General features: G+C 35.9%; 3 protein-coding genes and 1 non-coding gene across 8 annotated transcripts; 2 read left to right on the top strand and 2 right to left on the bottom strand.

Moving 5' to 3' along the window:
• Positions 1-80,585: 80,585 nt before the first annotated feature.
• okr (DNA repair and recombination protein RAD54-like okr) lies at positions 80,586-137,792 on the bottom strand. The gene is made up of 13 exons (XM_069837630.1): positions 137,618-137,792; positions 130,903-131,073; positions 125,987-126,183; positions 124,474-124,543; positions 116,067-116,261; positions 110,955-111,173; positions 107,206-107,367; positions 101,583-101,844; positions 100,004-100,160; positions 97,243-97,444; positions 91,281-91,487; positions 85,860-86,023; positions 80,586-81,050 (listed from the first exon to the last, which is right to left on the bottom strand). Exons 1-13 carry the CDS (start codon positions 137,618-137,620, stop codon positions 80,852-80,854), a joined length of 2,208 nt encoding a protein of 735 aa, XP_069693731.1. The 5' UTR covers positions 137,621-137,792; the 3' UTR covers positions 80,586-80,851.
• On the bottom strand, positions 99,028-99,099 carry TRNAY-AUA (transfer RNA tyrosine (anticodon AUA)). The gene has a single exon. It is a non-coding gene; the product is annotated as a tRNA-Tyr (tRNA).
• A 425-nt stretch (positions 137,793-138,217) lies between the features above and the next one.
• On the top strand, positions 138,218-167,949 carry LOC138707763 (translation initiation factor eIF2 assembly protein-like). The gene is made up of 8 exons (XM_069837631.1): positions 138,218-138,357; positions 139,994-140,230; positions 145,477-145,572; positions 152,239-152,349; positions 152,431-152,536; positions 158,218-158,340; positions 159,926-160,200; positions 167,778-167,949. The coding sequence occupies exons 1-8, from the start codon at positions 138,355-138,357 to the stop codon at positions 167,823-167,825; spliced, it is 999 nt and encodes a 332-aa protein (XP_069693732.1). The 5' UTR covers positions 138,218-138,354; the 3' UTR covers positions 167,826-167,949.
• Positions 167,950-177,463: 9,514 nt separating this feature from the next.
• On the top strand, positions 177,464-260,996 carry LOC138707758 (UBX domain-containing protein 7-like). 5 transcript variants are annotated; one of them, XM_069837625.1, is made up of 11 exons: positions 177,464-177,628; positions 185,667-185,999; positions 215,986-216,095; positions 216,579-216,725; positions 226,956-227,192; positions 229,681-229,806; positions 247,218-247,412; positions 249,157-249,270; positions 256,220-256,397; positions 257,118-257,197; positions 260,394-260,996. In XM_069837625.1, exons 1-11 carry the CDS (start codon positions 177,562-177,564, stop codon positions 260,550-260,552), a joined length of 1,746 nt encoding a protein of 581 aa, XP_069693726.1. In that variant the 5' UTR covers positions 177,464-177,561; the 3' UTR covers positions 260,553-260,996. The 5 variants fall into 5 exon arrangements, with proteins under 5 accessions (XP_069693726.1, XP_069693725.1, XP_069693728.1 ...); XM_069837624.1 differs by having other exon boundaries at positions 256,220-256,436; XM_069837626.1 differs by lacking the exon at positions 177,464-177,628 and adding an exon at positions 177,660-177,783 and having other exon boundaries at positions 256,220-256,436.
• The last annotated feature ends 23,414 nt before the right edge of the window (positions 260,997-284,410 follow it).

Below are 284,410 nucleotides of genomic sequence, written 5' to 3'. Positions count from 1 at the left end.
TGTTTAAAAATTATATTTTTATCCTACAGCTTTGCTATTTTCACAGAATGTAGATACATCTTTAGGAACAAAATGTCACTTTTCCACATAATCTCCGTCCTTTTCAACTGCCTTATGCAACCTAGGAACGAGGGCCTTTAGAACAGCGCGGTAAAAGTCTGGACCAACACGTCTGAGTCATTCTTTAGCAGCGTGCACAAGGGAGTCATCTTCTAACCTCGTTCCGCGAAGGGATCCTTCAGTTTACCAAAGAGATGGTAATCGCACGGTGACAGTTCAGGACTGTAAGGCGACTGTTTCAGTGTTGTCTATCCGAATTTTCTGATCTGGTCTGTGGTCTTGTGACTGACATATGGCTGTGCGTTATCGTGCAATAGCAGAACATCCTGCTTCTCCCGATGTCGTTGAACACGACTCAGTCGAGCTTGAAGTTTCTTGAGAGTTGCCACATATGCGTCAGAATTAATGATGGTTCCGTGTGGCATGATGTCCACAAGCAAGAGTCCTTCTGAATCGAAAAACACAGTAGCCATAACTTTTCCTCCGAAGGTGCACTTTTGAATTTCTATTTCTTTGGTGAATTTTCATGATGCCACTCCATTGTCTGCCTCTGTCTCCGGTCCAAAATGGTGGAGCCATGTTTCATCTTCTGTCATAATTCTTGCAAGTACGTCATCTAGCACTTATCATTGGCACTTAGCATGATAACAAAGCAAATAGAACCTACACTGAACTCATTGCGTTCCCCGTTTCTTTTTTATCACAACTTATCTTCAGATTTCTAAAATTCGTATTGTAATACAATTTTTAAAATAGTATAAAATGTAACGCTTAATGCTCAACAAAATTTCGCCTCAAACAGCTAAGATTTCTATCAGTACAGCTAAGCCTATATGGCGACTACAGCTGTATCTAAAATTCCAAAAACATGTCCTAAAATTTCATCAAGATATAATAAACCGTTGTACCAAATATCATATGCTTACCTTTAGTAATAAGCCTGTAATGTAATTACAAACATCCACAAAATTTGTACGCCTGGGAAGTCGACGCTAACTTGCTCTCTCCAAACATAAAAGCTCACTGAAGCAGCTACAATAGTCACACAAAGCGTAGCTGTATGTTTCTGGAAACCGGACAACATATGCAATCCCTTGGTGGAAATTTGAATCTCGTAACACCATTGGTTAGTTCACGAAAGAGCAAAGAAAAAGTATCACAAAATAACCACTGCCACGAAATTACCAATCTTTACCCTAACACTGAACAACAAAAATTTTGCTCCGACTTAAAACAATGTGTCCCTTATGGTTTTGTGTGCGCTGAATCCGAAAATGCATCTCTTTCCTTCGTATCACATAAGGTTTTTAAGATATAATTACTATGATCTCACTTTTCGATAAGCCTTGTCCTAGGAAACATCTGGTGCGGGTTGTAGGTTGTAAACCAAAACTAAAGCTAACGCATTTTATGAATTTATGGCTTATTTCCGCCTTCTTATGGTTGTTGGCATTCTATTTTGTACTCCTAATAAATAAACAGATATTGGTCCCTTCTATTCAGTAAATTTCAGAACAGTTCAACGTGAGGTATACGCAATGAATAAACAAGGGCGTGATTTTCAGTATTTAAAAGAAAACTTTACCAGTTTGAGTGAAAGCAAATTAAAAGAGGGCATTTTCATCGTCCACAAATTCACAAAGTTATGGCTGACTCTTTGTTTGAGGGAAAACTTTCCATTACAGGAAAATGGCATGACACGCTTTCAAAGACGTATGCTGAAATTTCCTTGGAAATACTATGGCAGACAACTACATGGAACTTGTTGTGGAAACCATGTCACGTGCATATGAGAAAATGGGGTGTAACATGTCTCTCAAAATACACTTTTTCTCATTTGAATTTATTTTCTCCTAACCTTGGAGAGGTAAGCGACGAGCATGGGAAAAGAGTTAATCAAGAAATATTTGAAATGGAAAGACGATATAAAGGAAGATCATCATCCAGGATGCTTGGAAACTATTGTTGGTTCGTTGTAAAAGACAGTATCGGGTCTAGTTATAAACAGAAGTGATCCAGAAAATTCGTTTAATGTAAGTTCAAATTCCAAAATTTTTCTCACTATATGCATTAAATATTTTTATTGTTGTTCTGTTTTAAACTATATAACATCATGTTTGTATCCAGTACACATTTTTTCAAGTATTATGAGGCGTTTGGAATCCCAAGTGTGTTGTCATTTTACCAGAAGCAGTGAAAAATTAAAAACAAGAAGTTTTTCATTAAAAAAATTCAATTAATTTTGCGCGGAAAATAGTACGTGATGGGGCAATTTGGATTTTAAATTCAGATTTAGGGTACACATATTGGTAATATTCACCTATTTTTGTTTCGGAGCAAGACAAGATTACACTGCCCCGGGAACCACGACGTGGACGTGAATGGAGGTTTTCTCTACTCAACATAGCCTATCTAAATTATAATAATTTTATTTTCCTATATACTTCATTATTTTCTTCATGTATCTGTTTATGTGAACTCTCATATTGATCTTCAAATTCTCACTTCCTTTTTTCACCTATGACGAAGATAAAACCATTCTCCAAAACGTTGTGAATTCATTTACAATTAAGCAATGTAAAAATAATCCAATCTACAACTCTTCTATACAACCACCATTGTTTCTTCCCTCTAGATGCAAAGATATTTTCTGAAGCCTCGCATTGCGCGCCTAGCACAAATTCGGCCTGACGAATGTGTCCGAGGCGACGCACAGTGGTTCCAAACTCAAATCTGACTGGACAAAAGGTATAAAAGTTTGAGCTTCAAAACAATATAAATACTGCAGTTCTATAATCCTAAATAGTCATGTATCTACGGTTCGCATTCAGTTTTCCATAAAAATTATTGTGGTCTGCGCAGAAGCAGGTCGAAGTCAAGTGTTCAGCACACACATTCTATTCTCGTTAGCATCGCCCGGCAAGTTACCTTCGGAACATCGATGTGTGAAGATATAATATATTGCCAATCCTCTTCGAGTTTCGAAGAATAAAACTATAGATATTTCCCTACATTTTTAGTGCATTTTCGAACTTTAACATTGTGTTATTTAGTTATAATACTCATTAATACACAGAGAAGTGTTCCATGAAAATTTTTAAAATTTTATTTACTGTAGCAGGCCCGCAAAAGCAATGGCCACAAAAGGCCATTGTCAAAGCAGGTTCAACATTTACATTAGTCATTTAGGTATGTAATTATAAAGGGTTTATAACCAACTTCAACCACCTTCTCCTTTTATTTACATTTTAGTGATGGTGGACGGAATTCCAAGAAGAGAACTAGTTGACATTTCGTGAAAAGAAAATAATATTTTAAGAAGATTAGCCTGTGTGTGTGTGAGTATGTATTAATTAAAATGGTTTAGGATATTCTGAGGGACATGATGTAAATTAGTGCAGAAAAAAGTGCTGAATTCTGAATGAAACTTAAAGAGCAATGGACTAATTGCCTCTACGTATTAAAAAATTTTCTTAAGGAAATACAAGGATTGGTTAAGTGTTAAAATGACTTTTTTTAAATACACTGTGTCTAGCAACGAAAAAACAAAAATCGTCCACAAAAGCCGTTTCATGAATGTGCTGAGAAAAATCAGACGAGGAAGCTGAAGCCTTTGCTGGAAACACACTCGGTTGATGAGATTGCTCTTGTCGCAGAAATGGATTTGTGATCAACATACAGGCCTGATGCAGCAGAAATGGTAAAGCAAGTGTTAAGTTTTTAATCAGAAAGGGTCACGAAAATGAATGGAAGAAAAGAAAACAAGATCGCTTACGTAAAGAAATGGGACTTCTTGTCGACATTCCCAAACGAATTTGGTACGACTAATGACGGGATTAGCGCGCGGAGGTTCTTTGAAGATACAGGTTTGGCGTCAGAAACTACTGACGTAGATGAAGGCTTGATTCGGTGATTTGGAACTATATTTAAAACCAGTGGCCGTCATTTCATAACTCGCTAATTAGTCCCTTAACCCTTAACCACCCAGGTCTATATTAAGTCACACACTCACCCAGACATGGTCACAGAGACCGCTGAAAAAAAATTATATATAAAAATAACAAAACAGCACAGACTACTGAAAATTATTCCAGATATATTTCAATATGTCTGAAACAAGATTATCACATTGAAATTATTTAAATGAATAATATCAAGGTACTATTTTGATAATAGTGGAGGTTGTCATAAATGTTGTTAAAATGAAAAGGATTTTCAAAATGATCAATTCTATGAAGTTTTTCTTGCACTTTTACACATTTTTCGATGTTAATCTTCAGATTAGACCCTGCATAGTACATAATTGATCTTTACTTTAACAAGAACGTCCTTTTGTTATAAAACTACAAATTCTAAAAATGTAATATATTTTTTTAGGACACACTGAAACATTGCAAGTTACATATAATTATTTAGGTTATTATTTTCACTTTCTTCAATTTTTTCTTGCTGTGTGTCATTGCAGTTACGGCATGCCTCTTTTTTTAGTGCGTTTTTTACGATGCTGTATCAACATCTCAGGTTATTTAGCGTCTGAACGAAGTGAAGGTGATAATGCCGGTGAAATGAGTCCAGGATCCAGCACCGATAGTTACCCAGCATGTGCTCATATTGGGTTGAGGGAAATCCTCGGGAAAAAACCTCAACCAGGTAACTTGTCCCGACCGGAATTCGAATCCGGGCCACCTAGTTTCACGGCCAGATGCGCTAGCCGTTACTCCACAGGTGTAGACTGTACACTCCAAACAGAGAGGTTTCCTGGAACAATGGCAAATGTATGCTGTTTTCTGTTGCTTCTTTGGCGGACAGGTGAAGCAATTTTTCTGTTTCTCAAGTTCCTCTTCAAATGATGGCACAGCCTCTTCAGATCCAAAGAGTTTTCTGATTGAGACTCAGGTTTCAAAAGTAATGAACTTGTTGTTTCTAATAATGCATATCGGGAGTTACGAGTACATTTGAAAGCTTCTTCATGAAAAACATTCTGGAAATTGGTTCGTTGTCATTGTAGGAACCGTACATGATAAATGCACTAATTGCACTAATGTCAAGAATTCCAAAAATAATATGGTCATAGCCCAGCGCCTGGTTCGACGACCACAGCTATTTTGTGCACACTTCTCATGTAGGGAATCGACGCCACCATTAGTCAAATTATAATATGCACTAATTCCTGATTTATCACTTACACCATCAAAAAGATTTGAGTGATGCATAGAGGATACCAGAACGACAGTCCTATTCTTTCTTGGAACGTGAGACACCGTGGTCACATTATTCGCAAACCCGAAGATAATCAGTCATATTTTGCTCATCATTCTTGCCAACATCACTCAGCTCTAACTCAGATTCTGACTCATGTTCGCTTACTATCGCGACATCTTCGGTGCAATCGAGATCAGAAGTACTTCCTTCATCGTCCTCATACCATCATGATATAGTACTGTTGAAGTTAGGAGCATTCACATTCACTGCGTTCGAAGGGCCAGGTTTGTTATTCATGATCTTAGGATTTTCACATTCACATTATACGAAGGAGCAGGCTTGCTAGTCACAATGAGTACCCAGGCATGGTCTGCCAGACCGCCCGAAATAATATAAATGTGATAAAATACTGCCAGAGGCAGTTACTTTTTTTTTAGTAGGTTATTTTACAACGCTTTATCAACATCTCAGGTTATTTAGCGTCTGAATGAGATGAAGGTGATAATGCCGGTGAAATGATTCCGGGGTCCAGCACCTCAAGTTACCCAGCATTTGCTCATATTGGGTTGAGGGAAAACCCCGGAAAAAACCTCAACCAGGTAACTTGCCCCGACCGGGAATCGAACCCAGCCCACCTGGTTTCACGGCCAGACGCGCTAGCCGTTACTCCACAGGTGTGGACCAGAGGCAGTTACAAACAAATCCTTATGACAGAGGTCTTCGTCAACAACAATAAACAATTACACAGAGTCGCAGCTGCGCAATTAAATTTTAAATGGAGATATAAGCAGTGTGAGCAACCGCAAAGGTCTGTGTGACCATGCCTGGGTGGTTGAGGGTTTTAATATACAAGCAGGACGGAGGGGTAAGCCATGATTTCCATCCCCTTAGCCAACACTTGTTTATTCAACGTTAAGCAATCTGGATATCCTTCTCTCCTACAGTCCCCTTCGCTGTGTATTGCGGGCTGCATTTTATATGACGCAATCTTTGCCGACCACTGCTTAAAACGATCGCCAGTGGGTACAAATACTGGAGAGTTTGAAAAAATACTGTTTGGGCACTGTAGAATTATAGGCCTACATCCAGAATTATAAGTGGTATTACATGCCGCAAAGTGCGCATAAAATACTTACCCATGGTGCGCAGTTGATAAAGGGAGCCGTACTTCTGTTGGGATGATGTCGGAGGAACCCCAAGAAGTTCGAAATAAAGATTACAAGAATTTCAGGGAATAAGCTTACCACGCGCGAAAATTTTGTAGAGCCGATACGACAATCGATTTGATGGAATTTCCTCTGGCCCGATGGTAAGCAGTCTTCGTATCTAACGCCAAAAGAGTAGAAAAAGTGTATCTTCAGATGTAGGTCCACTGAGACTGCTCCAGGATCACGATGGTGATGTTGTTGATGATGATGATGATGATGATGATGACGATGATGATGATATGATGTTTGAAAATTAATAGAGTTACAACTCTCTCAAATATCTGTAAATATTTCAAATGTAGGTTTATTTAACCAGAGTTAGCGGTTTTGTTAAAATTGTATTAATATGTAAGCTATTTTATTAAAAAAAATTAAACGACATTTGGCTCAATATGTACGACTGTTGTGTATTTTTAACATCTTTCACACATTAAAATCAAATAGAAAGTATATAATGCGTTTGTGATTTCGTTCCAATCCCTACGAAAATCAGTTTTGTAAAATGATTATAATTTTTTAAAATTCAACCCCTGTAGAAGGGTGGTTTATTTTATCCAATCGTAATCAGAGTTTACACGCAAATGCAAAATGCCATTTGTAACCTGTATACAAAATGTTATGAAAATCCGTTAGAAACGAGGAGAGTTATTAATTTTGTCCTGCTAGATTTGTATTTGGAACCACTGTGCGACACAGCGAGACCTCTATGCGACGCTACGCAGACCGCGCATCTCGCAGCTGTAGAAACCACTCACTATCTCTAGTGTAGTCCGGATTTGTGCGTCTTCATTAGACTATTTGTCAACGCTATATCTATCTAATTCTAATACCTATTTTTCTTGTGACGAAATTGGATATAGATAAACTGAAGGACGAAGAGAAAGAAGAAAATTTGAAGCAAGTTTTCAAGAGAAAGCCACTAAATTAGAATCCACACCTGAAAATAATAATGAGTACTGGACTCATTTAAAAAGCTGTAAACCAGGGATGTCAAAGCGCCTGCACTGCGTGTTCTCAAGAACCTGCAAAATATTTTCCTTAAGAGCGATGATTGTACTTTATCTTGCTGAAAAGTGAATCTTGTTGGATTTGTATTGCTTGTAGTATGAGCACGTAATACAGGCGATTTAACATCCCTGCTGTAAACAGATAACAGATTGGTTGGGTCAGGCTGAGAAGAAGCTACCTATTGAAAGATGCACTGGAAGGAATTGTGAACGGGAAAAGAAGTTCGGAACAGAAGTAATTACCAGATGATACACAACATAAGATATTTGAAACCTATGTGGAGACTAAGAGGAAGGCAGAAAATATGGAAGATTGACTAATGCTAGATTTGTAGTGAAAGATCTGCCGTTGGAAAGAACACTGTCAGTGAATGAATACGGTTTTACTGCTACATGCACAGTATTTGCGATCAGTAGACTGTCTTTTTCCACTCTACCCAAGGCCTACTTGATGAAAGGCCACCGCACTGAATGTGGCAACGCCGCTACAATGCATTTGCGGGGGCCGACATCTGTCACATTATAGTCTGCTTGAATGTAAAATGTTTCCAAATTCTATCATGAAATAAAAGTAGATTCTCAAACTTTGTTAGATATGTATTGATAAAACATTAACCATGTTGCATCAGTTAGCAAATTAAAGACGATTCCAGCATATAGCCTACTTAATATCTCACAATTAAGGAAATAATTCAGTTTTTAACGCCATGTAGGCACGATAATACGTTTCATTATTATTGTCCGAAATAATTTTGTTATGAGCTTTACAAACAATGATGATAATAATAATAATAATAATAATAATAATAATAATAATAATAATAATACAAAATTGAGGTAACACAAGTCATTTTCTTGCGGGTCTGAAGACTGAACTTAAAACATAACATTAATTAATTAAAAAAGGCATTATCCGTAATTGTTACATTTTTATTTAATAGAGTTCGGAAACTCATTCCATCAAGAACTGATGGAAAAACTATTTTGGGCAACTACTAAAATGTACATAGGCCAAATAGAAATTAATGGGACGAAATTCAAATAGAATCTGCTAAGTCATTTATATTCGAACTCACACTTTCTAAAGTCGAAACTGCAATAAAAAACCTGAAAAAGTACTAGTCTTCAGCTATAGATCAAATTCCGGCAGAATTAATACAAGAGGGCGGTAGCGCATTATCTAGCGAAATTTATATGCTTGTATTAACTATTTTGGAAAAAGACATTGTACCAGAATAATGAAAGGAGTCCATAATTGTACCTATCTTTATAAAAGGGGAAAAGACATTCTGCAGTAACTTTCGAGGAATTTCACTTTTGTTTACTTCGTACAAAATTTTGTCCAATATTCTTTAGAGAAGATTAACTCCTTACTTAGATTAAATTAATGGGGATCATCAGTGCGGTTTTATGCGTAATATGTCGACTATAATTGACCAGATTTTTTGTATTCGACAGATACTGGAGAAAAAATGGGAGTATAAGGGTAAAGTACATCAATTATTCATAGATTTCAAAAAGGCATATGACTCGGTTAAGAGAGAAGTGTTATATAATATTCTTATTGAATTTGGTATTCCAAAGAAACTAGTTTGATTAATTAAAATGTATCTCAGTGAAACGTACAGCAGAGTCCGTATATGACAGTTTCTGTCGGATGCTTTTCGAATTCACTGTGGGCTAAAGCAAGGAGATGCACTATCACCTTTACGTTTTAACTTTGCTCCAGATTATGCCATTAAAAAAGTCCAGGATAACAGAGAGGGTTTAGAATTGAACTGGTTACATAAACTGCTTCCTTATGCGGATGACGTGAATATGTTAGGAGAAAATTTACAAACTATTAGAGAAAACACGGACATTTTACTTGAAGCAAGTTTTTTTTAGGTTATTTTACGACGCTGTATCAACATCTCAGGTTATGTAGCGTCTGAATGCGATGAAGGTGATAATGACGGTGAAATGAGTCCGGGGTCCAGCACCGAAAGTTACCCAGCATTTGCTCGTATTGGGTTGAGGGAAAACCCCGGAAAAAACCTCAATCAGGTAACTTGCCCCGACCGGGATTCGAACCTTGAAGCAAGTAAAGAGATAGATTTGGAAGTAAATCCCGAAAAGACCAAGTATATGATTATGTCTCGTGACCAGATATTATACGAAATGAAAATATAAAAATTGGAAATTTATCCCTCGAAGAGGTGGAAAAATTCAAATATCATGGAGCAGCAGTAACAATTATAAATGACATTCGGGAGGAAATTAAATGCAGAATAAATATGGGAAATGCCTAATATTATTCGGTTGATTGAGAGGCTTTTGTAATCAGTATGTTCTCAAAAATCTGAAAGTTAGAATTTATACCGGTTTTTACCAGTTGTTCTGTATGGTTGTGAAACTTGGACTCTCATTTTGAGAGAGGAACAGAGGTTAAGGGTATTTGAGAATAAGGTGCTTAGAAAATTATTTGAGGATAATAGAGATGAAGTTACAAGAGAATGGAGAAAGTTACACAATATAGAACTGTACGCATTGTATTCTTCATATTCGTATTAGGAATATTAAATTCATACGTTTGAGATGGGCAGGGCATGTAGTACGTATGGACGAATCCAGAAATGCATATAGAGTATTAATTGGGATGCCGGAGGGAGAAAGACTTTGGGGAGGCCGAGACATAGAGGGGAGGATAATATAAAATGTATTTGGGGGAGGTGGGATATGATGGTAGAGACTGGATTAATCTTGCACAAGATAGGGACCGATGGCGGGCTTATGTGAGGGCGGCAATGAACCTCCAGGTTCCTTAAGAGCCATTTGTAAGTAAGTAAGAAAGTAAGGGTTCTGCAATATATCATGGAATTCTACACAATATTTCTAATTTTCCCTCTTTGCTAGAGCAGTTAGTACTTGCAAGATCATTTTAAATTTTGCAGTACGCCTAATTGTTGAGTAGTAGGCTACGACAGATATTATTTGTTTACAAATATCGAACACTGGTTTGCCACAAGGGCAGACATCTGAAACTAATGTACTAAGATTTTCATCCTCATGTGATCCTTGTTCCACCAATTTAAACTACACCTACCTTTCGTTAAAATATCAACATGTCTGAAATGACAAAGAATTATGTATGTGAAATTATCTCTACATACATAGCTACTTCAGGTAAAGATTAATATTACTGATGACAGTGATATCTTTAAGCAGTCTTCCAATCTGCCACAAATCTGAGCCCCCATGTAACGTTGCCGCAATTACAACGCGGTGGCCTTCCAATCAAGTAGGCCGTGACTCTACCTAGGCTATCTAATTTCATTTTTTTTTATATAGATACGTTAGTATTTTCTTCTCTTGTGAACCCTCAGGTTCGTTTTTCATCTCTTACGTATTTTATATCCCGTTCTTTGCAATCTATTGTTGGTTAGTCAAGTAGAACAGGTATTTGTAACGACTCCGACGAGTAGGCTACCCTTCTCACCTCCTCCTTTTCTCACCTGAATAGGGAGATAGAACCAATCATCGAAAAGTTGTGAATTCTATTAAATTTAAGGAGTGAAAAAATGTGAATTTACAACTTTTCTTTACTACCCACCATTGTTTCTTCCCCCTAGATCCAAAGCCATTTGCTGAAGCCTCGCAGTGCGCGCGTCGCACAAATCCGGCCGCGTGATTCGGTCCGAGGCGACGCTGCGAGGCCTCTCTGCGAATCTCCGCAGATCGCGCACCTCGCAGCCATAGAAACCACTCACTATCTCTCATGTAATCCAGATTTGTGCGAGCTCGCACCTAGCACGTCGCATGCGTCGGTTCAGAAAAACCATGGCTTAAGGGTGCCATGCATAGACATTTCGCTAGCCCCCGCTACGAGCTTGCTCAACTAGCCCCGGCTATCGACTGATTTACTTGTACAGGATTCATATCATATCATATCGCTAACACTGGTTTATGAACACGAAAAACGTTAGTTAGCTGATCATCCATCGGAAGCCCGCGCTAAGAATGTCTATGAATATGGCCCTTAATGTTTATGTTGCTACTGGAACTGACATAGTTAATTAATAATCTGTTCCGGAATTTTCTTAATACTTCCTTATCGTTCTGTAGATTTCTAAAGGAGTATTCTTTAAAAAACCCCTCTGCAAAGTTCGCTTTGTCCAAAGACGTTATAATAGTATACTAGACTCACACAGAGCGCTGGTGTGCTGTCCAAAATTTAAAACCAGTCTGCGCATGTTTACGCCGCCATGCTACTGGTAGAAATAGAGCGGTAAACACGATGGTCATACTTGTCCTTTGTTTTGTCTCGGGTGTTTTTAGTGAATAGTGTGAAAGTAATGGCAATATAATTTTGAAAGATGATATATTATCGCCGCGGACTCATGCTTAACATGTCGGCATCATACAATAACGTGCGGTGTGGTTTAAAAAAATAATTTTGCCGACCGATTGTTGCTCTGTAGGTTTCACTCTAAGCGTCACGTTGTCACGTCTACTTTCTCGATAAGAATAAGCACTAGTTTGTTATATTGTTAAATGGCTATTATTATTATTATTATTATTATTATTATTATTATTATTTCATATACGAGTACGTTGGCTTTCTTAACTCTTAATAATAACTCTTTAATAATAATTTTTAATCACATACCTTAATGTTCATCCTCAGCACAAGACATTGCAACCTCGGGTTTAGTCTACGTGGATTAGACAAGTAAGTGTCATTTAATAATAATTGAAGCAGCTTATTGGTTGCATTATTGAAATTGAGGCGAGTGACTGGAGCGGCGACACAAGAAATTGAAAACAATAATACAATTAAATTTCAAAGACCTGCCGAACGCATGAGGCCGCTCAAAGACCTGCCGAATGTTAACCATGAGAGCGCGGCGATAATACCATCCCTGTTTAATTTTCCAAGCTATTTGCAAAAGGTACGATATACCGTATTGGCCCGAGTGTAAGCCGCACCCGAGTATAAGCCGCACCCTTAATTTTAGGGGGAAAGGAGAAAAAAAAAGAAAAATTGAGTGCAGAATGAGAAAAAAAGGAAAATTGAGTGCAGTGAAATTTACCTGTCACATTATACAGTTACAAAACTGTTTACACTATTTAAACACTTTTTCTTCAATTACGGTATTACGTGGGTAAATCACCAAAAATACCGGTACAACTAATCACCGTCTTCTCCAATGTCACTGCTGACTTCACTACTACCGGTACCGGTATTTGTTTCATCACTGTCACTTTGTTCATCACTCTCCGCCCAAAGTGCGTCGTCCTCACTGCCATCCAGAGCATTAGACACGCAGCATTTCTTGAAGCCTTTGATGATTGAATCTGGTGATATCGTGTGCCATGAAGAGAGAATCCACTCACACCTAAGGCTGACAGATGGCTTCTTGATCTTCCCAGATGGAGTGAATGCATGACACCCTTCTAGAAGCCAATCCGAATACTGTTTTCGGAGATGGTCTTTGAAAGGCTTGTTCACGACGACATCAAGCACCTGCAATTTTGATGTCATACCTCCAGGTATGACGACTAGGTCTGTCTTCAATGCAGTAATTTTCTTCTTTACTTCGGGTGTGAGGTGACCTTTAAAGGCATCCAATACTAACATAGCCCTCTTACAGAGCAGCGCACCTGGTCTGCGATTCCAAACCGTAGCTAGCCAGTCCACCATTAGTTCGGTTGTCATCCATCCTTTCTCTTGGCAACGAATCACTAATCCCTTAGGTAAATTCTCCTTGGGCATAGTTTTACGCTTCAGAATAACGTACGGAGGCAGTTTTCCTCCATCTGCCGTAACCGCCAGCATCACAGTGATTCTTTGTTTTTCATTTCCAGTTGTTCTCAATGATATGCGTTTCGCCCCTTTATTGTCAACTGTCATATTGCTCGGCATGTCCCAAAATACAGGCGTCTCGTCGGCATTGCCGATCTGGTGTAATGGGTAAGAGTGGCGCTGACGCAATTCAATGACGTGCCTCTGGAAGTTGATGAGTTTTTCAGTAAAATCCTCTGGCAGTCTCTGTGCTAATGAAGTGCTTCGTCGGAGAACAAGGCCACTTCTACGCATAAACCTGCGGCACCAACCTGTACTCCCATGGAATTCTGTCAGTGGAATGTTTAGGGTCTTCGCTATTTCCAACGATTTTACCTGGATTACTTGTCGAGAGATATGCATCCCTTCTTTCCTTTTGTCTTGTACAAAGGAAAGGACCCTACGTTCTAGTTCAGGGTATTTCCCAGCCTTGGGTCCTCTGAAAGATTTTCTGGTTGTATTGGCATTTTTTAGTTTATCCTCCGAGGCGATCCAGCGCCGCACATTAGACTCATCCACACTACACTTTTTGCCGGCTTCTCTATTAGACGTACTCCTAGCATGACGAATAACTGCAAGTTTGAAACTAGCGTCATAACTGCGCCGAATTCCCAAGCTTGTTGAAGCTTTTCTTTCTACGTTTCCGCTCATGGCTGAACCCGTAGCTACGTACAAACTGTTTTAATCTGTCCTATCATACACAAGAGTACGATCACTGTAATATGAAGATTGGTACATTGTTGCGTCATATACCATACGACTGCTGACAATTTCAAACACGAGCGCGTGGCATTGTTGCTCCATTTCAAAATGATAAAATTACCGGTAGCAACATGCGCCACATTTCAAGTTTAAATTTATCAGCCGCGCAAATAAGCCGCACCCCAACTTTTCGAGTTTGAAATTTGAATAAAAAGTGCGGCTTATATTCGGACCAATACGGTAATATTATCTCTGTTGTTACAATATCAATATCATTAAAAATCAATCAGTAGTTTACGACAATAAAGAATACTTAATTGTTAGTACAGGTATATCAGACTGTAGAGAAATCCCACTGAGTGAATTATTTAGACTTACACATCAGATGTTAAAACATTAGTGGAAAGATAACTTTTTGTTTTTATTATGTAAATGAATTTATCTGCAAGATAATAAACTTTCATTCAAGATCCATATATGGATAAATAAATATACAGATAATAAATAAATAAATAACTATAATAGCTAAGCCTCCTTTGTGAATTTATGATTCAGAGTTCACCTATAAATAACTCTTTTACATTTTGCCGGATATATTTTATTAACAAAAGCAAGGAATGGCATCTTATTGATATTGCATATGTGCATGAAAATTATGTACCATCACTCCGCAAGCAATGATAATATATCTATTTTATTTATTTAAAATAAAAATACAATATGTAAAAAATCCACACATAAAAAGTATGTGGTTTTTTTTTATCTTGCATAAAGTGATTGTTTAGTTTTTAGGTCTTCACGTTACCTATTGTTTGCAATGTATTAGGTACCGATACTTTTTATAATTGATAGCATTCCCTTTATTAATTGAAGAATGAATTCAATGTAATTTGGCTACCTTCGCATATTATATTTTGCCAGATTACCTATGTCCTGTGGTCTAAAAGTACCGTTAATATAATTTATTTTTGATTCTCTAAAACTTAACAACAAGTCTATACTGATTATCGCATATTTATTTCACTTAGGAATTTGATTATAACAAGAACTTGTGTAATCAAGGTGCATATATTTATGTCTTGTGATCTAAGAGTTAATATGTTAATATAATTTTAGATTCTCTGAAACCTAACAATTTGCTGATTATCGTAAAATTATACAATCTATAATGTGTATTGTGTAGGCCTATTTATGGAAGTATCAGTATGTTTTCTATAAATTGCTGCATACGTATTTTCTTTTCTTTAATGTTCTAACACATATCAATGAAACTTTGAATATGTTTATTTCGTCCTAATTTTACGTTAAACGTCGAAAATGGCCATAATATGTCAATTTTAGATCATCACAGCGTTAAATTGCGTGATTTACGCACTGCTATTATTTGTCTGCTCTCCAACAATATGGCGGCAAGCGCAGCGTTCAATTTGCCCCGGTTTCCTCGTTTCGCGCAGCCGAGACTGTAGGGGCTTGGCTTTGTCCACGACAAAGAACCTGAGCTGCCTGGATGGATGTCCATGGCGCCAGTGCTTGAGCCAACGTCGCAGCTGATGCGCTGTTGAAGAGACTACAAATATGCAGGGCCGCCATTATTCGAACACATCTTACAAACATATCTCAACTCACATGGACCACAACTTTCCGATTATTTTGCAGTTTTTGTGTGGTTGTGCAGAGTTGTGCTGTCGGCGGAACCGATCACACACGGACTTCTTTTCTTTGGCCGGCCTAACTCACACAGACTATATCTACCACAGACAACCACATCACACCGTAAGCTTAGTATCAAAATGGATTTCGAAGAGGAAGCACTGTTGTGGCTTTTATTACGTCGTAGAAGGCGGAGACGTTGTCGGAACAGATTGTTTTGGGTTCAACCTATTATAGAAAACAAAAATGAGAGCCAGTTTCACTTGCTGTATCATTCGTTGAGAATGTACGACAACAAATTTTTTAATGACTTCGGAGTGAGCAAAACTACATTTGATTATTTATTGAGTGAGTTAACGGAGAGTATTATAATACGAAACGACACAACAATGAGAAAAAATACAGGCTATCACCTGAGGAACGTCTATAGGCCTAAGGTAATTAAAATAACTGAGGTAGTCTATGGGAAAAGATCATATAGTCCAAAATATTGTTTATAGAAAACAATTTAGAGTTTCATTCTGTATGTATATTTTTTCATTTGGTCATTAAGGTTGTAGATTTTTATATTATGTTTTTTTTTTTTAATTTTACTGGAAATGAAATTCTCAACTTCGTCTCACATTTAAATACGATATCTACAAGAAGAGTATGTGTCCTTTTTCCACAGATTAATTCATAAAAATATCTTGGCAGGAATAAAATCAAACATTTATTCTACTATTCTAGTATTGAAAATGAATACAAACACAAAGGTAACAAAGCCATCGGTGTAGCTCGGTCGGTTAATGCGCTTGCCTGCCGATCCGGAGTTGTGCTCGGGCGCGGATTCGATTCCCGCTTGGGCTGATTACCTGGTTGGGTTTTTCCGAGGTTTTCCCTAACCGTAAGGCAAATGCCAGGTAATCTATGGCGAATCCTCGGCCTCATCTCGCCAAATATCATCTCGCTAACACCAATTCCAACGACGCTAAATATCCTCAATCTTCACTGCCAGACACATCCATTTCACCCACTTCTATCATAAACCCGTCTTCTTTTTTATTCTCTTCACTTCTCCCCATTTCAGCCCTTGCACTCACAGAAACATTTTCACCTCCTCTGTCAGCACTGAACTTCCTTCCTACTAAGCTAATTAATTCACTTCCCGAATGACTTGAATGTTTCCTCGTTTCACTAAACTTCATTGCACTTGTGGTGCTTAAGCCGCCCTTACCTGATTTCTTCACGTACTATGACACTATATAACGTCTTTGACTAGGACATATATTTCTTGCCGTCATGTATTTCTAGTTGTATTTATGAAACTTGAGCATATGTGTTTTTCTCTACAATACGATACTTTCTCTATTACGGACTAGAAAAAAAAATATTCCGTAAGTGAGGTTTCATTGCATATCTCACGAGATAGAAAATATAGTATAACATTTTGGTAAATGGCCAATATGTACAATTTTGACAATAGGGCATAAAATAATTCATTGTTGTTTTAGAGAAAAATGTCATATTTCACGTACAAACTTAATGACTGACTCGTAGACATGAAACTTTTCGTCTAGCAGTTGTAAACAAGGGTTTTCCTATTACATTTCAAGTAATAAATAAGGGACCATGTGTGGAAAGGATTAAAATTTAAATGCACATTTATGACCATAATTCACACTTGTAGGTACTTAGAGAACTAGAAAATTTTAATTGTTGTATAAAATGTCCTGATACTTACATAGCACCACATAAAATGTTGATTAACAATGGATGACACCATATACTGAGACCAAATATCATTACGTTCCTGAGGGGCATGAATATCCATCAAGACGAGTTTATCATGCAAATACCCGGAATAATCCACCTAGAAAATAATGTAATTTAAATTCAGTAATCATACAACATTTGAAGGGTTCAGAGCCATAGTGGGCCAAGCGCCGTTTATAAAAAACGGAGAAAGCAAGGGTTAAATTTAAGTAAGTAACATAATTTAATGAATATTGACATATGATTAATTTTAATGTGCATACTTCATCTTACTTACTATATGTTTCGTTAAATTATGGTAATCAATTAATTTTAACTCCTGTTTTCTCCGTTTTCAATAAATGGCGCTTGACCCACTATGGCTCTGAACCCTTCATTTAACATAGGGGAGAGTTGCATAAATTGGACCGCAGTTGTATTTCCATATATAGAAGTATTTCAAACATTTCAGTTGGCACCACTGCTTGCTAACGCTGCCTAAGTTACTCATTTTGAAGTTCAGTGAGCTGCAGCCATCTTAGCGAATAGGATTGCCGTTAACGTGTTTTGGTGTTTTCTCTTGCAATTTTTACGCTACGGATCTTAAGTTTCTGTATACAGTGGGAGTAAGTAGCAACAATTTCTATACTATACATTCCAAATATTTTTCATTAGCTACTATCTGCGTGTATTAAAACTAATTTTTAATTTAATGTGTTTGTTTAGTGTCGTCTGTCTGCATACGTGAACAAGTTGCCTAGGTTGGACCTCTGCGCGTTGCCTGGATTGGACTGGTCCAATTTAGGAAACTGTTAGTTTTTTTTTCAACATGAATATAAAGCATTATATTAGGGTCAACGTTAAGAAAAAGTAATGTATTGGGGGATTCTGTGTCTTTATGTTGCCAAGATGTCAAAAAGGGGAACCTACTGGAAATGAAATGATACTTTGAAGATGGCGGTAGCAGCATAAAGGAACGAGTCTGCTCGCATGTACGGAGTGCCATAGGCTAAGCAAAGAGACATGCTGATTGTATAAACGCTTTCCAATGAAGTCCTTCGGAAGGGAAGCAACTTTCAATTGAGATATGGAAAAATTATTGCCTACCACATTCTCTTGTTTGAAGAAAGGTTTCATGGGTTGACTATCAAAGATGTGCATAAGCTTGCTTTTGATGTCGCAGAAAAATATGATGCTCCCTACACCTTTAACAAGGAGAAAAAAACGCCGGAAAGAAGTGCTTCTGTGCTTCTATGAAGCGAAACTCAAAAATTTCCTTCCGTCACCTAGAAGGGACATCAATGGCCCGAGCTAAGGAGTTCAATAGGGAGAGTGTTAATCAGTTTTCCAACCTGCTGGAAAAAACTGTCACAGCAAACACTGTTCAACGTTGACGAATCTGGGTTTACAACGGTGCAAAAGAGGCAACAGAAAGTTATAGCCCAGAAAGAGAAGCACCAAGTCGAAGCCATAAGTGGTGAAAGAGGTGTAAACACCACAGTAGTCTGTGTTGTCAATGCGGCTGGGTTCTTTACTGCCACTGGTAATTTTCAAACCCAAGAGGAAATCATGTCAGCTTTTATTTTTTTATGTCTACGTTTTCTTACTCACAGGAGTTTCGTAGCCACACAGGGGACTTTCCAGTTCTATGTAACATTTTTCCTTTTTTTTTTTTTTTGTATGAGTTTTCCTGTAATTTTGAAATAGACTATGTAACCAAGACAAGCAACTAATATAAAACTAATTCAGTGCAAAGAGAAATATTCTGAGTGTAACAATCAGCTTGAATCCAATAGTGTTTCTATAATTAATTTATCTTGTTTTTCTTTAATTTTTCATCAAAGTTCAGAGAATTGTGTAACCTCTTTCACCAAATGTTAATATCTGATACATTTTAACGTAAAATTTGATGAATTAAAGATATTTATAATATATGCCCTTCTTCTACTTATTTGTTTACTATTACTAATGTATTTTTGAGAGGTCCAAATTGGGACACTATGAGTCCAAATTAGGCAACCGGTTTCCCAATTTGGACCATTTCCATGATTTTGGCTTTACATTTTGATATTTATTAGGGATTGTGTAATTTAAAATATAACATTATAGGATAAAAGTACATAGAATGTACTAGAACATATTTTGATTTAATTTAATCATTATTAAAGATATGGGATTAAAAAACAAAAAGCTGGTCCAATATAGGCAACCTTCCCCTACAAGGATTTAAATTTATATTTTGGAATAAATTGTAGGCCTAACCCCAAACTGCAAATCAAATTCTCAGCTTTCCATATGTCTTGAATATATTATACTTATAATATTCTTTTAGAGCCTCCGAAACAATGCTGAGATCTGATTTGATTATTTCTATTTAAATTATTTGAATTTGAGAGATCGTCACAGTCCCACAGGCATTCAGAAATATTTATTGGTCACGCTGGAAACTTAGGCAGAATGTAGGCCTAGACGTCAGTACTTTCATCAGGAGCAGTGCATTAAGAAATAGGTGTTTCCTTTGTGCCATGTAACTACTATACGGGTATTTGACTTCACTTTCCTTGTGAAATAACACGCGCTAAGAAATTTTACCACCATCAGCCATTAGCTCATTCAGGACGACTAAGCCTAATTTGCTCATATATGCTTGTCGGATACAAATCATCCCATATACATGCATAAGTTTGGGATCGAAGTTCATTGCTACTGATCTAGACTAGATGATATTCCTGGAAGAGTGTGAGTCGAAAATCCGAAGTCAAATCACTTGTTTGTTCAGTTACTGCAGGCGTGTAGCCTAATTAACGTGAAGAAAAAAAGTACATGCATTTGGCCATTCAAAAACTAAAGACACAACTTACTGTAATAAAACAATATGGTTGGTAATGTACTGTATTATATTTTGTGGACATACTATACATTCACAAACTTTGTCATCGTTATACAATATTAATTATCAAGATAAGTTAATAAATAATAAGGTACCTGAAGGTAATATGGCTACATTAATTTGAAATATATTTTTCATGGCTGTGGTATTCCCTAAATAAAAAGGTTCGTGTGTTTGTATGAACTTTGATTCCTTCTGGATACATAGAAAAATAATTCAATACTTTTCTTTAAACCAGAGTGCTTTGTTTTTTACATTTTCAAAAACCTTATATTGTGCAAATAATATGTCCATATGAAGGTAATATGGCCTGAAGAAAGAAAATTAATTATTTCGAAAATAAAAACACTTATTGGTGATTAATTACGTTTGGATTAAAAATAATGGTTCTTGGCTTCAAAAAATATTCCCACATATAATTTGTGATTGCAATTAAAAAAAATGACACAGTTAACAAATACAAAATGAAAATATATATTAATGGACATAAGTGTGACAAATAAATATTTTGTGAGTCCAAGACATTCCTCATGCATATACACGCCACAAATTGCACACAGTAGCATATCCATGCGGCCATATTACCTGCATCCAGCAGCTCTCGAAAAATCAGCTATTTTTCTGTTCAATATGAATGCATTTTAAATAAGCATTGGATATCTGTAACGAGCATTGAACAAGTTATAAAATGTTATATAGAAACTATAATTACCAGTTGCTTGAAAGGAAGAACAAGACAAACTTACCAACAGCAATATTATAACATCGTCTTAATCCGTTGCCACAAATCAAATAAAGAAAGCCTGTGAAAGTAGTTTTGCTATTATCCACTAATGTCGCTCATTATGTACACTTCCTAACATGTGTTCGATATATTGGCACTAAATTTTGGTTATCATATCAATTTTCATTTATCTCAAAACTCATTTTTATTACTTATCTCCCTTTACCCAAACACCATCAAATTTAATTATTAGTTGAATTTGTGTTTTGCTCGTTCTTGACTATCTTGTGAGCCTGGGTCATTGTTAGTGATTTAGTTGGAAAAAATATTTATAGGAACTCAAAAACTTAGCAATTGCCAAATTTAACGAACTTGTACTGGGTGTCAAGTTTGACACATCATGTTTCCGACATGCATACGTTTTTATTTGCCGGAACGGCGTTTGGGTTCAACTAAACTAATGGTCATAATAATGGCATGGATGAATATTCATCTATTGTATGATTGAAATATACTTCAGTGACATCATCTAGCACGTCTTGACTCTGATAAAGAATAGTTTACCATTACACTATTGCAAATGGCTCGTTAAAATATGCGGTCAGTATATTTTATTTGTTATATGAGCGCTCAGAAAACAAGTGGCGCAAGTTCACTGAAGCTGTTAGTGAGATAATCAGTGTTTTAGAAAAAATCAAATACAAAATCAATAGCATAATTTTTCATCAAATGTACATTTATTTATAAACGCAAAATACCTTTTCACCTATACCATAGGAATATAAATGTCTGAAATAAAATTTATGGCTGAAATTAAACAATGACAAATAAATCATAGCCTTGTTTCACTTGTCTGCTGAAAATGTTTGGATATTTCACAATAACAGTGTACATTAAAATAATCAATTGCTAATAACTTTCACTTGTTACACAATTTTAACAATTTTCTATCTGTATTAATTGTAAATAATTGCAATAATGTCCTGAAAAAAGATATAATAAGATTATATTCTATTCTGTTTTCATGTAAGTTATTTTTGTATGATGTTTTATTAATACCGGTAATCATATTTTAATCTTCACACATAAGAACAACAGTTTGTCACTTGAGGAGTTTTAACATAACCATAACGTAACTGATACATAACTAAAGTTGTCAGTGAATGGACTTACGCATTTGAATAAATCCGATTGCATTTTTAAGTATGGGATGTTGATTGCTGTTCCTGAATAAATCCTCGTCATGCTCTGGAAATTTGTAACAAAATGAATATATTACATAAGTTGCTATATGTTTCCAAAATTAAAAGAAAATAGAATAAAATTAATCATCACATAGATAATTTCCTTCACGCATTTTTCTTATGTATACTGTGATAATTCCAGTAATCATCTATGGAGCGAACAGGCCATGGAATACCAAGGTCGAATAGCCGACTGTTGACCTCACGCTCGCGTGCCTTAGTAGAGGTGATGATCCAACTAGAATGGAAGTATCGTGTGGTGAGCACGATGATCTCCCAGCCGTTATAGGGCTAGCTGGTTTTCGAAACCAGATTTCGCTAGCTATTGTAGCATCCCAAAATTCATCACGATGCTATGTGGGCATTGGTCCCATACATTGGCCGCAATTCTATGATAATATTCCTTTCCCATGAGGACTCTTACCAGCGCGCATGCCATGAGCCTTAGACATGATGTCTAAAGCCTTGGTTTTTCTGAACCGGCGCATGCGAGATAAGGAGTGCGAGGCCCGCCTCGCACAAATCCGGACTGCACGAGAGATAGTGAGTGGTTTCTATAGTTGCGAGGTGCGCAAACATCGCATTTCGCAGTTATAGAAACCACTCACTATCTTTCGTGTAGTCCGGATTTGTGCAAGGCGGGTCTCGCACCTCGCACGTCGCATGCGTCGGTTCAGAAAAACCAAGGTTTTAGAGGACATTATGGAGCGGAACGTGATAATTAGAGTCCAAATCTGTATGTAATTACATATTTTTTCCTTAGTATGTATCTCTCTGAAAACTCAAAATGTTGGCGGATCAGGCTACTAAGACCATCATATTTAATTTTAATAGTACATGTTTTTACATGATGCGCATGATACTACATATTTCAAGATATTTATGCTTACATATCTTTACATAAAATTATTATCCACGCCAAATAAACTCATTGTGAAGAAAATTATCAATATTTCAGAATAAATTAAATTAATGAAAATTTAAAAATATTCATACAATTTTAAACTCAAAGTTGTCAGCATATAATTGGACACATATTTCAGTTTGCAGGAAAGGGCAACCATTCAATTAGCCTGGCATTTATTTCCCTGCTAACCCCACCGTCTTGCAATTCGTTCTCAACTCTGGTAAAACCTAGGTAGGCCTAATTGATATAACGACTTCATGTCACTCCATCGACTGAAGGTTGCCCAACTTATATCTTTGTCTTTTGTTAGCTGGTGCTTTCAGAGAAGTGCAAAAGGGCGAGTGCCTAGGGTATTTCCTGCAAATGGAGGAGGTACGTTTTCTTATACTGGACAGTGGTTTTACCTTTTAGTCCTATACTCGCTTGATTGCTTCGCAATGTGTCTTACAGAATTCTAAAATTTCGTGTGAAATAGCATATCGATGGCCCACAACCAGACTGTTCCAAGTCCATTTTACTATTTTTTTTTTCGGGAGAGCTATTTTAAGCTCCTGGCATTCAAAGCTTCATGAAACAATTTGGAATAGCTTCATAGTAACCTCATGGAGAGGAATATTTACGATTTTGTTCGATTCATATATGCAGACAAGAACTGGAACACAATGAAACACAGATTTCTTTCTTATAAAAAATTGGACTTAGAACAGTCTGGTTCTCAGCCATCGATATATCGACTGCAACTTTAGCTGAATTTCCGAAAGCATCGAAAAGTTGGAAACTATCGGACTTTCACTCATGGTGTCGATGGAAAACATCCGTGACGCAAACAAAATGAACTCATTGCAGTCCACGGAACTGAACGTAAAAAAAATTGTGAAAAAAATTCGAAAATTAGAGTTACGCCAGTTTAGTTACTGTTAGCCAGATCCTAAGCGGAGAAATGCGAAACCCTTCGGAAGACAATGTCGTACCTATTTGCATTTGGATAGCATTTGTGCCGCTCCCTCTCTACCTTCGCGAGCGAGGAAAGCTAAAATGTATGAACTGTATTTATTCAAAGTGAGAGTCAAAATCACTGTGGAGAAAAATAAAGAGTAACATGAGCTGCTACGAGGAGGTCAAAAGGAGAATAATAATGGCAAAGAAAACTTTTAATATAGAAAGTAACATCATCTGCGGACCTCTGGAAAATAAACTCAAGAGAAGACTAGTGAATTATTTTGAGTGTGGCACTGTATGGTGCAGAAACATGGACATTACGACGAATTGAAGAACGACTAGAAGCATTTGAAAAGCGGATATGGAAAAGAGTGAATTGTCTGAAATGGAGAGACAGAATAAGAAGTGGAGCTGTGCTAGAAAGAGTGAGAGAAGAAGGAATAATGCTTAAACTAATCAGGAAAAGGAAAAGGAATTGGCTGGATCACTGTGTGATAATTATTGCACTAAACTTGCAATACTGGCATTACAAGAATTTGTTTGGAGTTAATAGAGTGTGTTTCTTATTTCGTTCAGTGTAACATATTAGATATACTAAATAAATATTTTTGTCTAAGTTACGTACATTTCAGACTTCATGTATACACCAATACCGCTTCAATTTGTGTCTTCTACAGTCTCTCGGAGCGTGTAAAACACATTCATTTGTATTCTATATGCGACAGAGATATGAACTAGTGTCGTGCAATGTTCGAACATGTGAGAGGATGTCAAGATAGTACAAACTTCGCCGTACTCCATAAGCATCCCAACAGTACGTGGAAGTAAAGCATGTAAGCTGAAATAACGGAGTCCATTGAAAACCGGTCAGAGGCCTATGTTCGATTCATGTTTGCAGAGTCTTTGTACAGGGTGGGACATAGGAACCAAGTGTTTTTAAAATAATCATAAAACAGTTAGTTTTTGTTTTCAACACATTTTATTCGTAGAACAACGTTTGTGATAACTTACCATTTCAATTATGAGCGGAAAATTACATCTGGCATGTGATGTCCGTCTGTGTTGACGCATTGTTTAAGGCGCTGACGAAAATTCATCTCTATTCTTTCCAGGGGATCTCTGTTGATTTGGGTGATGTGTTGACGTACTGTGTTCTTTAATTCATCTAATATTCGGGGCTTATCCTCGTAAACACGTGCATTTAGGTACTCACATAGAAAAAAAATCACGTGGACAGGTCAGGGGACCGAGGGAGCCATGGAACATCACCAAATCTCGAAATGAGACGATTGGAAAACAGGAGGCAAAGAACTGCCATTGACGCTCTGGAGATATGCGCCGTGGCCCCATCTTGCTGAAACCACCTATCTTGTATGGGTGTAAATGTAAATCGCCAGGCAAAATCTCTCTTACCGTACGATTGCTGATTCCAAGGGCAGCTGAATGTCTTCGAGCAGAGCGGCCTGGGCTGCGCAGTATCGCTTATCTGACTGAAAATTTTCTGGAGTACGGACTCTGTGTTGAGGGCCGGGCGATTTATTCTTCAGTATTGCGCCTTTTTTTTTTTTTTAGATTTTTTAACCCAACATAAGATTGTGTCACGCACGGGAACAGAATCATTGCGATTAATATTGAATCTGTAGCAAAACTCACGCCGTATCAAGGTTACCGACTCGCCATTTCTAACAAAACAATCATACGCAAACATACGTCCACTGCTCCATGATGCCTACTGCAGGTGAAATGCTATGAGCCACGGAATGGACTGTCACATGCCGCACGTCTCTCCCTTTCATAATGACCGAGTACAAGCCATTTAAAAAACACTTGGTTCCCATGCCCCACCCTGTAGAAGCGAAGCCCCCTTTTCGTTTGTTCAATCTTCCCCTTTCCTTACTATGTTCAATGACTTTCTCCTTAATTCATCTTCTCCCTTTGTCTTTATGCTTCAACTGCATAAGGATATCAGGCACATATTATCTTGCGAACTTACGCATAGTAATGAGTATAGGTAACTTTTCTTGTTATTAATATGAATAAATATTAACAAAATATACGTATAAATAAATTAAACAAAATACATTAAAAAACACATATATTCATAGTACGGGCTAGTATTGTGCAATGTTCAGACATGAGAAAGGAAACCAATACATTACAAACTTCGTCCTATTGAATATGAAAAACTAATCGCAAGACATGTGCTCAAATTCTTAAGCGGTTTAAAATAGTGTCCTGCAATGGTCGAACATGACAAGGACAACCAAGACATTACACACTTCGTGTTACGTCGTATTTTATATGAAAAACTAATAGCAAGATCTATGCTAAAACATAAGGGGTGGGAATGGAGGATAATGAATATTTTTATAACAAGATGGAACAAACACGACAGGCCTTCTTTTGCAGAGCGAACATCGAAGAATGTCGAATTTCCTCATAGTCGACTAACTTGAATCTGACATAGTGTTTATAATGCACGTCGCTAAGACTTTCCTCATCCGTACAGTCACACAAATATTGTGTCCGAGCACCTGTGATTAATTTGAATATTATGTTAAGAATGTAATTATATAACAATTTTCTGTCGGAGTAACAACTTTCTGTATTTTTTAAATGTGATGTAGGCCTACCTATATATACGTATATTTCTGTCGATGTTTAATCATATTTTTATGATAAATATTACCTGTCATTCAGTGGCGGCTCCTGCATATTTCTTAAGGGAGGAAAGAAGTTAACAGCGCAAAATGACACCTTCTTGAGAGAAACATGCTAAAAATTAGCCTACATGCATACATGTAAGACCAGGTAGTGTTAGGGTTGGCCTATAGCAATAATCTGTTCTTGGAAACTGAATTTCCTAAATTGTCCAAAATATAATGTGTTTTCACTTCCATCCATTGTTAAATAATTGCACACATTAACAATTACAAGGAAATTCACAACCTCACAGCATTTTTCGCGCACACTACAGCATCACACGTGTTGGAAGAGACCAGCTACTATCACGTAACCGGAACCGTTTTACGGAAATGGGAATGAGAAATAATGTTAGGAAAACGAGAAGACTGCACCCAACCACGTGGCCTGTGTTGTCACATATACATTTTACAAGTTCCGTATCACATGCTATTGAAGAATCCAAGTTCTTGTAAAGTCATACTACCATTATTGTTCAAAGCTGCCGGTGGCCGAATAATTTTTCTTACGTTAAAGATAATGTAGTTTGGAGTACTTTCAATTTCAAATATATTTGTACAAAACTGACAACTTGGCTGTTGTTCTGTCTAGTAGACAATGAATGGAAGTGAATTCCAGGGGCCAAAAAGCTCTGCGATAGTAACGTAGAACTACTTCCTCTTTGTATTATATAAATCCAACTTCAACTTTCAGATACCCTCGAAAGTTTCAAACCATGAATAGTAGCTTATATAAAGTGGAATGAATAATAGGGGAGAGTTGCCGAATTTGGACCGTTGCCTAAATTGGACCGCAGTTGTATTTCCATATATAGAAGTATTTCAAACATTTCAGTTGGCACCACTGCTTGCTGACGCTGCCTAAGGTACTCATCTTGAAGTTCAGTGAGCTGCAGCCATCTTAGCGAATAGGATTGTCGTTAATGCATTTTGGTGTTTTCTCTTACAATTTTTACGCTACGGATCTTAAGCTTCTGTATACAGAGGGTGTAAGTAATAACAATTTCTATATATACGTTACAAGTATTTTTCATTAGCTACTATCTACGTGTTTTAAAACTAGGTTTTTATTTCATGTGTTTGTTTAGTGTCGTCTGTTTGCATACGTGAACAAGTTGCCTAGGTTGGACCTCTGCGCTTTGCCTGGATTGGACTGGTCCAATTTAGGAAACTGTTAGTAATTTTTTCAACATGAATATAAAGCATTATATTATGGTCAACATTAAGAAAAAGTAATGTATTGGGGGATTCTGTGTCTTTATGTTTCCAAGATGTCAAAAAGAGGCACTTACCAGAAATGAAATGATACTTTGAAGATGGCGGTAGCAGCATAAAGGAATGGTGACTATGGACTCAACGAGTGTGCTCGCGTATATGGAGTGCCATAGACTATAGCAAAGATATATGCTGAATGCAAAAACGCTTTCCAATGAAGTCCTTCGGAAGGCAAGCAACCTTCACTTGAGATATGGAAAAAATTATTGCCGACCACATTCTCTTGTTTGAAGAAAGGTTTTATGGGTTGACAATCAAAGACATGCTTAAGCTTGCTTTTGATTTCGCAGGAAAATATGATGCTCCCTACACTTTTAACAAGGAGAAAAAATGGCCGGAAAGAAGTGGTTCTGTGCTTCTATGAAGCGGAACTCAAAACTTTTTTTCCGTCACCCAGAAGAGGCATAAATGGCCCGAGCTAAGGGGTTCAATAGGGACAGTGTTATCCAGTTTTCCGACCTTCTAAAAAAACTGTCGATGAGAATGGTATCACAGCAAATACTGTGCTCAACGTTGACGAATCTGGGTTTACAACTGTGCAAAAGAGGCAACAGAAAGTTATACCTCAGAAAGAGAAACACCAAGTCAGAGCCATAAGTGGTAAAAGAGGTGTAAACATCACAGTAGTCTGTGTTGTCAATGCGGCGGTGTTCTTTATACTGCCACTGGTAACTTTCAAACGCAAGAGGAAGTCATGTCACCTTTTTATTTTTTATGTCTACATTTCCTTATTCACAGGAGTTTCTTAGCCAAACAGGAACTATCCAATTCTATGTAATATTTTTGCATTTTTTTTTTTTTTACTTTTCTATGGGTTTTCCTGTAATTTTGAAATAGGCTATGTAACCGAGACAAAACTAATTCAGTGCAAAGAGAAATATTCTGAGTGCAACAATGAGCTTGAATGCAATAGTGTTTCTGTAATTAATTTATCTTGTTTTTCTTTATTTTTTTATCAAAGGTCAGAGAATTGCGTAACTTCTTTCACCAAATGTTAATATCTGATACATTTTCAACGTAAAATTTGGTGAATTAAAGATATTTATAATAAATACCCTCCTACTTATCTGTTTACTATTACTAATGTATTTTTGCGAGGTCCAAATTGGGACACTATGAGTCCAAATTAGGCAACCGGTTTCCCAATTTGGACCATTTCCATGATTTTGGTTTTACCTTTTTATATATTGTGACAGCGACGTGAGATTCGAACTCACGACCAGCGTCCCGCAAGAAAGCAGATCGCGCGGGGACGGCGCGCGGCGGAGAGAAGTAAGGGGGAAGGGCCTACGCGGCGAGAGAGTGGAGAAGGAGTTTGCGCGCGCATCTTCTGCTTGCCTAGAGAGGCCGAGAAATCCGTCGAAGTGGAAGACTCGCGAATTCGAACTTTCGAGGCTACGTCGCTGTGGTTATAAATTACGGTCGCGAAGGAACGAGACAGAGTTTTCAGTTATTCAGTCAGTGAGTAAGCCAGAGCAAGCAAGCCAGACTTGTGTGCCGGAGTTCGACTCGAGTGTGCGTCCGCATCTGCGTCAGCATCCGAAGGCCTGAGTTCGAGTGCAGTGGACCGCAGTTGGAGGGACCTGAGTTCGAGTGCAGTGGACCGCAGTTGGAGGGACCTGAGTTCGAGTACAGTGAATTGTCTCTGAAGGTCTGTGGTTCGAGATACTGTGAACTCGAGTGACTGAGATAGAAGAACTGTGAACTGAGAACTGATAGTTCTGATTTGTAAATAGTGCTTTGTAAATATTAGTTAAGATTAACAGTTCATTGTTGTTCGTACTAGTCCAAGTAAATTGTCATTGTCATCAGTGGAGCGCTATAACGAATACTGTGTTGAGTGAAAATCCAATTGTTGACGAGAGCGTTTAAGGCGAATTGTAGAAAGGAATTATTGTTGTGACGAATAAATTACATTGTTGTTACTAATAAAATTCACATTGGTGTCAGAATCGGGACATTATCGACAATGGAGAACCTACAGCAGATCCTGCAAGCCATCGCGGAAATGAAAGCAGAAATGAAAGACGACATGAACGACATGAACAAGCACATCAGTGAGGTTAAGAACGACATAAGTGAAGTGAAAGGCGACATAAGCGGAGTGAAAGGCGACATAAGCGGAGTGAAAGATGACGTCACTACGCAAATTGAAAGAGTTTCGGCCCACGTAGATGGAATTGTCGCCATCGTAAAAGACGAACTTAAGGCCGATTTGGATAAACTAAACCAGAATTTTACAACTATAAACGAGACAGTAGCCGAGTTGAGACAGGAGGTAGACCATTTCGACGGCAAAATCCGCGATCTCGAGCGTCGTCAAGAGCAGACAAGCGAGTTGCTGGACAAGACGAGTGAGGTGATGGACAAACACGCCGAGGAAAACAAGCACATACTCACGTTGATGGACCGACATGCTGAAGAAAACAAGCACATCCTCGCGTTGGTGGATCGCCAGGCTAGAGAACAGAAACAGATAATTGCCGAGGAAGTTCAACGGGCCGTGGAAAGATCGACCACAGAGTTGAGGACTCCATATAGTGGCCCTGGGGAACCATCGCCTTCAGCCAGACATTACAACGTCAAGACGCCGAAGTTCGATGGAACGACGTCTTGGGCGATATTCCGTCGCCAGTTCGAGGCCACCGCGGCACATAATGGGTGGACGCCAGCGGAGAAGACTACCCAGCTGTTGACCGCGCTTCAGGGACAGGCTTCAGAGATTCTTCACAGCGTTCCAGAAGATGGGACAGCCGCTGAGATAATGGCGGCCTTGGAGGGAAGTTATGGTGACCATCAACTTGCGGCAGCATTCAGGACCCAACTGAAAACGAGGGTCCAACAGTCAGGAGAGTCCCTGCAAGAATTCGCGATGGCGGTGGAACAACTTGCCCATAAGGCCCTCAGGGGCCTACCTAATGACTTCATCGCTGGAGAGGCGGCCTACACCTTCGGCAGCGGAGTTCGAGACCCCGAAATCAGACAACAGCTACTCCTGGCAGAGCATCGCACCATCAACGCAGCTCTGGCGGCGGCCCTCAGGATGGAGGCGGCCAAGTTGGCGGCGGGAGTCTCAACACCGCACTGGATCAGGAGCGTCACGGCGACGGATGCTGGGGGGCGCCAACCGAAGCCACCCGAGCGGCAGTCAACGGAGCGGCGGAGACGACGGGCGCCCACCTGCTGGTCCTGCGGCAGACCGGGACATCTGAGAAGGGACTGTGACCGATCCGGTCACAGGCAGGAGAGAGAGGTGGCCGACGTCGAGGAGCGCCAACAGTCAACGGAGCGGCGGAGACGATGGACGCCCAACTGCTGGTCCTGCGGGAGACCGGGACACCTAAGGAGGGACTGCGACCGCTCCGGCCACCGGCAGGAGAGAGAGGTGGCTGACACCGAGAGAAACCAACAGTCGCCTGAGCAACGGAGACGACGGGTGCCCACCTGCTGGTCCTGCGGTGAACCTGGGCACCTGCAGAGGAGTTGCGACCGACCTGGCAACAGTCGGGAGAGAGAGGGGGCCGATGCTAAGAGGAGCACGTCGGCGCCATCATCACCGTCCCCTCGGCTCGTCCTGAAACCGGTCGACAGACGATGGGCTGATTGCTGAAGGACGGATAAGAGGCCGTCCATGCAGAGTACTGGTGGACACCGGAGCGATGCTCACTATCGCCAGACCAGACGTCGTGCGTGGCCTACCTGGGAGGACGCCGCTGCGCCAATACGAGCTACGGACTGCTTCAGGCGAGAGCTTGCCCATCCAGAGAGAGGTCTTCCTGGACCTGACCTTGGGGAAGGGGAAACTGGAGATGTGGGTGTTCGTCGCCAACATCACCGAGGTCGTCCTCCTGGGACTTGACGCCATGCGGTTACTCGATGCGACGGTGGACGTCCGGCGCCGTATACTCCGTCTTGGTCGTGATGAAGTGTTCCTGATGGACGCCGAAGACCAACCCGTGGCCGGCGAGCTCTCCTTGGAGGGCCAAGTGGAAAAGCAAGACGGCGCCCACGCAGTACGGGTATCGCTGCCCAGCCAAGCCAAGGATGGGGTGGCGCCACCATAAGGAGGGAGCAGCCGGAGGACCCCAAACGTTGGAGCGACTAGCAGCCTACCAAGGGACTGCCCGTGACGAGCAGTCCTAAGGAGGGAGCAATGTGACAGCGACGTGAGTTTCGAACTCACGACCAGCGTTCCGCAAGAAAGCAGATCGCGCGGGGACGGCGCGCGGCGGAGAGAAGTAAGGGGGAAGGGCCTACGCGGCGAGAGAGTGGAGAGGGAGTTTGCGCGCGCATCTTCTGCTTGCCTAGAGAGGCCGAGAAATCCGTCGAAGTGGAAGACTCGCGAATTCGAACTTTCGAGGCTACGTCGCTGTGGTTATAAATTACGGTCGCGAAGGAACGAGACAGAGTTTTCAGTTATTCAGTCAGTGAGTAAGCCAGAGCAAGCAAGCCAGACTTGTTGCCGGCGTTCGACTCGAGTGTGCGTCCGCATCTGCGTCAGCATCCGAAGGCCTGAGTTCGAGTGCAGTGGACCGCAGTTGGAGGGACCTGAGTTCGAGTGCAGTGGACCGCAGTTGGAGGGACCTGAGTTCGAGTACAGTGAACTGTCTCTGAATGTCTGTGGTTCGAGATACTGTGAACTCGAGTGACTGAGATAGAAGAACTGTGAACTGAGAACTGATAGTTCTGATTTGTAAATAGTGCTTTGTAAATATTAGTTAAGATTAACAGTTCATTGTTGTTCGTACTAGTCCAAGTAAATTGTCATTGTCATCAGTGGAGTGCTATAACGAATACTGTGTTGAGTGAAAATCCAATTGTTGACGAGAGCGTTTAAGGCGAATTGTAGAAAGGAATTATTGTTGTGACGAATAAATTACATTGTTGTTACTAATAAAATTCACAATATATTAGGGATTGTGTAGTTTAAAATATAACACTATGGGATGAAAGTACATAGAATGTAGAATATACTAGAACATATTTTGATTTAATTCAGTCATTATTAAAGACATGAGATTAAAAAACAAAAAACTGGTCCAATATAGGCAACCTTCCCCTATATTTTGATTTATAATTTTAAAAAAGTTTATATGGTGTCTTTCATAGCTTTGCGTTAAAACTGTTTTTATTGTGCCTCCTCCTAGATGTGTTATAGTCTGGTTGAATACAGCATCGTTAGATGGCAGCGGTAGCGAGCTTTGCTGCACGACCAGGCGGTTTCTATTTCCCGCCCATGCGCTGATTCAGAGGAGGATCTCCTCCCTATCCGTTCATTTATTTGCTTTAAAACTCTGCTTCTTTCTCTGGCCGCTATTGCGCTGTTGTCTATGTGTGTTAACTGCAGTAAAGGAGGAATGGATTGACTTTCCTCCACACAAACAATCTCGCACCTTTCTCACAGTTTTCTAGCAGCACATGAGTGCGCGTCGTTTAAAACTCTATCAACCGAGGTTTTCTTATAGTTGTGAACTTAAAAATTGTTGAATCTTCCTCGAATTTCAAGGCATATATTTCATTTGGTACTTACTTTCAAAAGAAGAAAAACGTGAGGAGGACATTCCTCCTTTCCCTCCCCCGAGGAACCGCCACTGCTGTCATTACATCTAAATAAAATTTTACGAGAATTGTTCCAAAATCCTTACTCAGCTAAAAGCATGATGAGATCGGAAGGGAGGGTAGGAGAAGCCAGCGAGCTTCAAGGGCACAGAGCATACAAGGCGCAAGTCCGAGCGATCTGTGACAGATCCGCTTCTTCAAACCAGACTTCGGTTCTTGTCACGCTCGACAAACGTGAACCGAACTTATAGCTTGAAATGCACGACACTAATATGAACTCTAGCAGATGTATTCCCGTTCTTAATGATATATAATATCTACACATAAATAAACATATCCGCCTTTCAATACATATCAAAACTTTCTTTAAAATGCCGTACATACACTACGAACATGCATATGATTTTTCTCGTTTCCTCTGGCGCCATGTCTCACAAGCAAACATTCTGATGGGGGCAAATAAGAAAATTATTTTTTTTCTTTCACCATGTTAATAATGTCAAAAGAAGTGTTTATGCAAATTTTGTCCACTCGATCGCAATTACGAGGGCCGTAAAAAATTAAGTTCGCCTGGAGCAGTTAACAGAAAGAAAATACAATTTCATTGGAAAAATTTATGGGAACAGACACAGCAAATTTTTTAGCTGCTTTTCAACATATTCCCCATCGGAATTGAGGTATTTGTCATATCATGGGATCGACAGAAAGGTGCAAACGGATCCCAAAGGCTGGTTCCGATCCCAGGCGGCTGACTTCTACGACACAAGGATACAAAAATTTGATCCCATGGTATGATAAATGTCTCAATTCCAGTAAGAGATAAGTTGACAAATAGCGCAACAATTGCTGTATCTGTTTCAATAAATCTTTCCATGCAATTGTGCTTTTTATTTATAAACGGCCCCAGGAAAAATCCTTTTTGGACGGCCTCGTAATTGCGGTCGAGTGGCCAAAATTTCTATAAGCACTTCTTTTGACATTATTAACATGATGGAAGAGAAAAAAATAACTTTTTTATCTGCCCCCATCAGAATGTTTGCTTGTCAGATAGAAAAACTAAGAAGACAGATATGATCTGCTAAGAAATACGCGATTTGATCAGTGTTAATAATTATTAACAATTGATTATTAATTAATTATTATAATGGAAAATAAAGATAAAAAAAATAACGTTATATTTCATTATGAATCTCTATTTATTACCGTATCATGTAAGCATGCAATACCTCTAGGATCTTGAATGCAAGAAGCAACACTTAAGAATCAATCTTTCAGCACGTCCACTTCCTCAAGCTTGTAAGAAAGTACTAGAAATCTAAGTAAGAAACTCGCTTAACAATAGCTTGCAGTCGGAAACAACATATGTCGTTCAAGTAACATAAATAGCGATTGTAACATGCAGTATCATTCTCACGTATTAATCAATGAGTAATAAAAGCTTATCAACTGAATGGAACCATAAAATTCCAGTACACGGTAGCAAAACGTACCTGAGAGAAAAATCCAACATCAGTTGCAGTGCAGGCCTACAATCTTAAATTATTTGTTCTTTAGTCAACTAACCGAAGACAGATCTGAATCCCACAAGTGATATCAACATGATATCGCCTATGAGGCAACTAGGCCAGGAGATAATGGGGCAGGATGACCAGTTCATTTTTCCTTTAAATTACTTAATGATATTTCTGTCGTCGTCGTCGATCTGGTTGGCGAGTTGATATAGCGCTGGCCTTCTATGCCCAAGGTTGCGGGTTCGATCCCGGGCCAGGTCGATGGCATTTAAGTGTGCTTAAATGCGACAGACTCATGTCAGTAGATGTCAGTAGATTTACTGGCATGTAAAAGAACTCCTGCGGGACAAAATTCCGGCACATCCGGCGACGCTGATATAACCTCTGCAGTTGCGAGCGTCGTTAAATAAAACATAACATTTAACATTTTTCTGTCGTCGATTTGCAAAACGGGACACGTCCAAAATAAAAAAAAAAGTGTTGTGAAATCGCGAACAAATACCAGACTAAAATATTTAAATGTTCATGGATCCTGAATGTATGTATCCATAGTGATTGAATTATAAAAAAAAATATATATGAACATTTTAATTTGTTAACTTACAAGCAAACATTCTGATGGGGGCAGAAAAAAAAAGTTAATTTGTATTCTTCCACCATGTTAATAATGTCAAAAGAAGTACTTATACAAATTTTGGCCACTCGACCGCAATTACGAGGGCCGTAAAAATAAGTTCGCCAAGAGCCGTTAAGGGGAGGCAGAGGTGAAATTTTCGAACAAAACTGAAGAAAAAATGAAAATGTTGGTTTTTTCCATTTTTATTATCTTTATTTTTATATTCCGATGTTAGTTTTTGGTTTTGTGCCCTTTAAAAATATGAAATTAAAACCAAGATGACTGTATTACTATATTATTCCCATAATATACTAATACTTATCATTATTTATATACCTTCTCTGAACATATAAATAAAAAGAAATATTGAAAATTTCTTACAATATGGTGCATGGAGCATTTTATATCAAACCATATAAAGTTTTATAAAATTATTCATATTTACAGAACTATTGTACTTAGAAAGTTGAAACTTGCTATGTCCATTACTAATAATATACACTATCCATGATCAATTTCAAACAAATCGGAAAAATTTTGTGGATTTTGAAATATTCACCTCTGCCCCCCCTTAACAGAAAGAACACACAATTTAATTGGAAAAATTTATTGAAGCAGACACAGCAATTGCTAAGCTATTTTTCAACATATTTCGCACCAGAAATGAGACATTTGTCATATCATGGAATCGACAGAGAGGTGCAGACGGCTGTCAAACGCTGGTTCTGATCCCAGGCGGCAGACTTCTACGACACAAGGATACAAAAATTGAGCCCATGGTATGACAAATATCTCAATTCCAATGGAGGATATGTTGACAAACAGCGCAACAATTGCTGTATATGTTCCAATAAATATTTCCATGCAATTGTGCTTTTTCTGTGAACGACCCCAGGGAAAATTACTTTCTGGAAGGTCTCGTAATTGCGGTCGAGTGGCCAACATTTGTATTAGCACTTGTTTTGACATTATTAATATGGTGGAAGGAAAAAATTTAACTTTTTTTATCTGTCTTCATCAGAATGTTTGCTTGTTAGTTATAGTTTTTGCGATTTTCCAACACTTTGTTGTTTTGGACATGTCCCCATTTGCAAATCGACGATAGATTTAATTTATTATCCCTACTTAAAACTGTTTTATACAGTACTAAATTGAGTATTGTAATGTAATATATGTAAACTTTATACAAGCAGTTAAAACGATAAAAACATGCATGTTTGTGATATTCCGCTCAGAGGCGGCTGATTGACTGAGGCAAGTGAGGCCGGGCCTCAGTCACTTGGCTTAACTGAAATCAAATTTTGTTTTTATGTAATGTAGGCCTATTAGTTATTTGAATGAAGCATATATCGCTGTAGAAGCATTTGAAAACTTTGTGATGTAGATAGACCTGTTTTGCAGTAAAATTTGTTCCTGAGGCCAGGATCGCTCGTGCCAGGTCTAGCTTGTGATGTATATAGACCTGTTTTGCAGTAACATTTGTTCATGAGGCCAGGATCGCTCGTGCCGGGTCTGCTTCTGGATTTTCGTTTGTCTTCGCGGGCTTTTGACGTTGCGCTTAAAACGTTGTAACTGAGGCACAATTCGTCTGGTCTGGTCAGGTTTCACTCCTCTCAACCATGGGCCGGTCTCAAGGGTAGAGTGCGGTGGGAATAGGGTGACTTGCCTTCCTAAATAGGCCATAAATAACAAACATTCCAACTCTTTGGCAGGCAGAGACCCACACTATTCTCTCATCTTATGTCTTAGTTTATGACTTAAGCGAGGGTGTTGTATTATTGTACTGGGTGTTCAGTTCAAAATGTGTCATGGCTCGCTGTATGCCGTCATGTGGCTAGCCGATGAGCCTAGAGAATTCAATCTTCCTACACTTCCGCAGAGGTGTATAACCTAAGAGGCAGAGAAGTTGCCTAGCAAGTACGGCGTTCATTCTGAAGAGTACGTACCGATACGTACGGTAACGCCGGTAGTGGCAGGAATGTGAACTGTTTGGAAATACGTACTGTCGGGATATGGGGAGAGGGTTAAGACGATTACTTACGTATTTGTTGACATTAACTTCGACGGTCAACATGGACACGGAGCATTTGATTTGTGTTGTGGAATGTTACCGTACGCAACCGATGATAACAAATACCCTGCGTACGACTTGCCGGCGCAAAACACAGTTCGAAAGAGGTTATGGTAGCACACAGACCGTACAGACCGCCATCTGTTGCTACGACGTTCAAGTTATACCGTACACGTTCTCAAGTTCAGATTGAAGAACGCCTTAAATAATAGGCAACTTCTCTAACATATAAGCTGAAACTCGCTTCAAATCGGTGACCCAACAACAGTGACGTCATGACACACTTTGAAATGAACACCCAGTACTTCGTGTAGTGAATCTGGGCCAATGTTGTTATGTATTTCGGGAAAATATAAACAGAAACAAATGCCAGAAATAATGCTGGTGTAGTTAATTCATTGTTAGAGTGTCCTTTTTCGAGTATAAATAATATTGAAAGAAAGGAAATTTTTAAATAAAGAGAGAGCCGACCGAGATACCTACGACATCGCTGACAATTTTTCTGACAGATAATCTTAAAATGCGAATGTCTATTGCATCCTGGTATGGGCAACATAAATGGTTAAGTGGTAATGTGGTGCAAAATAAACTTCTCTGTTGGCCTTGTTTGTTGCTGTCAAAGGAAAAGAAATAAAAAGAAAAGAAAGAAAGGGAAATTTCAGCACATAATATGGGTTGCTTCATCGCACTGAAACAATCACTGAAACTCGCAGCATAACAGCTTATTTGGTGAGTGAAATTATTATTTTTCATTACTAGTAATAATAATATACTAATAATAATAATAATAATACAGTAATAATGATATTAATAATATAACAACAACAATAATAAATATCATAAATAAACATTTTCTATCGGAGGCACTTAAACTAGTTGCATCTGGCCTCACCGAGGATTTGGATCACCGGCCGCTACTGATTCCGCTCTTCCTTCGCTTCTCCTCCAAACCCTTCTTAATATTTCATTCTCTACTTATGCAACTCCTTCACTCGTATTCCTTTTTCTCATCTTTCTCTTTTTCTTATTCCCATAATCCTAAAATTCTCTTATTATCTATTGCTTCTACTTCATTCCTTGAACATAATTTTACTCCTCTCATTCTAGTACGTCACTTTCCTTGTTCTTTTGTTGCTTTATTTTACGACGATTTATCAACTGCGATGGTTGTCTACGGTCAGAGTGAAATGAGTCCAGGTTTCAGGCTCCCGCGCTGAAAGTTATCCAGCATTTGCTCTCAATGAATTAAGGCAGCGTTGTCAGACAGAGACTAAACGGAGCGGAGCGCTCCACTATGATTCGTTGCGTGCTCCGGTGTTTCCACAGACATAAGCAAGTTCACGCTCCGACTGCACTCTCTAGCTCCACAACCGGTTTTTGGAGCTTACAACACTGACACTACTGAATTAAGTGAAGATCTCGGAGAAACTTGATCGAAACGGGATTTTAACCCGGGCTCGCTCGTTTCACGGTAAGACATGCTAACCGTTACTGCACAGCGGTGGACATTTCCCTTGTTATTTAATCTCAATTCCTTTCTCCATTTCTCTCTCCTCCTCTTAATCTTTTTTCGAGTATTTTCGTATCTTCCTCTACTTGTTTTTCTGCATATTCATATTCCGCGTCTCATTTTTCCTTATCCCGTATCCTCTTTCATTTTCCAATTTATTCAGCACCTGGTACGTTATTTTCCTTGTTCTTTTGTTGCTTTATTTTATGACGCTCATCAACTGCGTTGGTTGTCTACAGTCAGAGTGAAATGAAGATGGAGTATCAGCGAAATGAGTCCAGGCTTCAGGGTCCAGCGCCGAAAGTTACCCAGCATTTGCTCTTAATGAGTTAAGGGAGGAGGCAGTTGAAAATTGAATTTTAGGAAATATGGGAGCTAAAAATGTGAAAATAAATTTCCCAACAACTAGGAAATATTTGATCCCCTTTGTTCGGATATTTCAGGAATTATTTTTGAAGTTTGAAAGAAAGTATAATTCCAAAAAAAAACCAAAACATTTCCAAATTTTCACATTCAGGTCTGTTTCTTATCTCAATCTGGTATTTTATATTAAGTAAAACTGGGTATTTGCGGTTCAGTGCTGTTATTACTTTTCATTTTTTTAAATATTACCTCATGCGGTTTATAAAATGCTAAGTATTTTAGTACACACCTCAATTTAATAATTTCTGAGCAATATAACTTACGGAGTAGAGCAAAATGAATGCACAGAATTAATTATCATGTTTTCATGAGCATGAACAAGAAATCATCCTTCTACCACAATTTCTGTGGAAGTTTTAGCATTTTTTGTAATATATAATCTAAAAAAAATGAATTGTGGAAAATTACATTTTAAAGTTTTCATGCATGAGACATTTAAAGCGCGGCTATTTAAAAATGGCTGATTTATGGTCGGTTCCAGATGGTGTAACTACATGAAACTTTGGGAATACATTCTTTAAAGCATAAGTTATTCTTTTATAAGAAAAATGAAAAATGTGATTTTTGGTCATAAATGATGAATTTTCACCTGCTCCCCCTTAAAGGAAAACCCCGGACAAAACCTCTACCATGTAATTATGGTAACTTGTCCGAAACAGGATTTTAACCCGGGCTCGCTCGTTTCACGGTAAGACATGCTAACCGTTACTGCACAGCGGTGGACACATTTTCCTTGTTATTTAATTTCATTCTCTTTCTCCATTTCTCCCTCTCCTCCTCCTCCTCCTCCTCCTCCTCCTCATCTTCTTCTTTCGAATGTATTCGCATCTTCCTCTACTTGTTTTTCTGCATAGGGTAAACTAGGGTCTGTTGAACAGTCGGGCATGTTGGACACTCCGTACTTTAACGTGTTACCACGCCACTTGCGGGCACCACATTCAGCTAGAAGTCAATGACGGAAGTAGCCACGAGTGGGGCTACTTCCGTCATTGACTTCTAGCTGAATGTGGTGCCCGCAAGTGGCGTGGTAACACGTTAAAGTACGGAGTGTCCAACATTCCCGACTGTCCAACAGACCCTAATTTACCCTATTCATATTCCGCGTTTCATTTTTTCTTACCCCGTCTCCTCTTTCATTTTCCGATTGGTACGTTACCTTCCTTGTTTTTTTGTTGCTTTATTTTACGACGTTTCATCAACTGCGATGATTGTCTACGGTCAGAGTGAAATGAAGATGGCAATGCCAGAGAAATGAGTGCAGGCTTCTCTAGATTATTTGTTAGGAAGCCGAGCTTTTGACACTATGGACATTGACATATTAATTTCAAAGTTAAGACAGATGCATCTCTCTGTGAGTGCAGTCATATGGAAACCTCGGCGTCTATTTTGACTCTAATATGAACTGGAATACACAAATCAGATATATCTGTAGAAATGTTTTCTCTATCATGCACGCTTTGAAAGGCCTGAAAAATTTCCTTCTTACTAAACCTAAAGAAATTATAGTACAGATCCTTGTAATGCCTCACTTTGACTACTGTGACGTTTTATATAGCGACCTAAGTGCTGAATGTTCTCAAAAACTTCAACGTGTACATAATGTCTGCGTCCGATTTATGTTCAATATGCGCCGACATGATCATATATCGGAATATTTTCTATGACGTTTAGTACATTCTCTTTGCCTGCTATATAGAATAATACATGATTCCACCCAACTACCTTGCCTCTCAGTTTACTCTCCTAGCTTCACATCATAATCGTAATACACGTTCACAGCACAATGTGTTGTTATCAATACCATGTCATCAGACATCTCTGTACCCAAGTTCTTTCTCAATAGCCATGGACCGCTCCTGGAATTCGCTGCCGCTGGAAATCAGGGGTAGTCTTAGTCCTCAGTCGTTTAAAATTAGATTATTTAGAAATATTTTAAATGCATAGGATTAGTTTTTTGGAGGTATAATATATTATTATTATTATTATTATTATTATTATTATTATTATTATTATTACTATTATTTTAATACAATTATTAATTTGTTTTTTTCTATTAACACAAATATCTACATACTTGTCATTGTTTCAATGTAGCCCATACTGATTATACTAATTGTACTATTCCTTTAGTTGTGTGATTACATTTATATGTATTAATTCTTTTAGTTTTTAGATAATACTTAAAAATCGGAATGTATTTTCCTTATTGTGATTATATTCATATGTACTCAATCTTTTTTTTATTTTAGTTTATTTTATTATTTTTACTTTTCTAAGTTAATACTTGTATACCGGTATGTACTCGTATTTTCCTGTATGTGCTTTGATCCTAGTTGAGTGGAAGAGAAGACCTGATGGCCTTAACTCTACCAGGGAAAATAAAAACTATTATTATTATTATTATTATTATTATTATTATTATTATTATTATTATTAAAAGGGACCTCTTGTCGCCAATGTAAGATTTAGAGTTTATGTTATTTTCAAATTCAGGATTAAGTTCTGAAAAAATTTGATACCAAATTTAGATTTCTAACTAATAAATTGAGTGAGGTATGGCAGTTTGAATATTTCTTACGGAAATGAGGTATTTTGAGAAAACAAGCTTTCAAGTTTTACATTGTTACCATCATTATAATTTTATGTATTTAAGAAACTTCTAAATCGATATGAGCTTGAAGAGGACAAACTAAGTTATAATAATCGACAAAATACCGAATTCGATATTTTCGACCCTAACAATCCATTTTGCTTCTACTGAAAATTGTACTTCTCCGACAAGGGGTCCCTTTTCGCTTTCTGCCTCACATATAGAGATTACATATGAATCCTATAGATTCAAAATCCCCTATATCCACTTTCACAAATTGAAGAATTTTAACAGTAACTGGTGGCAAATAAAGGGAATTTTCAACCTAACAGTGACTTTTAACAAACCATTTTCTTTAAATTTAATGACTTTTTGAATTCAAATTACATAAATCATTAGAATTAATTTTTAGCAAGCAATATGTGGGCATAAATCAATTGTGAACAAAATGGTCTTTAGAGGGTTTTGAATCTAGAGGATTCATATAATTTTAATAAAGTCACAAACTTCTCGAATGTAGTTTTTCAACCTTTACGTTAGGGATTGCTAATGAAATCATGCACATAATATTACTGTAATTATTGCATTTATCGAGTTTTGCAATAAAATGACAGAAGTGTGATAACAATCTCCAATTTGGCCTTTATTACTGAACACATATTTGTTTAACCCCAGGAGAGGGGTAGTTAGTCATCTTCAAATGTCTTTAAAATTTGCACACGTTAGATAGGCTACATGTTATTAGTAAAGGTAGAAATTTACTCACAGAGACTAAAAGGTTAGGTATGCATAGAGTGTTCGTTGTACGCACGACAACCTTAATCCCATTCAATTGCTGTGATAGAAAGCATATTTCAGTTGTAACTTGACCATACCTCAGGCTTCACGTCATTCATGATCATGACGTAACGAAAGTCTAAGCATAACTAACCTAATATCCTCATGTTGTGGTATAAATTCCTACCTTTAGTTATGAGCAGGCTTCGGCCTAGGGACACAGAGTAACCAGTATGAGGTTTAGAGTACACGGAGTATAAATGACGTCATGACCCGTGTAGAAGGGTGACTACAGCAGCACAGGTTGGTCCGTAATGTGCATTACCGTTGTGTGCATTGCTGCTTGGCTACGGTACGTGTAAGAGGCTTCGGCGTAGGGACACCTGATCGAAGGTTACAACTCACGTTAATACTTTAATGGTAGACATTTATTGTCTACACTGGAAATGTACTGTATATACTGCATCTGTACAGAGTGAAATATATTTTTTGCCGTACTGTGACGGACTGTTTACATGTTGAGACACGAAGTAACGGCGCGCTCCATCTCCCACTCCACTCGACCAACACAACACTATCGACCGTGCGTTCTGAACTTCATGCGTTTCTGTGCCCAAGACCGAAGTCTGGTTATAAGTAACAAGTGTACTAAATTTTAAGTTAATATGACCACTAGAAAAGTAGCTATTACTTTTGACCGGGTTTTAAGCGATTCGGACAACTGTGCGGCGTCTTTATCACTGCATACGCTCCGAGGAAAGGTCAGTTGAATTCGAGGGATAAAGAACGACAGCACTGAGGTCTGTGCTATACGTAGTGGTAAGCCACTGTTTAGTAACCTGAATGTAAAGTGAAATCAAAACGAGAGATGGAAGGTCCAACGAAAAATGCTTATTAATTTACTAACATCATCTATCAGCAGTAGTATAGTATTAAGGCAATAAAATGGAATTTTTGTTTCGTAAAAATATTAAGGGGTTAGGTATAGCTTACAGCAGTAAAATTTTGGAAATAGTCAATATTTTTTTTTTCAATTACTATATCTTGTACAATAATGAAAACTAGTATGTGTAAAACACTGTCCTTCTGCTATATTAAAAAAAATATATTTTTACGATTAAAACAAATTATTTACATTTTTTTTTATTCATTTCACTGTGCAGTCACAGTCTATTATATACAGTCACGAAGCTCAATACTTACTAAATATGCAAACATAGACAGTTGAAATACGCATCCATAGATAGTTGCTAACCACCAGGATCGCTACTATCGCCTCATCACAAACCCTTTTCCCAGCAGACGATAAAATGTATTGTACTTTCGATATCGTATTCTTTTGAAAAAAATAACACCTTCCTTCCACTATTGAAATATGAAATACATAAGGTTTATATATTATTTTTATAAAGTATATATTAATTTTATAAACTCACCTTCCTGGATCTTTCGGAAGAAGGATAAATCTGACCTCTTTTTCTTATAATATTTATACAAACAACAAACGTCTCCTTGTCCCATATTATTATTCAAATTATTTTATTTTAGCCATTTGCAGTTATTACAACCGATAACGAACATTTCACAGTTTACACAACTTTTCACAACAAAGCGATCTAGACCAGGCCGTAATCGGGTTTTCTATTTCAGTGTATGGAGCTCAGTGGAATATTATATTATAACTTTATAGCGTATCATTGCTAAGCTTTATTTAGTGTAATGTGTCCATAAGTTCCGTTTACTTCTTGTTGCATAACATGTTGCAGAAATAATTACAAAACTGTGTCATTTTAATGTGAAGAGAATTTTACGTGTTAACATAATCTGTTCGCATCAACATTTTAAGTTTAGAATGGAAGCTATTTTGAGGTTCAATAAAAACGAATTTATATTGTAATTTTAATTTAGCACATCTATCTTCCTTAATTAATTTATCATACCACTCCTATGAAATTAGTGTACGTACGATTGTGTTATTTCGTCTCTTAGGTAGTAGATAAGTACAATAATTCAGTACTCAATTGTAGTATTAAAATACAGACAAATAGAATGTGACGGGTGTCATACATGACATCATGTTTAATTATAATGTATAATTGCGAATATAGGAATATAAGTTAAACATAACCTATAATTTCCATATGACATAACATACATACGTAGTGGCAGGGCATTGGAGACCACTAAAATTAGACAGAAAGGAGCAACTGGTACAGTAAACATAACCTATAATTTCAACATATCTATATATTCGTGCGGTGCAACTGAAAATTATTGAATCGTGCATAAATGAATGTAGAAGAATTTCGCAATATTTAATTGAAATAAAGGCAGGTATTACATATACGAACAACGTAATTTTCACATCAAAAATAATATTTCACCTTAACTCGCAAGGAATTATGTCTGAAGTATCTCCTAATCATTTTTTTTTAATTTTATTATGATAATGCAATTACACTACATTTTAGAGAAATATATGTTACCCTTTATGCATTCCAATTAATTTATATGGTTGAAACGCCGCCCTTCGTGATCGGGTTAAGCGAGTCGCGACGGCAGTGACACAGTCTATTGTTCCTAGTACTCACAGCGCTCCAAGCGGCTAGCAACTATCGCGATAAATGCAACTCGTTGGCAAACAATCATCCCAAGCTTCGTGACTGTATATAGTAGACTGTGGTGCAGTGATGAAGCGTTTCCCACATAACTCAAAAACTATCCAACATTCTGTGATGAAATATTTTGTGTATATTTATGCATGTCATATCTACAATATGATGCAAGATCACTTCTCTACCTTTGATAGATTGTCTGACAAAAATAAATTCATTAAAAAAGGTCAAATATCAGTATTTTCTTCTAACACAAAAAATATATATTATTTATGAAGTAATGTAGTTGAAAGAGCGTGATATTGTAAATATGAGTTTCAGCAATAAAATAAAAGAAAGAGTACATGAAAAAGTTAACAAGTTTATGAGTTGTGAGGGAAACGTTTCATCACTGCACAGTGAACTACCACTATTATGAATTTTGGAAAATAAAAAAATTATATATATATAATTTTTTAAAATCGTAAAAATATTTTTTATATAGCAGAAGGACAGTGTTTCACACATATCAATTTTCATTATTGTACATGATACAGTAATGGAGGAAAAAAATGTTGAATATTTCCAAAAAATTTACCGCTGTAAGCTGTACCTTACCCCTTAAGGCATTTTCAGTTTACTGTAAAACGCATCTTTAATATTTTTACCGCGTATAAGGGCATTGCATGGTATTGTCACGTCCCTAACATTTTGCATTTTATTAATATGTTACTAGTCAGCGATATATGTAATGGAGGGGGAAAGGAACTGGCCATCCTACCGCACTATATCCTGGCTTAGTTGCCTCATGAGTGATGCCATATTGCTCTCACTTACGAGGTTCAAACATGTCATCAGACAGTTGACTAAACAACAAACAATTAAGACGGCAATCAGGAAAATTCATTCTAAACACGGTAAAAAAAGTAGAACACACATGATACATACCCTGTTAACTAGAACTCCAAATTACACCACCACAGATACCTCCACAATCAGACCCGATACGTGATGTGAGCGTAATGATGTGTGAGTGTGCAAGACGTCGGTCTTATGACGTCAGATCCTAAGGGCCCCGTGGCCCTATAGTAAGTGTACTTTCTTGAACTCGTGTGTGTTTTTTATCCTTTATTTCGGGTTTAATGTGGATTACTCCTTAAAATAACTTCTCTTCCACTTCCTTTCTTTCTCTCCTTATCCCTATTTTCATTTTTATGATCGCTCTCAGAACTTTAAACTATTACGGTCACACACAATTGTGAAGTGCAAAGGAAATTTAAAGGCTTGCCATAAACGAAACTATTTCCTGTGTCGATTTTACAACCAGCAAATTTTTCTTCACCAATAATCGACAGCATGTGGATGAAGAGTTTGCACAAAGGCTGTAAACATCTCTATTTTGTCTATTATTACAAAGGTCTATTTCAGAGGTCTGCCCTGTAAAAGAATAATTCTACGGTTTTTTTTTACCAAACTAAATCGCCGTCAAAGGTGTGATAGAGCGGTTTTCTAGCCTACATGTTTTTGAACCTGGATTGTTTTTATTGTTGATTGGAGCTGAGGAGAATAAAGCTGCAAATATTATCTATCGAGCATTTATTGCAGTAGTTGGTTCGACTGACAATAATAATCCAGGTTGCGAGGCGACGCACAGTGTGCAATTTTCCCGATCTAGGTGGACAAAAATCAAATTTCGACTTGTTTAGTTATTCATAGGTGAATATGAATTCGTGTCCTTTAATATTTGAAGAATGTTGTGAGTAAAAATTTTTACTGATTTATCAGCGGAAAACTATACTGCGTGTTCAGTTCAAAGTGTGTCATGGCTCGCTGTATGCCGCCATGTGGCTAGCCGATGAGCCTAGACAATTCATTCTTCCTACACTTCCGCAGAGGCGTATTACCTATGTGCCAGAGAAGTTGCCTGGCAAGTACGGCGTTCATTCTGAAGAGTACGTACCGATACGTATGCTAACTCCAGTAGTGGCAGGAATGTGAACTGTTTGGAAACACGTACTGAGGTGATTTTTTTTTCTTACTGTCGGGATATGGGGAGAGGGTTAAGACGATTACTTACGTACAGTATTTGTTGACATTAACTTCGACTGTCGACACGGAGCATTTGATTTGTGTTGTGGAATGCTGCCGTACGCAACCGATGATAACAAATACCCTGCGTACGACTTGCCCGCGCAAAACACAGTTCGAAAGAGGTTATGGTAGCACACAGACCGTACAGACCGCCATCTGTTGCTACGACGTTCAAGTTATACCGTACACGTTCTCAAGTTCAGATTGAACGCCTTGATTAATAGGCAACTTCTCTGACATAAAAGCTGAAACTCGCTTCAAATCGCTGACTCACAACAGTGACGTCATGACACATTTTGAAATGAACACCCAGTATTTAAAAGGATATGAACTTCGAGTTCTTCCTAACACTTCTCGCTCCAGTTCAGTCGTAGAGAAAGAGGCTTATTATGCGGGTGAATAAGAGCGAATTGTTAGTGATTTATTGTGTTCTGAAATATGGAATTTGTTCATATAGGTACGTTCTTACGAATGTAACTTCAGTTACAAGTTTATGAAGTATTTTCCTTCTTACAGTAGGGTTTAAATATTACAATTGAAAAATTTATGTTTTTAAAGTTCTCCAAATATAATGTGAGTTTTAGTATAGCCGGTCACGTCCGGTTGCAACAATTATTTTACTATTTAATACAGCATCATTTAGTGTTGAATCCTTATTTTAAAGTTTGCGCGTTCTTGCGCATTTTTCGGTAATTAATTTTTTTCAGTGTTGGGGCGTACGGTAACTGTTCCAGGTTTGGCTTTACAGCAGAAAAGAATCATTGACTAAGGAAGTTTTTAAACACTGTGAGAGTGTTTTAGGCCTACAATATTATTCATTGATATGGAATATCAGTTTAAAAATACCTTGGACACATTTTTATCCAACCTTAACAAACGCACAGTGAATTATAACGCAAATCATTAACTGGACAAAATTAACAACTTCTCTGCATTCTAACGCATTGTTATGAAACCGTACGACTTAAAGGTGGCATATATGATGTGTGTACAAACTCTGATTATGTTTGCACAAGAAAAACTACCCCTTTATAGCGGATGCATTTAGACAAAATTAATAACTTCTCTCCTATCTAAAAAATGTTTATGATACATTGTACGGAAATTACAGCTAGCATATATTTTTTGTGCACTAACTATATTTACGGTCCCACAAGTGGAACTACTCCTTTTAGGGATGCATTTAAACAAAATTAATAAATTCTCTCCTATCTAACAGATTTTTATGAAACTTTATACAGAAGTTTCAGGTTGAATATATTTTTTTTTGTCTACAAAGTCCGATTGGTGAATTTTTATTTTTAGTGCCTTTTAGGTGCCTGGAATACAATTTTTAGTGCCTTTTTAGGACCCTAAAACACCATTTTAGTGCCTTAACTTCCTACCCCTAGTTATTACAAATATTCTTTTTTAGTGTCCTTCCTTCCTGTTATACTGTACTTCTGATTCCTAAATACCATTGGGCTATTTAACATGAATTCGTTACCTGGTTGAGGTTTTTTCCCGGGGTTTTCCCTCAACCCAATACGAGCAAATGCTGGGTAACTTTCGGTGCTGGACCCCGGACTCATTTCACCGGCATTATCACCTTCATTTCATTCAGACGCTAAATAACCTAGATGTTGATACAGCGTCGTAAAATAACCCAATAAAATAAAATAATAAACATGAATTCGAATACGTAGTGGCAATGTTGTAAGTAGTCTCCACTTCTTCCGCTCTTCCTTTGCCCGTGCAGATGAGGTTGAGTGCAAAAATAACAAGAACGGCACCTTTGTCGGCAAGGCTTGTTTTTATTCCAGGAAAGCCTTTGTCAGCCATGACCTCATCACCTTCTAAATAATAAGCGTTAGCAGTCCGCAGTCGTCAACCGATCTGCCACTGTAGCAATTAGATTTGAATGCCACATTTCCACTTTTAGGAGTAATGCCTATTAAGAATTTGATTGTGTAAATATCATCATAACTAGAATAAAGACACACTTCTTGATCTATGTTAAGTGACTCTTCTACTTTAATGTTAGTGCACTCTGCATTTTGGATAGGCAAACTTTCTTTCGACATCTGCAGGACTTCATAACATTTCTTATCTGACTTCAGTTCCGTATGTAATGAAATAAATGCTTAAGTAGACAATTCATACCCACTAACTGTGCAAGAAAAACAGTATTACTAAGAATGGTGCAATTTATTTCTGTCTGAATGGCGACTGTGTTTTTCTAAATAATAGTAGGGTAAATTAGGGTTATGTTGGACAGTCGGGCATGTTGGACACTTTATATTTTAACGTGTTACCTCGCCAGTTGTGGGCGCCACATTCTCCTAGAAGTCAATGACTGAAGCAGCCGCACTCGTGACTACTTCCGTCATTGACTTCTAGCAGAATGTGGTGCCCACAACTGGCGAGGTAACACGTTAAAATATAAAGTGTCCAACATACCCGATTGTCCAACAGACCCTAATTTACCCTATTTGTAGAACATTGAACTTTTATACTTAAATTTTGATATATATATATATATATATATATATATATATATATATATATATATATATATATATATTTCTTTATTCTCTTTCATACCTCTCCGATGGTAGCTGAGATGGAGTAACTTTTTTTTTAATCTTTTGGAAAAACATTGGAAACAATGCTGGATTTTGTAGATGTCCTAAACTTTTTCCCAATAAGTTGAATACTGCAAATTCTTGTTACGGATGTTGGTTCCCAAGGAGAACCGTCATGAAAATAAACCAAGGATTAAATACGGATTTAAATAAATTTCAGAAATGAAATGATTATTTACAGTTTTTTTATTTTGTTATTTAACGACGCTGTATGAACTATGAGGTTATTTAACGTCGATGGGATTGGTGATAGTGAGATATTTGACGAGATGAGGCCGAGGATTCGTCATAGATTGCCTGACTTTTGCCTTATGATTGGGAAAATCCTCGAAAAAAAACAACCAGGTAATCAGCTCAAGCGGGAATCAAACCTGCGCGTGAACGCATCTCCAGATCGGCAGGCAAGCACCTTAAGGCCGGTTCACAATAAACCGAGAACTGAAACGACAACGAGAATGAGAACGGAAATAATGTTAAAATAAGTGTATTTACATGCGAGCGTTCACAATAGTTTATTATAAATGCTCACATTTAAATACATTTATTTTAACAATATTTCCGTTCTCGTTCTCGCTGTCGTTTCCGTTACCGTTTTATTGTGAATCAGCCTTTAGCCGACTGGGCTACGCCGAACGTACATTCGCTGTTATTAATATTATAGGTAATAATTTATATGAGAAGAACTCAGTAATACGTAATAATAGCCTCCATTGATATTTAATTAATGAATTTGTATTTCTGATTTCATGATTATTCATTTATACATGGAAATAATATGTACGATATATATTTAAGTTGGTTATTTAACGACTCTGTATCAACTACGAGGTCATTTAGCGTCGATGAGATTGGTGATAGCGAGATGGTATTTGGCGAGATGAGGCCGAGGATTCGCCATAGATTACCTGGCATTCACCTTGCGGTTGGGGAATACCTCGGAGAAAACCCATCTAGATAATCAGCCCAAGCGGGGATCGAACCCGCGCCCGAGCGCAACTTCAGACTGCTAGGCAAGCGCCTTAACCGTCTGAGCCACGCCGGTAGCTTGTACGATATATCTTTTTACATTGGTGTATAATATTATTACAAACAGCGTGCTCATTTTTATCTGTGTAAGGTTTGGATCCACAACTTACGTCGTTCAGCTTCAGTTTTCCGTTTCAGGAATGAATAAAATACAATTTTGGATGTTGTTCCTGTAAGAATAACAGTGTCCAACAACACAGAAATTCGCGTTGACTTTCCGTTTTACTTACAGCCTTTCATATTTGTTTCTGATCGTTGTCACTTGAAACTGTATTAGCGTCGTATAGTCTTATAAAAGAGTTTAGTCGCACATATACTTTATATAAGTCTCAGAAAGGGGGCAGTGCGCATGATCAGACATACAACGAAACAAAACTAATTTTATTACCTCAACTAGTTTTCTTGTGAACCAGGTCGCTCGTCCGTCCTATCTTCCCGCCCTCCTCATGCTTTAGCTGCGCAAGTACTATGTAGAAAACCTTGTGAAATTTTATATACTGTAGTTAGGTAAGTACAAATAAATTTTATTACAACGTTATAATTGAACATCCACAGAAATATATAGTACATATAAGTATACTTTTAAATAAATAACAGTGTTTACGGTACCAACTACCGACATAAAGTATAATTATATTCTTGACATATTCAAATAAATAATCACAATTGCTCGACAACAATATTTGTGTGATTATACGTATGATGAAAGTGTTATAACACGAACACATAACATAAAATAAATTGTGTAATTTTATAAAAGTAATAGTTTCAGTTTCAAATTACAATTCCTTATAACTTATAATATCCAACCTGTTTATGAATAAAGTATTCAATTTCATACTACACATCATTTTTGCTTCTAATATCCAAATCTGTTAATAAATAATAATAGTAATAATAATAATAATAATAATTATTATTATTATTATTATTATTATTATTATTATCATCATCATTATTATTATTTCTTTTTCATAATACACATTAACGTCGAACATGGCAGACGCGATAATCGGTTCATTTGGTTGAGTATGGCGAAGTTCGATATAGGTCGATGTCAGCTCTGTCATGTTTGTTCGACCATGTTACGAAAATACTTGCTGTTCTCCTTTCTCATCCCTTCATATTTTAAACCACTTAAGGATCTGAGAACATATTTTGCGATTTGTTTTTCATATGGAATAAAACGAAGTTTCTAATACCTTTGTTTTGTATCTTATGTTTGAACATTGCACGATACCTAGTAGTCGGTAATATCAACATATGCATTTTTTAAATATATTTTGTTTATTTATTTGTATGTATATTTTTTTCAAAGATTAATTATATTAATGACAACAATAATTACCTGTGCTCATTATTATGCCTAACTTTGCAAGATATGCGCCTGTCATCCTTATGCAGCTAACGCATAAGGGGCAGTAGGGGAAAAAGTAAGGAGAAAGACACAACATAAGGAAGGGGAAAGTTTCTACACTCTACAGATTATGGAAATATGAACCGAACATAAGATCTCTTACCGGTTTTTAACTAACTCGGTTATTTTAGTTAACATGCTTTACTTCTACGTATTGTAGGATGCCTACAAAGTAAGGCGAAGTTTATAATATGTTGATACTCCCACTCATGTTCGAACATTGCATGACTCTATTTACTAATACGACTTTTTCTTTAGAAATTTCATCTCCTCAAATCACTCTTCCTGGCTACACGCTTTCTATTTGGGAATTTTTATGGTCAACTAAAAAAATTCACTAAAATAACAAAAAAACAGGAAAAACGAGAAAACGTAAACGGTAAACAACAGCTGACAGCAACGCTAATGCAGTTTAGCAGTGCTGTCAACTATAAAGAAGAAATATAACTAAGAGCAAGACTCCGCTAAAATTATGGATATTTGGAGCGTAATTCCGGCACAGTAGGCGACACTGCAGACAAGAGGAATTTAACAGAGTACCCAACTTGCGTGAAAGAAAAATCCTAAACTATTACGGTGTTCACCGCGTAGAAGCAGACAGGCCTAATAAATTATGAAACCACACTTTGAAGCAATCGATTTTCACATCATGTCATTTCTTCTAAAAAAGAGTTTCGTGTTATGAATATAAAATTATAAAGCAATTAATTTCATATCAGTGTGAAATTTCTTTGAAATCTGTACAAAATGGCGTCTGGACGGAGTCCAGTCCGGACGCCCGAACAAAGCTATTAAAAAGTAACTTGTCTAGGTTGAATCCGGACGTCTGGTCATCCTATTGATAATATTAATTTATATCAATTTCTGCTTTAAAAATTCTGTCTTGCAATAACAACATGAATCCACAAAATTAAATAAATTAAGAAAAATAACAATAAAACGTATCATCCTGAACGTCATGCTTAAAGTAGCCCAATATGGAAGGTTAATATTGCACTCACTTTCAATATTCAGGTTTTTCATGCACATGAATAGGCCTACGTTCAGCTAAAAATTTTAATTTTATTAAGAAAATGTTATCAAATAATACCTACTATTACATCCATTTTCATAATTAGCCTACATTGATAACATAAAATGGTTGTTTTCATAAATAGGGGAAACAAATTGTCGCACACAGATTTCAAAGAAATTGCACTTTCGTTTAATTTTATTTTGTCGTGCCATAAAATACCATAATTTAGAAAAGTTTGCACCATAATGAGTGGCTGACTGGTTGGCATCCCTGATGTTACGCCATTACTTTTGTTCTTCATCAATGTATTCCTCGAAATGATTCTCTACATTTTAAAGTAGGCCTAATTTTTTCCTTGTTAAGAGCGTGAACTTACAGTTTTGATATTCCTGCGTATTTTCATCATTATATATAAATATTTTTCCATTCTGAAATGCCATGAATAGCGGTCGTATTCTTACAGTACCCGCCAAACAACATTTACATGACGCACAAGGAACGGCACAAATGCTATATGAATATACTAAATTATAATTTCACACAGCTGAGTCACCTCTTAAAAGTTTGGGATGAAAACTCTTTTCTTAAAAAAACTCGTTTCACCAGCTATAAGTCTTTGTGAATTAGAAAAATCACTTTCATATTTTGTTTAATTAGTCCTATACGACGTAGAAGAATATCAAATATGGCTTCATTAACACACCCTCCGCAGGATCATCAGTAACAATGTTGTTACTAATTGAGCCGTTCAGAACTGAAGTGGTTAAGTCAAAATTGCGTAATGAGGCTTAAGATAAAAATTCTGTAAAATACAGCGCAAAGTAGCAATAAATATGTCCTTCGTGCCATCCACTGACTACTAATATTTTAAATAAATTCAATATTAATTGCTACTTTGCGCTGTGTTTTACAGAATGTTTACTTTAACCTTCATTACCCATTTTTGACTTACACCACTTCTGCTCTCAACGGCTCAATTATTTCATCACCTGTTTGGACACATAAGCCTATATGTAATTCGAATTAAAACACTTTATCGTATTAACTATATGAGTATATTTACTTAAATTAGCCACATTTATTAATATGCCCAATCCACGAAACGTTTTTAAGAAGTGTAACTTCCCTTTCTCACTTTTCATTTGCTAGCTTACGAAATGTTACCCCACTAAATTTTACTGGTATACATTTACTTTTGTCACTCATATTACAGCAGGTCTACTTACGTAATTACCGCCGAAAGAAAATAAAATAATATCTAGTATCAGACACAATTGTAATAACTATTACTATTTCAAACAAATAAAATATGCTGCTCTCCAACTTTCCCGTCACTAGTGTATGCTCATACCCAGCATTCCCCGTCACTAGCATGCGCACTTCGACGTTACTGCCCTTAGAGCAGTAACTTCAAACTCGACTGTAACCACAGTCCAGTATATACAGCCACGAAGCTTGAGTTTATGAGGGTACTAGGAACACTAGACTGAGCAGGTATATTTTGCATTGTCTGTAATGAGGCGATAGTAGCGATCCTAGTGGTTAGCAACTATCAATGGATGCATATTTACTACGTATTGAGCTTCGTGACTATATATAATAGATTGTGCCACAGTCGTGTGAAGTTAACCAGCTATGCTGCAACGTTGGCAACTATGTGACGAGGCCCACTCTCAGCTGGAGTTTGAAGTCAAGTGCTGGAGAATGATCGAAGATCGTAGTGAGACTTTAATTTAAATTAACATTTAGCTTTTTAAGGGTGAATATTGCTTCTAACAGGAGTTTCTGCTTTTACTATACCACGGAAAAATATAACGGTAAGCATGACTATAACAGTTCTTTATATTTATTTTACTTACCTATTTTAGAAATGTTGTTAGACGTATCGTTAAAGTTTAATTATTTCGATTTTAGATGCCTAGACGGTGTTATGTTCCCTAATGAAAGTCTCACTACGATACTTCATTAAAATCAGGCAAGCATATAACTAAGTTTCCATTCCCCAAAGATGAAAATAGAAGAAAAGCGTGGATTCGCGCAGTGTGTCGAAAAGATTAGGCTCCTACTTCTACATCAGCTGTATGGGTGATTCTACGATTAGGGGACATTTTCAACTATGTAAAAATTAATTTTGAAGTTGGAAAAAGAAATACGAAAACAAATTTCCTCAGTCCTGAGTCTTATTTTGATGACATATATAGCCAGCAGAACAGAATTTTCATTAACAGCTGTTTTTTTTTTTTAATTATTGAAAAGTTGATGCTCCATGTTAATGACATTGTGGTCATGCTAACGACTGAATTCGTAATTACAATACTGAAATCTTGCAGGAAACCTAAACCCTGCTACAACCAACCATGAAGAAAATCACTATATATTTTTTTTAATATTCATATGTTTCGTAACTAGGCTCTGTAAAGGCTTACATAGCAATTGTTACTATGAATGCACTAGTAAACGTCATTTAATTTTAATTTAGTTTAATTTGGGCTAATAACTTGTCAAGAAATAAATCACACAAACTTCAGTAAAAACTGAATAGAAGTATCATTAGCATGGCAAGGCATCATTGGAATTGACAAAATACATAAATGTTAATGACAATGATGATGTCCAAGTCAATGATAAAGTAGGCATCTTTGTTTTGTCTCTTCTAGAAATTAGATTGTGCTTCCCCCAAGTTTGGACTCTTGACGTTGAACATTTCAATAAGTAAATGTATTGTATTATCATTATTTTACTACTATTGTACTGAATTATACATAGTCCATACTAATGACAATCAATTTGCATACTAACTTCAGTTTCTGAAGAAAAAAATATTTCGCCCCTCTTTTGTAGAAAGGGGACAACAAACAAATCATTGATTTTACAGTACAAACAAAAACTTGTCTTAGCCGAACTTCTCTCTTTATTGCAAATGGACCATTTGTGCTATCAAACTTATATAATACAAAATGACGACTGTTAGTTGCAACAATAGCATCTTTCAGATTTTAAAGTTTACTTCTTCTTCTTCTTCTCTTCTTCTTCTTCTTCTTCTTCTTCCCTTCAAGTATCAGGCCATATGGCCTGTTACGATCTCACAGTTGAATTTTCAATCCAGCGCTTCTTTGGACGACCGAGAGATCTCTTCCCATTTGGACGATAGTGGAGCATGACTTCTGGGATTCTATCTCTACACATGCGATGTAGATGATTTATCCAGTTGTTCCGATAATGCTTTACGTGATTAATTACAGATTCTAGTTGTAATTCTTCCATTACATCTGCATTGCGTTTGTGATCCCATTTCGTATATCCCGCTGTATATCATAAATTTTATTTCATTGGCCGTTATTCTGCTTTCGTCTTTCTTCCTCAATGTGCATGCTTCACTGCTGTAACAAAGTACAGATCTTGCCAAGGTCTTGTATAGGCGAATTCTAGTTTGCCTTTGTACTAGGGAAGGTTTCATAAAGTTGTTAATTATTCCCATTGTTTTGGTGTATTTAGAAATTTTCTGTGAAATATCTACTTCATCGAAAAAAGATAATGTGTATTCGAGATGTGTAAAATAATTTACTCGTTCTAATATTTTTTAATCTAAACATATTTTGCTAGGCACAGGATATTTTCCGCAGAAGGCCACAATTTCAGTTTTTTTTTATTGATTTTCATATCATATTTAATTCCGATTTTGTTAAAATTAAATTTGAACGTTGTAATTCGTCCTCTAAGAATGCCTTTAAAGTTTACTAATACTTTTTAGTATATCTATTTTAGGAACCTCACTTGAACCCTTTTTACATAACAGGGGCGATTTATAGAATTGTCAGTGTCAGTCTCACAATTTTCATCTACGACACACTGCCACTCACTGTAGGTCGTGTCAGTGTTACCACACATATTATTATTAAACCAAATAAAAAAAGTTCCCTTCCTTCCTATGATCAAATTAAATTCATTCATGCTAATGACGTAGAACTTGGAGGGAAAAAGTTTAATAGCCTCTCATTACTCTTTTATTGATGGAAAAATCACTCTTCATAACAAATATTAATTGTTATACCTCATGACATTTGGGAAGATATTTCATTTGGTCTTCAACAGGTTATATGAAGGACGTCCATTCTAATGACAAATTGCATACATCATATTTCTTTCCTTCCTATTTTGCAGTAATCTTGCAAGACAGCTTAAGGGAAACTGAAAGGGTGTAGGCCTTCCTTATGGAAAATTGTTTGACATTTCTCTTCCAGCACAATAAAGTTTTAAGGAGCTGAGACATGAAACTGTTCCCTAATTGTAGAATCACCCGTACGCATCAATCACTTTGACGAAAAAGAAGATTCTTTATAACTACAGACAACCTGATGGCACACTTAAGAAATAATTTCTCAGGTATCCTAAACTTTCGAACGAAAGTTAAAAATAATTTATATCTAAAATAATAGGGTATCTAATCCTAGTTTAAAACAAAAGATTTCATAGCCTCAAATGAAATAAAGTAATAATAAATATTAAGATTTCACCCAAAAATAATAAAATGACTGCAGTGCCTCATAAATTCCAAATCAGCACAGCGAAGCTCAATGAAAGATGTAATTCAAATTCTAGAAAAGGGGCCAGAGAACACTAAATAAGGGAAAAGACGAACAGGTGTTGAAAATAGATACAATAAGTGATTTTATGAGCTTTGTGCTAGAGTTCCCTGCAAATTTAAGTCTTTGACAGTGGATCCTTAAACGAAATGATGATTTGTGTGGCTGTACAAATTAAAATGTGATGTCAGTGAAACAATAAGTTGAGAGTCGCCTGTAACATGAAGTATTGTGATTAATTACAATAATTATCTGAATGGTGTGCTTCTTATTCAATTGGCAGAATTATGTCTGAAATGTAAGTGTGTATATGAGCAGCAATGTAATGTAATCATTTACAAAATGTTTCTGTGTTTGGCAACCAATTTTGAACTACACTAAATGCGTAAATGACACAGTAGGTGAGTAGGACAAACGAAAACATTACATCAGGGATGTCAAAGCGCCTGTATCGCGTGCTCATACTGCAAGCAATACAAATCCAACACCGTTAACATTTTAGCGAGATAAAGTACAATCATCGCTCTTAAGAAAATAGAAAATGTTGTGCTGGTTCTTGAGAGCACGCAGTGTAGACGCTTTGACATCCCTGCCTTACATTAAGTTATTACTTAGTTATTTTTTAAATGTATCAGTAAATTAAATCCCTGATTTAAGCTTGACTGGTGTAAACTGCAAATTATTGTCTAATACAATTTTCTTTGAAAGCCCATTATTATTACTATTATTATTTATAGTAATATAGTCCACGATAATGGTTGACTTCAGATACATTCTTACCAATTTTTAAAACGTCATATATTTTAATCCAAACCAAATAATGGAATTTACGTAAAGATTAATTTTTGGTCTTACAGAATAATCTGTTATGATAACAATTGATATTAGAGGAGAAAAATTCGCTCCGGCGCCGGAGATCGAACCCGGGTCCTTGGTTCTACGTACCAAGCGCTCTAACCATTGAGCTACGCCGAAGTTCAATCTAGAGTACCGAATCGAATCCCTCTCCTCCAATGTTTTTCCCTTTGTGGCCTGACTCCAAGTTCGACATGTAGCCTATGTTGACATTTAGGCCTATATTAAGTCAACTGTCTTAGTGGGATTGATAAGAATATTTTATCACTTCATTTCAATATATCTCTTCAAATTAGAGAGTTATGTTTATGATATATGAGGAGCATTGATTCAAAAAGCATTTTATCCACTCTCAGAGAAATTTCTATTTCAAGCATATCTTTATACTTGATAGCCTAAAGCGGAATATCGAATACATAAACATATTGTTTTTAAATCGTAATTTCTCCCAGCGAAATATGATATGGAAAGCAGCAGACTCGTTTAGAAAGAGTTTTCTCCGCCAATATTTTCGGATCAAAGCGCAAATTCTCTATAGGTACGTACAAGACGGAGCCTGGCTGGTTACCGAGATCGTCGCTCGTAACATAGCAGGTCGCTGGGCAGAAAGTCGTGGTGATCAAAACGAAGCTTGTTTGCACCTACCAGTCAGTGTAGCTGAACTTACTCTGCTTTTTTCAAAATTATCTTTAAAAAACAGTAACAACTTTAAAAGTGCCAGGATGGATTGCATTGGTCTTCAGGACCTCCCAAACGTACCTTAGATAATTGGGCACTTGCACTTTCAGTGCGGAAATAACCACGTAAATAATTCCACTTTTTTGGAAAGCGTCTTCTGTCATAATAAAACCCTTTCATTAAATCCCATATAGTTCATTCTATTACAAATAGAACATTGATAACACTGGCCAACAAAAAAATTTTTTTTGAATGTTTCTTGCACTTCATGAGTCAATTCTTATTAACTTTGGGTTGAGAAAAACGAATATGACAATGAAAAATTTTTCTTGGCTCTAGTTTCTGTGATATACAATAGGTGGAAGTATTTCAGTTTAACGGATTAAGAGAAAACGATACATTTTAATTACATATGCCAACAACATTGAAAGTGCATTTATTTTTTTTTAAATGACAGTTACATTCTAAGAGTTCTAAATTTATGGAAGAATACCTGGCAGATGGTTGGGTCTGAAGAGAATCATATATGGCTTCATGAGATCGTCGTCTTTTAGCTTGCCTCTTGTAAGTGAGTTCCGGAGCATCCCTACGCAAAGACAGCAGTAATCCGCAAGCATTGTTTCATTCCAGCGGCCCTGATATCTTTGTTCCAGAACAGAAATATCGTGATGGAACCTTCCTCCGTGTTCATCACTGAAAGTTCCACATCTAGGAGGGAAAAAGTATAGGTGGAAGTGGAGAAAATGGATTTTAAGGGACATTTTGCATCCGAGTTGATGGTATTTTTGCAGGAGCATTGTCACCAACTGAGTGTAGTTATCATCTCTTTTGTTGCCTAAAAATCCATGAATAACTCCCTTGAAGGGTTCCCAAACTTCCTTTCCTTTCCCCGCCAAAACTTGGTCAAATGCAGGATCCTTTACAAATTCTCGAATTTGTTGCCCGACAAAAATACCTTCCTTGACTTTGGCATCACTTAATTTCGGAAATTTCTCTCTTACGTACTTAAAGGCCTGTCCTTCTTGGTTCATACCTATGACAAAATATTTTATCAAACCCAGCTTAATATGCAGGGGTGGAAGAAGAACATCTTTTGGGTCCACGAGAGGCTCGGCAACAACATTTTTCTCGCTAGGGTTATGATTTCTTGCAGGCCAGTCTGCCTGAATATAATGTGATTTCCTATCCCTGCTGTCCCACATACATAAAAAGCAGCAATACTTCTTGTACCCCAGTTGTATTCCTAAGAGTACAGCAATGAGTTTTAGATCACCACAGATTTTCCACTTGCGTTGATGATATTCGATTGAGTCGAAGAGGGCTGTCATATTTGCATAAATCTCCTTCATGTGAACTCCATGACCAACAGGAATAGAAGGAAGACGGATGCCATTGTGAAGTAATACAGCTTTCAAACTAAGCTTGGAGGAGTCTATGAATAGCCTCCATTCAATTGGATCATGGTTCAAATTCAAACATTTCATCAAGCCATTAATGTCGCAGCAAACAAGATTGTTTTTCTTCTAAAAAAAGAGAAGCAGATCCCTGTGACGTTGTCTGTACTATGAGACCCTGACATCACGTTCGAGAAGATTCCATTGCTGTAGTCTAGACCCTAGAATTTCTGCCTTCTCCTTTGAGATCATTTAATTCCGCTTGACTTAGTCTGTGCTGTTTATCATCTTTTTCCCTCAAAATCAGGGTCTTGGGATGTGGAAGGCTTGTTGGGTTCTTCTTCTTTTCCCACACTGTCTTCATTTTCTACTTCAAATATACAATTTTCGTGGCATTTTTACAAATTTTACGCTTTAAAAACACTTCCAAACCAGAAGTTCTGCATTAATTACAGAAGAAACAATATGAAATTCACAGTGACAGCAACAATATCTATGTTTGTAACTTACAAACAGCTGAAGAACATTTGTGTTTTGTTATTTGACAGGTGTGCCAACTCCCAAAACAAAATGTCCCTCAAATTTCCCCCAAACTGAAAATGTTGACTCTAAAAAATGAAATGTCACTTTATCTACAAAGCAAGAGCTAATATGTCATTTTTATGGTGATTTTTGAATTCAGCAGGTGGAAATACATAAGAATTAGCTATTTTTGAGCAAGAAACATTTTCATTGTTGACCAGTGTAATTGCCAAAACGTCAGTACCGATAATTATAATAAATTTCTAAAATCGTCACTTTCTATAAAACATCAATTTTTCATTTAGAAAGTTACTTATTATTAGTGTACATTTCACACCACCTCATTCTAGTGCAGAAGCTCTACCTCCATATCCCCAAGTGCCTTTATGGCATGTGAAGGAGCTATCTTTATCATTATTAGTATCCATTCCAACTCCTACTTCATCTCGCAATTTCATAATAAGATATCGGCTTTGGTGATGGGGTTGAGCCTGATTCTAAACATTGTAAACATGTATTATGTTACCGAAAAATAGTTTTTAGAATTTAAAGTCTTGAAAATACATCAAATTTATATCAATGCATTATTCAATTTTATACATAAAAATCACATATATTTCAGATCATATACTCACAAACACAAAACAAAAGACAGGGATACAATACGCTTGTTTCAACCCAAGTGTTTAACGAGCACTGCTTTCAACCATAGTACTAATATCGGCCCTAGAATTTATAACAAATAAATAAAATAAATACGCACAACTATCCACCTCCAACCGTTTGAAATTTAAAAATGTATGTAAGCAATTTGTTATGAGTAGTTATTAATTTTTATGTTACTTTATTGTTACTTATGCATGTAAATTTATTATGTATCGAATCCTCCCCTGAGCACGAGAACACTCTTTTTAGTGGAGTGCTAGAATTTTGTAAATTTACAATTTCTTTCTATTGAATTTTTCTGGCAAGAAACATTATTATTATTATTATTATTATTATTATTATTATTATTATTATTATTACATACATACATACATACATACATACATACATACATACATACATACATACGTACATAAATATTCTGTTCATGGGCAGGTCTTTCATTGCAAACCCAGCATTATCCAATCTTTCCTACTTTCTGCCTTCCTCTTAGTCTCCGCATATGATCCACATAACTTGATGTCATCTACCACCTGATATATTCTTCTGCCCCTAACTCTTCTCCCATTCATCATTCCTTTCAGTGCATCCTTCAGTAGGCAGTTTCTTCTCAGCGATTGACTCAACCAATTCCTTTTTCTCTTTCTGATCAGTTTCAGCATAGTTCTTTCTTCACCCACTCTTTCCAACACAACTTCATTTCTTATTCTGTCTGTCCACTTCACACATGCATTCTTCTCCACATCCATATTTCAAATGCTTTTGGAGATTGATGGTACAATGCGTACAGCTTCTCAAAAAAGGTGGTATTATGTGTCACACCAGGAACTTCTTCAATTGCATTAGCAACTCCTAATTCAATTCTATCGCACAAGCAATGTCATTAAAAAAAACATATGAAGAGTTCGCGGGAAAAACAATGAATGTCACAGTTTTCTTGAGGTTGATGTCATTATCTAATTCAATGGATCACTGCGAAATTTAATGTTGTTCTTATGAAAAATGGTAAAAAGGAGAATTATCATCACGAATACAGTAATCCTTTCCTTTATTTTCTATACAAACAGCATTACATCTTGCAGTTATAGACTCAATTAGATCATTATCTAATCCTTAACAGAAATGTGATATTCATCGTTTTCCCGCGAACTCTTCATATTGTACTTTTTCTTGAGTCTCTCCAGAACACCTGAATTCCTACCTAGCATTACACTGCACCGTAACTGCATATTCCAACAAATTTCCACTCAAATAACTCGAAGAAAATCATGCAACGAGAGACATTTCTAAAGTTCAGCTTCTATTGTTTCTGCATCTGTTTTTAAAGTTCGAAAAAGGTGTATATATATATATATATATATATATATATATATATATATATCCATCATTAGACTCATCGATGAATACAGAGATTTAGAATTTCTTCAATATTATAAGTTTAGAATTCAGTGGTTGTCAAACACCACGAAATTGTGACGTAATAGAAAAATGCAACCCGCACACCACTATCGCAGGGCGAGGGGTATAGTCAGGTAATGCAGTGAATAACAGTACAGAGACGGACTGTGACCAAAAAACAATATAATATACTTGTACTTATTAACTACGCACACTTTTTTCCTGTTAACTTTTTATCCTCCTATTCATTATTTTTGTATTATTAATAAAATAAAATATATTTTCTTCATTATCATACAAAGAACGTGTAGTTTACATCAGCAGATATTTGAAATTAGAAAAACGTACCAGGTTGGTCACGAAGTTGTAAATTACACTACATACTTAAAAACAACGTCGAAGTATTTTACCCCGAGTAAGACATAGAAGCCGATACTTTTTATTGTTTGTTTATTAATGAAATATTCGATTTACAGGTAAGGGCGTGGTAGTCTTCAAAACAAGAAGAATAATGACAACGTACATTGTTCTTTTATACGTGATTTAAAATTTAAAAAAAATTAAGTATCTCATATTTTTTCCATCTGCACAAAAGAAATACCTTTCCTCCCATGCTCCTTAAAATTACGTTTTTACATATTATCTGTTTTCTGTTTGGGAAAAGACACCGAAACACATTATCCTACACACTTGTAAAATTACATGTGTACGTCCGCTACTGAGAAATGTCTTTACTTAGATCGAAGTGAAGGCTGTAAGCAGAGGGTGGGGGTATGATGCCATGGTTACGCTTGAGTGGAGACAAGGGTATGTGTCGCGACACAGCTTTTCGCGATCACTGGTTTAGATGAACAGATATATACTGTATATATATATTTTTTCCTAATACTGCGTGTTCAGGTTAAAGTGTGTCATGGCTTGCTGTATGCCGTCATGTGGCTAGCCGATGAGCCTAGAGAATTCAATCTTCCTACACTTCCGCAAAGGCGTATTACCCATGTGCCAGAGAAGTTGCCTGGCAAGTACGGCGTTCATTCTGAAGAGTACTTATCGATACGTACGGTATTGCCGGTAGTGGCAGGAATGTGAACTGTTTGGAAACACGTACTGTGGTGAGTTTTTTCTTTATGGGGAGAGGGTTAAGATGATTACTTACGTATTTGTTGACATTAACTTCGACGGTCAACATGGACACGGAGCATTTGATTTGTGTTGTGGAATGTTGCCCTTACCGATGATAAAAAATACCCTGCGTACGATTTGCCCGCGCAAAGTACAGTTCGAAAGAGGTTATGGTAGCACACAGACCGTACAGACCGCCATCTATTGCTACGACGTTCAAGTTATACCGTACACGTTCTCAAGTTCAGATTGAACGCCTTAAATAATAGGCAACTTCTCTGACATAAAAGCTGAAACTCGCTTCAAATCGCTGACTCACAACGTGACGTCATAACACACTTTGAAATGAACATCCAGTAGTATCTGCAATGCAGTCTATGATATTGGTACAACTGAATTTGCTGTGTAGAGTTTTGCCTATGTCCTACCCTTTTCAATCTTCAAACTCACATCCCTTGCTCGGATCTTCTCCTGAAGTGCGAACATTACCTGTCATTGCTAGACCGGGGGGCAAAGGCTAATTGGGATTTCCCGGTCTTTGATTGGGTCAAAAACCCTGATAGAACTGGTATTTAAACTTTGCGGTGAATTTCGGTGAAGTTCGATGGACCTAATTAGTCAAATCCACTCTCCTCACCTCCACCCTGGGATCTTTTAAGATGCGAAAGAGTGAGTGGTGTGCGGAAAGTAAAGGGAAGCTACCGCATTTACCTTTCCCAAGAAAAACTGCAAACACAAAGAGGAAGGCAGAAAATAGGAAAGACGAGAATGCTGGGTTTGCAGTGAAAGACCTGCCCTTGGGCAGAACTGTAAATTAAATTAATACTGTACCATACTGCAACACAATAAAAGTAGTGACGAGGATTTGAACCGGAGACGTTGATATCTAAATTCAAACGTTCTTCCGACTAACCTACGGGGATACAAGTAAAGACGCATACGCGAAAAAAATTGTTCCAAGACGTCCTGATGATTTGTGGAAGCTCGTCCAGTATGCCTGGGATGCTATGGCTGAGAACAGTCGCTATTTGAAAAGACTACTCGATTCCACGCCCACTCGACTGCAAGATGTGATCGAGAATATTGAATCGTGGCTTTTTGTTTTGTTTTTTAAACTTTTAACTGTTTGAATTTTCTAAGGCAGATGCCACGAAAAATATTTTAGTTCAGAATAAAATCTTTCCTTTCTTTCTATATGCAGCCACAATGTCATAATAAATAATGCTAAAGTCATGGCATTCATGAACCTGATGTTAATTACTAAAACAGTCATAAAAGACAGGAGCAATTATATTTTCTCTTTTTCTTAAAAACAAAGGAAAAAAAGATACAAAGCACTAGGTTGTGTGCCAACGCATGACCTCACGAATATCAGACCGAAACACTACCACTACTCTACAATAGTAACGTGCAGAACACTTCAATTATAACTGTAGATATCAGGCCACGTGGTCCTACAAAATGTAACATCGCCTGTCTCCGAATTGTAGCGAAGATACCCGAAGGGAACTTAGCTTCTAGAGAGCAGTCACTCTTTCTTTTGACAGCTGTACAAGTTTTTATTTTACAAAGAACATATATCAGTATCAAATAGATGTTTAAAAATGAAAAGCAAAGCCACTGGTGTGACTCAGACGGAAACGCGTTTTCCTGCTGATCTTGAGTTGCGCTCGGGCGTGAGTTCGATTCCCGCTAGGGCTGATTATCTGGTTAGGTTTTCTTCCGAGATTTTTCGCAACCTTAAGGTGAATGTTAGGTAATATGTGGCGAATCCTTGGCCTCATCTCACCAAATACTATCTTGCTATCGCCAATTCCATTGACATAAGTAACCTAGTAGTTGATACAGCGTCGTTAAATAACCCGTTAAAAAAGCAAACAAGAACATCTTAAAGAAACACAAGTTGGAAAAAAGAAAAGCGATGAGGAATGTAAAGCTGCAAAAAAAAAATAAGAAAAATTGTCACTTGAATGTTCATTGTTTTAGGGTTTTCTTCAGAATGACATTACTGTAAAAACAGTTGGTTTGTGAGTTACATTCAAATGAATATGTTGCATTACGTTTCATAATATTGTAAATTGTTTTTGGTGTTATGTGGAGCTGTAACATTGTATTATTAACTGTGGTTCGCAGTCACTAATTGCGCGTAAAATTGTAAATGGAAGTCTATTTCCATATTCTTTAACTGTAAATTATTTGTTTACTAAAAATTCATTTTTCATTATGGTTACGACAGTACTATTAATTATAGTTGGACCTAAATGAATTCTCCTGAAATGTAAATATATTGTATTTAATAATATTGTAAATTATTTTGTTTTGTAAAGTAATTGTAATGTAGTGTATTATGTAATATGTATAATTCATTACACTTCTGAAATGTAAATTGTTTTGCGTTGTGTAGAGTGGCATAATTAATTATGGTTAGGCTTAAATACTTTGTCTAAAAGTAAGTAAATATATTTCTTCCACTGTAGGCAGTGAAGTAATCCAAAGCATGTCAAATATATTATTTTCCTTAGCCTATTATTCAATAATGATGATGATGATGATGATTATGGTAATAACAACAACAATAATAATAATAATAATAATAATAATAATAATAATAATAATAATACTGCATTCCCTCCATTGCAGGTTATAATCTATAATGAATGAATCCTAACGCACATAAAATATATTTTCCTTACTATTTAATAATAATAATAATAATAATAATAATAATAATAATAATAATAACAATAATAATAATAGTAATAATAATAACACACGATGATGTTAAACATATGTTTCATTTAAATTTGTAATTAAATTACATATGTATACATATACTGTATATTGAGGATTTATGATGCCAAACAATAGTACGTCGCCTCCTGTATATTACTAACAGTAACCATACCATTTTAGTTTCAATAAATTAGTGTTTTAGAACATGTTCATTATTTCTATGATTGTTGTATTAAACATGCGAAAAATGCATGAGTATAATGACAGAGAATGACATCTCAGGCTCTGAGTATGATCAGCGACTAGTCTAGGAATTACGTCACGAGCTCCTCTGTGAGTGTTTGGCCCGGATTGAGAGAACGTCTCCTCTCAAAAGGCCTTGACCAGAGCTATATTTTTAACGCGAAAAAATTATTTGTATTTGTGGTTTGAGATATGTACAGCTTTAGTGTTAACTATAGTTTTCATCTATGACAATATTAATTTTCTCAAGTAATTTCACGAATTTTACGTTTTCTTACTGAAGTCTTAATTTGCGTGATAAGCACGAAAAATATTGTACTTATTCTTTTTTTTTTTTTTCGGTTTTCTTTATTTTGACAGTAAATGATATCTAGTTTTGCGTGGATATATTTGAAACATATTTAAACCTTTCCACTTTCTCTTATTCATACAGGGTGTATCTATATACTCGTATGTGTCCATAAATATGGGGACGTATTCCTGACACCAAAACATAACAAAAAGTTTATATGAATATGGGTCCGCAAACCCTTCATTAGGGAGTTATGAAAGGAATTCCCTGTAGTGAACCCTGATTATGTAATTCACCTCAAACTTGCATCTTTCCTACTTTCTTCATTACAATTTGGTCATGACATTAATTGTTTTGTTTTGTCTGATTGCCTTTTGTTCTGTTTTGTGTTAGTCACAGTAACATTCATCATATTTCACATCACAAGATGTACCGGTATTCAGTGGGAGAAATGACGGATATGCACTAAATTTATGGCCTAGCAGATGGGAATACCGTAGTAAATTTGATCAAATCCGTAACATCCCAGGACATTTGCATGGAACGCAGGCTCAGGGCATGCACAGAAGCGGGAGGAGGTCACTTTGAGCAATTTTTGTAAGTGTGTGTTGTTAAATGTATCACATGTGCCATTACCGATAAACCCATAACTCCCTAACGAAGGGTTTGCGGACCCATGTTCATATGAACTTTTTGTTATGGTTTGGTGTCAGGAATACGCCCCCACATTTATGGACACATATATAGATACACTCTGTATATGACGAGACTGGTGAAAAGTACTTTTGCCTGCCAGTTAATAGCTTAACCACCCCATGGGAATATTTCTTTCGGCCTGTATGAACATAAGAAGGACTTAATGGTACTCCACATGAGTGTTTGTCAAACAACTCCTCATATTTCAGCAGTACTGTACTCCAAACAATGAATCTAGGTTTAACAGTTAGTTCCCAAAGTAAAGTGATAGTGTGAAAAATCGAAATAAGTACGTTTTCTCGAGTGGTGGAATATGGTAGCCTTGGGTTTTATTTAAGCGATAATAATGATGTGGTTACAAGAGGTCTTCAACGAAATCGGGAAAAAGTAGAGCTTGTTGCATGTTGCAGTTTGTCATGTCATCTATTTGGAGTTAACAGTAAGTTAAAGTAAAAATATTGTTTCCATTTAATTCGAGAAAAATTCGTTCCGGCACCGGGAATCGAACCCGGGACCTCTCAGCTCTACGCTCTGAGTGCTCTTTCCAACTGAGCTATGCCGGGACATTACGAGAGGCGTTCGGCCGTCACCGTGGATCGTGTCTCGGCATAGCTCAGTTGGAAAGAGCACTCAGAGCGTAGAGCTGAGAGGTCCCGGGTTCGATTCCCGGTGCCGGAACGAATTTTTCTTGAATTAAATGGTGATAATACACATTGGCTACTTCATAGTAGTCGTGTAATAATCAATGAGGTAGGCGAGACCTCATATATAATGAATATGTGATGTAAAAATATTGTGTTAGGCAATATTTCACTACATTTTACCATCCATAAGTCTTCAACTAAATAATAGGCTAAACTAGAGCTGAGGTACCGTCGTTCCCTTCGTACTTCGCTTACGCACCTTGCATATACGAATCTGACAGGTTAGGTTCACTTCACTTCCCATTTAACGACACTGTTGCCAACCTAGTTGAGCGAGGTTAAGTTTGGTTAGTTTAGGCTTTTGTTATTCTTTGCATATACGATCAACTGCATCTCCACAAAAAAAAATCCCTTACAAATTCAACGATTTTTCACTTCCAAAATCACCAGAACTACCTCAGCGCTATTTGCACCAAGTGTTTTTATTCTCCTTCTCAAGATACAGTAGTTGGCTTAAACAGTTTATACAAACCTCTACATTATTTTGGAGGAAAATAAAAAAATAAAATAAAACTGTCAACAAATATATTTACGACAAACTACATTTTAGTTGTCTTGCTTAATCGGCCGTTTACACGATATCCTGCAATATTAACAGTACACGTCAGTAAATAACTATCTACACTACGTGGTTTGTTGTAATAAATACCTGTCATCACTATTCTTCATTCTGGGTATTTTCGTCATCACCATTATCATCTCACTCTCACTTCTCCATACACAATCGTGGACTGTTCCATCCAGCTGACTGGAAATGCTACACTTTTGGAAACGCTTTTCAGGAGGGAGCGATATGTGTGCCCATGCAAAACGTATCTATCGACAATATAAGACGCACACAACTATACACTTATCACGTGAACTTGATTCCGACACATGAACTGCTAATGCAAACGCCATTTAACAATGTCACGAATTGAAATACCCGCGCGGGAAGACAATGACATGCGCAACAAGGAATTGCGCGGGAGGAAAGTAGGGCAATGTTGCCAACTTCATTTAGAATAAGACGCGCACCCGTACCACAGTCGACTATATAGTCACGAAGCTTGAGTTTTGAGGGTGCTAGAAACAATAGACTGTGACGGTACTATTTTGCATTGCCTGTAATGAGGCGATATTAGCTATCCTAGTGGTGAGCAACTATGTAATGTTTGCCTATTTACTACATATTGAGCTTCGCGACTGTATATACTAGATTGTGCCCGTACTGTTTACGTGTATGTTTAGGGAAAAAAAATTGCGCGGAGTATTTGAGAAATACAGTAAATACTGTAGCAATCAGTGCAGAAATACTTTTAGTGATATTGAAGAATAAAACGATTTATAAAGAATCAATGAGAATAAAGTATTCATACCTAATATTAGTCTTCGTTGGAAAAAAAATTGCACTGAACGAACACGTACATTTTTAGGTTGTTAAAGTCAATCGCTGTTGTCAGAAAATATATTGTTATACCTGGAGAAACTCTACCAAATGAAGGACTGTGACGTGTTACCAAACTGTGTGGATTTTGTGTGGAATTCTCACACCTATAAGCCCATTAAATTTTGGAGTTAATTAAAATTTTTTTTTTGTTTTAGTTGGTTATTTAACGACGCTGTATCAACTACTAGGTTATTTAGTATCGATGAGATTGGTGATAGCGAGATGGTATTTGGTGAGATGAGGCCGAGAATTCGCCCTAGATTACCTGGCATTCACCTTATGGTTGGGGACAACCTCGGAAAAAACCCAACCAGGTAATCAGCCCACGCGGGGATCGAACCCAGACCCAAGCGCAACTACAGACCAGCAGGCAAGCGCCTTAACCGACTGAGCCACGCTGGTGGCTTAAAAATAAATGTGCATATGGGAATACCAGTACAGTTGTCTCTAGAGTAGCTGTGGGTGGATTATCTAAACCACATTTAATCTGTAGCTTGGATTTTGTCACTCTGTTTGAAGGTTTTTGACCCTTTCTTTATCGATTTTCTGCCAGGCTTTCAAAGTTCTGAGTAACAAGGAAATACTGGATACTGCTCATAGACTTGGACAGCCGCCTGACAACGAACTTGAGGGGGGGTGGTGTCTGCTTGGAGAACAAATTTTTTACTGCTATGGGTCATGTTGAGAGGGTGGGTAAGAAAGTAACAATAAGCTCAGTCACTTGTCTGGTTTTCTCTGTCCCTCTAATCTGCTCCGTGTACGACCAGTAACAAATGTATTTACTATTATATAAGCAGTTTAATATGCACCGTATTTAAACAAATAATAATGAATATAAATAAATAGATAAATAATTTATACGCATAATACAGACATAAGTTTGAACACTGTATTAACATTTTCACATAATGGAAGTTAGGGCTATTTCTAAAAGTACTGTAGTGATAATATAAAAGTGTGAATACTGGAAGGACATTAAACCAGCATTGGATGCAGAAAGCTATGTAATTACACTCCATTAATTGAAGGGCTCAGAGCCATAGGCGACTAACACACAATTACAAAATGAGTAAATAAGAGTTAATATTAAGAGGATCCTGCCAAAATTGATTGGTTTAACAATTTATTTTAATTGGTCTATATTGAATAAATACAAAAAAATATCATGAATCTATAACAACAATGTATAGTTTTGAAAAAAGGCTTAATAATGAACAATACAAAATTCTGGGTTGATCACCTTTGGCTCTGAGCCCTTCAATTAACATACATGTTTATTCTACATGATTATAGTGCACAAAAATGTATTGTAAAGTCATGATTGTGTGGAATTTGGTTATTACACGGGTGGATTTTAGTGTTGCTAGTTTGGCAACACTGATTATATTACTTAAGGGCTGAGAGTATTTAAATTATTTACGGAAAGAATGGTATGACTGCTAGGAGAAATCACAGTGGGAGCAAATACAAGAGAACTATATATTTATTTAAGTCCTCTTGAGCAAATACAATGCAAGGGTTTGGGTTATTTGGAAGTGAAGAATACAAAGGATTAGACTTATTTGTTTTGCAAGCTGTAGCGTACCGATATTAAATTCTAGTTTTTGGTCTTTGGTTATAGCCTTCAAATCCGGCGTAAAATTCATAAAACACTTCTTGTTATCATTGTATTGTTTTTCTTATCCTTGAGTAGGTCTAGTATTTGAGTGGGTATCGCCTGCTTTTCCTCCTCCTTCTTTGGTGAAGTTAGTACTTGCTTTTCTGTGTTGTGTGTGTGCTCTGTGTCATTCCAATTTCTTCTCTTTAACTAAGTTATTAAGAAAAAGATTCTTTAGAGGTCCATGAAGAGGTGTATTGTGTTGCATCTAAAGGTGGCAGAATTAGAAGAGCGAACATCGTGGCTTTAGACAAGACTAATAGTAAAAACTTTATACTGGACCCAACTGTTAGATTTGAGATGAGCCAGACCCAACCATCTGAAGTCAACAAAGGGAAACAACAAATGTATGAGCCTACTATTCCGTATTTTCGAGAAAAATACCAGATGGAAGGCACCTGGGAAGTGCATGGTTTAATGATCAGAGCAAGGGACACCATCCCATAATTAACTGTTAACTCTTAAAAAATTTGGAACCTATGACATCATTCCTAAAATAATCACTTAAACCATTAAAGGGTCTGTGGCAATCCTGAAAAATTACTTATACTGAATATTATAATTTTCCTCCCTTTTTTTTTCCGTTAGTGTGTGATTGTAATAAATATATGTACGTATAATTTGTATTATTTCTGAAATTCATGTTCTATGTTCACGTAAAGTTGACTCATCTACTTATTGTAATCAGTTATTCTTGTATGCATATTATTCTATGTTTTTGGTACTCAGGATGCTTGGGCTGATGCCTTCATGATTGAAGCAAAAATGTTTCATATAAATGTATTAAAATATAAATACTAAATCACAGCTTGATTGCTGCGTGATATGATACAGCTTTAATCCATATTTTAAGTAATCATGCTTATCTCCTTTAATAGTCGTGATAATATTCAATGAGGGTGGCGAGACCTCATATAATGAATATGTGATGATCATGCTTATTTTAAGTGATCGTGCTTCATTTAATTTAGGATGCTTCCTGCTGTTGTTGTTATTATTATTATTATTATTATTATTAATTGTGTTTATTATTTATTGTCATTATTGAGTGTAATTAGTTACCACTGCCACCGGGTATATGCCCATTTGCAGTGTGAATAAATACACATACATACATACATACATACATACATACATACTCCCGGTAACACCAGAATTCACTGCCATTGTGACAGGTCACGGGAAAACCAATTCATATTTACACTGCTTCCATCTCAAAGATGATCCAGCCTGCACATGCCACAGAGGACAACAAACGGTGAACCATCTAATTTACGAATGTCCCAATATGACAAATCAAAGAACCATCCTCATAAAAGAGATATCACAAAATGGAGGAACCTGGCCAGTCACTGATCAGCAATTAACATCCAGGCACCTACGAGCATTTCGGAAATATATTCAATCCATGAACATCTAGAACAAACCATCACACCATAACTAAATAACTCAGCACATAATAACTCTCCAAAAAACAGAACAATAAAATAATAAGTATTCCAAAAACAATTGTATTCTATAAATAGCGTCACAAACGTATGTATTTATTATATGATCCCAATTGTAAATATCAAATTGTACATTTTGTAATGGTTGCATGTAATGTTGCTACTGTAATGGGGCATGCAGATGTATTCTCAATAAAATAAAAAAAATAAATAAATAAAAAAATACATACATGCATACATGCATACATGCATACATACATACATACATACATACATACATACATACATACATACAATGCTCGGTAACTTTCAGTGCTGGACCCTGGACTCATTTCACCGGCATTATCACCTTCATATCATTCAGACGCTAAATAACCTAGATTTTGATACAGCGTCGTAAAATAACCCAATAAAATAGAAAAAAAATACATACATACATACATACATACATAGTCAATTTCTCTTATCTTCTACTTTTAGTTAACACAAAACTACCAGGAATTTGGCAGACACAAAAGAAATGGTCACATGTTGGAAAGTTAAACCATATTTCAAAACACGAAGCCAGTGCCATGTAAAACAGCGACAGTGGATGAGCAAATACAATATTGAGAGAAAAAGATCCGAGTTATTGTTTTTAATTAATATCTGAAAGCTACCATGTAACTATTAATGCATTTTTCAGGCACGAATAAAAGAATAGAAAAATTCACTCTGCTTCCTGTGCAAATACTATTCAACAGACTGTAACTAGATACAGTGAAGGAAAGTTGTTCAAATTTGATTGCGGGCTTAAATGTAATTAAATACACTGACCGGCAAAAAAAAAACCGATCGCTTGAAAAAAATACTAAAAGTCAAGTTTAAATGTAAATTATGAAGTAACCCAAGAAATAACATAACTGTAATCATACTCAATTTAAAGATTACACTTTTATGAACTTGTGACACGTAAATTCACACCTTTCACTCCAATTTTGAGTCAATGACCGTCATATATTCATAAATCTACACTTTTGTTGAAATTTTGCAGAATTTTTCACTTAACTTTCAGCTGAACATTTGTTCATTAAACTTCACTGAAAATGATGTTGATGCACAAAACTTAAATTCACACTATCAATAACTGAAACAAACACTCAGTATCCGGTGTGTCCCCTTCTGGCCCTAATTACAGCTGCCATTCTCTCAGGTATGGTTTCGATTAAGGTTATGATGTCTCTCTGGTCGATATTGTCCCATTCCTCTTGGAGTGCAGCCCGCAGATCACCTAAGGACTCTGGAACAGGATTACGATCTCGGATACGTCTACCCAACCTATCCCAGAGATATTCTATAGAGTTTAGGTCGGGACTCCGAGCTGGCCAGTTGAGACGAACAATCTCCAATGCATCAAGATACTGTGATACGCAGCGCGCTGCATGTGGACGAGCATTGTCATGCATGAATATGAAATCATCGCCAATAAATGCAGCAAAGGGCATGACGTGATCGACGAGAATCTCGTTGATGTAGCGGTGAGCGTTGAGACTACCATTCTCGATGATCACCATTCCGTTCGGGCCTCCATGGAGATGCCGACCCACACCATCACAGAACCTCCAGCGAATGGCATCCTTGCATACAATATGCATACCTCTCTCCGTACCATCTGGGGATTTCAGGGAGAACCTGAACTCATCAGAGAACAGCACACTGCTCTACTGCTGCACAGTCCATTGGGCATGCTGATAAGCGAACTGAAGACTGTCGGCTCGGTGCTCTCTGGTCAGATCTGCTCCAGTAGCAGGTCGTCGTGATTGAAGATTTTGTTCTCCAAGGCATCATCGAACAGTCCTCTCGCTCACATTAACACCCCGCACATATTGTAGTCGATTCTGAGCTTCAACTGCTGTAGTGTGGCGGTTTCTTAGAACTGGCTGACGAGAAATCGATCATCTCGGGCTGAAGTCTTCCTTTTTCTGCCAGATCCAGGTCTTCTGGAGTAACTCTGTGTTTCCCGGAACCGTTTCACAGCCTCTTGCACCGTGGTGTATGGTGCGCCTATGGTAGCAGCGGCGTAATGGAGGCTGCATCCGTCATCAATGACAGCGACAGCTCTGGCAATGTCTTGGGGTGACAGAGGCATTGTCTGAACTATACTGGGTGTTCAGTTCAAAGTGTGTCTTGGCTCGCTGCATGCCGTCATGTGGCTAGCTGATGAGCCTAGAGAATTCAATCTTCCTACACTTCCGCAGCTCAGGTGTATAATCTAAGAGGCAGAGAAGTTGGCTAGCAAGTACGGCGTTCATTCTGAAGAGTACGTGCCGATACATACGGTAACGCCGGTAGTGGCAGGAATGTGAACTGTTTGGAAATACGTACTGTCGGGATATGGGGAGAGGGTTAAGACGATTACTTACGTCTTTGTTGACATTAACTTCGACGGTCAACATGGACACGGAGCATTTGATTTGTGTTGTGGAATGTTACCATACGCAACCGATGATAACAAATACCCTGCGTACGACTTGCCGGCGCAAAACACAGTTCGAAAGAGGTTATGGTAGCACACAGACCGTACAGACCGCCATCTGTTGCTACGACGTTCAAGTTATACCGTACACGTTCTCAAGTTCAGATTGAAGAACACCTTAAATAATAGGCAACTTCTCTAACATATAAACTGAAACTCGCTTCAAATCGGTGACCCAACAACAGTGACGTCATGACACACTTTGAAATGAACACCCAGTACTTACTGACGAAATGGCAAACAAACCATTTTCGACAGTTGTTATTCATTTCCAAAAAGGAAAGGAAGCAATAAAGCAATAAAACCTCTTCAATTGTTTATGATGACCTACCCCACATGTTCAGCACAGAAACACACTCCTTCGCTGTTAGGCGATAAACCGAATATTTATTGGTGTGAAAGGCGTGAATTTACATGCCAGAAGTCCATAAAAGTGTAATTTTTAAATTTAGTACGATAACAGTTATGTTATTTCTGAGATTACTTCATAATTTACATTTAAACTTGACTTTTAGTATATTTTTCAAGTGATCGGTTTTTTTTGCCGGTCAGTGTATATTTTGGATATCATATTCTTGTGTTTCATTTTTGTTTCCTTACAAAACTGTTGCATTCTTGAAAGTATATAGTAATGGATTATACTAACAATAATTTCTTTTCTATGTCTAACACACCAGAATGGAAGGTGAGCATTTTCTAAAATCTGAAACACAATGTCTTCATATTTATTTACATTATTACATATTAATCGTAAGCAAATAGGAGTAAGAGAGATAAATGAGGCATAATGGAAAATGTAAAATTCCGTAGTAAATTACTAATAGCATAGATGAATATAATAGGATACGAAACTGCAGGCACCACCATCCAACTTCACCTGGCCAAAATAACGAGAGCAGTGCTCGGTGTCATAGGTGGCAAATATTACAACTATGTGATGGGTAGATCCTCCAGTGTTCCCTTATCTATTAGGATTAGACAGTTAGATGAGAAGACAGATGGAAGCCAGAAACTTGCAAAAAAATCCAGGAAAATATTGTGCCTCTGGATGTAAATGTGTATAGTATATGCAACGTACATTATCCAGTATATGCAGTGATGATTATGGACACTGTTAAAATAGTTTTGTTGAATGTATTGTGAAATAGTAGATAGTAATATAATAATTTCGATTATCCAACTAATTTTTGCAGACTTCTCCAATGCACTGTAAACTAAATATCCAAAGAATAAAATTCTAATTATCTAATCTTTTGTTTTCTTTTATATTCCTTTTTGGTTGTATTTTATTAAGTCGTATCAGAAAGTAGTGCAAAATGAACAATATATTTCATCTTCCTGTTGGCCCCAATACGAATTTTCAGTGAAAGACTGGAGGAATAAAAATTTAAATGATTTATTTTAAATTGCGTGGTTTCAGAAGAGGAGATGTTTTATTACACGTCTTTATATTTTTCGCCATTTGGTGCACTGATAGATGCATGAAGTAATTAGTTACTCCTTTTGCCACTTGGTGTCCTGCTACATACATGGACAAAAGTTACCCGACAACCAAAACAGATGGCAGCAAGATCAATTTCTACATTAATACTTCTAGCATTTGAAACAAGAAAGTCAATAAGTTTTGCATCCTATTGTTATTCCATGCTAATACATTACTTTCTTATACTATTGGAACTTGAATTTTCTTCACACCTGATATCAGTGTTCCTTATAAACAACAGACTGGACATCTTCAGAGTATGCCAGAAAACAGATTACCCAAACAAGCACTATACGGACACCCAGGAGGAGTAAGAAGAAGAGGACACCCAAGGTTGAGATGCCTTCAGGACGTGAAGGATGATCCACAGAGAGTTGAATGTAGGAGATGGAGACAATGGACACAAGACAGAGACGAATGGCTTCAATTGATTGAGGAAGCCCAGGCTCTTTATGGATTGTAGTGCTACGTATGGATGAATAAACAACAGAATAAATTACATGATCGTAGCTACTTGAAAATTGTTACTCACAGCAGATTTTGAACAAGTTATCAAGATTTCAAATTGTCTTCACTTCTAATATATTACAGATAAAAATAAGATAGTGGTCTACAACAAAATATCACAGTTTAGTATATACAGTTGCGAAGCTCAATACTTACTAAATACGCAAACATAGACAGTTGAAATATGCATCCATAGATAGTTGCTCACCACCAGGATCGCTACTATCGCCTCATCACAGACTCTTTCCCTAGCAGACGATAAAATGTATTGTACTTTTGATATCGTGTTCTTTTGAAAAATTGACACCTTCCTTCCACTATTGAAATACGAAATACATAAGGTTTATATATTATTTTCATAAAGTATATATTATATTTTATAAACTCACCTTCCTGGATCTTTCGGAAGGATAACTCTGACCTCTTTTTCTTAGAATTTATAGTGCAACAAACGTCTCCTTGTCCCATATTATTACTCAAATTATTGTATTTCAGCCATTTACAGTTATTACAACCAATAACGAACATTTCACAGTTTACACAACTTTTCACAACAATGCGAAATACGGCACAGTCAATGCCTTTTCGATCTAGACCAAGCCGTAATATATGTTCGGGTTTTCTATTTCAGTGTATGGAACTCAGTGAATTATTATATTATAACTTTATTGCGTATCATAGCTAAGTTTTATTTAGTGTAATGTGTCATAAGTTCCCTTTACTTCTTGTTGCATAACAGCCTAAATGGAAGAAATAATTACAAAACTGTGTTATTTTAATGTGAAGAGAATTTTACATATTAACATAATCTTTTCGCATCAACATTTTAAGTTTAGAATGGAAGCTATTTTGAGGTTTAATAAAAAATAATTTATATTGTGATTTTAATATAGCACATCTACCTTCCTTGATAAAGACAGAAAATTTATCATACCACTCTTATGAAATTAGTGTACGTACGATTGTTACTTCGTCTCTTAGGTAGTAGATAGATACAATAATTCAATACTCAATTGTTGTATTAAAATACAGACAAATTGAATGTGCGAAGTATCATACATGACATTATGCTTAATTATAATGTATAATTGAGAATTTAGGAATATAAGAAATAGTAAACATAACCTATAATATTTCCATATGAATGGCAGGGCATTGGAGACCACTAAAATTAGAGAGAAAGGGGCAACTGGGACAGTAAACATAACCTATAATTTCAACATATCTAAATATTCGTGCAGTGCAACTGAAAATTATTGAATCGTGCATAAATGAATGTACAATAATTTCGCAATATTTAATCGAAACAAAGGCAGGTAGGTCTATTACACATACGAACAACGTAATTTTCACACCAAAAATAATATTACACCTTAACTTGCAAGGAATTATGTCTGAAGTGTCTCCTAATCATTGTTTTAAATTTTATTAATGCAATTACACTACATTTTAGAGAAATATATGTTACTTTTTATGCATTCCAATTAATTTATATGGCTGAAACGCCGCCCTTCGTGATCGGGTTAAGCAAGTCACATGGTATGCTTTACGGCCTGTATTAGATCACGATGCCAGTGACACAGTCTATTGTTCCTAGTACACACAGCGCTCCAAGCGGCTAGCAACTATCGCGAGAAATGCAAAAAATCATCCCAAGCTTCGCGACTGTATATACTAGACTGTGAAAATATGTAAACAGGATTCCGTATGTAGTGGCCCAGTTACCTTCATGTTTAGGACTTCATAACACAAAATATTTCCCAATTAATAAAATGAATAACAAAAATTTATTCTTATAAATAGATTCATGTACAATTTTTTTTTCAAATATGTACGAAGGATAAGATATTGCAACATATTTTCACATATATTTACAAAACAGTTTTCCAAATGTCTGTGAAGAAGACTGTATTGAAACTCACGATCGGTCTCTAGCAGTGTTACCAAAATAATCCTTTTCAGGTTGATCACCATTACAGTGTTCTCACGTAATCAAATAAAAGATGTTTTTACTGATGTCCACTTATGTCATTCCTATGGAATGACTTTCTGTTCATGGGATCTATGATGAAACACAAAGGAGATGCCTGCGTCCCAACACTGTTTCAGTACAAGATCCACCAATCCTCGCTTGTCAGCACAGTGGTTCCAACATGACAGATCAGATGTACAGTCAGTTCCTTCTGGAGGAGGTTTCACCTGTATTCTGTTGACACACCTTGTACAGCGAAATCTGGAATGAAATGAAATTATTCAAGAATACCAACATTCCTAAGATTTCTAACATTATATTGCTTGCAAAATATGCACACGATAACAGCACTGTAACAGAAATGTAAAAATAAAATGAATACATAAAAATAAATTAATGTAATTTAATTACACATACTTGCACATTATATATATGTTACAAAGGGATAAAATAATTTCTGTGTGAAGAAAAAATTTGTCCAATAAATTATTCGTGTTCACATTTCTTCAGGCCTGTTTCTTTCTTGAATCACAGCATTTCCATTACCACAGTTCACTACCAAATTAAATTATTAATCTCTCTCTATCTTAAGAATCTACAACACACAACACATAATATAAACGGAGAATTCCCCTTTAAAAATGATAGTTCTCCCATCTGCTTTCTGTTTAAGTAACCAGGAGACATTTAGCTTCTGAATAATTTTTGTGCGTAATTACCACTCTGCAGTGGACGAATTAAATACAGTTTCAATTTCATTTTCTACATATTAAAAATGAATAATTTAATCATTTTAACAAATTTTAAATAATCTTAGAATGTAGGCTTTCACGGCTGGTGTCAATAGGTTTGGTATTTTCCGGCTAAAGGGCCGTGGTCTGTTGGTAATACAACCAAACGTTGGGAAAAACGTAATACGGCGAACGCAAAGCTCTGCCCACGTCCCCTTTCCACTTTTCCCCTACAAGCTCACCACACACCGTAGTGGGAAAGAGTGGAAATAGGGGTTTAGGGTGGGGTGACATCTAGTGTAGGAAAGTGGAACAAAAAGAGTAACGACATCTACGAAGCAAAAGAGGAACTTCGTCCTGTCACTCTCTCTCTCCTCTCTCTCTTTCTCTCTCTCTCTCTCCAGCCTCTGTTCCTTGCTTAATGTCTCTCTCTTTTTTTTTTTTTTTTTTTTTACGACTTCGCAGGAGGGGAGATTCGATCCGAGAAAGTTCGTAACTAAACCTAAACGCATGCTTTTTGTTCACGCTTTAGACCTCTCGGCTACCGAGGCGAGTTGGGGGTAGAAGGGAAAATGAATCTATTTATGTTTAAGGGAACTGCCATAACGTATTGTAGAAGGGGACAATGACTGAATAGCGTGGGTAGAAACTGGTGGGCTTGTGAATGTCGCTTGGTAGGGGTTGACTACGGGGGTGGCTTCATTGTGTCCGTGTCCAACTTCGTGTACATACGTAAACACGTGTAGTGATGATCCGTACCGAAGACGTGTACTCATTACGAGTGTCCAACCTGTGGGAAAAAAAGCCTATTGTGTTACTTCGAGGACGTGCAAAGTTAACAGGTGAGTGTTGTTTAATGAAAACCACATTACATTGTGTTGTGTTGTGTCAGTACATGTTGTGGACAGTTGTCTAATGCGTATTGCATTGTGGTTGTGTACAGTTGTCTAATGCGTATTACATAGTGGTAGGCAGTGATCCATCAAAGCGGGACAGATAGTAGAGAGAGACTGTAGTGAGAGAGAGCATGCGAGCGAGATGCCAAGCGGAGCGGGTGGGGATAACTTCCCCTACTGGCGTTCGCCGTAATATGTTTTTGCCCAAACGTTTCGTCCACTACTCTGGTGGTACACGTGAGCGGAGAGATATGCTGTGTGTGTCAAGGACGACTAGTACTGAGACTGGTAGCATGTCAATATTTAAGGTGTGGGAGGGTTGTGGCTTATCATTGTCGCCACGGTCCACACCAGTGGCTTCAGTGTTCTGATTGGCTGTCACAGTGTCCAATAGGGATATCTTATGCAAAGTTTTACCGTTAGATGGCAGGAGCGTTCCATGCAGCACAACATGTTGTAGGGTTATATTATGTCATATGCTACAGTTGATTACGTTCTCCATCTTGTTGGTTTTCTGTGCGTGTCAAATTATATTTATAATTATTTTGTATAACCTAGTATATTTTAATATAATTCAGCATTTTCTTATATCATAATTTAATTTAAATTACAATATATAATAGCGTAAACTTGCATCATACTGAGCGATTCCCCTTAACAGATGGATGGAGAAATCTGCAGTATGCAGAATATAGATACGAGTAAACTGAATGTTCATGAACATAAATCAGAACTTTGAGAACGAGGTGCAGGAATGAAAAAATAGGAACTTTGTCGAAGATGAATATTACCTCTTTAATCATTAGTATTGTAAAAACAGGATATGCAGCCCCCAATGTGTCATTTTTTATAGGGAAGGGACTATCGAGTTTTAATTCCTCATATTTTTTTCTCTAATTGCAGAAAGATCAAATGCAATGTTTGATAAGATGATATAATATGATCGCAGTAGTATCACGATTATTCCTGTGTTTTGTAGGTTAAGAACATGCAGTTTTCAATACTATGTAGGATGATTTTGAAAATTTGAAGTAAAAACATGGTTTTAATTAGTTTACAGCACATTAAAAACATTATTCACGAAATGGATTTCACTATGGATCGTCCTGGATAATAGACATGCCAGTTAATCGAGAGTTTACTGCAGGCATAAAATGCTGGCTTAAACTACGGAGACTTCTAGAAATACTGAATATAATCTAAGCTAACATAGCTTGCTGTTGAAGTTGCATATGTTTTTATTAATTTTTCTTTTCCCTCCTCCAAAATGAAACTGGAGTCAGCAATTCCTTACTTGAAGTAGTTATGTTTAACTTTCGAGGCGCAATTTAATTGGTTAAATTTTTAAAGGTTTAAAGCATATATTCAGAATATTTCGGGACCTGAATGAAGACAAAAGGCTTTCCCTGGTTTTTAAATATAGGAACACAACAAAAATTTGGCATTTTGAGTTGTTTTTAAGAGTATTTATTGTACTAATACACTACGTAAATCCTCACTGTTTATATACCGGAAAACAAATGCACACACAAAGCGCATCCCTCAAAGTACACGCGCGCTATCTGCTGGTGCTAGTTCAGGATATCCCTATTGTCAGAGAAAGGGTTTGGTGTGTGTGCTTCTCAGTGCCGGGTACCAAGCTTTGTTGACCTTGAGTCCTTCTTCCTTACTCCTCATATGTCGGAGGAACTTAAAAAAAAAACATTGAAATAGAAATTCGTTCTATTAGTGCACAGTAATTGAGATGTGTGAAGGAGAGTCTCTTAATGATGATGTTAATTATGTATTACACAAAATGGGCAACACTTCCAGCAGCTACTGTGAAGAGGGTGGGTACTGAATATTATTAATGTAACATAAGACCTAAGTTTCAATCCAGCAAAGCACCAGGAATTTGTAGATGCAAGCAGTGGCAGTAGCAGCAAAATCTTGCAACTGGTCTGCCAACACAAACACCAGGAATTTTCACTGGGACTCAAGTATTATAACCGACCTGAAATATTCATAACTTAACAATATCGAAGAATAAACATTTTACTGGCAATGCTGCTAAATGCAGAAATTATCGATGATAACAATGACATCAACAACAATTTTAATAAAAACTTCATCAGTCAGTGTTATACTATAAAGAAGTGTCATCCTCAATAGGCTAGTGATTGCTGGCTTGATTATAGATTCAAGTATTATGCATTCATATCTGGACAAGAGTGATGGATTTTTCTAACAGAAAATTCAAAGTAAAATCTACACGAAAATTTTGAGCCCTGTATCAGAAAGTCTATGGCATATAAAAACCTTACAACAGTCGGCGGATTAAGGTACGGTCACACATCACTACTTTTGCTGCGCAACTTTTGTACTGCAGCTGCAAAAGTTGCGTGTCGTGTTCACACGTAAGCCAAAAGTAGCGCGCTGCACGCTACTTTTCGTGCTGCGCAACCAGAGTGCAGCAAAAGTTGCAACTGGAGGTTGTGAGTCTGTTCACACACAAAGCGCTACTTTTGCAGCCACAGTCATGCTGCAGATTTCCATCTCCGTGTTGACTTCTCAATATACATTTTGTGGTTATGTTCGCATTATTAAGAAACTCATGTGAAAGCTTCCTTATCTATTATTTGCTTTTCTGCCCTAACTAGTATTCAGAAATTGGCATTATTTTTACTATAAAGCTTTTAAAAACGCCTATATAATTAAATGATAACCAACACCATATTCACGTAATCAATGTTGGCAACCCTCCTGTTTGAAACTACGCTACAGAAAATTAAAAAAATGAATTATATCGTCAGCAAATATGCTCAGACTGTGTTGTGCATTTAATAACTGTTACAAATAATTAATTTCCATCACCTCTAACATTAAAATACATCCAAACAATAAAAGTATCATTGGCACATATGTGTGGCAACACTGGTCGCAACTGCAGCAAAAGTTTCAACAAAACTGATATCAAAAATGCTGCGGCTGCAACCCTGAGAACCCTGCTCACACGTCGCTACTTTGAAGCTGCGCGCAGCATGGAAAAGTAGTGAGCAGCAGGTTCGGCAGCCGCTACTTTTCAGGTTGCACCATTGTTCACACGTCGCAGTACGAGAGTTGCGCAGTTTTTTCTACTGCAGCGCTGCAAAAGTAGCGACATGTGATCGTACCTTTAATGTCACAAAGGAAGTTCTCAAAACAACCATTCTATCATAATTCACATTTCTTACTTTTAGGTACAGAAGGCTCTGCTAGTTGAATTCCGATGATGCCTTGTGATATTAGAAAGTAGGTATGATATGAAAATCTTTCCACCAATACTTTGGTACTGCAGTTTTCGTAGATAATCAGTTTCACAGATCTCTTCAATATTCTGTAGCTAACAATAACTGAATACTGTATATGCATGTATGCATAAGATGCAAAAGGGAAGAGGAGGAAAGATATTTAAAGCAGCTTACTTGCTATGGGTGTCACTAAGTGTGTCTGTTTCTAACTTGAAGAGATCCCGAAGATCAGCCAGTGAAAAATGTCTTGCAACATCCTCTTCATTGTCTACAACACTAGAACTCAGGGCCTTCTTATGTGCTTGTCGCTGGAAAATCTTCTCTTCTATCGTCCCAGTCTGCAAAAGAACAATTTTTCACGTCAACAATTTAAATATGACAATGCATTTCGCCCAAAATTACACCTCGAAATTTCAAATTACAGTCCCAAAAAGCCAGCCAGGTCCATGTTAAGATGTAAGTTTGAGAACTGCAGAATACCGCTTACAACTGGTTTATATTTGACTGGTCAGAGAACATCTGACAAGTTAGAGCTTCATATCGAATGTTCAACCTTCAACTGGTTTACCTTAATGTTTTGCAGGCTAGACAGGACACTGACATTTTCTGAGTACACAAACGGAGTAACAATTGAAGGAAATTTACTATGTGCAATTTAAAAAATTTATTTGCTTGATACAGGCATACAATTGATTGGAGCGTCAATATACTTCTCTTTCTAACTAATATATAAATGAACAGACAGACACTGGTAACAACAAAGGAAATAAGTGTAATGCATAATATGAAGTCTGGTGTGTAAAGAAATACAAGAATAGAATAAATTAAAATTACTTATTAAATAGAAGAGCAAATAAGTACATGCATTCTATTGTTATGTTTACACTTTAAACTCAAAATGTATACCTCTAAAACAGTAGTTGTTAATATATAATTCCTTTTAATTATTCCAAGCAGATGCATTATTATTTCATTAATAAATCATTTTTTAAGAAGATATAGTGTTATTAACAAAAAGAAAAATATTCTCAAACTCTAATGCTTGTACATTCATGATACATGTTGTTACTCTTGATGATACCCAACTGCAATATCTGATGAATGAATTAATCAATCAATGAATAAATTAATAAATCAATTAATTAATTAATGAACAGATCAGTGAATCAAAGAATCAATCAATGAATCCATGGATGAATGAATCAATGAGTCGATGGTTGGTAATTGATTGAATGTAGTGAGAGAGGAAGAATTATCAATTAAATGGTAGGCCTACACGATGATAAATGCGTCCTTACAAGGGCATGACTCAATGTGGTTTGCCTTTGCCGTCCACCCACAAAGAGTGAGAAACAACTCGAATACTCGTTGAACCGAACACTGAGACATTCCAGGAGACGGAAGAAAAAAATTATGGTTTATTTAACGACGCTCGCAACTGCAGAGGTCATATCAGCATCGCCGCTGTGTCGAAATTTTGTCCTGCAGGAGTTCTTTTACATGCAAGTAAATCTACTGCCATGAGCCTGTAGCATTTAAACACACTTAAATGCCATCGACCTGGGCCGGGATCGAACCCGCAACCTCGAGCATAGAAGGCCAGCGCTATACCAACTACGCGACGAGACGGAAGAGCTTTGCATACTGACTACAGCACCAGGTGTTCAATAGCAATATATAATTTCTATTTTCGTAACAGGTTTTGCACAACTTTAATCTGAGTGACAATCTGAGACATGTATACCTTTGCCAAGTTAATAAAAAATCTACTCTTATACATATAAGGCTCTAAAGTCTCTACAACCCAAAGAGTTTTAACAGCAGACATCACTTAATCATCATCATCATCATCCAAACATGTATTAGACCAGGTGGTCTGTTACGGTCTCACATCAGTTCAAGTGATAGTGATGCGAAAACAGCCTCTCCTATCCAAGTCATCTTCACTTTCCAGTGGTCACCCTGTTCTTACAAATGAGACTTTGACGAACTGAGAATCAGTGGTGTAACTATACAGTGAAACCTCTCTTTACGGACACTCCTCATATACGGACAGATTTTTATGTCCCAACTGACATACTGTAATAGCCTAAAGAAATAATGATAAATTAAATTCTCGTCTACGGACACTCTTAGGCACGGACACAGACAGGTGTTTCACAGTCCTAAAGCTTGCTTTACCTCTTGACTGCGGACAGAACTTGGATTTCAAGACCTAATGTGTTACAATAACGGAAAATTTAGTTTTGAGAACTGTACAGAAATTCCTTAACATGAAAGAAGACAATAAGGGTCTTGTAGGCTACCACTAGCCTAGCTGGCTACACCTTGTTGTTAGGTGGAAGCAGGTGGATAATCAAAATCATAAAATTTAACCTGTCTGATGGGGCCAAGGTTTTCGCGATCGTGAAATTGTATTCGAGAGATGATGGGGTTAGCAGGATTATTCTCTTCACTTCAATCGGTTGTTGTGTTTCGAGAGTCATGACACCTGAATGTAAAGATTAAGTTGAAAACTGTAAATTACAGTACTGCATAACTGTAGACCTAGAATAAAATTGCAGGGCACAGTACCGTATTTTTCTTTTTCAGTTTTATCTACTGTAGTTCAGAGTTGCAAAGAATTTACTGTAGTACTGTATACTGTATTTAGAATTAAACTACAGTAATATATTTCATTTAAAGCGTGAAGGGATACATAATGCATATTATAAATTTACTGTTAGATTGGGGAGCCTCCCTCCCAATAAAGGACACCTTCCAGATGCGGACAGATTGTTACGTCCCTTCGATGTCCGTAAATGAGAGGTTTCACTGTAATATCCAAAACAAAGGAACTGCTGTTCTCCAAGCCTGTCTAGAGGCTTAAAGGTAGCAACCCTACTGCTAGAGTTGCTCCTTATGTTGGCCAGCACCCCACTGGGAGGACTTTTACTTGCTTTCAAGCCTCACAACTGACATCACTTAATAAGCATTATAATTAAAGCTAAGTAGAAAATGAACTGAAGAAGTCAACCCGTAAACACGTTTTGGTGTTTCGATACATGACAAGAGCCCAATTTTCCGACTGTAAGCATTTCAAGTGTTAAGACTTTCAGTTCTGAATGAAGTTGTATTCATTAGGTCTTCTGTTATTTTTTTTTTTTTTTGTAAATTTCGCTCTACTTCACAGTTTGCAGGACAATAATGCAAATTCAAATTATATTTAAGCCCAACTTCTACTAGATTCATCAATATCTAACATATTAAACTCTGGATATGTTATTTTCTGTAAGAAAAAATAACAAGTTACTGAAAACAAGTGCCCTAATTTGACAGAGAACTGCTATATGAATGTGACAGAAATGTTTGTGGTGCACATTTTAAAATTAAATGACAAAAGCGCATCTGTAATATATAGCCAGTCAGATACAATGGGACTTGACCAGTATCAAAGTCTCAAACTATGCAGAAAATACAGCCAGAATATTTTTTGTGCCAGTGAAATGAGTACTTGCTACTGGCATACTTCAGGGGTAACGAGCTTGTCTTCGGTCCAAGGATGCACTCAGATGTGTGTTTGAATCTTGCTTGGTTATATAAGATTTTGGGATTTTCCCCCGAGGTTTTCCCCATTGTGAGAGAATGTCAAGAAATCCATACCAAATTCTTGGTCTCATCTCACTATCACAAATTGCACCAGTAGTAGAGACCTCATAGTTGATACAGCATCATTAACCCTAGCATTACCAAGGTTGGGAAAAAATTGCCCACCCTTTTTATTACCGATCTAAAATTTTTTGCAATTTATAAATGAAATCTGACAGTTTTTACTCTCCCTCTATTTGTTTCTAACATGATAAAGTATAAATGTACACATCTGTTCTGTTTTAGATTTGAAATATAACAGACTAATAACTTAAGTATTTGTTCGTGGGCAGATTTTACCCACCCTTGGTATTTCATGTGACCTACATTTTTAAACATTTCCAAGTTTGAATTCTGTGATTTTTGTCCATTGTTGTAACTGTTTTCAGTGCAGTTAAAGTCGTTGATTTTTACAATTCTTCACTTTGCCAGGTTTTTGCAGTGTGAAAGTTTGAGTTAGTAAATTGGTAATTTATTGGTGTTTATTCAAATCTAGTTGTATTCAGGGATACAAAACATGACTTGTTTTAGGGATAATAGTAGGCCTAATGTTTTGGGTGAAAGTGAGATTATAGTGTTATTGGAAACTGTTTTACCGGCGGAGTTGGAGAAAGAAAGTGGCAGTGAGAAATATAATACAGAACTGGTTGGTGAAGGTGAATCAAGTTCTATTTGAAGTTCTAGCTGTCAACAAGAAAACTGTTCACAATGCCACCAAAACGAATACCACATGTGGAAATTGTGAACTTAACTTATGTAAAAAAAACATTCCAATACTAAAACTGAGTGTGCTGGAGCATTTTGCTAAATAAAAATGACGTAGAATCACTGGAATGAGAAACTAATGTGTATTTTTTAAAGTCATGTACAAATTTTTGGTGATAAAATTTAATTGAATGGATTGCAAATCTTTGAAAAAGAAGGTAGTTGTTCAGTTATAATAAAATAACACAATTTTTTGTTACATTATAAGTAATATATTTTAATTTAAATTGGTGGCAATTCTTGGCCAACCTTGGTAATCCACATCACAAGAAATATCTTGATAATGCTAGGGTTAATGAACAGATAAAAAGTGGCTACTCTTAACAATTTACTCATTATGTCACAAGTAATCATTTGAATTTGCATTGCTCTATTTTCAGATTTGTAACTCTTCTTGTCAGTTTATACATAACACTACATGACATGACATAATGTATTATATATATTATTTTATATGTGTGGACTTCGGTCCTACGTTCATAGACTCTATGACGTAGTGCAGAGGGCGGCCACTAGAGGGAACCCAAGAGTTGGAACTTAAACTGAGACGATTCTGTCCGACACCGGGATGGGTATCTGGTGTGGCTTAGTGGATAAAGCATCAGCACATAGAGCTGAAAACCCGGATTCAAGTCCAGGTGCCAGAGAGAATTTTTCTCCGTTCCATTACTCTTTCATCGTATAATGTATTATGCCACTGATGTTAGAATGCTAGGTAAGAATCTTAATTAGCAAAATGAAATGTTATGTAGACAAGGAACGGCCAGTAAATTTTTCCTGGAGTCCTCTTATTCATGCACAGGGGATCTTTCATATGCCATAAATTTACAGGAGACCCTTAGCTTTACTTCCATTTTGAAGCAAGCTATGTGCTGACTGTTAAGTATGGAACAACTCCATTTCTTTCCAGCTTCATGTTTCTACGTTTTTGTAGCATCTAGTGCAATGTTATCTATTTTTTGGTAATTTTTCCGAAAATAAGGTTTTATGACATAACTGTCTTTCAGTATACAGTAGAACATTGTAAAGAATTGAAATCAAAGATGTACAAAGACAGTAAAGGTGATTACTTTCATGTGATGCATCCCTGGGTAGTGAAAAATGATCTGTAGATCTGATAGATATGATATATTTATTCTGGCTACAAGTTTCTAAATGGAATACCACTGAAAGAAGAAAATTTTATAGAACATTACAGCTTACACATAGAAGTCTATATATGTAGCACTGTTTGCGCTGTCCATCTCTCCAGACTCTCGCCATGGCTTGGTCATCATTTGCAGGATTCCAGTCGGGATCAAACATGACTAGTCTATTGGCACCGATTAGATTGAGACCACAGCCACCTGCTTTAGAACTCAACATGAAAATGAAGTCCGAACTGAGAGGGTCATTGAATTTCTCAACCACCTGTAACAAATGCAGAGATGTATGAAACTACTGCCTCTACTACAGCCAAAATAAAAGAGAAATTCAAATTAAATACAGTAAAACTACTATACATTCTTATTTAAAATGTAAAAAATTATCTTACAAACACTGATCTGACAAGTTTGCTCCATATTAGTCTTAAATGGGGATGGAAATTCGGTTGCAATATCCTGTATGTGAAAAATGTTATTTCAATAGTGGAAGTCTTTATGAAGGCGCCTTCACATGTATTGCTATTCAAGGACATTCTACCAAATGTCTCTCTCCTACCAGAGCCAGTGCTGACCGAATAGAACACCTGGGTCAAAGCAGCAATCTACTATGAAACATAAAGTTTGCTCAATAACTTCTTGTGGCATCGAAGCAGCTGCAGCTGCTCAGGGACGACTGGATGAAATTCGCCATGGAGAATACAGAAAAACATGTGGTGTATTGCCACAAACAACAGTAAAATTTTGTATTCCACAAATTGTATTTTTAGTCAAATACAGTATAGGAGAAGATTGCACAAAAAATAATTACTTCTTTGTACATAAATTGCACCTAAAATGGGATATTTGCTAAAATTAAAATTATTAATTTTATATAAATTCCTAAAAGTCCTAAATTGGATTTTATAAAGTCCTAAATCTCTCTCTCTCTTTTTTTTTTAAACCTAAAAATTCGTTCCCTACTAATAACATCTGAAATAGCATTTGAAGACTATATGGGGAGAACAAGTCAAGTCAATCTAGTAAAATTTTCACATGAGGAATTTATAACTTCATAGTTAAGCCAACTTTGAGCCTATAATACAGTACATAAATTTATAAATTATAACACGTATCCTTTAAAGAATGTACATTTATTTTAAGAAAATCTTAGCTGCTTAGAGCTAAGGCTGATTGATATACTGTACTATAGTCCCGACGCTGTTATTTCCAGCATGACTCCGCCCCTTTGCTTACGTCTTAGAAAGTAAAGGCTCTATAAAGTCTACTAGTAGTAGGTAGGTAGTATCGTTTGCCATTTTTGTTCTCACATTGCCGAGCTACCATACGAGGAATCTATTTGCCACACCGTTAAACATTATCATGTCGTAGCTCCTATGATAATAAATCAAACGCAATGTAATTCAGCAAATAATTGAGCGGCAAATAACGTCTTCGTGTGCTTTCTGCGAACGCCAAAAAAAGAGCTAAAATGGCTGGCGATTATATTAAGTATTTATCGAGCCTTAAGAAATGAATCACAAGACGCACACGTTTAAATGTAGCCGACCTCCAACGCGATTGGCTGCCGGAAATTAGAGCGATGGGACTATACATTTCAAACTTCAATCCAGAAGATTTTGCAACATTGAATTACTTTGTTCTTCCAGTGTGATCTTCATTTAATAACATGTGATTATTTTACGAAAAGAAAGTTATTTTGGACTGCTTGTTCCTAAAAAATAAACTATGTCCTCGAATTGTGATAACTGTTTCATAATTTGTTCAGTTCCGTAACAGTGTGTTACCAAAATATTTCACTGTTTCTAAAATAGTAACATCATCATTAAGGGACATAAAATTGGTGGGGAAACCATCAGCAGCTTCGAATTTCCATTAAATTCAAAGTTGGCCGCAACTTAACAATGAACACAAGCTGCATTTTTGCATTCTTACATGTTCACAGCAAACCTAATTTCGAGAAAAATTGATTCAGAACATATATATGAAGTTTAGTATCTCCTGAGGTTTAAAATACGATTGTATAAGTGCAAAAAATGTATAACCAATTAAATTAACATGTAAGTATAGGAAATTTGCTGCAACATAAAAAATAACGTGCAATTGTAAAAAATGTAAAAGTGTGACACATATAAAAGAAGTTTTTACAAAGATACTGAGGAACAGATATACAGCAAGTCAGCTTATCGGCTCAGTTAGCGAATTTTTTTCAAGTTTAACAAGGCCTCTCAGAAGTGCTGATAATGGAGATATCATTAACTAATGCTTAATAATGTCTGCAAAATAATTTTGGCCTAACCTAATGAAAATGTATCAGTCAGTTGTCATGTCATACAGCACTGAGATGCAGAAATAAGCATGTTTTGCTTATGGAGCGTATAAGTTGATTTATGAGCAGATAAAAATAAAAAGTAAATCCATGGTGCTACAGCCCATGAAGGGCCAAGACCAACTAGCCGGCTGCTGACCTCACGTCCACATGCCAAAGCAAAGGTGGACGATCATCCATCTAGAATGGAGGTATTGTGTGGTTAGCACGATGATCCCCCTAGCCATTATAGCTGGTTTGTGAAACCGGATTTTCGCTATCTATCGTAGCTCCCAAAGTGCATCACAATGCTGGGTGGGCACCAGTCCCATACACTGGCCGAAATTTCATGAGAAAATTTCTTCCCTCATGAGGATTCGAACCAGGGCACATTCAGTAATGCGAGTACTAGGCAGGATGCCTCAGACCACAACACCACGGCGTGGGACTTATGAGCAGATATGTGCTTGAAATGTATTGTAATATTATTTTTATTAAGAATTTAGCATTAAAAATCCGTCACTCATTTGATCACATTTGTATGTTAGTGATAATATTGCAGTTCATGTATTACATTACTTCCTTGAGCTTTAAAACACTCCATGTCATAAAATTATATAATGCAGCGAGCTTGCAACTGAAAGCAGAACTGTGGACTCACCTTGCCAGCGAGGCAAGAGCACACTCGTAAGGGCAAAGCATGCACAGGTCTGCTCTAGAGTATGCCTTATAATAACTAACAATAAAATTAGGCTACTCTAATAACAATAATGACAAAAGTCTGTAATTACATTGTTTGCATCATAAGACTCATTACGCCTATATTTTATTGACATCACTGATTTAAATATTAAATTTCAAACAGAGTTACACTGTTATATCACAAACAGTTTAATAGAATCAGTAAAGTAATGTTACTATTATATTGTAAAATTACACAGTCATATATGTAAAAAATTGCGAGCATTGAAGGGTTAAAGAAAGGATAAGCAAAATTTACCCCTCACTGAACATTATCTTCACCATCATCTCATCTCAGGTATAAACTAAATCACTCATACAGGTGCGCTTAACTCAATGGAATTCATCATACTGCCAAGCCACCAGAAGCCACGCAAGAATACTAGTAAGTCAAATATTAATAAACAATGAATGAAGACCCTGCCTTGGTAGCTCAGTTGGCAGAGAACTGGCTTATGATAACTGCAGAGCTGGTTAGATTTCTGGTGATGGTAGAGTTGTATTTGTGCTGAAAAAAGTCGAGGTTTCTGAGGGTATTTCTAGGGTTTTCTCATATCCATCTGTCACTCTTCATTTCAAAAGTATTCATCCGAAACAGTGCAACATGATGTGTTATTGTGAATGGCATAAGGATGGGATCATTCTGAAGAGGCATAGGGGAGGGAGTGAAAGTCCACTCTAGTGGAATTACACATCATACAACTCAAATAATACACAAATTCCAGGTTCGAATATTCACTGAAAATTAAAGTTCGTGCAATTTTCGTAATGTGGCAACACTGACGATCAGAACATAATTAAATAAAGTGTGTGGATTTTTTATTAAAACACATCACACAACACAAATAATACACTTTATTTTAGATTTGAATATTCTCGAAAATGAAAGTTTGTGTGGACTTCCTAATGTGGCAACACTGGTGGTCTGAACATAACTAAATAAACATGAAAACTGTCTGGATTTTCTTTACTAAAACACATCACACAACACAAATAATACACTAATTTTAGGTTTGAATATTCACTGAAAATGAAAGTTCTTGGGAACTTCCTAATGTGGCAAAACTGCCGGTTCAGATTGCGGCAATGTGGCAGATTCAAAATTTTGTTTTGGTCCAGCCAAAAGTGCAGTTGTTTTGGTACTGCCGCTTATTTGGGTGCTGATTGCGAGGGATTTTACTGTACTTTGGAAAGACAAACATGATTTACAACAGTAACCTGCTTCTTACCTTACCGGTATACATAATGTATTTCTAACGAGAAGCAGTTTTACATATGTACTCGTGACAGCATTTTCACATCTGTTCTCATGGCGCAAGTGACCGATGCGGTACTCAACATAAAACAAACGCATGAATTGTTCGAGTCTCAGTGTCTCATTTTATCATTTCTTTATTAAAGAACGGTAAATATAACCCTGGTTTAATTAGTTTTTAATATATATTATAAATGTATGGTGTCTGCTCTCTTCACGAAATCAACAGATCAAAGTATTAAATCGCCTGCTTTATGAGACAAATACGAAAATTAGGACAAAATGTCGTGTTTTTGTAAGTTACATTATGTTGATGGTATAATTATCATTATTATTATGATTATTATACTTCAGAAATAAATGACAAAATAAATAATTAACCTATTACAAAAGAGAAGTGACTTAAATATGAAATGAATGAATGAATGAATGAATGAATGAGTAAATAAATAATAAATAAACAAATAAACAGTAAGTGGGGTAGTCATTAAGATTCAAACCATTACCAGTACTAGCTTGAAAGCTTTTAATTTCCAAGTCAAACATCTTGGTTATGAGCTACCACAATGTTTGTGGCAGTTGCCTCATTTAGTGATACAATATATTAAAAAAATAAGAGTAACACATTGCTCTAAGAGGTTCGACCCATTTTCACACAAACATTCACATGTAAACCCCACTGTAAATGAAGTGAGCCAAGTTGGAGAAAGACAACTTTTTCAAATACAAGACTTCAGCAAGTTTTACTGTCCTAAGCTGTACAGTACATAGGTGACAAATATTTATTAGTGTTATTATTATTATTATTATTATTATTATTATTATTATTATTATTATTATTATTATTACACTGTAACTCATTACTACTAATATTTACAAACTTTAAATGTTCCGGCGGGGAAATACTGCACAACTTGGGCTAATAACGACTTTTTTTCACATGAATTGGAGACTTTTACTCCCCCACCCCCCATTCTCTCTTTCTCTCTCTCTCTCTGTCACTTTAACTGGTAAGTATTAAAAAAGAAATTCATTCAACATTACCAATTTATTAAAAAGGAAATTCATTCAACATCACCAATTACGCATAGTAATACAGCAATTTATTGCTTACCTACCTGTTTCATAATCCACTTTAATATTTCATGAGAAAACCCATTAGAGTCATGGCCAGCATTATCATAAGGAATTTCTTTTACAGTTTTCCTAACTGAGCTTCTTTCAATACAAGAGAAAGGTAAATACAGTAACTTGTTCTTAATATGAAGTACTTCTCAGAACAATGACTCGACATTAAATCTCAGACTAAACAGTAAAATATAGTGTGTACAAAAGTATAGTACTGATATAACAGTTCTTATTATTACTTTTCCGCAATACATATACTGTAAGTTTTTGAAAGAAGATATTGCTTCCCATTTCCACTTTGGGCAGATTCCGCAATATTACAAAATAAATAACACCGTATGTCTATTGAAAGGGAAAAGGAACTGGGCACCCTACCCCTTATCTCCTGGCTTAATTGCCTCATGAGTGATGCCTTATTGGTGTCACTTATGAGATTCAGATCTGTCTTCGGACAGTTGACTAAACAACAACGTCTATTCTACCTGCAGGGACCAGAGCATTTGTTTGGAGTGGACAAGCTTTCCCCTTATTCTCGTTCTGCCCTAAACAAATTTCACTGTATCATAACTTTTACTCAAAATGGTTACACACCTTTGCTCTTTTCTTGATGGTCATTGTTCCATCCAGTCGAACATACTGGTAACCACGATGTTTGCTTAATCTCTCAAACAAATCTAATGTCTGTGTGTAATTAGACACCAACACTATTTTGTCCTGTGTTGTTGCCTTAATTACTGCCAGTAAACAGTCCAGAACAGCCAACTTTCCTGATAATTCTGGCAATATCACTTTCCTGCAACAAAATCATTCAATAATATAATTATGTGATTACAGTTTTCACATCGAAATTAAATAAAAAATGTTAAGTTTTAGTTCAGTAATGCTATGTAACAGTTGGATATTTATGAAGACCATATAGTTATAAAAGCATTTCACCTATTCAAATATTCATTATTCTGACCGGATTTTTGTGTCTTGCAAAATTCACCGACCCCCAATAGGGGAGCCAACATGGCAAACAATAATATCAATCTTGTCACTTTCAGCTGTCATAATAACAGTAATGCACCCATTTTTAATGGACCTAATGAATCAGAGAAGGAAAAGAGATTCTAGTTAGCTACTGGGGACAACATTTCGAAGTTTCCTATTTGCCTCTTTTCTCAGCTCTCAACATGTCAAGCAAAATATCTATTCCACGGTTTGTTTCTAAAGTATCAAGCAGTTCACAACTAATTCATGGGCTCTTCTTAACTGGTATCAGCTTGATGCATATTCTCAGTTTATTCACCATATACAAGTACATCAGCGATCATAAATTGCTCTGGATCAACATGATCATGAATCGTCATTTTCTTTATCAAACCAGTTTCGAAGGCAATGCTGCATAAACTGTACAATCATGTAGCATGGGTGGAATTGATGATAGCGAAATGGTATTTTGGCGAGATGCACCCGAGGAATCACCATGGTATTAACTGACATTCGCCTTATGGTTGAAGAAAACCTCAACAATAAAAAAAAAAAAAACAAGAAATCAGCCAAATTGTGATTCAAATCCACACCTGGGCGCAGCTTCAGAGCATAAGTCAGGTTTGTTATACCTGTAATATGGTGGTGGGATCAATATGTTCTCATTCTTCTCCAACAGAGGTCTCATTTATTATTGGTGTGACATATATTACCAAAATTTGACAGCAGAATACATGTGTGTCTAAAGAGAGGTTTGCTGTCATTCATATTTATGAACAAAGAGGTCTATTACGTGGAATAAATAAATTAAATGAGTCTAAAGGTTTTACTTGCTAATCCCATGGAAGCCATTATGGATGCTATAATGACTCATTTCTTCCAACCCTTTTCTTCTGAAGATCACAGACTGAATCTTCGAAACAAGTATATTATTTTAATGTACCGAAGTACATATGATATTTCCACGCAGATATTCTGCATCATCATATGATGAAAGAGTAATGGAACGGAGAAAAATTCCCTCCGGCACCGGGATTTGAACCCGGGTTTTCAGCTCTACGTGCTGATGCTTTATCCACTACGCCACACCGGATACCCATCCCGGTGTCGGACAGAATCGTCTCAGTTTAAGTTCCAACTCTTGGGTTCCCTCTAGTGGCCGCCCTCTGCACTACGTCATAGATGTTTATGAATGTAGGACTAAAGTCCACACATGTGCTGAGGTGCACTCGTTATGAGTGACTAGTTGGGCGGGATCCAATGGAATAAGCGCCGTCTTAAATCACGAAGTGATTTACGCATATCATACATATTATTTTAATGTACCGAAGTACATATGATATTTCCTTGCAGATATTCTGCGTCATCATACGATGAAACAGTAATGGAACGGAGAAAAATTCCCTCCGGCACCGGGATTTGAACCCGGGTTTTCAGCTCTATGTGCTGATGCTTTACCCACTAAGCCACACCGGATACCCATCCTGGTGTCGGACAGAATCGTCTCAGTTTAAGTTCCAACTCTTGGGTTCCCTCTAGTGACCGCCCTCTGCACTACGTCATAGATGTCTATGAACGTAGGACCGAAGTCCACACATGTGCTGAGGTGCACTCGTTATGAGTGACTAGTTGGCCGGGATCCGACGGAATAAGTGCCGTCTTAAATCACAAAGTGATTTACGCATATCATACATATTATTTTAATGTACCAAAGCACATATGATATTTCCATGCAGATATTCTGCGTCATCATACGATGAAAGAGTAATGGAACGGAGAAAAATTCCCTCCGGCACCGGGATTTGAACCCGGGTTTTCAGCTCTACGTGCTGATGCTTTATCCACTAAGCCACACCGTTCCATTACTCTTTCATCGCATGATGATGCAGAACATCTGCATGGAAATATCATATGTACTTCGGTACATTAAAATAATATATATGATATTATGCTAAATCACGAAGTGATTTAAAATGGCGCTTATTCCGTCAGATCCCGGCCAACTAGTCACTCATAACGAGTGCACCTCAGCACATGTGTGGGCTTCAGTCCTATGTTCATAGACATCTATGACGTAGTGCAGAGGGCGGCCACTAGAGGGAACCCAAGAGTTGGAACTTAAACTGAGATGATTCTGTCCGACACCGGGATGGGTATCCGGTAAACCCAGGTTCAAATCCCGATGCCGGAGGGAATTTTTCTCTGTTCCATTACTCTTTCATCTTCGAAACAAGGTTTGGATGTTTCATAAGAAACACAGATTTCCAACTAAACTTTCTCATGGATAACTGTCATTGCTTCCTCCTACCTTTACACCAATCGAAATAATTAAATATTTAGTACTTTTATATTCTCAAATGCAGTTAGTGAAAAATCTTACCCTGGATTATATTTCTCTGGCAGAAGAGACAATGCACCTTCGAAACCATCTTCACCAGCTTGCACTTTCTCAAAGACAAGATCTGGGTGATTGCACAGCTTCTTCAATGTTGTAATAGAGGATAAGGCAGATAAGCTAACTTTACCACCGCCTTCTCCTGAAACAAGATATTTTCAAATTAGAAAACTGTATTTAAATTTAAAACAATGTTCTCAGTCTTAAAGACATAAACAACTTCCAATATGCGTACTTCTATCTGTTATTGCAATTAAACACAAAAACAGTTAAAACTTCATTATAGTGGGATTTAGTAAAAATCATGAAAAGACTCTTTGTGTCAAATACTTGCAAAATACTCATCACTACCAATCCTTCTTTCCATTTTGGTACATGTATCTGGTAGTAATTCATTACACAATGTCCACAGATAAATCTGTGATACCATGAATTTCACATAACCTGCTGGGAACCATTAACAGAAATGTTTACATGATTTCTACTTTTATATAAAAGAGGACACTGCTAGGGGATATAGACAGCACTATGTGATTTGAAAGGAGTTGTAGGTGAACGACACATTGCAATGATCAATTTCAACAGCATTAATTACTAGATTGTCAAGCTTTTTTTTTCTTTGTAAAATATAAGCTTGTTAGGAATGACGGGTTTATTTCAGTTCCCATCTTGAGGAAGTCATATTTAAAACTTTTTCATCTTCCATAAGAATCAACTGCCTTCAAATGGATTTGAATCCTTGATACTTGCAAAACTCTGAGTACTGGAACAAACATTAACTGATATGTATCGCCCATACGTGCTACATGCTCTGTCCATCTCAAACATCTAGATTTAATGTTCCTAATTGTGTCAGGTGAGAAATGCGTGTTATTATTCGGTTGAGAAGCTCTTATCATCCAGTCTGCTGTCCAAAAATCTGAAAGTTAGAATTTATAAAACAGTTATATTACCGGTTCTTCTATATGGCTGTGAAACTTGGACTCTCACTCTGAGAGAGGAACATAGGTTAAGGGTGTTTGAGAATAAGGTGCTTAGGAAAATATTTGGGGCTAAGCGGGATGAAGTTACAGGAGAATGGAGAAAGTTACACAACACAGAACTGCACGCATTGTATTCTTCACCTGACATAATTAGGAACTTGAAATCCAGACGTTTGAGATGGGCAGGGCACGTAGCACGTATGGGCGAATCCAGAAATGCATATAGAGTGTTAGTTGGGAGACCGGAGGGAAAAAGACCTTTAGGGAGGCCGAGACGTAGATGGGAGGATAATATTAAAATGGATTTGAGGGAGGTGGGGTATGATGATAGAGACTGGCTTAATCTTGCACAGGATAGGGACCGATGGCGGGCTTATGTGAGGGCGGCAATGAACCTTCGGGTTCCTTAAAAGCCATTTGTAAGTAAGTAAGTAATTGTGTCAGGTGAAGAATACAATGAGTCGAGACAGTAGACTTATCCCCCTCTTCAAAATAAATTCATGGTGAGCACACAGGACATTTGCATTTATATTTCAAAGTAAAGGACAGAATTTCACTTCAATCAGACAGAAACATCTCACCTCGTACAGTCTTTTTAATGGAATCACTTGCTATGAATTTCGAGTACATTTTCTTCTGTACATCTGTAAGATTGACACAGACCACCTGCTCTATCTTGACTGGTAGGTACTTGGACAATAACGCAGATGTACGACGAATAAGACAACGGTTCACTATGGCTGCCAATTCCTCGAGACATGTCTGACCTCTTTTCCTTTCCTCATCTGTTGCCATGGAATCCTGCGCCCGCAGTATTGGCGTCTCAAACTTACGTCGGAATTCCTAAATAAGAAGTAAATAATAATTAGTGCAGACGTTTTACATTAAAACAGAGTAAACACATCAATTTATTTATATTAGAATACTTACAGTTGCATAATTCTGTTTATGACTGTAATATATAGAGTGAAAAATTCCAGACTTTCACTGTGGACAATATTAACAGAAATAAGTAAAATAGAAACTCTTACTAAACACAGCTCCAAGAAATAATACCTACGAATATAAAAGGCCTTAATGCTTATTGCTATAGGAAGTGCAATATACACGTATTTCCTACTAATTCGTACAGAGTGCTTAGCCTTTATCACAGAAAACATGAATTTTTTTCGAGACTTTCCGGTTGCTCATGAATGTGGTAACAGCTGCAAACATGTGATACTCTGAAGAGTGTACACAATAAATTGAAAGACAGCTCTAAAGAAATTACATGTGTCAGAGAGTCAAAATGAAGTTTCTGACCTTAGCATAATATGTGAACTATATGTGAAACATTTTATCCATCACATTTGACGGACTGTAGCATTACTCTTAATCTATCTCAAAGGAAAAACTGCTTGCAGTTACGAGGACATTGTTTTGGGACTTATGTTTATCACTTATTTTTCTGAATTCTACCTAGTTTCAAAGTCTGTAATCTGTTTTCTGGAAATCCTGCATAACATATACACATGTAATCTCAAAAAGGAAAGAGAGATATCGTCGGCTTAGAGTGTAAACCTGCTAACCGCCAAAAGAAAATTTTACAAGGGAAGCAAAAAGCTAAGTTTAAATTAACTCTGACACTTTAGTGGCGAAGTGTATCAACATCGGTTAAAAACGCAGTAATCATAGATTACGAAACGACGGTTAAACAGTAACAGTGGTTAAAATGTAATTTCTGTGCACCATTCACAATTACCGATTACTTAAACATGGCTAGCTGACACCTCATTTAACCAGAGTAATGTCTATGATGGTACACTGTTTCTACAAAATTACTAAAGGAAAGCATCCATACCGCTACAAAGATAATAGTCAACGTCTAAAAACGGCTGCGCTCACGCCGTTCTACATCGAAATGAACGTGTCCTACATTTTCGTTTTGCATTTGTTTGCCTTTGGGCGCTGTTATATTTGCGAGTTGCATTTCTTTGCTTTTCATTGTTGTTAGGTTAAAATCGTACAAAATAGAAAACTGAATGCAAAAATGATTATATCCCAATGTGAGGTTGAAGTATCGATAGACTCAATTACTAGATTTAAATATAATATATATATAAGAAGATGGAATATCTATAAAGGAAAAGGATGCAGAAGATTAGTAGGAATGTGTATACGATCCAGGACCCCATTTATTTACACGAGCGAACTGTTCATTATCCCAAGATCCATACATAACCTCTCTTTGTTCAGCCAGTGACATGGAGAAAGAGATATTCGAGTATTACCCCTTTTAGTAGAGAAATAACAGTTACATAGAATCGTAATATAAGCAACCGATCCATAGGAGAAATATGACTTTTTGTGTTATTTCAAGTGATCCATTTGTACATTTTGATAAACGAAATACCTCCTGAAATTTTCTGTCACCTATTTCCTCGTAAGAATTCTCTCTTTCCACTAAAGAAACTTCATGCTCACGCTCTATCCAAGTAATTCAAGTAGGCTACTGTGTGATAATAATCGTCTTCGAAATAAACATCTGTGGCTCTGGCCGCCATTTTGCTTTACTTGCTCTACTAATCACTGGTTATCTCTTTTAACCGCTCGAATATGGCCGGTTAGAAATTACTGTGGTTAACCTCCTATTTAAGTCGTAACCGAGGTCGATCCACTGTAAAAATGCTTAACCAGCGGTTAGGTGACAATTTTAACCCGTGATTACACTAACCGACGTTGATGCACGTGGGCATAGGACCAAATCCAAAGTACAGGTGGCATTTGTACCTGTACTTGGATTTGGTCCTAAAGTTTCAGAGTTAATTTAAACTCATTTTTTTGCTTCCCTTGTAAAATTTTCTTTTTTGGCGGTTAGCAGGTTTACACTCTAAGCCGATGATATCTATCTATAATATAATAATAATCTGTGGCGCTACAGCCCGTGAAAGGCCTAGACCGACCAGCCGGCTGCTGGCCTCACGCCCACATGCCGAAGTAGAGGTGGACGATCATCCAACCAGAATGGAGGCATCATGTGGTTAGCACGATGATCCACCCAGCCATTATAGCTGGTATTCACAACCGGATTTCGCTACCTATCGTAGCTCCCCAAGTGCATCATGATGCTGGGTTGGCACCGGTCCCATACACTGGCCGAAATTTCATGAGAAAATTTCTTCCCCCATGAGGACTCGAACCAGCGCACATTCTGTAACGAGAGTCCTAGGTGGGATGCCTTAGACCGCAACGCCACGGCGCGGGACGATATATATCTATATATATATTTTTTTTTTCCCATGCTAACATCAATCAATAATTACACCTTTATCAAAATGACTATGGTATCAGCTTTCCATGCTGGAGACTCAGGTTAAAATCCTGGCAATTCAAGTTTTAATGTGCAAAGCACAATTAACATGGTGCTAGTTTTGATAGTACTCGCTAGCTTCTTCTGTTGCCACCTAGACACTTTCCTAGAGTGAAAATCTGGCTGCAAAATTCACTAATGTTTACACGGTGCTGGCAAAAGTCAGTCTTAAGTGTCATGGCATCAGAGGAGAATGTAATTCGAGCCACTACAACTGTTAAGGTTTGTGTGGAAAGTCTGTGCTTCAAGTGCTAGTGTGCTGATATTCCATCCAGGCAGCTCAGGTTCCATCCCCAACCATGGCATGATGGAATTTGTGATGGATAAAGTGGACGTTGCAGAGGGTTTTCCTCAGGGTATTCCCTTTTCCCTCTATCATTCCAACACCACACTCCACTTTATCTACTCTTAACAATTTTCATTATCATCTTCATTTCTTTCCCCCATTTCTGGTTTGCAATTGATGCAGTGTCGTATACAGACAGTCACCGAACTTGGACCCCATGGTAAGTGTCATTAGTTGCTGGTGGTAGTGCTATGTACCACAGACTCTCCCATGGGCTCATGGTACCTCGTGGAACTGGAGTTTAGGGACAGCAACAGCAGTACAGTTAACTACTTTTGTAATAGAAAATAATACAATTTTTCTTTCTCTTTTTCGTGTTCAAAATATCCTCGAATATTAAATACTAATTCTCGACATCATGATTTGCGGGTCCTTTTGCTCTGTACGACATTTTAACAACAAAATTCAACTACATAACTCAAGTAAGAGGTAAAACCACATGCTTAACTCATCATAAAAAAGGCATCATGAGCATGGAAATAAATAAGTAACATTTGGAAAGTACTGGTTGGCCCAAATGGTTTCATAACTGCTCCCACAATAAATCTTCATGAAGTTCTGAGGCACATTCTCTCTCACGTGAAGATAAATAAGCAAGTTATATATTCGTGAGTGTAATAATTAACAATACTTTCCACTGCAGATTAGTAAGAGAGGTGGTACATTGCTCAGCCAACTACAATTGTTGGAGAAATCATTGTGCTAACCACACATTACCTCCATAGAGGTTAGACGATCATTCACCACTGCTACGGAATGTGGAGGTGATGCCAGAAGTCTGCTGGTAGGTCTTGACCCTCCATGGGTTTCTCACAATGGATTTGCTAATTACTGAATAGCAACTGAGTTAACTGTGATACTATACTACTTCAGTGTAATAATCCTTCTGTAGAATCTATTAACCACAATAGCTGACCTCGGCATTCAAATCTCAAGCCTCAAGAATTATGACTCAATAAATCTTTATTTATATGGATCATATGCAAAAACTAAATAAGAGGAAAGCAAAAAATATTAAAAATTGCAAAATGCTGGGTTGGCAGAGAAAGACCTGCCCTTGGGCAGATAACTATGAATTAATGATGTATCTCGTGTATGAATAATGTATCTTATGTACGAGGCGCATCCAGAAAGTAAGTTTCCCTATTTAAAAAAAAAAAGAACACACACTTTCAGGAAAACATTTATTGGCAACAGGTACAGCAATGTTTCAGCTATTTTTCAACATAGCCACCAACAGAATTGAGACACATGTCGTATCGTGGGATCAACATTTGTATCCCTCTGTCGTAGAACTCTGCCGCCTGTGAATGGAACCAGAGTGTGACAGGCTTCTTCAGCTCTTCATCGTTGCCAAAACCCTCACTGGAGGACAGGAATTTCTTGAGGTGCAAGAAAACGTGAAAATCGCTGGGAGCAAGATCAGGAATGTAGGGTGGATGATCAAACAACTTCCAGCCAAATTCCGTCAAAACAGCTGCTGTGTGCCGAGCCGTATGTGGACAAGCATTGTCATGGAGGAGCACAACACCTGCAGTAAGCATTCCACGCCTCTTGTTTTGAATGGCACGTCGCAATTTTCGCAGTGTTTCACAGTAACGGTCAGCGTTCACTGTTTCACCTCTTGGAAGGAAGTCAATGAGCAGAATGCCCTTCCTGTCCCAGAACACCGTGCACATCACTTTCCGTACCGACAGCATCTGTTTGAATTTCGTCCTGACTGGAGATCCACTATGCCGTCAATGCATTGACTGCTGCTTGGTTTCCGGGGTGAAGTGCGAAATCCAAATCTCATTGCCTGTGACGATCCTGTCGAGGAACTCGTTGCCGTCATTGTGATACCATTGCAGAAATGTCAGTGCTGATCCTAAACGTTGCATTTTGTGTTCGGGTGTCAGGTTTTTCGGCACCCACCTGGCACACACTTTTTTGAACAGCAAGTGCTTAGTGACAATCTCATGCAACAAGGATCGCGATATCTGCGGAAAATGGCTGCTCAGCTCCGTAATCATGAAGCGACGGTTCTCCATGATGCACTGCCGCACCAGCTCAACACGATCATCATTGATGAGGGACAGTCGCCCACTGCGCTCTTCATCATGGACACTTTGACGACCTTCGGAAAACTGCCTACACCAGCGACGCACCATCTGCTTATTCATGATGTTTGGCCCATAGACCTGACAGAGCTGCCGATGAATTTCAATTGGCGCAATGCTTTGTGCATTAAAGAACTTTATCACTGACCGAACCTCGCAGGCGGCGGGAGAAGGAATAAGAGCTTCCATTTCGGACCACTGTTGCGACGCTACTGGCACCAGGCAGGACCTGTCCGGCTGGTATATGATTGATACGTCATAGATCAGTTATGCATGCGCAATTGACACGGCTAATTACGTTTACTTTCAAGGGGAAAACATCGGGAAACTTACTTTCTGGATGCGCCTCGTATCTTGTGTCTTCTCTCTTATGACAGAATTAAAATATACTTTTTTTTCCTAACACAAACCTGAGCAGTCCCAAGAATTCCTTGATTTACAAACTGCACCAAGCTGTAATACTCCAATAGGTCGTTCTGTATGGGTGTGCCTGACAGCAAGACACGTCGTTTGGCATTCAGTCCCATCAGAGCCTGGTAAGTCTGGTTCTCACTATTCTTCAGTCGATGACCCTGCAAGAAATAATGACAGGCACTCAACTCAGCAAACCACTCTCTTTACTTTCTTATCAACTGCAATATTCATACAATTCTTCTAGTATAACTGACAGAAAAAGTGATACAACTGGGGTAGTATTTTATTTTCACTAAATAATTTACTGTCAGAATACTAAAAAGCTGGATTCAAAGGAACATTTAAATTTCTCCTCACCATGGCCAAGTAGTTACCATTCATGAGATTAAAGCCAACTAAGAGCAATAGATTTTTAAGGGAAATAAAATACCGTTAATTATGATTTTTTCAGAAAAGCATATGAAGCTAGAGAGAATGTGTCATAAAAAGTTCATAATTAAACATCTTAGAACAATACGAAATATATAAAAATACAATAACATAGCCACAACATATACTTAATACACAATTACAGTTCAATACCCACACATTATTCGATGTAATGATATGTCATAACACACAAACAACCAGCCCCCACCATAAGAGCAACATACCCCCACCCCTACAATCGACAAATGCACATTGCAGAATTCAAGATCACCAGTAGTTCAGGAGACACTGATGAAGACATAACATCACGTCGAAACGAGCTGTCTGTCGAAAATTTTAACACTTTTTAACGTGTGACTAAGTAATTTTATGTTTTTAACAAACAAAGTGTTAACGTGAACTTTAATCAATGAATGTGTCATAGTTTTAGGGCATATAAAATAAATATGTCCCTGAATGAGTGTGCACAAGAAAAATTTACAACCCATTTCATTCACATGTTTTCTAGCAAAATTCATGGACAGAATGACCATTACAAGAGTGAAATGGTATCTCAAAAGCAAAACCTTCTCATCTTCACACAAACCGCATTCAGACGAATCGCACAGATCGGTAAAAGACTATCTTTACTGTAATTGTTATGTAACTGCATTCATTACATCATATCGGACGCATCGCCTCTCAGCAAATCCATCCACGTTTCTTGGATAGGCAAATTTCCTACGCATGCGATCATGGCCTCCTTTAATCAATCAATTTTAATTGGTCAACTGTTACTATTATGTTGTGCCATGTTCAGTGTCGCGCCAAAATGGCAGACGGAAAACTTATTTCGCGTGTAGAAAATTGCGAAGAATTATATAATTTGAGGTGTTCCCGTTACAGTAATCAAGTCATTTCTTGCAAATATATTATGTAACCAATATTTCTTTCGTTTCTTCCTCTTCAATTAAGAGGCATGAAGCAATTACAAATTCTTATTCGCTAACAGACGTAATTAATAGACCTAACCTCAACTCCTCTGCTTTCAGTAATGTCAATATCATACGACGTCATGTTTTAAACAGCTGATAGGGGAATCCGATGAGGCGATGAGGTGAAGCCGTTACAGTGAATGCACTGCACTTAAAATATCCATTGTGTGCGATTCGTACGAGGAGTGCAATACGATGTAGTGAACGCTTACCTCTACTATACATTCGCGATGATGTGATAAGACAAGACATGAGATGAGATTGGAGATTTGTTGGGATGCCACATAGGAACCGGAGCTCCTGGAGAAAACCCCTGTATTACCTGGACCATGGGCTTGCCCAACAAAGGTCATAAATTGGGGGTATGCCAGGGATCAAACACGGGTCCACAGGATTATAAGTCCAGCACTCTAGCCACTACATCACCATGGCGGCTTAAAATTTTCAATATTACGATAATGATTTATCAAGTAAAATACAAAAAGTTCCAGGCACAAAAACAGCATTCTATGCAGATGACTTGGTTATCTGAATCATCTCAGCCTCCCACAAGCATTACCAGAATCTAAATGAGAGAATGAACTCAGCACTAAAAGAACTTACAGAAAGTTGCCTCAGTAACAACATACAAGTAAATGCAAGAAAACCTACTACCATCTGATAAGACTATGACATAAACCACCACAGAGTAACATATTGGCCAAAAGACAATTACAGAAAGTCAGTGCACCAAATATCTTGGTACAGACTTTAACAGACAACTCACATACAAAGGTCATATTCAAACAATTGCGCAAAAATTAGTAAATGACTCTCTTTATTTAAAAACACTTGCCAGTTTTAAATGGGGAATTATACTATAAAAACATTACAATATAACATTGAAGCACTTGTCATAGCATCCAAATCTGTTCTTAACAGTTCCCTCTCCCACACCACTCTGCCCACTAGACTATCAGGATTTAAATGCTGAAACAAACGTCATTACAATCATCAAGGAAAAAAAAAACAGATATATAGTGCATGAGATTTATTATGATCACTTTGGAATGGGCTAATCCGGTAGCATTAACCAAATGATAACAATGACCGAAAAAAAGTTGTTTTCAGTTTTCAAATTTACTTATTCATATAAACAAGCTTATTCACTAATTAAAGTAACTGTAATACAATATACAAAACTGCAAGACAATACTATACTATCAACTTACATATGGCTTTTAGAGAACCTGGAGGTTCATTGCCACCTTCACATAAGCCCGCCATCAGTCCCTATCCTGAGAAAGATAAATCCTGTCCTTACCATCATATCCCACCTCCCACAAATCCATTTTAATATTATTCTCCCATCTACGCCTCGGCCTCCCCAAAGGTCTTTTGTCTCTGGCCTCCCAACTAACAATCTATATGCATTTCTGGATTCGCCCATATGTGCTACATGCCCTGTCCATCTCAAAAGTCTTGATTTAATGTTTTTTTTTTCTTTTTTAGTGGGTTATTTTATGATGCTGTATCAACATTTCAGGTTACTTAGCATATGAATGAAATGAAGGTGATAATGCCAGTGAAATGAGTCTGGGGTCCAGCATTTACTCATATTGGGTTGAGGGAAAACCCAGAAAAAATCTCAACTAGGTAACTTGCCCCAACTAGGATTCGAACCCGGGTTACCTGGTTTCGCGGCTAGACATGCTAACCATTACTCCACAGGTGTGGACTATTTAATGTTCCTAACTATATCAGGTGAAGAATACAATGTGTGCAGTTCTACATTGTGTAACTTTCTCCATTCTCCTGTACATGTTTTAGTATCTCTCCATATAGGATTTCATAAAAGTGATAACATTACCTGTGATTACAATAGGCAGCATGCACTGTATATATACAGGGTGAACCGTAAATAATGTCATTAATTTCAGCAAGTTATTCCTTGAGATATTTCAAACAAAAAAGTTTAATACAATTTTGCAGGTTTTTGCTTCCTTTTCGAGATAAAAAATTTTATATGAAACATTTCACAGCATGTTTTGGGAAAGCCAATGATTTAATTCCCAATATGTTCAGTCAATTTAAGAGAGCAATATATTATGATAATAAATGACTGAAATAATTTTAGTTTTGTCCTTTAAATGTGCAGAAATTTGATCTGAACAAATGTAACATTGAAAAATACCTTTGCAGAAAATGGAAGTGCATTAAGCCCCAAATTTTGTAAGAGTATCTATGACAAAACTGGGTGTTAATCATAATCAATCTATATAGGTCTATCATTGGATAAACAGAAGAATTAATTTTCTAAAATAAAAATTCCAATAAACAGGAATAAATGAATAAGTACTTACCTCATCACACAACACCAGTCCAACTTCACCACTATGAAGGATGGATGCATGAAGTCTGAAAGTCTCGTAGGAAATTATAAGAATTGGGTTCACAGGCCTGCGAGTATATGTTTGCATGAATCCTGCAAGATTCCTGTCAATCTGATCCTTGGATCCAGAGTCAATTGCTAAGGCATTCACACGTCCCAACAGCCATTTGCTGATCTCATTATACCAATTCTGCAAAAGTACAAACATAATTTATTTACATAGAAATTAATATAATGTACCAAAAGTTGAAAAAACTAAGTCCACTTCTTTAAGATATTAAGATAGTGACAGTTATTGTGATAATGATGGAGATAGTATGGGTGCTGATAGTGGCAGCACTACTACTGTGATGATGGTGATTATGTTATGATAAAGAAGAAGAAGAAATGTAATAACATTTTAGACCAACCAGCCATCGTTAAGATGCTGATGCCTTTTCAAGAAATCTTCATTGAACTCTGTGGACTGTTACTAGTCAAGAAGGCTTTGTTGATTGTTTCATTTTTATTACAACAATTGCATTCCACTTCAATTATCCGGATCTCAGTAATCAACGTCACTTGACAGATGATTTTCTATAAATCTTAGTATTAAACAATTGAGGGTTGTGCTGGAAGAAAGGCGGATAGACCTATACGCCCTTCTTCGGGAAAACGATTTAAAATGTAGTGAATAATTATAGTAGCGAAATTTTGTTTTGATCGTACTGTACATACCTGCAGGACAGGGCTACATGCATGTATAACATTTTATTCAGGTGCGTTTTAAAATCTTGGATTGCATATATCTGAATTCACCATATTGATGTATACGCCCTTCTTCCGGCAAACCCTTCAATTTCTGATATGTGACTATCCATAATATCATATAGCAGAAGCTATAACATAACCTAAATAATATAAACAAGTGTTAGAAAAGTTTTAATTAGGAGTAATGAAATCAGTGGCGTATACTGGTTAAAGGGTTTGGGCTACCGCTGACCCTATTATTACACAAAATATATCTAACAATTACATTAATTTTAATTACTATGGTAAAACTAATAATACAAAATTATTACATTATGTTATATTATAAACTTTTTCTTTTGCAATTTCCTTGGGCTACCGCCGGTAGCCCCGGTAGCCCGCAAAATACGCCCCTGAATGAAATAAACAAGAAAACTCTTAATTAAGGATGATGAAATAAAAAATAAACATGAATAATTTTAAAAGAAACAATTATTGAAAGTACAATTTTTTAATTTGAATATTTTAGTGGTTTGTGGTACAGTTGATGTTACATTGGATGTGTGTGTAAAACAAGTGGAACTCGTTGATGTACATGGTGTATTCCTCAACTTATTCAGGATTTCCAGATGGTGCTCTTCATTTATTTATAAATAGGGTTTCAGGGAAGATGCATAGCTATGACCAGTGATCTTTATTAATTCTTGTTCTTGAATGCCAATGCGAGTCATATTTGAAACTGCTGTGCATTGACTGGAGTGGTTTGTAATTTTCTGTTTTTTTTTTTTTTTTGGACGTCCAGACCAGTGCAGTTTGAAATGTTGGCAAACAAAGAAACAAATACTAGGGTAGTGATAAAAACAAACAAATGCTAGGGAAGCGATAAAATAAATTAAACAAATGCTAGAGATGCGATAAAACTGTGCGATAAGCAGCCATGATTGGTTGAAAGACGTCCTTTCGTACCGTTTTATTGGTCAAAAGTTGTATGACGTAGTAAAAGTGTAATAGTCACCATAAATCATACTTCAACTCTGAACAACATTATATTTATATTGTTAATAAACTGCCTATATAATTTGAGACAGTAATATGTATAAAATAGGCCACCTCCATATGGTGCAGCCTGGATAGGGAAAAATGAGTCTTGACCTGGATACTCTGGAATTAAAGTGCCACAATCGATCTCCAGTTTGGGACAATAACAAGAATTGTTTCTTGGCTTTCCAATACATTTAAAATACTACTGTGGAATGCAGGTGGCCTCTCAGAAAAAAAAAAAAAATTAGCAACATGGCTTAGGTAATAAAATAAATGTTTTAATCATTCAAGAATCCACTCTGTCAACAGATCATTGTAGAATACCTCTTCTCAGGTTCTCAGCCATATGTGTTGTGTAGTTGCTTCCAAGCTTTTGATGACTAGCTCTGCCATCTCCTTCAAGGATTGAAGTGCCACGAGATCATGTCTAGCTGGTATATAAGCTGTCAATAGGGCTTCCCGCTGCAGGCCAATCAGGAGCTAGTTCCTAGTCCTGACCACCTGCCATGTTCTGGTTGGTCGAAGCGTGCTGATAGCAGGTTTCCATGCTGTACTGAGCTGTAAGCCCCGTCTCTGTTAAAATTATTGCCATCTAGTTGGATTTTGATGGTTTTATTGATTACCAGGTCCCAGTAACTGATGCCTTGTCTATCTTGTGGCCTATTTCCAGGCTGTGTTGCGCTACTGCCGACTTACCAGGATACTGTAGTCTTATGCTGCACTGGTGTTTCTTGCAGTGTTCCATAATGGTGAGTCCTGTCTGGTCAATGTAGCATTTTCCACACTCACAAGGTATTTTATAGACACCAGGTATCCTAAGACCAAGGTCGTCCTCAACTAGTCTCAGTAAATTCTGGATCTTTGTGACCAGCTTATGGATCGTCTTAATCCTGTGTTTCCTTAGTAGCTTGCTAATCTTGCCTGAAGTGGGGCCATAAAAGCAGGACATATGCCATGCCCTTCGTCTCCTCTTTTTTCTCGGCAGGTGGTTTGCCAGAGAAGGTCCTTTTGAGGGCCAAACTAATTTCTCTGTTACCTAAGTTGTTCTGCTGAAATATCTTACATAGGTGTTGGTGTCGAACCTATGAAGAGAGACTCTCTTGGTCCGAAATTCCCTTTGCCCTGTGTAGAAAAGTCGACAGGACCATTCGTTTCTGTGCTGGGTGGTGATGGCTGCGTCCATTCAGGTATAGGTCTGTGTATGTCGGTTTCCTGTATATGCTGTGGCCCAGTGTGCCATCCGACTTCCTGGAGATGAGAATGTACAAAAGAAGGAGAGACAAACATCTTTTTCCAATTCTTTCATAAACTGGATGTTCGGGTGGATAGTGTTGTGTTCTTGGAATTCCTGAAGTTTTGCTTCTCCATGCGTCCAGATGACCAATGTGTCGTCTGCATAGTGGTAGAAGTGTGCTGGAGAACGTGCCATTAAAACTAGGACACTTCTACCTCTATATCTTGAAAATTCTTTAAGTACAAAGAATTTCATTACATCCATCAGATATGTAATTAATTTATATTTGTTGTATTGTTTACAGTAACAATTGAAATGTTATTGAAGGTGATAAAGTTAAATGAGCCATCCTGTATACACATGCGCACAGATGGCTCTTCAATAGGTTTAGAGAAAGGAGAAGAAGCGCAAGCAGGTGGGACATTTCAGTTTTTCATTGTATTGCAAGATTGGCCAACAAACAACTAATTTTAATAGTGAAATTTGTGCAATAAACCGCCCTTCAAAACATCCAGATACGAATCCATGTTCAGCAAAATTTTATTCCCTGTGATTCTAAGGCAGTAATGCAAGCCATTTCTTGGCCAAGAAGTATGGAAACCCTGACACCTGCTATCACATTACTTGTGAGCTTTATAACAATGAGAAAAATGTTGGCCTCCAGCAGATCACTTCCCATGTTGATATTGTGGGTAATCACACATTCTAATGCAAACAACAATGAAGTCATTTTTCTATGCAAACAACAATAAAGTAATTCACCATCAAAGCATCAAATGTCAAATGTAGACAAAAACAAAAAAATATCAACACCAAGAAAATCACTGCAGCATGCAAAAAATAAAAAATGTGAACTTCTTATTCAAAAATTCAGTAATCATTCCTGAGGTCTACACTGAAGAGCTGCTGTCCATGTTTTGTAACACGTCATGACTGCCTGGTGAAACATAGAGCCCTCTACTGGGTGTTCAGTTCAAAATGTGTCATGGCTCGCTGTATGCCATCATGTGGCTAGCCGAAGAGCCTAGAAAATTCAATCTTCCTACACTTCTGCAGAGGTGTATTACCTATATGCCAAAGAAGTTGCCTAGCAAGTACGGAGTTCATTCTGAAGAGTACTTACCGATACGTACGGTAACGCCAGTAGTGGCAGGAATGTGAACTGTTTGGAAACATATACTGAGGTGAGTTTTTTTCTTACTGTCGGGATGTGGGGAGAGGGTTAAGACAATTACTTACGTATTTGTTGACATTAACTTCGACGGTCAACATGGACACGGAGCATTTGATTTGTATTGTGGTATGTTGCCGTACGCAATCGATGATAAATACCCTGCGACGACTTGCACGCGCAAAACACAGTTCGAAAGAGGTTATGGCAGCACACAGACAGCCATCTGTTGCTACGACGTTCAAGTTACACCATAGACATTCTCAAGTTCAGATTGAACGCCTTGATTAATAGGCAACTTCTCTCACATAAAAGCTGAAACTCGCTTCAAATCGCTGACTCACAACAATGACGTCCTGACACACTTTGAAATGAACACCCAGTATTATTACCAAGTTGCCTTTTATGCCAGGTGGTGAAAGTCTAGATGTGTACATAACAGCTCTGGCACAGAAAATATTGGACAGCAAGACTGCTGATGACATCATAATTCAACACAGCACACTGAACAACAGTCCACCACTTTGAAGTAGCGGTCAGTGAATCTGACTGCAAAACTAATGGGCCCAGGATCGAATCCTATTTTGGACAAGTTGTCTAGCTGAGGTTTTTTTCGGGGTATTCCCTCAACTAATTAAGAGCAAATGCTGCGTAACTTTCGGTGTCAGATCATGGGGTTCACTTTGCCATCATTATCACTTTCACCTTCATCCAACCTGTCTACTTTCACACTCATATATCCTCGCATACAGGGCGAACTGAATCCAACCTAATGCATGCCTCAACCTCAAAACAGGATTCTTCACCACAATCGTCAAAAAGTAGGCAAGGTCGCAAATGGCTAGACGTCAATATGCGTGGCATTACAAAAAAGAAGAATAAAATAATTTGAGAAAAATACTACTAACCTTTACTAGTGAGCTGGGGGCAACTACAATTGCTTTATCAATTGTGGGCTTGCAGTCAGGTCCCTGCCTCAATAAGGTCCACATCAATGTGATACACTGAAGTGTCTTCCCCAATCCCATTTCGTCTGCCATGATGCACCCATAGCTGCCTGGTATTCGCTGACCCGTCACACACTCATACATGAATTTCACACCCTATGACAACACAAAATCTTCATATAATATCCCTAATATGATTTGTATCTGACTCAGTTTGCGAAAAGAAAAAAGGTATTGATATATGAAAGATACACACTGTGACGAAAAAAATGAGAATCAATTGTATGTATGTATGTATGTATGTATGTATGTATGTGTATGTATTTATTCACACTGCAAATGGGTATATACCTGGTGGCAGTGGTAACTAATTACACTCAATAATGACAATTAATAATAAACACAACTAATAAAAAACAATAATTAATAATAATACAAATAATAATAATAATAATAATAATAATAATAATAATAATAATAATAATAGTAATAATAATAATAATAATAATAATAATAATAATAATAACAAGGAGCATCCTAAATTAAATAAAGCATGGTCACTTAAAATAACATTTAAAGTAAATCTAATTTGTATCTTAACCCTAAGTTCGAACTAAGACCCACGAGTGTGACAGGTTCATACCTACACAAGTACCTTTCGGCACTACACTTATTTCGCTGTCAACTCACTCACTGCACTGATTCTACCTGATTTCACTAACACTTCTAACCAATTCACTGTTCAAATACTTTGCACAGCCACTTCACTGACACCAACACACTTCACTTACACAATAGACTTCACTGACACAACACACTTCCTTACTGATAGAACACTTCAAATAACAAGATATCAATTACACCCTTTAAATAGTTACTACCATCTATTAGTAAAGTCCTTAAGCCTATTTTTAAATACATTTTTGGTTATTGGTAAAGCCTTTAGTAAGTCTGCAGGTAAAGCATTCCAGTCCCTGATAGTACGATTGAGAAAAAAAAACTTTCCAGTGTCCGTCCTCTGTCTTCTTTCCCTCAATTTATATGAGTGATCGTTCCTTGAAGAGTAATTTGACGGCTGCAACCTATTTTTTTTTTCTCTCCAGGCAGGCTCACCTCTGTATGTTTTGAACATTGCGCATAATCGAATTCGCGTTCTCCAGTCCATGAGTGTGTCCCATTTTAATGGTGAATTATTACGACAACACTTGAGAGCCCGTTTTTTAATCTTTTCCAGTGTCTTTATATGTTCTACTCTGTAAGGATCCCAACATGCAGCACCATATTCCAATTAAATAAGAAAACATCGGAACATGCCTTATTCGAAGTATAGCTGAGGAGGCGAGAACTGGCATGTGAGCAGTGCAAGAGGGGAAAGAACGAGCTAACAGAACGAGAGTTTGTTTCATAATGGTTAATATTATACGAATTTACCGATACGGAAGTTCATCTCAGACTAAAATTTATCTTCCCCCTACATACCCATTGATGATATAGCCATGGCACATGATCACGGGACAGGTCTTGCCTCCTCTACTATACATCCTATAGTTTTAATACAAGTGACACGATCAACTAAGGACTGGAAAGATTTGTGGTAGTCCTGTTTTGGAACAGCTAACATCTTGGATGTATCTGATTCATTGAAATTTCTTTCTTTCAGCGAACAGTTCACTTTTAGGAACATATACAGTAAAACTTCATGTATACGTTTCTCACTTATATGTTTTTTAAGTCCCGACAAAATTCCTATACTTTCCATGTTAATTTACTTCGGTTATGTGTTTTTCGTTTATTTGTTTTTCACACTTATACGATCGTATTTTAAACCTTGTGAGGTACAAAACTTCATTTATACGTTCTAATTAAATTTTTCTCGAAGTTAGGTTTGCTGTGAAAATGTAAGAACGTGAAAATACCTTATTTACGTCATCGAATATAATACACACACCAATTTTTTATCCTAAAATCCAGAAAAAACTGGCGAATATAATACACATCTTTGCTAAAAACCATACAAGATTACAATTATATTAACAAGGCAGGTTACAAAAGCACTCCCTTATCTCTAGCTACACATCACATCCATCCTCATTTGCAATATTAGAACTGGAACTTCCAGCCAACAGGTCTGGGGGTGTCAGAACATTGACCAACAATGGCTAACGTCATGCTACTCTTTTGCCAGTAATTATTGGTAAATTATTTTGGTTTAATTAAAGACGAGAAGTTGTTGAGAGATGTATTCATAAAATCTCACAGTAAAAGAAAAAGTGTTAAGTCATACCAGTAGTTAAAAATATAATTCTTATTAGTGATTTAGTGATTCTTGTCAAAAATGAACAAGAAATTACGAACGAAAAGTGCACAAAAGACGAGAAAACACGAACTTGCAGTGGCCGTTTATGTCAGTTGTTTCCCATCCCATCTCATAACATAAACAGAGCGTTAATGTTAATTTGTTCGAGTCTGAGTACGAATAGAATGCGCACTCCAGTTTTAAGACACCATTTTATAAAAGAAAATGTTGCAATATAAGTAAATACCATCCATTCTTATCTCTGCATGTGCTAGCCTCAATAAATCTGTTATGCGCCAGTTGGAGAATCAATTCAGAGAGGGGAGAGAAGTAGTGTGGAGGGAAGAAATGGAACATTTAAAAAAAATGAGAATCCAGGCTCAAAGCTGCAACCACACTGAATACAGATATTCTAACACCCTTACAAACTAAAAATATTTTGACAGTAGACTCAACTTGATATGATGAGAAGATTGTTTATTGGTTTTTTAATTCCAATTAGTGGAAGAAAAAGGAAGTGTGTTGGTAACTGCTTTTCTTTTTTTAATAATTAGTTATTAATTATTAATTCTATTTCAGATGTAATTAAATGCCTTTTCAGTTATAAGTTTTTCTCACTTATACGTTTTTTTTCTTCAAACTCCCATAAAAACGACTAAATAAAGTTTTACTGTACAACTTGCTGGGCACCAAGTCTGTGCTGATATATTTCTAGAGGCTGAGGTTGACACCTACCAGGCAGGCAGGCAGATGGCACATAGCCTGGACACAGTGCTAGCTTGTCTGGTGCTGGGCTGTCCCTGAATATCTGAATATGGGATCCTAGGCTAACAATCCCAAGTCAAGGTGTTATGCATACCATGCTGAAGACTGAATGACAGATGGGTAAATTGGTTACCAGACATGAAGTCCAGGATTATAATGTCAATACGTCAAAATGTCCATGGAATAATGTCCACGTTGAAAATGTCCATCTTAAATCGTCCAGAGTCAAAATGTCCATAGTTCTATAATGTCCACTTCACTCTGGATGTCCAGAGTCAAAATGTCCATAGTAGTATAATGTCCACTTCACTCTGATGTCCAGAGTCATAATGTCCATAGCTCTATGATGTACACTATATCCATTGTTCATGGTAGTTATAGTAACCTATGTAAAAATTTTCAAATACAGAACTCATCAGAACTGAATTTTTTAAAGACGGAACGAAATCCTCAGTTAGTGCCATCACAGAAGGGTAAGCCACATCTTTCTTTTCGTGGATACCTGTACCAACATCATGACTTTCACAGAGATAGGGCAAAAATATATTGACGATAAAGGAACATGAACCTCCCAAGCCTGAAAGGCATGCAGCACACAAACAACGCGGTAGAAGACTGGCACAATCCTCTTCAACGCGTGACGGCTGTACATCCATCCACTTGGCGATTTATACAGTGCCTAAAGCGCAAAGAAAATGGAATTTGGACACAAATATTGAAAGCAAGAGTGAGGCATACACAAATTAAAGAGCCGGGAATGAAACGTATTTGACGAATCAAAGACAAATTCTCCAGATTGTGAGAAACTACAACAGGTACAAAGAAAAAGGAGAAATTCTCTTAAATCTTAAAAGTACTGGTTACCATCTTAAAAGTGGGGCTCCGGTTCCCAATGATTAATAACTTATTTGTACGAGTTATGGAATAAAATTTATTGTGTTCTATTCAAGCAGAATTTTCCTTTGAACTTGGACATTATGGACATTTGACACTATGGACATTTTGACCTAACGGACGTTTTGTCATATGGCCTTTCTGTCATATGGACATTTAGTACATGGACATTTTCATCGTATGGACATTTTGACAATATGGACATTTTGACCTTATTGACGTTTTATCATATGGACGTTCTGCAGTATGGACTATATACGGTGGAAGCGGGTAAATTCCATCTCTAGTGGACCTCTTATATATCTGAGGACCTTTGAGAATACCTAGTCTTGCACTTACATTGGGGGAATAATGGGTGTGGTCATAATTTCCTCTACATTCATGAATAATGAAAATAAACCTATGAGTGGTCAGAGCAAGGTCCACCTTTCTCTTTTAATGCACAGTGTGGGTTACAGGAGGCTGTTCATTCAGTGCACATTGAAATATTCTATCTTCCTGCAAAGTGCTGCACAAGTCCCTACCATCTCTCCACCAAATACTACCACGAGGTTCATGGAAACCTTGTCGAAACCAAATGACAAGGGCAAGAAAGACAGGCCCCTAGTTTCCAGAGCCAAAAATGGAGGAAGAAGCTTCAAAGAGAAGCTGCGTGGAAGGGGAAGTGAAGAAATCTGTAACCCCTATCTCCACAACTACTGATCTTCTGTCTCAAACTTAAGCAACTATAATACTGTACTTGAAAAATAGAAAACTTTCTAGCAGCAGGGCGAGAGCCAAAGGGAAGACTCCACAACTTAGTGGTACTCTATATATAAATACAAATTTATTCATAATTTACATTTGAAATGGTACGAGGCGTGTTCTTAAAGTAAGTTCCAAAAGGGTGTAGTAAGTAAACAGGAAGATATTTACAAACCATTTTTGTTGCATTGTATTTCCCACACTTCAATTACTTCTCAACATAATCTCCACCATTATTGAGGCATTTATCGAGTCGTGGCACAAGTCTTTCTATCCCCTCATTGCAGAATTCGCCCTCCTGCGATGCGAACCACTCCCGCACTGCTGTTTTCACTTCATCGCCATCAAAACGTTGACCACCGAGGAACTTCTTGAGGTGCAGGAAGAGATGAAAGTCACTCGGAACCAAATCTGGGCTGTAGGGAGGATGGTCAATTTGTTCCCAGCCAAATTTCGAGATGAGATTTTGGGTGTCACGAGCTGTGTGTGGCCGAGCGTTGTCATGAAGCAACACAACTCCGTCGGTCAGCATCCCACGTCTCTTGTTCTGAATTGCGCGACAGAGCTTCTTCAAGGTCTGACAATAGGTTTCTCTATTAATGGTTTCACCTCGAGGCAAGAATTCGATGAGTAGGACTCCTTTTCTGTCCCAAAAAACAGTGCACGTGATCTTGCGTGTTGACATGGTTTGTTTGAATTTCTTTTTCCTTGGCGATGCAGTGTGCCTCCATTCCATGAACTGCTGCTTCGATTCAGGTGTCATGTGAGAAACCCAAGTCTCGTCACATGTCAAGAAACTCATCGCCTTGCTCACTGTAACGTGTGAGAAAGCTCAATGCACTGGAAGCTAGTTTGGTTTTGTGTTCCTCGGTGAGCATCTTGGGTACCCATCGTGAGCACAATTTTCGATATCGTAATCGGTCTGTCACAATTTTGTAGAGAACACTCCGTGACATTTGTGGAAAATTCAAGGAACCTCCTGTCCTCATGAATTTTTTCATCAACAGCACGCACCAAATCGTCATTGATCAAAGATGGCCGACCGGTACGCTGCTCGTCATGCACAGAGACGCGGCCCTCGTTGAACTTCCTAACCCATCTCCTGACCATTCCATCACTAATGGCATCATCACCATACATCTCACAAAGTTGACTATGAATGTCAGCTGGTTTGATATTTCTCGCATTCAAGAAATGGATAACAGACCGCATCTCACAATCGGCAGGGTGCTCAATCACTTTAAACATTTCAACTGATCACATCTAACCACACACACAGACTGAAGCTCTGAAACTGCATGCACAGCTTGCCTGAGGACTAGAGAAGAAAACACGCATGCACAAAATAACGATTGCAGCGATGTGATGGCTAAAATTGAAAACGGAACTTACTTTAAGAACACACCTCGTACATTTGAATAGATACCCGAAATGAGCATATGTTCGTGCTCGGTTACATAAATAATAATGATGATGATAGAAATAATAGTAACAATAATAATAATAATAATAATAATACAATAAAAATATTAACAGTAATAAAATGATAACTGTAAGAGTGATAAAATAAATATAAAAACCATTTAGAGAGGGTTAACACAACTTATAAGCATATAATAACCATAAGAAAAAAAAAATAACGAACTAAAAGTCAACTAATAAGTTCCTTCTATCGCAGACGACAGCAACCACCGTATTGATATTGTGTTATGCATTATAGGGGGGAGGGGGAGAGCCAAAGGTATACGTCCTAACGTTCTCTTTGAATATTCTGACATACAACCATAGGGAGTTAATAATGAAAAACAAAATATCTTCAAGTCAAACGGTTCATCATTACCAGGATAAATACAATAATAATACTGAAATATATTAATCAAATTTCAGTTATAGGTCTCCCCTTTGGTGCTAGAGGTATCATATCAAAATATTTTTTGAATGGAGAGTAAAATATAAATTTTAAAAATCTCTAGAGACAGGAGATAGTGAGGCACAATATTCCACTAAATGGTCATAAGGAGGCAGAGGGAATTTACGGATATTTATGTGCAATCTGTGACCAATATTACTCCTCTCCAATATTCCATCTTTCAAGAGGGCAGGCAGGATGAGGGGTCTGCTGAGAAGCAGCTCCTGAATTCTCAGGTGCTGTGAGAGATGTAGTAATCAGGATGCCTGAGGCTCCATCCTATCCAGATATGGGTCTACCAAGCTGTAGAAGGGATGCCTACTAGTCACTTGCATGGACGAAGAGTCAAGGGAGTGGATTTGTGAGCATAACAGCAATATAAAACCTTGGTCAAGTCAGTTTGGTATCAGTGGAGGCCTCCAAGCTTACAAAGCTGAAAACGCTATGCTCTGGGTCCTGGAGAAAACACATCCTTAAACCTAGGATGTGCTCGGGTTCATGGAAGAACTTAATCACAGTCTGGAGGTCTCCAAAAAGTGCATATACAAATGCAAAAAGGAGGCGAAAGGACTTCCATCATAGGTGCGGTTAAATCTCCATTCAATATCTTATTTTGAGAATAATGATTTCTTACCTACTATAAGGCAACTAGGGTCACAGTAACTTTTCTGGAACCTAAGAAGACAGGAAGAGCTGGTAGGACTCGTGGGGAGGCAAAGAAATTTTAGTTAGTATAGGGTGGAAATATTTCATATTTGTCTGTGGCAATCAATTTGCGCTGTTTAAGGGGAAGCTTCAAAATAAACTCATTAACAGTGTCCTCATGACCCTATATTAAGTCGAGGGAAATTCTGACTGAAAAGAAGAATATTATTTCTACTGGAGATAAGGAAAATTTTACTGAAAGTACTTACCATCACTGACAAAGAAATGAAGAAAAATGTTACAGCTAGTTTTGTGCAATTTTGGTCAAAATGCTTTAAATACAGACGTGGACAAATTATTAACAAAATTGACGATTTTTATGATAATTCTGTTTGCAAAATTTGACTTTTTAATTTAGACTACAGTTGACAATTTTGCATACTTCTATCATTACAGTAGATAGAAATAGGCCTATGCAAATATGTCAACTGCAATCTAAATTGAAGAGTCAAATTTTGTAAAAATATATAATAAAATCTTCAATTTTGCTAATAACTTGTAAATATGCAAAAATGAAGTGCAGTCTAAATTGAAGAGTCAGATTTAGTAAAAATATATTATAAAAATCTTCAGTTTTACTAATAATATGGAAATATCAACTGTAGTCCAAATTGAAGACTCAAATTTTGAAAATATACAATACAAATCTTCATTTTTTTAATAACGTGTAAATGCGCAAAAATGTCAACTGTATTCTGAATTGAAGAATCATATTTTGTAAAAGTATATAATAAAAATCTTCAATTTTCCTAACAATTTGCCCACGTCTGTAATGTAATAAATTCCTCAGTAAACAAAACTATATACTATTTTCATATTTATCAGATATGTGTGCATGCACGCATGTTCCTAAAAAACACACACATGCATAACAGGCGCGAACACACACCCATACACATACAAATTCTCACGTAGTTTGGTGGGAGAAACAATAAAATCCCACATGGAAGGGCAGATAAATAGGCAGAAAGAACTTGTCATAATGTTGTTCTGATTGTATTTATCCTATAATTGTTGAAATATATATATATTAATATGGATTTGATAATACTCACTTCTCTCTGATGTGGTCGGAGTATATTTGAGAGTGCTGGATCTACCACGACATGCACTGGCTGTTTGTCACTGAAAATTTAATGTAACATAGGGTTTAACATATAGCAAGAATAATGCAGTAAATATTCTGTAGTACAGAGGAGTGTATGTTGAGAATTCATGGGAGCTGTGTGTGATATCCATACACATTACCCACAATTGGTAAAGGCTGGTCCACAATAAACCGGGAATGGAAACAACAACAAGAACGAGAATGGAAACAATGTTAAAATAAATATATTTAAATGTGAGCATTCACAATTAACGAGAAGCTTGTCGGAGGCTGGGAATGGGAACGTGAAAGTTAATTGTCAATGCTCACATTTAAATACATTTATTTTAACAATATTTCCATTCTCGTTCTCATTTCCATTCTCAGTTTATTGTGGACCAGCCTTAACAGTGGAAAAAATTTCTAAAATGATATGTATGATCTTAAAAAGAAAGAGAGAGAGAGAGAGAGACCAGCTGCCATATGCTAAGCCCCCTTTGAAAGACTTCAGTTGATTTCATGAACGCTTAAGGTACGGTCACGCGTCGCTACTTTTGCTGCGCAACTTTTGTACTGCAGCTGCAAAAGTTGTGTGTCATGTTCACACGTAAGCCAAAAGTAGCACGCTGCACGTTACTTTTCGTGCTGCCCAACTCGAGTGCTGCAAATTTGCAACTGGAGGTTGCGAGTCTGTTCACACATAAGGCGCTACTTTTGCAGCCACTGTCATGCTGCAGGTTTCCATCTCCGTGTTGACTTCTCAATATACATTTTGTGGTTATGTTCGCATTATTAATAAACTCATGCGAAAGCTTACTTATCTATTATTTGCTTTTCTGTCCTAACTAGTATTCAGAAATTGGCATTATTTTTACTATAAAGCTTTTAAAAACGCCTATATAATTAAATGATAACCAACAACATATTCACGTAATCAATGTTGGCAACCCTCCTGTTTGAAACTACGCTACAGAAAATTAAAAAAATGAATTATATCGTCACCAAATATGCTCAGACTGTGTTGTGCATTTAATAACTGTTACAAATAATTTATTTCCATCACATCTAACATTAAAGTACATCCAAATAATAAAAGTATCATTAGCACATATGGGTGGCAACACTGGTCGCAACCGCAGCAAAAGTTTCAACAAAACCGATATAAAAAATTCTGTGGCTGCAACCCTGAGAACCCTGTTCACACGTCGCTACTTTCAAGCTGCACGCAGCATGAAAAAGTAGCGAGCAGCAGGTTCAGCAGCCGCTACTTTTCTGGTTGCACCGTTATTCACATGTCGCAGTACGAGAGTTGCGCAGTTTTTTGTACTGCATCGCTGCAAAAGTAGCGACGTGTGACCGTACCTTAACACATATGCCCAGCTGGATAAGATTAGTTGACAAAGGAGGAAGTCTGAAGTGACAATAAAATAATGTCATTAAGGAAAATGTTAAACAATACAATATTATAACATCTGACTTACAGATCTAATTTGAGCTTGTCATGTGCACTGAGTTCTGGTGGTTCATAGAGTACCAGAGCCCCCGGCTCATTAGGATCATGAAGAGCATGTCGGCATCTTGTTCTGCTCACTCCTAGAAATCGACCACCAAGTCCTCCTTGGTAGTTTGGAATTGGTACCTTGAACGGTTTGGATAACAGCTTCCTGATAAGAGCTTCCTGTAATATAAGACAACCAGTATTTCAATCAATTGAATATTATTTACTAATCTCTACTTTCTCTAAAATAATTTTGTGTATCAATGTCTTCTTGACTTGTAAGAGTTCTACGTTCAATGTATTAAAGTGTCTACTTTCAGGGTCGATTTCTAAAACGAGGTCTAGACCACGACCATGGCTTTAAACTGCGTTTGGATTTATAAAACGAGGTCTTTTTCATTTTTCTGGGCCACGGCTTGAAACCATGGTCTGACGCAGAGACCACGACTGGGGCAGGTTTCAAACCACGTCTTCATGTATAAAAGATGGCGGTAGTAGATCAGCTGGATGATTATCAAAGGAAAATTTGTGTCTATGGGTATTAAATCTCCGGATTAGTTTGATCAGAGAGAGGAATAATCCTTTCTAACTATATAACGACGATAATTTCAGGCGAATATTTCGATTTTCGAAGGAATCAACGCAAAATTTAGCAAGAATGCTAAATAATAATCTGCAACGAAATGCAAGAGGCAGCGGGTTGACAATTATTTTACACCTTCTTGTTACTTTGAGGGAAGTAAGATATAATATTTTAAATTAATTATACCTTTATACCTATAAGACGATACAACTTAATTCTTAGTCTTTACAGTAGTTTTGGACATTTTATTCAATACTCGAAAATGATGCGGGCCTACAAGAATATGAAGCAAACGTGATTTTGTTTTCTTATTTTAAGTTTTATGCTATTAAGACTTTCCACGTAGTATTATATGTGAAAATAGAACCATATTATATTTTAGTTTCAATTGAAATTTTAATAAAGTTAATATTTAGGTTATTCATTCCTTAGAACCGGGTTTTCAGGTAGTTAATGTTGGTACTAGTTATGAACAAATTATAAACTATAACACAAATGCTCGATTTTTATTTGGGCAATATCATTCTGGTACCTAAAAATCCGTTCCCTATTAAATACTAAGTAATGCTGGTATTTTAAACGCACATATATTCTGTAAATTAATAAATGCAACAATACCTTAGCTGAGAAAAAAAGAATGTGACTTACTGCAATTCAATAAAAATATTAATCTCGATGTTCATTTCTTTCTAATATCGACTTTTTACAAGAATAAAAATCGATTCTAAACTGCGTTGCCATATATAAAACTCACGAACCTCGGTTTCTTATCAAGCCGTGTCTCAACTTCGTTTTAGAAATCGCATAAGGATTCAGACCTCGATCGCAGTTTAAAAGCCAAGGTTTGGAACCACGATTTCGTCCGTGTTTTAGAAATCGACCCTCAGTGTTTAATGTGCTTAGGAAAATACATCAAAACCTAAACAACGAAACAAGACTAATATAGAACCAATCTACATTCTAAATACACAGTGTGTATACTAACTGGCTCTGCAGGAGAAGTGGCAAGCAGAATGCGAGAACTCGAGGAGTTGTGTTGGTATCATGCATGGGCTGCACTGAATGGTAGAGAGTGGGCAGGAGCAAGAGAGGAGATGTAATATTCCTACATTCAAACCAGGCGCTTCACAGTACCAACTTTACGTCACTGATGGGTTGAATACTGCTGCTTGCTTCACTGCGGAACCAGTTAGTATACACACTGTAGAATGCCATACAGTATAACCTCTGTTAACCAAAATAAAGGAGGCTGGGCTGACTCCATTTAGGATAAGTAAATTCTGCATTCAATGTATTATAACGCCTACTTTAATTGTTTAATATGTTTAGGAAAATACATCAAAACATAAACAATGAAACAAGACTGCAATACAGAAACAATTCACATTCTAAATATAAAATTCCATATAATATAACCTCTGGTAACCAAAATAAAGGAAGCTGACACAATTTGGGATAAGTAAATTCTGCATTCAATGTATTATAGCGCCTAACAAGACTGCAATACAGAAACAATTCACATTCTAAATATAGAATTCCATATAATATAACCTCTGTTAACCAAAATAAAGGAGGCTGACTCCATCTGGGATAAGCAAATTCTGCATTCAATGTATTATAGTGCCTACTTTCAGTGTTTAATGTGCTTAGGAAAATACATCAAAACATAAACAATGAAACAAGACTGTAATACAGAACCAATCCATATTCTAAATATAGAATACCATATAGTGTGATCTCTGTTAACCAAATTAAAGGAGGCTGACTCCATTTGGGATATGTAAAATGTCGAATAATGAATGTATACAAATTTTTAGAATTACGAAGTTAATTATACATCTTGATTACACAACTTTTAATACTATATCATATTGGAAAACGTATTTTCTGATGATGGCCAATAGTAGGCCGAAACATGTTAACAAGGTAACATAAAATTTAACACTTGAAAGCCACATAATATGTTTTACAAAGTTAAGTTGTGTACAGATACAGAAATAAAATTTGGAGCTCCCTTATTATATAAGTTTTGCTTACAATAAACACTACATGTGCAGTAAACAAGAGCCCCTGTGTAAATTGCTAAATTACTTGTGGACAGTCATGTGAAACTGTTGCCTACATGTAGGTGGACTCCCATCAAGACTCGCTCCAAATTTTAATTCCGTATATGAAAGCATAATGTACATAAAAAAAAGTCAACAAAATGCATACAGTAGGTACAGTATTACCAAATATAAACACTGATTCTTCACTACTATATTTTTTTAAGAAAAAGTCCGAAATTATCTTTTGGTTTTTTCGCCCGCATCTTTTTTCTGGCAGCAATGTCACACCTGCTCAGTGCTACGTGTGAGTTTAGCTGGCTCGTGTAAACAATAGGACGTGTTGATGTCTTCACAAGCATTAGAATCTGAAAATATCAATGTTACTTAAAGTAAACGTGTTAACTATATGCAAATTGCAATAAAACTTGTACTTAAAAACAAAGGCTACAGTTTCAGCGATACCAGTATTTTATTCCAAAAAGTTTTGATGCTTTGAACATATGTGACCCGTTACGCGAAAAGGGACCTAAAGTCATGAAAGGAAATTTTACAGGAGAACAAAATAACGAATTTGTGGTGTAAAAACTGCATTTCTATGTTTTGACATCTTGCGCTACCTGTAGGCATTTTTTTACATACTAAACTAAGACGTAGTTTTACACAGTGCTTCTTAAATACCTAAATCTTTCTTATGGTTGCTAAGAAAACAAATGAAAACTTTAATTTGCATTTTTCTCGAAAGGTACATAATGTAATATCAATATTCAATAAGTAATATATTAAAAACTATAGTACCTAGAACCATGAATTTTTTTTTTAAATGCTCAGAATTTCATCCTCTTTTTGAAAACACAAAAAACAAAAAAAATGAAAAATCCGACTTTAGGGCCCAGTTTCTTCAACCTTTGTTAAATTATAAGTGTATTATTCCATTTTAACTGTAAACTTAACAGTTGAAGCATTTCTTCAACAACTGTTAGTACTAACAGGCTGTTAAAACCTATGTTAATTTAACTGCCCAATTTCATGCAGTTAAATCATTTAACTCTCTGTTAGCATAGAAGTATTCAATATGGCTGGTGTGTTAGATGCTGAACTTACATATCTGGATTATTTAGAAAATGATATCCATGAATACATAAACAGAGCAGATGATTTCTGTGATTTGACAGACCAGAAGTTTATACAAAGATATAGGCTATTTTCTGCCAAGCCTCACTTTTCACTTTCAACTTAGATCCGTTTGTTTGTTTATTCTCATTAATTGGTTTATACTGCGAAATAATTTCTAGCAGAAGGTTTCTTTCTAATGAAGAGAAATTAGTCCCAAGATTTCTTTTTGTTCCAGTATTTTCCATTTCATAACAGCAATACCAATATGCCGCTCCACGGTATTGTGATACAGACGAGGGAAGAAGCAGAAATCAAACCTGAGAGAATAGAAAGACTTCTATTCTCTCTGAATCAAACAACGGAAACAAGCGAGAATCGCAATTGTCAGAGTTCAGAAAACAGAAGTGAGCCTATACTTGGTTATAGGTTATGGTTAAACTCTAGAATCTCTGGTCCTAACAGAGAGTTAACAAAATGAATGTTAAAATGTGAAATGTAACGTTGAAGAAACGCAATATTTTTAACAGCAATTCATACTTTTAACTTACAGTTAATTAACGCTATGTTAGGTGCATTTTAACAAAGGTTGAAGAAACCGGGCCTAGGTCCCTTAGAGCATTTCAAAAATAATTTCAATACATCAGTTAATTTACTCATTCATCAGATTCTCACAATTAGCCACAGAATAAATTATTAGAATTTTTATTTATTTATTTTTTACTTTTTTAATTTTCTATTTAAATTGTGTATTTTATCTGACAATCATTTTGAAAGGAGAAGAAGATCTTTCGACAAATTAAAATTTTTTCACAGTTTTCATATCCATTTGTACAATGGTGTCTCCTCCCTTTCCACCTGCAAAACTCATTGCTGAAAATTCTAGATTTTTTGTGCATAATTAAATTCTATCATTGCAAAAACAGCTAAATCCACAATGGTGGGTTCAAAGCCAGCTACGCCAAAAATCAGAACGCTAGCAAGTTCAAATTTCCAGTAATATGTTTGTCTATGTCGTAACTTTATGGTGCTAAACTAATTGAACTGTTTATAGAAAAACCGTTGTTAAAATTAGTTTTTTGTTTCTTGTGTAAAATTTTATAAAATGGATGTAGCTGACTTTGATACTAGACGACTCAATTCAAGGCTCAAACTTACATGATTTGAAATAACTTCTGGTGTCCGTGGCTGCTGCTGGATATCAGGCAACTGAGCTAACGGTTTCCGAGATGGTGTGTCTTTGCAACTTCTCTTACTCAGCCCCTTGGCTGTAGATGGGGTGTCTTCATTAACACGTTTTGCAACTTGACTTGGAGCCAGACTACGCCTCTAAAAAGATAAACAGCAAATACATCACTTCCCTAGCTACATTGCAAAAAAAAATTCAGTGAAATAAATTTTCAGAATAGAATTAATTATAGTAACTAAATGAATTAGCCTATTACTGTCATTGTATTGCTATGGATTTGGTGATGTTCAAAACTTCAAGTAGGGCCTACCAGTATTACAATTCTGTAACATACTTTCATTTGGAAGCATTCTAGGTAAAGTAACCAACTTACACAATGGTGGAAATGAAGCACACACAACAATATTTTAATATCAATAAAAGTCATGGTGATTTTGTAATAACTATCGGCCAGGCTGCCATCTTCAGGTCCAGGAAACATGCTTTTTCCCTTTTCAGAGTCTAAAGAGGCTGACAATATGTCAATCTTAAGAAAATGTTGAATATTTAATTAAAATACATTTATTGGTCTATATTTGATAAAGTATGTAGCCTACTCTGGACCTCTATTAAGGAAAGATGGCTTAACTGATGCTTACTACATACTGGTAGGCTTAATTATCAAAGTCATAATTAGACTCCCTTCATCAATATAATCCAGTAAATCTCAGAAAATATACAAATTGCTTGGTAATATAAATCAGAGGCAGAAAGTACCAAGAAAAGATATTGTGAGAAATTTCTCAAACTCACATACATTTCAGACATATGGGTATTAAATTTACCTCTCCCATTTTTATTTAAAAAAAAAAAAAAAACAGAAACAACAGGTCCATTGCAGGTGAAGTGCTCAGGGCTAAATTAACTCCCCTCTTGTTATAGGCAACTATATCTGGCTTCCATAAGAGAAAAATAAAAAAAAACAGAGTTTATTTAACAACGCTCGCAATTGCAGAGGTTATATCACAGTCGCCGGAATTTTGTCCCGCAGGAGTTCTTTTACATGCCAGTAAATCTAGTGACATAAGCCTGTCGCATTTAAACACACTTAAATGCCATCGACCTGGGCCAGGATCGAACCCACAACCTCGAGCACAGAAAGCCAGCGCTATACCAACTATGCTACCCAGGCCAACTCTCATAAGAAAAAACTTAATTTAAGTTGAGTTTTTTTAGTTATTTAACGACACTGTATCAACTACTTGGTTATTTAGCATCGATGATTTGGTGATAGTGTATGTACGTATTTATTCACACTGCAATGGGTATATACCTGGTGGCAGTGGTAACTAATTACACTCAATAATGACAATAATAAACTTATTAATTAAAAATACAGTTAATAATAATACCAATAATTAATACAAATAATTAATACTAACAATAATTTATAATAATAATAATAATAATAATAATAATAATAATAATAATAATAATAATAGGGAATATCCTAAATTAAATGAAGCACTATCACTTAAAATAATATTTGAAATAAATCTAATTTGTATCTTAAATCTAAGTTCGAACTAAAACCCACGAGTATGATATGTTCATATCTGCACAAGTACCTTTCCACATTACACTCATTTCGCTTTCAACTCACTCACTGCACTGGAACTACGACACATTTCACATCATATGGGATGCAACACACACAAACGGAGGCTTCATATACGCCATCTACGTGGACTATGCCAAAGCATTCAATGGAGTCAACAGAACATTACTAATGACGAAACTAACTGATACCCTGGGACAAAGAAACCCCGTATCTTCAACTAATAGAAAACATATTGAGCTTCAACCGGCTAACGGTTAGTGACAAAGTTGGCCACTCTGGGCTTATAACCCAGACGAATGGGGTTCTTCAAGGAGACCCCCCTCAGCCCAATGCTATTTAACCTGTTGACGCACGACGTGATCGAAGAGGTGGCCTCAGAAGATATATCAATGCTACTTTATGCCGATGACATGATAATGCTGTCAAGAAACAGGCCAGCTCTTCAGCAGGGACTCAACGCGCTCAGCGAATGGTCAAAAAGAAATGAACTAGAAATAAACACTAGCAAAACTAAGGTTATGAAATTCAGACGAGGAGGAAACATAGCCAGAACAGACGTCTTCACATGTGGCAATGACAACCTTGAGATGGTAAACACTTACAGGTACTTAGGCCTAACCATGCAAGTAACGGGGAAAACATTTACCAAACATATAGAGGAAAGATGCACGGCAGCAATCAAGTCCATATATGAAATCAAGAACCTCGAGAAACTGTCCCTAAAAACAGCCCTAATACTCTTCAATATCAAGATAGCACCGATAGCATGCTATGCAGTGACCAAAATATGGGCTCACCTCACCAAGGCTAACCTGAAAAGGCTGGAAGCTGTAAAGACTACGTACATTAAAAGAGCACTATGAATACCAAAAACCGCGCGGACAAGGCTTGTGTACGTACTAGCAGACACCAACTTCTTCATCAGGGAATTGAGGGCAAAGAACAACCTAGGCAGCACAACAGCGTACGAAGCCCACATCGAAGACAGGGAGCAAAAGGCATCTGCAATTGACCCAGACTTCTTCCGGACGCCCGCAATGCACGCAGAGGACTGGAAAGGGCCAAACTTCGAACTCAGGCATGTCTTCACGAGGACCGCGGCACATGGCTTTCATCATAGAGTTTGCGACCAAAGAGGATATCACCAGGCATCGTCCCAGTGTTCCTGCAGGCTGTGCGGTCAGCACTGCCCACAATATCACCTAATTGCATGCCCCGCAAGGACTCACTCAATGAACTTTTACGCAAATGATGAGAACTTCCAGTGAACATTCACATTTTAAATTGTACACAGTGTGTTTAATAAATATATATATTTCACTGATTCTATCCTGATTTCACTAACACTTCAAAAACATTTCACTGCTCAAATACTTTGCACTGCCACTATAAACTATAAAGCTTCCCTACAGGAACACGTTTCACTGACACAACACACTTCACTGACACAACATAATTTTTCACTGATACAACACTTCAATAACAAAATATCATTTACATCCTTTACATACTGTGTATAATTACCGTCTATTAGTAAAGTCGTTAAGCCTATTTTTAAATACGTTTTTGGTTGTTGGTAAAGCCTTTAGTAAGTCTGCAGGTAAAGCATTCCAGTCCCTGATAGTACGATTGAGAAAAGAAAACTTTCCAGTGTCCGTCCTCTGTCTTCTTTCCCTCAATTTATATGAGTGGTCGTTCCTTCAAGAGTAATTTGGCGGTTGTAAGAGGGTGAGATGTATTTGGCGAGATGAGGCCCAGGATTCGCCATAGATTACCTGGCATTCACCTTACGTTGGGGAAAACCTCGGAAAAAACCCAACCAGGTAATAAGCCCAAGCAGGGATCGAACCCTCGCCCAATAACTTTCATATTATGCACATATCAAATGCAGTCAACCATATGACTCAATCTGATGCACATTCAAGGCATACAAGAAATTGTTCAAATGTTTTAGATCCCAAACAATTATATATATGGTATATTTTTTAATTTACGTCCGTCCAACTATTGAAGTCATATAGCCTATTACCATACGGCTAAACTAACACTGAGTTAGTTCCTCATACTCCGCTTATGCACATTCAAGTTTCTTCTACATTTTCTGTGTCGATGTTTTTCCATTTTCTCCTTTCCTCTGTCTTCTCCAACATTTTCCCTGCGACCCAAGATTTCTTAATTTTCACATCTTCTCTGTATCCTATTGTTTCTGCTGCTGTTGTCTGTATACAGCTTTTTAGATGAGTCCAGTGGTCATTACTATTCTAAGTTGTGGATTCTAATGTAGTGGTTTTCTCTTGAAAAATTTGCTTCAGTTTATCTTTGTTCTTCAGTTTTTCCATATTCAATCTCTTCATCATCTGTCTTCCTCTTATCTTCTTCAGACAAATAATTATTTCCCCTATCAACAGGACATGAGCTGAGTTAATATACGCTCCTGATAGAGTCTTCGCAGTCTTTAAGCAATTTCTGAATCTTTCCTGTACCAATATAATGTCAGTCTAATATCTGTTTTCGTTCCTTGGACATATCCATGTGTATCTTCTTCGTTTATGTTGTTGGAATAATGTATTTCCAACAATCATTCACCAAAGATTCTCTTCTGTAATTTCCTTTTCTCAATCCATATTTTCCAACTGTTCTTCTCTCTTGTCCTTCTCCTACAACTACTACTGCATTCCAGTCGCCCATTAGGATTACGCATGCTCCCTTCTTCTCCTTCTCAACTATAGAGAGACCAGTTGAAGACCTATACTATTAAGATTCTAAATGCTACCAGGGGACTGGCCGCTCGATGACTGCCACATTATTTTCGCAGATGGCGCGACAATGATCCTCTCGGCGACCGCCAGATTATTTACACATGGGCACAATTTTCGGTTACGTGAGGCACTCGATTTGAAATAGTTTGTTTACTAGGAGAGGAGACTGCAGAGTTGGATGGGAAATATAAACTGCAGTGACATGCGTCACCTTATCGTAATCGCTAAGGCGGTCAGTGGCGAATTATTAAGAAAGCGCTTGGTTAATGTGAGAGACTCGAAAACCTTTATTCAATTTGGCAAATTAATTCGGCAGCTTTAATCATAAACCTCTTTACTGTTTCTCCGTAGTTGAATTGATTTAAATTACAGGCGAGAAATTGCGTAACTAGCCAATAATATTCCATCACGTTGTCTACGTTTATTTTCTTGAATATTCTGGCGTTTCTCAAGATTACTTAACAGATTTGCACGTTCTCGACCTAAAATAATTTCAGGAAACCATATTTCGTTTTCTATAAACATTTGATGTTTTTTTTTTTATAAATTTCTTTTGGAAATAATACATACAAACAACATTTAATTCCTCGTACCTTTTAATGCAGCGTGTTTAAGGTATAATGTCGTATTTAATATACTATGCAAATGTTAAGATCATAAATTTTCTTCGGTATAGTATGAAAAATAACATTTAATTTGTCTTACCTTCTAATTCAGCATGTTCTTTATGACATAAGGAGTAATGTCGTTGTATATTAAATGTATTAATGTCTAATAGGATTTTCGAGCATAACATACATCATATGTTCTCCCCTTCTAAACAGCAAAAAAAGTCTTCCTCTCATTTCTCATGAAATAATAGTTTTCTAACGCGTACACACTGCTTTGATAATGCCATTATGCCACCACTGATATTGCTTATGAAACTGATATAGAACCTGCCCACGCCTAGGAGCTACGTGAGGGAGGAACGGGGACTGTGAAGATGATGTCACTCAGAGCGATAAACTCTGTGAAGGTCTGTGAGGCACAAATTCTCAAGTGAGGCAAGATGCCCATCTCTGATTTACACAGATAGCGCGACAGCAGTCAGCAGTCTGAGCCATGATAATGAGTGTCTAGTGTGAGTTCGCGCAATCACAGTCTTGCCACAGTCTAATATATACAGTCACGAAGCTTGAGTTTATGAGGGTACTAGCAGTCTAGTATATACAGTCGCGCAGCTCAATACGTAGTAAATATGCAAACATTAGGTAGTTGCTCACCACTAGGATCACTAATATCGCCTCATTACAGGCAATGCAAAATAGTACCATCACAGTCTATTGTTTCTAGCACCCTCAAAACTGTGGTACTAGGAACAATAGACTGTGCAGGTACTATTTCGCATTGTCTGTAATGAGGCGATAGTAGCAATCCTGGTGGTTAGCAACTATCTATGGATGCATATTTACTACGTATTGAGCTTCGTGACTGTATATACTAGGCTATGGTCTTGCTGTGTGTACTGTGTATAGTTTGGAGTTCGCTGTGTGTAGTGAGTTACTGTTTCAGTGTTAGTGTTAATGACATTTACAATCGAACAGCGTGTTTATCCGCAGAAGTGGGAAGCACGTTACCGAGAAGAGAGCCATACCTATTGCATTGGAGTGCCGCGCTAGCTCCAATGAGCTGTAGAGCCTCCTCCTGGAGACTCTGTAGCTCTTCTATCTTGTCATAGCTTTCTTCCACTTCCTCGTCTGCTAATTCACTATGTGGCACATAAACTTGCATTAGCACTAAGTCCATTTTCTTCCCTATTAGTCTCACCATTATCATCCGGTCATCTACATAACACACTGATATCACTTTATCTTTCACACATGGTCCCAGTAATATACCAACACCATGACTTCCTTTGATTAGTGTGCATTAAAGCAGAAAGTGACAGAAAAGCCTAAATGTTACTTCATACAGGTATATTCCAATTTTAATGACACTCTAAAAACATGAACATTAATCTGTACTTATTTAGGCCTACACAATCACAATCTTAACGCGATAAATAGTGTAATTCAGAGAAGTTTACTTTAAATAAAACCTGGACAATGTTTTCAAGGAACCTAAGATATTATACCACGAAATCAATGTTGACTGAATGAAACCTTGATTTCGTATGTCGTAACTGTTCCAATATCCGTAGCGAAATAAAATTTAAGAATGTAATTTTAACTAGCACATTATGTTTAACATAATACCATGTGTAGGTTATTTTATGACAATGAATTATTCTATTACAAATCCTGTACAAATACATTTTCAACTTATAACCTATAAGACACTTACCATGGTATTAGTTTTTTCAGGACATCTTTATTAACTTTATTTAGGTACATTCCCGTAAATGTCATCTCCTTGCTTTTAAGATGAAACACACAAACCTTTAACTTTAAAAATGTTACTTCACATAATTGTTATTTAAACATGCACAGTTCATAAACAATAACTGCCGCCAAAAGCTGAATATCGACCAGTACCAACAAAATGGAAGCATTTTCTCTGCAGTGGGAAATTATTTTCTCTTACATTAGCGATAAGGAAAATCGAAATCATTTGAGGTATTCGATTATACACACATCTCGATTATCAGCAGAAATGCGCACAAAGTGTTCAAAATCGAATTATACAGTTCTTATTCTTTGACACAATATTCCGATGAGAGTTTCGTTCCTCTTTTACAGCCTATTAAAAATAATATATAACAGGATATAACTAAAAAATGAAGTGTTGAGAACATAGTCGAAGATCGACTCTTCCTGCCGAAATACAAGTCGACTCTTCGGAAGCATGCAGAGTCATCTTGTGAGCGAATGAGGAACTTAAAACATATGAGAACCAATGGAAAAATTCTAAGTTGTTGATGAGAAATAATGAAATGTAAGAAGTTATAGAGCGAAAACGAAGGAATGTAATCTTGTTCTGAAATTTATCCGGGCGGTGAAAATAACGAGGAAGACAACGTCAATATGTTAATGTAATTTTGTGAATAATTGAGGACAATTTGAAATATAAACGCTTTGAAAATGGTAAGCTTGTTTATTTTGTAAGTTTATGCAAAATTAAATAATATTTGTGCTCAATTAAGCTCACATTGCTGTCGAGTATACGGCACTAAAAAGTATTGTGCTACAACAGTAACAATTACACTCAGTATACTCCAAGGATGGTGAATTATGTAATTAAAAGGTTAATTTTTGCACCATTGTGCCCAGAAGCGTACATTGTCACTACTGTCTGCGGTGAATCTCATAGCCAGCTATACACTACAAACGGGAGGAAAAAATCTATTTAAATAATGGAAAATAACTTCAAAATTTTAGCACATCACTCAGAATACACGATGTGATCACTGCGAAAGCTATAAACCCACGCTACTGGCACCCAAATACCTTCGTTTCTTATATACTCGACCAATGATTCTTGCAGACATTTTCACATCAAATCATCATGAGCTGTAAATGCAGTGGCATCACCGTTATATTGGACTACACGGGAAAACGCTCCTCTTTTCTTTTCAGGGTAATAAGCATCGGCCATCTTCCCGCATTAGAGGTCCAGGGCTGTTAGAGTGTAAAGGAATAATAATAAGTCAGTCACAAGAAAATGTTGAAATATATTTAGTAATATGTGTGTCCTGAACCTCCTTGCGGAAGGTAGCCAGGCCAATACTTACTATATAATTACCACGTACTTATGTAGTACCAAAAACTTAATGTGTAGTAACCATCAATGGAAGTTTGTTTCTTTATTGTCCAGGAGTTGAACTGTTGATACAGACTATACTGGAAATTAATAATATTAAAGGGAAGAATTGTTCTGGGACCAGCTTTTCAAACCAGCTTATAAGAAGCTAAACTTGGAATCCATTTTCAGCACTACACTGGAAATGTTTCATTATACTGTAATAAAATTTATTGGTACAGTTACATGCAAGCAGTGGTTGATGACGCTGTATTAATTGTGTTATCTAGCATCAGTGGAATTTGTGATAAGATAGTATTTTTAGCGAGACGAGTCCAAGGATTCACCATGATTTTAAGTATTTTTGGTGAGATGAGTCTAAGGATTCGCCATGATTTTACTTGAAATTCATCCTACAGTTGGGGGAAAAAAAACCTCTTTAAAAAATCATGTGAGATTTGAACTTTGGCATAAGCATAAGCGTATTGGGCTTCTATCCAGATGGGCCAAATTTGATTCCCAGCCAGCTGTGATAGAATTTGTGGTCGACAAAGCAGACATTGCAGAGGGTTTTTGTCAGTGTGCTCTCATTTTCCCCTATCATTCCATCAACACTCTCCAACTTCCCCTCCTTTCATCTGTCAAATGCGCTGGGTTGAAGCCTTGCATATTTTCAGAATAAAAGAGAAACCCGATAAGACCTAATCTTTGTTGGTGACAGACACTGTACATTTAAACAAAATAGTGTTATTACTGATATTAGTAAAAATAAATAATGCCTAACTTTCTCACACCATATTTATGAATTCTCCATAATCAGTCATCATAACTTCCTTGAAATTGTCTTGCTCTGCTAACAAGGATGGCAATGGAATGTGTGATCTAAAAAGATTCTAAACATCCAAGTATCTGTCAGTTAAAATGGAATGAAAAAAATAATTTTTATGAAATTTTCTGATTCAGTTTTTTATGTTGTTACAGATCATAACCTCAGACACAGAAGCATGTTCCTTCCAAAACTGGTATCACCTCTTCAAAGATCACAGTATAGAGTCAGTTACGATACCTATTGATGAGAATGTTGTTAATTATTTGTTAGAGGATTCCACGCTTGTACTCCCTGAAGAGGTTTGTAACACCTCTTCAGAAAGATGGAGCGAACATGAAGGTGATAGTCTGGATTTGGACCATGCTGATGAACCTTCTTCTGAAATAAAGGTATAATTCAGATAGGTTTCTCCATTTCTCTTAGTGTTCAAGGAAATCATATAGAAAAAAAATAAGTTACCAATGCACTGTACCATAGCGGACACATACAACACTGATGGAGTGGTATAATTGTCTTCTTAAATTCTTTGGCACATAAAGAAAATTCTCTGTCTGTGTCTACCTATCTCACACACATGTATGCCTTGAAAGTACCACACTGCTGTGTTTTGTTAACAATATATTGTTTTGTAGGTAATAACTTTTGTTTTCTGAAATAAAAATATACCTTGCATATATCATGTTAGAGACCCACAGAACATAAGTATCTTTGAGACAGGAAATGATGACAGACTTTGCTCAGATATTGTACACTATCTACCAAAAAGTAATTAGGCATTGTTTTTGCCCCTTTAGAACCTCGTGGTACCACCTCTTGTTGCTATAACAGCAGCCACCCTGTCAGGCATGCTCTCCACTAGTTTGTGTAGGATATCCACTGGAATGCGTCACCATTCCTCTTGCAACATGGTACTCAGTTGGACAATGGAAGTTGGCTGCATCTCCCGAGACCTCAATCACTGGTCCAACTTGTGCCAGGTGCTTAATGGGATTGAGATCGGGACTCTGTGCAGGGCAGTCCAACCGGTGAACATTATTGTCTGCATACTACTGCAAAGTAGCCTCCGAAACATGGGGCCAACTTTCATTGTCCAACTGAGTGTCATGTTGCAAGACGAATGGCGACGCATTCCAGTGAATATCCTACACAAACTAGTGGAGAGCATGCCTGACAGGGTGGCTGCTGTTACAGCTACAAGAGGTGGTACCACGAGGTTCTAAAGGGACCCAAAAACAGTGCCCAGTTACTTTTTGGTAGATAGTGTATTATAGGATGTAGTTCATTCAGTTTGGTTACAATAATCTGAATGCATTTCAAACATGAACTAGGAATTGATTCAGTTTGTTCAATGGACACCCATATTTTAATAGTATCTGGACATGTATGTGGAGAATAAGTATATTATAAAAGATTAAAATTTATTCAAAATATTGGTCTCGCTCTCTCCCCTCTCCCCGCTCTCTCTCTCTCTCTCTCTCTCTCTCTCTCTCTCTCTCTATATATATATATATATATATATATATATATATATATATAAATGAAATAAGGCAACAGTCCCAATGGTCCATCAGGTTCCTGATGCCTTTGACAATGAAGCATGCTGGTTGTGTAAATCAGTTACATTGCATCACACATTTCTTTATGTGAGATATACTGACATTACTGACATCCCTTCAAACATTCCTTCATCAGTCCAAAGATGTGAAAATTACACTGTAACAGATGATGATTCTTTGGTGATAATCAGGGGTCTTCTATTGAAAATGTTACAGTGTTGTGAATGTGGCCAGTTCATGAGAGGTCAGTCAGTGACTCACAGTAATGAGCGTATTTCGAATCTCAGCGCTGAGCAATCCGATGCATCACGGTGTTCCAAATTTCAATGATGACGTCACTGATGCTCCACCGGTGCCATCAGTTTGCAGCAGTGGTGGCAGTCTCCATCAGTGAATCTGATTAGTTCTTGTATAGGGCGGGAATTAGCAGACGAAAGACATCGTGCACTGTTGTCATGGTGGTGTATTCTGCTTTGGTTCTGCAGTATTGTTTGTAATGAGCACAATGTAAAAACAATATGTTAATGGCTTATAAGCGAACATGTCAATGGACTAGTTATTACTACTGGTTCAAGAAATAAATTGTTTGTACTCGCTTTTCTTTGAACAAGATGACAGTATGGAAATTTCGCAAAATCTTGCTAGCATAGCACAGACAACAACTTGTACAGCTGCCATGATAGCCATCGAACCTTCCAGCAGTTTTGTTCCTATTTCGCTGCAGCGTGGCGTCATTGTTGTCCACTGGTCCGGTGAGATTCGGAATACGCTGATAGTGTAGCATTATGACGCCACTGGTCATAGCCAATCTACACTTCATTGCTGATTCAAAGCACATGCACCACGTCTCGTTACTAGCAACTATTTTGGACTGAAATATATGTCCCTCCATGTGGAAATATGTCAGATGTTGCAATGCCAAACTCATACATATAGTTTTCTGTTCGTTAGCCAGATGCCATGGCACACATTGTGAACAGACCTTGCAATAACTCAGATGCGTGTGAATTGTCATGTACATGGAATTGACACTACCAGTAATGCTGAGATCATTGGTACTGTCACTGACTCTCAGGCAAAGGTTTTTCCAGACCATAGTGTCCACCAATTTAATGTTTTGTTCTGTGATTACAGCATTTCCTTGACCAGGTCTGAGGAGATCACATCAGAGTTTCTAGCACCCTTTGTACACTGTACTCCTCTTGAAACTTGTTTCATCATACACATTCTGCTATACCAACAGATGTCCACTGGAACATTACCTTCCTTCATAAAAACTGAATCGCCGCTTTTTGTACTTGCATGGGCATATTCATGGTCCATGTGATTTGACTGTATATAGGGGAAAAGTGGGTACAGTAAGACAGGGAGAATAGTGAGACAATTTTTATTAGATAGTAAATTTTGATATTGAGATGTTGGTAACAGTGGAGTTGTATGTTGCGTGAGTAAAGTAACAGTATTTACATACTCGATTTGATTCTAGTTATAAAGGCGAATGATGAAAAAATAATTCGTAATTTTTCACTCTAGAAGTAAAATTTTGGCTTATGTTTAATGAAGGTTATATTGGATATACAAATGAGATATAAATATGAATCTTTTGTTACCTAATACTATGGTATTTGAGATTATGTTTGGCAAAGTTTCGTCTTTCTTGTTCTAATTTTGAAGTGAAGGCATCATTTTTAAATGAACTTTGCATAAAGGGAACAGTGAGACATGCCATTGAAGGGTACACTGAGACGTCTCACTGTCCCCATATACCAATGATTTGCAAAACCAAACTATAATTATATTACATTTACCAGTAACTAACATTAAAAATGAACATACTAGTAACCAATTTAGGAACTGTAGCTTAAAATAATGGATACATTACATTTTAATGGTTTCATAAATAAATTATTCACAAAATTTAAGAAAATATTAAAAAATAATAAAGAATTGCATTAAATTCTTATAATTATAAGCTTTGTTGTCACCAAAAATTCATTTCACTTTTTCGCAAAAGTTTGAAATGTCCTGGAAAATTCACTTTTCCAAATGTTCCAGATGTTTCAGTGGTTTCGAAGTCAGACATCAAAATGATTATAAATAAACCTACAGACAATGTCAAGATAAAGAGACAGCAAGTTTTTGTTTTCTTTTGAAATAAATGTAAATCATTTCAATGTCCGTTAATAGATACTGTGGTGTCTCACTGTACCCTCCTGAATGGGAACAGTGAGACATTTGCATTTTTTTGACAAACACGTATTGTATATTATGTCCTTTATCTATTAACATTTTTGTTTATGTATTATTATACTTCATGTTTTAATGTATATTTCTATTGCACTTGATTTTAAAAATACTTGAATTATCACTTGCATACATATGTCTTAATATTTTGTGTCTCACTGTACCCACTACTCCCCTACTTCTCTTCCACCTCACACGTCAAGGACACTGAACTAGTCACAGAACAGGGCATACACATCAGGTGTATACAATTGCTATATGATTTTGCTGAAAAAGTAAACGAAATATAAGTGAAAACAAAATCAGCTTTGATTAATTAGATATTAGAAAGTTTTTATATCACATTGTTAGTTGTTTGTTCATTTGCAACACTAATATCGCAGAAAACAAAAAATGGCGACTGATGTACAGAAAGCTAAGACTCTTCTTTGGCATCATGAAGCACAGTTGGCAGTAACAGAGAGTTTGGTGAGGCACCTGCATGCTTTCACCATAAAGTTCGGAACTTTTTAGATTGAGTGCTTTCATGTAAATGCATTTTCAGATGGATCTTTGGCCTGGACACCTCATTGCCCTGACCCGACACCACTCTAATTCTTCTTCTGGAGTCACATAAAGGATGTTGTTTATGTCCCACCAATGCCAGCTACTTTATGGGAGCTCACTGAGGGGATAAAAGCTGCTGTGGTTACACCCATTTTGGTTGACAATGCTTGGACTGAACTGGAGTACAGATATGACATCCCAGGCTATGCACAGTGCACACATTGAACATCTGTGATTTGAGGGAATGTGTGTTAGAACTTGAAAACTTACAATACCAAACTATGTTTACGTTTCATTCCTGCTTCTTTTGCTTTTGAGCTAAATTGCATTGTAATGGTTTAAACCTGATGTGCACTACTTCGATGTCTGCAATGGCATTGCACGATCTCAGACTACTAAAAAAAATTTACAGTGTTACAATACCAGTCCACATTTCATTTGAAGATTTCTTATACACACACATCCACACTCGCTTTCTCTCTCTTTCTTTCTCTGTGTAGAACAGCCCCAGACTGATTGCACTTGCTTGTGCAAAACAAGTAAACCAGCAGGAAGGGACGGTTGGGGTGGGGGTAGTTCTCTTTTTCTAGCAGAATACGGTTAGAAGAAAATGGAATGGGGTGAAAGTTTTGTACTAGTTGTGATAGAAAAAATAGTTCCCTAAACCTGACATATGATTTCAGATTGTAAGATTTATCTTGTTTGACGCATGTAGAATTAATGAAACGAAATAATTAAAAGACAATAATTGAGAATTATAAAATAATATAATATGATATAATACTAGAAAGCTAATTAACTGTTGTATTGCAGTCTGATATTAACACAGCTCGAGAGGCAACTGCACAACACAACCAAATTCATACTATCTCGTACACCCCCGTTCTACCCCAAAAAGTAGGATCATTCCTAAGGAAGACAAAAATAGGTTTCTGAGTGGATACCACCATTTCAGAGCTGGATTATATATTTGTTACTGTTAAAACCCGAAATCTACCAAAATCAGTTTCAACTAGTAAAATCTAGTTAAGCAAATATAGGTAGATACAAAGCGAATTTTCGTAAGTTCTAGAATCAATGACAGGTTAGGTTTGGTAAGTTTAGGTTTTTGTTTGATAAAAGCCTAAACAAACCAAACCTAACCTGTCATTGATTGTAGATCTTACAAAGACTCGCTTTCTATGTATATATGTTTTTAAAACTAGTTTTTACTAGTTGAAACTGATTTTAATTGATTTCTGGTTTTAACGGTAATATATACATTCATTCATACTGATTTCCTGTTTCAGCCACCAAGTTTCCCTTCCTTTAGTAAAGCTCTCAAAGATGGCATCAACAAACTTGGAGGAGCAGTTTTCATCAAACTGAATTGGCGTGCACCACAGGTACGTTTAACATCTTCATTGTGTTTCAGTAGAAATACAATTATGAAAATAGCAACAGTAACTTACAACAATCATCATATGGGCCTTCAGCTTAAGATAAATGTTGACCTTCTCGACCTTCATCCTCAAACTTTCATAATTTTCCACCCTGTCTTGTTGATATTATCGTAGGATACAGAGCTACGATACAATCTGGCTAATTTTAGTAACATTTCCATTGAATATGATAGCAATTCAACAGTTGACTGTGTTAGACTGATATTATTAACACAAATCCTGAATCAGTGGTTAGTTTCTGGGCTTCTGTCATATTTTTTACTAGCCGTACCTGTGCGCTCTGCTGCACCCGTTAGAAATAAATATAAAGTAATTACATAATTAAAATAGGACATTTGATCCATGGAACATTCGTGTTTGATAGAAGAATAAATCGTTTAATATGTTACTTAATTTAAATTCTATTTAAAAAATTAAAATACGATCATTTTGATCCAGAGACCACTCATTTGGTGCAATGGCCATTCCTTTAACATGTTTCTTTTATTGTTGTTACATGCAACAATAGTTTATTGAAGATTGACATATCTTTTAGTTTTAATGTGTATACTTTATATTACTTGCTATATGTTTCCATTGAATTATGGACTAATAACTTAATTTTAACCCTTGTTTTCTACGTCTTCAGTAAATGGCACTTGGCCCACTATGGTTCTGAACCATTCAAATAACTTAAATAGTGATACGTGATATGTAATTATATTTCTTTCTTTCGAAAATGAAAGGATTCACTATCTCCTATGTACCATTGCCATGGAATGAGTAAATGTGTTTTTTCTTTCTACTCAAAAATTTTATATTTTGCACATAGGAGTTGCTGCAGGAATAACAACACTATAATCTGAGGCGGCGGTGAAATGTATTGTATTGTTATTTTAAAAGTCTTGTATATCCTTAAATATCAGTCCTATCAAAATTTTGCATAGAATAAAAATGTACAGAATAGCCTATCAAGTTTTCTGTGCATAATAAGCTATTTTAATCTTACCAGTCCTCGATTCACTCAGAAGTTACTGTAATAACATTATAGCATTATGCCCATCTAGAGAAACTACACTTTCCAATGGTGAAATAATAATTAATTATACAAATCGGTTAATTTAGCTTCCGATATTACTTCATACAAACACAGAAACATTCATAGCTTTTGATTGTTGTTGTCCAAGGCCCCTTATAGACTAAGTTATTTCTTTTTTATTTCATTACACCGCCTTGGATGGCAGTTATTTTAATTTTAAAACTCACTTATCTCATTAAATATCAGTCCTATCAAACTTTTTCAAAGAATAAAACTTATCGGAAATTATTTTTAAAGAAACTTTTGTTATGTAACATTTTTCACAAAAATTAATAATAAGCGAGATATTTCGATTTATTTAATTCAGGCCCCCTTATAACCCCCCTTTTAAATAACGTATTTTGAATGCCATGTGGCCTAAACTCTAAGTTACAACGAACTTAATTCCAATTTTCATCGCAATCCGTTCATCCATTATCGCGTGAAAAGGTAACAAACATCCAGACAGACAGACATACAAACAAAAATTTCAAAAAAGCTATTTTCAGTTTCAGGATGGTTAATTATACATGTTAACACCAATTATTTTTGGAAAATCGAAAATTACCAGAAAAATTTTGGCTACAGATTTATTATTAGTATAGATGAAACTGTCCTTCAGCTTGTTACACTGACACACATTGTTTCCTGAGATAGAGTACTGTGTTTCTTAAATTCTTGTCCTCTGAATACACAGAAACACATCTCTATTTGTTACAGAAAGTTTTTAGTTAATATTGTTTCGAGATGTCTCATAAAAACACACACTGAGAGTAATACTGTGTTTCACTATTGGTTATGTATGCTTGTACAATAGAACCTCTATTATCCTATTATCCATGATAATGGAGGTGGACTGAGTGGTTAATCGAAAAAATTTGATAATTCGTACCATAGAAGATTTTGAAAAATTAAATGCATAATACAGCTTACTAATTTCCTCTATAGTCTTGAGTTTAACATGCGAGATAATGGGTCAGAAGATCACTACTTTAAGTCTGATTGTGATCGACGAGTTTAAAGACACTCCTTGTATTGGCTCTCTGCAGATGTATAGGTTAGTACAGGTCCCGTGTTTTGTTTATTAAATTGCACATAGTTGTAACCCCAATCTCGTATTCTGATGTGACAGGAGCCAGTTACTCATTTCCCAAACTGCCTAGTTATTTGCACTTTGTTCTTTGATATTTAGCACAATTCCTCTTTTAACACCTGTGGAAGATGTTTTGCATAGAAGTACGACCTCTCAAACAGTAGGACAATACTGAATTGTGCCCGGATTTGCAATTGTGTAGAAGTTCCTGGGGCCATTCCTTTGAAAGCCGGTAGTAAATATTTTACAAGTTGGGAAAAACACCCCTCTTACAAGTAACTCTCTCTATTGCTGGATGGGGCAGCATTCCTTCTACATATTTTGTATTGGTCAAGGCTTATAATAATCCTCTGTAGAAAAAATTCGTGCAGCAGTACAGTACTATACTTCATATTTTTCTTCAGCAGCAAAAAATAAACAAGAGCGATAGAAAAACAATCGGATTGGTTAATAGGGTGATAGTTAATCAGGGTTCTACTGTATATGATGCATAAAGTGATTCTGAAAGATTTATTATTAGTTTGTGGAAGTGAAAACTGAGAACAAAACATCAAAATCTTCAACAAATTTTCTTTGTTATAATTACTTGTGAGACAATATTTATTCTGTATATAGCAGGGGAATACAATGTATTCATAAGGGTTATATTTTAACTTGATGACTTGAGAGTGAACAACATTATTATTTGTTCATAATCCATTAAAACGCTTCAACTCATGGTGATATCCCCCCCCCCCTCCCGCAACCCTTTTCTTTGTACATTGTTCTTTTTCGTGACTGTGTTGTATATTTTTCTTTTCTTTTTTTCTTTTCCACACCTTCATCTCAAACAGCAGAAATAACTAAAATACTCTCTCAATTAATATCACTCAATAAAAGAATTGTATTCCAATGGATACCATCCCATTGTGGAATCCTGGGAAACGAGAATGCGGATGCATTAGCAAAGAAGGGCAGCACTGCTACTTACAGACCTGTTACTAAATCTACGTATTACTCTGTGAAAAGATTTATTAAATCTACATACTTAGACTTAAACAAACAAAATTTGATAACACAATCTCAAGGGAAAAAATGGAACTCTCTGCATCATAATCCACAGTGAATTCCCGATTTACCACGAAAATCGTCTGTAGCTGCATTTAGGTTGGCAACAGGCCGTGATTGTTTGGCCAAACACCTGCATAGAATTTGAATATATCAGTCCCCTAACTGCCCATTGTGCAACTCAAACCAAGAAATGGATTCGGAACACCTCAAAATCTGTGCTTCATTGGCTGACCATGATAATATCTTTGAAAAATATTGGAGTGCAAGAGGTCAAATGACTTTATTGTCAAACGCCTGGCATTAGAAAACAACATATCCCCCCCCCCCCCAAGGAAATCAAATGTGTTATTTCAAATGTCATTATAATTTGATATTTCAAGCTCTCCAAAAAGTTATTTCAGCTTCTTTGCTCTAAATTATCTAGTGATTCTATGGACATTCAGAGAAGTTGACAGATGTATTGGAAATATTCACTATCACATTTATTGTGTTACACAAGTGAAGTGAAGAATTTTATAGGGTACATTCATAATTTTGACTGTCCGGTTATATTACACATCACACATCAGTCAGCACATGCAAGTTGTGGGTGGGGCTATGAAATTGTTATATCGTTTTCAGCATGCACTGGTGAGTGTGAACAATTTACATAAAGTGGCAAGGCAAACATTACAAGTTTCTGTAAAGTAGATATTTTTAACATTGGATTTTGTCGTTATGAGAGTGATGGAGATTTTAATGGTTTTTATTATCATTACAGATATAAAGAATGGTTGGTTGTGGATTTTTTGGGGAAAGACAAAGTTTCTTGCATTGCTTCTGATAGGAATGCATATTGCGTTTCTTAGTAATAACTCATCCTGCTAGTATTACCAGCGTATAGGAAATTACAAGTATGAACACTTCGCATTGGTACCTTTGACGTAACAGGACTGATTTCAATTACCTTCAAACCAGCTTGAGATTCTGTTTTTTGCCTAAAGTTGGCGCTGACATCACACCAGTTAGCAGTTGACACAGAGGAATATAACAGGTACATTATGTACTCAAATAAAGTAGATTGGACCGATGAAATAATAAATCCTCCATTATCTGTAATGTCTAGACTATAAAGAGCCTTTATAATGAAAGTTGAGATGTAGACCCCATCAACAATTAAAATATGTTATGATTTGGTAGCGCTGGAAATGGACAAACAAAACTCCTATGAGAAGTAAAACCATATGCCTATATATTGTATACAAATATTAAGCGAATTTGATATATAATTTTATAATGTATTATATTATTTTATAATATAATTTATTATATATAAAACATAAAAAATTATTATTACAACTAGTTTATCACTAAGACATAAGGAGAAGCTGTTAACTTGAATTTATTTGAAGCAAAGCATTATTGGATTATGCAATAAGGTAGATGATATTTGGATCCTGTGTCTCAACTCTTATATTCAATTATTATCTTAGCCTGAGCTCGATTACATTAACCTCTAGTGCTTGAAAGTTTAATAAATGCCAGTGCACAGAGAAACAAAACAGGAAAATTCGCTGAGTGTTCATTCTATATAATCCCTATTAGCTGGTATTACTCGAAAAGTTCTTGACACCATTGTTGTACCAGATACAAGGTTTTCTTTGTTACTGGAATTTTCATGTATAATTCGAGCCACCTGAATATTCATGATCTTGGATTAATTCAGAATAGAAGGGCAGCATTTTGTGTATGATACTAAGGATGAAAAGTATAAAATATAGCCTTGAAACAATGGCTCCTAATATTGCAAAATATGCTTTGTTTAGCTTTCTGATTCTTATTTATGTTTAGATAATTTTTTCAGTGTTACTGGTTGTACATGGAAAATTGATGATGAAGCACTTGCATGTGTAGGATGACGTCCACACTTTTCTCTCATGATCAGTTCCAATCTCTTTTGTAATGTTGCCTAAACCAATTGTGGATTTTCATATACAGTATATAGAAATTCACATTTTTTTTTCTTGTGCCACATAATCCAAACTGGACTTATTACTGAAATTATTATCATTGCAAGATATGTGCTATTGCCTGGATTTTCTTTAAAACAAATTGAGTTTAGGGTATTTTTAATAATGGAATTAATGAAATAGCATATAAAAGATTGGTTTGAATTAATACTTCTTACCTTTACAATGGAGGACTATAAATCTTAGACAAAACCCAAGGTTCTATGTGTAAGAGCACTTGTAAAATATTACACCATGTGTTGTGGTTAAGAGCAGTGATATTCAATCTATAATATGCATACCCTTCTCAAGGGATACTCATTCCACTGATTAGGTATGTAAAAATGGTGACATATTTATTTTATGCTCGACCATGCCGAAATGTAGTAATTATACACCTGGTAGCAGTCCTTTAATGCATGTCATTAAAGTACACCTATTCATTAAAGTTCAGGTTTTCGATTATTCTCGGATATGCAATCGAAAGGTCATGGAGGCTGGAAATCCAATACTGTCGCAGAAGGTTATGTTCTGTTACTATAATAATTAGCGTTAATTGTAAATAATATTCAAATAAATTCAATTTGTCATCTCGTTTTTCAATGTAGAATTCAATTTCAAGGTTATATCAAGACTAATGTTTATCTTACTCTCTAGATTATATCAAGGTCGTCGACATTCATTTCCCGGAAAAAATCAATACTTTCGCATCTGCGCATATCTCACAATTCATGAGGTAGACTATTGCACTCACTCACATAACAATAACATGAATAATTATGAATAATTTCAAGTTAGAAATATGGTCGAGCATAAAAAGTCGTATGAAACTTGCCTATAATGGTAATTAAGACACTCGTATGAAAATTATGAAACTCGCTTGTGCTCGTTTCATAAACATCCTCACGTCTTAATTACTACCATTATAGGCTCGTTGCATAATGTACTATTATAATACTTGTTGTAATTATTACAGTTCACATATTTTCATTTCAATAACAACTCTTGTTTTTCCTTCCTTCATTCATTACTATTATTGCATCATAACTACCGTATGTATGTATGTATAATAATAATAATAATAATAATAATAATAATAACAATAATAATAATTTATTTTGTACACATCAGTCATAGTTTTTGCCATTTCTTATATAATTGCAATGCAGTTTTTTGGTACGAAAGTAAAATAAAAATGTATTTTGAAGATATGCTAACAAAAAGGATTGAAGAGTACCACTGGTTTAGAGCACCAACATTATTTGGCCATGAGTGCTCAAAACAGTTATATTGGATGAGGGTTAAATCTCTCCATTGTTCTCTTCTTCCCTTTTTTTATGTCATTATTTTCGCCATTCTCTCTTACTTCATTGAAGTGAGTTTTCAACTGCTGTCTAATTCATTACTTGTATTTGAAACAGGATGCAGCATGGATAACTTCTACCAAATCCCTGAAATGTACATCTATAGAAGACATATATCTTTTGCTTAAAAGTTCCGACATAATTACGGAGGATTTGACATACAACATAGTAAGTACTCAACTGTAAGAAAGGAAACTTGTACAAAAGAAGAATTTCTGAAATTATACTGACATTTTTCTCTTATTTTAGTACCGGCTGGGTAAAAAAGACAACTGTCACATTGTGCTCAAAAGGTGGCAAGAAATAGATCCAGGAAATGAATTTCGCTGTTTTGTTTGTAAACAGCAACTGATAGGTGTGTATGTTGTTTATAAATTTGAAGAATGTTCATTTAGCAGGGGTATTAATTCTTTCTTAATGGCAGTTCGCCTTTATTTCTAAAAAGTCATGAAATACATGTAAAATTATTTACAAAAATATTATTTTATTTCGCAAATAATACCCTAAAAATAATTAGAATTAGCCACAAAATTCTGTGAAGGGCAAGAGCCTTTTGACTATGCAGGGTGATTTGTCAAGCAGTTCCTGGTTAGCCACTGCAGGAATGATACTAAAAATAATGACGTCATTAAATGGCTGTAAAATACCAACATTTTCTTTTTCTACGACATTACGTCCAAATACTGGCTTGAGCTGAAGTCCATATCATCTGAAGGGTACACGGGAAAAACAATTAGTCACAATTCTCTTAAGAGTGATGTTATCATTTAATTCAGTATAGTACTGCAAATTTTGGTGTTTTTCTTATCAGAACTGGTAAAGAAGAATTCTCACCATGGATACAACCATCCTTTCCTACTTTTCATTAGGAACAGCAGTAAATTTTGCAGTAATATACTGAATTAGATGATGGCATCATCCTTAACCTTAAGCAGTCATGCTTAGCCACCCCACCCACTTAAACTGTTATCTTGAGTATGCGATTTCCAATTTCAAAAATGTTTACGGTTATTCTTGCCTTACCAATTCCAATAAAGGTACCGAAAGTTTCAGAAGTACAGGCTAACTGAATATATAGTTACGAGCTCTGTAATATCTGACTGGGGTGTTCACAACACTCCATGCGACTAATTAAGGGTTAAGATAATTGTGACTCTGATTGTTTTTCCTGTGTGTGTATTTTTTCTACACTTTCATCATTTCTTTCTTTCCTCCCCCCCCTCTCTCTCTCCCCCTCTCCCTCTCCCCCCTCTCTCTTTTTCCTTTTTTCTTTTCTCTCTTTCACTCTTTCTTTTTTTTAAACATGTAATTCAGAGGCATCATGCATATATTGACTGGTTCATTCCACTTTGAATTTTTATCAACAGTAATCTCACTAGAGGTTTTGATTTATCTAGAGAAAATCAAAACTCGAGTTGGATTTAATTGACTATTACATGATTAGAAGAGAGTATATAAAGATTAGAAGTAACGGAGTACTCCAATACAATAAAATATTAATTGACTTACGAAAATACAACTGTCTTCAAATGTATTATTGTACCATCTCAACATTACAAATATTACGCTAGATGCATGCTAGATGGCAGTGGTGTGTTATGATCGTTGCTTATGTTATGATAATGTGATTTTATCAGGTGTGGCAACTATGGAATCTTCATTGTACTCTGTAGATGGTAACTACTCAAGAAGGCTTTGTTGATTCAATTTCATTTTTATTATAACAACTGCATTCCACTTCAATTATCCGGATCCCAGTAATCAACGTCACTTTACAGATGATTTTCAATAAATCTTAGTATTAAACAATCTCTGATACGTGACTATCCTTAATATCATATAGCAGAAGCTATAACATAACCTAAATAATATAAACAAGCGTTGGAAAAGTTTTAATTAGGGATGATGAAATAAACAAGAAACGTTTTAATTAATGATGATGACATAAAAAATAAACATGAATAATTTTAAAAGAAACAATTATTGAAAGTACAATTTTCAAATTTGAATGTTTTAGTGGTTGGTGTTAGTGTTTTATATTGGATGTGTGCTTAAAAGAAGTGGAACTCGATGTACATGGTTCATTCCTCAACTTATTCAGGATTTCCGAATGGTGCTCTTCATTTATTTGTAAATAGGATTTCAGGGAAGATGCATAGGTATGACCAGTGATCTTTATTAATTCTTGTTCTTGAATGCCAATGCGAGTCATATTTGAAACTGCTGTGCATCGACTGGATCCTGTAAGAATTTCAATTTTGCCTGTTTCCTTCTTTCTACTACCATGCAACAATCTTCATCCAACCACGGTTTCTTTTTCTTAGTTTCATAATAACCTATGCTCTGCTCAGCTGCAATTTTGATACTATCTCTGATATTTTCCCACACGCTATTAACATCTAATTCTTTCTCAACTTCGTCGGAACTTATCCTTCGAAGAGGTGGAAAAATTCAAATATCTTGGAGGAACAGTAACAAATATAAATGACACTCGGGAGGAAATTAAATGCAGAATAAATATGGGAAATGCGTGTTATTATTCGGTTGAGAAGCTCTTATCATCCAGTCTGCTGTCCAAAAATCTGAAAGTTAGAATTTATAAAACAGTTATATTACCGGTTCTTCTGTATGGTTGTGAAACTTGGACTCTCACTCTGAGAGAGGAACATAGGTTCAGGGTGTTTGAGAATAAGGTGCTAAGGAAAATATTTGGGGCTAAGCGGGATGAAGTTACAGGAGAATGGAGAAAGTTACACAACACAGAACTGCACGCATTGTATTCTTCACCTGACATAATTAGGAACATTAAATCCAGACGTTTGAGATGGGCAGGGCATGTAGCACGTATGGGCGAATCCAGAAATGCATATAGAGTGTTAGTTGGGAGACCGGAGGGAAAAAGACCTTTAGGGAGGCCGAGACGTAGATGGGAGGATAATATTAAAATGGATTTGAGGGAGGTGGGGTATGATGATAGAGACTGGATTAATCTTGCACAGGATAGGGACCGCTGGCGGGCTTATGTGAGGGCGGCAATGAACCTTCGGGTTCCTTAAAAGCCATTTGTAAGTAAGTAAGTGCATCGACTGGAGTGGTTTGTAATTTTCTGTTTTTATTTTTTTTGACGTCCAGACCAGCGCAGTTTGAAATGTTGGCAAACAAAGAAACAAATGCTAGGGACGTGATAAAATTGTGCGATAAGCAGCCATGATTGGTTGAAAGACGTCCTTTCGTACCGTTTTATTGGTCAAAAGTAGTATGACGTAGTAAAAGTGTAATAGTCATCAATAATACCCGAAATGTGTGAGTATCTTTATCGTCATATTTCTACTACTCTTTTTGGAAAGGATTTTATTACAAGGTCACGCATTAAGAAAAAACTGTCTTTTAATATAGTTAAACTACGATTTAATTCTAAATCACTGACACCAGTTGAATCAGGAATTACACTCATTCATTGTTTGTTGATTGTTGGTGATGTAGGAACATTCACTGATCTTCACACCATGCTCTTGTTCATTCAGGCTCTTGATTTTAGCATGTTTTCTAGTGAAAAGCTTCTGAACAATGTAATTTCACTAACTGGTTTCGATTGCAAAATGTCACAACACTGAACAGAAGATGCACTGCATAGCAACATCCCCATTTCCTCTAATTTATGCATTAATTTGTGTAAATTGGTAGAAAACTGCAGACATCAATGACCGTATTCGTACAATAACATAGCCATAGCGACGTACACAATCCCATAGCAAAATACGCAAAGCCCTCCTACAATGTCCATCACAGAATTTTGTTTCAGAGCATTCCACTCATACCCAGCCTATAAGAAAAATTTTCACTTGAATAAATACACAAAACATCAAATAGAATGTATAAGAAAATTAATATCTGACTCCCAACATGTCAGTAGCAATATAACAAATGTCAGATTTTATTATCTTATTACTTTGTGTGTAAAAATTTTAATTTAAATGTTGTGCCCGAAAGTTTACATTAGGGTAAGGATCTTTGTAAGAGATAGAAATCGGAACACAGTCCTTATAATATACATCTTTGTTTTAATTAACTTATTCGATTGTGTTTGCATGTACTTGTATCTTATCCATAATGTGTACCAAATGAGTGAATATCTCTCACTGATGAACAATTGTTTCATTTGCCATTCATTTTCAGATCCTTGTATATATCACAGTGACTGTACAACATTATGGATAATAGTTTATACAAAAATGGTGGAAGAGTGGATAGTTAAAAGTAAACGATTTAATTCTAAATCATTAACATCAGTTGGATCAGGCATTGCACTCATTCGTTGTTTTTTTTTATTGTTGGTGGTATAGGAACATTCACTAATCTTCACACCATGCTCTTGTTCATTCAGCCTCTTGATTTTGGCATGTTTTCTAGTGAAAAGAAAAAAGTAATCCAAGTAAACCTAGAACAACAACATTTGATCCACCATCAATTTCACTTTGGCTTCCCCGAATTTGAATCCATGTTATGAAATGTAGTCATGCAGGATACGTTTGTGTAAATATCCCATAAGACAGTAATGTCAAGGATTTTAAAAATAATGAAATCAGGATATATTAAAAATAAAGTACAAAGACTGGACTGCATCTAGATGTAAAGAAACTTAGAAAAGAGGTTTCTGACATAAAATGTGATCAACATGGCCTAAATTAATATTTTTGACTGCCTAAGTCTGTTTGGAACATATCTGCAGTAAATTTTCATGATATAATATATATGAAACTACATATTTTTACCACATGCTGAAATTTTGATGTAAAATATAATCATTTCTTGCATATGTTGGTTGATTGGTCTGTTGGTCAGTCAGTCTGTTTGGGTTGGTTAATAGTGGCTATCAGGTATATTGATAGTAATTATTTCCTTCCTGGCTTCCTAATGTAAGGCTACTAAATTATCTTCCTGTTTTATCAGCATCAAGTTGACTGCACTGTCCTGTATTTAATGTTGCATTTTGACATCTCCACAATGGACAATAGTTGTCCTTAATTAGTTTCATTCTGAATAGATTTCCATAAGGCAATCATATCCAACCAGTAATCCAAATTGTGCTACACCTATTTTTCTTGGTTTCATTGCAACATATTTGTGCCTATTTAGGTATTTATATTGTTTTCCTTTAATTTGTTGAAATTTTTTATGTTCCTCTTCAGATAATACTATTTTTATAAACTTAAGTTTTAAGGCAAGACATAATTCAGAGCTAGGTTTTTATATATATATTTTTTCAAGATTCCTTTTACATTTATGGCCTCACAAGCCTGATACAATTTTCTTATGATTAATTTGGTTATTGATCTCTTGTAACCATGCTTTGTAGTGCTGCAAAATCATTTTAATTGCTATGTGTTTGTTTATGTTTGTCTGTGAAGTACATTTTCTAATGCAGTTCTATAGCTAAGATTTCTCAGTCGAAATTGTTTGCATATTCTGAAAATTATTCATAAACACTTCCCATATTTCCTTTGCTTCCTTCCTTTATTTTTTCTTTCATATGTTCAGAATCAGCTCTGCACCATCCTGGGCAATTTAGTCATTACCGTACCAGCAGAGTTATCCCAAGGAATAAAAAATAAGTATTTAATAAAGTTTCTAAAGTAGAAATTTTAATAATTGAACACTTGTGTAACAATGATCTAATCCCTCAAAATGGAAAATTTTCAGATTAGTGCTGCTATCTCTTTGCTGCAAGGTATACTAACTATGAGTGGTGTAACACCAGGAAGCATCCTAGAAGTTAAATATCGCATCGTATATCTTATTTTTATTGCACTTGTCTTATAGCATTTTTAAATTTCAGGTTTTTTTCCTCTTTTAAGAAATTGAGGGTTAGTTTGTTTTCGCACACATCTTCAGTTGCATACCAAATGTATTGTGATTTACCGTTTTCAAAGATACATGACAATGAATTTGTACTGAGTTGACTGTTACGAGTTTTCAGTCATGTTTTCGACTTGTGCAAGTTTAAAGGAAACTTTATATTCTTTTGTTTTGTAACAGCTATTTCTCAACGAGACTACAAAATTTATTATGGACACTTAGCCCAGACGAAGTACCAAATTATGGAAGAAATATCTGCTTTCTTCAAAGAAAACATTACTGGAAAATTCCCATTATCCAACTGTAAGTAAAGTTAAACATTTGCTCTTTTGAAGTTTTGTGCTAGTAAGAACTGAGATGGTATCATAAACATTTATGTTACATTGTAGTGCTGTATAGTGAGAGAGAGAGATATGTAAGTTATGAAGTTGCATAATTTTCTTCTCTATGTGACTGAAATATTTTACTTTCTAAACATTACAGAACATGTCATTTCACATAGGCTAATCTCTAATTGTTAAACACACTAATTAATATTTATTTCCTCTTATAGATAGGAAAAATATTGTTTTCTACATCGAAAAGTAAAATTACCTTTCTGGATGGCCAAATATTTATCATGCTCTCAATAAAATGAGTGATGATAGATTCGCAGGTTGAAATAAAGGTCCTTTGCGTGGCAACTTTCACAAGTAAAATACAGCTAGATGACTCATATTGTAGATTTACAACAACTTATCCTTCAATGAGAGAATTTGAGGCGATATTTGTGGCTGTTTTATTCAAATGTCAAAATTCAAATTTGCTTTTCCTCATTCTTACCTGTCATTCTATCATTAGGCTAATGAGTTCTGCATTCATATATCATAATGTTGAATAATCTCTGCAGTTGAATATATTGTTAAATGAAATATTACTACCAACACTTGTCATACAAGCATATTTCAGAACAGAGACGCTGGTAACTAACCAAAATTTCAAGTCAAACCTGAAATATCGATAATTTTTTTACCATTATTTGGGTGTAATTAACTAAGTAAAGACTGTTCTAAAATAATATGGTGAAGCAGTAATAACTTCATTTAAATCAAAATAGCTACTTGAATGCACAAATAATAAAACTCTGCACTTAAAACTGGTGCAGTCGAAACCACTGCAACATAATCATTACAACCATCAATTCTAATATATATATATCAACATTCTAAACACACCTTAAAAACTCGAAATTGATTCATGCAAGGAGTGATTAAATTAAAATGCAAAAACATAATACTTTTCCAGTGGAATCCGGCTTTTTGTGGAATAAACGGAAATGGAAGAGCTGATATGTTGGCTAAGAAAGGATCTAAAATCATACAGGAGAACAGAAATTATCATGTATTTTGAATTCATCAAACAAGTATTAAGAAAGAAAATCAACCACAAATTTAATTTTCAACTGATAGAAAAAGGAATAAATCTAGGTTGCTCAAATTTTTAAAGCTTAATTCTGGACCTACCCCAAAAATCTGCTGTTGCCATATTTAGACTGGTCATGACTATTTTCATAAAATTACCGTTCTCAATTCACCAAATTGTCTACTACATATTATGTAGTAAAGAAAAGGAAGTGGCCATGGAGTATTTGGTAAATTTGTGAACAATTGAAATTGTTTCATGACATTGCTTCTAAATATTGGGAAACAAGGGCGAAAATAACTTTACTGTTAAATCCAGGGTATTAGATACATACACACAACTAAATATTGAGTAATGAGTAGACCTTAAGTTTTATGTCAAATGCCAATTTCTGTAGGGATAAACTAAAGGTGTATCTATCAGTAATAATTTGTGGGCACCACGTTCATGTATCTTTATTCTTCAATTTTCCATGTTTCTTTTTCAGATGTATTTGATATCGTTAGATATTCGAGTAACAGAATAAAAATAGTGGATTTTAGTCCATTCGATCCTTTGAGGACATTGCCACTCTTGTTCACTTGGGGAGACTTGTGTGCAATGGAAAGGAACTTGAGTGCTGAGATGCCAACAATAGAATTTAGGATTCTTGGTGAAGATCCTGGTATTATTCCTAATCCAATTGCTCGTTATGGCTTTCCTCAAGACATTATTAATCTCTCTGCAAGTGGAAATAATTCTGCAATGGATAACATCATTTCAGTAAGTTACTAGTTTAGTACCAATGAACCTGAATTTTAAGATTTAGTGTGGAGTGAAACTGTAAATAGCTTGTAGACGTATTCTGCTGATAGTTATTTATGCTACTGCTACTGCTGCTGGTGGCAGTGGTGGTTGCAGTGACGATGATGGTGGTGACATGGACAAGATCAGTAACATAGTGTTAAACTCTTACTAAAATGATATTGAGCAGTGGCAGTGCGTCAATAAGAGCACAAAAGCACGTGAACACCTTGTTTCCATTAAAGCACGACTAGTTTTATTATTTAATACCATATTGACGTAGTGGGGATGTATAATATCAGAATCGAGGATTTTAAATTTCCCGCATCTTGCATAAATTCTTATGTAAACTTGGCAACATGCTTTCACGTACAAGCCATGCTCTTTTCAAGGAGGCTACAGGAATTACATGCATGCGCGGGAGAAAATTGTCTTTCGTTGACCGCTTATGACTCATCAAGAGCATACAGATGTCAGGTGCATCGATGCTTATAGTTACCGTGCTGTATCTTGAGGAGGAAATTTAATAGTCTGTATTTTAGCCTGTAGGTGTCAGCATTTCTCACTCTTGGAACATTTACTTTATGTGGATGTGTACAGTGTTGCTACGAGAGTGTAGTTAGTGAATTACTATAGGCCTTCTCTAGTGTTAGCATAATAGCATAGTTTGGCTTTCAAACATGCTGGCTGAATGTAATAGTGGTATGAATTTAAATATCAGTATGGTGGTGTATATTATTTAAGAATAATATTTACTAGCATGTATTTATAGTAATCTTTGCAAATGGGATTACAGTACTGGTATAGGCTATAGTGTATCAGTGTGTTGTGAACCGAAATATACTGTATCACTGAACATACGCTTTTGTAAATAACGGCACTGTGGTACGGTATATATTAATTTTTAACAAACATAAACAATGAAGTCTGTTCAAGCAATTTTGAACACTAAAGAAATGGGTAAACTGACTTGCCAGGAAAAATTGAATATAAAAAGACTGGGTATCATTATTATTATTATTATTATTATTATTATTATTATTATTATTATTACTACTACTACTATTATTAATATAAAAATTGGAAATTTATCCTTTGAAGAGGTGGAAAAATTCAAATACCTGGGAGCAACAGTAACAAATATAAATGATACTCGGGAGGAAATTAAACACAGAATAAATATGGGAAATGCCTGTTATTATTCGGTTGAGAAGCTTTTATCATCTAGTCTGTTGTCAAAAAATCTGAAAGTTAGAATTTATAAAACAGTTATATTACCGGTTGTTCTTTATGGTTGTGAACCTTGGACTCTCACTTTGAGAGAGGAACATAGGTTAAGGTAAAGGTATCCCCGTAACATGCCATGAAGGCACTTGGGGGGGCATGGAGGTAGAGCCCCATGCTTTCCATGACCTCGGCACTAGAATGAGGTGGTGTGGTTGGCACCACGCTCTGACCGCCTTTTACCCCTGGGACTCAATTTTATAGGAGGCTGAGTGAACCTCGGGGCCGTTCTGAAAGTTTGGCAACGAGAAAAAATCCTGTCACCACCTGGGATCGAACCCCAGACCTTCCAGTCCGTAGCCAGCTGCTCTACCAACTGAGCTACGGGTGTTTGAAAATAAGGTGCTTAGGAAAATATTTGGGGCCAAGAGGGATGAAGTTACAGGAGAATGGAGAAAGTTACACAACACAGAACTGCACGCATTGTATTCTTCACCTGACATAATTAAGAACATTAAATCCAGAAATTTGAGATGGGCAGGGCATGTAACACGTATGGGCGAATCCAGAAATGCATATAGAGGGTTAGTTGGGAGGCCGGAGGGAAAAAGACCTTTGGGGAGGCTGAGATGTAGATGGGAAGATAATATTAAAATGGATTTGAGGGAGGTGTGATATGATGATAGAGACTGGATTAATCTTGCTGAGGACAGGGACCAATGGCGGGCTTATGTGAGGGTGGCAATGAACCTCCGGGTTCCTTAAAAGCCAGTAAGTATCATCATTATTATTATTATTATTATTATTATTATTATTATTATATGTTTTGAATTTATATACGGTTTTTTCGATAGTGAAACATTGGAATCATGACATTTCATGTTAGGCTAAACGTACAATTTCAAATTCTCTTCGGTTTTGGAACACAAAATTGTGAACACACGTAATATTTTATCATGAGCCGCCATTGATATTGAGATTTACGAAACAATCGTGAGGCTGACGCTCTAGTTGAAAGAGATTCGAAAGGGGAACCAATGATTCTTTGAAGAAAAGATTGTAAATGCTTAAGTCAGTAGACAGAATCACTTTATACTGAGGAGACTTGTTTCAATTCAGTATACTAACAACTGATTTATTCTTCAAACAGAATTTCCAATCCAACCCTTGGGACCACAGTCTCTTTGGAATTCAGGAACACAGTCTTGTTTGGCTATTTGATCTGATAATCTGGACCACACAGAATACACTCTTAATATGTACCTTGATATTCTTTTGAAGAAAATTTCAACAAAACTGGTAAAAACTGTGAATTTTTGGTCAGATGGACAGTCATCACAGTGGAGGAAAAAGTAAACTTCAGCTGCTATCAAAGTATTTAAGATAAAGAGAAGTTAAATATAATTTGGAATTATATGGTCATATCACAAGCAAAAAGACTGTAGGTGACATTGAGTAACAGTCAAAAGATATATCCAAGAAGCAGCAGTATGCAGAAAAATTATTGTCCAAAATTCGTATGTTCGTCCAAGTTGCAAGTAATTTGAAAAATGTATAAACCCTTGATCTAACACAAGAAGAGAGTGACTAGCGAAGTAAGAAACTTGATTACAGTAACTGAACATGAAGATCTGATCATCAGTGCTGTGCAAGTTGAAGACATTACAAAATTTCATAACAGTAATGACTCTCAAGCAACAGATGTAATGTCATGTATGAACGTGACATTGTGGAGGAGTATTTTAAGATCGATGATTGGCTGGAGGTTAATTATGAGAAAAATTTGCTTGGCGTGTAGTAACAGAAGTTGGACATGCTGAATATAAAGTCAGAGCTGTGGAGAAATATGGGAAAATGGGAAGACAGTGGAAATAGCCAGAGAAAAATGATGAAATCTACTGCCCAGCGAATGAAATTGTATGAAAACTAAACCCTCCTCTAAGAAAGGTTTCTCGGGATATGTGGCAAATTTGATGTGGAATAAATAATTCATGAATTAATTTTGTGTTAGTCTGACATGATAATTTTAAAGAATATTATTCAATAACTTGGTTATTAAAAGTTTAACATTTGCTAACTTTACTTTTTATGTTAGTAATTTTTTATTCAGTTTGTAACATAACTTGCCATTTTGAATGTAATGTAAGTTACCTAAATTTGTTACTTAATTAGACTTTAATAACGTAAAAGCGTCAAAATATGTCAGTAAATTTTCTATACACTTTCAATGTTTTACTGAAGTGAAAATTGTTCTCATTTGCAAATATTAAGTAGAACAGAGTTTTTTAAGCCATTTTACAGTGAACTTGACAATTGAAGACATGCCCGGAAAAATGAGTTAACCCTCAAAATTAACATTTGTCGATTATGAGATGTTATTTTTGACATTGTGCTATCCTCCAGCCATCATATTAGGTTAAATGCAGTGAGCCAAAGTTCTTGTGTTTCATGATATGCCTTTTCTGTAACCTCAAAAATGGGGTAACCAATTGCTGCAATACACCTCTGCTCTCGTGGAGAGTATCGGAACTAGTTGATAAGCAAAATGGCCATCACAGACTCAAATGTTGTAAATGAGAAAAATAGATTAATGAATATCTCTTATAAAGTTTTATAATACCACTATATTTCAGTTTTACAGAATAAAATTTTAGCAGGATAATACTTTTATAATATACAAATTTTAAGAATATAATAAGCAATAACCACATTTATTGTAGTGCTTGAATGTTTATATTGGTATACTCTACTGGGGATATAAACAGAAACAATGGCAGCAGTTGAAGAAGGGAATGGTGGCAAAAATGTGAAAATTAGTGAAAATTATCGCGAGAGAAAGTGTAAACCAGAAAACTGACTAAATGAAAGATTTGATTATTATTTGTGGGTTAGTAGTGAATAGAAATATTTTTTTATGTAGAAGATAGTTGTTTGTGAATGTTCAAAGAGGTTTAAAGTATTTTATTTTTATATTATTAATAAAGTATTCTTATTTTGGACAAAAAAGGTAAAGTTTTTGACAAAATATGTAAATGTATACTGTATGCTTGCACCTCATGTTCACAAAAATAAATCAAGATAACTTGTAATATTTTTTAGCTTCATTCACAAATCTCTATTTTTCTCCATTATAAGAAAGTGTGGGTTAACCTGTTTTTCCAGGCATGTCTTCAATTCCATTTATTGTATCGTAAGTTACCAATAACAAATAATAGATTTGTAATCACTGTATGGAATAGTGTTTTGTGATGTGAGTCAAGACAAGGTGAGAAAAATATGTTGTTTATTCAGTCTTTGAGCCACTCTCCACATTGAAGGAAAATAACTTAAGGTTAAAAGTATTCTTTCTTCATGTGAATGTAACATAACTTACCTAGTAAGGAATTTGTGCCAGGATTTTGGATGTGAAAGATAATATTTAAAGAAGGTGGACTGCAGACTACGGTATATGTACTTCGAATATATTGATTGTATAAATCATTTATTCATGAGATAGTCGGTTTACTACTAGATGTATTACTGAGATAACAAGCGACAGAGTTAGAGCAATTTATTATAAATTATTATATTTACTTTCATCAAGTGTCAGCCAGCTGGGTGCAAAGTGTGTAGACTCTGGGATAAGATCATGCAAGAGTGCTTAGACCTGAAGCCAATTCGGTTTTGTTCAAACAGGATTCAAACTGTTTTCTTGGTTGATTTGTAATTTGATGAAACATAGATACACCACTTCGATTTGAAATCTAAAATTCGAAACATGGAGTGGCGATATCAAGTTCTCCTGTAACTCAGAAGTTTCAGAAACAGACCTCAGCAGGGAAGATTATTACAGTAGTGTTCTGGAATGCTGAAAGGATTTCAGTGCTTGTCTATATTAAGAGGTCAGATGACTAATGGGCATTACTAAACGACATTTCATACAAGTTGAGAGGATGCGAAAGCATTTCTTTCCTCTTCCACTTGCCCTGAGTTCGTCAGTAACAGGCTGGTAGCTGTCATCTCTTATACCTTCACCCCCCCAAGTTGTACACACAAGAAAATAGAATATTAAATAAAGTACATAAATGAATATAAGATACAGTGACACAGATGTTCGACAATTACATGGTTGAGTATATTTTAGTGTCGTTCTTACAATACTTTCAACTATTAATTTTAGTAAGGAATGTTAGTTTGTATTATAAAGTCAGGGGGGAGTGACACAGTGCAGATTGTCCCATTGTGTGTGTTGTAGAGCAGCGACTAGCAGTGGAGAAAACATTTATCTTCTGCTTTCGGTAGCTTTTTAATGTGACAGTTGATATAAAGAGCAATAAAATGAAATATAAATGCTTAGTATAGACTTTTGAAAATTGATTATCAGTAAATATTTTCAATAATATAATTTTTCACTGTGTTGAAAGTCAATTAGTGGAACGTTAGTAAGATGGATAGTAGCATCTTCCCCTTCACTGATGATTGAGAGTGTGAGTAGAGGGGAAGGCCTATCAACCGAACTGAAATGGGGATTAGTAAGTGTTAATGACCCACCTTCGCAATTGCATCATGATGAAAGAGGTGAGAAGACTTCTCATGGAATTTTCTTCCATCATAATAAAGCTCCAGTTCACAAAAGGCTCATTGCTGTGAATGAAATTCATAGTTCTGCATTTAAACATATCAAATATCCACCGCTCCTCTGACAGTGCTAAGAGACTTTTTGTTTTCAAAACTCTGAGAACATGTCAGAAAGTATGAGGAAAGCTTGGAGAATGAAGACAGTGGAAAGTTTCTTTGTTCACCAAGATTCAATGTTAAAAAATGATGTAACAGTCCTAGAACATAGTTGTTTTTTTTTTTATTTTAGTAGGTTATTTTATGACGCTTTATCAACAGCTTAGGTTATTTAGCGTCTGAATGAGATGAAGGTGATAATGCCAGTGAAATGAGTCCGTGGTTCAACACCGAAAGTTACCCAGCATTTGCTCATATTGGGCTGAGGGAAAACCCCGGAAAAAATCTCAACCAGGTAACTTGCCCTGACCGGGAATCGAACCCGGGCCACCTGGTTCCGCGGCCAGACGCGCTAACCGTTACTCCACAGGTGTGGACACATGGTTGGTAGAAATATCTTTCAGTTTAATGGAATTATGTTGAGAAATATGTAGGGCATATTGGTACCTTGTTGATCTGGTAAAGTTTTAAATGTCTGTAAGATACGTAGTTTATATGTTTTCATTTCGTGATATCTGCGATTAATTTTCATGTTAAAAACCATGGGCCACTGGTGACCACTCAGTTTGCCAGCTCCTTAGTACGACCCCAAGCAGAGTCTCTGAAGTATTGAGAGTAATACCATCACTAGCATGAAGAAAGGCTTCCCAGCTAGGAAATTTGTTGCACAGTCTTAGAAAAACGTTTTGTCGCACAGATACATTATTAAGATCCAGAAAGGAGGCAGTGCGCATGATCAGAGGACAAGCGACCTGGTTCACAAGAGAACGACTAGTTGAGGTAATAAAATTAGTTTTGTTGTCTGATTATGCGCACTGCCTCCTTTCTGGGACTTGTAAAGTATCTGTGCGACAAAACTTTTTTCTAAGACTGTACATGTGTTTCATGTCAGTGAAAAGTTTGTGCACATTTTACGAAAGGTTCATTCCCCCTAAGTAAATATTTAATGAACAACTGTTCATTCATCTAACTCCCTAGTGTCCAGTCATGAGAAAAAAGAAACCCAATCTCTATGAATCTTACATGTTTTCTTGAAGTAATATTTAACCTTCAGGAGCCGTGCATCCATTATAGTGACCAGCTAGTATTATGGTCATGATGTGATGTAATATGTTATGTATAAAATACGTTGATATTCTTTCATTTTATATAACATTAAAGACATAAAGACATTGCACTTGATTAAAACAATAACAATTTTTTTGTGATTTTTTTTTCCCCTCCCCTTAAAAGGAGCAAAATCATTTCAACTGCAGTCAACTGAAACCCCGTCATCTTCCATGCGTACCATTACACCAATTGCTTTACATGGGCCCTCCCCATCCTTTACCAAAGGCTAAATTGACTGCAGTGGCTGGGATGCGAACTTGCAATCTTAGGCATGATATGCTGGCCGGACATATCTTGTGCACCTTAAACCGTTCCGCTAACGAACCCAACACGAATTTACCCGATTATGCAGGTATACGAACCCCTGGTTAAGAGTTACGGATTTCCATACAATAGTGGCGTAAGTCTTCCGGCTTCTAAGGGTTAATCATTTTAAATGTTCGACAGTTTCACTAATCATGGAATTATTTTGTGTATTAACTTTTATGTTTTGTCTTTCTCTCTTTCAGGAAGTGGAGGCACAAGCATCTGATGAGCGAAATGAGGAAGACTTTTGAATTTTTTGTTGGAAATAGATATATGAGACAAGCTCATTATAACATTGTGGAGGCACAAGTATCTGATGAGCGAAATGAGGAAGACTTTTGAATTTTTTTTGTTGGAAGTAGATACATATATTATGGGACAAGCCCATTATAACATTTTTAGTTCCATATACCTTTAAATTATATGTATATCAAAGCATTTAACTTTTCTATCACTGAGTATACTCATTTATTGTATTTCTTTATTATATATGGAGCAGTTTCTTTCAATAAATGCAATGTCAGTTCATCATAATTCTATATATTGCATACATTTCAGTGATTAGAAGGATGCCATTATTTAAACTGTCCTGAAAATTTATTTAGAATGGTATTTTTTGTTTTGGGTTTATGACACTAAATTTTTTTTTTATTTTCTTAGTATTAATGAATTGTATTTATAGATTACATGTCAGATTATAATATCTTCTTGTAGCTCACTTCCATCATAAAGTTCCACCCTGTACACGTGTTTAAAGATACCTGTGCCTTTTCATGTCTCATCTTCTGACCTTCTAAGGCAGGCTGACCATCTGTCAGGAAGGTATCGCTACTGGCTGAGTGTTCTCCCCTCTATTGAGAGAAAAGAGCATTAGAGACAACTGCTGGAAAGTAGAAATACCTAATAAAAACACAAACTGTGCCCTGTTCACATGTCCTACCACAATCATCAATTTTGTCCTTTTCAGAGCCCAAGCCCTGCTTAGTGATGTCTGTAGATGGTCTCTGAATCATTCCCTTACTATATTGTAACCTCATACAGGATATCCAGGTGCGAACATAATCATCAGGAAACAGGAAATATAGAACTGATACACACCCGTCCAGTCGACCCAGATGGCAGCCATTACTTTGATAGTGAGTAGCATACCTTATTTAAACTCGCTTACAATACAGCAATAGGTTGAAGCAAGTGGCATTTACTAGAAATTTCGTACCATAATGCTGAAACAGGTACAGCAGACCCTCGATTTAACAGACTAATAGGAGCTAAAATTGTGCCCGTTAAATCGCGATATTTTTTAAAGGGTAATATTTTATAATACAACATTGTAATTTTAACAGTACAGTACAAAGTATTACTATTTTAATATGAAACACTACACAGTATTAGAGTCCGATTATAAATACAGTTTAACAATAAAAACCCTTTACAGGACTGTTTTAGTGATTAAAAACACTTTCTGTTAGTCACTGATGGTCCAAAAGAATATGCAAGCACTTGTTTACTGGTAGGAGGTTTCTGTGAACTAGTAGGCTGAATGAAGAAAGCATTGATCTTCAGTTGCTTTACAATTACATGCTGTTTCTTTATTACTAAAGATCGCAAATGCTTAAAATGTTCATAATATGCAAAAAGTCTGGATTTGAGGATCCACCTACTGTCATCCTCTGAGGAGTTTAGTGCTGAGAGGAATGCGGTTCCGACTAGCCTAGCGCGGTACTGGAGTGGGAGGGACCAGTGACAGCGGCAGTCTGGAATGAAGTGCAATCATACTGAAAACATTTCACTCGTATATAGAGTACCTAACACGTGCACAGTCACACACTACTACAAACTGAAGACCATATTTTTGGATGATTAATACTTCTCACTCCGCTCGACTCAGCTTGTGTGTAGCACCAAAAGAATCTACCTGCACCCCCCCCCCCGCACAGATGGCAAGAATACCTCAGGTCTCGGCGCTAAACTCGTCGGAGGAAGACAGTATGTATGAGATGACACCATCCATATGTTCTCTTATTACAGATGTGACTGATTTTAAATCATATTTGGCGCGTATTTGTTAGGAAATAGTCTAGAAATAGAGATTTTAAAATATGTCCGTTAAATTTGAAGTCCGTTGAATCGAGGGTCTACTGTACTTAGTTTCATCAAAGACTTCGCTTGTTTCATTTACCACGATAGTAAGGAAGGATGGTAGTTTCTGCAGTATTGAAGTTCGCACACTGGTACTATTTTGTGTACATCTGTTACGGATTCTGAAATTAAATTTCAATGAAATTTGTCAGCTATTAGGTTTAAAGAAAATGTAAATTGTCTACACTAAAGTATTATCGTCATCCCTCATTTGTTCTCTGCAGTGTAAAAAACTGAGTTACCTAGCATATTGAATATACACAAAACTATTAATTAAACTGAGTTACCTAGCATATTGAATATACACAAAACTATTAAGGCTTATTCTGTAAATAATGGTGTAAACCTGCTCGAAATGCTTTAGGATCGAAAATGTATTGATAGTGTAATATTTATTTCATATTTTGCCAAAATGTTCTTCATATTGTGCAGATCTCTACTAGTGACTTATATTTCTACACTCTTTATCTACAAACTTATGTAGTCTTAACAAGATTTGCTGGCAGACATCTTCCCTTAACGCGGGGACTTCGTGGATGATAAACCGCCCTCAAAAGTTTATCGTTCTACTTTTACAAAGGTTTAGAGTCCTTAGGCTATGTCATTTGTTGAGTAATTATTAGAATATTTTATTAATAGCTTTTCCATATGTGTAAGAAATGCACTCGCACAAAACAATTTTTGTTAAAAGTATGGCTTTGGATTATTTCATTCTCACACCTTCAGTTAATTTTAATTATTTTATCTACGTGTTTGCAATAGTGTTTAATTTAATGTGCATTCAATTTGATTCTTGTTATGATTGAATGAAAAAGCACTGTTGCAGTTATTGACTAATTACATATATTAATACTAATTATTAAATGCATCTGTTAAGTAACCAATTGCAATATCTTTTGCAAAATCTTTAATGTTTAAGTTGTCAATAATATTTCTGTACTATATACTATACTATGTTAAAAGAATTTGCAATATATTTGGGATCCTCTACTTTATAATCATTGGTTTTAATGAAAAAATATTTTCTTTCTTAGGATACCTACAAGTTTAAATTTAATAATACTCCGAATAGGTTTAATTGCATTATCTGAATTTTGTACTTTTCTATTCAAATATATTTTATTTCCCTCTTTCATAATTTTTGATAAATTACACTGTACTTCTTGCAGTATTTAAGAACAAGAGGATTTACTTTTGTGTACATTGAAAGATTAACACACTTAAGTGTTACGAAATTTCAATAGTTATAATTTCTTTAATGAGGTGTCTGATCACTAGGATATACTGAGTTAACAGCAAGAATTGATTTGCATTAACTGAGATACAATAACTTATAATATTCATGTACTGCTTTTCAGTTACCTTCCATTTACTTAAGTTCTTAGAAAATTAAAAAATTGACTTGTTCACGCAGACGTTTTGATAGTGTGATAGCTGATTTCAGGCCATAGAGATCTGTGCCAAAATGATAAATTTAGCTTGAGAGTGTGTTACTTCCTTATTGGATGTTCCCTGTCTTCACCTTAGAGCATACCAGGCTATCTGAGTTATTACAAAATGGTTTTGTTCCAACAAAATAATTCCAATTGCTTTGCCAAGAAATCAATTCTTGCTGTTAACTCAGTATATCCTAGTGATCAGACACCTCATTAAAGAAATTATAACTATTGAAATTTGTCAGCTATTAGGTTTAAAGAAAATTTTATGAGATTTTACAATTTACTTTTGTGTACATTGAAAGATTAACACACTTAAGTGTTACGAAAATTGAACAATGAAACTTTTGATAGAAATATTTCAGAAGAATAATTGTAATATCTTACATTAGTTTTGATAAAACTTGCTACCTACTAGTGTAGGTGTAAGAAGCATGCTCTGAGGCTATGTTTTACTGTGGATTTAAATCCTGTTTGGTTTTTTCCGAAGTTTTTCTCAACAGTAAGGTGAGTCTCAGTAATCCTATGGCAAATCTTTAAGCTTATCTCACCGTAAAACACAATCTCCCTTCTCACTAATTTTATTGATACTAGATAAATGCACAATTTATTCGGCATGATTGAATGGCCAATTAAAAGAAGAGTCTGCTTCTCATAAAATTCTCTTCATCAATTCCATTCCTGGATAAATGTGTGCATTGATTCCGAGATTAGCAATCACATTTCAGTGGCAACATAATTTCGCCCATGTATGCCAGGTGATTGTCCATTGTAAAAATTTCTAAACAACACCCAACACATGAGGCGATCCATTCCAAAACTGGCTGTGTGCACTTTTTAAAAAAATTGAATTTCTGTAATAATAGACCACTTAAGGGATTAACACAGAATGTTTATTCGTCTAAACTGTCTATTTGCCTGTTATCTTTAATGTTAAAAACTGAGTGTCATTCCAGAACTTTCTATTGTGTGCAGTCCTGTAATACCAAAACTGGCTTTTTGCACCAATGAGAGTTTAGTGTAGATTCGGGTAGCAACCATTTTACTTCTTACAGAAATTCTCTGACATCTCCTTTTATTATTTGAAGTAATACTTTTTTTTTTTTTGAACAATTTGTTGTGAAAGTGCACATGGCCAGTTTTGGAATGGATCGCCTCACATGCACTCTGTCAGTCTCTGTTTTATTGATCCACATCATCTGTTCCTAGTATGTCTGGTTCTCTTCTTCTCTTTTTTCATAAATTCACTTTCTGCTTCTTGCAATGCCTTGAAAAGGGAACTTTCTATTTTTACTTGATTTCGTTTCAACATTTTCTTTGTTGCTTGACACATGGATCAGAAAAGCAGGTCAAGATGGTCTTCTTTATCCTTAGAACAACGTTGTAGAAACCAGTCTTGATGTTTCATCCATCAATCATCTGCTGATTTCTAGAGGAATTCAAGGGTGGGATCAACTGCTTTCCCCCCCCCCTTTTGGCTGTCCCTGACAAAGATTTCGTAATTCACAAAATCATAAGCAATTGCTGTACTCGTGTATTCTTCGTTAACAGCTGTTCACTGTTACATGGAGAATTGTCTCAGAAATTAATGTCTTTCGACCTGTTTTTCATGCCTAGCAACACAAACTCCATTTTGTTCTCATAGTAGAGACTCCTACCTATAGCAAGCCGCCCTCCTTTTCAGAGCATCGTGATGCCAATCTCTAAGTTCCTTCCAACCTTCTTTAGCATCTGAAACAACATGAATTGTTTTGCAACTTATTATTATGATCTTTTTGATGCAGAATACGTCTTTCTCCATTTCAAGTATCTGCACCCTTTCCAGGATCCGTGGTGAAGCAAAAATTAGCAGAATTTCAAATATGAAGACTCTTAAAAATAAACTTTGAGGCACCTAAATTAGGTTCTAAAAATTATCAAAATATGAATTAAAATACAGTTTTAGGCACTTAAAAATAAAATTTCAGGCTGCTAAAATAAGATATTTTGCACCTAAAATGTGTGTTTTATTCACTCGAACTACACTAACCATAAACATGTAATTAATTAGTGAGTATTGAATATTATGGTATACAATGACAAAAACAGTGAATAATTGTTGTTGTTAGAAACCTTATTTTTGTTATATTTTAAATTAAGGATAATTATTAATGAAATTCATTGGCCTCATTTGTCTATGGCTGCTGATACATTAATATTACAGTTAAATTTATTAATTTCAACTGAATATACAATTAACACATACTTCATAATTTTCTTTGAAATACAAATACATAACTATTTCTCTGAAATGTTTTGTTGTCAAACTTTGCCTTTTCTTAAACAACCATTTTATAGAGGAAAAATATATTTCAAATGATAACAAAGTTAATGGATGGATATTTAAATCCGGTGACATTTGCTGTCGCTGATTTCTTTAGAGATACGTATACATTAGTACGTGAATATTAATTTTTTGATCCCAGATTTAGCTGTTATTGTTATCATTGGTTATTAATGGAGAAAATTTCGCTCCAGGGATCGAATCCGTGTCCTCGGTTCTACCCTCAGAGTGCTCTAACCACTGAGCTATGCTGAGGCTCTATCTGCACCACTAGATCGAGTCTTTATCCTTTGGTATTTTCCCTCTGTGGCCTTACTCCATGTTCGACATATATGTTGACACATATATTAAGTCAACTGTCATCATGTGGATTGAGCCTCGGTGTAGCTCAATGGTTAGAGCGCTCAGTGCTCACAACCAAGGACCCGGGTTTAATCCCCGGTGCTAGAGCGAATTTTTCTCCATTAATAACTATACGTATAGGTCTCGCAAGTACGGATTACTGACGGAAGGAATGCGAATCAAACACTGCGATAAGGAAGAGTGGGCGAGAAGAAAGGTCACGAGATAACTTGAATGATATTCAAGAGTACAGTCGGAAGAGAAATGACATCGATAGAATCAGTCTTGCGTTGTGATAGTTACATTACGACTTTAGTTTGTTCCATTGCATGTGAATACATGTCTTGTATCGCACGGTATTATTATTACATTCGTAAACATATGTTGCGCGTTTAATTAGCTTCGAATTTTTCTCTTGCTACGTTCTTTATTTCCACAACGATGTCCTCATCTGTTCTTCTTCTTGGAAGAGACAGTACTTCCATCGGCTCGCACCTCTCCTCCCTCGGCGTTCCTACATACACACGTCAAAACAGACAGTGACGCCACCATTGGTTGTCGGTAATCATTTCTTGCGCGAGCTATAATTAGGCCATGAACCAATGAAACTGGTATGCATAACTTGTAAAGCCCGGTTCATACGGTGCGTGTTTCTGTGATGGATTCCAAGGTGGCTGCGCGGATTTCGAGGGTATGTTCCAACGAGCTAGGTACTAGTATATATACTTGTCTGGATTTAATATTAGAAATGTAGATGCCATTTGCACGCCCTTCATTAGTTGTCTTATGTTAGACCCATGCTCTCCATTTGCAAACCAACACAACTGAAGTATATTAGTGTTTGTAGTGTATCCCTGATACAGCATATTCTTTCTGTTTCACGTATATATTAACAGGTATGCCCTACAGAATTCTCTCATATGGTTTTAGAAACACCATTGGAAATTTTGTCAGAGAAGTTTGTGAAAAGTTAAGAGGAAAACTTGCAAAAATGTATCTGCCATAATCTACAAAAAGCAACTGGGTGGGAAATGCAAATGTATTTCAAGACTTGTGGCAGTTTCCTCACTGTATGCGCAACTGACAGCAAACATTAACCATCAGGAAGCCAACACGTTCGCAGTTCTTCAGTTATAACAAGAATTTTTGTCCACACCTGTGGAGTAACGGCTAGCGCGTCTGGCCGCGAAAGCAGGTGGCACGGGTTCGATTCCCGGTCGGGGCAAGTTACCTGGTTGAGGATTTTTCCGGAGTTTTCCCTTAACCCAATACGAGTAAATGCTGGGTAACTTTCGGTGTCGGACCCCGGACTCATTTCACTGGCATTATCACCATCTCATTCAGACGCTAAATAACCTAAGATGTTGGTAAAGCGTCGTAAAATAACCTAAAATAAAAAAAGAAACAAGAATTTTTCAATTGTATTACTTGCTGCAGTAGATGCCGACTACAAGTTCACAGTGGTTGATGTAGGGTCTTACAGCAAATTCAGTGATGGTAATATTTTGTGCAATAGTTCGTAATATACATTTTAGTCCCAGAACAATTTGGAATTAGGAAAAATAAAGGCACAGAAAATGCAACATTTAGTTTAACTGACAAAATTCTGGAGGCAGTTAATAAAAAAATTACAAGTTGGAGGGATTTTCTGTGATTTATCCAAAGCATTTGACTGTATAAATCATAAAATCCTGCTAGATAAATTAGATTATTATGGAATTAAAGGTGTTGCACATCAATGGTTTCACTCGTATCTCATAAATAGGAAACAGAAAGTTGAAATCAATACAACTATGAACTCTGCATCGACATGGGGAACTATTAATAATGGAATTCCTCAAGGATCGATATTAGGTCCCCTACTGTTTCTAGTATTTATAAATGATCTTGTCCCCCCCCCCCCCAATAAAAGATATAGGTCATCCCATATTATTTGCAGATGACACAAGTATAGTAATTACAGCCAATAACTCCAACACATTCCAATCTTCAACAGAGGAAATTCTCTTCAAAATATGTGACTGGTTCTCAGACAATAAATTAGTATTAAATTGTAACACAACTAACATAATTCAATTTAAATCCTGTCCATATTCAACGTCGCAAATTTCCAGCGCAATAATTAATAATCTATTAGAAAAAACAACCAAATTTCTTGGCTTAAAAATCGATAATGTGTTAAATTGGAAAAAATCATATTAAAGAAATTACCCCCAAACTAAATTCAACTTGTTTTGCTATTAGACCTATGCAAAAGATAGTAAATATCAATACCTTAAAAACAATATATTTTGCATACTTCCACTCGGTAATGAGTTCTGGAATAATATTCTGGTGAAATTCCACAGATAGTAACAATATATTTCTATTACAAAAAAGAGTAATTAGAATAATAGTAGGTGCCAAATCTAGATAATCGTGTAGGACTATTTTAAAAAAACTACAAATAATGCCCATGGCTTGTCAGTATATCTTTTCATTAATAATCTTCCTCGTATGTAATCGTGAAAACTTTGTAACTAATTCAACAGTTCATAGCATAAATACACGTCAAAAAAATGACTTTCATACTCCATCGGCAAGTCTATCGTGCTATCAAAAAGGAGTGCGTTATATGGCAATAAAAAATTTTTAATAGCCTCCCCTATCGATATAAAAAATGAAACTCAAAACATAAAATTATTTAGGGCCAAATTAAAGAAGTACCTGATTTCTCACGCCTTCTATTCTGTAGGTGAATTCATGACATTCAATAACACTTCATGAAATTGATACTAAAATATGTGTTGTACAAGTAGACTGTATTGTAAATCTCGTCTGTATGTATTTCATCTAGACTGAGACTATAAATTAAGATTTTATAATAGTATTAAGTTTTTTGACTTGTTCCATATTCTAGCTGTAAGCATGTATGAATCGCATGGAATGTTAATAAATACAATACAATATAAATTGTTAGAAAAAAATAGTTTAGAGTTATCCTTCCGAAAGATCCAGGAAGGTAAGTTTATAGAATATAATAAATATTTTATGAAAATAATATATAAACCTTATGTATTTCATATTTCAATAGTGGAAGGAAGGTGTTATTTTTTTCAAAAGAACACGATATGGAAAGTACAATATATTTTATGGTCTGCTAGGGAAAGAGTCTGTGATGATGCGATAGTAGCGATCCTGGTGGTGAGCAATTATCTATGGATGCATATTTCAACTGTCTATGTTTGCTTATTTAGTAAGTATTAAACTTCGTGACTGTATATACTAGACTGTGATTTAACTATCCTCTCAGGATTTAACCTAAATACTGAATAAAATATTATCTTATACGCTCTAATTTCCTCATCCAGTCCCGTCATTAAATGAATTCCCACCTGATTTGAAAGTTCGAACCGCTAGGAGCGTCAAATGAAATATGTCTGTCTATTATATCATGTGAAATATCGCGAGATCTATGTCTTGTCAGTATAAATTCTTTGAACATACATACATGGAATACAAATAAATTAAATGAAATAAAATTTTTATACAAAATAAGTTCTATGTCTACGATGATAATTGTATGTATGGCAATCCTATGCCCAGACGAAGGTAAATTATGGAATCAAACCGAGAGGTTGGTAACAGCACCTTTACACAGTTCGACTCAGTTGTGTCATGGCGGATGTCGTGTTGTGATTTTTGATGGTGTTGAGCGAGACAATTCGGAAACACTGGAAGTAAAGTATTTTTTGATTTCTTAAAGAAATGGCGTCGAACCAAAAAAGTTGGAAGCCAACAAAAGGAGCAATAGAACAGTTTTGTACAGTTACGGGTAAGGTTTATGGTTATTGTTTTGATACGTACTACACCGTCAACAGAAAGAATGTTAATATAAACAAACATATGAAATAGTGACCAGCATTTTCACTGTGTTTTGTCAAGTTTCAAGCTTTAATATCATTGGGACATATCATCTACTGATATTACGTAAATACTATTTGCATTTCTTTCTTTCTTTGTCGGTAGGCAACTTAATAGCTAGGCGTCATTGAACGATAAGGTTTTATGGCTTTTTGATTTCCCATTGTAATCTGTGCACCAAGCGGTGCTATTTTCTCGATTTATTAAATGTTGGAAAGTCTCTTATTGATGTGCTTACTGGAAATACTTTTATACATTACGTTATTGTGCCGCGAAACCAAAAAATATCAAAATTGTTTGTTAATTAGTAGCTGGTGACAGTAAAGTTGAATTTATATCCTTCGTTCCAAAGATGTGACGTTTATATTTCTGAAGCTGACTAATGATTAGTACCTTGTTTTTACTGCCTCTAAGTATTCATTTGAAGTGGCAGTATATTCTTGAGCAATTGCAACTGCAGTAAGTTTATGACAATTTATTATTTTGGTCAATGTTACTTATGTCCCGCCCACTATAGAGACATAGGCCAATTTTACACATATTTAGTATAACTTGTTGTTTCTTTGACAGGTTAGGTTTGGTTAGTTTAAGTTTTTGTTATAGCCTACTTTGCATATACGATTATAGTGCAACATTGGCAGTGATAAAAGTGAAATATTCATTCCGTGGTCGTTGGATACTCTACATTCACCATTATTTTTGCCGGTAATTATTTTGCCCTTCATGGCTCTATATAAATAACCTAAAAAATGTTTTTTTTTTCTAATTAATTTTTTATTTGTTGAGTGTATTTGTGTTTAATAACTGGCGGAGAAACTGTTGAAATTGTTAAAAGCAGAAATGTAATTATTTCCTTCTGTGCCAAATTAGCAACGATCTTAAATAATTGAAATCTTTTCACATATTCCTTTGCCTCACGTCACTTAGATATCCCCTCAACTAATCCACTAATCTTGTCACATACCTTGTAAAATACCGGTGGTCCCTTGCTTTCCACTTTTAACATAATTTCAACATCTTTCCGTCACTTATTAAACACAAATGTACTCAATAAATCAATGGCAAAAAAACACTTCTTAGTTTATTTATATAGAGCCATATTGAAGCAAATCTCTCCCTCTTCTGGATGCAAATATACTCTAGTTTATACATAGCATCCCTGCTTCTTTGTATGTGCTTGTTTTCTTTGTTTTGTTTTGAGAAGGTTTGGGAGTGGATGATAGGCCTACTAATAGAAGTTAAAATGATGTAATGTTGAGATGTTTATTCTGGTGCCAGAATTTTTATGATTGGAAAGGACAAAAAGGAGGATGAAATTATGATTGCAATTATTCGTTTTAGTAGGCTAACTATCTCTCTGTGGAACACTTACCTATAAGTGCATAATGTATTTTCTGTTGTGTGCCTTGAATTGACATGTGCTTTCATTAGTAAACCTCTAAAATAATGAATGAGAGGAAGATGCAAAAAGAGAATGACTATACTTCTCATACGCTGTTTAATGAAAAAAATATGGTGCGAAAACTCGATTAAAAATTTTGGCGACAATATACCTATTACTATCTTTTAATGAAAAACTGGTTTTCGTCACGCTGTTGGTTTTCTGTGTGCAGTAGCCTGTTGCATAGATTTGGTTCATATGAGAATTCATGTGTCAATTTTATCGGGAACGGTATACCTGAAATATAAATATATAATATTGTGAGCTGAATAAATGTGACTTCTCATTCTGAAAAGACATTTTACAATGTTACATTTGTTCGCATAAAATTTCTGCACATTTAAAGGACAAAACTAAAATTCTCTCAGTCATTCATTATCATTATACACTGCTCTCTTAAATTGACTGAGTATGTTGAGAATTGAATCAATGTCTTTCCCAAAGCCAAACATGTTATGAAATGTTTGATATAAAACAATTTTTATCTCGAAAAGGAAACAGAAACGAGAAAATTGTATTAAACTTTTTTGTTTGAAATATCTCAAAGGATAACCCCTGAAATTAATGACATTACTTACAGTTCATATATATATATATATATATATATATATATATATATATATATATATATATATATACCGTAAGTAGCGAGGCATGGACAATCAGAAAAGCTGATGAGCAAAGGCTGACGACAGCTGAAATGAGGTTCATGCGACGAACAGCGGGATGCTCTTTGCTGGAACACTGTAAAAATGTGGACATATTGCAGGAACTAAAAATGGATCCTATAGTTAATTTTGTTCAACAATATTGACTTCAGTGGAAAAAACATGTCAAAAGGATGGATAGCACACGATGGCCTAAACAGATTCTTACTTATGTACCAGGAGGAAAGAGGAAATTGGGAAGACCATGCAAGCGCTGGCATGAGACCGTAACAGATCCTGCAGAGTCTAATACGTGAGGGATATGATGGTGGTGATGATTTTATATATATATATATATATATATATATATATATATAGACACACACACACACACACACACACACATATATATATATATATATATATACACACACACCCAGTGACACTGTTTTGTTTAGTCGCGCGGTTTTCATTTTCCCACCGCCCACCGCTACGAGCTTATCTGCGGCCAAGCGGCCACCTGGTCTGCCAGCACTGAAACATTTAGTATAGGAATTTGTACTTACCCAGCTCAAAGTAGGTGTTGAAAATGTCCCCCACCAACTCCTACACACTGTTGACACCTTCTTATGAAATTGTTAATTATTTTAAGAAGTTCTGCTTCACTGATTGACTCGATTTCAGCTCTTACACAGTGTTTGGGTAAACGAGCGTTGAGTGACTTCTTTTCCTATTGCGGATATGCATCTTCAGGCATCTTACATGTACCAACATAACTTACGAGACATTGCGAACGTTTCATGCTAGTTTGCAGTGTTCCAGCGGGATAGAAATTCGGCCATATTCATACCTCAGGGAAGTGTGTAGAGGTAAGAAAATGGAGTGTTATGACAAGTAAGGTTAGTTTAAACTTTTATTATGTCTTGCGTACTTATCTGTAACAGGTTAGGTTACGGTAGTTTAGGGCTTTGTTATGCCTTGTATAGGCAAATCTGACAGGTTAGGTTAGTTTAGAATTTTAGTGACAGGTTAGGTTAGTTTAGGCTTTTATTATGCTTTGCATATAAGAAACTGCGACAGGTTAGGTTAGGATAGTTTATTCTTTCGTTATGCCTTGTATAAGCGAATCTGTGACACTTTAGGCTAGGTTGGTTTAAAATTTCAGTGACAGGTTAGGTTAGGTTATGTTAGGTTAGTTTAGGCTTTTATTATCCTCGTCAAGTTGAAGGTGAAAGTGATTGAGTGTGGCACTCTTGAACAGGTAGTGATGTTTTTGTTTTCTATGTTGGCAGTTCAAGTGCGTTGGTGTCTCTTTCAAAATCGGCAGAAGTCACTCAACGCTTGTTTCACACAGTCTTTAAGCTCATTTATTGTATGCGGCTTTTCGCATAAACCTTATTTTTAAGTGTCCCCTCCCTCCCGCCATAGATAGAAATCGCATTGTGCTAAATCTGGATTCTTCGGCAGTATGAGCAGTAACAGAGTCTTGTTAGAAATACACTGAGGAATGTTCTCCATAAGTCAGTTCATCTAAAAATGAGTTAAGGATCTCATTCACATAATGTTCACTGGTGATTGTGCCCAGAGTGAAAATAGACCCAATAATTCTGAGTCCACACACCTATTTTTTCACCATACAAAGATGTTTCGAGTACAAGATTGGGTTTCTCCTGACTAATACCGATGATTTTGTGAGGATACATGTCCATTTAAATGAAAATAGGCCACATCAAAAAAATGACTTAATGTCGGAGCAATTTCCTCAGAATTTACTTTCTCTAAAATCCAATTACAAAAATGCATCCTCTTATTGGGATCTTGTTCATTTAACTTATGAAATACCGAAATTCTGTATGGCTTGAATTTAAGTAATTGTGTTGCTTCATGAGAGGATTCGTAACTTACTTCTGTTTCCTGCGCCAAACGCTCGAGACTATATAAGAGGTGAAATCGAGTCAATCAGAGAAGCAGAACTTCTTAAAGTAATTAACAATTTCATAAGAAAGTGTCAACAGTGCTCTATATACATATATAAGACATTGGCATGAGCAAATGCTGGGTAACTTTTGGTGTTGGACCCCAAACTCATTTCACCGGCATTATCATCTTCATCTTATGTTAAATAACCTAAGATGTTGATAAAGCGTCGTAAAATAACCTACTAAAATAAAAAAATACATGACACTGGCTGAGAAGAAACTGCCTATTGAAGGATGCACTGGAAGGAATGGTGAACTGGAGAAGAGTTCGGAGCAGAAGATGCTATCAGATGATAGACGACATTAAGATATATGGGTCATATGTGGAAAAAAGAGGATGGCAGAAAAATAGAAAAAATTGGGGAATGCTGGGTTTGCAGTGAAAGACCTGCCCTTGGGTAGAACACTGTAAATGAATTAATGAATATATAGTTATACTTGCAGTGGAAACTTTTATAATTCAAACTCTGAGGGAAATTTGAAATATGTAAAATTCGATTTAACTAGCAAATTTTTATTATTATTATTATTATTATTATTATTATTATTATTATTATTATTATTATTATTATTATTATTATTTTAAAGAATTCATTTCAATAAAAGAACTGTAGGCTAGACTTGTATACAGTAGTAGGCCTACTAACGAATAATAAAGGTGCTTCTATGTTTTATTCATATGTATACAAAAATCAGGCTGTCAATAAAAAAAACACTTGAATTTACTTCATTTGTGCAGAAGTGGCAACCATTTCGAATTTTCCTTAATTATTACGAATGCAGGCAAGGGGAATGTTATTGCGGAAAAGAAAAATTATCCTGTCAAAAATCGGGTCTATAGTATGTTTTTTTGTCCTCAAAAGAGGAGGATTACTTGTATATAAATTTCCAATTGCAGATGAATTTCTTCAGTATTCAGAAGACAGAAGAAATGTATCATATTCATCACTTTGAATATTTTATTCTAATATTTCCTAATTTGATTAATGAAAATGAACATCACAGATGGGAAGAGGGCTTTGCAGCTTATTCATGTGATACTTTTCCTAAACGCTTTATAAATGGATCTAGAATGCAAATAAGGGCAAAATTGCAGATCTCTCTAAAGTATAAAACATTAAGTAAAGTTATACTTGAAGTATTAACTGTACTTCACAGTGACTCTTCTACAGAAAGTTTCTTCATTATTGTGAGAAAAAATGAGACAGGATTCAGACCTACATTATACACATCAACACTGAAAACACTTATGATTCAGAGGATTAAAATGACATCGTAAGGTAAAGTATGCTTTGCAGAAAAACAGCTGCTAGATACAAAAATATGTCACGAAACATTTTTTCGCCAAAGAAGTGACAGGTAACGTGTAATTAATAATTATAATATATAATATGCTTCATATATGACTCTGGCAGAAGGGGGGTGGGCACTCGCACTATGGAATTGCTGCAGAAGAGCTAGTAAAACATCATATCCTATACATACAGTGATGAAGATTTTCACAAATTTCTTCTCTTCCGAGTTACTTACTTGCTGGTAATGGAGAGAGGCACAAACACACTTTTAACAAGTGTTGGACATCCCACCCATTGCTCTTACCTGCAGTCAGTCACTGGATAATGGTATGACCTTTCTCGTTCCACTACCTGTTGTTCAAGAAATGAAGCTCTGCTAGAAAGAGTGGGTGAAGAAACAATATGCTGAAATGGCTCAGGAAGAGAAAAAGGAATTTGTGGTCACTGGCTAAGAAGAAACTGCCTACTGAAGGTTGCACTATAAGGTATAGTGAACAAGAGAAAAGTTTCGGGCTAAAGAAAATATCAGATAATAGACAGCATTAAGATACATGGGTCATATGCAGAGACTAAAGGTGCGTACACACTTAGTGAATGAACAATGAACAAACGACAAATGAATGCATTCACTAACTGAAATCGGAACGTATGTATGTCGCAGCAAAGGCAAACCGATTGTTTGGTTTGCCTTCGGAAGTGATCCGTCGCTTGTCAGTACATCAAAGGAAGTTAGTATTTGTTGTGGACGGGATTTTCCACTATTTTGTAGTTCATAGCAGAATGCAGCGCTTAGTTCAATTTCACTAACAGGATGTCGAAACTGGAGTGGACTGAAAACGCTGTTATAAATCTTATTAATGCAGGAAACTGTATGGAATCCCAAGCATCCTACTTACCACAATAAAGTAAGAAAACATGATGTTTGAGAAGCTATTGGACCTCAACCCAATACGAGCAAATGCTGGGTAACTTTTGGTGTTGGACCCCGGACTCATTTCACTGGCATTATCACCTTCATATCATTCAGACGCTAAATAACCTAGATGTTAATACAGCGTCGTAAAATAATCCAATAAAATAAAGAAGCTATTGGAAAGATGTTCAGCTACAAGGTAGGCGAGTCAAACACGTCCAAAATTTGAAAATTATTTTTGTTTATTTATTTTCAGTGGATACATATTTGTTGTTTATTGTAGGGAGCAGAAGTCAAAAAGAAAATTGAGTCCCTACTGACATCATTCCGGAGGGAAAGACAGAAGTCCACAAAAAGATCTGAAATGGGGAGTGATGAAGTGTACGAGTCAGCTTGGTTCGCGTATAAACATATGTCATTCCTTTTTGACAAATTCACGCCCAGAAAAAAACGAAGTTCCAGCCTTGTGCACACAAACTAAATTATTGGCACTGAAAAGTACCTTTTCATAAGCATGATGTGGATTCGACAAACACAGACAAATCTCTTTTTAGTATTTTAAGATAATTATTGTCAGTGAGGTATCTGTATATTGAAACTTTCCCCTGTCTTTCAGTTGTACCTTAATAAAATCTTCCAGTTCCTCAATTATAGCTGTACATACTTCTGGAACAATCCTGGTAATCAGCTGTTTCGACACTTTGAATAAATACATAAAACTTGTATACAAATCTCCTATAGTGAGATATCGAAGTGTTAATGCTAGCCTTTCCTGAATAGGTATTGCTTCTCACCAGCCTGTGTCTTTCTTGGAAATTTTTGGCCCTATTTTGCACAGTAATATTTCGAAGTGTGTTTCTGAAATGCGACAGAAATTGTGAAACTGTCCTGATTCCATTCGACGTAAATCATGAAGCAAGTCAGTGCCTCTATATTGATTGTGACTTTCATAGAGTGGCATCTGCTACCATCGCCTTTTGTTTTTTAACTTTCTTTTTGTTAAACTGCCTATAATAATAACAACGGCTACAGCTGCTGTAATTATATTTTCATCTGCCATTATTACAGGTAATCAGCGAACGTGAATGTTTTGTGACCATTTGCTGATGATTTGTACGTTGCTCCTAACAGCAAATGAACAACGAAGTTTCGCTTCATCATTCGTTTGTTCACTAAGTGTGTGTGCACCTTAAGAGGAAGACTGAAAATAGAGAAGATTGGAGAATGCTGGGCTTGCAGTGAAAGACCTGCTGTTGGGCAGAAAACCATGAATGAATGAGTTTACCTATTATTCACTATGAAGTTTAAGAAGAATTTGAATTCTTGGAAATTTTAATAACTAACATTACAACGAAAAACTTTCAGATAATTGTATTAGTAGCATAGAACTGGGTAGTTTCGTGTAAGGGTGTAGAGATGGAATAGTTGTTGGGACGAATCCTGGCAGACCCGGCAAAAAAGATGAAGAGGGGATCAGTCTGTTGAGAAGTCACTAATAATTAAATGAAGCATAAGATGATCAGCAAAATGTGAATTTTCTGGTCATGTAATGTTACATCAATTACAGTGGCATTACTAGGTCCCTGAGATCAACAAATGAAGTTACATCATAAACTTTTATATCAGGATATTTCTTGTAAATTATACACAATGGCTTTTTGTTTATTTTCGCAGGCGCATCCAAAGATGTTGCAAAGCAAGTGCTGGAGGTCTGTCAGGGAAATATGGAAATGGCTGTTAATATGTTCCTAGAGGAACAAGAAGCAGGTGGAGGCAGTGGTGGTGGTGGTGATGGGGGAGGAGGAGGAGGTGGAGGTGGCGGCGGAGGAGGAGGTGGCGGCAGCGTGGGTGTTGGCAGTGGTGCTTCCTCTAGTCATGTGCGGGATCCCATTCCACCTCGTCAGGGAGTTCTCGTTGAAGGCCCAACATTCCAGGGCTATCCTACCAGGACAAAAAGGGCTGTTCATTCCGTATTTGATTCATTCCGTGATTTCGAGGTGGAAACACGTAAGTTGGTATTGATTCTAAAATGGTTATATGATTACGTTTTTCTCTCTGTAGCTCATAGAACAAGGTAAGTGAACTTGGCCAAGTTTTCTATGTTTTTCTGTAACACACTTCTTTTTTGTTCTGTTCCCTTAGTGGGAAAATGTAGACTTCTGATGGAGTTGTATTCCTGAGGCCTCCTGTGAAACATCTTCAGGAAGTATTGGTGTATATGAAAAGAGTAGGCCTAAGGTATGGCCTAAAGAACTTGTATCTGTATTGTTCTCACGGGAATGCGGTACTTGATCAGTGTAATCAAGATAGAAATATGTGTTTAAAGTAGTTACGTAATGTAAATATATATATCTTAAAATTTTTATTAATAATGGAATTACAGTGAAGTAGAGAATAGCTTCACAAAGATGTAGGAAAACTTTGCATAATTGCACTTGCAGACCAATAGTAATAATGATATAATGATTATTATTATTAAAATTGTAATAATACTCACAGAAAAAGAATATTACGAGTCGAATGGAAAGCCATCGATCATAAGGAAACAAGGTAAAGATCATAATCACTTTCACGATTCTTCTCATTTATTTCACTTGTTTGGAATCAAGTGATCTTCCACAGTATTAGAAGATTTTATGAGTCAAGTTAACAGACTACCGAATGTGAGAGCTGTAGAAAGGATAACTGCATACACCAGAAGGAAGACAATTATATTGGGAACAGATTATTGACTTCTCGCAATATTTCTTTAAAAAGCAAGACAGTATTTTCTGAACCATCTGTGAAACTGATAACAATGCCACTTCACTTCGTCAAATCCAGAATACAAATTCATAGGTTTATCTGAACGTGAACAAAGGACCACACTGAAAATGAGAGCACTGCATTGAACACTTCTAATATATGTAGAAGATTGGCACAAAGACCAAATTTCTAGTAATCTGTGGCTAAAGAAAAATGCTTTCTTCAGCAAAACCACAGGATTCATAATGGCTAGAGATGGCAGATGTTTGCAGTCACGATAAATGCAAAATGTGCCAGAATGCTGTCAGAATAAGTAATTATATATTTAAAAGCATGTTAAGAGTATTATTGTAGTTTTTTAATCCACAATACTGAATCCATCTAAAGGCATCGCCACTTGCAGGTTCCTACATTTTTTCAAATAGTTTGGTCATCCCACCTTGTTAGCTTTTATAGTATAAATAGCATGGCAAGTTATCTACCTCATTTCCTCTTTGTTGTTATCTACCGTAATTTCGAGTTTTCAACTAATCTGTCTCTTCATGGTGATAGAATATTGGCAGTCTATGTGATATCTTTAGGCCCAGTGTTCACTAACAAACAAGTATTTGGTAACGGGTTGTTGCGATTAACATGATGGATGCAAGTAAAATCACACCATAGCCTTTGGCATGTTTTTCAATATTCACAGTTTCCCTATAATTTTATGTTCCTTTACTTATTTATTATTTTAAAGCATTTTAACTGCAAAATCTAGAAAATATATCTGTTAACACATTGATGGTATTGCATTTCTACCACGAAACATTCCATAAAAAATATTGAATTTCTACCACCAAACTTTCCATAAAAAATGTTCTATCCCAAAATGCTAAAAAGTACTAAATTTTAACATTGAAAGTGCTATAAAATGGTAAATTTGATTTTTAAACTGCTAAATTTTTAATTTTACATAGCTGAAATCTACCATCTGTAATAATGGCTATACAGAACTGTGTAAAGAAATTAAAAATTATACTAAACATTCCTTAAAAGACGACAACCTGAATGCCTGGATCAGAAAGTATCATGAAGCAGAGGAAATAATAAAATATGTTATTTGCTCATTTGCTATGGTCTGCTTGCAGATGCAGAATACACAGGAATACACGACAGTGTTGCAAAAGTATTCCAACAACATCATGCAAAGGACATGGGACTACACAGGGAAATAGTTCCGTATTACATGTACCAACCCTCACCAGTTTTGAAAAGTGATGAATGTAAATTATTTTAGGATAGAGAAATTTCTACATATTACAGTACCATTCTATAGACCTCACATAACTATTCTCAACAAAACAAAAATAACCCCATTTAGTAAACATGGCGATTCCACTAAGCCATATCCTCCAGAATGCTCGCAGTAAGATCGTCGGTAAATATCAACATATAACACAAGATCCTAATCACCATTTGCAAACGACTAGTTCCAAGATCTACAATACAACATTTGAAAATATTGCAAGCATAGCAACAGTTATACAACATTCTAAGTGAGTAGTATTGGGCACCTATCTTATTTTAAGTTCATCTTGCGAGAATCATGTTAGATTATGGTTGCCGTTCACATCTGTTGAATATTTTAGCAGAATTAATTTAATAGCAATAATAATTAACTGTTCTAAAATGCGAGGTCTATCCAGGAAATACTTAGCTGTTTAATATTTAAAAAAGTAGCCTAACTAGGACAGTGGCACCTTTGTCAAAATATTCCCCTAGGGATCACACCTGTTTAGCCCAGCGTCCCTTATACTTTTAAGAAATCTGCAAAGTCCTCTTTTAGGATTGCCTCATCTGCCTCGGTTTCTCCTTAATCTCGTCCAGAGTTTGCAATCTCCTCACTTTTCAAAGATTATTTTAGCTTTAGAGAAAGCCCGGAGTTTTAGGGAATATAATCCTCAGATTTTTTAACTCTCGCACTGTCGGTTACTGATTTACGTTGATTTTAACTCAAACACATTCAACATTTTCGCATGTTCTGCTTATTGGCCTTCCAGAATGTGGATTGCTTTCAACAGATTTGCAGTCATTGTGAAGCATAAGTACAATAATTTTATCTGGACTTTACTAATAGAATCATCCCTGAAAGCCCTCTTAATCATTCCAATCACTTCTGCAGACTGATGTCCTAGTTGGAAACAAAACTAGATGCAGATTTGCTGATCTACTCACTTGGCAATTATAAATGTGACGATCATAAAATACACAATCTTATTCTACAGCATCTCACTACTGAATGAAGGCCCACTGAGGAATGCCTGTTCACGCATGTGCAGTAAGGTGCTTACTAATTGGCTGTCAAGTTACATCAGGGCTGCATGACAAGTTCTAGAGATATTAAAAATGGCTGGATACTTTCCAGACAGACTCAGATTTGGATCTTGGAAAATACAGTGCATATGGAAATGCAAACTAATATTACATATCTCATTATTATTGCTCAAGGGAATGTCCTAACTGAGCAGCTTTCTGCCATACCAAGAGTACCAAATTTGGATCTGAAGAGAACAAAAATCCTGCACACTGCTTATGTACTATACAAAGCACATAGTAATTGTAGTCTTGAGATACTTTTCAACTTAGAAGTTTGTCATATAATAATAATAATAATAATAATAATAATAATAATAATAATAATAATAATAATTGGTGTCACATTAATAGAAAGAATATTAAGAGCTAATGAACAGTCAGCAATTTATTCAAAATATAGACATAGGCTACGTACTTGTTCCTCTAAACGGAAAATTAAGAAGTACATGTTGTAGAATAAATCAGGAAGCATACACAGTTAGATGAAGAAATCAATAATCTGTAGAAAATTACGAAAGCTACAATACATTTCTTGACATTTTGAGCAACAGAATTTACACCAAGAAGATTCGTTCAACAGATGAGCCAGCTGGAGCTGACATGCACTCTACAGAGTAATTAGGAAAACATTATTCTGAACACATGCTACTTAGCAGAAACATTTCAATCTCAATGTAATTGAATCACTTGGAGCTAAAAGGAACTAAGTCACTTTTAACAACTTTTCAGGAGAAGCAAAAACATTCTACTAATAAAACAAATGTATATATTTTTATGTTATAGAAGACAAAAGAATATTTAAAAGTCTTAGTTCCTTCTTCCACCATTCGATGCGCATGACATCCTTTGTTCAAATGTTGCATAAACCAAAACTGCATATTTTGACTTAATTCCTTTTAGCTCTGACTGATTCAATTAGTAAAACAGTTTATTTACACATGATTTAGTAATCATTCATGTAATTACCTACTCACTGATCTTTAAGCACAATGATAAATGTTTGAAATGACTGGACTCTTTGACTTGTTTTTTTGTAAGAATTTTGTGCAAAATTGGGCTTTGGTAAGTAATAGGACTCTCTCGTCAAGTGGTAAGCAAAGTATGATGCTAATACTTATGGCAACACATGACAAACATAGAGAAGGATAATACATGTTGGGTCGATTTCTAAAACGCGGACAAAATCGTGGTTCCAAACCTCGGCTCTTAAACCACGATCGAGGTCTGAATCCTTATGCAATTTCTAAAACGAAGTCGAGACGCGGCTTGAGAAGAAATCGATGTTCGTGGGTTTTATATATGGCAACGCAGCTAAGAATCTATTTTTTATTCCTGTACACAGTCGATATTAGAAATAAATGAACATCGGGATCAATATTTTTTATTGAATTGCAGTAAGTCACGTTCTTTTGTTCTCAGCTAAGGTATTGTTATATTTAGGAAATATACGTGCGTTTAAGATACCAGCATTGCTTAGTATTTAATAGGGAATGGATTTTTTGGTACCAGAATGATATTACACAAATAAATTAGCACAAGTCGAGCGTTTATGTTGTAGTTTATCATTTGTTCATAACTACTACCAACATTAACTAACTGAAAACACGGTTCTAAGGAATTAATAACCTAGGGCCGTGTTCATAGACATTTTTAGCGCGGGTTTCCAGTGGATGATCAGCGTTTTTCATATTCATAAACCAGTGTTAGCGGTAGGATATGATTTGAATTCTGTACAAGTAACCAGTGGATAGCCGGGGCTAGCTTAGTCTGCTCGTAGCGCGTGCTGCGAAATGTCCTTGAATAGCACCCCTAAATACTAACTGGATTAAAATTTCAATTGAAACTAAAATGTATTATGGTTCTCTTTGTACATATAATAGGCTACTAGGGCCTACTACGTGGAAAGCCCCAGTAGCATAACACTTAAAATAAGAAGACAAAATCACGTCTGTTTCACGTTCTTGTAGTATTAAATAAAATGTCCAAAACTGCTGTAAGGACTAAGAATTAAGATATATCGTCCTATCGGCATAAAGGTATAATTAATATAAAATATTATATCTTACTTCCCTGAAAGCAACAAGAAAATGTAAAAAAATTGTCAACCTATCGCCTCTTGCATTTCGTTGCAGATTATTATTTAACATTCTTGCTAAATTTTGCGTTGATTTCTTCGAAAATTTTCCTTTGATCCAGCTCATCTACTGCCTCCATCTTGTATACACGAAGCCGTAGTTTTAAACCTACCCCAGCCATGGTCTCTGCTTCAGACCATGGTTTCGAGCCATGGCTCAGAAAAATGAAAAAGACCTCGTTTTATAAATCCAAACGCGGTTTAAAGCCATGGTCGTGGTCTAGACATCGTTTTAGAAATCGACTCGTTGTCTCAGTAGATAGAATATATTGTGTAGATCCACTTTCCTGCCAGGAAAAGTCTAGGTTCTCTAAAATTATACCTAGAAACATGTAACTAAGCTTACTCAAGCTATAGAATTCGACCCTCCTGCTGTGTGCATCTTAGAATATTCACCACAGTTGCTTGATAGTGCACTCAACATTAACTCTCTGATAACCTGTACTGGTACCATCTTTATGTACAAACGAATAAAATTGAGTGATAAATGTGTTTCAAGAATGATTTGGATGGGAGCGGTGGAGCGAGAAGTGGAAGAGGAGGGGAAAATGTGGAAAGAGATGAAAGTCAGCAGAGTGAGGTTGAGGAAATTCGTTGCCGCCCTATGATCCGCTGAGGAGTAACAGAAAACAAGAAGAAGAAGATAAATGTGGTAGTTTTACAATTGCGTTTAAATTCAAAATTCTTACATGCGCCAAGAGAATTGATGTGAGAATGGCAGCTCGTGTTTTCTGTCCAGCACAAAATTATTCGTTATTGATGAAATCAGAAAGAAAAATCAGTGGCTGCGAAAAATAACAAGTTCTTTTCTAGGACTGTGGTCAAGAAGATATTTTGGTACTGATGAAAGATATATCGCCTTGGGTGGTGGAAAAAAGGGACAGTGGAAATGCCATCAGTTGCGGAATGGAATTTCAGGAGAGGGGTGCACTACTACCCAACACTACGACCTTTCAAGATCTATTGTACTAACCCTCAAGCTAGGCACATTCCCAAACCTACACCAGCTGACTACACTTAAGTTCGAGCAGGCAACCTCACTCATACCTAGGCAACTCCCTCTGTGCGACACCAGTCAGCATTTGTAGAATGCTATGGAATGATGTATATGCTTAATATAGAGATACAGTAGAACCCTGATATCTATTGTGCTGAAGCTAGGTGTATTTCCAAACCCACATTGACTGACTACACTAAGATTCTCTGCATATCCAGTTTTCTAACAGTCAACCCTACTTATTCCTAGGTCAGTCCCCTCTGCCAGCCTGCATTTGGGAAATGCTATGGAATGTTGAAGAAATGGTGAAAATTGATAATGATGTGAATGCCTAATATGGGGAAACAGGAGAACCATGAGAAAACCCCCAACTGCTACCTTGTCTGCCAAAATTATCACAATGCATTTTTCCGTGAAAAATACAGGTTTCACTGGGATTAGAACCTGGACTGCCTGCGTGACAAACTGAAGGACTGACCTCTCAGCCACTGCAGGGGTTGCTATCACTCGTGATATGATGCAGATGAAAGCATGTGAAATCGAAATTAATCAACGGTCAAGAATTGAGAGAAAGCAGAGTTTGGGCTGTGCATTCTATGTGCAGGAGTGGACTCAGCCTCAGAAGAAAATCTTCATTATGTCAGTGACTATCTGCTGATTATACAGACTAGATAATTGACTTCCATTGTTTTGTGAACCACTTGCGAGAAAAACATAACTTTTTTCTTTCACAGATCGGCAGAATGGATCAGACTCCAGTCTATTTCAGTGTGCTTAATAGTGCGACAATAAATGCTAAAGATGAGTACAGTTTTCTCCTTAAGGCTACATGGGCAGAGAATTTCTGCTGTACAATAATGTTAGGTGCTACTGCTGATGTGAGAAACTGCCTCTATTTGTGTTTCCAAGAGGAAAACTTTGCTGAAGAGAGCCTTTTCTTCAGGCATCCACATCTGTTTCAAAATAAGGGATGTACTGTTTTCCGATCTCGTCAATGACTGGCTGGAAACAGTGTAGGTTTGTCGTCTGATGCTCTGCTAGGAAAGAAAGCAATGCTAGTCCTCGACAATTTTCTTGGATACTTTATAGATCCTGTGGACGCAAAACTGGAGATCTCATGTCCATTCTACAACCTTTGGATCTGTCAATCAGTAAGCCTTCTGAAGGACATACATGACGTTCCTATTCGGAGTGGATGGCTAAGGGCTCACAGAATGTGACGGAAACTAGAAAACTTCATTGCTAGAAGAGATTTGTAGAAGGAATTTTGCAAGATTGGGGGCTTGTAACACCAGACATGGAAGAGTGCTTCAAAAGAACGAACATTTCTTTCTGTATGATTTGTACTGAGGACAATTTACTGTGGAAATGGGAGGACAAAGAAAATAATGATGACAATCATGCAGACTGTGTCAGTAGTAGTGAAGGCAGGGATGACAACAGCATCAACGATTTCTGGTAGGCCTACCAGAAAATTGTGGAGCAGCGATAATAGAAGTTCGCTACCATAGGTTTGAGGTGTCCTCTGTTACTAATTTTTTGTTGTTACATGGACATAGTCTTATTGTGCAATTTTATTTTAAGTGTAAGTATATTCATACATATCTTTCTTAGCTATGTTTCAGTTTCTAGCTTGTAAACACAGTTATGCCATATGTCTTTGCTGATTTCTCAATTGACTCTTTCCTGTGTCTGACTTCCTGCACCTACTGATTTGGCAAGATCTGATCTCTGATATTTTAACAGTGAATAATGTGTTAAGTCATAGAAATTAAATTAACCATTATAAATAAAATAAAAAGTAAAAAATCTCTTGTATTTTTTGTGAAATTACTCATCTTACTTCTTTCTACATACGAGTAGATCTAAACATTATGATATTTGCGTCTGTTAGACACTCTCGCCTATATCTTGATGAGAAAATTTCGTTAAAAAAGTAGGTCCTGTTTGCAAGTAAGTACGGTAGTTAATTCTCAAAATTCCTTCACAGTAATTCTGACACTTAAAATGAAGACATATGCAGAAGTATGGAATTTCGTAGTAATCATATTCACAACATTAGTTTGCTTTTATCCACAGGCCAAGTGTGAGCATTTATGTCATTGTGTAGTAACTGAAGTTTGTGTTTTAAGGGTGTCTCTGTAAAATATTTTTCATTCGATGTGAACACATTTTTGTTAAACATTAATTTTTGGAAGAATTTTTCTGAAACTAGTATTGCACATAATCCAGGTAAATATTATTTTTGTGAATTCTGTATTCATTTCTGAGTTTCATTTTGTTATATCTTAATAATTAATGAGTCTAATTTTATATATCCTTATTTTTAGATGTTAATGCACAGCAGTCCCTTCTCACATAATTGAAGATTGGAAGATGATAACTAAACTCAGGGGAGTGATAAAGATGAGAGTAATGTGAAAATTTACATACATATCTATTGCATAGTGAGAGAACAGCTTGCTTGGAGTCATTCAGACAGTGAACAACCTCTTTCCGAAGAACCTGAGTATTTGAGAAAAAATGCAAATCTGATTGGCCAATCCATCATTCCTGCCTAATTTAATATCATTACTCACCTTTCTCTTGTAAAAACTGCAGCGTTTATTTTCTCACAGTAATGCCATAAATAAAATTGAAATTGTGTCAATACAAATTTTAAACAGATGAATCCTTTACGAGTTTTCCATTATGTAATGGTAGTAAAGAAAACCCAGCTGATGGACAATACTCATGCATAAAGCACATTTTAGAGTAATGACTAGAGTCCAGATTTTTATAATTTCGTAAGTTATACTTCTAAAGAACAGATCTTAAAAACAAAATTTAGCCACTTTATATATATATATATATATATATATATATATATATATATATATATATATATATATAAAATTGTCAAAACATATAATTTCACACATATATAATGGAACACTCCAAGTTTGTTAGTGGATAACACTAAGCTGCTACAGAGCTCCCCTCATTACTCTGCAAACATCAATGCAGCAATCTAACTCCATCCAGGTATGTTCCAACATGTTGTCATCAATGGTTTGCAGCTAAAAATGCACTTTTATGCAGTTTTCAATTCACGCAGATCTTGGAAAAGTGGTGATTTGTAGACATTGTCCTTAACATACTGTCATAAGAAAAAATCACAGGGTGTGATATCCATCGATCTTTGGGGTCACTGTACAAGTTGTTGATCACCATTAGCTGCACATCCTATTTAGTGATGTGCTGGTGGTCCTGTATGAAATCGTGTATGAAATTGATGTTGCACACTCAGCACTTACCTACTCACATGAAATTGTAAGATAAAGAATGCTTTCTCCTCATCACTGACAGCCACTTTCACAACTATTCTACCTGCTGCCTGGTGGTAGAATTATGAACTACTGGATCTGTTCTGAAATTACCTTTAGGATTTGTTCCAGAAAACCAATTGCTGGTAGTGTTGTATTCCAGATGAAACATGTTTTTATCGTTCTAATCATTTTGAATTTCCCTGTATTTCGGGTTCTAAATTCTTACGGGTTTTTTAACACATAGTTTTGGAACAATCAGTGTTTCAATAAATAATGATTCCAGCTTGAAGATGTTCAACAACATTTAAGTACTGTCAAATGTTGTTGAGACATGCAGGATGCTTCAGTGGTTCCATTCATTTTATATGATAAAGGAGCAATAGCAGAGTCATTAAAACACAACTGACCAAATTACCCTTAAATAGTTTACTTAAAATGCAAAAGAATTAATATTACTGACATATCTCATTATAGGAAACTTTCTCAATTCTGGCTGTAAATTTATATAGTTGGGTATAACGAGTTCACCAATGAAGCAGTAAAACCCCCTCCTCCGAAATAATAATAAAAAAATAAAATATAAGAAGAGTATTAAATATTAACAATGACATTCCAGTATGAAGCCATAAAATTTTTAAAGTAAAAGAATGTGTTACGAAATTAAACACAAATGTTTACAGACAATATTATTGTTAGAGTGAGTCCAAGGAACAAGTTACTGATGTTGTAATTTAGCTCTGCCACCGATTGACCATTGAGTTTCAAGTATCTTGGTAGTGGACGTCGAAGTACAAAAACAAAAGATATCTGGTTGCCTTCATTCCAGTGCTTCGGCTTGCCTGAGTGTAAGTTGAGTATTTAAACATACTTTTTCTCACAGATTAGTGCAACCTTTTGCTATGTCTCTTCTCCTCACTGTAAACTTTAGCATTGCCAGGGGTGAAAATTCTTGTGCATGCTTATTTACAGTTATAATATCTCTATCCCTAAGCAACGTAGTCACAGTACTTATTTTTGATGTGAATAAAAAATGAATATTCACTATTATAAAGCTCATTGCACATTCTAAGAGATTATTTACACACACACACACACACACACACAATAAACATAAAATTGATGCGACTGAAATGTAAAGCTTACTTGCAAATGTGTTATGGAGTAGTTACTGGAAGGTGATGAATTATCATCACAAACTTTCACTTCAAGATAAAGTCTGTCCTCCTGTTCTTCTCAATAAACTTCTGTATCACTTCATCATAAAATGTCGGTTGAATTTTTAGGTCATCAAGTAAAGGTTTCTCATTGACAACACTGCTAGCAAAGATAATCTTTCTTGACCTTGAGTTGACCTGCAGTAAGTTTTTGTCGTACTCAACACAGAAAACGGCCTTTCAGCTATTCCTGTTGCAGTAGGAACTATGACAATTAATTCAGCAAGTTTATACATTTCCTTTAGTCCTATTTTCAGGTAATTTTCATTCATAAACTTAATCAATTCTAAAACAGGCTTATTGTAAAACTCTTGCGAATAATAGAGAAGAGACAATTCATTCCTCAAATGTATATAAAGAATGTACCATACTGCATCTCTAGGATTTTTAGAGTTTTCAGGAAAGTCTTTGCTGTATGTGTCATATATATTACTGCTCAATAAGCAGATGTCAAGTTTTCCCCTTGGATTAAACTCTGTTCTTTATTTGAATTACGAACAGATGTGTTTTCCTCCTGAGCTTTTTGAGACATGGTTCATCATCTCCTTCTGTGACTTCTTCGAAAGTTTTCCTGAAATTTTGTTCCCTTATTTTTTATAGTTTCTTGAGTTTTTTCCTTCACTTTTCAGCACAGTATATACATGCTTTTCTCTTGAGAATATTGAACAGAACATTTCTACGAATGTAAATACTTCAGAAAAGACATTAATCGAGAAACGAGTCTGAAACTTTATCATAAAAGACAAGAAATCTGAGCCTTTTTGTATCGTTACCCGAATCTGCAGAGTGATCAAGTACATGTTGAAAGAGCATTATTATCATATATTTCTTCTTTAGAGTATCCACAATGCTTGAGGCAAAATTCCATTTCATAGGTGCGACTGAAGGCAGTTTCCTTTCGACAAAAACTAAAGAGCATATTGTTTGTTTAGAAGACAGAAAAATATGCTAAAAGTTCCGAAGGTTTTTGATAGAAAACCCTGCATTCCTTGATATTTGAGGGTGATTTTTGGAGTTAAGTTTAGCAATTGATTATAACAATGAACGCAAACTGCATTGGGGTATAGCTCTTTCACATCAATTTAAACTGTTAACTTGTTCTGTCACTACTGCAGTGATGTCATAGACTTGAGCAATAAGTTTGCTGCCGCATTCAAATTATGTATGTATCTAATGCCTACCCACTTCACTTTACATGATTCGGGTTCTGCATATTGCGGATAGATGGCAGGACTGTGACCCATTTTTCTAGTTGCATACCACTTTGGTGGCCACGCTGTACATGATGTGAAGGGCGCAAATATCCTTAGTGACTAACGTGTCCTTATTTAAACCCCACTAACCCCCATGATGTGTATCTGTGGAGAGTTACGTTGTGTACTAGGGTGAATGTATGTGTAAGTGTGAGTGTAGTGTATGGAATGAGTAATGATGGTGAAGATGAGGAAGGGAGAGGAAACCCATTGCCAGCAAATAACCCACTCCTATCAAATAGCACCAAGGGAGCCGCCAGTCTTAACGCCCCCATCTGACGGACAAATAAACTATCAGCAGTGACATATGCCTTCTGTTCGTATGCACTGCGGGGAGATTTGGGATTTAACCCAGGCATATTAGTGCACAGTCTAGTGATTAGTTGTGTACCACCATCTCTTTCAGTCCTGAGGTAGAAATTTTACATGAAAATTTCTGACCCCACCAGGAATCAAACCCGAGCTGGCTAGTCTGGAAGCAGACACGCTACCATGGAGATAATTCGGCAGACACATTCAAATCATTCAGAGCAATTTTAACATGTAATAAAGGGCTATATCTGAACAATCACTACTAACATCAGTCAAGTTGAGGAATATTTCCTGAGTCTGTCTCTTCTGACCAACAAAACGAAGAACAGTTGAGAGCTATGATTTGATTATTATATCAGAAGTTTCATCCAAAATCAATGTTGATGATTGAAATGGGTGAAAGAATTGCCAAGCAGATTTCCATACTACTGCCAGTAAGCGAACCATGGGAAAGAAATCCACCAAAACTGCAAGAATAGAAAAAGAATCCCAGAGAAAAAGCTGCCACAACTTTCAGAGGAACCACACAACATGACAGTTTAGCTGTCAACTTTCATAAAGAAGGCATTTATAAATCAGAAAAGTGTACTATCTCTAAGGAATAAAAGAGCAAAAAAGATAGTAACCACTTACTACTGTGGATAAAACTAAGTGAAGATATCAAGAACAAGAACATCATTGCATTTACTGCATCACTGTGAAACAAATGGAATAAAATTTACAATGCTTCCATTGGAAGAAGAAGAAGAAGCCCACATCTGTTTTCCTTTTTATTTTAATGGCCCAATGAATTGGTACTAAAACACTCCAACAACATGACATGTTTGATCCCTGTTGTTTCTGTACATGTTATTCTTTGCCAGAATTAAAATTGAAATGGAATTAATGTCTTAACACTTATTTTTATTGGTGTCAATTATTATTGTTTTAATACACTTATTTTTAGCAAAAGTGAAAAAGAAAACAATAAAAATGTGAGTACACATCTCACAGTACATACCTTGAGCACTAGGTGATGTCAGTGTACATTAGAACTAAAGTAAAACAGGCACTTGTACATATATTGGAAATTACAAACATTGATCACATACCCTATCAGATAAAACTGATGTGTTATATCCAGAGTGTAGAAATCAGTGTAACACACACAGTAGGTACAACCCACTTCCAGTCTAATGGTTGGTATCGCTTAAGGTATACTTCGAGTTGCATTAGTTTTGCTCACTGGATTTTAGTAAACAATGGCGTAACTATAAATATGCTACCCATTCATTATACAACGAATTATAACATTTTGTGGCCTGTTTTTGAAGTAAGTATTACCTAGCTGTAATGTAATTATAAGCAACTTTTGAAATATTAATTCTAACATTGTAATTCGGATTATTTTTAATTGATAAATTATCTGATCATTAATTTTTGTGATTATAATAAGTTAATCTGAAAATTAAGAAGTCGGATCATTAAGGTGATGAGTTCATTTATGTGTAATCAATGTAGAATATTTACATCACATCATCCCCTAATCATAGATTAGCACGCAAATTAATCTGAACATGACAATTTTCAGTGTTTTCTTTGATTGTTGATCTATCAGCTGCACATTCCTGTTTGAGTTCTGTAATATAGCATACACTCATTGTTGAAGGTCTGGAGTTTATATTTTTTGCAATATGTTAATTATTTCCTTTTTTTTCGTCCCCAAAAACATTTAATTGTGTTCAAGTCTTATTACTGCATTGCTCTATCATTCTGATGTCTTCAGAAATGGATAAAACTCCACGAAAACGCTGTAAAATTGTGACCTTAGCAGACCAAACTTCCATTACACAAAGACAAATTGCTGCAGAATGTGGCATCAACTTAACTACAGTTAATTCCATCCTGAAATAATATCAAGAGACTGGATCATTCACGCCCCAGGAAGGAGGAAAATGTGGCTGGAAAAGGAACACTTCACTGCAAGATGACTGTTTAATTATTAGGAAAAGTCAAATAAATCCTGTACTGTCTGCTGTCAACTTAACCCGCAAATAAATAGCTACAACTGGGATAGACATTCACGTTACAACAGTGCATTGTGGATTTTTGAAAGTTGAGCAAAAGATTCGCAAGCCATAAAAAAAGCAACTGCTAACCCCTGATATGTACAAAAAAATCCTTAATATGGGCAAAATTACATAGAAACTGGACAGTGAAAGACTGGAAGAAGGTACTTTTTTATGATAATCTAAATTTAGAAGTTCATAGCCACTGTGTTATGTCTTCAAAGGATCCAAAAAGGTTTCATCAGCTCATCTCCAACAAGCACCAAAAAACCCCCACCAAAAACAATGTTTTGGGGTTGTTTTACATATGAAGGGCCTGTATCATTAATTCCCGTCAAGGGAATGATGAATAGTGACAAGTATATTTCCATATTAGAAACTAGAGTCTTAATGCAACTGCAGAAATCATTTCCACATGGCAATGATGTGTTTCAACAAGACCTAGCAATATGGCATACACTGAATATCATACTCTACATCTCGAAAGACTACTAAGTTCTTCAACCAGAATAATATCCAGGTACTCTCCTGACCAGACAACTCACCCGATATCAACCCAATTGAATACAGGGGAAAAACCTGATAAGTCATATTTTACTGTTTTTACTGGAGAGCACTTAAAAGTCTCAAGACCCATTATATTCTCTTGTCTTTGGGCTATTCTTCAGATTTCTTTGGACTAATGAGGTTATTTTGTACAGTTCAACCCAGAAAAAACCAAAGCCATGTGTGCAACTAGAAGAAAAAAATTGGTCACACTGAGAATCGTAATGAACAAGCAAGAAATTGAAATGGTTGATCAGTTACAATATCTAGGTGTTACTTTGGACAAAAGACTAATGTTCAGAGCACACTTCAATCATTTAGCAATTAAGTCCAGCAAACTGTTATCTGGACTCTCCATGGCTTCAAGATCCACCTGGGGTTTGAATTCAGACATACTCCATATTATATACAAAGGAGCTGTTGAACCTTTAATTTTATACTGCGCATCTGCCTTTCCAGGACACACTACATAAACAATAGGCCAAAACAAAATTAGCAAAAATCCAAAGAGACTTTCTACTGAGGATTACCTGAGCTCACCGAACTATATGGACAGATGCTTCTCAAGTCATAACCGCTATTGAACCTTTGGATCAGCGGTCGTCAGCACTGAGCACCCTGGGGCTAGCGTCTCTTACCCGCAGAGAATACATTGCACCATGGTGCACTCGTAGCTGCTAGCGGGTATGCTCTCTACCTCTTCCTGCTGCATGACCGGGCACATGGGACGGCTCCGCTTACCCTTTGCACATTTCAGCGAGTGCTGACGACCGCTGCTTTAGATCTTACTGGCATGTACAGAGCTCAATTGTCTGACTTGAAAAAAAATTGGAAAACTCCATTCAACAACCACGTTGAGAAATTAGCGACCACATAGCAGTGGGCCACCCAAGCATTACATCAAAAGGACACCATCTCCTCATCTGCTCCTTGATACATGACTACCACATACAGTATATACAGATGGATCACGACACACAAGTAATCAACTGGAAGCACAAGTAGACTTTGTTTTCTATAACAGCAAAAATGAAATATTTTGTACCAAATTAAAACTGTCTCCTTATTGCAACCTTTTTCCGGCATAACTTCTAGCAATTAATGAACCTATAAAATGGTGTATTAACAACGAAAACATAGCTCACATATTTAGTGACTTCCAAGCTGCCCTTCACTGCATCACTGACAAGTATAATAACCATCACCCATTAGCGATAGAGGCAAGGGAATTACTTCAAAAGTACTTGCACCACATATGCCTCACTTGGGTCTATGGACACAATGGTGTAAGAGGAAACGAAAGAGCTGATGAGTTAGAGAAAGCAGCAGCTTCCAGCAGCGAAACTCCGACCTACACTCTACAACCCATGTCACATATCAAGAAACAAATAAGACATCAGATTCATCAAAACTGGTAAACTAGATGAATGACAAGCACAACTGGATCATTATCAAGAGACACCTACTTCCTAACAATCCACGACCGACTCAAAAGCCCTCAATTCACACCTACTTAGAGATATCAACGCAATTTCTTTCTGGACATGGGAAATTTGGAACTTCAACAGATTCAACATACCAGCAGACATCAACTCCACTTGTTCCTGCCATGAAGACCTTCACAGTGTGAAACACCTTCTGTTTGGCAGCCCCATTATTGAAGTAAAGAGATATCAACTGGAGACACATCTCCTGGACTGTAACCGTGTACAGCACTCCACTATATAAAGTGATCAAAAAACTGTGTTGCCACAGAGAATTTATAAATTCATCTTTAAAAGGCTGTAGAGCTGTCTTTCACTATTATTTGTGTACATACAATAAGGTAGGTGTGTGCATGCGGAAGTAAATTCTTAGAGTTACTTTTTATATTAGGAAACACTGCGTAACAAATTTTAACTTTATTTTTTGCGCTGGGCATGTGATAAATGTTTTCTACATAATTTGAGCCTCCTGAATACGAATATGGCAATAAAAAACAGTTATTGGTTACGGTTTTTGAGAAATTTTCGAATTTATATCTGTTCAAAATACTGCTTTATATAATGACAATAAGGTTAAATATTCACTGTTCAGAAGATTACAGCTTTCTTTTTCTGCATTTTCTTTCATACTGAACATCAGGTACATCACGAGCTAAAGTCCAACAGTAGTCTGCTAGCATATTGGTACTCCACTGTCCTTGGTATCTTTTTTCCATAGTTGAAATTTCTTGATGAAGGCACTCACCATAAACATCACTGAAATTGTCACAATTCTCGGGGAAAAAGTTAAGATAGGAGTGAAGGAAGTGAACTTTCAGGAACATGTTACAACCCATGGTTTCGTACAACAGTAAATTTTGCACTAGTTCTTCATAGTTCCCAGAAAATTTAATACAACTTCCTTGAATGCATTCCAGGCGGCTCTCTTTTTTTTCTTTCCAACAAAATTTTGAAGTGATTGTCCTTCATTATTTTTCTAATTTGTGGTCCATTGAAAACTCCCTCTTTTATTTTCGAGTCACTAATAGCAGGAAATTTTTCCTGGATATGTTTAAATGCTTCAATTTTATGATTCATTCCTTTAACAAAATTATTTTTTAACCCTAACTTAATGTGTGAAGGGAGTAAAATTACTTTACTTTGAGGTACAAGGGGTTGATGTATAATACTTTTCTTCCCTGGCTCTAGTGATTGTCGTTTTATTTTATAATGCTTATCTTGAGCGCGACTGTCCCATTCACACAGAAAGCAGCATAATTTTGTGTAGCCTCATTGCATTCCAAGAAGCAATGCTACAACCTTCAAATCCACACATATAAACCATTCGTAATTTGAACATTATCATTAAAGCACACTTTAAAGAAATACACGTCTTACACAAAATACTAACACCACAGAAATCTCCTGGTAAACTGAAGCGATTTCATATAGTGAATCTATTTCTCCCCCTCCAAATGGAACCGAAAAGGGCAATAAAAGGATTTCTGCTTCTAGAAGTCATTTTGACATGGTGGTCTATTGCAAAATATAAACTACACTAATGTCATTAAAGCTCACAGTGAAAGAAATGCACATCAAGTGAAATCAGGTAAACTCAAGTGAATTCATAACTCAACCTGTTTCCCCCCCCCCCTCCCTCCAAATAGACTTGTAAAAGGGCAATAAAATAATTTCCGTTTCTACAAGTGCTTATAATAAGGTGGCCTACTTATACTAATATTGTTTTCACATAATGGGTCGTCATATTTGTAAAACAAAGTAGTTAACACACAAAATACGGTGATTTTTTAAATAAAATGCATATAAAATTAATTATATTATGCATCTCGAAAACCCGAACTGATGGAACATATTGATTGTTATTTTTGAATTCAGGAGGTCGAAATTAGTAAGAATTTGTTAGTTTTATGTCTGGCGCAAAATTGCTGTTGACCAGTGAAATTGTTGAAGTCTTGAAATTACAAAAAGTGAATTAGAATGTCAATAACCTACTGCAACGATGGCTGTCCTAAGCCCTAAACACAGGCACTTGAATTGGAGCTTGGGAGCGCCTGAGCACACAGACCGAAACAGTTAGCCAAATGAGCCTATTGCCTCTTACTTATGCAGAGTTGAACAACTTATGTGTCCTGCATTAAGGAAAGAGAATTTACAATTGGTTTAATCCTGAGTGGAGTGTGTTATATCTGAGTAAAGAAAATGGCAGTGGTACAATGTGTTTATTGTGCAGTAAACATGTTATTAGCAAGAAATGTAATATTAAAAGACATTATGAAACATTTAATAAGGACCAATATAAAGATTTCCAAGGTGAAGATAGATTGAAACTAATAAAGGAACTAACTGGTGATGTAATTAATCAATTATTTCTTAATTGTGTTATATAAAATTAAATAAAACAATACATTTACGATCTTTGATTATATGTGGTGGTATTTGTTTTATTATTTTATTGTTTCTTCTACTACCTAGATTATGAGAACTGCTACCTTTTATAATTTCTTAAGAATCACTTTGTGGATACTGCATTTATATACCTCGTTTTTATTATGACAACGTGTTTTAGTTTCGTGTTAGCTTTCAATTTATTGTATTGTTTTTAGTTTTGAAGAATTTTAGATAAGAGCGCAAATAACTAGAGTACCCGACATGCCCTTTTTAAACCCTATTAACTCTTTGATTATAATGAGTATTTTTTTGTATCATGGTTATGTTTCGATTATCATTCAGTATGTAATTTAAGATTAATACAAAGTTGATAATCAATAAAATTGGTGTAAACAACATCTTTAAAACTTTTTAAAGTGTAATTGATAGTACGATTGTAACGGTTTAATGTTGTTTACATCAATTTTATTGATTATCAACTTCGTAATAATTTGTTTTTTGTTCAGTACATAATATACATTTATATATTTTCTTTATAGAATGAAAACTCTGATGAAAAAACACAAGATGATAAACTGAATTCCATTATTGTTAGCTATGATGTAGATCTCAAAATTTCAGAAACATGTCATATGTTTTCTGATGCGCCTTTTATTAAGGAACACATTGTAGATGCTGTGGCTAGGATATCTCCCAGTGAAGTAAAGAAACATGTAGGAATACCTCTTTCTAGAAATGCTATGGTTAGTAGAGTACAAGAACTAGCAAAAGATATTGAAGAACAATTACAAAGTCTTTGTAGGGAATTTATTTCATTTTGTGTATGTGTGGCAGTACGTACGTCTGCGAACAATTCTTTTCAGTGATGAAACTAACAAAGCCTCAATTGAGGTGCAGATTAACCAACAATAATTTGAAATCACAGTTAAGACTGGCTTGTGCCCCATATGTAACTGAGTTGACAAAAAAGAAATTCTTGGTACAATAGAGTTATTAATCACTGATTATTAAAACAACAATTAATCCATTTAAGTATCTAGTTACTACTGTTTGTACTTACAGCTACATATTTAATTTGAATGTATTTGGTTAGTATGTATGAAACTAAAGTACATTTTCATTAATGATAAACTTTACATTCACTGTATTTGTTTTAACCCTTTACCGAATGGAACAGTCTTGTACACACTGGTTTAATATTCAAATAACTTAATTAGTTCTTTCTTTCTCAACTGATGTCACATATGATCAAATCCAATTCTTGACCGTGTGCCATATCTGTCCCAGTATGATGTTTGAAATATTATATGCTTATATTATAAATTATATGAATATAAAACCAGTATGTGCCATATCTGTCCCAGAATGCGGTAAGGAGTTAAAACAATTGTGTTACTTTTTAGAAGTGTGAAAATATGTGTATTATGTATTTACATTTATGTTAATATTAACATTTGATATGGCAATACAAAAAAAAATAATTAGAAATATGTTCATTACGTTGTATCAAATTTTCGTTGTCTTTTACGTTTGTATATCCCTGTTTCCTCACTCCAACAACAGATAGAACCTTAACAATTATGTGCACATGTGTTTCACCTAATGCAGACTAGTGCTTCTGATGGAAACACGCTTTGCGTGACAGCACTGACCTACTGGATAAATTACAAACCTTATTAAGATTTGCTTATAAGTAAAGTACTGAAACAGCAATCTAGCATTAGACACCTGAAACAAAAGAGGTAGGTACAAATATTGTGCAATAGTACATTTGCACATTCCTTTACCACTTGGCCAGCCAGCAGACATTGCAGGTATGTGTGTAATGACTTAACAAAATTTGCACAGATTGCTAATAGATAGGCAAATGGTTATAGGAACTTTCGTCCAATCTTTTTCGTTCATAATGTACTTGTCTGACTTTAGCTAGTTATTATTTTCGTTCATTATATTCTTGACCATCGTGCACTTTGGTCCTATGTATTTTTGACCAATTAGTGAAATATCTTTTCATGCTCTCTATTCTACATCTACAGTAGTGTAGCCACATATTTCTCTCACTTACTGATTAAGTAACTGTGTAATTAGAATTATCACACCTTAGAACCTTTAAAATACCAGTATTTGATTTTTTTTTTTCCCTTTACTCTACATACTGTTGGGTTGTGTTGCACATTATATAATAATAACTTCGTTATCTTTAGTCCATTCATCAAGGGGACCTGAGATAAATTTTCACATTGTCATTATCTTTCACCATAGTTATTTACAATTTTCTCCATTTGTTCATGTTTAGTTATATACCGGTATCACTTTCATAGAGGAAGTCCATAACATGAGAGACAATCAGATCTTCGGTCTCCTGTTGCATGTTTTTAAGGCCATCCAAAAATCGCCATTATGTTTGAGTGATGTGTAGCTATCATTTTCTCAAGCTTGTGATGGAAACCCTCCACCACGTTGTCAGTTCTCTGTCTCTGTGTAAGGACGAGTTCGTAGATATTCCACGTTGGTGGAGGGAATATGGATTGAATTGCACTTCGATGTTCATTTGCTGGCCTTCCTCAGACATGTGGCTTCAATGTATGTAGTAAAGTGAACAACTCTTCCTCAGTCATTCAATAAATCATTGAATGTCTGCTGTAAATCTTCACGTGGTATGAAAGGCAAGCCATTATTTCTAATAAACTATGCCTTATAGTCGGTTCCTTGTATTCAAATATGCATCTCTTAATCCTCAATGTACTGATTGCCGCCATAATGATTATTGAAGATGGAAAAGAAATCCATTGATTTCAATATTATGAAAACAGTTTACAAGAGCATTAATATTCGCAATGTCAAAATCGCTCATTGAATTTTGAGGATGCAGTAGCAGGTGATTCTGCTTTTCATAGTTTCCAAGCTCACATTTGATTGTCTTGTATGTTTTTTTTTTTTTTTTTTTTTTTTTTTTTTTTTTTTTTTTTTTTTTTTTCCCACATTTATGGTCACACTATGTATAAATTAAAGGCAGTACATGTTATGTAAGTTCCATGGGTGGTGAATTGTTGGAGAAATATCCTTTGAACAGTTCAAAATGTTCCATCAGAGAAAATGGTGCCACTTCATACAAGTGTTCTGATATTATTTCCACTATCATAAAGGAGGAATTGCCAGTTTCCCTTAGTCTTGTTACATGGTAAATTTATAATTATTTCTTCTAAAGTCTGGTAATGCAGGTCTAGTTCTGTTTGTTTTGTTCATTATTTATCATTCATTAGTCAAATTTCTGACTAGAATTTTGACACTCCCAAGTTTAACTATACTCATTTTATCCCATGAATGGGGAAATTTGGGTATAATTCATTACCTTCACCTTCCTTGTCTGATAATTTCACTTGAAGCCAAATTAGAAGAGTCTTTAGTTGTGTGTTTTATTCTCTGTGAAACTACTGTTACCTTTATCGCAGCACTGTCCACAGAATGTAAATGTCGTCCCATATTACACTTGTGTATGATATTATTTTCTAAGTCGGTGTTGGCGGTGCATGATGCATTGCAATTTTCATGATTCATTATCATCTTGTACAGTCCCTCTTGTATGAGGATAATAAAACCCATCGTTTAATAGTAGCAGTCAATGTTGCTTTGACATAATTGTCCATGGCATGATGTAGGTTAGAAGTTTGACATGAACACCAAACATTTTCCTTTACCTTTGTTCACTGTACCTTAGTAGCATTGAAATGTAAATATTTTTGTGTTAGTTGGATTGAATGTATGCCATTACTGGACAGAAAGTGTTTTCATTAATTTATTAATATTTTTCTGCCCAAGAGCAGGTCTTTCACTGCAAACCCAGCATTCTCTAATCTTCCCTATTTTCTGCCTTCCTCTTAGTCTTCGCATATGGTTCATATATCTTAATGTTGTATATCATCTTCTGCCCGAACTTTTCTCCCATTCACCATTCCTTCCAGTGCATCCATTAGCAGGCAGTTTCTTCGTGACCAGTGATCCAGCCAAGGAAAGTGTTTATGGACTATAATATAGTGGAAAAACATTAGTTGAACTCAATATGTTTAAGTACGATAATTTAGCAGACCAAATATCTTGAACCTCAATGTGTTCGATAAATAAAATTGGACTAAATTCCAACTGAACGAAAAACGTTGGACTAATGTTACTGCGAGGAGACAGATATGTCTGTCTGGAATCCTTTGTACCTTGTGTGCTTTATTTTACATTGGGTAAGTTAAAACCTAGTTCATTTTCACACAATCCGTCAATGGAAGAGTAACTCACTGCAGAAGAGAAAGATTAGATGTTTTAGTGTGCAGTGGAAGAATGGTAAGATGCAGTCCTATATACAGTGAGAAAGCTTTTTTAATATTAGAGCACTGACGAATTCAGTAAAACAGTTATTTCTTGTCTCTGTATTTATAATATATATTTTGGACTAACAGAAATTCTCTAGTAATGAATAATATAATGTTCACCACTTGGAGTAGTGACCATCATGCCTGACTGTGAAACTTGTGAGTCCAGGATCGAATCCTGGTTGGGACAAGTTTCAGGCTTTTCCCACGACTCTTCGAGTAAATGCTGGGTAACATTCGGTGTTTGGTTCTCAATCTTTTTTTTTTTTTTTTGGTGGCATTATCATTAGATACGTAAATGAATAGGAAACTACCATATCTATCTCTCATTTCTCTAGTGCATACTGATAACTGCTAGATCACCAGTACATTTGTTATAGTCATGCACAGTCTGGTAGCTATCAGATGGTCAATAATCTTTCTGGCCAGGCACTCAAAGAAGAATAATACTGATACTACTGATATTTTGTTGCAATATTTCGATCTAATATAATGCCAAGGATACTGAAACAGAATTTATAATGAGAGCTGCTCAGTAAATACTGTTAATGATTTATTTTATTAATGTCTTGGTTAGTACTGGGGATTTTGGCGATATTCCTCAGAAGAACCTCACTTCATTACAGTGCACTTTATCCCACAATTTGTGCAGTCCCAGAACGTTATGAAAACCTGCCTCCATGGCCATTGTACTACTTCTGATGACTGAAAATGTCTCCCGCAAATGTTTCTTCACTTTTTTGTTATATAATGGAATCATAGATTTGCTGCTTGGTCTCAGGATCAACATGATGAAATCATATTTCAACTGCAGTTATTAACTTGAATAGAATAGGGTGGGTTGGAATAATTTGGGTACAAAAACAGCCTTTTTTTTTTAGTTTAGAGACCCGTAGACTGTCACCATAATAAAATTATTGTCATTTTTTTGCACTGTGACTTTCTAGAACGATACAAGTGCATTTTGAAGCATTTTGCCTCCTTCTAATAATAATTCTAAGTTTAACTATACTCAATTTACCCCATGGATGGAGAAATTTGGGTATAATGTGTATTATTGAAGTAAAACATGCCCTAAGTCCTCAAAAAATCATATTATCCCAACCATAGGTTAGTATATGTATCCTAAAACAGAATGCAGAAGTTAAGTTTAGTTATGTAGACACTTAAAAAAAAATTTACTTAGACCTAACAAAATAAAAATATTTCAGCCAATACTCAAGTTCTTGATAAGGTTTATTTTGTAACCTTTAAATATCTCCCATTAAAATCAGAAACAGACAACACTTTGGATATTTATTTGTCTTTCACCAACCCATAACTTGTGTACGTGACATGATCTGGAATGAAAACTAGGTTAGTTACCATTTAACCTATACCTAAATTACCTCACGTTTGTAAATTGTAATTTATTAACAAACTATTAATGATATATTACTACAGTCATTAAAAACATGTTCTAAACATGTGTCATGTACACATACATAAATTTGGTTACTGTAGGACTACCTCAGCTGGTTTCCTAACAATATTGCTTTGAATGTGATGGGTCATTTCATAGATTGGTAAACAAGAAACAGTTTTTTTACAGGCACTACAAGTGTGATCAACACAAATTTTTATGCAAATCTGACTTTCAGGTAGAAGCTCCCTGGGAAGCAGACTTGAATAATTTTAAGGGAAAAATTGTTCCAGGATCAGGTATTGATACCTGGACCCTTCGCTTAATGCACGAATCCTCTACCGACTGAGCTACCCCCAGAACTATACACGACACCGTCACAGTTCTTCCCTTTATATCCACACAACTCAAATGGGCTGACAAGATGCCAGAAACCCAACTTTGAGTGGACACAGTTCTGGGTGACTTAAATTGTGGCTTTCTGTTAACGTACCTCCAGTAACGAATATATTATATATAATATAATAATATATATATTTTTAATTGTTTATTTTACGATGCTTTTTCGACTGCTATGGTTATATAGTGTCTGAATGAGATGAAGGTGATGATGCCGGCAAAATGAATCCAGAGTCCAATGCCAAAAGTTAGCTAGCATTTACTCTTATTGGGTTGAGGGAAAACCCCGGAAAAAACCTCAACCAGGTAACTTGTCCCAACCAGGATTTTAACCCGAGCCCGCTCATTTCACAATTAGGCATACTGACTGTTATTCCACAAAGGTGGGTGAAATATTTCTATGTGATATACAATACTTGAGGTAAACATACAATTTGAATTAGTGATATTGTAATAATAAATATTTTATTAAAAAACACTTATTGAAAAAAAAGTAATGTTTTCCCCCCACTTCAAAACTCCCATTTTTTTAAATCCTGTGCATGACCCTGTTGTTGACTTATTTCTTTAACACTATAAGTTTAGAGCTGTATGAATATCCAGCATGCACTGTGCTGGCATTTTAAATGCCCTTGTTATAAGAAATTTTCATGAGGTGGCAGCAAAAGGTGATGCTTTGACATAGCGACACCTATTTTTTTACTACGAATTTTAGATGAAATGGTATGTCTAATGATTAAGAATTCATATCTTTATTACAGTTGGTTTTCTCAATAAAAAATTACATTTTTGAACATGTTCGTGGGGTGTGGGAGTACTAGTACTGGGTTTTTGGCAATTTAAATGCCAGTCATACTAGTACTACTACCGGATTTAAAGCATTAAACATTTTATTACTGCCTTTGAGCAGTATTTACATGTCTCCCCTAATTTTGAATAAGTCTCATTCAAAATTTTTTGAACAGAAAGACTGTTTCTCGTGATTTACTTCCATCACACCATAGGTGAAAATAAACATTTCAATAAAATTAATTCACACATCACCAACGTATGTTAGAATAGAGTATTGATGACATTACTACTTAATATGTTTAGGGTGAAGTTGGCAATGGAATGTTGATTTCACATTATCCCATCAAATATTATGTGCTAATAGAAGAATTATAGCCATTCATTATTGATGTGTAATAAAGTTGATGTTGCTATTCCACATATAATTTTTATGCATTTTAAAATTCCTTTATGTTATGTAATCTTACATCAATATATAATTTCGAGTTATGTAATATTGTCAGATAGAGAAATTACAGTTTTACAAATTTCAACAGCTATTTTATCAAAATAGTAATTTCTTACTGAAAATACTGGGAAACTTCTGAATGTGCCAACTCGTCCTGCAGAACATAATTTTCGTTCATCAGAATTAAAATAATGACATACAGTAGTTTTCTTTCTTTTGTGAACTTACAAGATAGTTTTGTGTGGAAAAATCATCATCACTTGAAAATAAGGATGATAGTCATGAAGAAAATATGATTCATGTTAACTTTACCGAAATGTCTGCAAGCATGTCATATTTTAGGATACTTTCCTTAGCTGTAATTTGATTCTTTCTTTGTAGTTTTCTGTTAATATATATGTGTCAGACTCCATTTCCCTAATGTTCTAGCCGTCAGATTTTACGAAATTATTGGTGCTACTTTTTATTAAAATAAATACTATATTCACACCAGACATTTAATACAACTAGTTCTTTAAATGTGAAACAAATTTCGGTTGTGCGATTTTAGGCTTTCACAGTGTTAGTGTTGAAAAGAAGAGTTTTCCACTATGTTTTGAATCTTTCTGTCTCCAAATTTTCGGAACAACTTTCTAGGTTCCACTAGCAATGAAATGTAGCCCAAGGCCTGAAGAATCACCTCTTCTGTTGGGTCTTTTATCCATCCAGTAGCGTGCAAATTAATCTGAAAATGCCAATTTTCAGCATTTCATTTGATTTTACTTAACCTTCTGCAAGTTGCTGCTTGCTTAAGTTCCGCACTATAGCAGATTCCAGTACTTAAGTTCTGCAGTTTATATATGTTTTTTACAATGTTTGAATTATTTTCTCAATTTCATCCCTCAGGAGCATTGTAGTTGTGTTGAATATTTTGCAGTGTATTGCTATGTTTGTTCTTACCTCCTAAAGATTTACGAAAATGGTCTAAAACTATAATATTATCAAGGTGCACTTCCATGACACAAAGGCAAATTGCTGTAGAATGTAGTGTCAGCTTAGCTATGATTAATTCCATATTGAAACGAGAGACATGATCCATCACACTGCAGAAGAAAGGAAAAGGTGGTCAGAAAAGCAAGACTAACTACATTACAAGATAACTGCTTCTTTGTTAGGAAAGGTAAAGTAATAAACTTTTTGCTGTTGACTTAAACCGCAATTAAATAGCTACAAGTGGGATAGATATTCACATTAAAACATTGCATTGTAGACATATGGAAGTTGGATGAAAGCTCATAGGCCATTTAAAAGCAATCATTAATTCTCTCTCTACAAAAAACACTTGATGTGGACTACACATCATAGAACTGAATAGTGAATGACTGGAAGAAGACACTTTTTTTCCCCAATAACTATAAAGTTGAAGTTCGTGGCCACCATGTTTTTGTCTGTAAAGGAAAGTGCTAAAATACTTCACAGGTTCACCTGCAACAACCACTAAAACACCCCCAAAGTAATGTTCTGGGGTTGTTTTACACACGAAGTGCCTAGACCATTACTTCCCGTAGAGAAAATGATGAATAATAACAAAAATTATATTCAGACATTGGAAAGAAGAGTCTCATCACAGCTGTCGAAATCATTTCTGGATGACAACAATGCATTTGAATAAGATCTGGCAACATATACATCTCGAGATGTTAGTTCTTCAACTCATATCCATGTAGGTCTACTCCCTTGGCCAGGCCCAATATGCAAAAGGAGAATGATTGTTCCACGAATTAAAAAAATAGTTTCTTTTCTCACAAGTTCTTGTTTCGGGATGAAATTAAGAATGATTGTGGAACTTCGGTGTAATCCATGTCAGAGCATGTCAAAGATGTAATTAGACACAAGGGAGATGACATGAATTACTGAGGTACATTGAACATACATATGTCTTGTTCAGATTAATTTCCATGCTACTGTATCTAACCAAAGAAAAGGTGATACTTCAGGTTGGGATGTATTGCCCTGATGATATAACCTGCAAGTAATTCCGAAACACTGCAGATATTAAGTTCGAATGCAGTGAGTGAATTCAAGAGAGTCTTTGTTGTTTTTTTATGTATCTTTTCTCTTTAAATGGAACTTCAAATGAAATTTTAAAAATTCTCAGAAAATACTGCATTATTTACCATGGGTAAATTTTCAGATTACAGATTTTAAAGTATTTTACAGTTCAATAACATTTATCATCGTCGTAACCAGTATTGGGCCTAATAGCCCATTACGGTCTCAAGCCATTTTTTAAAGGTCTTCCTAGTGTTCTTTTCGCTCTTAGGTAGTAGGTAGAAATGTGACTAGGAATGCGAGACCTTTCCATGCGGTGAACATGTTGCTGCCAGTTAGTTCTGTAACTATAGATGTAATCCAAAGTAAAAGATATTTCAAGCTCTTGAAGAACATTTTCGTTCCTCTTGCGGTCTAATCTAGTATAGCCAGCTGTTCTTCGCAAGAATTTCGTCTCGTTGGCTACTATTAGGGTTTTATCTCTTTCCCTCAAAGTCCAAGCCTCACAACCATAAGTTAGTACTGGTCTTGCGAGTGTTTTATAAGCTTTAATCCTCGTATGTTCCTGCACTAGTGAGGGTTTAAACACTTTGTTGATGACTGCAGATAACAGTTATCGAATTGCAAATAGAACAGAAACACATTACAATTTACTTCTTTATATGTACAATCATTCTGGATGAAGAGAGTACCATACAAGGACTTATCAGTGAATGAAGCTAGTTGCTGACCATTCACTGACAGTTGCTACTGACTTAGCAGTATGTTAAAATTATGCAAGGCCAATTAATTATTAATTTTTCATAATTTGTATATGTTTACCAAGACATTCATTCATAGTTTTCGGCCCAAGAGTCTCTCACTGCAAACCCAGCGTACTTCAATCTTCCCTAATATCTGCCTTTCTCTTAGTCTGCGCATATGGTCTGTATATCTTAATGTTGTCTATCATCTGATATCTTATTCTGTCCCAAACTTTTCTCTCATTCACTATCTCTTCCAGTGCATTTCAGTAGGCATATTCTTCTTAGCCAGTGACCCAGTCAATTTCTTTTTCTCTTCCTTATCAGTTTCAGTATTATTCTGTCTTCACAACATAGCTTCATTTCTTATTCTGTATGTCCATTTCACACACTCCAATTTTTCTTCATATCCACATTTCAAATGCTTCTAGTCATTTCTCTTCACTTCGTCGTGATGTTCATGTTTCTGCCAAATACAGTACCACACTTCATACAAAGCACATCACTAGTATTTTAGTTCTTTTTTCTGCCAGCAGCTCATGGTACTACTTACAGCACAATCCAAATATTTAAAGCTATCCACTTGTTCTACTGCCTCTTTTCGAATTCACATGTTTACCATCTTGATTTTTCTCCCAGTAATCATGATTTTTTTCTTGTTTGCATTTATTTTCATCCCATACTGTTCACAGCTGTAATTTAGCTCCAGTAGCATATCCCTTGGTATCATCTCCTCTTCTGCTGACAATACCATATCAGCAAATCTCAGCCAATTTATTCTTCTTCTTTCTGATATCACCATTCCCATGTTTTGAAAACAGCTCTTGATTAAATCCTCCAATTAAACGTTGAATAGGGTAGATGATAAAAGGCATTATTTGTCGTACTCCTCTCCCTATTTCACTTTCCTCTGATATTTCTTCCTCTACCCTGACTTTGACTCGTTTACCCAGACATGAGTATGTAATTTTTAGGCACACCTGAAAAACAAAAGAGCATGTATATGCTTACCAGTTGCAATTATATGTTGTAGGTCGCCAAGAAGAAATGATGTCAGGATCTCAAACATCATCTAAAAAAAGAAGCTTGGAAGATTTGTTTCGCCCTCCTTTGGACCTTGTGTTCCACGGCACATTCCAAAATGTAAGATTTTTCTTGTCTTGTTGCTTTTAGAGAAACTATGTATATAGAAAGCTTAAAGAAAAGTAAACTTTAAGATTCTATAAATATCAGGAGACTGCACTCATGATTTTCACTGATGAGAATTTCAAAATTATTATTGTGCGGAATTTTTTTGATTTTTATGAGATTTATAACGTCCTAGACATAGTTAAGTGATGTGATAAAAACTGTACATCAGTGATCGCCAAAAGCTGTGTCGCAACACATGCCCCTGCCTCTACTCAAGTATGGTATCATACCCCCCACCCTCTTCTTACCCGTGCACTGTCATTCTCTGCAATACCTGGGGAGATGTCCACTCCACCCTGCTCTGCAATAGTGGTGTGCGTGTTGTATTTCTATTACGTCACCACTTCGTGGTGTTTGGCAACCACTGCTGTACATTAAAATTAATGTCAACCATGTTTTTTTTGATTGGAGATATGTGTTATATTGTACTTCCAGGCGAGGGATGCTGGAGTTGCCCGTCAAAAATGGCTCATGGTCAATGTTCAAAATGTGATGGAATTCTCATGCCAAATCTTGAATCGGGATATATGGTCAAATAAAGCAATTAAGACCGTAATACGGGAGCATTTCATTTTCTGGCAGGTGAGCTTTGTCAAACTATGGATCCTTTCAGAGAAAGTCAGTGGAAGACAATGTAATGGCAGTGTCACTTAGCTTATAATATGGACATTAAAAAGTTAATATTGTATTTACGCTGAAATATTGCTGACATATGTGTTGAGGTGAAGCCTTATACCAAGACTTGATGCATTGTAATCAGGCAGATTCTTAAGTGATGAACTTATCATTATACTAAGTATAAGAGAAAGTACTGTGGTGCTCCAAAATGTCTGTTTCGAGATTTGCATGGAAATACACGATTTCAGTATCTGTGATACCAAAATAGTTCTTTTCATCATGCCGTCTGTCTGTCCATATGCAGTGATTTCTCCTGAATACTGTTTGAATTTTGTTCATATTCAATACATATATGGGAGTCATTTTCTCCAGAAATGATGTTCATAAAAGATAATTTTTAGTAAAATCTGATGTGCCCTTATTTCTAATAAGAAAAAGCACAATGGCAATGCACTTGTAGATTCAGCAGGTGATCTTCTCAGTGACTATGGTATCACTATAAAATACTGATAAATCTATGGTTCACGGTAAAAGTGGCCTAAGTCAGAAATTGGTGGTTTTGAGTTATGACCTCCGTGTGAATAATCAAATACATAGCACAAGAAAACGGATACAACACTAACATAATAGACAACATAATACGTAAGACAAAACATAATCACAAAAAACATAAGAATACAACACAAACACAAGAACACAAAAAATACATCACACTAACATACGAAAACAAAAACACACATAAAATTGCAACCTCATTCAAGAAATTAAATTACAACATCGCGTACAGAACAAATAACACTCTACAAAAACATCTCAACACACAAACAACACAAACAAATACAACTACACAGGCGTATACAAACTCAAATGTAACACCTGCAACAACATCTACATAGGACAGACAGGCAGATCATTTCAAACACGTTACAAAGAACACATCACAGCCATAACAAAATTATAAAACACCTCCACATATGCAGAACACATCACAAATGATAGCCACACCCACAGAGACATCAACACAGACATGGAAATACTACACATCCAACCAAAAAGCCAGAAACTAAACACACTAGAACAATATGAAATATACAGACACAAAAACACACCCCAACGAAATTCTCAACACACAACTCAACTTCAAAACACACACACTCTTTGACTCTACACTATACCACAGGAACACACCCTCACAGGAAACAAGTGGCACCAAGACCAACAACGACCATTTCTGAAGATGACCCATAAATAGGTCGAAACATGTAAACGAGGTACGTTGAAATTTAACACAGCAAAGTTTTACCATACATATTCCGAAAAAATGTATTTCTTCAGAGAGTGTAAAGGTCATATGTCTATCCTCTTCCATAATGATGTAGAGCGTCAGATTTCCAGCCCATCTAGTATCGGTCCTCATTTCAAACTTTGATTTTGCTCTACTGAAAACTTGCAATTTATGACTTATGCCCTTTTTATCGCACACCATAGAAATGCGGTGAAGTTGTTTCAGTGAAGAAATGCTTTTCTAAAATAAATCAATTATATTACAGAATTCCTCCTGCTTTCTGCTGTGAATTTTTTGAAAGGTCTGTCACCTCAGGCAAGATCAGGAAAAGGAAAGCCCAAGGGCCCCTTGTTGTTAGAGAATTACTGCTCAGTTGTAAAAACACTTATTCGTGAATAAATAATTGAAGCAAGATCCTAAAGGTTTAGAACGGAAAGGAAGAAACTTACTCAAAGTCTTATTATTAAACATTAATGTAATTTCGATCTTTATATCACTTTTAATTGCTGATTATCATAAATGCAAAAATAATATTAGAAATGATTGCAATATACATATAACTACTTTATGCAAATTTGTAGAAATTAATTACATATACCTACTTAAAGCATAGAATGTATAAATTAAGTCAGATGTCTTTTGGGATCATATAGAATGGTTTTTGTGTGCAATCCATAAAACGAAAGTAGCCTCTTGACTAATAGTGTATCAATAATTCATTTTTCTGAATTACACAATCGTAACAAATAATGAACTTTAATTAGTTATGTGATTTTCATATTTTTGTTTCATGTCGGTAACATTGAAAACATGTATAAAACTTGGAAATCATGAAATTATCGTGCTTTCCATTAGATATGATGTTAACACGTTCAGATTAGGCTGAGGATAGAAGATTTGTTAGACCTATAACAATCCTTAGCATTGTTTCCTTCAGTAGGTAAGTGAAGTCGAGATCTTTGTTGTAGAATTTTAGCAAATAATAGAAACCTATTCCTGAGTGTTGAACTCCAGGCAGAATTGGATTACTTCATATCTGTACCAAAAAATCAACTCTGGCAATGATTATTCTTGCCGTTTAGTCTGTAAATTTCATTTATTATATGTCACCACTTCATGCATGAGCCTTATGTTACCAGACATTAGCATAATCCAGGAAGGTCTTAAGTTATTAGTTATATCAGAAAGCACTATAAACGAACCATGAATTTTACGTTGTTACATAACTGTGAAACAAGAATACTCTGTTACGTGCTTTGTATTAAAAGGTACTCATTCATGAGATGTGATATGTTCTTATTTGCCTCATAAATGTTAACATTTAATTTCATTTATAAGACAACATTTCATTAATTGCTACTCATAGGATGACCAGTTTTGCCAGGCTATTTCCAGTTTTCAAACTAATACCATGGGTACCTATTAATTTGAGAAAAATTTGTTCTGGAACCGGGAATCAAACCTAGGACCTCTCAGCTCTGCGTGCTGAGCTCTCTTTCCAACTGAGCTATGTCAGGACACGATCCACGGTGCTGGCCGAACTCTCCTCATTATATCGTCAATGGCCTACTACTTGCATTTTAGACATATAAGTCATATATGCAGGAGTGCATATTTAAATGACTTTATGGTCATATTCAACAACAGTTTCTGAATACTGTTAAGATTGATATATACATATATTCATATATGAGGTCTCGCCATTCTCATTGAATAATCAAGACTACTATTTTTTGTTAGTAGTCAACATGTAGATACCTATTAATTTGAGAAAAATTAATAATTAATGTTGACTACTAACAAAAAATAGTAGTCTTGATTATTCAATGAGGATGGCGAGATCTCATATATGAATATATGTATAATATCACGGGGTTAAAAAAAACTGATTAAAATGCCCCAGTGGCCCCTGGTTTATGAAAGTCTTAGCTTAAAAAACTTCATCTCTAGCCAAAAATAATGCTCCAAATTATTCTGTAGGTGTATGAATACGTAGAATTTTTAGTAAAAATGTTACCTGTCACGTTTAAGTGAACTCTTACAACCAGTATGAGCTCTGCCTAAACTATCTGTTCTAGACAATAAATAATAGCTATCATCTTATAGTAGTTCGCAACTTAAAAACTAAGGATGCATGAGTATTGTATTCAGTTAGTGTTCAAGGGAACAATATTGAAGTGGGAGAATGATGAAGACCATGAGGTTTTAACACCATTTTATTTTGTATTTACATTGACTTTAAACAGACTTACAGCACCAAGCTCGTAATATTGAATAAATCACACACAAACGAGCACACACTCTCTCCCTCCCTCCTTCCCTCCATTACTCTCTTTCTTCCTCCCTTTAACTCAGTTTCACTCTCCTTCTCTGTTTATTTTTATCAATTTGGGATGCTGCTAATTTGAAAATATTAACTTGTTGGTAACAATGACCGCCAGTTTTTCAGAGCTGTTTTATTCCTTCATAATAGCTAGTAAAGTACAATGAAGGAATGATCTAAAATAAAACTACAGACCAACTGCATTATCAGTACAGGTATTAATTAAAAAGTAAAGCTTCTATTGCTGTTTATCTGGTTTTTCTCAGGAGATCATTAATAAATAGTTCATATTCATACTGTTTCTGAAAATACACTGTTGTGCACAGAATACTAAATGCAGCATGTTTTGCTGTTAGATCTACGCAAGAGATAGTAAATATAAATACCTTAAAATCATTATACTCTGCATATTTCCACTTGGTAATGAGTTTTGGAATAATATTCTGGGGAAATTCTATGGATAGTAACAGTATATTCCTACTACAAAAAGAGTAATTAGAATAATAGTAGGTGCCAAATCTAGTGAATCGTGTATGGCCATTTAAAAAAAACACAAATAATACCTATGACTTGTCTGTAATTTTTTTCATTAATAAACATCCTCGTATATAATCATGAAAACTTTGTAACTAATTCAACAGATCATAGCATAAATACGTGTCAAAAAAATGACTTTCATACTCCATCAGCAAGTCTATCGTGTTGTCAGAAAGGAGTGCATTATATGGCAGTAAAAATTTTAATAGCCTCGCTATAGATACAGAAAACCAAACTCAAAACATAAAATTATTTAGGGTCAAATTAAGGAAGCACCTAATTTCTCACGCCTTCTATTCCATAGGTGAATTTAAGACATTCAACAACACTTCATGAATATTTCTGTCATGTATTAAGTATTGACAGTAATCCCTTGTGTTGTACTAGTATAAAACTCTTCTGTATATATTTCAACTAGTATGTGACTATAATTAAGACTTTGTAGTACTATTAAGATTTTTTTGGCATGTTCCATATTCTAGCTGTGAAGCGATGTAAGAATGCCATGGAATGTAAATAAATACAATACTCCATTGCAAATTTTTAACATTTCACTATTTGTTGGGGTTTCAGATATTTCATTGAAATCATCTACTTCAAACTGTTTTTCTGTCACCTGTGAGTCTGGGGAAGTATCTGACTCACATATTATGTTGCCTTCTATTTGTCTAACAGCAAACATAAGTTTCTTTGTCATTACCAGACCCTGGAGAAAGTATTGCTTACAGGGAAACGCGGGATGTAGTATAGCTAATGTTTATGAATCGAGGGCTCTTGCACGCATCACTGTGCAAGTAGGAGTAGTGCCGGCATAGCTTAGTACAACGCAGTCAAAAGCAATCGACACGGGTCTTCAGAATGCCGAGACCAAAAGTACGCAAGATAGAAGCACTAAGGAAATATGTTCGTCAATAAAGTGTGTTTTCCATCCATGGTAATGAACTGTTTTGTGAATTGTGTCACGTGAAATTGGCAGCCGACATGGCATGCAACGTTAAGAAGCATATAAATAGCAATAAGCATAAACGCGCATGTAACAGACAACAGAATTTAAGCAAGGTGCAGCACGAATCTCCTTCACAATTACTTGAACAATCATTTTACGATGATATGTGTGACGCGTTTATTGCTTCAAATATTCCATTAAACAAATTAGAAAACACGAAACTCCATGGCTTTTCAGAAAAGTACACTGGAAGACAAATTCCTAAAGAATCAACACTGCGGAAGAAGTATGTGCAACATGCATATGAGAAATGTCTGCGTGAAGTGAAGTGTAAATTACAAAATGAGAAGATATCGGTTTCTATAGATGAAAGCATGGACTCCGTTGGACGTCACGTTGCAAATGTGGTTGTGGCTGCCCTTAGTGCAGAATGTTGCTGTAGATCCTATCTCTTAGTGAGTGAAGTGTTAGAGAGGGTTAATTATTCTACCATAATATATGTGAACTTTTTGATAGTGCTATGGAGTTGTTATGGCCATCATGTATGCAATTCAAAATGTGTTGCTATGCTGTTAGCTATATGAAGAAATCTGCTAAGTTTCTTGAAACACGTTATCCGAACATGATACACGTTACATATCTTGCACATGCATGTCATAGTTCATTGCAACGCATCAATACGTAAATAATATTATTACCAGTATGTCAAGTACAATGAAATATTTAGGTCTCTTAATGAGAATAAAATTAGAATTGGACTTTGTAAGCTTCGTAGCTAATCACTGGAAACTAGTCAAAAGGACGCACGAATAATGAGACTTTCATGTATTACTTCATTTCTCATGAACCAAACTGTACTGCTGCCAACGTCACATTGTCTATCGTTATTTACCCATCCCTCTCAAAGCAGGTATGCAATGTTGCATACTAAGCTGATAGCAATACTTTTCCCGGGGCCTAGTCATTACCTATCCATTCCTGAAATTCCCATGCTTTCATGTCTGCTGGACGAATGTCTACAGTGTCCTCAGATTCTGAGGCCTGTTTTTAAAATGTCCATGCTTGAAACAATTCTGAATTATATTTGTGGATACATTCTCCCATGATGTGGTTAGAAGTTACCGGGCATCAAGGACATTAATTTTATTCTCAAATCATTTACACTCCTTAATTGTGTATCCTCATTATTTTTTTAGGAGTCTTGTCTTCATATCATGATGTTAATACACTTTTAAAGTCCAAGTGATTCCCTGACCAGTATAGTTGTATTAGTGAAATTATATTGACCTGTAACAAAACAATACTGATGTTCTTCAACTCAGAATTCACAATTTGTGCAACACATTTTTCAAACAAGAAACGATCTTATGGTTCAGCGTGTTATCCCATTGCAGTAGTCATTCTTTCAGTTTTAAATCTGTTATCCATGCATTGGTATTTAAATATTAATCTACTGGAAACTTATTAACATCTTTGATGCATTGTGGGATCTTGCTTTTGCCAGTTAACAGAAGCTCTTTCTTGTCACCAGCCATATTTACAGCAGAGCACAAGACTGTCAATTGTTTCTTTGAAGTGTATTATTGAGATATGGTTTTGTCTTTAATATCAAAATTAAATTGAAAAAAATTGTTGAAGTATATTTCTGACAAAAAGCACACAACATCGAAGGTTTTGGAGAACATGCCTTTAATTTTATTTCACTCTGACTCAGAAAAATTTCAAACCCTCTCTTTGTGGTTCGTTATACAGTAGAACCCCTATTATCCGTGGTAATGAAGGGGGTGGACTGAATAGTTAATCAAAAATATCGGATAATCTGTATCATAAAATATTTTCGTAAATTAAGAGAATAATACTTGTACTGTCGTAATTTTCTCTGTGGTCCTATGTTTAACATGCAAGATAGTGGATCAGAAGTTCACTCATTCAAGTCTGGTTGTCAAGGGGCAAGGGAACTCTTTGCAATGGCTGTCAGCAAAAAGAAGGCAATAGTAGAGATCTCATATTATAGATTTACATACTTTATACACTTTATTCTTTTTTATTAAATCACGCATAGTTGTAACACCAATCTCATATTCTGACGCGAGATGAACCACAGTTTCTCTTTTTCCAAACTGCTCAATTATGTGCATTTATGTCGATAATTAGCACAACACGTTTTTTTTTTTAAAGCGAGAGACAGTCGGATAATCCGCCAATCGATTAATAGGGTGATGGAAAATCGGGGTTCTACTGTATTACATATTTGTCTGTAAACAATATTTAACTTAGAAGAAAATGAGTTGAATATAGTTTGATTGATTTACAATGCCTTCAGATATGATCAACTAGGACTTTCCTGGATTGCTCCTACTTTGAGACATTTTAATTTCATTTTTAAGGTAAGGCAGAATGTATTTCTCCCGATAATTATAATAAGATGATAGCGAATGAAGACGTTGACTATCAGAGTTTAATTAGAATATCATTCAGGGTAAGGTTTCTATTAGGTGCTGTAGATCTACATCATAGGTCACTCAAATTCACTTGCCTTAGGAAGTTGTACTTAAAGTTTTTATCATTCTTAAAAGTTCATCACTGTCAGCTGGATTTTAATTCTTAAATCTCAATTGCAATGACAAAAATGGTAATCACTTGACCACCAACGACAAAATCTACTAAATATACTGTACACATGATTCAAAAAGGATGTGCGAAAGTAAATACCTCTAACAAAAATGACAACAATGATAAAAGACCAATTTTTCAAAATAGTGAAAGCGACAGGTCTCAAGTTATTTTATGTTTATTTGATAGCTCATGTCATCACCACCAGAGACTTCAGAGCAGATTTAATCCTTGCTCAGATATTTTCAACTGACTCTGAGAAGAACTGTGTAGCAGGAAGCATTTTATATACAGCAAAATGCTGAAATATGAACAACTGAGAAATCAGCAAGGGACGCGTGTATCTGATCTTTAAACATCATGCTCATGCCTTTCAGAAATGTCCATTTGAGACTTAAAAATGACGTAAATTGGTACGATTTTGTGATAGAGGCAGAACTTGGTTTCTTTAACACTTCAAATCTAATGGTAGTACTAGTAAGCCTGGCATTTAAATCACATAGAACCCAGCAGTAATACTAGTACTCCAAACTCCTTCATACATATCCAAATTTGTGTGTTTTTTAAATTGAGAAACCAACTGTATTATCAATATAAATTATTAAACATTCGACACTCCATTTCATCTACTATTCATGGTACAAAAATAATGTCCCTACCGTAGAAATGGGTAAAGTCGATCAGTGGGTGTATAATCGATCATTTGCGATTTTTATTGAAAATTATATATTATCTCAGTTACTTGTTAAAATTTTGTAATGCTGACTTCATTGCCTGTCATTGCAAATGTAAGCAAGAGGGACAACAAAAAGCCTGCGCATGCCAACAATGGGAACACAGTGTAATTACTGTTGAAGTGAAAATGATTATTCTCAACTTTTTCTCTTAAACGAAAACAAAGTCTTACAAACTCTAAATTATTGTCAGCAGTGAAAGGAGACAAGCAGTATACGTAAGTACTTTTGGTTGAGATTGTATCCTGAAATAATAGTTTTGCAGTTCGTAAATGTTAGTATTGAAACTTATTATTTTAAAAAAACTTGTATCTTTGTAGGGTTAAGTTGATCATGCCATCGACCTACTCGAAGCAGATAGGACTAGCAGGAAGAATAAATTTTTTCACCAAAATACCTCCAACTAACACTTATAAACAGAAAAGTGTCATAGTATAGCTTATATTGATGGGATATAGGGGGGGAAGAGGAAGACGAATTTATGGTAAATTTCTTGCGTAAGAGAAGCACTGCCAAAGGAACATATTTTGTATACCCCTCTGTACCTGACGATGGGAACAACGTAGTTTCTAAAGTGACATGAGGAGGGGAAGATTTCTAATAACATCTGACATAAACCTAAGCAATGTTGAGTAGCATTTTAGATTGTAATTGAAGTGTGGTATTTCAGTGTAAATTTTGAATTCTTAAATCTTTGTTTGTTGATATTTATTTATTTATTTATTTAACCTGGTTGATATGTGAAGTATTAATTTTTTTATGTTTTATATATTGGCAATCATAGTCACGTTTGTACAGTGGAGACCTATAGGCCTAATTGTATCGAAATGTATGATCACAGTAACAAAATATACACTATATAATCCTATAGACTTATATAATAGATTATTATTGTTTTCTACACCCCTTATAACAAATAAAATACATGTAATACACTTAATTTGTTTTTAAAAACATAAACAGTGATCGACTTTACTTCGCAATATTTTAAAATCGATCTTAAACTAAAAATTCAGTGGTGTTCGACTTTACCCTATTTAAACAGGTAACTTCGATCACAAGTTAAATAAAAAAAAATCAGACTTTGGTAAATTGTAATTCACTTTTTGTAATGTGATTTCATAAGTGAAGGATATGATGACAAAATACTATTTTCTGAGGAACTTCACTCCATTGCATAACCTCAATATCATTAAAAATTGCAAAATTTTTATCGACTTTACCCTCTTCTACAGTATGTTAAAATATCACCTTATGCTGCCACCTTACGAAAATTTTTCATACCATAGTCATTTAAAAACACTGGTTCAGGGATATGTTGGATATTTAAATACATTCGTACTCAAAGTGTTAAATAATAAAAAAAAATAAATAAATAAATGTTCTGTTCAAATTCCTCGAAATTAAATCATAACAGCTACTCTTAAGGGTGATAAAATCATTAACATGGCTTGCTTTGGAAGCTGGATATTCCATGTAATAAATACTGCACTCTTATTACACTTTCCCTAATATATGGAGATTCAAAACCTGAATCCAAAACAAGTTTGGATGTTAATCTTAAAATTAAACTTAATCTAATAATTAAAAAATGATGTTGTGTTTGTTTCATAATATATTGTTTGAATGACATGTTTCTGGACAGGTTGTAGACCTCGATTTTGTTGGTACACTTCATGTAGCATGAATGTGTATGTAATTGATATGTGAAGTATATTATGATAATACTTGCAGCAAGTACTATTTTCTTTTGCAGGTTTACTTAGATAGTGCAGAAGGTCAGCGATATGCAGCCTTTTACAATGTGTCAGATTGGCCGTATGTTGCTGTCATTGACCCTCGTACTGGAGAGAGTTTGAAAGTTTGGAACAGGATAGAGAGTTCATCCTTCTGTGATAGTCTAATCGAATTCTTGTGTCAGCAGCAGTCCATGCAACAGTATCATAACCCAATGAAGAGAGCAAAGCTCTCTAGTTCACCTTTAACAGCAGAGGTATGCTTATTTAGTTACTGTATCAATTTAATGATTCTAGCACATGACATTTCAAATTTTCGGCAGTTATTAGCAATTAAATTATATATAAAAAACTGAGGAACCGTTCACTTTCTTCTTCTTTGTACTGCATAAAATTTGTCCTACCACTTAGACCTATTTGATTGGCACATTGTCCACTCCACCCAGAGAGATTTAACAGAAAGAGTTAGGCAAGAGTTATAGATTGTACATATTGCATGACTGCGACCAAAACCACGAGTGTTTAATGGTTCCATGCATAAAGTGTGATACCGAAGTTCTTAATGAGTTACGAAAGTAACATAAATTGATAAAGACTTTATGAAAATTGTACATTTATGTTTTGAATATTATTATTATGCAATAAGATTTTGAAGTTTCGTGTTTCTCAAACTTTGGCTTCTTCTATTTGTTCTCAGTTTACTTATGCGTCCAGTCTCCATTTGGTGATGTTTGGTTGTGGGAAATCATTTTTATAACATTTAGATGTGAGTGTATGTGTGTGTGTTTTTTTGCAGGTGCATTGTAAGATGAGAAGAGAGTGTACAAGCGTTAACAGTATGTAATTTATACAGAGTTTTCAAATGAATGTTCATTTGTGAATGTGCGGCCATTTGTGGTGGCAGGAAGTACGCTGGTTGCCAGTTGAGTCGGATATTCATAGTACCTTAAGTTATGCGCATAGATTGCTCATGCAAATTACAATAACCAAATAACCACTTATCTTTGCCATAGAATATTTTGGAAATGATGTCCTTATGCCGTCACACATCTCTCATACCTTTTAAGAAAATTTGCATTAACATTCGTTAGTTTTTTCTCTGAAATTGCTGCAGTTTCCCTTCTTATCTTGTCTTTCAGTTCTTCCAACATATGTTGGTTATTCCAATACACTATTTCATTTATTAAGTTCCCCATAAATAGAAATTGCATATGGTATTACAAGAATATCCACTGTAAGATCTCGAAATTAATGTGTCTAATAAAAAATATCCATGTACCAATTTATTTGTTCAGGAATGAAGCTATATGATAATGTGAGTAGAGTAAATGTTTTCATTAGGTGTTGGATAATGCTAATAATGGCTCTATTGATTCACATTTAATTTTTTTCATGGATGAAGCATGGTTTAGTTTACATCATTACATGGTCATGTAGTGAGCGACATAGAACAACAGATACTGGAGTGCAGAAAAACCCTATCTTGTATACAAAATGCCATTGCATGACCAAAAGATTGGTGCGCAATGAATGCTTAGAGAATTATAGGTCCTATGTTTTTTAAGTACTGTGAATGCGCAGATGTATAGGTATAACATAATTACACCATTCCTAGAAGAAATATCTGACATTGAATATACACAGGTATTTTTTTCAACAAGACTCCGCTACAATACGTACAGATGAGCTCTCATTGGCATTAATTGTGGATATTTTTGAAGATAAGGTCATCAGTAAGGGAATATGGCCAGCATGATCCCCAAATCTTACTGTATGCAATTTCTATTTATGGGAGGAACTTAAAAAATAAAATCGTGTATTGTAACAAACCTCATATATTGGAAGAACTGAAAGACAATGTAAGAAGGGAAATTGCAGTAATTTCAGAAGAGAAACTATTGCGTGTTGATGCGAATTCTCGTAAAAGGTGTGAGAGATGTGTGGTAGCACAAGGACACCTATGACAAAAATAGGTGATTATTGTAATTGTAATTTTCATGAGCAATCTATGCACTTGACTTAAGGGGCTATGAATATCAGGCTCTGCTTGCAGAAAACATGCTTCTAGCCACCACACTCGTCCGTACACTCACGGATGAACATCTATTTGAAGGCTCAGTATGTCATTGTAATGTTTAAAACTCTGTAACAATAATGTTTACATTATAACATTCTAAATTATATGACAATTTTGAGGAACAGATGGAAAGCGAAGTTATCGCCTGTGATATCTTCCTGTTTTAACAATCAACTCTCGATTATCTGGGGTATGATAAAGTGGGTTGGAGATTAAGCATAGCTTCTTTCCCTCTCCCTCTAAACCCTCTATATCGCTTCCCCATCTCCATCTCTCACCTTCCTTTCCATTCCTATGTCTCTCCGTCCCCCTTTCCTTTTTATCCCTTCCCGTTTCCCCTTCCCTTCCTTCCCTCCATGGTTATTGTCCCCATCATCACTCCAGGTATTTGAGAGTCGACTGTACTTAAAAAAATTTCGGACATGTCCCATTTTCAGTTCAAATAATTATGTTCACACTAAATGTGGGATGAAGTCAGTCTTCACTTACGGTGATATACAGCGTGGAGTTCACTATTTATTTTTTTCTATTTGCATCATCTAATGCCAAGGTTAACATAGAGTGTTTTTGTCACAACATTGCATATGACATAGAATACGTTCAGAAATGAGATTTTCAGTAAATAATGACAATATCTGCATTAATTTGCTATTTGGATATTATTTTAGGATGCTCCCAATGGTTCAGCTGTTGATACATATGTACCTGAACGTCCTCCATCTGCAGAAACTGCCAATGCTACAGCCGATGCTACCGATGCTACTGCCTCTAGTGATTCAGCCATTACTGGACTTGTAAGTTGCAGTATTGTGTGACTTTTCCTGCATCGTAAATACATTTTTGACCTATTTGCTTATGTAAATGTTTATATATTTTATATCCTGAGAGTCACCGGCGTGGCTCAGTCAGTTAAGGCGCTTGCCTGCCAGTCTGAAGTTGCGTTCGGGTGTGGGTTCTATCCCCGCTTGGGCTGACTACCTGGTTGGGTTTTTTCCGAGGTTTTCCCCAACCGTAATGTGAATTCCAGGTAATCTATGGCGAATCCTCGGCCTCATCTCGCCAAATATCATCTCGCTATCACCAACCTCGACGCTAAATAACCTAGTAGTTGATACAGCATCGTTAAATAACCAACTAAAATAAAAAATATATCCTGAGACTATATTTACTAATATTTAAAAATTTTATTTCCACTCCCATTTCTTCCCTTTTTCCTTTGCCATAGCCTTTTATTTTTCTTTGACTAGATCAGACTGCTGACGAGGGTTTTGTACCCACCTGGTCTTGTGATATTTATGGTGTACAAAGCAGCAGTGATGCGGGGTTTCTTCAAATACATTGATTTCTTGTACTATTCTCATTTCACTCTTGCTTTCTTATCACAGTATCATTACTAGGGGGTGGATGTTGATGACTTAAAAATCTACTTAAAATGATCAGTAAAATGCCTTTAAATTAATGGAAAAATGACATAAAATTAAAAGAAAATGACATTTAAATATTATTCAAAGTACTCGCACTACAACTTCTTAAAAATTAGTCACCTTGTTTCAGTGACTGCCCTGCAAATCTCGGAGAGAGAAGGGAACTTTCTGGAATTTGACTAAGATAAAGGAAAATGGCATGCAACAAAATTAAAGTTTTAAGGGGAAACTATAAATTTTAATAAGGGTTTACTATGTGTTTCAATCGGGTGGACCATGTCTGTGCCTTCATTCTCCGTTTCCTCCTTCCGTGCTTCACTTTTGTTACCAGATCTTCCAGATGAGGGAGTGTGAATGACAAAACAAATTGTGGACACAATGTGCATTCTTGCAATCTTTGTGTTAAAAATACTGTCTACTAGAGTTCATCCCTTTCGAGCCATATTGGGGACATAACGTACTATTGTGCAGGAAAGAGTGAAAGGTTCCCTCCTTGCAAACATAAATTCTAAAGACACCCTCGTACTGACAAAAGAACAGTAGCAGTCAAAGCCCTTACTTAAACTAAGCTGCTGTCAAGCATTTTATATTACTTGCATTGTGTGAGTTGAAGCCTTCAGTGGAATGAGGGATGGACTTTAGAGTCTGTTCCAAACTATAAAACTCAAACTTCACTGGTATTCACTTATTCAGTAGGTAATTATTACTGATCTGTTTGCTTAGAAAAAGATAACAGGCCTATCTCTAAAGAAGAAAGTAAAATGCATTCCAAATGATCTAAAAGTTCTTCAAAGTACTAAAAAATGACCAAAAAATGCAGAAAAAAAATATAAAAATGACCTATTAATTCAAAAACTTCGAAAAATGCAATATAAGAAATTAATTTTTTACATTGATATTACCACATAAAGGATTTCTATACTAATAGGCATTGTCCTAATGTAAAAAATAAGATGACTTTTCATCAACATCTGCCCCCTAATCATTACATTATTGTCTATAAATAGTCTAGTATTATTAGAAATGTTAGTAGTGTTAGTAGCTCTATTACTAGTAAGTTTCTAATGTTCAAACTCTCCATTAGAAGTGTCAATAGTAGTACTACTGTACTTATAACATTGTAATATTTACTCTCTGTGAAGGTTTCATTTTTGCCTTCTTATTTCCCAATATAAATATTTATTGTTGTATCATTGCTATTCTCTGTTTTGCAGAGTTGATCATGAGTATCGTACAGTCAGTGAACACAAATTTGTGAATTGACAAAGTCAAGTAATACATATAAAATAAACAACAGAGACATAAAGAACAATAAAATTGTATCAGAAACACTCAACAACATTAACATTAAAAAATTCATTAATATCATAAAAGGATTTGTTGATTAACCAACCAGAGACAAGTCTGTTAAAAGACTTCCTTTCCAGATTGAAAACATGTGTCGGAAATTTATTTGCAATTTTTAAAGACATAATAAAATAATTATTCATTGTTTTGGTTAGCCTTCAAAAAGGTCACGGTTTCTGGTGTTGTATAGGTGAACATCATTCCTATGTGTCAATATTTGTGATTTATCTGTGACAAAATTTAGGGCTTGATAAATATACAGTGATGTTACAGTCATTATTCTTTCATTCACAAATAACGGTCTACAGTGTGCCTTCATTGATGAATTTGTTATAATTCTAATAGATTTTTTTTGTAATATAAGAACCTTATTAATATGAGTACTATTACCCCATAGAAGTAGTCCGTAAGAAAGTATACTATGAAAATAAGAAAAATAGACAACTCTAATGTAATTCTTCGGAACATACATTTTCAAATTTCGCAGAAGAAATATTACTCTTGACAATTTTTTATAAATAAAATCAACATGGTCTGCCCAGGTAAGTGTGCTATCCACAGTAATACCAAGAAGTTTGAAGTTATTATTTTCCATGACTACTACTAAATAACAGAGATGCAGTTTTACTTTCATTTAAAAGAAATTTATTGGAACTAAACCATTTCTTGGCTTCATTAAAAACTGAATTAGTAAGAGTTTTTCAATTCATTAATATCACTATGACTTGTCAAAAAAGTGGCATCATCAGCGAATACCACAGAATAACCAGAGATATTGCACATCAAATCATTAACCATTATTAAAAACAGAATAGGACAGAACACTGATCCTTGAGGCACATCATATTTTACATTCATGAGCTTAGATTTATGAAGGCACACTGCTGACAATTACTGAAATAAGATACAAATAATTTCAATTCATTCCCTCTAATACCATAATATTGTAATTTTTCTAATATAACATTATGCAAAACACAGTCGAAAGCCTTACTTAAATCACAGAATGTAGCGGAGCTAAATTTGTGGTCCTCGAGAGCTTCTAAAATATAACTAATAAAACTAATAACAGCTTTGGTTGTATTAGAATTAGATCTGAATCCATATTGAGAATTAGAAAACATGTTATTAGATTCAAAGTATTTACAAATTTGATTTTTTATTACAGTTTCAAATATTTTAGCAAAAACAGGAATAAGCGAAATTGGCCTATAGCTACTGGGTTTCGCATCGTTGCCCTTTTTAAAAATGGGAATCACCTTGGAAATCTTTAAAGCATCAGGAAATACACCAGTGCTAAGACATTCATTAATACAAGCAGTCAGTGGATCTACAATACATTGAATGATTTGTTTCATAAACTTATTAGAAATATCATAATCTTTACTGTTTGTGTTTTTCATGGAAGAAACAATTTTTAGAACATCACCTGAAGAAATAAATTTCCATTTGAAAACCAACTTGGGCTTATTAAAGTTCGATAATAATTCACTCGCTGAAGTATCAGATAGTTCCAACTGAGCATTCTCAGGAAGATTGGACAGATACTCACTTAATTCATCACACGTAACAACAACCTTATTATTTTTACACTGAGTGGCTTTCGATTTAATTAAGGGCCATGCCGTTGTACATTTATAATCAGAAGCTTCAATAAGTCTGACATTAGCATTCAGTTTAGCATTCCTAATGGCATACTTATATTCTTTATTACACTTTTTATAAGTCTGAAATATTATGGGGTCTTTAGTGCTATTGGCCAATATATGAGGAGACACAACTTTTCTTTTCATATTCTGTAATTCATTATTATACCAATAAACTTTATGTTCATGTTTGCCTGTAAATCTAATCAATTTCAGTGGAAAAAAATTATTAAAGAGTTCTATAAACCCAGCAAAAAATATGTCAAACAAGTTATCTTGTGGTTGGGTATGTTTATCGATAATATTATACCAATTGGTAATGGATAATTCATTTAAAAAAGCATACAGATACATTAGTGATTTTCCTAACAGTTTCAGTTGTATTCTGATCCAAGTTTAAATTCCTGTTGTACTCAATAACTTCACAAACAATTTCTTTGTGATCGGAGAATCCAGGATCGGTGACCTTAACATTATAAACATGCGGCTGTAGACTAGTAAACACATTATCTAAACATGACTCATCTCTGGTTGGTTCAAAAACATTTCTATAACCACCATACATTCTAAATAAATTACATAAGCATTTACTTTCATTTGAGTTATTCATAAAATTTGTATTAAAATCACTAAAAATTAAAAACTTGCAAGTAAACTTAGTTAAATAATTTAAAAGATTGTCTAACTTCTCACAAAATATATCAAGTGATCCACTGGGTGATCTATGGATATTGATAATTACAGTATTAATTCAGTACGTTCAATATAAACACCAGAGGCTTCAAAGTGTAATTCCTCACAATAATCAGATAAACTAATAGCTTTGAATGATAATTCATTTTTGACATATGTAATAGTGCCTCCATTTTTTAATTTAGTTCTTGAGAAAGAGTTTGCAACTGTGAAGCCCTCTAAAACAGTAAACTCAATTTCATCCTGTAGAAGCCAGTGTTCACAAAGACAAATTATACTAAAATTTAAGAGATATAATAAGCATTCAATATCTCCATCTTATTATGCAAACATTGGACATTCATAAAAATATTTTAAAATCATTAATGCTATTTCTTTGCAAGTAATTTACGTCTGTAGTTTAGAGAGGTACTGAAGTACAGATAGTCCTAGACTTATGACCGTTTGCATTAATAATGAAGGTTCCATAGAGCCTTTTCAAACACTTTCAAGTTTCATCTGTACCGGGCAGTGTTGCAAGGCTTGTTAACTGGCACAACAAAGCAATTGCACTTCTGGACAATGAATGATGGTAATGAATATAAAATTTGTAATACTTTACACATAGAAAGAGATCCATTGAAATGCGAACTGCGTTGGGGCATTTGTGTTATTGTCAAGTGTGGCACTTTTTTTTCATGTGCCAGTATCATAGAGTGACAGTGATGCAACCACACATATACAGTTTCCTTAACAGTTTATGAAATAAAAGCTGTTAAAAATTACCAATCTCATTAAATCAGGTGCTGAAACAGTCCACTATCGTCCACAAATTTTTAGTATCTCTTTAAGAACTACCAATCACTCACTCACTGTAGTCCTCGTTGAGAAATGGTAGCAATCTTCTGACGATATTAATTTTCAGTTTTTTCGACGTTGTGTGAGTTTGTCTTGTATATGATATTTTAAAATTTACCCCATCGTTAAAAGTCGCAGGGAGTTACATCAGGGGACCATGTGTCCGACAAATCCCCACTAGTAACTCTATCCTAGTTGAACACTTAATTTCTCTCTTCTAAACTTCTCTTGTTTAGCTGCAACAGAATCCTGTTGAAAAATGGCAAAATTACTGTTAGTGCCTGGTAATGTCTGTGGAAGAAACGGTGACAAGAACACAACACAAAGGGTGGTGTCACTCACTAGACAAGTTGCTAAATGTAAAGGTGAAGGTATCCCCTCAACTTGCCATGAAGGTGCTTGGGGGGCATGGAGGTAGAGCCCCATGCTTTCCACGACCTCGGCACTAGAATAAGGTGGTGTGGTCGGCACCACGCTCTGACCGCTTTTACCCCTGGGAAAGACCCGGTACTCAATTTTATAGGACGCTGAGTGAACCTCGGGGCCGTTCTGAAAGTTTGGCAACGAGAAAAAAATCCTGTCACCACCTGGGATCAAACCCCGGACCTTCCAGTCCGTAGCCAGCTGCTCTACCAACTGAGCTACCCAGCCGCCACTACCTATGAAAAATACATTCTTACCTTATGGTATTACAGTACTCAATCAGAATCTTAATCAGAACAACTGGAGACATCTAAACTAGTTTCATTGTCACTATCATTGTCCGAATCTGAACTTATTATTTGGTTGTCTATCACATCTGAAGCAACACCATCTTTCTCCCAATACTGTTTCTCAAGAGACTCCACTTGCTGACAAAAACCATCCCAGTCTTCTCTAGTTACATTTTATATTGCATCTAATGTTGTAGTCCGTAACTTTTCCAGTGATAAATCTGCCACCACATTGCTTTCCCTAATAATTATTATTTTCGACCAAGCAAGTTCTAAAGGATTCATGTGAGACATGTATGGAGGCAGGTGAAGTGCAGTGTGTTCATATCCAGTTACAATCCTGTCTGACTTGGTAAACTTTTTCTTTTGGCTTTTACGTTTGAATCAACTTAAATAAATCAGTTTTTCTCATGTCCTCATTACAATGTATTCCCTTCTTACGCAACCATCACAGCATATTTTGTTTCACAGAGTAAGGTGGTGGTGGTGGTTTTTGTCAATTCGGATGGGAGTGGTATGGTGCATTATCGAGTACATAACAGATTAAGTTTAGTATTAATTGATTGGCTGTCCATTTCTCAAAATTTGCATTGTTAATTTGATCCTGGTAATCTTTTGTGCAACCAGCCTTGTATATTCGAGAACTATTGCTGCCTGCATGAACTAAGGAGCCTGTTATTCGAATTAAAGTTAGCCTGGATGTCCATGACGTCACTGCTTCGTCAACACTTCCTGAATGTCAAATTGCTGTCGACTCATATTCACCTATTGTAGAGTATGACACTCCGACATACATAGCAGCCCTTTCAGTTTACTTTGACAATGGCTGTAATAAAATATTTGTCTTTTCTCTTCATCATATTTTCCCATAGCTATGGTACTATTACCATATACTATGTCACTGTATTACAGTGTACAGCACTACATTATTGGTATGTTATAATACATTATAGCAACTACAATGATACACTGCACTATATTACAGTATTACTAGAATTTAAGACAGTTCACAAATCAGCTTCACTCTACTGCTGCACATGTATTCTGAAGTGAGAATAGGTGACAACACATGAAACCTAAACAGCCTTCATTCCCTGTCCCCCCAGAGGTCAGACCCCTCTACATCTAGACGTAATGGACACTGGCAGTAGGTTCCCTATTAGTTAATTGTTTGAAACTGGGAGGGGGCGAAATCGTATTCTCATATGTGTGGACGTCAATGTTGTCTCAAAAAATTGGTCTCATGATAATTTTGCCACTTATGGCAGACCATATGCCAATTTTCTCAGTTTGGAGTGACACTTCATGAAATATATTAGATTTTTCAGAGTACAAATAATATTATTATTTTTTGAGTTCACATATCCATAGAGATTGAAGCAAGTCTCATTCTAGGAAAATATTAAATTTGGGCCATTTTTTTCGTTATGTGCATTATTCATAATCCTCTCACAAAATGTGGTTTTATGTACAGGATCATCCATTTGAAGTTCATTTGCCACAATTATATTATATGGATTTAATTTGAGCAATTTTGTAGCTCTTCACATAAACCCATAAGAAAGTCCCATTTGCTACAAAAGGTGCCAAATGGATTATTTAAGAGAATTTTTTAAATTATGTAGATTGTTATACAATATGGAACTTTTACACCTGGAAATCTTTCTTCAAATCGACTTTGAACTTGACGAGCTGATATTATGTCAGTACATATGAATTATAAATAATTACACGTTCTTCAATAGAAAACATAAATGACGGGTTCAAAGCAACAATGACATAAATCAGATATTTCGACTTTTGTTCTTATGAATGTTAAAAGAAAAGTGTGACATTTTCTCTTCTGTTTAAAATATGAAATGGCATTACACTTGCACAAATAGCCACTGGGCCGCACATAAAAACTGAGTTGCTGAACGCTATTTTAATTTGTTCTAAGCAATATTAGCATGAGTCAGTAATAAAATAATAATGTATTTTCAAATTGTACTTTTTAAGATATAAATACGAGTTTAAATATACCGGTGTGTAGTTCTTAAAACTTCCTTTATAATCTTAAAATTATTCTTATTTTCAGAATAGTACTATTAATATTGACTTTTTCTACAGTGTAAAAGTTATACTAATTATCTGTACCCGCTACTTTTTAGAGTGAAATGAAACAGTTATGCTGAATGATTCTGAGTGTAGTCCTGATCCACGGGGTCGGAAAAGGACCTAGGATGTGGAGACGTTTAGTAGGAGTGCTAGGAGAAAGAATATAAATGAAAAGGTTATATTTCAGAAAGGGGGCAAGAATTTGCTCCAAAATGTTTGAAAACAAGAGCTTCAATTGTTCCAATATTGTGGGGAGAACATACCAGAACAATCCCGCTACACTTTTCTTGAAAATTTCTGGAAGTTGAGAAATTACTGTCAATGAAACACTTATCTATGTAACCTCGTAAGAAAATATCCTGTCCAGCAAAGCGTCTTCGATATCATTCTTGTTCTGAGAGTTGCTAAGGAAATCATAATGGTATTCAAGATATATTTTTTGTGCACGTTTGACATCGCAGAATGTTAAGTAATATGTGTATTTGCAAACGAAAATATGAGAAAGCAACCTGAAGAGGACCTTCGAGGAAGACGCCAGCATTCAATGAAACTTCGCCTGATCAGAAGAAAGCAGTACATATACTCTCTTTCCCAACTTACCAATGCCACTGTACTTGTAAATATAACTCTCATCATAGATATCCATCTCCTAATCTCAATGTTTCAAAATTGTGTAGGCTGTACTATGGGGGACATAATTGTTGAACGACTCGAGTATTTTCTAAGTCGAAGAATCTTACACTGCGCAAGCTCCGGCCCAAAAGAAGAGATATACATTCCTTTTTTCGTTTTCAATATTGCATATGTATGCTGAGGATAAATTAAAACATGAGGGTTAAAAGGTAAAGATATCCCTTTCACATGCCCTGAAGATATTTGGAGGGCATGGAGCACTAGACTGAGGTGGTGTGGTTGGCATCATGCTCCGATGGCCTTTTACCTACGGGAAAGACCTGGTACTCAGTTTGATAGGAGGCTGAGTGAACCTCGGGGCTGTTCTGAAAGTTTGGCAATGAGAACATCTCGTCACTACCTGGGATTGAACTCTCGGACCTTCCAGTCTGTAGCCAGCTGCTCTACCAACTGAGCTGTCTGGTCGCCCAAAATATGAGGGATTACTATTTAAAATAACTATACAAATATACAGACACAAAATGCAGTAGTTTTTTAGAAAAAAAAAACCAACCTGGAGTATGCAGAAAAGTCGGGAGAATTCTATCATGTTATAAAACATCTGATGCATGAAGCAAAGCAAAATGGTCGAGTGGTTAAGGCATATGTGTCTAGAGTACAGGATCAGTGGTTCGGATCCCAACAAGCTCAATTATGTTTTACGTTTTTAAACATGTCAAATATAATAAAACCTAATTTTAAAGATACACCCTTTTTTATGTGGTTTCATATTAATTCAAGTTCCTAAATGTTATGGTCTGTTAATATTATTTACAGCATTTATCGTGCCACTATACTTGTTTTAATTCTATACATCAATTAACTCACTCTAAAGACGTAATAATTATTCATGTTATACCAGGGCCGGGCATGAGAGCAGCTCCATTTAGTCGGCCAGAGCTGCTCTCGCTCCACAAGGCACTTCAATTCCAAGCCAGAGCAGAACGCTCACGCAGTGGCGGTCTCACATTACAGCTACCTTCCCTGCATTAATATAACAAGAGCCACGGTTGTTCTAGTCATTCAGTCTGTCAGTACATAATAGTTTATAAGGATATTACATCAATCCATTGTACATTACAGAATTTATAACACTCTTATTAATTTAATGAAATAAACTTTGCTCTATGCACACACACAAATCATTAGGCTTATTTACATAACCCATACGCACATACTGCAATCTCCTCACCACGGTTCTATGAGACAGACATATGGCTTCCACTTGCCCTACTTGCTGTGGACAAAGTTCATCTGCCAATATAATTAAACATCGCTTGATGAATTCACCTTCGTTAAATATTTTCAATTCCTTTGCAAATTTTGTAGCTAATTCTCATTGCCGATACACTAAGTGCATTATTGGCATCTTGTTAATTTATAATATAATACAATATAATATAATGTAATGTAATATAATATAATACATGATATGATATGATATATGATCATAAATTAATACAACTTAAAGAAAATGTTTCTCAGGTACATTATATTAGAGTATCTGTTCGATATTTATATTGCATTATAAGTTATTATACTGTAGTACATTTAGTAATATATAATTTTAAATTATACAAATATGATATATCATAGTATACTATATTACAGTTCATGATATATAATATGATATATCATGAACTGTAATATACTATACTATGATATATTATAATACTTGTATAATTTAAAGTTATATATTACTAAATATATAATAACTTATAATGCAATGTAAATATCAAATAGATACTCTAATATAATGTACCTGAGAAACATTTTCTTTAAGTTGTATTAATTTATGGCGTTCATTACCAACATATTTGTCATATTCAGTAGCATGTTGGATATTGAACTTCTTAATCAGTTGGAGTGTTTTATGCCAAATTAAACACTTTGCTAATCCACTACTCTCTACCAAAAAGAACACTTCCCCCCATGATACATTAAAAGCATTGGGAATAGCGGGACGCTTTAGTGTATGAGAGGAAGCTCCGTCTTCAAAGTTCGCCATCATACTGCAGAGTCGCTACTGCACTGACAGAGAATGACGTAGAGTATGCATACGTCACAACGCTCGCAAGACCCCCACTCTTTAAAGCACACAGCGCTCATTTCTCAGAATCATGTAATGTGCCCAGCCCTGTGTTATACTGTAAGCATATGGATGCGTTCCAATGTTCCTGCTCCTGTATATGTCGTCCAGCCCCAACATGCAACACTCACGCGAACACTCCTGGCAAGACTAGTCATGAAGTGACAATCGTATCATTGCCCGATTCGGCGATATACACAAACAAAATCGTTGGTTGTGGTCGAGACAATGACTTCGTCTGAAAAAATAACACTTCTCCATTCGAAGTTTTCCTGATCACTCGCAAATGCTAAATGATCCACAGCTTATCCCTCGATTATTGGTTCTTTTCTGATTCTACGGCTTCTTAATCACATTCTTACAGTAGTAGAGAGCAGAAAACCAGACACTGTCTTTAGTCCCAATGCAGTTCTAAAAGGGTCATTTCGAACAGACGTGTATAAGGCAACGTTTTGTCTTCTTGATGAAGCAGGTGGTCTGCCAGGATTTGGACATCGCAACTTCTCTATGAACATTATAATGTCTATCCCATCTCCTAGCTATGGATTCAGGAATGCCATACCTTCGATCAGCCTTCAAAATACTAATTCCATTCTCACAGAGGGGAATTATTCTCTCGCGAACGTTGACCTCTGTCGTTGTAAAGCAAATTAAAGCTGAATGCTTATGTCAGGTGATTACAGTATTTGTCCTCGAATACTAGGTGAGGGGTAATGTTGTGGAGAAAGAGTCAACTGTAATGTGTTGTCTTTTACTCAAACGAGTGGTGGGACGAAAGGAAGGAGAAAGTTTGCCATATACATTAGAAGTAATAAACTATAATAGTATGTTTACTTTTAGACCATCAGAAAAATAATGTGACATTAAGCATTTCAATTTATTTAACGACTGTTTCTTTGAAACATAAATTAAAATTACAGAATTCCAAATGCTTACAGTATAATATGAATAATTATTACATCATCTTTGGAATGAGTTAATTGATTTATAGAATTATAGTGAAGTATAGTGGAAAGATAAATGTTGTAAATAATATTAATATATCATAACATTTAGGAACTCAAATTAATATGAGACCACATGAAAAGGGAGAGAAGGCCTCATTGCCTTAAATCTGCCAGAAAAAATAAAGCATTATTATTATTATTATTATTATTATTATTATTATTATTATTATATTTTATTATACTTTTATATGTTTAAAAATATAAAAATATAATTGATCTTGTCGGATTCGAACTGTTGATATTGTACTCTAGACACCTACACCTTAACCACTCAACCACCTCACTTCATGCCTCAGATGTTTTTATAACATAATAGGATTCTCCTGGCTCTTCTGCATGTTTCAGTTTTGTTTTTTTCTCAGAAACTACAGCATTTTACATCTGTATATTTCGGAAAATATATTATGTGTCTTTCTCGTGTTAATACTTATTTTAAATGTTTTAATTTCTCCTCAGCATACATACGAGGGGAGACCCAAAAATAACCAGAATGTTTTTTTTTTTTTAACTCTACATTCACAGTACTGTAGTCCCCTTCAAAGTATTGTCCATGTGCATTAATGCACTTGTCCCAACGCTTTTGTCACTGCTGAAAACAGTGCTGGAACTCTTGAAGCAGGATACTGTTCAAAGCCGTTAGTGTGTTTTCTTTGACGTCATCCACATCACTGAATCACTATCCTTCAGACATTTCTTCATCCGTGGAAACAAAAAAAAGTCCGACGGAGCCAGATCTCGTGAGTAGGGTGGGTGAGGCACAAGCACCATGTTGTTGTTTGTCAAAAACTGTCAGAGCATCAGAGCTGTGTGGGCTGGAGCATTGTCGTGGTGAGCAACCAGTTCCCATTTCTTCACATTTCAGGCCTTTTCATCGCACACTCTCTCGTAATCTTCTTAACACATCCAAGAAATGTTGGTTCACTGTTTGTCCTGGCAGAACGAACTCTTTGTGGACAATTCCATTCACATAAAAAAAAAAAACAAATCAACATTGTTTTCACATTGGATCACACTTGACGTGCTTTCTTGGGTCATGGTGAATTTGGAGTTTTCCACTGACTCGATGCTTGCTTTGATTCTGGATCACACCCATAGCACCAAGACTCATCCCCAGTCACAATTCTTTTAAGAAAATTTGGATTGTTCTGCACTTCACTCTTCAAGTCACGGCAAACTCTCATGCGGTTTTCTCTTTGGTCATCTGTGAGCAAGCGAGGAACAAATTTTGCAGACACTGGTCTCATGTGCAAATCTTCGGTTAAAATTCGCTGGACGTGCTGCATGACAAGTTCGTTTGCTCAGAAACTTCGTCAATGGTCTTTCGACAGTCTTCATCAATTGCACGTTTGATTTTGGCAATGTTTTCGTCATTTCTTCCTGTCGAAGGATGCCTGAGGCATGGCATGTCTTCAGTTATGTTGCCAGATTTGAAATGGGAAAACTACCTGTGATTTCCCCAAAGCATCATCATTAAAGGCTTTCCGAAGCATTCCAATGGTCTCGGCTGCAGTTTTCCCTAAAAGAAAACAAAATTTCACACACACTCTTTGTTCCTTGTGGTCGGCCATCTCACTAATCGCTGAACGGTTGAAACAGGAACGCAAACAACACAGCACCACAAACAAACTACTTAACTCAGACTGACGCCAGCTCACTAATGGTCGTGGGAGACACCAAACTAACACCACAACTCGTAACTACAAAGCATGCGTGTGCAGCAGTTCGGTTCCGGTTACTTTTGGGTCCACCCTCGTATGTAATATTTAAACAGAAGTCGCCCTGAGGGCGCAGTTGGTATAGCACTTGCCTTCTGTGCCCGAGGTTATGGGTTCGATTTTGGCCCAGGTCGATGGCATTTAAGTGTGCTTAAATGCGACAGGCTCATGTCACTGGATTTAGTGGCATGTAAAAGAATTCCGGCACACCTGTGACGCTGACATATCCTCGGCAGTTGCGAGCATCATTAAATAAACTATAATTTAAATTTATTTTTAAACAGAAAAGAGAAACATGGTATGAGCCAAGGCTTTAGGCTCGGAGCTTGTGCAATATGGCATTCTTTGTCTTAGAAAATACTCAAGTCACTCAACATGTCCACCAAGTACATCAAGTGGTATGGCAGTCGCAATTTACCACATACTAAGGAACAGATTTACAGAAATATTTTCAACAAACAAAACTTGTACTGACGTTTAAATATATCTGACCTACGATTTTATGATCGTGTAAGTGAACTTTCCAACCATGGGATAAGTCAGAACCAAAGATATAAAAAATTGATCAATTTTGAAAGAGTTTCGCTAGTTCTCAATAGGTGGTACCATTATTGGGGCAGTTCAAAATGTGTTAGGGAAAATTATTATGTACATTAAGCATAAATTACTCTCATAATTGAGAGTATCAGCGTTTTCCAGCTAAACCAAGCGTTGTTTCATGTTCAGTAGAGTGGTATGAAGAAGTGAATTCTATAATGCAGATATAATTATGTACAATTGGCGACACTGACTATTATCTTCGACATCTATTCATAGAAGTAATAACTAAAGAAGCCACACCTACACCAACAAATTATCGAACACTGTCGATTAGTAGGGTCAGATATCTTTGAACTTCAGTGTACTACTTCCACACATCTTACAAGAATCTACTTGTCACTCTTGTGATGCATACAGGGTGATTCGTAAGCAACTTTTACAACTTTGTGGGTGTAACATGGAGGTAAAAATAGGAATAAAATGTTCTATACAACTTTTTCCGGAGTCATGTTGGAGAGATGCTTTAAAAAATATTGTGGCTGTGATTAAGTTTATTTCAGAACAAGAATTGCTTTTTTCTTCCTTTTTTTGAACAAAATAAATTTAAAAATCAGTCACAATGGCAACTTTTTAGGTATTATCGAAATTATGAGTTCATTTGACCTGTACTTAGCCACGCATATTTCTAGATATGCTAGTCTAGATAGTGGTCACACTAGTTATTTGTCTTCCTTTAATGTTCGTGAATTGATCGATCTCATGGGGAAGTCTTGCATCTTATAACTGAGGAAGTCAAAAAATCAAAATAGGTATATTTTAGCATTACAATTAATTCCACACAAGACATCTCACACTGATCAGCTGTTAATAGTAATTTGACACATTAATGAATGCGGATGACTCTGAAGAATGATTAGCTGGTTTTGTATCAATTCATGGCCATTCTTCTGAACATTTGAGAGACAGTGATGAAACATCTGTATGGCTTTTTTGTTAAAAATAAACTATGTTTGGGCAGTTATATGATAATGCCAGCAACATGGCTGGGAAATACAATGAACAACAAGCCAGAATAAAATAATTAAGTCCTACAGCAGAGTTTGTGCTTTGTTCTGTCCATAGTTAACACTTTGTGGAAGTGAATACAGTAAAAAATCATTTATATGCTATTAACTACTTAGCAATAGACCACAGTCTATGAATTTCTTTCATTTTCAACTCATAGATGTGAACTAGTAACAAATGAACTAGAATCAAAGAATATAAAGATTACTACAAAATCTTTATCATGAACAAGACGGTTGCATAAAACAAAGAAACAAAAGTAGTACGAAGTAGATATGAGGAAATTTGTAATGCTCTTCGTAGTATTTCTGAAGATTCTGATGAAAAGACTAAGAGATAAGCAAAAATCACTTCTTACAAAGCTTGGGAAAAAAAAGAAGCAGCTGTCATAACAGTTATGTGGGCTTGCAAACTTCAACAAATTCACAAGGTTAGCCATCCGCTATAGGCAAGTTCAAGAAATCTTATCTAATACTCTGCCATTATTGAATAGCCTCTCTGATTTATTCAGTCTTTAAGAGGAAATTTATATATATATATGGAACAGAAGCTTTCTCATCAATACAAACACTGAGTGTAAAGAACCCATGAAGAAAACGGTGCCTAAAAGTCATTGTCTGAATGAGGTGGATTCTGATGATGTTACTTATAGTTAAACTCCAAGGCACTCTGTTATCGTCTATTTCCACAGTGCTATATGATACTCCCAACTGAATTAGGAAGACGAAGAGCATATGCTACTCAAGAAAACAAATGTATGTTTCTTTAGAAGAAAGATGTTGCAACAGAAACCATGTAGCAAAATGCAATTTGTTACTAACATACGAGAACCGAAAGATAATTTTGGGGGTGAACGTGTTCAGATCTGTCAGGGGATCTATTACTTTAAATACAGTATTTGAGAAAAAACAGGACTGGAATACGTAATTTCAAATGTTGATATAGTGTTGCTAATATTGTATCTTACTTTATTGTGCACCATCTATTCAAGTGAAAGACCATTTTCAGTCCTGAAAAGGATAAAACAATTGACTTCGAAGTAGCGTCCAACAGAAGAAACTGATTTTCTGTGTTTTGAAAATCATTTAGCAAGAGCACTGGACCTTAAAGATGTATACGTGACGAATTTTCCAAAAATAAATAAATACATCAAGGAAAAAACTATTTTAGGTGTGGTGGTGGTGGTGGTGGTAGTGGTGGTCGCGGTGGTGGCAGTGGCAGTGGAAGTGGTGATGGTAATGTGGCTCCGTTCTGTCCGCTCATTAGTTATGTTTAAATAAAATAAAGTAGGCTTAGTTGTCGTATGTGAAAAGAAGGGGCCTCATGAAGAAAATTATGCTCTGGGCCTCTGAAACTGTAAATCAGGCCCTGGTTATGTGAAACGTAAGAAATCAGCCAACCAGAACGCACTGCTGTTGTTCACAGTTGCACAATGGCGGCGATTAGTTGCGATTTACGAGACATCCCTGTTTGTATGACAAGAAAATCAACTCGTACAAAGATGCAGCATTAAACGCTAATGTAGGGGAATCAATTTCACGCGAATTGAACTATGGTAGTAAATAAAAATGTTTTACATTACTGTTAATTAATGAATTATATTAATGTATGAACATAAACCTATTTCGTTTTGTAACATTTTGCAGCGTTTTAGTTATTTCTTTTTATTGTTGCATTTATCATGAATGTCGTGGAATCAGAAAATACTTTGAAATTGTAATTTTTATTTTATCAGGGAATTCTGTATTTTATTACAGTTGATGTTTCTTAGTCAAGAATGAAACTGTAATGAGAACAATACGAGTAGCCATTTTGAATCTAGTGTCATCTTTCCACTTGTTCTCTTTCCTGATTGGCTAATATTTATGTATGCGTATTTCATTGGTAGAGATGGGAAATCTAATTCATTTGGAAGGATAGATCAATTGTAATGATTCACTAAAGTGATTTGTTCATTTCGTTCATATGATTCACAGCAGATCCGTTATCAATATGAACGAATAAAAACTGCATTTCCATTTCTATTCAGCGATGTTGGTCGTTCATTCGTTACGGTTTGTTTCACGTTCACTTTTTGCTCACTAGATGACAGCATATTGCAGTTCACTGAATAGTGGAAAATTGACGCTGTAAGAAATGAAAATGGTTGTCCTCTGTAGTATTATAGTTAATCGAGGCACTGGGATAATAAATTGGTTCAAAGCAATTGAGTTTTTATTCTTTCTTAGCCTTTGAAAAATCCAGGAAGGTCTACTTAATTGGTGTATGTATGTATGCGTGCGTCCTTTTCCGATTTTTGTTACATTCCAGTGCCTGAAAATGTTCTAAAAGTGGTACGTTTTTTTTGTATTTTTCTGTAGACTCCGGTTCCCACGGTGCTTGTTTCCTTGCTGGCCAGCAAGCTTGGTGCTGTGATGGGTACGCTGCTGGCTCCCGTGGTTTTTTTTCTATGCTGGTTACTGTTCATACGCAACTGGCTGTTTTCACAGTTCAGATTGGAAAATCATCTGCTACTTCAACTGTTGTCAACACTCATGATGAAAAAGAAATTAACCGTGAGTGGAGAACAACTAAAGTCCTACATTAACAATAGTAAATTTCGTAATAAAGTAATTAAACCAGAAGTGTAAAGCAGCTAAAGTCCGATATTTAATTGCTGTTTCTTAGGAACTATGGAATACAGAAAAAAAAAAACAAATTTAGTTTGAAAACAACGAACATGGCAACACGGTTCCAGCAGTGATACTATATATGTCATCTTTGGTTCCAGCATGTAAGCTAACACGAAAAACAGCAAGCAAACCAAATCCTGAAATCCAGCATGATAGCTGTTCCCATAGTGCGTGTTTTTGTGATTATCACAAAGCAGCCACCAATGGGCAGGATTTCCAGCAAGCAAGTACGCAAAACTGCTTCCAGCATGCAATCCATCACAGAAACACGCACTTTCGAAACCAGACTTTAACGGCACCAACCTAACTTGATGTATTTTAAATTTCAGGTACACTTTTATTTCAAATGGTTAGAGATTCTCTCATATTCCGTTTAGGGCAAAGATATTTTTGTATAAAACGTGACAAGCAATAACATTCGTACCCATATGAATAAGATATAAATATATATATATATATATATATATGTAATCAGATGTCTCAAAAACAACAGCGACGTACGGTTCGCGACAGGATTTGCGCCTACGGGGAATGCGCGGAGTTGGTTAATAAAGGTCTAAACCAACCAAACCTAACCTTCGTATATGCAAGATGTGTAACCGGAACACGAAGGGAACTTCTTGATTTGATCTGGAATGTACACACAAAAATAAATTCAGATAAGGTTCACGCTGACACTGCACAAGAGGTTCACGCATGCGCCACAGCCAAACTGTTTCTGTCGCGAGCCCCTCCTTGCCAAAAAAAAAAAAAAAAAAAAAAAAAGCGTACGTTGTATCGCTTTGTTTCACTTTCCTCAGCGCCATGCCCCCACCCGCAACCAAAAGTGAAAACTCCTATCCAGCTGAAAGAGCGATGAAGTAACCTTGTTTCAGAAGATTCGTTGTAGAAAACGATTCGTAAGGAGAGACGATCGAGAAGACGAACGATTCGTTTCGTTTACTGGATCATGATTCGTTCATTATGAACGACTTGTTCACAATCCTCTTCCCCCCCCCCCCCAATCTCCATTTCATTGTGAATGCCTATATCCCAATAATAATTTTACGCGTTAAGATTTATGTTCTTACGTTTACCATTAATTTTCATTGTGAATGAGCCTGGGAACCTCTTTAACATCAAAATCTCTTAAATTATATTTGTACAGATTTTTCAATTGCATAGAAAGCAAAAGTTAAAATATCTGATTACATGCAATTTCTAACTTATGGCCCACTGTTGCTTTTAACCTCACAATTATTCTGAACCATAATGCATTCTGTGGTTACAAACACAACAAACATTCAACTCCTTATAAATGAACTATCTCATTAGGCAGCTTACCCACGAGACTTTTATCTCATGCCCATGTAGAAATCAGCTGTGTGCCCGAATATAGCAGAAGTACCAGGTGCTGTTTCGCATTTCAGCGACTCACCTTATATTTTATGTGGTTTTTGGACGTACGACTAATTTTATTTACGAGACACTTATCGAAAAATAACTGTCATAAGTTTGTGTTCCCAACTCCCTATCTTGTACTATTATGCATTTTCCACTTTTGCTTCTCTTCTTATCACTTGCTAGGTTATTAATTTCATGCCTTTTAAATTGTATTTACTAAATGTTAAGTGTTAACTTTTGCCAGCTCTCTAAACCATCCACAAGCAGAGATATGCCAAGCCTTCCTGGATCTGAGTCTCCTAAAGCTACAACTTCAGCTTCATCACTGCCAGACAAAGATTTGTGTGCCTCGAAATCAGTGAGTGAATTTATCATACTATTAAGAGTGAAAGAAAGCTACTACCACAGTGTAGTACATACAGTCACGAAACTTGGGGTGATTTTTTGCATTTCTGGCAATACAATGCTCCAAACGGTTAGCAACTGAGAGTATACTCGGAACAATAGACTTTGCAGTAGTAGCGATCCTAGTGGTAGCAACTAAAGTTCAACTGTCATTGGATGCATATTCCCTAGGGTATTGAGCTTCGTGACTGTATGTACTATACTGTGCTACTACTGTATTACAAAAAGAGATGGTTCTCAGACAGCTTATTTAATTTTATGCATTTACATTCATCTATCAAATAAATAAATGACAAAATAACAATGACCTTAGAGATATTCTACATGAAATGCAAGTAAGCAGTATTATTAAGTGAGATAACGTAGAAATTTTTTTTGAACTTTTTGAATATAAAAGTCACAATAAACATCACTCATAATTAATCATTAGAATGTTTATGATATGATTGACTTTTATGCTTGTGTAACATGTATGAAGTCTACCACTGTGGAGTAACAGTTAAAATGTCTGACCATGAAACGATCAGGCCCAGGTTGAAATTCTAATAGGGTCAAGTTACCTGATTGGGGATTTTTTTCGAGGGTTTCCTCCTCAGCCACTTGAAGCAGAATTGCTGGGTAACTTTCAGCATTGAACCTCGGACTCATTTGTCTTCATTAATTTCAACTTCATCTGTCATCTTCAATAGTTTCAGGTCGACCGGGAGTTTCAGCAGACGTGGTGCTGTGGTTCACCTACAGGTGCCATCTGTCTGGTGGTGCTACATAGATCTCAGGGAAGCAAAGGGGCTTACATAGCGAACTATGGCAGACCAGAGGTCTAGTTGGCATGTAGCTCGCTCAGACAGATGGCACTGAGGTGGGTCGCGGTATTTGCAGTGCTGCGAGATCAGGTCAATACAGATACAGTAAGATGTAGTACACGATTTGCGAACAGATGCCATCGATCTGAGGAGGCTGCAGAATGTCAACAGGGAGACTCTGTCAGACCTGGATGCTGTAGCTGAATCGATAAGATGGCACCAAGCAGTGAGCACATACTCACAGTAATGGTCTTAAAGACTTCAACAATTATTCCACAGTAAGCCTCAGGTTGCAGTGCAAGCCTTTGGGCCCTCCTCAGAAAAGAGGGGAAAAAATAAATGTATGAATTAAGAAATAAATTATTATATAATTTATATTCCTTAGTCTGCTATCTCCATCCTTTACAACAGACTTCATTTGACAGCAATGGCTGAGATTTGAAACCGCTATATGTTGTCTGGTATTGTGGCTACTATATACATTAAAAAAACTGTCCCTATCCTGTGCAAGATTAATTCAGTCTCTATCATCATATCCCACCTCCGTGAAATCCATTTTAATATTAACATCTGAAGTTTATGAATATAAACGCTGTAAAAGGTAAACATTTTTTAAGGGTGACGAAATTTTTGGCATGCGTTTCTTTGGAAGGGATGTAAAACCATGAATCCCATGTAATAGATTTATGGCTCCAACCAAAATTTACTTTTTATTTTTTGCCCACACCATCCTTATCTTTGAACCAGATTCCATAGTGTCGGTTAGAAGATTTCCAGTAAAGTCTTTGTTGACCATATGGTGCAGACAATGGAAAACAGGAGCATATCAGTTGCAATTCACAACTACTTTTAAGTTAAGATTTAAGGAATTTTGGGGAATACATTGTGATTTTCCATCTAGTATTAATCCATTTGGAAAATATGGATTCATTTATAATTTTGATAATTCTTCTACGTTTTTTGCATAGATTGATTAGTACTGATTTCTTTAGAAACCTGATATTATCTTGCTCTGCAACATGTACGAGGGTTGTTCCGAAAATAATGCCTACTATTTTTTTGTGTTGGCCTGTAAAATCTGAGCCCAATGTTGGTGGTGTTGTAGCAAAGGTTGAACCTTCACGCTAATTCCTGTTAGTTTGGTTTTCTGTGTGACTGATAGCAACAGCAGGACAGTCTACCAAAATGGCATCTGACATAGAGGTGTGTAAGAAACAGAAATGTGTTACTGAATTCCTCACTGCCAAACAAATTACACCCACTGACATCCATTGACGCTTACTAAAAATGTACAGTCAGACCATACAGTGGATGCGAGTACAGTGAGGTGGTGAGTAGTACATTTCAACAGTGGCAAAAGTGACAGTTTTTTTGGACTAGATGGGGTACAGTTTTTTGGGATAGGCAGGCTGTGATTCTTTTTGATGACCTGAAGTCTGGACTGCCAATTCTGAATGCTACAAGAAGACACTGGCTAAGCTGAGAGCCTGAATTTCCAGAGACAATCCAGAGAAGAAAACCTTTCACTTGCAACACAATAACACCAAGCCCCATACCCGTTTCACGACCACCGAGCACGTTGCAAAATTTGACTGGACTGTCCTACCACATCCACCATATAGTCCGGATTTAGAGCTGTTAGACTTCCATCTCTTTGAGCCTCTGAAAGGTGGACTACGTGGACAACATTTTCCAGACAAGGATGCTGTCATCATAGCTGTATCAAAGTGGCTTGCTTCTGCTGGTTCAGATTTTTATGAGCACAGCATACAGACTTTTGTTCATCGCTGGCAAAAATACATAGTGAATGCTGGTGTGTATGTGGATAAATATCTACATATAGCTAAAGTCTTGCTCTCTGTATGTGTTGTAATTTCCATGAAAATAAATAGGAGGCATTACTTTTGAAACAACGCTCGTATTTAGTTTATTGTAGAAATGACCTCTAAGTGGGAAAATAATAAAATTGAGATAAGTGTTTATGCTGGACACCTTGAAGCAGAATATACTTCAACTTAATTATTACATATACTGTGTGTCAATATATATATTCCTCCCAATAGTGAGGTAGAGAGTCAGTTTGCATTCTTTGCATTCATATACGAGGGTGGACCCAAAAATGACCAGAACTGAACTGTTGCACACGCATGCTTTGTAGTTACGAGTTGTGCTGTTAGGTGGTGTTGGTTTGGGGTCTCCTGCGACAGTTAGTGAGCTGGCGTCAGTCTGAGTTAAGTGGTTTGTTTGTGGTGCTATGTCGTTTGCGTTCCTGTTTCAACCATTTGGCGATTAGTGAGACGGTCGACCACAAGGAACAAAGAGCGTGTGTGAAATTTTGTTTTCTGTTAGGAAAAACTGCAGCCGAGACCATTGGGATGCTTCAGCAAGCCTTTAATGATGATGCTTTGGGGAAATCACAGTGGTTTTTCCGTTTCAAATCTGGCAACATGTCAACTGAAGACTTGCCACGCCCCGGGCGTCTTTTGACAGGAATAAATGACGAAAACATTGCCAAAATCAAATGTGCAATTGGTGAAGATCGTCAAAAGACCATTGACGAAGTTTCTGAGCAAACGAACCTGTCATGGAGCACGGTCCAGCGAATTTTAACCGAAGATTTGCACATGAGACCAATGTCTGCAAAATTTGTTCCTCGGTTGCTCACAGACGACCAAAGAGAAAACCGCGTGAGAGTTTTCTGCGACTTGAAGAGTGAAGTGCAGAACGATCCAAATTTTCTTAAAAGAATTGTGACTGGGGATGAGTCTTGGTGCAATGGGTACGATCCAGAATCAAAGCAAGCATCGAGCCAGTGGAAAACTCCAAATTCACCATGACCCAAGAAAGCACGTCAAGTGCGATCCAATGTGAAAACAATGTTGATTTGTTTTCTTGATGTGAATGACATTGTCCACAAAGAGTTCGTTCCGCCAGGACAAACAGTGAACCATTTGAATGTGTTATGAAGATTACGAGAGAGTGTGAGGTGAAAAGGCCCGAAATGTGGAGAAATGGGAACGCTTTACCATGACAATGCTCCAGCCCACACAGCTCTGATGGTCCGACAATTTTTGACAAACATCAACATGGTGCTTGTGCCTCATCCACCCTACTCAACTGATCTGCCTCCGTCGGACTTTTTTTTGTTTCCACGGATGAAGAAATGTCTGAAAGGAAAGCGATTCAGTGATGTGGATGACGTCAAGGAAAACACGCTAACGGCTTTGAACAGTATCCTGCCTCAAGAGTTCCAGCACTGTTTTCAGTAGTGGCAAAGGTGTTGGGACAAGTGCATTAATGCACATGGACAATACTTTGAAGGGGACTAAAGTACTGTGAATGTAGAGTTCAATAAAAATACAAAAAAAAGAAAAAAATTCCGGTTATTTTTGGGTCCCCCCTTGTAGTTCTTTGTGTTCAGGCAACAGAATAACTGCTGCATAGTAGCTCTTATTTTGCGAAATGTGTAAAATCTTCTGCCTCTAAGAGACATTCAACCTTTGCAAACATTAAATAATTACAAAGAGATAGGTTGTTTGAGCAAGTATAGAGGGTGTAGGAGATGCTGAAAGGGACAGGATGACTTTTCAGGCCTGCAATGGTAGAAAACATTACGTGCATAATCTTGAGAACATAACCTTCACTGCGTCTTGCAGTCTTCTTGCAAGGTGGTCTCGAAGAATGTCATTTTGCACTTTACTGCATCAATTACATTTTAAAAATCCATTCGTTATTCATTCTTAGTGGGATTGTGTCCTTTTGTACTGCCCACTGGTAGACATTACCACATGAATTCTCACTGCTCTGCACTGGACACATACAGATAGATTTTTCCTTACCATAATTGTTCATCACACACTGGCAGATGTTATATAAATTTCTGGTTCGGCCACTGTGCATGGCATGTTGTGGGCTTCTTCGAGAACAGTAGAAACACACACATTCATAATTATTTCAAATCTTTTGCTGTTCTTTGAACACCTTCAGAGAGAACTTAACTCATCCTCTGAGTAGTACTATACCAACATTGCTTGGTTTCACACAATGGTGTATGCTTCTTGAGACCTTCCTTCAGGATCTTCGCAATGAAACATTAAAATTTTTCACTATATTACTGTTGGCATGTAAAGCTGCACTGCACTGTTTCACTATCTGTTATTAAGTATTCACGTATCATCTGACTTCTGAAGTACAACCGTGGTTTTGACTAAGGTTTAAGCTTTACCACGATTTACAATACCACTGTTATAGTTTCATATAGGCAGGGGTGAGAGAAATACTGACCCCAATATTTTAAATGCAAGTACAAAATACTTCAAAGAGCAGTATTTTAAATACAAATATAGAAAATTCACTAAAATACATTTGTATTTCAAATACTCGATAAGATATACCAAGATAAATTATGAACATTTAGTTTCGGAGCTCAAATATTTTGATTATAATTTATTAACACTGTATTTAACTATGTACCATTTCATAAATCGCAATTCGTAAAATGATTCCTGCTAGTATCAGAAATTTTACAACATTATTCATTGGTCATCAAGCATTGCTGTACATTCTAATTTAGATTTTTCATGTTTGAAATAGTGAAAACTACAATCATGATTTTTTTCATAAATATGGCCAACGAAATCTATGAAGTAAAAACATATTTCTAATGTACAAGTTATACAGTACTGATATTCTAGAACAGGTAAAATAAAATGTTTGTAGTTCCTGTGAGACAGTATTGCTTTTTATACAGTTATTGAAATCTAAAATATTAACATAAAAAGTATACTTATTGATTTCCTAAAAAAAAAAATAGAGCAAAATATTTTTTGCTAATAGATTTTTTAACATTTAATGTAAACAGGGTACCTGGACAATCTACCTTTTTCCAATCAGCATTTAAATTATCCTAAACCTGATAATTACTGTTCTCTTTCAAAAAACCTTATTTCTCTGAAAGTTCGTCAGAAAAAGATCCCCTTGCTCTTGAATGTGTAACTCCACATAAAAGAGAACATTCTTTCTACAGGTGCAAAGAAACAGAAACTTGTATTACACTTGATTAAGATGTGTTTCACTATTGGAAAAAATTGTACGAGCTTGTACTCTACAGTGGACAATTGCTTTTCTTTTTGCTTTTCAATGTCTGTTGTTGTGGGGAGTTGAAAATATAAAAATTGCTTTCATCATCTTTGTCATCTGAACCAATTAAAGATGCAGCATAGAACTGCCAGTTGATTTTACTTGCTTATTTACTTATGGCTTTTAAAGAACCCAGAGGTTCATTGTCGCCCTCACATAAGCCCGCCATTGGTCCCTATCCTGAGCAAAATTAATCCAGTCTCTACAATCATAACCCACCTCCCTCAAATCCATTTTAATATTATCCTCCCATTTATGTCTCAGCCTCCCCAAAGGTCTTTTTCCCCCTAGGCTCCCAATTAACACACTATATGCATTTCTGGATTCCACCATACGTGCTACATGCCCTATCCATCTCAAACATCTGGATTTTACACACACACACACACACACACACACACAGATATATATATATATATATATATATATATATATATATATATATATATATATATATACTGTATTCTGTATCTAACTCCTTTTGTAGCCAGAATGATAAACTTTAAATCGTGCGTGGTAAAACTAAATTATTATTTTATATATGAAAAAAGTTCTTCTATTAATTTTACGTATTTAAATATCACATGCGAAATATTTTCGAAAATTTTTTCAAATTACAAAATACAAATGTACCATATTTCAAATACTGCCCAGCCCTAGCTATAGGCATGTGGCACTGTCATGCAGGGAACTTTTCGTCAATATAAAATTCACATTTGCTGGCCATCATTACTACCGGTATCATATCTGGAATAATTCATTTTACCTTATATGAGTTACCTTTTTCAGAAATGTAATATTTCACATTTATCGGTTGAGGAAACTGGCTAATGTGGAAAATCTAGTCACGCATTAAAAACTAACTAATCATCTACTCTTCAAATTTGGTAGTGTCTTGTTACTTTGTGTACGAAGTACTTTTTTTTTACCAGAAATGATATAAATGTTTATTCATTTCAGAACTCTTTAGTGGATGCCAAAGAAGATGTACAAATTGCAGCTGCTATTCAAGCATCTCTGGTTTCTAATGGGCGTGATGCTGTGGGATCCAAAAAAACAGTTTCTGAGCATGCAGATTCATCATCTTCAAATGCAGCTTCACATGCGGGTGTTGAGTCACCAAGTTCTTCTGATGAAGGTGAAGAAGCTTGGAAATCATACCTTGGACAAGGAGATGGTGAGCCTCAACAAGTCAGATTGGCCAGATAATAGTATTTAAGAGAACCAGGATTCAAATTCATCTTTTTTCTTTTTTTAATATTACAGTTAAAAATTCCTAATGGTTCATCTTAACAATTCTGAACAATCTTTCTATTTGAGGAAGTCATTATATTTTAGGTCGATATGAACATCACTGATCGTGCATCCCCTACTTTCAGTCACATGTCAGAACAGTAAATTAATTAGATGTTGCCCACAGTGCATCATGTGGAGGTGGATGTACTTTACACCAGTGGATGATGATGATGATGATGATGGTGATGATTAGTAAGGGGAAATAATGATGATGAAAAAAAAAACAATGAATTGGTTAACGGAAAATGGCATTGCCATGAGAAAATTCACCATAACATTGTCCTTGTCCACTAAAATATTCATTTATCCCCACTGGGATTTGAATATGGATCTAATGATGTGAAAAACCAATTTTCTAGTTCTTTGGCTCTCAGTGCATCTGAAAAAAATTGCACCGAAACTAATGCCCATATATGTTCTGGAACATTACTTGCATATTTTCATTTGAACCTTGGTCCATTTTCATATCTATTAAGAGGTAAGTGAAATAACACAGTATTTTACAAAACAAACTTCATCTTGTGAATCATTCTGATAGGTTTTATTAAATTTTTACTTTCAGATGTGGAAATGAGTTTCTTGATTCGCTACCCGGATGAAACTAGAGAGCAGCTTGTTGTCCCAGTATCAGCTCAAATTAAGGTAATGAAAATATTTTCCATATTCTGGAAAGAAAATATTTTCTGTACTTAATAATAATAATAATAATAATAATAATAATAATAATAATAATAACGGTGTAGCTCAGTCAGTTAATGCGCTTGCCTGCCAATCCAGAGTTTTGCTCTGGTGCAGGTTTGATTCCCGCTTGGGCTGATTACCTGGTTGGGTTTTTTCCGAGGTTTTACCCAACTATAAGGCAAATGTCAGGTAATCTATGGCAAATCCTCGGACTAATCTCGCCAAATATCATCTCGATATCACTAATTCCATCGATGCTAAATAACCTCGTAGTTGATACAGCATCATTAAATAACCAAGTAAAAACAATAATAATAATGATAATAATAATAATAATAATGATGATGATAATAATAATAATAATAATAATAATAATAATAATAATAATAATAATAATAATGCGACTGTGCTGCAAATTTGATTATTCTTTGTAAGGTCAAATAAATGCTTGTTGCTTAAGTATGATTTAAGATTTCAACTGTGTCCATTGTTGTGTAAAATTTTAGATTCTTATATAACTTACATGGTGTCAAAAAGTGTACCCTAAGGAATTACTTTTTATAACAAATAATTTAATTTTAGCTACCATAATCCAGTTGTGTAATTTCTGAATCCAGAAGAGTATTGAATGTAAAAGTTCAGTGTTAAATTTAACTCTAATTTATTGGCTCCCACTGCATAAACAATTAAAAGATTACGTAAATATGTAGTTGCTGTAAATACAACTTAAGTGGGTACATTCATCTTTGTGCATTATAAATAAGAAAAAAATTAAATATGTTTTTTCTCAGAAACCAGAAAGTTTATTAAACTCAAAACAGAAGTTGGATGTACCCCCTTAAGATGTTTCATTTCTATTGTTCATAAACGCTACACACTCATTCATTTTTTCTGTAATTTATATAACAACATTATATACGAATGCTTAGAAAAATTAGTTTAAATGCATTAAACTCCTGATTATCTGTGCGTGAATTATTCATTTTGTAGATTAACTGTTCATGATTTTGGCTCAATAATGAATTTTAGTAATATTAAAAAAAAATAGCCGTACTTCCTAATACTGGAAATGAATATGCTGGGTTGTGAACGAAGCTCTGTTCTGTACCCTACATACCAGTACTAAACGTTCCATGATGAAGGGAGGGGGTAAGTTTATAATTCACACTTCATACAGTGTAGTGTGGTTGGCTAGCAGATTCTTGGAAATTTTTCACTCTTGTTTTTACGTGTGCGCATACTGTTTTTCAATGTTTCAATATGTGAGTGGTAAGATGTAAAAGAGTTGTTTTAAATGTGAAACAGAAATTTAAAATTATTGAACAGCTTAAAGAAGAAGAGACTGTAAATAAATTAGCAAATGATTATGGCATAAATGTTTAAACAATCCAGCTCACAGAAAACAGTAAATAAAACTGTTATCATTCCCAGATGACTGTGAGAACGAAGCTGGACTCTGAAAACGAAAAATGTATGAAAATATCTTAATACAAATATCTAGATTCTGTTCTGCGTGGTACAACCAGAAGAGAGTTTAAGGAATACCAATCTCTGATGCAGTGTTTGTGGAGAAAGCAAAATTATTTCAACGAACACTGAGATTAGAAGGTGAATTCAGTGATTCCTCTGGGTGCTTGACTAGGTTTAAACAGCGTTATGGTATCTGCCTGCTGTCTATAGAGGGAGAATATCTTAGTGCAAATGTACCAGCATCTGACTCATTGTACATTACCTTTCAAGGACACTTGCAGGAACAAAATCTAGTTCCTGATCATAATGCTGGTGAGTCGGATTTATATTGGAAGTACCTGTGAAGCAAGACACTTGTTTCAAAAAAAGAAAAATATGCTCCTGGACACGTCTTCAAAGAAAAAAGTAACAATTATATACTTATGTGGTGTGGAAATGCTTCAGGGGAACGTAAACTGAAGTTGCTTCTAATTGGAAAAGTCAAGGATATGGAAGATAAAAACTTCCCTGTATGTTACTACAACCAGAAATGGGCCTGAACTGTCGAGAGATATTTTTTTTATTGGTTTCAGGAGCATTTCGTTTCAGAGGTACTAACATTTCTGCAAGAAAAGGGATTGTCATTGGAAGCAGTATTACTCTTATATAATGCACCCTCGCATCCAAACAAGAGTTCGTTATATTCTGGCAATGGCCTCATTGTTGCCAAATTTCTGCCTCCAAATGTCACTGCATTTATGCAGCCCATGGAACAAGGAGTGATCACGTCTCTGAAGCAGCACTACAGATCTCAACTGCTAATGAAGCTCATTGACGAAGCTGTTGATCTGTCCGCATTGTGTAAACAGTTTTCATTGCTGGATGCATGACGGAAGTGTGGTCCAAAGTTAAAGCATCGACTGTACAATAATCGTGGAATAAGATTCTTTCCAACCTCGAAGACAGTGGAAATCATGTAGATGTTGAAGACAACACTCGTGAAGTTCTGACATTAGTGAAAGAAATTGAGGGTTTCGAAAAAGTTGATCAAGAAAACTTCAGTCATTGGTTTCGTAGTGATGAATGAGTGTGAACCAGGCTTCCAGTGGCTGACTGATCAGAGATTGTAAGATGCTGCGATTGGGAGGGGTAGTGAAGAAGACGGAGGTAGTGAAAACGACGAGGAAGGTAGAGAAAAGGGGGGAAAAAAAACATTTTTCATTTTGTGGCTTTACAGTGTGTCGAAACTTTGTTGAATTTATGAAATAAGAGAGTTTTGAATAGTGACGTTACTGCTGCGCACAAAATACAGATAGGAGTAAGGAAACAAATGAAATAGTCAGAAGCAGAAATGCATTAGGCTGTGTACAGTTTAAGTTCAAAAATTAAATTCAGTAAGCAAGCATGGGAATTAGTTTATATTTTCAATTTATGGCATGTATAATTCATGTTATTCATAAAAGATTCAATTTGTGTTAAATAATAGTGAATAAAGCTAAATATATGCTCTGATGTTCCTTGCAAATATTTACAAGAAAGGCAGATTTTTTGGATTATCCGTGTTTCTGGATTATTCATATCCATTGCTCGGATAATTGGGAGTATATTACACTCACTGTTTCCTTTTGTACTTAGCAAATTCATGCATACATTATTCAAACATAAGTTACTTTCTGTGTTGACTATGAAGAACTTTTATACTTTTCAGGCCCTCACGAAATACGTGGCCTCTAAGGGCTACCCTCAGAAGGAGTATGAGATGGTATTACACTTCCCGAGGCGTGTTCTCTCTGATATGGATGGAACAATCACTGTGAAAGATTTAGGCCTACATCGACAAGAAACTGTCTTTGTGCAGCTCCGATGATGCTGCTTTGAATGCCAGGAGAAAGTCGAGAGTGATCTGTGTTTTGAGAGATTACCATTTGTAAGATGAAGTGTGTGACAATATGCCTGTGACATGTAAGATAACTTTTAGGGCTGATTGTGTGAATACAGTTGACATCAGGCATGACCAATGCTAGTTTAATGTGATATTTTCAGTGGTAAGAGTGCCATTGAATTTGAAAATTATTTAATTTAAACCAAGTTCTTGGTTATAAATAAAACTATTCTGTTCTTAAAGTATCCTTCTTTGAGGCTTCCCAAGTTTTGTATTTAATAATCATTATTGTCTGCACTTCATACCATTCATATTTCGTTTGATTTTCATTGTTCCAGATTTTATAAAATATAGAGTGACTTCAATGTTTTAATATTTTATCTAGTTCCTAAATCCCTGTATTAGCCAATAAAATTTTGTTGAAAAGAAGTGCATTTCTTATACATAAAAATGTATCCGCTCAGGACGATAGTTTTTCTTCACATTGTTCCCTCAGGTTAACAAAAAATAGGTTATTCACAGATTAACATTCTAATATTGTAAGATCCAGAATGAGGCATTTCTATTTTTCTCAGTCAGAGAGACTGTCAGATATTGGGATATTACTATAAAAGAGGTCATGGTTGCTTTACCAAGAATCTTTCCTGCTCGCCATTTCATAATCATTTTGTTCTTCCACTGACACTGAGTAGTACACACTACATGTCTGTGGAAGAACTGATGAAAAAGAAATGATAATATCTCTGAAACAGTTATATTTATTGTCTTGATGTTTACACAGTTATAAAGAAAAATTCAATAAGTTCTAGTAAACCTCTATGTGAGCATAATTTCTGGTGCAGACTACATCAAGATTATATTCAGTCTCCTATCACTTGGGTGAAAGTATCTCCTGTGTGTCTAGTTCTATCTTTTCGTTGATTCTGTCAAGTAAATTTGCAATATTGGCCACAGAAGTGTGAAACGCATTATTCTTCACAAAACCTCACAGAAAAAAATTTAGTGGGTTATGTCCAGTGATCGTGGCAGCCACAGTATACTGTATGTCCACCTCTCTCAATCCAATGGCCAATAAATGTTTCATCAAGAAATGAGCACACATCGTTGGCATAGTGTGAAGGGGCTCCTTTGTGGTTCTCGGTGGTAGTTGTGGAATGGCATAATTTTGTGGCATATCTGGATATGTGTTACTGATAACTGTGGGCTCGCTGAAAAAGAATGGTCCATTGACATCATCAGGCAGCATCTCACATTAACCTTAGAACTTTCAAGCTGGTACTTTGTGTTTGATCCCTCTAACCCTGCAGTTATGTTTGTTCACTTTATGCCAGACATGAAATGTGGCCTTATCAGAAAAGGCTATCACAGGCAGGTACCCGTAGTCCTGGTTGGTATATTCCAGCATCATATCTGGAAACTTTCTCCATTGGGGGCAATCTTCTGGCACTGTGACGTGAAGCTGTTGCAGTTTGTAACAGTGTAGATGCCAGCATTTGTGCACGATGTCGTGCATATTTAGCTGTTTTGACACTACACAAATGGATTTCCTCGAGTTTGTAAAAGAAGCCTGCACCCAGTCCACATCATTCTACTGTTCGTCCGAATGGTTATGTCGCATCTCAGTTTCCTCCACTTGTTCCTGCTGGCCCCCTCTAAAGGCTTGTGGCTGGACTGTCTTAAGCTATTTCCTGAAAACATTTCCTGTTCGAGTCCACACCTGTGGAGTAACGGTTAGCAAGTCTGGCCGCGAAACCAGGTGGCCTGGGTTCGATTCCCGGTCGGGGCAAGTTACCTGGTTGAGGTTTTTTCTGGAGTTTTCCCTCAACCCAATATGAGCAAATGCTGGGTAACTTTCGGTGCTGGATCCCTGACTCATTTCACCGGCATTATCACCTTCATCTCATTCAGATGCTAAATAACCTAAGATGTTGATAAAGAGTCGTAAAATAACCTACTAAAATAAAATTTCCGTTCGGAATTGGACTTCTACATAATATTATACATCTCTTTAAGATACTTGAATAAAAGGACCACGTTAAGTAACTATCACGTGATTTCCCCTGTTTCCATGACCCTGCAACATAACCACTCAGACAGACAGTAGGTGGTGCATGGTTTCCTCACTTTTCCCAATTGTGATTCAACACTGCCTGTATCTGAAACTTTCTGGTCCCAGTGCAGGATGCTGTTGTGTGTGGACGAAATTTCGGCCTCTTTCTGTCTGAAAACAATGTTGCACATGCTCATGTGCTTGACTGACTTCATTTCAGCCAACCACAAAATCCACTGTGCTTTCTCCAGTGGCTGAACATTGATGAAGATTCATTTGTGCTCACAGCGACTCTCAGAGCAAGACTGACAACAAATGCTGCACAGGGGAAGCATTTTAGTTTTCTTCTCATGAGGTGCATGTACAGCTGTCAAAAGAAAAAGTGGCTGCTCTCTAGAAACTAAGTTCTGGGTATCTCTGCTACAATTTGGAGACAGGCGATGTTACCTGTTGTTGGACCACGTTTCCTGAAATCTACAGTTATAACTAAAGTGTTCTACATATTACTGTTGTAGTGTAATGGTAGCATTTTGGGCTGGTATTCGTGAGGTCGTGCATTCAAGGACAACCTACTGCCTTTTATGTTTTTTTTTTTTTTTTTTTTTTTTTTTTAAGAACAAGAGAAATTATAATTGCTCCTGTCTCTTTTATGACTGTTTTAATAATTAACATCAGGTTCATGAATGTATTATGCCATGACTTTATCATTATATTTTATGACACTATGGCTGCAAATGGAAAGAAAGAAAGAAAGAAAGAAAATATCTTTCATGGCATAAATAAAACAAACTTACTGGCATTTGCCTTAGAAAATTCATAAACAATTAAATGTTCAAAAAACAAAACAAAAAGCCATGATTCAGTATTTTGTCCGGCTTCCTCTCATCTCAATCACATCTTGTAGTTGAGTGGGCATGGAATTGATTAATCTTTTCAATTCTCAGTCATTGTATCCCAGGCATCCTGGATGAGCTTCCACAAATCATCAGGACGTCTTGATGCTCTACGAGACGCAGTTGTGAATGACTCCTGGTTAAACATCTTAGTTCTGGAACTGGTTCTATAAGCTCATGCTGTAACATCACCGTTATCCAAAGTGGACTTAGAAAATATTTGCTGTTCACGAGTGCGGCCACTTTTTTTTGACATTTGTACATGGTTCAACTTTTCTTTCAACTTCTACGCAAGAGTGAACGAAATGCATTGAATTGTGCATGCCTTTTCCACTAAAAATGAGAGCGCATGCAGCAATTGAAAGCTGCCCATTGCCAGTGGGTATCTTGTGCGTTATTTCGTTCAACAGCAACATGTGGCAAGCAGCTGATTGTTCTAGGAGGCCGCGAATAAACTCAAAATTCTTTTGTTCGGTGATGGTGGACCTTTTAAGCTGAAAATGGCAGTAAGTACAATAAGCTTTATTGAAGATTATAGCAAATATGAGTGCCTATGGAGTGTTCAACACAATTATTTTGAGAATCAAGTAGACTTAAGTATTGGATTGATTTTATTTTTATTTTAGTAGGTTATTTTACGACGCTTTATCAACATCTTAGGTTATTTAGCATCTGAATGAGATGAAGGTGATAATGCTGGTGAAATGAGTCCAGAGTCTAGCACCGAAAGTTACCAAGCATTTGCTCATATTGGGTTGAGACAAAACCCCGGAAAAAACCTCAACCAGGTAACTTGCCCCGACCGGGAATCGAACCCGGGCCACCTGGTTTCGCGGCCAGACACGCTAACCGTTACTCCACAGGTGTGGACTATTGGATTGATATTTAATATTAAGTGATTAATATATATATACGTGGTGAAGACGACGTTCAACACGGCGCACCATGTAGATACGAAATCTGCATGCATCTTAAGCGGTAATTATGCCCTCATTATAAGACTTAATGTTTTGATAATAAATAACTAAACAGTAAGAAACTAGATCTTCAACTTGATTCTTACAATATTCTCCCCAAATTGAATGCATACATGCATTGAAAATTGAACCATGTCGATGCAGCTATACAAGGTTATGTGCTTGCATGTGGCATGCTGCCAGTGCATCTGACAAAACTTACTAAATTTCTCTTTATAACTGTGTTAACATTGAAACAATAAATGCAATTGTTTCAGAGATATTACCATTATTTCTTTTCCGAACACAGTGTATGATGATTCTAAAACCAAACAACAACCAACGCTTTTCATATGGTATGATTAATCAAGGAAAATGTTTTATAGTCTATTCACATAATTTGTATAGTGAATCATATATATATATATATATATATATATATATATATATATATATATATATATATCAATGTCCTGTTTGTGTGCATGCTCCCTAAATGACAATCTTCTACAAGCATGCTTTTAAACTTCAAGTTAACTTGTCAACTGCTACTGCAACTAGTTCTGTCTGTGGCTACAGTGCTAGCGCTTCCATCCAGGCAGCCCGGGTTCGATCCCCAGCCAAGTCGTGAAGTACTCCTGTTTCCCTCTATCATTTCACCAACACTCTCCACCTCCCTCTCCCCACCATGTGATACAACACCACATACCCCCAGGGGTACACGTACCATAGATTGACTACCACTGTTAGCCATTGAATCCGAAGTTCGCAGGTTCAAATCTAGCTGAGAGCAATGGATTTTAAAGGGTAATACAACCATGAACATCCCGTGCCGTGGCGTCGCGGTCTAAGGCATCCCGCCTAGGACTCGCGTTACGGAATGTGCGCTGGTTCGAGTCCTCATGGGGGAAGAAATTTTCTCATGAAATTTCGGCCAGTGTATGGGACCGGTGCCCACCCAGCATCGTGATGCACTTGGGGAGCTACGATAGGTAGTGAAATCCGGTTGCGAATACCAGCTATAATGGCTGGGGGGATCATCGTGCTAACCACACGATACCTCCATTCTGGTTGGATGATCGTCCACCTCTGCTTCGGCATGTGGGCGTGAAGCCAGCAGCCGGCTGGTCAGTCTAGGCCCTTCACAGGCTGTAGCGCCACGGATTATTATTTAATACAACCATGAACACAGCTTTCTCTGGGATGGAAAGAACACTGTTCCTGAAAGAAAGATTCAGGCAAAATTTGTCGTCCACTTTTCGCCCAGTTAAACTGAATATTGACGTTAATAACATCTGTAGTTGAAAGTGTCATTAAATTACTACTACTGCTATAACATAAGAGCTAATCCACTCCAAACGATTTAAGATTTGACATTGCTATACCCGACTTTCTTTTTTCACTTTTTCGGATATGTTTAACACTTTACTGAGTCTTGGGCTCAGAAGAAAGGTAAAAATATATTTATTAATATGGGGGTTTATATGCAATAAAAATATGGGAATATGAACACATTTATTCAGCAGCATTAAGTGCTTGTCACCTTCTCTTCCACTCAACCAGGTCTACAAAAAAATACAAGTACAAAAGTTTTAATATAATGATAATAATAATAATAATGATAATACCGTAATATTTTTGGTGGAAAAGAAAGCAACAAGCACTTAATTTATTTGATTTTATCTGGCATTATTATTATTATTATTATTATTATTATTATTATTATTATTATTATTACTATTACCATAACTTTTCTATCTGTATTTATTGTAGACCTGGTAGAGTGGAAGAGAAGGCCACAAGTACTTAACGCCACCGAATAAAATGTATTCATATTTCCATATTTTTATTGCATATAAATCCCCATATTAATAAATATATTTTTACCTTTGTTCTGAACTCAAGATTCAGTAAAGTGTTAAATGTATCCGAAAAAATTAAAAAAGAAAGTCGGAGATAGCAATGTCAGATCTTGATCGGTTTGGAGTGGATCAGCTCTTCTGCTAGGGCAGGAAAGTGAAACAAGAGAGCTTCACTCCATGAAATAATCATGATGATGATGACGATGATAATAATAATAATAATAATAATAATAATAATAATAATAATAATAATAATACTGACAGTAATACCCATGATAAATTTAAAAACTACTATGACATTCTTTTCATTTTTCTCAATTTCAAAGTATGTCATGCTAGTGTTTAAACAGCATAGATGTTATTTATGTACTAGAAAGATTTTAATTGCATTTCAGAACTCACGATTAACTCGAAAACCTTAAGCAATGGAAATATTTGAAAACAGAGTGATGATTTCTATGAGAATCCGCAGTTCTAACAGACTAAGTTGTCACTCTACATACGAAAGTTCGCCAGGCAAAAAAAAAAAAGAAACGCATTTTTTTAACTCGCCATAACTCGCAAACCAGTAAAGATTTTGAGTAGCAACCACTTTTAAAAGTAATTTCCATTCTTCCTAAATATTTCTCATCCAGTAATCCCCCCCTCTCCGTCTAACGTGAAAAATAAAAAAAGTTTGTTGCTTATCATGTCAATGTCTATTTTGGATGGCTCACTTCGAAGTTAATAATTTTTTTCTCACTTTCCAAAAAAAGATTTTGATTTAGAATTTTTTATATGCTTTTGTTATATAATTATTATCTATGCATCCTAAAAATTACAATGCGTTTGATTTATTATCATAGAAGCTACGACATGATAATGTGTAACAGTGCAGTAAGCAGATTCCTCGTCTGATAGCTCGGCAACAAAAGAACAAAAATGGCGAATGATAATACGTACCTAGACGTTATAGAGATTTCACTTCCTAAGGCGTAAGCAAAGAAGAGGAGTCACGCCGGAAATAACAGTGACGTGACTTATAACAAGCTACATATCAAGATGGCAGGTAGTAGCAACAACTCTTTAGACGCCCAGAGAAAATTATTTGATTTTAGTGAGACCAGGATTCAGATGCACACTATAACATTGTCTTCAGAACAGGTAAGTTAAAAACAAAGTAATTTGTGGCTTGTCATGGACTTGTGTTTTCATTTTATAAGAAGTTTGCATGCAAGGAAATTTGAAGAAAATTATTATTAATATGAAAATTTTCATAAATCCATACAACATACTTTGATTTTGGATTAAGACACTAATTCTTACTTTTGGAGCTTCAAGCTATCTAAAATGTTACGTGTCAACTGAAATGTAATCTGTTTTAAAACTGAATGTAGTTAGTCACTGTCTTGCTGTTAACCTGTTTTATGATTTTATAGCCACATTTTATCTATTAACTTTCTGTCTTAATTTCAAGCACATAATGTTGAAAACAAATTATTAAATATCTTAATTAGGAGTATTCAGTTACAGTAGCGTGCAAATTAATCCGAACAACGTAATTACTTATGCAAAAACACTCAAACGGGATAAAAAAAAAGGATCTAAGACATACCTCAGTAATCTATGTGGCCTCCCTTGTTCCTAATAACAGCTCTGAGACGATTTGGCATGGATTCCACTAATTTCCCACAAATATTCTTCATTTCTTCATCGTGAAACCATACACCAATGAGGGCAGAAATCATCTTCTCCTTTGTAGAACAATCCATTTTATGCATTCTTCTTTTGCAAATTGACCACAAGTTCTCAATGGGGTTGATGTCGGGTGAGTTGCCTGGCCAGGGAAGTACCTGAATATTCTTCTTGTTGAAGAATTCTGTAGTTTTTCGAGACGTATGGCATAGTGCCAGGTCTTGTTGGAACACACCTCTGCCATCCGGAAATGATTTTTGCAGCTGGGGTACGATTCTGGTTTCCAATAGGTGAATATATTTGTCAGAATTCATCATTCCCTTGATAGGTATTAATGCTCCAGGCCCTTCATGTGTAAAACAACCCCAAAACATAACTTTAGGGGGGGTATTTGGGTGCTTGTTGGAGATGAGCTGCTGTTACTTTTTCGGATCCTTTCTGTACGTAAGAAACACTGTGGCCGTGGACCTCGAAATGAGACTCATCGGAAAAAAGTACATTCTTCCAGTCATTCACTGTCCAGTGTTGATGTAATTTTGCCCACATTAAGCGTTTTTTGCACATAACAGGGGTTAGCAGTTGCTTCTTAATAGGCTTACAAGCCCTTCGTCCAGCTTCCAAAAGCCTTCGCCGCACTGTTGTGACGTGAATATTCGCCCCAGTGGTAGCCATTAACTCGCGGGTTAAGTCGACAGCAGTTAGTCTGGGATTTAATGTACTTTTCCTGACAATTAAACGATCATCTGCAGGTGAAGTCTTCCTTTTCCGGCCACAGTTTCCTTTTTTCTGGGGTGTGATGGATCCAGTCTCCCTGTATCGTTTTATGATCGAATTAACAGTAGCCAAACATTCTGCAGCAATTTGCCTCTGTGTCATAGAAGAATGCTCTGCTAATGTTATAATTTTAGACCGTTTTCGTGGAGTTGTATCCATTTGTGAAGACGACAGAATGTACACAGGATTGCAGTATTAAGTCATCAACACAATTGAAATGCTTATAAGTACAAAACGACAGGCAAAATGTCACATATTATAAAAAAAATAACAACAGACCTTCAACAATGGAATTAGACGTACTACAGATGTCAATTAAAGCAGTATGAGCAGCTGTGAGGCCAACAATGACAGAAAATGTAAAAATATGTTGTGTTCGGATTAATTTGCACGCTACTGTATGTATTATATGTGTGCTCGTATCAATAGGGATGAAATGTAATACTGCCTGTTAATTATGTTTTCTCTTTTCTATTTCAGAAAGACAGTAACATTCACAAGTCACGAAATTCAGAGAAATAAAAAGTCCGTATTTTATTGTTATATTATGTACATTATTTTTACATTTCGTTCAATAAACATTTTCTTTGATAATGGAAGATTCCTTAAAGATAGTCAGGCAACATAATGACAAGCCAACGTTCTGCAATGAAGAAAGTAGATAATAAAAAATTTAGATGGATTGAAGTGACTTCCAACTGTTGGAAACAGTGCATAACATATAAATGTTTATGAAACCATGACCTCTTGAGCATTGAAAAGTCTATTAATAATTATGGAGTTTTTTAAAACATAAAAATGACTTTCTTGTAAAATTTAATGAGTGTGGCTTGTCATTATGTTGCTTCATTCAAGCCCTTCAATTTCAGTCAAATTGTCCGTAATACTCTTAATTAAAATAGAATATTATAGCAAGACATTAAAAAGAAATCTCTGTAATCTCTCCAACAGTTAATTTTAAGTTTTAATGTTTACAAAATGTATTACATTGCACTAAGCCTATCTTCCTCAATTACAGTTGACAACAGTATATTTTTCCAAGTTTACATCTGTAAATGTGTCTGTTGTCATTGGACTTCATGCTGCTGGAGGTGAGATACATTTGAAGACCTATCATTCTAAATGTGCTAAGTGCTATTTTTTCAAATTTCATTTTATTCAGTCTAAGGTAGGGACATCCATATGAGAATATCATACTAAATTGTCTTTGTCGTAGCTCAACTGTAAGTGACTCGTTTGCCAAAAACAGTGTTGTAGATATCTTGACATGCATTTCGCAGTGTGTTTTTCATCATATCTCAGAATAGTACATTATGCAACGAGCCTGTAATGGTAGTAATTAAGGCGTGAGTATGTTTATGAAATGAGCGCAAGCGAGTGTCATAATTTTCATACGAGCGTCTTAATTACCATTATAGGCAAGTTTCATACGACATTTTATGCTCGACCATATTTCTAACTTGAAATTATTCATAAGTATTCATGTTATTCTTATCTGACTGGGGAGTGGAACTGACCTTGTGCAATGTCTCGTAAATTGTGAGATGTGCGCAGACACGAAAGTATTGATTTTTTCCAGGAAACAAATGTCATTGACCTTGATATAATCTAGAGAGTAAAATAAACATTAATCTTGATATAACCTTGAAATTGATTTAGACATTGAAAAACGAGATGACAAATTGAATTTATTTGAATATTATTTACAATTAACGCTAATTATTATAGTAACAGAACATAACCTTCTGCGACAGTATTGGATTTCCAGCCTCCGTGATGTTTCGCTAGTTGTCTTTCGATTGCATATCCGAGAATAATCGATACTTGCACTTTCATATTGCTACAATAGTGTTTTCTGATTGGTGGAACACTTGAACTTTAATGAATAGGTGTGCTTTAATGAGGTCCATTAAAGGGCTGCTACCAGGTGTATAATTACTACATTTTGGCATGGTCGAGCATAAAATTGTTTTTGGCACTTAGCACATTTAGAATGTTAGGTCATCATTTTTCTTGCAGAAACTGCACATTTGAATTAGCTTTTTCCCAGCCAGGATTCCTGTTCATAATCCTATGGAACTTGGCCTTGGCTGCCCTGCCCATTTCTCCAGGAAGCTTCTCTAGACTACTCTCCATTTGGTGTACCAACTCCATAGCCTCAGTGAACGGAATCATATAAATGCAAGACTGTTGACAACTTCAGGATGCATCTGAGCAGCTTTGGCATCTGAGACCCAAATCGTATCTTCCTTCAAATTTTCAGTTACTAGTAAAAAAAGTAACAATAAAAAATTATGAAAATATTCTGGTATTGCATCGATCAATTGCAAAAACAGTAATGCTGCTAAATCTCTCCTTTGTGACTGTGGTTACATAGGGTGGAAGTGAAATAACCTTGCAGATTGAAAGGGATGATAGGGTGCACTTAAATGAATAGAAAACATGTATTACATTTTGTGATTAAATGCACAGTTAATTAGAAAATTAAGCTTGAAGTTTCAGCAGTCTGGCAACATTGCTGCTACCACACACTACTCGTGATAAAGATGTAAGAGGTCACCGAACTCTGTGTGTCTCGGTAAGTGAGCTGCTTTCTGCCTCGATGTTGCCACTTGCTTGCATCGTGCAGTGGCTTGAGATTAGAGATTTTAAAAATTACATTTACACGAAAATCGTTTACACTATTGAAATGAGCCAGAGAGATAAAATATTCTTTATTCGATTTCCTATCGATTTGGACATCAATCACGATCCTACTCGCAATAGTTACCGATTAAGAGGTTGTTAAACATTCTGAAAAAGCTATGAACATTCCACCAATATGATGTTATAGTTTTTTTCGTTACATACAACATGAGCTATTCGCTCTGAAAATGTTCAAAGCTATTTCACTTCCACTCTGTATATAGTGTTAAGAAAACTTTCTAAACTCTACTTTAATTTCACTGCTAAACTTTTTTAAAAGGAAATTTTGCTTAATTAAAATTTAAGGACACTTGGTAGAGATTGCCAGCTGTTCAGTATGCCTTACCTTACTTATTTAATAATTAGTATCATCAAAATTATATTGTTAATGAAATTTAAAGAATAATAATTAAAACTCCCAGTACCGTATGTCAGAAAGCCTTCACTGCTAATGTCAAACTACTAATAAGCAATATGTACAGTAGTGGCAAAAAAACCGGACCTAGCCTTGTAGCTGATTTCAGAGTCACAAATTCAAATTTTGCTAGTCACAAAACACATCCATCTTATATAATTAATTGTAACAATGAAATTTGTTGCATTTGTTCGATTCTTACCATCATTTGTTTCCTTCAGTGCCTCAAACTTACTGAAGAAAAAACTTTGAGAGTTTTATTTTCATCTGGCATCAATATTACATTTTTCTGCGTATTTTTACATTAAATAGCAGTACATACCTCTGGCTTCACTATCCATATTGAAATTACCACAGTTTGACACAATACACAGCACATGATTCTTTTGTATCAGCTGCGAAGTTGGTCCGATTTTTTTTGCCACTATTGTACAATATTTCTTTTTATCAAATTCTGGCAAATAGTTTCTGAGAAAATTGTACAAGATGAGGGAAAAATGTAAATTTTCAGAAATTTTCACTTAAATTAAAATAATCCTAGTTACTTATTGTGGGTATCAATCAACTCAGCAGGGTCAGTTTAATGAGAGGTGAAATTTCATCTTGTTCATCTACTATAGTTTTGGAGAAAAATTCAATCATTTATGAAGTAAGGTAAAGCTGGCAATCTCTACAAAGTGTCCTTAACAAGATTCGTTAAAAATATTTACAGATAAATTGAAAATAACTAGTTTTGCCAATTTTTATTTCACACACATTGGATACAAATTAGGGATCAAGGACATTTCAATTTCCATAATCAGTTTTTAATTCGTTTATTTCACGGCGTTCTATTTTTTTTTATTTTAGTAGGTTATTTTACGACGCTTTATCAACAGCTCAGGTTATTTAGCGTCTGAATGAAATGAAGGTGATAATGCCGGTGAAATGAGTCCGGGGTCCAACACCGAAAGTTACCCAGCATTTGCTCATATTGGGTTGAGGGAAAACCCCGGAAAAAACCTCAACCAGGTAACTTGTCCCGACCAGGAATCGAACCCGGGCCACCTGGTTTTGCGGCTAGACGTGCTGTTACTCCACAGGCGTGGACACGTCTTTCTATCAACTGCGATGTTTATCTAGCGTCTGAGTGAAATGAAGGTGATAATGCCAATGAAATGAGTCCAGGGTCCAGCGCAGAATGTTACCCAGCATTTTCTCTTAAATAGTTAAGAGAAAACCCGGAAAAAACCTCAACCAGGTAACTTGTCCAACTAGGATTTGAACTCTGGCCTGCTTGTTTCACGTTCAGACATGCTAACTGTGCACAGTGTGTAAGTTGTTAAATCTTACGAGGAAAAAAAAAAAACGTTATTTTTTAAAGTTATGAAATCCATTTGTAATGTCTCACTTGTGTTCCAGTATACCCAAGGATAGTGTATTGAGGTTTGATTACAGTGGCGGCTGATTGACTGAGGCAACTGAGGCCGAGCCTCAGTCACTTGGCTTCACTGAACTCAAATTTTGTGGTTTTATGTCATGTATTACTTATTTCAATGAAGCATGTAGCATTGTAAAAACATGAGTTGTTTTGTGGATGATTGTAGGCCTAATATATTGGGTGAAAGTAAGATTATAGTATTATTGGAAACTGATTTATCGGTGGATTTGGAGAACGAAAGTGGCAGTGAGAAAGATAATACAGAAGTGGTTGGTGAAAGTGAATCAAGTTCTAGTGATGATGACGAAATGGTGGACGATGGAGTTGCTGTTAGCAATGCTACTTCTACAACTAAACATACGAGTTCTGTCAAAGTATATCTTTCTCACTCATCAAAGAGACTTTGCCAATATTGTGCAACACTCACAGGGAGTAACAGTGGAAAAAAAATCAGACTGTTTAGGAATTAGGACAACTGATGCAACCGTTTGTAGAAGAGTAATCCCAAAATCTCAGAGGACTATATTTATCCATAGTGAAATCAATGAAGCACATACTTGGAATGCAGCTGCAAAAAAAGAACCAAGACATAAGCATCCAAGAAAACCTCCTATGAAGATAATATTGTCACGTGTGTGTTAGACAGGCTGCCAACAAGGAAACTGTTCACAATGTCAGATGTGGAAATTGTAGATGTAATTTATTTAAAAAAACATTCAGAGAGGCGTACTAACATTGTGTATGCTGGACAATTTTGCGCAAAAAATAATGTAGAATCACTGGAATGAAAAACTGATGTGCATTTTTTAAAGTTATATAACAATAAAATTTAATTGAACATATATTGTAAATCTTTAAAAAGAAATGTAATTGTTCAATGATTATATAGTAATACAATTTTTTGTTACATTAGAAGTAATATATTTAAATTTAATTTGGTGGGTAATTTTTGCCCAACCTTGGTAATCCACATCGCAAAAAAATATCTTGATAATTGCTAGGGTTGAGGTATTCATGACTCGTTTGAAAAATCTTCAATTATTGAACAATCTTTTTCAAATATTTACTCATTCATGGGTGGATCAATACTAAGAGTTCTGTGGGGAAAAAAAAATACTTGGAAAGCAGCACAAAAATTATTTTACAAAATAAATTTACATTTTTTTTTGTATTGTATTGTATTGTATTTATTAACATTCCATGGTATTCATACATGCTTACAGCTAGAATATGGAACAAGTCAAAAAACTTAATACTATTATAAAATCTTAATTTATAGTCACAGTCTAGATGAAATTTATACAGACGAGATTTACAATATAGTCTACTAGTACAACACATAGTTTTAGTATCAATTTCATGAAGTGTTATTGAATGTCATGAATTCACCTACAGAATAGAAGGCGTGAGAAATTAGGTACTTCTTTAATTTGGCCCTAAATAATTTTATGTTTTGAGTTTCATTTTTTATATCGATAGGGAGGCTATTAAAAATTTTTATTGCCATATAACCCACTCCTTTTTGATAGCATGATAGACTTGCCGATGGAGTATGAAAGTCATTTTTTTGACATGTATTTATGCTATGAACTGTTGAATTAGTTACAAAGTTTTCACGATTACATATACGAGGAAGACTATTAATGAAAAGATATACTGACAAGCCATGGGCATTATTTGTAGTTTTTTTTTAAATAGTCCTACACGATTCCCTAGATTTGGCACCTACTATTATTCTAATTACTCTTTTTTGTAATAGAAATATATTGTTACTATCTGTGGAATTTCCCCAGAATATTATTCCAAAACTCATTACCGAGTGGAAGTATGCAAAGTATACTGTTTTTAAGGTATTGATATTTACTATCTTTTGCATAGATCTAATAGCAAAACAAGCTGAATTTAGTTTGGGGGTAATTTCTTTAATATGATTTTTCCAATTTAACACATTATCGATTTTTAAGCCAAGAAATTTGGTTGTTGTTGTTGTTTCTAATAGGGATCTATTTTTAATTATTGCGCTACAAAATCCAACTTCTTAATGAATTATTTTAAACTGATTTTCTTTGATTCATAACATTCCGAATATGTGTTGAATGTTTGGAATCTCAGAAAGTTGTGTAATATATATTTTGAAATGTGAATAATGTTTTTTCTTCGTAGTGTGTAATTTTTTCAGTTTTTTTTTATTTATTTCAGAAAATTTTTGGTTATTCAATTTTCAAAATTTTCTTTCATTCAGAACACAGAGTATTTAATTTCCTTTAATTTGATATATGACAGTCATTTAAGATGTTTGATGAGTGTTATTATATTTGGAATTAAACATTTTCATAAAAATAAATGAATGAGAAAAAGAGAATCAAACTTTGAATAGATAAAGAACATTGCCATCTAGTGGAAGAAATTATAACTTTATAGCACATTCCACGGCCGACTTGATGCGCGCTTCGCTTTTCACGGCCAACTTGATGCTTGTTTCGCTTCTCTGTATTTAGCAAAGAGTTTGTAATATTTAACCACAGTCTCATATATACCGTCGCGCAACTCATACGTATAAAATATAACGTCTTTGTATAAAATATGCCAACATTTGACAGCTGGCGCTACAGTAGCCCTCTAGCGGCAGGCAAGTTAAAAGTGTGCACACGACATATGATAACACATCGGAAAATGGGTTTTGCGTAATTTATTTCATATTTTTTATGCTATACAGTAAGTGTATATGGTTCTTATTAATTTTACTTTAGAATCCTAGAAGAATTTCACACGCAGTTAATCTACAAGTTTCAGAAGCTGGGAATAAACGTAATTCTTTCTGCTCCTTACAACTGAATCATGGCCCTGATCACGTATCATGGTTTGAAATAATATAATTGTTTGCACGTGGACGGTAAATTCAATTCATTCCTAAATATATTTATGAACCATTGGAACTCTATATTCCCTGTGAGAAGAGTCAAAATTGTTGGGCATATCTCGTAGGGTTCATCGCGTGGTGAAATCCTTTCCCTATTTCCTGTGAAATTAACTACTGTATTTTCCATACCGCAAATTGGGGTAAACTCGGCCGCTGAGGTAAACTTAAAAATAAAAAAGGGGAAGATTCAAACCTTAATTTGACAGACATTGATTTATGAAGTTCATTATTTTTCTTTTTTTTATTATTATTATTTTTAGTCGCTAATAGTGCTGATATTATGGTTTAAATTTTTATGGAGAATTTACCCCATTTTACATTACATTTCCAGTTTTCACATATAAGCTTAATTTTAACTTACCCTACCTATATAATACGTAATTTACATGCACTTACTGTTATTATGACGTAGGTGAGAACAAATGAATACACAATTTTGTTGAAAAAATTGTAACTGCAATTAACTCAGAAAATGTAGGCCTAATTTTATTTTCAGAGCAGAAGTGGTGTAAGTCAAAAATGGGTAATGAGGGTTAAAGTAAACATTCTGTACAATACAGCGCAAAGTAGCAATTAATATTGAATTTATTTAAACTATTAGTAGTCAGTGAATAGCACGAAGGATATATTAATTGCTACCTTGCACTGTATTTTACAGAATTTTTACTTTAAACCTCATTACCTAATTTTGACTTATACCACTTCTGCTCTGAACGGCTCAAATAATCACTGGTAATGTAAAATCAACACCAATAACAGTCATGCAAATTATTAGAGAAAAGATTGCTTTTTATATTAAATTAAAAAAGGCTCTTTTATTTCTTGAGAACCTAATACGTCTGCCACGTGATTCTACACCAACAAGAAATTTATCGACACAGTCTGGATTTATTCAAGAAGTGAATATTTTGCAAAAGGATTATAATACGCCATGAATTCTTGAAAAATTAACACCATAATCCCTACTTGAATGCAATATAACATTCAACTTTTGAAAAATATAAAGAAAAAAACACGAATACAAAATTTATGGAATTACTTGCATTAAAAACTGTAGATACATTATCCAAAATCGGAATGGTTACACATGATCTCTGAAAACAATAATATACTGTAACAGGTATTTACTTTGTTTTTATTTAAACTTTCCTTCCTGACATACAAATAGGTAACTGATAACTAACAAATGTTTTATAGAACACAATACGTAGGCTACCTACAGCGTGGATTATAGGTTATGACTGAGTTATGATTTTCTCTTGGTCTTTAGGGAATCTGAAGAACGACAAATTCGGAGATTTAAGCTTGTTGTTACTGCAATTTTCGTCATTTCACACATTGTCGTTATTCCGACGCATGATTAAAACGTTATTATAACATCTCGCATACCATTAAAGCACGTGCTAGCTGTATCAACCCTATGACCAGTGCCCTGCCTGCCGCTTGAGCGCTAGTGTCGTGAATGTTGGCAAAAAAAAAAAGTGTTGAAGTTGCGTGACTGTATATATTAGATTGTGATATAACTAGAGACACCAACGGCACTAGTTTCGTGTACAAAATTGAACCGCTGTTTGGCCGCCATTAAAGGGAGTTGACACTTCGCCGGGAGTGCGAGCAGTTCATGCTTATTGAGGAGTACGAATAAATATAAGTACACTTGACGGGAAATAATAAGAAAATGATGAAATACTGCGCCGCAAATAATTGTTCGAACATAGCTACTAATGTAGGATGCTCAGGAAAGCATGCATACCTTAATATTTGGAAGAATGTTCCAAATGCAGTTCCTCTTTTGAATGTGTTTACGGAATGTCGGAATATTTCTTGGATACGTTTTCCCAGAAATACATTAATCAGGTTTATAAGGTTGGTTTCAACAATGTATGTAAGGGTTAAGTGCCATCATATTACAGTGGGTTATAATAGCAGAATGCGTAAGAAAATCCTCAGACTATATCTGTCTAAAACTGTTTTGTTTTACAATAAATGAATTAATCATGTAATTTCCGTACCTTGTACAGTATGTACTTCTAGTTTTTGGTTGTTTTAAATGCAAAGAAATTAGTGAAAATATAGCTGATGGCCTAGCTAGGCCTATTATTACCATTACTACTAGGTCTACTATGACCACTACTACTAGGTCTATTATTACCACTACTACTAACTAGGTCTCACTACTACTAGGCCTACTAATACCACCAAAACTAGGCCTACTATTACCACTACTACTAGGCCTACTATTACCACTACTACTAGGCCTACTATTGCCATTACTACTAGGCCTACTATTGCCACAAAAACTAGACCTACTATTACCACAAAAACTAGACCTACTATTACCACAAAAACTAGACCTGCTACTACCACAAAAAATTGACCTACTATTATCACAAAAACTAGGCCTACTATTACCATTACTACTAGGCCTACTATTACCACTACTACTAGGCCTACTATTACCATTACTACTAGGTCTACTATTACCATTACTACTAGGTCTACTATTGCCACTACTACTAGGCCTACTATTACCACAAAAACTAGACCTACTATTGCCACAAAAACTAGACCTGCTACTACCACTACTACACCTACTATTGCCACTACTACTGGGCCTACTATTGCCACAAAAACTTGACCTCCTATTACCACAAAAACTACACCTCCTACTATCACTACTACTACACCTACTATTACCACTACTACTAGGCCTACTATTATCACTACTTCTATGCCTACTATTACCACTACTACTAGGCCTACTATTGCCACTACTACTAGGCCTACTATTGCCACAAAAACTAGACCTACTATTACCACAAAAACTAGACCGGCTACTACCACTACTACTACACCTACTATTACCACTACTACTAGGCCTACTATTGCCACAAAAACTAGACCTACTATTACCACAAAAACTAGACCTACTATTACCACTACTACTACATCTACTATTACCACAAAAACTAGGCCTACTATTACCACTATTACTAGGCCTATTATTACTACTACAACTAGGCCTACTATTACCACTACTACTAGGCCTACTAATACTACCAAAACTAGACCTCCTATTACCATTACTACTAGGCCTATTACCACTACTACTAGGCCTACTATTACCACTATTACTAGGCCTATTATTACCACTACTACTAGGCCTACTATTACCACTACTCCTAGGCCTACTATTACCACTACTCCTAGGCCTACTATTACCGCTACTAATTGTATTAAAAAGTCTGTATTGACCTCTAACTTGGTGGTCATCAACTACACAATGAATAGATTGTTTATAATAAAATTTATTCTCATTATATTTTAAATCAGTTTCCAGAATTTTTATGATTTCATATTTCACCACTAAATATTTTCTAAGCACCATATACCTTACTCTTCCTTTGCATGACGACTGAAATATAAATCTTTATAAATATTACAGTAAATATCCATTATTATGTCCTTAAGACAATACTAGTAATACTGAAAATTCATGTTGACATTGCCATTATTCAATATTTCACATACTTATCCCAAGTGCGGTTGGTATCAGGGAAACTTTGTTACTATGTAAGCAACATGTATGTTTCGATTGGGTACGTGATCATGTAGGGAACACAGGAAACGAAAGAGCAGATCATCTAGCCAAGATGGCCGCAATTTCGGAAACAGAACACACATACTGTAAACAACCCCTCTCTTATGTAAAAATGCAAATGAAGGTGGGCATCTTAAATGACTGGAATGCAATGTGGTTAAATAGTACAAATGGTCAAATCACAAAATTACTATATTTTCCCACAGTTAAAGATAGACTAACCGTAAAGAATTGTGAACCATCTTACATATCCACGCAATTCATGACTGGACAAGGAAAATTTAATTCATATTTTGAACGTTTCAAAATTGACAACCCAAATAGCTCTTCATGTCCCTGTGAACACCCCACACAAACAGTCGACCACCTGTTATTTGAGTGCCCACTACAAGAACGCAAGAGATACCGGCTAGAAACCCACCTTAGCATGTGCGATACAACTTTCTCACCACCAATTACAAAAGTTCTTCTGAAGCAATGTTGCATAAAGGAATTTCACATATTTATTACAGGTGTATTTAAGACCTTGTAGAAAATAACAGTATTTAGTAACAGTGTCCTATTTATTCTTTTGCAGCCAAATTTGTAACTTTTAAAAGTATAGTTATCATGTTGAAGTGTATGTGTTGTAGAGGATGCTTGATTTGTTGTGTATGTGAGTCATAGTTGTGGGATGCTTGATTGTGTTTGTGTGACTATTGTGTATTAATTTTTTATGTATGTTAGGGAAAATTGCTTAATTGTGTTATAGAGTACCGCCATAAGAAATGTTTTATTTATGTGTTGTAACTGTTTTCTGTATGTCTCAATTGATGACTAATGCTTGATTTGCAATCGCAATGTTTAAATTACGGATTGTTTAGGTTTTATTTCCATTGTATAAGCTAATTTATTTTTCTTTTCAATTTGTTTTATGCTTAGGCCTATTTTTTGTGTAAAACTATAGCCCTAGCATACATATGTAAAATAGGGCTACCCCCCATTGGAGATACAATAATAATATCCCGAGTGTATATGGGTGATTTAATTCAATTTTTAGAATATCGCCAAAGATCAATCATTATAATACTTTAATAAATATAGCGCTCCTCTGCCATTCATGTTTATTTCATCACGACTCATCCTTTGTAAAAGATGTTTAAAACAGTGTCTATCACCAGGCTACATCAATGTATTGTGGTACTGTTTTCGAATTTCGCGCCGCAAAAACTCCCTTTAATGGCGGATGCTAGCCGATTAAATTTGTGACATTTTTCTTGTCTGCCACTCACGGGTATGTGTCTCTAGTAAGTATTACAAACTCTTTGGTATTTAGTAAGTAAGTTAAACTATAAAACGTCTTTGGTCTATGCTCTGTACACGGCCTTGACAATATAAAATAGCAATCTCAGGTCCGTAACACACTTGAAGAGTTTTCGCTAGCGAGAAATGTGTTACGAGAAAATTAAAAAATTGATAACATGGATTCAAATGGACGTCCACACTCGAGGCAAAAACCTCGCGCGAGTTTCTCGCTGGAATCGGTAGCTGAGCGAATTTTCTTGACACATTCATCAAAGATGTTTGACATTTATACTATTTATGACGATTGAATGTAGAAAAATATATCACAGGTGGCGAGAAATTGTATTGCTTTTATTTGAAAATGAGGAAGATGGCTGATAATTGCAGTCAGAAACTTATCGAACTTGTACGATGTCACCCGTAGGCCTATTTATATGATGCACGGGATGAAAACTATAAAAACACGAAACTTAAAGAAATCTGGAGACAAATAGCAGATTGTCTGAAAATAAAAAGGGCTATATTTTATTTTGATGAGATTTAATAATATTGATTAAACATTTGAAATAATGTATCTATATGTCTTAACAGTTTACGTAATTTTAATCAGAACATAGCAAAGAATTCTCTATCATATCATGAATGGCAAAAAAAAAAAAAAAAAAAAACTGTGGTCCATTGAACCTGAAATAACGCCTAAACGTATCATCATTCAAATCGAAACCAGTGTCCAAAACTCGCCCTTATTTTCGTAAGATACAATGTAATTTTCAGATATTTCTGGCTTTAATTTTAGGCCTACTTCTTCTTTTCATTAACAAAATATGTTCATGTAACTCCATTTCCTCATCATTTGAATACTCAGATTCAACATAGCGTTCGTACGTAATTTGTAAAATATGACAATATACTTACAGGTTATATATTTAAGTACGACAATATACGTAAATACATAACCTATAATATTTCCCCCAACGAGTGATTACTATAATCAGAAAAATGCTTTCTGCATGAAGGCAGTGCATAGATGATCATAACGAGGTGTGATCTGTGATAGTGAGAACTCGCTAAGTGTGTGGAGGAAGGCTCTTCGCCTCTTTCTCGCAACACATTTCTCGCTAGCGAAAACTCTTCAAGTGTGTTACGGGTCTTATTCTGAATTTGGTTAGTTTCTCCATTCCACCACGAGGCGCTGTGTGCCAAGGAAGAAATACTCAATATGAATTAAAATAAATGATTAAAGAGTAATAATAACACTTTATAAATAATAAATAAGAAAATAATAAGTATTATTATGTTTAATTCTGTTCATTATAGTAACAGCGTGAGTTTAAAAGCAAGGAAGATAACATATAGGAACCTGTTCAGTTTAAGTAACGTGATGGCAGAGGCGTAATTTTGTAGTTAATTCGCTGGGTATGACCCCTAGACTAAACTGCGATGTTTCGAAGTAATCACTTGGGTAATTATTTACCATAACTTGCACTAAGGTTTATAATTTCAGTCACTGCACTGATACATTCCACTTGATAGTGCAGATTCAAGAATCATAGTGTAAAGATTTTGCGACTCAATGGATTATAAGATGCATTCTTCGAAGGAACAAGCTTTCTGCAATGCTATCTAGAAGCGGTATAACAAATTTTACAGTACAGATATTAGCAAAGTCGTTTTTGGCTGTCTTCAACACAAATACACAAATTGGGCATTAGGCCTACAAGAGAGGGCATTTACACAATAACGGCTCAATTTCCGAAAACAAATTTTCTAATATATTCTTGTTTGGTATGAATAGTACTGCCCGTTTAACAAAGAGATGGATGATTGATAAAATTGAAACAAAGGTAAGTTTCGGATATTGCAGAAATCCTAAATCTTGATTTGCAATAAGACTCATCAATGGAGAGCTATTAGTGTTCTGAGCTATAAAATCTAAACAACCCATGCAGGAGGCCCTTTCTTCCACTGTTCTTACTATATAGCCACTAATATATGCCATACTTGATGTTTTCATTGTTGGTAGAGGAATGTCTGTAAAAAAAATCCATTCCTGGTTTATGAAGAAATTGCAATAATAAATAATAAGAACTATTGAAAATTTAAATGAAACACTGTAACAATTAATAGTAAATCATATGACTTTGTAAATTAATTGTCATTGAATATGCCTATAGCTTACCTGAGTCCTTTAGTAGCTATTGCAGGATGTTTAAAACTGACTCAGGAATACTGTATTGTGCAGCAGCAGTATCTGGCATATCTAGTTCTTGAATAGGTCCATCTGTGATGTCCGATGTATAGGTCTCTACACTGCTGATGTCTGGCATGCACAAAATACCCGTTTTCAATATCTTTTGTAAACTGAAGTTCACTCTCCCTGCAATCAACATGTCATTTGATCCGGACACAGGATCACTTGAAAATGCTCTAGTAAGAATATAATGATACCCGTTTTCTGAAAGATATTTAATACACAGAACAGTTGATTTTGTTGTCAACGTGATAGCGTATATGTCTCGTTAGTTAGGAACTCTTTTTGACGTGTGCTACTTGCACACTTCATTGTATGGAGATAAAAAAGGAAATAATTTTCTAGCCAGTCTAGGCGATAATCGTCCAAAGAGAAGTACTGTTCCTTATCATAATTTCTACTTTCCACATGATAATATGTATTGCTAACATCATGCATTGCGAACTACTTGTTGATATTTAGGTCAATGTCGTATCAGAATCTTTGAATTTGTGAGCTTCTGGGTGTGAGTTTGCATTTTCTTTCAGTGTTCTGATAGCAACAATTATTTCTTTTGCTCTTCGAACGTTCATTTTTTCAAATGCAGTAGGCTCAACGTGTTTTTTGCGAGATATCTGACAGGTTTCACTATATCATCTTTTTGGAGTTTGTGCAACAATTTCAAATATTTCCCTGAGATTATTCCAGGACCATCAGAAATCACGTTCCAGGAATTGAGTTCTGACCTTTTTTTAATATGTGACACTGGTCAAAACTTAGAAATAACTTTCTGTTTCCAAAACAAGGGTGTGTGGTCACGGGTTTCAGTGAACCACCTGAAAGGTGCTTCATCATTGTATTACTTTTATGGTTGTCAGAAATAATTCTAATAACTATAAAACCACATTTCTCGACTTCACTAATCACTTGCAATGTCAGTGTACGGTATGTAACTCTTCCCCTGATAATTGTTTTGTGAAAAAAATGCACATGGTATACGGTAGGTAGTCGAGAGCCCCCTTAAAACAAAACACAAGACTAGATTAGCCACTACTTCCTTTTTGGGAATATCAAGTATT

Source organism: Periplaneta americana, chromosome 10 (assembly GCF_040183065.1).
Source record: "Periplaneta americana isolate PAMFEO1 chromosome 10, P.americana_PAMFEO1_priV1, whole genome shotgun sequence".
Lineage (NCBI taxonomy): Eukaryota > Metazoa > Arthropoda > Insecta > Blattodea > Blattidae > Periplaneta > Periplaneta americana.
Note: the sequence above shows the minus strand (reverse complement) of the source record. Positions and strands in the feature narration are given on the sequence as shown.

What these genes read in the sequence shown, in the direction of transcription:
- LOC138707758 (XM_069837624.1), top strand. Translation starts at nt 177,562, where the DNA reads ATGGCGTCGAACCAAAAAAGTTGGAAGCCAACAAAAGGAGCAATAGAA. An exon ending in TGATTTCGAGGTGGAAACAC is followed by an intron (nt 186,000 to 215,985) that starts GTAAGTTGGTAT and finishes TATATGTTGTAG; the next exon opens with GTCGCCAAGAAGAAATGATG. An exon ending in TCCACGGCACATTCCAAAAT is followed by an intron (nt 216,096 to 216,578) that starts GTAAGATTTTTC and finishes TTGTACTTCCAG; the next exon opens with GCGAGGGATGCTGGAGTTGC.
- LOC138707763 (XM_069837631.1), top strand. An exon ending in AACCTTCTTCTGAAATAAAG is followed by an intron (nt 140,231 to 145,476) that starts GTATAATTCAGA and finishes TTCCTGTTTCAG; the next exon opens with CCACCAAGTTTCCCTTCCTT. An exon ending in CAATGGATAACATCATTTCA is followed by an intron (nt 160,201 to 167,777) that starts GTAAGTTACTAG and finishes TCTCTCTTTCAG; the next exon opens with GAAGTGGAGGCACAAGCATC.
- okr (XM_069837630.1), bottom strand. An exon ending in CATTAAAAAGACTGTACGAG is followed by an intron (nt 100,161 to 101,582) that starts GTGAGATGTTTC and finishes ATCTTGTTTCAG; the next exon opens with GAGAAGGCGGTGGTAAAGTT. An exon ending in CCAGAGAAATATAATCCAGG is followed by an intron (nt 97,445 to 100,003) that starts GTAAGATTTTTC and finishes ATTTTGTTGCAG; the next exon opens with GAAAGTGATATTGCCAGAAT.